Below are 265,356 nucleotides of genomic sequence, written 5' to 3' on the forward strand. Positions count from 1 at the left end.
TTAGGTTCGGGGCTTTCGCTCAGAGTAACCGTTTGGGTGCTAACGATGACATAAACCTCACATAACTAGAAAACGCTACCTCAAGACTTAGCCATAGGATTGTTTTATCAACCTGACAAGAGCAAAAGTGCATAATAACTTTTTCACTATACTTTCTTTAATTTATTGCTTTGCTTTTCCTTTGCTTTTCATATTTGGTTTTCAGTCACCCCTTTTCATTTTAGTGTGGGGCTTTGATCGAGGGATAGGAGGTGGACTCATGGCCAGGCGAAGATTATCTAGGTGTTTAAATTTGCTGTTCATCTTGTTAAGGTTTTGTTGGTGTGCAAACTACCAGGAGGTGGAGGTAACAGAGTTAGACAAAAAAAATGGGAAGAACTACATTACATAGCATGTTACACTGAATCTACAGATTAAATCCTTAGCTTGGCACTTGACAAAATACAGAAACCAGTAACACTATATTAACTTTAATGAGCTAATAAGTGTTAGAGACAGTGATTGCCCCCAAACCCATAACACTTTTGTCAAGAAGAAAATAAAGCAGGTTATTATCATCATCCTGTAATATGACAGTTATAAAGAACACTTCATAAATAGGGTCCTGAAGTAAGCTTTTCATCCAGGTTGTTGCATATTGGTCCTCATTTAAGATTTTGTTTGTGTGTCAAGCTTTGCTTTCGATTAACTAGCCTTGAAAGATTTGTCGGTAAGCTTCAATTTACAACCACTCTGCTTCTTTGCTGATGTACTATGACATACACTGCCATTACTTTGAGACTTTTGAGTTAAAAGCAACCTGAGGCAACATAGTACAGATAGTTGAGGCAAGCTGTACAATGGCAATCACATATACAGTGATCAGTCATAACATTAAAACCCACCTCCTTGTTTCTACACTCACTGTGCATTTTATCAGTTCCACTGACTGACCACCACCATGTCATTGTCACTGCAGTGCTCAGAATGATCTGCCACCCAAGTAATACCTGCTCTGTAGTGGTCCTGGGAGAGTCCTGACCATCGAAGAACAGCATGAAAGGGGGCTAACAAAGCATGGACTACAGTCAGTAATTGGTAAGTGGAGCTGATAAAATGGACAGTGTGTAGAAACAAGGAGGTGGTTTTAATGTTATGGCTGATCCGTGTATGTTGCTGCTTTCATTGAGATTTAGTCACTTTGAAGTGAGGCTCCTGTGAATAACACTACTCCACCTCCTGACCAAACTGGCGGAAAATTGAATTAATAGGGAGTCCATTAAACGTGGTGTTTGTTAGTTGCCATTTGCCACTATTGTGAAATCTGTATTAGGGCTTTTTTTCACCATTGATGCTAGGATGTAACTCTGTAAAGCAGAATCAACACCAATGGAAGGTTTTAACCTGGATTACTTCTTACCATCAGCTTTCCACACATAGTTCTCTTATTTTAATCAAAACTTCCTCAGTTAATCGATATTACAACTGTAATCATGTTCTACCTCTTAGAAAAGAAATATATAAATAGTGTAAAATGAGGGGAAAGAACACAAAAAAAATTTAAAATAAAACGCTCAAATTAAAAATAAGTAATTACGCAATTAATGACTTAAACAACTGGTAGCAACATCTTCATGTACTGTAGTGGATAGTATAATAAAAAGAATACCTTTTCTTCCAAAGATAAATCTTGTTTTCATATTTGTTTTGACATTGCTTAGACACGATTCTGAAAGGAATACATGGAATGTGGAGGATCTGTAGGAAAAGAAAATGTCCATTTTAATCCTTAATCAATTTTTTTCTTTCTCGTTGAGTTAACTTACATTCTTAAGATTGCAATTTTCATTTAATTTTTTAATTTGATAACTTTTTCTTGTTGCTTCTTGGCATGACATAGGATTGTACCTCTTGTGTTGGATTCATTAGAATTATTCTCTTTTCTGTGAACTGCAGCATAGTACTCGAGAGACATTGCAGAACAGCATGATATTGAAATCATTTCTTTTTTTTTAAATTTCATTTTTATTGTTGCAACAGGCGTGTAAGGGCCTATTTAGATGCCTAGGGCACAGTTTAGGAGGAGGAGGATGAGGAAGAAGGAGAGTAACATGATACATTTAGCCCCCACCAACCCACAACCCCCTCTTATACCAGGTGCCATGGACACTATCTGGACTTTTCACTTTCTGCCTGCTTAATTTTCTTTTGTTTCTCATTCATTTGTTCTGAACTTGTAAACAATACAGAACATAGATATGAATGTGTTATTAAAAGATGAGAAAAATGGTAAACCTTTGTGTTGGTCTTATTTGTGTGTGTGTGTGTGTGTGTGTGTGTGTGTGTGTGTGTGTGTGTGTGTGTGTGTTACCGTGATAGGATGCCACCTGTGCAACAAGTCCAGTCGTGAAATGTCCTCGCTACTAAATATTCCACAGTCAACTGTCAGTGGTATTATAACAAAGTGGAAGCTATTGGGAACGACAGCACACATGACAAGCCACATGTAGCCTGTTTTTATAGTGTAATAATTGATTTGCTATTAATAAGCTCCTAGTCCCTTAGGTGGCAGGTGACCACGTATTTCCTTTCATTGCAAGCATATTTCCTAATGTCAGTTTTTTATTTTTATTTTTATTTTTTAAATTTATTTTGTAATAGCTCTTTTTTTTACAGGTAATTGAGACACTATCTTAAATGATTTTAAGGTGTTAGCTGTGTCCAAATACAGTATATCAAAATATATTCAAAACAAAATTGTTAGTAGATTGTTACTATTCTCTACAGTTGAGTCACCTAACCTGAATTGTTTTAGTCTGCTGTGTTTATTGTGACATTAACCTCCTAGTTTCCTTTTATTTAGTATATGTTTTATTTTATCTGATTAAGCCACATATAGCCTATTTTAGAGGTGATTCATTGATTTGCTACACTATAATAAGCTCCTAGTCCCTAGATGGCAGGTGACCAAGTATTTCCTTTCATGGCAAGCATATTTCCTAATTTCAAACAAGACAATGCATTATTAACTCATACTGTAATAATTCCTTCTTTACAAATATAAATACAAATAATTGAGCCAGTAGCTTAAATGATTTTAAGGTGTTAGCTGTGTCCAAATATATCCAAAACAAAACTGTGCTAGACTGAATTATGTTAGTGTCTGCTTTTTTAGTGTTACATAAGCCACCTAGTTTGTTTTTATTTAGTGTGTTTTGTTTCATCTGATTGAGCCACCTATAGTTTATTTATATAGTGTATTAATTGATTTGCTTTTTTACATTTAATTTATATAGTGTATTAATTTATTTGCTTTTTTACATTTAATTTATATAGTGTATTAATTTATTTGCTTTTTTACATTTAATTTATATAGTGTATTAATTGATTTGCTTTTTTACATATAACATAGCCTGAACTGGTGTGCATTAATTAATGTACGAGTGAGTAAGCCACCATGTGTAATTTATTATTTATATTAGTGGGTAAGTCTCTTATCAGATAGTTGTCAAATAAACAAAAGTACTATTATTTTATTAACTGTTTTTGTTAATTACTGGTAAATTAAGCCGTTTCCTTACACTTAGGTAAACCAAATCATTAATTTTGATTAATTATGTTTTTTTCTAATTAATTAAACCACTAACAGTACAAACTACAGTCGTGTATTAAAAACAGAATCCGTTTTACATCCCAAGTATGCATGTTTATGCACACAATAAATATAAAAACTCAGGTTTCAGTAGCTCTTGCAGTACAAATATAGAAACCATTTCACAAGTCTGCAGTGACAAAATGTTTAATTATGTATGAGGTTATAGTTGATATAATATATATAATACTACTACTACTACTACTACTACTACTACTACTAATAATAATAATAAATATATATATAGCACTAATAAACGCTGTAACTATACAGTATTAACATTAGAATTAGGGTATGCAGTTCATAGAAAAACAAATAGTAAAATTATAAATAATAAAAGTTTTATTTTATTAACTTTGATTTTCAGTGTTAATACAAGTTATACTGCAAAAAAATGTTTGTTTTTTACCAACTAAGACATCTTACCAGCTGACATCGTCATTCTAAAAATATTTAAGGATTTTTAATTAAATGTTTAATTAAAATAAAACGAACCATGCCTAATCTGCACTGTCATTAATGTAACCAACGAGTAAATAAATGACATGACATTAAAATCCTAATAAACAAACTTACTGACCTATCTTATAGATTCATTTTTCTTTTGATTGATTTGTCATTTGATTTTAAAATACATATTAAATCTTTGGCACTATACTGATAATTATATGAATATATATTAATAGTAATTAATGTGATTTTGTTTTAAATGTTATTTTAAATGTTATTATCGAATTAAAATGTAAATCTTAAAGTTTAGCTTTTTAATAACTTTAAAATAATTTTCTTATAAATTATCCAATTTTATTTATTAGTTTACAACTCAAGTACTAACATAGTTTTGATTTCCATTACAGATAATCATGTCCCTGTTCACCAAAATATCACAACTATGTCTACAACTAAACAAAACATTCAATCAGTAATTAAATCTAGCTCTTATAATTTATGTTTACTTGGTTGAAATTAACTACAAGTTGCTCAGTTTAATAAATGGTAACATTTACATTTTCAGCATTTAGCAGACGCTTTTATCCGACTCACAGTTATGACTAAACACAATTTTGAGCAATTGAGGGTTAGGGGCCTTGCTCAGGGGCCCAACAGTGGCAACTTGGCGGTGGTGGGGCTTGAACAGGCAACCTTTTGATTCATTTTAGTTTGTTAGTTGTGATATGCTACAAAGAGTCGTGATGTTATTATTTCGTTTTCTCAACTCCATCCAGGTCAGGGTCGCGGAGATTCGGACCCGGATCATAGCTGTCGTTGGTTGGCATAATAGATCGCTGCACCACCCGAGAGCTATTGTGAAACATATGCCAATCAACTCTGTTCTCACCCTGAAATTTGTTTAATGAAACAGTGTTTTTGTTTTAAAAGCATTTACTACTTTATTAAAACGTTATAAACAATTTAAACCCTAAAAAGAAAAGATACATTTGACATTTATTATAATGCATATTTTAATAATCGAGATTTGAGGAATGCAGTGCATCAGAGTAGTTTAACAGGTGTTATATATTTAAACGAAGTCTTAATTAGTTGAATGATTAAGTAAGTGAAAAATAAATGAAGTAGTATTTTAAAATAGCCACATATTTTGTTCATTTTGTATTGTTAAGTGTTGACCAAGTCTGGATCAAAACAGACATTTTTGAGTTGGTATTTTTTTTTTTAAGTAAAACAGTTGTCTAATATACTTTTTAAGGCATTCCCTAGTGAAAAAAATACTTAATTGTACTAAAAATATACTGCGATTTGTCTAAGTATACTTTAAATAAACTAGCATATGTCTGCAATTATTTCAAACATGTTGAAATATATTATTAATACTAATACTGTACTATTTAGAAGAAAGACAGAAAGTGGAAGTATATTTTTACTTTAAAGTAAATATGTTTAAAGTCTACACTGTAAACCCTAATAAGTTAAGTTTACTCAAATAATTTGAGGTAATTCGTTGCCTCAAATGAATTAAGTTTTTGAAACTCAGTTTTTTTTAGTAATATATCTCATATCTTTAGGTTCAACAGACAAACCATAAGTACTTGACACTCAAAATGTACTGCACCTGTAACTTAACTTTTTAAGTTAAAGTAACTATTGCACAACTGATCTAACTTGCTTGTTTAAGTTTATTGCAATGATTATATAAAGTTGTTGTCACTCATCAAAATATGCACCTTGTACTGGTTTCATGCCCCAAAATATTCTAAATTAAGAAGTCACTAACATTACAACTGCAAAAAAATCCAAATGACATCCAATCAATGGTATCTAATCTTATTTATTGGAAAAGAGCAGCAGTTTCACAAAACTGTGTAAAAAAGTGACAACATTTTGACAGCAACTAAATATAAATCTTAAAAACATTTGCTTGATTGCACACTTCACTTAAAATTCCAACTTCAAAGTGGAAAACAAATAAATTCTGGTGCACAGCATAACCCACAGGATGAGTAGTGTTGCATACTTGGTACACATATTTAATATACTGAGCCTATAATATATTTTTCAAATATTTTTAATGTACTCCAAGTGCTCTTGGAATAATAATTAAATATGCTTTAAATTCACTTTAAATCCACATGCTGTAGTATACTTAAGTTGAATTAAATATCATTAAAATGTAACTTAATATAATTAAAGTCAAGCTTTTGTATTATTTTTGCACAACTACAGTACAAAAATAGTTGTTCCATTTTAGCACTCTTTAAATGCATTGTGCACTGTGTCCAAGGTGCTTAACAAAATGCTTGAATCTGATTGGCTACTGAAGAGCCAGCGTTCTGTCCAGCCAGCGTTCTGTCCAATCAGCAAAGCGCGGGTAGAATTCAAAACAAAAATGGCGACAGACAGAGCAATGGCGTATGTATATTATCATTATTTTTTTACTTTTAGCATAACTGTATTGACTAAACTGCTTTGCTTCAGTTACTCGTTGTATTATGTAGCTGTATTGGTAATAATTTCATTCTTTCTTTGTTATGTGACTAACGAGCAACACTCGGTCAGTAATAGTGTTAAAATTCGCGTTGTCAATTCGACGACCCCAGAGCAAAATTATTAAGTGTACATGATATAATACTTTTAATAGCAAATGTGCGTTTTACTATATGAAGCTTAACTACACAATGGTTAGCAATATAGCTATTTTGTATTTTAGTGTAAATGCACTTTATGACCAGAAGTATGTGGACACCTCTCTAATCACTATGTTATAATAAGGGCTATTAGGAACACCAATTTCTACCAATCAGGTGCATAGAAACAGCTGGCTAAGTGAAACGGTGGCTAAGTGGGTAGCACTGTCGCCTTACAGGAAGAAGGTCCTGGGTTCGAGCCCCAGGTGGGGCCGTCCGGGTCCTTTCTGTGTGGAGTTTGCATGTTCTCTCCGTGTCTGCGTGGGTTTCCTGCGGGTGCTCCGGTTTCCTCCCACAGTCCAAAGACATGCATTCAGGTGAATTGGAGATACTAAATTGTCCATGACTGTGTTTGATATAACCTTGTGAACTGATGAACCTTGTGTAATGAGTATCTACTGTTCCTGTCATGAATGTAACCAAAGTGTAAAACATGACGTTAAAATCCTAATAAACAAACAAACAAGCATAGAAACAGTTTTGTGATCTCCATAGACAAATATGGTTACTATATACTACTGAGTTTTAAACTGCCCCTGAAAGCAACCTAATCACAAAAACTGGCTTTCATGTAGGGTGACCATATTTTGGTTTTTAAAAAAGAGGACGCCTGGTTCGGGGAAGGAAGGGGGCGGGGGGTTATTTCATGTCATTGGTGACACCATGGCAGTGTGTATGGGGTAGAGGTTTAAATAGTTGACAAATGAGTCAATAACCATCCAGCTGTGTTACTGAACTTTAATAAATGTACAGCTGCTCTTTAACAAGGGCCTTTATGGTCAGATAATCTTATTCCTTCACAGTCAGTGTTAAGCCCTAAACAATAATAACAACAAATTAAAAAAAATAATTTCACCTATAAATAAAAATTTCTTTATTTTTTTTGTTTCTTTGATGTATTGTACAATCGTATCAGCCGACTTATTAGGAGCGTTTTTAACTTTAGTTTGATTCACTTTAATTACTTGCTCCCATCAGTAGAAACCCAGCAGTAAGATGTGTCTTCTAGTGCTTGCTGAGCAATTTCCACAGAATGCACATTGCAGTGCCATCACGGTGTTGACAAGAGCCTCTGTGTTAGTATGTGCATGTGAAAATCAGACTTATTTTAACAAAACAGATGCACTCCTAAAAAGACCTAAAAACAAACCAATGCAAAAACATACACACAGAACAGCGAGTGCAGACTAGAAAAGCAGAATCCCGGACATTTTTGGTGATTTAAAAATCCCAGCCGAACGCATTTTTTAGGTCTCAAAAAGAGGACATGTCCGAGGAAAAAGAGGACGTATGGTCACCCTATTTCATGGTCGTGCAGCCGCACATAGGCCTAACATCACTGTTTAAATGAAAAAGCCAACTAACATTTGGTGTTCTGGAGCTGTTTTTGATCGTTTGGGTTGGGCCTAATAGTTCCAGCCAAGTGTTTACTGCTAAAGTATGCAAAGACATTATTGAGAACTGAGAGCTGTTTAAATGTGTTGAAATGAAATGCACACAAAAATACAGTTTGGTCAGTGTCATTTGAAAGAATTGTACTGGCCTGCACAATGCCCTGACGATGGATGGATGGATGGATGGATGGATGGATGGATGGATGGATGGATGGATGGATGGATGGATGGATGGATGGATGGATGGATGGATGGATGGATGGATGGATGGATGGATGGATGGATGGATGGATGGATGGATGGATGGATGGATGGATGGATGGATGGATGGATGGAATTTTGATCCTTTGCAGGAAATTTCTTTGTTACAGCAGCTCACATCAGACAAACGACTTCTTACATACATACAACATCCACTGACAGTATAAAAACAAGCTGAAAATCTATATACATGTAAACATTAGGAGATCGATTGCTAACTTAAATAAATTACAAGTAGACATAGTATCTCATGTGCATGGTGGTAGGTTAAGGATGTAAATCTAGGTTGTATACATGGTAGAGCTAAAACATTAGGACCACCTGCTGTATGCAGTCATAATATGCTCTGACCTGAAAATACATGGACTCCACAAGACATCTGAAGGAGGCTTGTGTGATCTGGTACTACGAAATTATCAGCAGGTTCTGTACACGATGAAGTGGATCATCCTACACTGCATTCTGGTGTCATCATTTCTGTGGGTAAAAGATGTCACATGATCTTGCATGAAGCAGGATTTATCTCACAAGGGAACTTTCTTCCATTGCTCTTCTTGTGACAATGGACAGGGGTAGCATGGGCACTTTGACTGGCCTACAATTACGAGGCCAAATACACCAATGGGTATGATGGACTGTGTGTTTTATGCTTATCACTATTATTAAAATTATCTGTAGTTTAAGCCACAGCAGCTCCTCTGACAATAAGTCTCAGCTGCTCCAGAACTCTTTGACTGTTTCTGATGTTTTGCCTCTTTAAACACTCATTGCTGCTTGTGTGTGTCCCTTGCTGTTTGTTTGATGTTTCAACCCAGAGCCCTAAAATATTCAATACATATTCAATACCAGCCTGTCTGGCACAACACCCATGCCACAGTCAGTCACCTGGATCACATTTCTTCTATTCTCTGTAGTGTTAATGCAGTAATTTGTTTCTTGCTTAACTCTACAGATATTATACTGAATTGGTTGTATTTTGCAAATGTTTGTCTCCAAATGCAGGCTTTTTGAGAAAGTTGACTCATTTTTGAAACCATTCGACTCCACCGAGGTTCAGGATGCCGGAGAGGCCAAGATTATGACCACATACTTAATGGTAAGCTTCAGTGCAAACAAATATGAAGACCAGAAAGCATTTTGATCTAATGTGCATATATCAGACAATGCCTGTCTAGTGCCTGTCTTGTGATCTGTTACCGTATAGCGCCTTCCATAATGTTGAGACACACACATCAGACACAATAAAAGTACACATGCAGGACTTTGGTATCGTGAGGGTATTTGCATGCTTAAAGTCTGGAATGTGTACAAATCACATATGTTTAGAGATTTTAAACTGTGGAGCTGATGGGCATATTAAGGAAACATGTGTCCTTGTCCTTTTGTGTTTTGTACAGGACTGCAGACGAAAACAAAAGATCATGTGCCAGCAGCTGGGTGTGCTGGATGACATGTTGAAGTTGCTCGTAGGACTGGAGTCAGCAGAGCAGTTCCTGGATGAACCCTGTCCACCTAATCCAGGTAACATATTCATCATGCATTAATGGCACCTATTTCTACAATGCTTCCTAGTGAACATGCAGGCTGTTGATTATATAATGTACACCGACCAGGCATAACATGACCACTGACAGGTGCAGTGTATAACACTGATTATCTCCTTATCACAGCACCTGTTAGTGGGTGGGATATATTAGGCAGTAAGTGAACATTTTATCCTCAAAGTTGATGTTAGAAGCAGGAAAAATGGACAAGCGTGAGGATTTGAGCGAGTTTGACAAGGGCCAAATTGTGATGGCTAGACGACTGGGTCAGAGCATCTCCAAAACTGCAGCTCTTGTGGGCTGTCTGCAGTGGTCAGTATCTATCAAAAGTGGACTGCAGGGTCATGGGCGGCCAAGGCTCACTGATACACGTGGGGAGCGAAGCCAACAGACGAGCTACTGTAGCTCAAACTGCTGAAGAAGTTAATGCTGGTTCTGATAGAAAGGTGTCAGACTCCACGCCTCGACGGGTCAGGGCTGTTTTGGCAGCGACACAATATTAGAAAGGTGGTCATAATGTTATGCCTAATCGGTGTATGTACTTTAATGTACTTCTTTTAAGCCTTTGATCACAAGATCTGTTGATTACTGTTTTATAAAGAAATAATAAGAAGTAAAAAATTGTGGTTGCTTATGAGTGCTTACGAATGTGTGCACAGATTCGAAAGCCAGCGCTCCCTGGAAGGCTTTGAAGGCAGAGTATCTGGAGCAAGTTCAGAAAGTGGAGTCACTGATAAGCACACTAACAGAGCACATGGACGAGCTCTTTAAAAAACGACAGAGACTAGAGGCACTGCTTGTAGCCCTGGAGAAGAAAGTAATTAAAGCTGATTATATTCTATATTGGTTATTATTACAAAGTTGTTAGGGAGAGGTCTGTATTACTGTGAAGTTTATTTGGAGGGCAGTTTATCTCACAGCCAGTGTGGGTGGAAGCGGGACATAAGTATTGAAAAAATAAATGTAAATAAAAGTTGGAAAGCCATGTAATGCTATAGCTTTAAAATATTTCCCTAAAACTATTAATAATGAACAAAAAAGCAAAAGAGAATGACACCAGCGAATATACAGTACAATGATCAGCCATAACATTAAAACCACCTCCTAGTTTCTACACACATTGTCCATTTTATCAGCTCCACTTACCACATAGAAGCACTTTGTAGCTCTACAATTACTGACAGTAGTCCATCTGTTTCTCTACATACTTTGTTAACCCCCTTTCATGCTGTTCCACCTTCAATGGTCAGGACTCTCCCAGGACCACTACAGAGTAGGTATTATTTGGGTGGTGGATCATTCTTAGCACTGCAGTGACACTGACATTGTGGTGCTGTGTTACGGTGTGTTGTGCTGCTGGAGTTGTTAAACACCTCACTGTCACTGCTGGACTGAGAATAGTCCACCAACCAAATATATCCAGCCAACAGCGCCCCGTGGGCAGCATTCTGTAACCACTGATGAAGGTCTAGAAGATGACCAACTCAAACAGCAGCGATAGATGAGCGATCGTCTCTGACTTTACATCTACAAGGTGGACCAACTAGGAAGGAGACAGTGGACAGTGAGTGGACACAGTATTTAAAAACCACTCATACCAGCACAACACACACTAACACACCACTACCATGTCATTGTCACTGCAGTGCTGAGAATGATCCACAACCCAAATAATACCTGCTCTGTGGTGGTCCTGTGAGAGTCCTGACCATTGAAGAACAGGGTGAAAGCAGGCTAAAAAAGTATGTAGAGAAACAGATGTACTACAGTCAGTAATTGTAGAACTATAAAGGGCTTCTATATGGTAAGGGGAGCTGGTAAAATGGACAGTATAGAGAGTGTAGAAACAAGGAGGTGGTTTTAATGTTATGGCTGATCAGTGTAGCTCTCTATATAAAGACATTTCTGTAAATAGTTGGTGGTATTGTGGATTTTTTTTCTTGTTACTGGCTGTTTGTTAACTTAAAAACCTGACTAACTTTGCTCTGTTCTAGAAAGAGGAGTGTAGAGAACAGGAAAGAGCTGCACTACAATGGAAACAGAGAGCAGAAGTAAGTTTATTGTAGTTTTATTAATGTGCTGCTTTATTTTCTCACTTGTGATGTAAAAGTTATGTTTGTGTTTATCATGTCCATACCAAGATAAATGAAAAGCGACCCATTCTTTTCTTTTTTTAAATGAAACGACTTGTTCCTCTAGTGTTCTCACCATAACAAAGGTTGACTATGCTCTACCAAAGCTAGCAAATTTTATATAGACTGCAGATGACTTTATGACCGTTTCCAAGGTATGACCATGTCAAAATAATACTGTTAAGCTTAAATGTGTTAGTAGTTTACTATTAGTAATCTGTTCCGTCTTTACTCATGACCATTCTCATCTTAGGTTCACAAAAAATAAATCTAAAATAAATTTAAAAAATCTAAATAAATTAAAAAACACACATGGCCTTTCTGTACTTCTGTACAGACCCAATCACTCAGTGCAACTTCGATGCTTTACACATACTTTCTATTAGATGATAATAACATTATGACCACTGACGGATGAAGTGAGTAACACTGATTATCTCTTCATCACAGCACCTGTAAGTGGGTGGGATATATTAGGCACCAAGTGAACATTTAAACCTCAAAGTTGATGTGTTAGAAGCAGGAAACATGGACAAGCATAAGCATTTGAGTGAGTTTGACAAGGACCGAATTGTGATGGCAGTGGTCAGTATCTATCAAAAGTGGTCCAAGGAAGGAACAGTGGTAAACCGGCGACAGGGTCATGGGCAGCCAGTCCTCAAGGCTGGCCCGTGCGGTCTGATCCAACAGACGAGCTGCTGTGGCTCAAATTGCTGAAGAAGTTAATGCTGGTTAATTGCAGTTTGTTGCGTATGGGGCAGCAAAAGGGGGACCAACACAATAGTAAAAAGGTGGTCTTAATGTTATGCCTCATCGGTGTACGTGGCCCCAGTTTGTGCTATGATGGTCAACAGTGCCACCCAGCGGTCAAAAACGTACATTGAATTTATTGTTCGTTTATCCAACCAGTCCTCCCTAGAACAGTGCTACTAATTTATGCAGATTTCTATAGTCGAGCTGCTTTACACTAACCATTTAATATTTCCTTTTAACCCACAGAAAAATATGAGTTATCAATTAGAAGATTCCATTCAAAACGCCCAGAATGCTTTGCATTCTTGTAACAGACGGCTTTCTGAACTCCAAAGTCAAGTTGATGAGCAACTAAGCCAGGTTGCTAATTGGACCTCCTTAAGACACAGGTGAGAACTATTCTTAAAAAAATAACTCAAGGTCCTGAATATTTAAATAATATACACTGATCAGCCATAACATTAAAACCACCTCTTTGTTTCTACACACATTGTTCATTTTATCAGCTCCACTTACCATATAGAAGCACTTTGTAGTTCTACAATTACTGACTGTAGTCCATCTGTTTCTCTACATACTTTTTTAGCCTGCTTTCACCCTGTTCTTCAATGGTCAAGACCCCCATAGGACCACTACAGAGTAGGTATTATTTAGGTGGGGGATCATTCTCAGCTCTGCAGTGACACTGAAATGGTGGTGGTGTGTTAGTGTGTGTTGTGCTGGTATGAGTGGATCAGACACAGCAGCACTGCTGGAGTTTATAAATACCGTGTCCACTCACTGTCCACTCTATTAGACACTCCTACCTAGTTGGTCCACCTTGAAGATGTAAAGTCAGAGACGATCGCTTCATCAGTGGTCACAGGACGCTGCCCACGGGACGCTGTTGGCTGGATATTTTTGGTTGGTGGACTATTCTCAGTCCAGCAGTGACAGTGAGGTGTTTAAAAACTCCAGCAGTGCTGCTGTGTCTGATCCACTCATACCAGCACAACACACACTTACACCACCACCACCATATCAGTGTCACTGCAGTGCTGAGAACGATCCACCACCTAAATAATACCTGCTCTGTGGTGGTCCTGGGAGAGTCCTGACCATTGAAGAACAGCATGAAAGGGGGCTAACAAAGCATGCAGAGAAACAGATGGACTACAGTCAGTAATTGTAGAACTACAAAGTGCTTCTATATGGTAAGTGGAGCTGATTAAATGGACATGTTATGTTATAATGTTATGGCTGATCAGTGTATGTAAGTAGGGGTCAGAATTGGCCAATCAGATTTGTCCAACTTCCCCCTCATAATTAAATCTCATAATTAATTAGTTTTTGTAACCACTGTAACATTTTATGCATGGCATATTGGTGTAATGCACTAGCCCACCAGCTGTGCTATCGACCAGCCGGTTTTCAAAGAGGGGCATGGTCAAAGAATTTTCTTAATATTGCTGCCTTGGTTGTCGGCTGGGCGCCCTCTAGCAGGCACAATTGGCTACTGCCTGCAGTAGACAATACTGACCTCCAGTCTGCTGGGTTGTGTAAGGACCTTTGTTTCCCAGGTTGCCTGTACAGAAAGTGTGGGAGCGCAGAGGTCGGGGCGTGGCTCTCCGTACACAAAGTCGACCTCACGTGCAAATCCACTGAAGTATGGGAGAATAAGAAGGGATTGGTGGACTGCGCACACATCGCAGGGAGTGTGTGTCAGGCGAGTATACACCCTCCTTGAAAGCCATCGGGGTCCCCAGCAGCGGATTGGCTACCCTAAATTGGGAGGAAAAGGGGGGGAATGCATTGGCAACCTCTGCTGGCTGGTCGATGGCATTTGAACGGAAATGATGAATAATGGAAAGCAATGCCTGACTCTGGAGGGTATTCTGCTGGAGGGTATACTGCTTTCTCTAGAAGCAGCTGGCAACTGCGCACGTGCACACCAGAGAAAAGATACAACGGGGTAATTGGATACAACTAGATTGGGAGAAAAAGGGGCATAAGCAGTGACTACATGTCCTGTCATGAATGTAACCAAAAGTGTGTAAAAACATGATGTTAAAATCCTAATAAGTAAATGAAATCAGGTTGCAGGAGATATTAGAGGTGACTCAAGCCAATATGCAGTACAGGCTGTTGTCAGTGACCCCATCTGAGCTGTGTCTAGAGCTCCTTCCACGGTCTACCCAACAGTCACTGAAACCTTTGCAACTCTCCATCACCACAACCACAGAGGGTCGCTTCCGCCTGCAGGTAAATCATCTGACACTTGTGTGAAATAAGCCTTATGTTATTCAGCTGCTCTTAACTAAGCCAAATCGGTTGCTCAACCTATACCAGGTGTTCCAGGGCACCGCAGGACTTTTAGAGGAGTCAGTAGAAGGTCCTTTAAGAGAGCTGAGTGCCGCTCTGCTGGAGGTGATGCAGCGCTACATCAGTCAAGGAGAGATGCTTGCTGAGATCCAGGCTCTGCATTCCAGGTATGGAAAATACAGTGTTGCAAAAGACAAATACTTCAAGGGTGTCAAGTATCATCTAAATGTAAAGTAATCAGTAAAACAGTAATTCACTATATTATATTAATAAAACTATATTAAGTATATGTACACCCCCAAAATTCTGAGCTCCCGGGTTCGAATCTCGGCTCCGCCGCCGATCGACTGGGCGCCCTCTAGCAGGCATAATTGGCTTCCAGTCTGCTGGGTGGGAAAGACCTCACTAAGGGGTTGGGTTATCAACGCTGTGTATTAAGTGGTGGTGTTATCAACGTTGTTTAAGGAACATGGTTGCCCAGGAGTGCCTGTACAGAAAGTGGAGGAGCGCAGAGATCGGTTGTGGTTCTCCGTACACGAAGCCGACCTCACGCACAAATCCACGAAGTATGGGTGAATGAGAAGCGCACACATCGGAGGGAGTGTGAGTCGGGCGAATATACACCGTCCTAGGACGCCATCAGGGTCCCCAGCAGCAGATTGGCTACCCTAAATTGGGAGAAAAAGGGGGGAAATGCATAAAAAGATAATTAAGAAAACATTGGATGGCACAGCGGTAAAACACACTAGACCACCATTGCTGAGATCTCAAGCTCTCGAGTTCGAATCTCAGCTCTGCTATCAGCTCCTATCTTGCTGCTAAGGGGCAGGACAATGGTTGAACTGGGTTTTCTCGGAACTGCAGCAATTGCCTCCACTGGCTGAATCTATGGTGCCTGCACAGTGAGACGGGGGATAATGGAGATTGATGAGTGACTCTTTGTACATGAAACAGATCCACATATGAACTCACCTCGTGCAGGTGAAAAGACACAGTCGGCTACTGCACACGTGTCGGGGGGGGGTCGTCAGTCTCGCTCTCCTCAATCAGGGTGGAGATCAATATCATCATTAAGGATCATCATTTTTATTTTAGTGTTTATATTATACTGTATTTGTGTTATTTTCAGTGTATAATGATCAACATTTCTCTAATTTCCTTCGGGATCAATAAAGTATCTATCTATCTATCTATATCTATCTATCAGTAGAGAGGAAGGATAATGCTCTAACAGTCAGAGAAAAAGGGAAGAAAATGCATAAACAAAATAATAAAGAAAAAATACAACAATACCAAATATAGTCATTTTATTGTACTTAAAGAGGTATTTGCTTTCCTTGTGCCCACCCATCAATTCATAATTTTTGGTCCTCATATAAACATTGTTGCGAATCTTTAACTGATGGTTGATTTAAACCCAAACTGATCTATTTTCAGGTTTGCCATAGACTGGTGTCCTGCTAAACGGCTACTCATTTTTCTCAAGTCTGCCACCACAGTGTGCCATCTGGAGCTGGGTGAGGGCTACCCGTCAAGCGGCCGAGCCAGACTTCTTTCTGTGCGCAAAGATGGCAACCTGCTTAACCTTTCCACCCTGCAGGTAAAATATCTTTTGGGATGCTACCTCTCCTAACATGTAACTTTTTTTTTTTTTCACTTGAAATATTGTAGAAGGGGTGCTCGGGTGGCACGGCGGTGTAATACGTTAGTCCACCATGAAAAGCTTGAGCATTTGAGTTTGTACTAAGTGGTACTCTTAACCTGGCCTAGTGTAGTGGGCACACTTAGGGTTGCTTCGTAACTGTGTTATCTGCTGTCCGGTTCAGAAGCCCGCACAAGTGGTTGGTGAGTTTCAAGGGGCGTAGATTGTCCCTCCTTTCTTTTAAAAAAACATTTTGCTAAAATAAGCCTGATGCTAAATGTTTCATTAGCACAGGGTAATAATTCATCTGTTACTGTAAGAAATTCATTCAGAAATGTTTTTTATTGTGTGGCTTGACTGCAAGCTTACTGTGTTAGGATGATTTCATGATATATGTGTAGGTGTTGTATTCTATACCTAGAGTAATAAGTACACAATGTGTGCATGTGCGTATAGAACGAGAAAACGTTGTACGCGCATGAATGCTTTGTGTATGACTGATTCCTAAGCACGAGAATTGTATGTATACAGTATGTTGTTCTGTTTCAGCCCCCTGTGATGAATCCTGCTCTTACAGACTGGCTTGAGTTTCTCTCCTGTAATCCTGACTTCTAAACATCAATTGCAGCAACAAATTAGTCATGTAGGTGCGATCCAAAATTCTGACCAATATCTGTCTATAAATATTTTATTAAGACTCTTTTCAGCTAGTATTCATTTGTTTAGTAGTATATTCATATTCAATCATATGCATTTAAACATTTCCATGCTGTTTGAGAGAATAATGTATATGTAATGTCTATGCTGTTTTATCTAAGCAGATATACATTCTGTGTGCGTGTGTGTACTTTGTGTTCGTTTTTCTGTATTTGCTTAAGTCTTTGTTACTAACTGTACACCGATCAGCCATAATATTAAAACCACCTCCCTGTTTCTACACTCACTGTCCATTTTATCAGCTCCACTTACCATATGCAAACACTTTGTAGTTCTACAATTACTAACTGTAGTCCATCTGTTTCTCTGCATGCTTTGTTAGCCCCCTTTCACGCTGTTCTTCAATGGTCAGGACCACTACAGAGCAGGTATTATTTAGGTGGTGGGTCATTCTCAGCACTGCAGTCACACTGACATGATGGTGGTGTGTTAGTGTGTGTTGTGCTGGTATGAGTGGATCAGACACAGCAGCGCTGCTGGAGTTTTTAAACACCTCACTGTCACTGCCGGATTAAGAATAGTCCACCAACCAAAAACATCCAGCCAACAGCGCCCCATGGGCAGCGTCCCGTGACCACTGATGAAGGTCTAGAAGATGACTGACTCAAACAGCAGCAATAGATGAGCGATCGTCTCTGACTTCACATCTACAAGGTGGACCAACTAGGTAGGAGTGTCTAATAGAGTGGACAGTGAGTGGACACGGTATTTAAAAACTCCAGCAGCGCTGCTGTGTCTGATCCACACATACCAGCACAACACACACTAACACACCACCACCATGTCAGTGTCACTGCAGTGCTGAGAATGATCCACCACCTAAATAATACCTGCTCTGTGGTGGTCCTGATCATTGAAGAACAGGGTGAAAGCAGGCTAAAAAGGTATGTAGAGAAACAGATGGACTACAGTCAGTAATTGTAGAACTACAAAGTGCTTCTATATGGTAAGTGGAGCTGATTAAATGGACAGTGAGTGTAGAAACAAGGTGGTTTTAATGTTATGGCTAATCAGTGTATATTTGACTGTTTTTGGAACACGTAGCTTCTTATTAACAGTTATCAACTTATATATAATAAATCCTTTCTTTGGATATTATTTTGCCTATTTGTTATTTTACACTGATTGTTAATGTGTTTTTGCATTTCCCTGTGTCTGTGTAAGTGTTGGAGGATAGCAGTTTTAATACTAAATTAATTTAATTTAATTTAAATAATAGTATTAATACAGTAATACTAAAAATCCCTACTTTCTGAAAAGATTTTGGATGGTGATTGCAGGGATTTGATTCATGAAGCACTGTCTCCACAGCGTATTAATGACATGCACTAATATTTGGTCATGAGGCATAATTTGCAGTCAAGATTCCAACTAATTTTAAAGGCAAATGTTTGAGGTCAGGTTTATCAAACAGTTATCAAACTATTTCCTCATACACTGTGGGAAGTTGTATGTTAGTCAAGTGGAGTTTTACCAAGCATCCGCAGCATTCATTCATCTGATTAACAGTGGAAATGCATTTTGTACTTTACGATCTGGCAGAGACTAATTATGGTCTAGGCTTTGTTTGGAAATACGATGTGCTGTGGCTCATCCAAGGAAATCCATCACATGATGGAAAGTGCCAACAATGGGCACGTGAGCATCTGAACTGGACCACGGAGCAATGGAAGAAGGTGGCCTGGTCCGATGAATTATGTTTTCTTTTACATCACGTGGATGGCCAGGTGTGTGTGCGTCGCTTACCTGGGGAACACATGGCACCAGGATGTACTATGGGAGAAAATGTGATGCTTTGGGTGTTGTTCTGCTGGTAATCCTTGGGTTCTGCCATCCATGTGGATGTTACTTTGACACGTACCACCTACCTAAGCATTGTTGCAGACCATGTACATCCTTTCATGGAAATTATATTCCCTGATAGCTGAGGATTCTTTCAGCAGGGTGATGCGCCCTGCCACAAAGCAAGAATGGTTCAGGAATGGTTTAAGGAGCACAACGAAGAGTTTGAGGTGTTTACTTGGCCTCCAAATTCCCCAGATCTCAATCCAATCGAGCATCTGTGGGATGTGCTGGACTAACAAGTTGGTTAGTAATTTCTGGAGCCGAAAGTGGATGGTACTGCGAGGTGTGAAGAGTCTGTGGTGATGGTTTTGAGAAATATTGGGAGATGCTTGAGCAGGGGTTGGAGATTGGGTGTGGATCAAGGTTGTGTTTTGTTTGGTTTAAAGCATCTATCTGGTTAATAAGATATTATGGTCAACCAGAATAGCCGATCCACTTTCTGCATGCAGGTGAGATATAACCAGAACAGCTAGAATAAACTCTAGAATCAAACTGGACTTATGTTGTTATGTTGTTGACTTGTGCATGTAATTTAGACTCGCATGGAAGTTTAGCTGTGTTGTTACCACTAGGGGGCAGCACGTAACACAGCAAGTCATATTACTTAACCATACACAACAGAAACCTGGAGGTTAGGTAACACCTAAAGTGGGTAATAGTCTACAGTATAGATGCAGAATTCCCTATTTGCTCCCCCTCTGGACTCTTAAAACCTGCTTTGTTACATTAATTACATCTGGGGAAGCATAATTACATGTTTCTCATTACATATTTCCTACTAACTATATTTCCTAACATTCTCTCCTTTTTTTAATGTGTGCATATTAAAAAGCACATCAAGTTCTTAGAAGGCCAGCTCCCTTCTGTCACTCTCGATCTTCTCTATGCTCATTGGCCTGTAGGGTTGTGTGGCTCACTCTCGTCGTAACCAATGGGACGAGGCTTTGAAAAGTTGGTTATGAGGGCAGATGACCCACTTCTGCAGCCCATGTGTCACAGTGTTCTGATTTATGTGGGAGAGTGTAAGCTAGATTTTGTGCTAATTCTCTTCATAGGTCATTGTCACACAAAGTGATTGTTATCAGCTTTTTTTTTAAATATTTTTTCTCCCAATTTTTATCCCCAGTCTAGTCGTGTCCAATTACCCTGAATGTGTACCCTCCGGTCAAGAGTTCATACACTTGACGAGCACTCGGTCAGCCAGCAGGGTCCGCCGTCGCACCAGTCATGAGGACCTATGATCCGACTTTTTACCCCTAACCCTGAACAGCCGATCGTTGTTCATGCAGCCGCCAGGCCTAGTCGGAAAGGCAGAGCCGAGATTCGATACGATGTATTCGAAACCCCAACTCTGATGAGCTAGCGTATCTTTCACTCTACAGTGCTAAACCCCCTTCTAAGACCCTTCTCTCTTACCGTAATATCTCTTCTGTTGATCCTTTAGCTTTCTCCTCTGTCCTGGAATCTTCCAGTTTACTTCTTGTTACCTCGCTACATGACATTGATGAGGCCATCTCTGTTTACAATCAGTCTAGCCCAAGTTATAACTCGGTCTGTGCCCTCCTCGCATTCCTCACCCTGGTTTACTGCAGAACTTCGTGGTTTAAAAACAGCTGGTAGGCGTCTTGAACGACTTTATAGGAAAACAGGCTTATACGTACATCATCAAGCATATTTGGATCATTTGGTCAGATATAAATAATGCTCGTACTACCTACTACACTTCTACAATTACAAAGGCAGGCCTGGATCCCAAACGACTCTTTACTACTGTGAATAAACTTTTGCGTCCCCCCTCAGACTCCCTGGCTCCATCACTCAGCACTTTCACTCTTCTTCTCTTGTCTCTATTTGATTGTTGTTTTTTGACTGTAATCACTATGTGAAGCGTCCTTGGGTATTATGAAAGGCGCTATATAAGTCAAATGTATTATTATTATTATTATTTTACCGCGGCGCCACCTGAGCGGCTGTCATCTGCTTTTAAAGCTTTGAATAAATGGGTAATTTTTAGGTATCGGACATTATTTCATTTTAATTTTCAGCTTTCCAGACCTTTTGCTAATAAACAGCCTAGCGATCGTTTTGGGTCTACTGACTATACAATGCTTGTTATAGTCCAGAAAGGGTTTTTACTCGCCAGGAGAATTTCCTTTTGGTTCATCCAAGGGCAGTTTTGTACTGGAATGTTGTTGCTGAACTCTTTACTCTGTTGAACCCCATAACTATTGCTGTTGTGGCCGTTTTACCCAATTGAGACTGGTAAAGACTGATCATTATTGGGTGTTGCCATAAACCGTTGTGTTGTAGAGGTGCATTTGCTTGGTAGACCAAATTGGGGCCATTTACATAGTAGTGCACATGCAGCTAGCTTTTCATGAGCATAAACAACGATCTCGGTTATGGCAGTAATCATTCTTTTTATGCCAGGATTAGGGCAAAAAGGTGGAGTGGTATTACTTAGGCCTACAGTCTGTTTTGTCTGTATCCATGTTATTTGCTGAAGTTAGAATTGATAGTAGTTAAAGTATACATGTTAAAGTATACATGACCATGCAGTTAAAGTTTGCATTGTGTTTTTATTTATAATTTTGCAATTGCAAATCAACTTGTCTACTGTATTGACACAATGCACAAAGGTATTACCAGAGACAGTAGATATAGGCTAGATAGGCTAATTATAGTAATATTATTAATATGCCAAGAGAGATCATGACCATCCTTTGTGTGTCTACCCATGACTTATGCAGGGCAGTTGTAGCCTAGTGATTAAGGTACTGGACTAGTAATTATAAGGTTGCTGGTTCAAGCCCCACCACTGCCAGGTTGCCTCTGTTGGGTCATTGAGCAAGGCCCTTAACCCAATAGACTGTATTCTGTCACACTACTGTAGGTCACCTTGGATAAAGGCGTCTGCTAAATGCTGAAAATGTAAAGCATGCAAAGTTATGTTGGTTCTTTAATGGTAAATGTTGCTGTCGACTTTACTAAACAAGCATTATTGTTGAAAGAGCAACTGCATTGTTCTGTGTAGTTTGGGTTATATCAGAATCTGACCTATGCCTTTAAAGTCTATTATTTTTACAGAATTGTGACACTAAGCCTACCTCATTATAAATCTGATATCAATTATTCTGTTTCATTCAGTGAGGTGATTAAAGGTTCTGTCACATTTACACCGATGAGGCCTAACATTATGACCACCTTCCTAATATTGTGTTGGTCTCCCTTTTACTGCCAAAACAGCCCTGACCCGTCGAGGCATGGACTCCACTAGACCCCTAAAGGTGTGCTGTGGTATCTGGCACCAAGATGTTAGCAGCAGATCCTCCTGTAAGTTGCAATCTGACTTGTTTGTGGACAAGGGGTGGACAGGGGTCAGCATGGGCACCCTGACTGGTCTGCGGCTATGCAGCCCCATACGCAACAAACCGTGATGCACTGTGTATTCTGACACCTTTCTATCAGAACCAGCATTAACTTCTTCAGCAATTTGAGCTACAGTAGCTCGTCTGTTGGATCGGACCACACGGGCCAGCCTTCGCTCCCCACGTGCATCAGTAAGCCTTGGCCGCCCATGACCCTGTCGCCAGTTTACCACTCTTCCTTCCTTGGACCACTTTTTATAGAACACTCCACAAGAGCTATAGTTTTAGAGATGCTCTGACCCAGTCGTCTAGCCATCACAATTTAGCCCTTGTCAAACTCGCTCAAATTCTTATGCTTGCAGATTGATGTGTTGATGCCTAAGAATTCAAGAATAGTTTTTCTACACAAACAATTATTTTATGAATGTAAAAAGAAGACAAAACAAATAAATGTTCAGGTTACATTTTTATAGTGTTAAACATGAGGTACAATACATATACTGTATATATTGTATACACACTGACCATTAATACACTTGACTTCTTAAACATTTGTGCCCATATATAATTTTGCATTTTTCAGTAATTTTGATCTTTATGAAAAAAATATATATATATATATTTATAGATAGAATATTTACATTTCAAGTATGTATAGCTGTATTATGCTTATTTACATCTGTAAGTCACAGACTTAAATACATGTTGGATAATATGTCCCTCATGTAACTTTTATTCATATTTATTACTGACTGTATCATCCATGTGTATAGGATCTGCATAGTTGCCCAGGCCTAACTGCACTGCCTGCCTTTACTGTCCTTTTTTACAGCCAATTAAGGCGAGCTGATTAATATGAGCAAGCATTTAGTCCAATTCCACTGGGGAACACTGGGCGCAAGGCATGAATACACTAGACAAGACGGCAATCTGTTGCAGGGCTTCGGCCATCCCTGCTTAGACAATCATGTCTGTGTGGATGCTTAGCCGGCCAATAGCAAAACTGTCCATTTTATTAGCTCCACTTACCATATAGAAGCACTTTATAGTTCTACAATTACTGACTGTAGTCCAGCTGTTTCTCTGCATGCCTTGTTAGCCTGTTTTCATGCTGTTCTTCAATGGTCAGGACCCCCACAGGACCACTACAGAGTAGGTATTATTTGGTGGTGGTGTGTTAGTGTGTGTTGTGCTGGTACGAGTGGATCAGACACAGCAATGCTGATGGAGTTTTTAAACACCTCACTGTCATTGCTGGACTGACAATAGTCCACCAACCAAATATATCAAGCCAACAGCACTCCGTAGGCAGTGTCCTCTGACCACTGATGAAAGTCTAGAAGATGACCAACTCCAGTCATACCACCACCATGTCAGTGTCACTGCAGTGCAGAGAATGCTCCACCACCTAAATAATACCTGCTCTGTAGTGGTCCTGTGGGGGTCCTGACCATTAAAGAACAGGGTGAAAGCAGGCTAAAAAGTATGTAGAGAAATAGATGGACTACAGTCAGTAATTGTAGAACTACAAAGTGCTTCTATATGGTAAGTGGAGCTGATAAAATGGACAGTGAGTGTAGAAACAATGTTATGGCTGATCGGTGTATATTCGTTTACATGGGCTTTTAACAAACAGCTTTTTTTTAAAAATCCCTTCCTTGGCAGAGGACAACTACGTGATATACTGTAAAAAGTCTGGAGCTCTTACACCTAGAACGTATTTAAATATCGGGTATAAACACGACGAAAAACATGACCCAGATTTTGTTACCCAGATACAGAACCCATTTCAGGACATTAAAAATCACCAAGGCTGGTTGGCTCTCCGGGTAGCACTTGTGTGTCCATTAAAATCTGCCAAGTCTTCAGGCAACAATCCAAACCAGCCAGATGATGGACCACCCATGTTTACATTGAACCAACTTTAACTGGCTGGCTCATTAATCAATGCGGAAGGAGAGAAGCTTCTCAGAATGCATGTTGTTCAGGGTGCGCAGGTCTGGCAGTTTCAGCAGCAGCTTTGTAAAACGAGAGGCATCTTCAGGGGTGCTTTGACTGACCAGTGCCCGAAGAGCTCTAAGCAGGCTGTCCTGGAGTATCTCCACTGACCTTACATTCTCAATGCCACTGCGATCTGAAGAGATGTGAAGAAGAATGAATAAATAAATAAATAAATAAATAAATCATAGGACATGTATTAGGAAGGACATACCTAATGAAACTAACCTGTAGTCACCAGCACTACAGCCGTGAAGAGTCCCAGCTCCTCTGCGGAGAGCTCTAACGCATTGAGTTTCTCACTGAAGTTAAACATGGTCCCCAGCAGGTCACCCATTCCCATGCTCCTGAGGGCTTGCAGACTGTAGGTGGTGCCAGAAATGAAAGTTACCGTCTTCTCTTTAAAATTAAACAGGGAAGCAAAACGTACCATCAGGACCTGTGAAAAGAATTAGACAGAGGGGTTACTAAATGTACACCAGGACCAATGGCAGTAAAAACAATTGTATATGTGAACTGCTGCCACAAAACATTAAAACCACCTCCATGTTTCTACACTCACTGTCCATTTTATCAGCTCCACTTACCATATAGAAGCATTTTATAGTTCTACAATTACTGACTGTAGTCCATCTGTTTCTCTGTATCTTTTTAGCCTGCTTCCTCCCTGTTCTTTAATGGTCAGGACCTCCACAGGACCACTACAGAGCAGGTATTATTTGGGTGGTGGGTCATTCTCATGTGTTAGTGTGTGTTGTGCTGGTATGAGTGGATCAGACACAGCAGCACTGCTGGAGTTTTTAAATACCGTGTCCACTCACTGTCCACTCTATTAGACACTCCTACCTAGTTGGTTCACCTTGTAGATGTAAAGTCAGAGACGATCGCTCATCTATTGCTGCTGTTTGAGTCGGTCATCTTCTAGATCTTCAGCACTGGTCACAGGACACTGCCCATGGGGTGCTGTTGGCTTGTTTTGGTTGGTGGACTATTTTCAGTCCAGCAGTGACAGTGAGGTGTTTAAAAACTCCAGCAGCGCTGCTGTGTCTGATCCACTCATACCAGCACAACACACACTAACACACCACCACCATATCAGTGTCACTGCAGTGCTGAGAATGACCCACCACCTAAATACCTGCTCTGCAGTTGTCCTGTGGGGGTCCTGACCATTAAAAAACAGCATGAAAGGGGGCTAACAAAGCATGTAGAGAAACAGATGGACTACAGTCAGTAATTGTAGAGCTACAAAGTGCTCCTATATGGTAAGTTGAGCTGATAAAATGGACAGTAAGTGTAGAAACAAGGATCAGTGTAATTTCTCTATAACCCTTGTAATACATTTCATTCAGTTAGATTAAAAGATGGTCAGGTACCTCAAAAGTGCCAGCCTTCAGCAAGGTGATCTGATCATTCTGGGATAAGGAACTGAAACCAGGGATATGCTTGGCGAACTCCACCACCTCGCGCACGGCTGGTGTGAAGCTTAGTGAAAAGTCTTCCCAGATTTCCTGCGGAGTCTTGTTAGGATCTGCCCGAGGATGCATATTCATCGGACACGCCTAGAAATGATATTATAAAGAGATTTTGGTTACAGCAGTTCATTCTATTGTAAATCACTGAGAGGGTAGTTATAATCAAGTTTTTACTACATCATCAGCCAAAGCCTATTAAACAGCTTAGCAATTGTTTAGGGCAGGGGTGTCAAACTCATTTTCAGGGCCACATCTGCATTATGTTGGGCCAATTGTAACGTAGACAGCTGTGATTGCAGTTTCCCCTTTAAAGTCTTGGACAATTTGTTGTTTTTCCTGGAGGCTAAAGTCTTTTGGTGTTTGGTGTCAAAATGCCAAATGTATACTGTATATTTATACTGTACATCTACATTCATATTGTACTCCTTTACCACAGACACGGCCTCATAACACAAGAGACTTACCGGTTTTTCTTCTTGAAGCACAAACTTGTATTCACTTTCCCATCTTTCATTAAATTACCTCCTTCTGCTTTAATTTTGTGTTCTTGTACAATTTTTTTTTTTTTTTTTTTTTTTTTCCCTCTTTTTCCCCCCAATTTTTATCCCCCAGTCTAGTCGTGTCCAATTACCCTGAATGCGTCCTCTACTGATTCGACCATTCACCGCTGACTGAGGACGCCTCTCAACTGACATACGCCCCCTCCGGTACGCACAGTCAGTACAGACTGCATTTTTCACCTGCACGAGTCGAGTTCATACACTTGACAGGCACTGTGTATGGAGGGCCACACCCCCATCAGCAATATTCCTCAGCCCTTTGCAGGCGCCATCAGTCAGCCAGCAGGGGCCGCAGTCGCACCAGTTATTCAGCCAATCGTTGTTCATACAGCCGCCCAGCCTAGTCGAAGAGGCAGAGCTGAGGTTCGATACAATGTATTCGAAACCCCAACTCTGGTGAGCTAGCGTACTTTACCGCTGCGCCACCTGAGCGGCTCATTTTGGGGTTAAATATTTCTCAACATCAGTTGTTGGAAAGCCGCCTCAGTTAAACGTTGATGTGGAAACACTGCCATCTAGTGGCGAGATGCGGTCACTTCACGGGTCACAAAATCGGCATGCATTGTAGGAGATGCAGTTTATGTATGATTTTACCGTGTATTTTAAGACAATCATGAGTCTTTTAAGCTCTCACGGGCCACATAAAATGACGTGATGGGCCGGAATTGGCCCGCAGGCCTTGAGTTTGACACGTGGTTTAGGGACTACTAAATATACAATACTTGTTATAGTCCAGAAAGGGTTTTTTACTCACCAGGAGAATTTCCTTTTGGTTCTTCCAAGGGCAGTTTTGCACTGGGCTGTTGCTGCTGAACTCTTCGCTCTGTTGAACTCCATACCAATTGCTGTTGTGGTAGTTTTGTCCAATGGAAGCTGGTAAAGACTGACCATTATCGGGTGTTGCCTTAAAACCGTGGTGTTGTAGCTGTGCATTGGCTTGGTAGACCAAATTTGGGCCATTTACATGATAATTATTCAAAAAAATATTAGCACTGTGCCCATGCAGATCGGCACCATTGTGGGGCTTCAGTGAAGAAGCTAGCTTATCATGTGCATAAACGAAGGTCTCACGATGTGCTCTGGTGATGGCGGTAATCGTTCTCTCGATGCCAGGACTAGGGCAAAGAGGTGGAGTGGTAATAACTCGAGGAGGGCTCTGAGCTGGAGGAGATGCAGGGGCAGGTGGAGAGGGGGAAAGAGCTTCAGGCACAGCAAGAGGTTGGGGCTTAGGAGCCACCGTTACAGCTTGGAAGGTAGATGAGGTAGACGACCGTGACGAGAACATCGGAGGGTCAGACTTGATGCTTGCTAGTTGGAACTCGCTCTGCAGCTGGTTGTTCACCATGTTGTTCATGGCACTCTGCATTTCCGCCAACATGCGCTGCTTTTCACGTTTTGGAATGCGACCAAAACGGACAGCTGTAATGTAAACAAAAAAATCGGTTACTTATGATTTAGGTAGTTTTACTTTTGAGGAAAGAAGTTCTGTTGTGAGTAAGCAATACCTACCATCACGAGACATGCCTACAGACAAACACTTCTTGAAACGGCACTGCTGGCAGCGGTTGCGGTTGATCCTCATTATAGTACAGGTTTCATTTTTTAGACACTTCTTGTATTGAATATTTTGCTGGATGCTCCGACGGAAAAATCCCTGGAAAAAGCAGAAAGATGTTTTTCTTTAGGAAAATCTAAGCTAGTTTTTTTTCTATGTGATACAATGCTTGAAGAGTTTGTACCTTGCAGCCTTCACAGGCATGAACGCCATAGTGAAACCCAGAAGCCACATCACCACAGACTTTACACAGCAACACCATTCCATTCAGCTCTAATACATAAAAACAAAACAATATTGGTATCCAATATCTAATCCATGAGTACATACATAATCAAGGGTGGCTTTCTTATCAAATGACTTTGTTACTAACTTGTAAGAGCGGCAACTGATTTGTTTGATGAGTATGCATTATGGCTTTCATCTTGCCCTCTTGGTGATCCTCCAGAGCTAGATGAACTTCCATCCTCACCAGAGCCTGAGCTGCTGCTACTATTGCTGGCGTACGTACGTGAAGAATCATGGGAACCATTGGGAGATGGTGGAAATGATGACCAAAAGCATGGCTGGTTCAGTGACTGCAGACTGCAGTTGGAATTCTCACTGAACATTAATACCGGGCTTGTGCAATTCGGAGATCCTCCACATGATCCGATGTAAGAGATTACTCCACCTAGTAAAAAGAGACAAAATAAGCGTTATTTAAACATTTTGGCAGGTAATACACTGATCAGCCATAATATTAAAACCACCTCCTTGTTTCTACACTCACTGTCCATTTTATCATCTCTACTTACCATATAGAAGCACTTTGTAGTTCTACAATTACTTACTGTAGTCCATCTGTTTCTCTACATACTTTTTTAACCTGCTTTTACTCTGTTCTTCAATGGTCAGGACCCCCACAGGACCACCACAGAGCAGGTATTATTTGGGTGGTGGATCATTCTCAGCACTGCAGTGACACTGACATGGTGCTGGTATAAGTGGATCAGACACAGCAGCACTGCTGGAGTTTTTAAATACCGTGTCCACTCACTGTCCACTCTATTAGACACTCGTACCTAGTTGGTCCACCTTGTAGATGTAAAGTCAGAGACGATCGCTCATGTATTGCTGCTGTTTAAGTTGATCCTCTTCTAAACCTTCATCAGTGGTCACAAGGCGCTGCCCATGGGGCACTGTTGGCTGGATATTTTTGGTTGGTGGACTATTTTCAGTCCGACAGTGAGGTGTTTAAAACTCCAGCAGCACTGCTGTGTCTTATCCACTCACACCAGCACCATGTCAGTGTCACTTCAGTGCTGAGAATGACCCACCACCCACATAATACTTGCTCTGTAGTGGTCCAGTGGGGGTCATGACCATTGAAGAACAGCATGAAAGGGCATGAACAAAGCATGTAGAGAAACAGATGGACTACAGTCAGTAATTGTAGAACTACAAAGTGCTTCTATATGGTAAGTGGAGCTGATAACATGGACAGTGAGTGTAGAAGCAAGGAGGTGGTTTTAATGTTATCTCATTAAGCCAGAAAACGATTGTACACATCTGGACTGCTAATTGTGCAAGTACTATTGTAACATTTGCTTCTGGGAAAGTGTCCAACATGATAAGAACAACTGCTTTATCAAGATATACTTTTATAGTATTCTGGCACATGAGCAGGCAAGTGGGTTATCATGTGGTTTACACATTATAATGCTGTTAACAGATTGGTGAGATTACTTCTAAGCAAAGTGCTAAGTGAGATGTGTGTGAGTCAGGTAAATCCCAGGAAACAACTTTCAGATAAATCCTGTATCTCCTTCACCCCTAGATTAGCGCTGTTAACTTTTTCATTCCATCTGTTCTTAATTTGATTTCTTTATTTTACTGCTATGGGGCTTAATGCACTTAATGCTTAGTACAATCCATTAAATTCTATAAAGAATGTTATGTTATGTATAAAGCTCCTACTGGACAAGATACAGATTCACTAACAGTGTGTGATTGCTGTGGGCGGGTGCGCGTATCCCCATGCTGTATCCAAGTCGGGGTGTCATCAGTGGGCCGAATGATTTACAGTTGGAACGACGTTGATATCTAGAAATAGTTTTTTTAATGGGCGTGGCAGGTGGGCGGGGCTGTGTATGCCCATGCTGTATCCAAGTCGGGGTGTCATCAGTGGGCCGAATGATTTACAGTTGGAACGACGTTGATATCTAGAAATAGTTTTTTTAATGGGCGTGGCAGGTGGGCGGGGCTGTGTATGCCCATGCTGTATCCAAGTTGGGGTGTCATTAACTGGCCGGATGATTTACAGTTGGAACGGCGTTGATATCTCAAAATTTCCAAAAAATGAATGGAAGTGAATGGGACAAAAAAAGGGGCGTGGCGGGCAAACGGGCAGGTGGATCCTAAAGCTTTCTTCAAGAAGTGGTGTCATTAACGGGCCGGACGATTTAGAGTTGGAACGGTGTCGATATCTCAAACTTTTTCAAAAATGAATGGAAGTCTATGGGAAAAATTTTTTGGAAAAACGGGCGTGGCGGGCGAACGGGCAGGCAGATCCAAAAGCTGTATACAAGCCGTCCATTCCCGATTGGGCCGGGCGATTTGGCGCTGGAATGGGGTCAATATTTCGAAAACTGCGGACAAAGAAAGCCGGACAAAAAGCGCTGGAATAATAATAATATGACTAACGAATAACAATAGTGTGATTGCGCAAACTAATTACAAACAAATAAAATTCTAGACATGCTGACATTTTCCCTGATCATAACAAGATGGATATATTGTCTTTCCAGTGCTCTTGCCATTCCTGGCTAAAGGATAAGCATCTCTGCCCGGGAATTATGTAACTGCTTTGGTCTGAACTAGGACAAAAAGTCAAAGGGTCACTGTGCCAGGTGGAGCCCAACATCAACACGTGTATGATCTCCCATGTGAATTCACCCATCCCTCCATTCTTTAGACATTTGCTTGTTCACTTATGCAAATTCAGTCAGGTTAAATAACAAACCCTTGACAATGAGACGGAGGATTTTATTGCCTGCTGAGCGCATGTGTCTAATCTGCCGAGCACACCGCTGTGCCACGTGCAGCTCTGATGTAGGAGACCGGTTGATCTACAGTAGATCAGCCTAACAAATAACAGATTGTGCTATCACAGGGCTTTCACGTTTTTTAAGGGCTGCATTTTTTTATATTGCAGTCAGCAATGCCTACTGATCACTGGTTACATTTACTTGGTGTTAATTAGTAGACGTTAAAGGCTGTAAACCCAGTTGTTGACCCATGTTGTTCTAACCTATCAGTGCAACAATGTAGACAGGATATACAACTCGAATTCTTGTAGTATTTATGTAATTGTTATGTGGTTTGTTGATCTATATTAATAGTATAACTTGCTAATGACTTCTTTTAAAAAGCTTCATTTGCCTATATACACATGCACATTTGCATGATTTATCAACAAGGCTACATCAGCTCATTCAATCGTGTGTGTGTATATATATATATATATATATATATATATGCGATTATTTTACACATATATATATATATATGATTATTTTATTTATCAACAAGGCTACATCAACTCTCACCGCATGTATATATAAAATACAATAAATACTAACACGTGTGTCATTTGGATTATATATATATATATATATATAAATATATATATATATTTATTTATTTATTTATTTATATATATATATTTATATATACAGACAATTATTTTATTTATTAACAAGGCTACATCAACTCATTCACCGCACGTATATACAGTATAACACAATAAATACAAAAACAAATGGGTCATTTGGATTATATATATAATCCAAATGACTCATTCACTGCACGTGTACACACACATACAAATATATATATATATATATATATATATATATATATATATATATATATATATATATATACACATATATGCACTTATTTTATTTATCAACAAGGCTACATCAACTCATTCACTGCACGTATATATAACATACAATAAATACTAAAATATATGGGTCATATGGATTACATATACATATATATATATATATATATATATATATATATATATATATATATATTTAGATTATAACATATGGGTCATTTGGATTATATATATATATATATATATATATATATACATTTATCAACAAGGCTACAGCAGATCATTCACTGCACACACATATATATATATATATATATATGTGTATGTATGTGTATATATATATATATGTATGTATGTATATATATACACACATATATATACATTTATTTTATTTATCAACAACGCTACATCAACTCATGCACCGCACGTATATACAACATACAATAAATACTAACACGTGGGTCATGTGGATTTATATTTAAAAAAATATATATATATATACACACACCACAAATGACCCACATGTGTTAGTATTTGGCGTATATTTCATTAACATTGTGTTAATCCAGACGCGAGGTGAAGTCCCCGTTCCTGTTTTCGTTCCACAGCTGACCAATCAGCGAGCGCGATCGGCTCACGTGGCCTCGTGGCACGCAGGAGGCTCGGCCGGGTGCGATTATGCAATGAGCCACAACACAGCACACGCCAATGAACGCGGGCGGAGAAACGGAACGAAAACAAACCGCACATGGCGCTCCATGTGAAACGTGCTGGGACACGGGACGCTGCGCACACTGCGGGGATGTCCGTACACCTGACATTCCGCCCTGACCTAGTTCCCTAAACACGTGTCTTACTACCTGATATCTGTGTCTTTGTTTATTGATCTAAGAGTTTAGATTCTGGCATATTACTAAATCAGAGAAAGTGTGTGGTTTAACTGTTTACGATCGCAAATGTTATTTATTTAATTATCGCTTTATTCTGCATATTATGTCAAAATAGCATAACTAGTAAAGCAAGCAATTAAATAATAAATAAAATAGATATTACTGTATTATTGGAATAAAAGACATTGCGCATCTCATTTCTTAAAACGCTGATTTGATTTTAAATGACGCAAACAATGAGGCAAACGCTGATTATTTTATGTTATTGTAGTAGAAACATTTAGGATACAAGCATAAAACGCACATTAGGAGTAAATGTAGTAAAGCTTTCAGCACTTTACCTGAATTGTTGTTATTTGAGTCCACTGTTGTCATTTTGTCCGGCAGTATAGTCATTCAGGTGTTAAAAAGAAGCCAGAACCCTAAACAACCTACACTACCCAAAAGATCCCCTCAGATAGATGGTCAGTAAGAGAAGATGCTGGCTGTAAGATTCGCTAATACACTAAGTGCAAACAGAAGTCACTTCCACACCAGCGTCTGTGTTCTCATTCCACGATCGTTCGTGTCGCTTTGAGCTCCTCTGTCAAGTCCGACACAGTTTTGCTGAGACTGGTGCACATCCCAGCCACTCAGATCTGCAATGAGAGCAGGCGTGGTGCTTCACTGCCACCGCACGAGGCGCAAAATGTGTCCACGTGACTGCGGGGAGCGCCTCGTGGCCCAGTGACACACTTTCAGGACCATTTTTTTAAACATCTTTAGAAGTCCGCACCCCTGGGGATCTATAGAGTTGGGACTTGTTCTTGGATTTGTTCTTAGAAACCCTTTAAGCCTGGATATCTTAGACAGAGCAAATAACCAGGATAAGGATCAATTCAGAACTATCAAGTTGAATAGCTGAAACTGAAATCCAGTGGCGGCTCCTGCCAAATCTCTCAGGGGGGGCAATTGTTGCAATGATGGCCAAGGTGACCCGTTCAATGGGTAAATTAAAGCTTAAATAATTAACATCTTAAGTCATCCGTCAGTTTGCCCTCACAAATAAGTTTGAACGTGGAGAGAGAGCAGCTTTACCATTAATCATAAAATGAAGTAAAGCCTTCACACTAACAATTTAATTCAGTCTTCATCAGACAGCATTTTATTTTAGGTGCAGCAGATCCAGAATAAAGATTGGCATCGGGGCTGATGTGCAATAAATAAAGAAGTACAATTAAACAATTGGGGAGATACAATAAGTGCAATCACAATTCACAATTAAAAAATGACATTACTTACTTGTATTTACTTGTAACTTATATGATTTTCCCCCCTTTGAAGATAGTTGCTTGATGTTTAAATTTGGTCTGGGTGGCCCTAATTCTTTAGTTGCTAATTTATCCTGATGACACGATGGAGTTGCTCCGAACTGAGGTGATGGTAGTCATGGTGACGAAATCGCGACACCAGGTTACGTGTGACGCAAGCACACAAGTGCGAGCCCTCCCGGAACCCATTCAGATTGTATTGCAGCGCCTGCAGTTCGAAAAAAAGAGCTTTAACATGAGAGTCTATGAGAGCAACCCGAGGTGATTTCCAGTCAGACTGAAGTCGCCCCAAAAGGGGCGGTACTGTACGGAACACAACCTCGACGCTGATTGGACTACGATATTCCGAGGCAAGACAGACTCCAGAACAGTCACAGCTGTGATAGAAAAATTTCTTCCCTTTCGTCTTTTGGTGGTGCGTCGCCCGATCGCCCTAAGGAACGAGCCGCCCCTGCTGAAATCATAGACGGGGAAGTGGGAATATAACACTAAGCACAAAGGGGCTCGGTGGGTAGCACTGTCGTCTCACAGCAGGACGGTCCTGGGGTTGATTTCCACGTGGAGCGGTCCGGGTCCTTTCTGTGTGGAGTTTGCTTATTCTCCCGTGTCTGCGTGGGTTTCCTCCGGGTGCTCCTGTTTACTCCAACAGTCCAAAGACACAGTCATGCTAATTGAAGATACTAAAGTCGTCCTAGGTATAAGTGTGGGTGTGAATGTGTGTTTGTTTATTGGAAACGGTAGTTACCCATTAGGTTCACCACAAGGTTCATCAGTTCACATGGATGGCAGGACTCGAGGTTTCCCAGCAGAACATTGCCCAAAGCATCACACCGCCTCCGCCGGCTTGCCTTCTTCCCACAGTGCATCCTGGTGCCATGTGTTCCCCAGGTAAGCGACGCACACACACCTGACCATCCACATGATGTAAAAGAAAACGTGATTCATCAGACCAGGCCACCTTCTTCCATTGCTAGGTGGTCCAGTTCAGATGCTCATGTGCCCATTGTCGGCGCTTTCGTCAGTGGACAGGGGTCAGCATGGGCACCCTGACTGGTCTGCGGCTATGCAGCCCCATACGCAACAAACCGCGATGCGCTGTGTATCCTGACACCTTTCTATCAGAACCAGCATTAACTTCTCCAGCAATTTGAGTTACAGTAACTCGCCGGAAGGATTAGGTCAGGCGGTTGGATACTATACAAATTCCACAACAGTGTGTTTGTCAAGGGTTTATTTGTTGCCAAAATTAGCCTATTAATTCTTTATGTATATACACTGATCAGCCATAACATTAAAACCATATGGTGTGAAGCTGATAAAATGGACAGTGAGTGTAGAAACAAGGAGGTGGTTTTAATGTTATGGCTGATCAGTGTCCTATGACAAGAATGGTCCTCTATTAACATATTCATTCTTGTAACATAGCCTTTGCATTTGATGTACCTTATGTGAGGGTCAATTTGTTATAAAAAATTAAGTGTTAAAATGAAACCTAGTTGCACTGACCGATGCAGGTTAAACAGTAAACACACTTTTCCTTAATCACTGACTAGGACAAGAGTGGTGCATAACACAATCAGAAGGCATTTAGCCTCAGTTCATATGATGTGGGTTATTTCTTCCAAAAATAAGTTCCCACTGAGCAAGTGCCCTAAATAGCACTGTGAGCAGTTGTCCTCTTTCTGATCAGCACATGTCAGAAACTGTGTGTCAGAAACACATTTTCTGTAAACCAGAGACAAGTAATTTACACAGACTATTTCCTTGCCGTAAACCAAACAACTAAAGTGTAGAATAAATACATACCGTGTTTATTAATGTTTATGTAAACTTTTATGTTAAAATGATGTAAAACAACATTTAGATATCCATGCTGCAGAAAAACATATTACAAATTAAAAAGGACTGAAAAACCTACAGAGCCATGACCAACATTTAAAATATCTGTCCATACAAGATGTAATAAAATATATAATAATAATAATAATAATAATAAAAAATAATAAAAACAAAATAATAATAAAATAATAATAACAAGAATAATAATTTTAAAAATAATAATAATAATAAAAGAATAATAATAATAACAACAATAATAAAATAATAATAAAATAATAACAATTATAATAAAATAATAATAAAATAATAATAATAATAATAATAAAATAATAATAATACACCAGGTAAAGCCAATTCATTGGTTACTTAAAAAAAGTTGCAGGATGACCTGAAAGCAGCAGAAAAAAAAAAATAGAAAGGAACTGCAATATAACCGTGTTATGCATGGACGTCCCTGAAATAGATGTTGTTCTAATGGCAGCACATGTTGCTTTAAGATCTCAATGTACTTTTCTGCATTAATGCTGCCATCACAGGAAGTTAATTACTTTTCCCAGGGGCACTGACACAGTCCCATACCATGACCGACCCTGGCTTTAGGACTTGTTGCTGATAACAGTCTGGATGGTCCTTTTCGTCTTTGGTCCGGAGCACACGGCGTCCATTTTTTCCAAAAAAGACCTGGAATGCTGATTCATCTGACCACAATACACGTTTCCACTGTGTGATGGTCCATCATAGATGCCTTAGAGCCCAGATAAGTCGACGTATCTTCTGGATATGGGTAACATAAGGCTTCTTTTTTGCACAGTAAAGTTTTAAGTGGCATTTGTGCATGTAACTCTGTATTGTAGTGCCTGACAAAGGTTTGCCAAAGTAATCCCTCACCCATGTGGTTATATCAGCTATTGTTGAGTGGCGGTTCTTGATGCAGTGCCGTCTGAGGGCCTTTCCTGGATGCTGCTTTTGTACCAAACCATGATTACAATCACCTGTTTGGAATTACATCTCACACATTTAGTTTTTTCACCTCATTACTAGCTCTAAATTGTCCCCGTCCCAACTTTCTTTGGAATGTGCCTGAAATGCAGGCCTGAAATGCAGGACTGGATGTTTATTAACAAATGAGATGAAGTTGAGCAGATAAAACATTAAATATCTCAGATTCATCCTGTCTGCAGTTAAATAAAAGTAAAAGTAAGGAACACTGCACGTTTATTTCATTTGCATTTTCCATACTGTCCCAACTGTTTCTGATTTGGGGTTGTATGTTTTCCTTATAGTTACACAAGCATTTTGTCAAAACGATAGCAACAATTTATCATTATTAACAATGTTTTTAAGCAATGGGAGCCCAACAGTGGTGACTAGTCACTGGTGGGCCTTGAACCAGGGACCTTGTGAACGATAGTCCAAATAATTCTACTTAAAATAACAACCTATAGTTTTGTAATTCCAAGAAATGTTGGGCCTTTTATCACTGGTACAGATTACCTGGAGTGTTTCTTGAATCATGCCAGCATTCGGGTTAATATTACCATATCAGCTGTTAATATTAAACCTAAAGTCAAATATCTAATGTGTTTATTATTCTTTCCAAGAAATGAGTTATCCAAGAGCAGACATGTGATAAAGGTAAGCATACAGTGCTGTAAAAGGCTAATTGCCCCATATCTGTTAACTGTTATCCAACACTCATTTCAATCTTGTAAGAAAGTAATTGCTATCTTGGTACACTATATGAGCAAAAGTATTGGGACACCTTCACATTTTACTTTTTAAGACATTTTAAAACCCCAAATAAGAAGACGTTGACACAGTATGGAAAATGCATAATAAAATGCAGCTTTTCTTACATTTATTTTTACGTCACTCACTCACTCTCTTAACCACTTATCCAATCAGGGTCACGAGGAGGTGCTGGAGCCTATTCCAACTTTTCAATGGACGCAAGGCACACAGTAACACCCTGGACCGGGGCGCCAGTCCATCACAGGGCATACACACACCCATTCACTTATAGGGAAATTCAGTCTCCAATTAACCTGACTGCATGTTTTTTGGACTGTGGGAGGAAACCGGAGCTCCTGGAGGAAACCCACATAGACACGGAGAACATGCAAACTCCGCACAGAAAGGACCTGGACTGCCCTGCCTGAGGATCGAACCCTGGTCAGGGCGCCAGTCCATCTCAGGGCAGACACACATACACACACATTCACTTCTAGGGCAATTTAGTCTCCAATTAACCTGACTGCATGTTTTTTGGACTGTGGGAGGAAACCGGAGCTCCCGGAGGAATCCCACATAGACACGGAAAACATGCAAACTCTGTTGTGAGGCGACAGTACTACCCAACAAGCCACCCATTTACTTTGACTTATTTTTTATATTTTTTAGTTGCACACAGTATGAACCCAAGATTTTGAGTGGTCAACTTCATTTCAGGGTGGCACGGTGGCTTAGTGGGTAGCACTGTCGCCTCACAGCAAGAAGGTCCTGGGTTCGATCCCCAGGCGGGGCAGTACGGATCCTTTCTGTGCTGAGTTTGCATGTTCTCCCCATGTCTGCGTGGTTTTCCTCCCACAGTCCAAAAACATGCAGTCAGGTTAATTGGAGACACTGAATTGCCCTGAGTGAATGGGTGTGTGTGTCTGCTCTGCTTTGCGATGGACTGGCGTCTCGTCCAGGGTGTTACTGTGCCCTGCGCCCATTGAAAAAGCTGGGATAGGCACATGGATGTCCCTAGAAAAGATGACGTCTTAAAGGGAGCATATGTTGCTCTAAGATCTCAATGTACTTTTCTGCATTATCACAGAACAGAATCACAGAACGTTAATCACATTTGCCAAGAGCACTGACACCTTGGTCTGGACCGTTCTTTTCGTCTTTGGGGTTTGTGGGGGGGATATCGTTATTAAAAAACCTCAGAGACTGGATTATGAGTAGAAAAGTGAATGAGACTCAGTGAATGTGATAAAACGGAAAGAAAATAATCACCCTTTATACTCCCATCAGTGACCTTGTAGGACATCGTTAACAGAGATTTCTTAGCTAGAACACCCAGCTAGAACTGGGTTTTGGAGGTCAAACAACACAATAGACACACTTCTTGTCACGTACACTAGGTACACATCCAGTAACATTCCTTGTACCAGTATTCTTGGAATATTGAAATATGGCTAATGGCAATCATGCCCTAAGCATATCTACACGTTCTCCGTATTATTAATACTTTTAGTGTAACTTAACATTTTTCTTTCACAGGTTGTCAATCTTTAGGCGTTAATATGGAGTTAGTCGAGAATTAGAAGAGATTATGATGGGACGTTGTAGCCAAGTGGTTAAGGTACTGGACTAGTAATCAAAAGGTTGCTGGTTCAAGCCCCACCACTGCCAGGTTGCTACTGTTGGGCCCTTGAGCAAGGCCCTAACCCTAAATTGCTTTAGACTGTATACTGTCACAGTACTGTAAGTCGCTTTGGATAAAGGCGTCTGCTTAATGCCGAAAATGTAAACGTCCAAATAATTGTGTCTGTAATACTTGATTTAGTATTCATTAGCCATATAGACATATAGGACCTGCTCCTGGTAAACAGAGCCTAATCTTAGGAGCTACATGGGCTACTGGCAGAGTACGTCTATGTCCCAAAATCCATAACCCTTTACATTACTAGTAGTAATAGAAATAGCCCATTAACAGTGGTAGCTTATAGGGCTTTGGGCTATTAAGTGAAAGGTAGAGAGTTTGAATCCCAGCTCTGGGATTCACCCTGTTCTTCAATGGTCAGGACCCCCACAGGACCACTACAGAGCATGTATTATTTGGGTGGTGGATCATTCTCAGCACTGCAGTGACAATGACGTGGTGGTGTTAGTGTGGGTATGACTAGATCAGACACAGCAGTGCTGCTGGAGTTTTTAAATACCATGTCCACTCACTGTCCACTCTGTTAGACACTCCTACCTAGTTGGTCCACCTTGTAGATGTAAAGTCAGAGACGATCTCATCTATTGCTGCTGTTTGAGTTGGTCATCTTCTAGACCTTCTTCAGTGGTCAGAGGACGCTGCCCACGGGGCACTGTTGGCTGGTGGACTATTCTCAGTCCAGCAGTGACAGTGAAGTGTTTAAAAACTCCATCGGTGCTGCTGTGTCTTATCCATTCATACCAGCACAACACACACTAACACACCACCACCATGTCATTGTCAATGCAGTGCTGAGAATCATCCACCACCTAAATAATACCTGCTCTGTGGTGGTCCTGTGAGGGACCTGACCATTGAAGAACAGGGTGAAAGCAGGCTATAAAGGTATGTAGAGAAATAGATGGACTACAGTAACTGTAGAACTACAAAGTGCTTCTTCATTTCTGATCGGTGTATGTATATATGACACATACAGGCATTCTATTCTATTCTATTCTATTAACCTTGCAAGTTGCACGCGATGCCTTTTAATTACATTACCACAGTGATTTTTATAGCTATGGTGTCTAGGGGTATGTTGCAATAACAAAAGGCATAAAGCTCGATAAAAGTACAATCACATTAGTTAAACAACACGTGCAATACTTGTCTGAATGTAATGCTAAACTATCACAGGTTCATTGTTTGTCCTACATGCACTGGTGCAGAGTCCCCGTGCTCCATGTGAGCACCAGCAAGAGCTGCGCGTGCTGCGCGTGCTTGAGCAGGAGGGGGAGTGACGTCACGTGGCGCTGCGGATGTGCGCGCGCTCAGCAGGGCCGGACACGTGACAGTAAGCTTTCGCTTAATGTTTAGCGGCACAGATAGAGGAAGTGGAGTGTGCTTATGTTTATCAGGGGAAAAGTTGTACACTCCATACCAGGAACATTATCAGCATGCTTTTATTGGTGTTTTCAGTCTTTATTTAAACCCTGGTGCAAACATTAACATTTCCAGGATAGCCCTGTTACACAAAGAAAAACAACTACCCCTTTTTATGTGTACGCAATGTACTTCGAGTTCATATATCCACTTTAGATATAGCCAGATAACGTTCTAAATATTAGAATACATATACACCGATCAACCACAACATTAAAACACCTCCTTGATTCTACACACACTGTCCATTTTATCAGCTCCACTTACAATAACTGACTGTACTCCATCGGTTTCTTTACATACTTTTGTAGCCTGCTTTCACCCTGTTCTTCAATGGTCAGGATCCCCCACAGGACCACCACAGATCAGGTATTATTTATGTGGTGGATGATTCTCAGCACTGCATTGACAATGATATGGTGGTGGTGTGTTAGTGTGTGTTGTGCTGGTATGAGTGGACAGTGAGTGGACTGATCCAAGAGAGTGGATCCTTTTGTCCAAGAAACAAACACCTTTATATTTGACAGCTTCGAACCAGTGTCACCTTTTCAGTTAAAGGAAATTGTCTCTCACATGAAGACCACCACATCTCCTCTTGATGTTATTCCCACTTGGCTATTAAAGGAATCCTTTGATGTACTAGTTTGTGATCTAGTTACAATTATTAACACCTCTCTCACTACAGCTATCGTTCCTAAAACCTTTAAGCATGCAGTAGTCCAGCCATTTTTAAAGAATCATAGTTTGGATCCAGAAAGTTTGTGTAGTTATCGTCCAATCTCTAAAGTATCATTTTTATCTAAAATATTGGAAAAGGTCGTTTTTAAACAGCTTATACACTTTTTAAATGAAAATAGCATCTTAGAACTTTTTCAGTCAGGTTTTAAATCATTACATAGTACAGAAACGGCATTGCTTAAAGTGACTAATGATCTTTTGGTGGCTGGAGACCAGGGTGATTGCTCAGTGCTAGTCCTGTTAGATTTATCTTCTGCCTTTGATACAGTTGATCATGGCATTTTAATTGAGCGATTGGAAAAATGCGTAGGTATAAAGGGTGTGGCTCTGAACTGGTTTGTGTCTTACCTTAGTGATAGAACTTTTGCAGTAAATATAGCTAACCAGTACTCTTCCACTTCCGTATTGAGCTGTGGGGTTCCCCAGGGGTCAATTTTAGGTCCGTTATTGTTTTCTTTATACCTTTTGCCATTAGGACAAATAATTCGAAACCATGATGTAAATTTTCACTGTTATGCAGATGATTTACAGCTGTACATTCCCTTGGGTCTTGGCCAACAGTGTTCTCTGGCAAGACTAGAACAGTGTGTTTTAGATATCAAAAGGTGGATGACAAATAATTTCCTGCAGCTTAACAATAGTAAGACAGAGGTTATCCTGTTTGGTTCACCCAAGTCAGTACAGACTTATTTACCTGATTTGGGAATTTTTAGTTCCTATGTTAAACCATGTGTAAGAAATTTGGGAGTTATTTTTGATGCAGAATTAAAATTCGATAAACAAATTAGTGCTGTGATCAAAGGCAGTTTTTTTCAACTGAGGCAAATTGCTAAAATTAAATCATTTCTCTCTAAACATGATTTAGAGAAAGTAATTCATGCATTTATTTCATCTCGGTTGGATTACTGTAATGCGTTGTATTTAGGAATAAGCCAGAAGTCAATTAGCCGTTTACAGATGGTTCAAAATGCAGCAGCTCGCCTTTTGGTTGGTGCAAAAAAAAGAATTCACATTACTCCCATTCTGGCATCTTTACACTGGCTACCTGTTCATTTTAGAATACAGTATAAAGTTTTATTGATTGTTTTTAAAGCATTAAATGATATGGCTCCAGCTTATATTAAGGACCTGCTTTGTTACTACGAGGCTGCGCGAGCCTTAAGGTCGTCATCTCAGCTACTTCTTTTTGTTCCACGATCCAGATCTAAGCAAAAAGGAGATCGGGCCTTTTCAATTGCGGCCCCAAGATTGTGGAACAGTTTGCCGCTAGAGATTAGGGCTGCATCATCATTGACCTGTTTTAAAACTAAATTAAAAGCTTATTTTTATGCTATGGCCTATGATAATAGTTGAGATTGGTGGGTTTATGTCGTTGTGTTTGTGTATGTGTGTATATGTATGTGTGTATATGTATGTGTGTACATATGTATATTAGTACTTGTAAATGTAAATTAGTACTTTTTGTGAAGCACTTTGGGCAGACATTATTGTCTGCAAAAGTGCTATATAAATAAAATGAACTAAATGAACTAAAAATACCAGCACTATTAGACACTCCTACATAATTGGTCCACTTCGTAGATGTAAAGTCAGAGACGATCGCTCATCTATTGCTGCAGTTTGAGTTGGTCATCTTCTAGACCTGGATATTTTTGGTTGGTGGACTATTCTCAGTCCAGCAGTGACAGTGAGGTGTTTAAAACTCCAGCAGTGCTGCTGTGTCTTGTCCACTCATACCAGCACAACACACACTAACATACTACCACCATGTCAGTGTCACTGCAGTGCTGAGAATGATCCACCACCTAAATAATACCTGCTCTGTAGTGGTCCTGTGGGGGTCCTGACCATTGAAGAACAGGGTGAAAAAAAAGTATGTAGAGAAACAGATGTCGGATATAACCTTGTGAACTGATGAACCTTGTGTAATGAGTAACTACCGTTCCTGTCATGAATGTAACCAAAGTGTAAAACATGACTTCTAATAAACAAACAAAAAAATAATGGCCAGACTCTAGGACGCATACCACTCTTGACCAAAAAGCACAAGGGTCGACCAAAATACACCAAAAGGAACTTTAATATGTCTGTTTTGGGACACAGTTCTATGGAGTGAAAGATCAAAACTGTTTGGACTACAGTCAGTAGTTGTAGAACTACAAAGTGCTTTTATATGGTAAGTGGAGCTGATAAAATGGACAGTGAGTGTAGAAACAAGGAGGTGGTTTTAATGTTATGGCTGATCAGTGTACATATACACATGTACAATACAATGAAATTCTTTCTTCGCATATCTCAGCTTGTTTGGAAGCTGGGGTCAGAGCGCAGGGTCAGCCATTGTATGGCGCCCCTGGAGCTCAAGGGCCCACAGTGGCTACATGGCAGAGCTGGGATTTGAACTCTCAACCTTTCAGTTGATAGCCCAAAGCCCTACCCACTAGGCTACCACTAATAACAGCAGCATATGTTTCTATGTAAATTGCTCCTGGTTCCATTATAAAAGACATTAACTGAAAAAATGTCATGCCACTCAGCAAACGTGAATGCATTTAAACGTCCTAAGTACATTTCATTTATAATTTTTGTGGGGTTGAGTGTATGGGGAGTTGATACATTATAGGGTTTTTTGTAATCCTAGGAAATTAACCACCAAAGGTTATTAACCACGGAGGATGTTATTTATATTACTGTAGAAGTAAACTTTTCTGGTTATAATTATACAGTATACTTTTTTGGCTTGGGTTACAACATGGTTAAACAATTGGGGTCTCAATAATAACCCTTGATTAGCTTCAGCCATGGTGTATGAACACCACCCATAGATTCAACGTGTGATGCAACCATGGTAAAAAGTAAGGAGATTAAATCATTTTATGCACCGAAAGGGCCAATGGGTATAAAAACATTTAAGACCTTGAACATTCCTAGAGACACCATTGTTACTGTCTGGAGGTTCCAAACTTATAGGACAGTAGTAAACCTGCCTGGCCATTGAAGAAAGCTGACCAAAGTGTCAGTGGCAACCATAAGACCACTTACAGTTTCAATCAACATTATTCAACCCCCTTGCTAATTAGGTTTATTTGTACAAATGTACAAACTTTCAGCTGTTTGCAATAAACCAAACAAGAACAGTTTTACATTGTGGCTTAGCACGACTAATATAACAAGTGTTTTCACCAAATTCAACACAAAATACCTACTACTAATGACTACTGCAGTCTTTAAACTGTTCAAACCCTTCATAACAATCATCTTTAGCATGTAGTAGAGTGTGAGACTGTAGCTGTAACAACTTACAGTTGGCTAAGTGGGTAGCACTGTCACCTCATAGCAAAAAGATCCTGGGTTCGATCCCCAGGTGGAGCAGTCTGGGTCCTTTCTGTGTGGAGTTTGCACGTTTTCCCCGTGTCCGCTTGGGTTTCCTCCGGGCGCTCCGGTTTCCTCCCACAGTCCAAAGACATGCAAGTGAGGTGAATTGGAGACACTAAATTGTCAGAGACTGTGTTTGATATGATATAACCTTGTAAACTAATGAACCTTGTGTAATGCGTAACTACCGTTCCTGTCATGAATGTAACCAAAAGGAGCTTTAATATGCCTGTTCTGGGACACAGTTCTATGGAGTGAAAGATCAAAACTGTTTGGCCACATGGATCAGTAGTTTGTCTGGTGCAATAAAGGCAATCCTTATGACCAGAGCAATACTATTCCCATGGTCAAGCATGGATGTGCAGAAACTGAAATCTTGACCATGTGACTGGCATAATAAATCACAGAAGTATTGAAGCATATTTCAGTATTTCAGTAACTTGAACTATCCCTTTGGGTAATGTTTAAGGCATTATCAAGAAGTGGAACACAGCCAGTGTCTGGTCCATCAGCGCTGTAATCTGTCTGTCTTTCAGGACCTGGTATGAATGCACCTTTTTTGTGATTTACCTTGCTATAGTAAACCTCTCGAGGCCTGAGAATAAACTTTGTATAGCCAATGGTGTCCTCTAGTGGCTATACATCTGTGTTACTCACATACTCACCAGCTCTCACCCTGTTGAAGTTTACTGATTCTATGAATTAATTTACATGCTGTGTTGGTTTAAGACCAAATTGTCTCTTTTTGAATAGCCATCCAAATTATTCAGATAAAGTGTAACCTGGACCTATGGTCTTATGCATCATACTGGGTTGGTCAATGTTTTGCATCCATCAAGCAGCACAGATACTTAGTGTGCAGAAACTGGGTTACTAAAACTGCAATAGCTGACTAATGTAAAAAGAAAAACAACACAGGTTGTATAAAGTTATATTTTTATTTTAATATTATGTAGTCTTATATCTAACTTATCTGCAAGTATCATCTCACAACATAAAAAAAATCCCTCTAATGAGTCAAATGCCAATGTACCCATTGTGTTAAGATCAAGAAAATTAACCTACATGCAAAAATGACCTGATAAAGAGGTATAATGTGTTAATATACACTGATCAGCCATAACATTAAAACCACCTCCTTGTTTTACTTGTTCTACAAGTACTGACTGTAGTCCGTCTGTTTCTCTGCATGCTTTGTTAGCCCCCTTTCATGCTGTTCTTCAATGGTCAGGACCCTCCCAGGACCACTGCAGAGCAGGTATTATTTAGGTGGTGGATCATTCTCAGCACTGCAGTGACACTGACATGGTGGTGGTGTGTTAGTGTGTGTTGTGCTGGTATGAGTGGATCAGACACAGCAGCGCTGCTGGAGTTTTTAAACACCTCACTGTCACTGCTGGACTGAGAATAGTCCACCAACCAAGAATATCCAGCCAACAGTGCCCCGTGGGCAGCGACCTGTGACCACTGATGAAGGTCTAGAAAAGGACCAACTCAACCAGCAGCAATAGATGAGCGATCGTCTCTGACTTTACATCTACAAGCTGGACCAACTAGGTAGGAGTGTCTAATAGAGTGAACAGTGAGTGGACACGGTATTTAAAAAACCCCATCAGCATTGCTGTGTCTGATTCACTCATATCAGCACAACACACACTAACACACCACCACCATGTCAGTGTCACTGTAGTGCTGAGAATGATCCACCACCTAAATAATACCTGCTCTGTAGTGGTCCTGTGAGGGTCCTGACCAAGCAGGCTAAAAAACATGCAAAGAAACAGATGGACTACAGTCAGTAATTGTAGAACTACAAAGTGTGTTCTATATGATAAGTGGAGCTGATAAAATGGACAGTGAGTGTAGAAACAAAGAGGTGGTTTTAATGTTATGGTTATGGTAAAATATATAGTATATACATATACTAAGAATGACGTGGTAAGTCTATGGTATGTGGAACAGTGGTTATCAGGTGGTGAAGTATTAATGCTCTGTGACAGACTCAATATGTATGCTGATGTAACAATGTTATTTTGGTCTTCGAGGTTGACGGTACCAATTTATTCTTTACATCAAAATACCATAATCTACTTTTTTCTGCTCATGCCCCTCCATATGCATTCTATTAGAAATGGGTGTGGATTTTTGTGTTTTATTGTTAATAAAAGAGCTTACTTAAACACAGTGACCCTCAATGCAAATCAGAAATGGAAATTACATTACCTCAGTGTAAACAAGCCGTGTGTAAAACATGACCTCTTATTGCAGTATTAATACAGTATCAAGTATTGTAGTACAAGAACAGTCACTTTTGTGAGTATAACATTAAATGTTGTTTCAAGTCATTTTGTTGCCAGTTTACCACCTAATCAATTGCACTCTTTGCTTATTTGTCACCAGCCAGCAGCAGATTCTTACAAACACAAATACAAATTTCTCTACCACTCATGTTGGCACCTTGACCATTCATTCATTCATTGTCTGTTGAGGGGCGGCTCAGTGGGTAGCACTGTCGCCTCACAGCGAGAAGGTCCTGGGTTTGATTCCCAGGTGGATCGTACTGGGTCCTTTCTCAAATCCAATCACTTTTATTGTCTAGTCACATTAACACAGGTGTGAAAGGTGAGTGAAAATCTTGGGTGCATAGTCCCTGACAGTTTTAACACACATTAAATACAAAACACACATTCGCTTACATAAATCTTACATAAAACTAGCACCATCTGTTCAATATATGCATATACGTATATACGTAAAGCTAGGACTGTACAGATATACAACATTAAAGTATAATCTACTGTGAGTCTTAATGTAAATGTTTCAAGTATTATTCCGGCATATAACGTTTCAATTTAGAATTCGAATAATTTTAATGTCCAGATGTGCAGGTATTGTACAGAATAAGTTATGTGTGTCAATGTCGAGGTCCGGGGGTACCTCCCTGAAATGAGTTTTTGCAACTTGGGATGTCTGAAAGTGGCATAAAGATTCTAACACGGGTCGTTTTTGATCCACTTATGGAACAGTGTAGGGTCCAGTCACTCGTGTATCTAAGGGTTAAAGAAGCTGGCCTAAAGGAGCTTCAGGTCCAACTCAGAGCGGTATAGAGAACAGAGTGGCGACACTCCCATAGGGAACCGTTGTAACGGTTTATCTTAATTAATAGGTATAACTGAATTTAGCTTAGCTTAGTTAAGCTAAATTAATGACACTAGAGTCTTTTCACCTAAATGAGTTGATTAATCAAGAGTCTTGTTACAGAAATGATAATAAAACATTAGAGCCATAATAAATCATGCTACTTTTACTTTCATACTTAAGTACATTTGAAGGTAAATACTTTAGTACTTTTACTCAAGTGGAGGTAAAGAGTATTTTTACTTTTACTACTACTTTTACTGGAGTAATATTTTACCTTGGATATCTCTACTTTAACTCAACTGCATGGTTGAGTGATGATTAATGATTAATATGTACAATATTCAGTTTTTCATATGTACAATATTCAGTTGTTCATATGTGCAATAATAATAACGTAAGCATTTTAATTATTTAATTGTGTGTATATAACTTTTTAACTTTAACTTTAATTTTTTCTTCTTTTTTCTTTGTAGAGTGTTTATTATTTTTACATAAATGGGTGCTACTGTAAAAAAAAAACTGCAGTTTCTCTCTGGGATCAATAAAGTACTGTATTCTGATTCTGGTTTGTGTACCTTGTCCACCACTTACATTAGACAAAATGAACTTGTGCATATTCATAATGAATTCATTCATGTATTACATGTAGGAATCAATTATTAATCACTCATGAAATAAGACATAAATGAATGCTATTTCATGTACCTGCAGTGCAGGTAAACATTATGAATCCAGCCACATGGCTTAGTGTTTAACCAAAATGATTATTACTATTACTATGAATCCTCAGGAAAGTGAAGGGAGATTAGTTTATGCAAAAAACAAAACAAAAAAACTGTCTAATCTCTGTACTGTATATTGTCTCTACTACTTAATGATATGGCATTATGTAATGTATGCTAATATAATGTACTGTGTGTTAACAAGAACGACCTATTAACAAGTCATTATAAACATCAGTCTTCCACTTTATATACCAAATTGACATTAAAGCAGATGCAGTAAATGTAAAGGCAGTTGAAAATACCCAGAAATTGTACAAATGTTTATTATTTAGCGTTGAATATTTTACTCACTGCTGCCTGTCCCATATGAGAACATGACAGCGCCGGGTTTGTTTGGAACCATTGGAGGGTTACATGAACCACGTGACCGCGTGGCGGCGAGATCTCTATCTACGGCTCTGAGCTGGCCTAAAGGAGCTTCAGGTCCAACTCAGCCAAGCCGCCGCATCCAATCAGATTTCGAGCTTATTGACTTGAACGCATGCGCGGTATTTGTATTTTAATAACGCTTGAAGAGAAGCTGGTAAGTTGTTGAGTGGGTGTTGACAGACAGGCGCGGGGAATTTATAACACCTTGCCGTTTTAAACATGACTTAAGAGACTATTTAATTCGTAAAATAAAGGTACAGTTCGGTATGGGACGTTTAAAATGTCGTTACTGAGAAGTGTGTGTCGTGAGACGCTTCATAAGTGACTGTCATCGTCGTTTATACTGAGGAAAATGGTGGACGCAGATGCTGTAGAGTAGCTGCACGCTAACATGACGCTGTACTTTATTACTTAGTGATGCGTATGTTATTAAAAACTGCGGTTTTATAACTGCTGTACAACCAGGGATGCTAAATGTGTTTCTCTAAGTATAAAACAGTAATGCGCGTTCATTCCAAACCTGAGTGAAGCGAGTAACATAACAGCTAACGTGAATCACCTGCGTTGTTTTGAAATTACACGCTAGCATGTTTGCTAACATTATAAACAAACAGCATAACGTAGGTCACGGTGTTCCGCACAGACAAAGCACACTTTTGCACCTACATATATGACGAGGTAGCACTTGGACTGATAGGGGTGTGAAAACACAATTAACATCCTAACATCTTTGCCCTACATTAACATTCTATCTAAATAAAATGTTTGTATGTTGCTGTTTTTAACTGTTGGACTGTCCTAATATCAAATTAGCACGTGTGAGGTGTTATTTCAATAGTGCTGTAAAAACAAGACTTCACTTCTAAATTATACATCATCCATGACATTATTAGTTTATGAAATTGCTTAAAAGTTTTAACATCAGTGCAAAACACAATATGTGAAGTTTACATAGAATCAGTAAAGTTAAGGGAAAGTGCAATTCATTAATGTACGGACGGCACGGTGGCTAAGTGGGTAGCACTGTCACCTCACAGCAAGAAGGTCCTGGGTTCGATCACCAGGTGGGGTGGCCTGGGTCCTTTCTGTGTGGAGTTTGCATGTTCTCCCCGTGTCCACGTGGGTTTCCTCCGGGTGCTCCGGTTTCCTCCCACAGTCCAAAGACATGCAAGTGAGGTGAATTGAAGATACTAAATTGTCCATGACTGTGTTTGATATAACCTTGTGAACTGAGTATCTACTGTTCCTGTCATGAATGTAACCAAAGTGTAAAATATGATGTTAAAGTCCTAATAAACAAACAAAAATCTTCAGCTGATTCCCCTGGTAACATGGTGTCTGGTTAAGTTGCAGCATTTTAGCCAATCCTGGTGTGGTTGGGTTTTAGGTGGACAAAATTTAAAATCAAAGCCTGTAGCTATTGATTACTGTATGGAACTCGATCATCATAGAGACAATATACTGCCAAAAGTATTCGCTCGTCTGCCTTCACACACATATGAACTTGAGTGACTACCATTCTTAATCCACGGGGTTTAATATGATGTCAGCCCACCCTTTGTAGCTATAACAGCTTCAACTCTTCTGGTAAGGCTTTCCACAAGGTTTAGGAGTGTGTTTATGGGAATTTTTGACCATTCTTCCAGAAGCGCATTTGCGAGGTCAGACACTGATGTTGGACGAGAAGGCCTGGCTCGCAGTCTCCGCTCTAATTCATCCCAAAGGTGTTCTATCGGGTTGAGGTCAGGACTCTGTGCAGGCCGGTCAAGTTCTTTCACACCAAACTCGCTCATCCATGTCTTTATGGAGCTTGCTTTGTGCACTGGTGCGCAGTCATGTTGGAACAGGAAGGGGCCATCCCCAAACTGTTCCCACAAAGTTGGGAGCAAGAAATTGTCCAAAATCTCTTGGGATGCTGAAGCATTAAGAGTTCCTTTCACTGGAACTAAGGGGCCGAGCCCAACTCCTGAGAAACAACCCCACACCATAATCCCCCCTCCACCAAACTTTACACTCGGCACAATGCAGCCAGACAAGTACCGTTCTCCTGGTAACCACCAAACCCAGACTCGTCCATCGGATTGCCAGACGGAGAAGCGTGATTCGTCACCCCAGAGAACACGTCTCCACTGCTCTAGAGTCCAGTGGTGGCGTGCTTTACACAACTGTTATAATACCACTGACAGTTGTTGAATATTTAGTAGCGAGGAAATTTCATGACTGGACTTGTTGCACAGGTGGCATCCTATCACGGTACCACGCTGGAATTCACTGAGCTCCTGAGAGTGACCCATTCTTTCACAAATGTTTGTAGAAGCAGTCTGCATGCCTAGGTGCTTGGTTTTATACACCTGTGGCCATGGAAGTGATTGGAACACCTGAATTCAATTATTTGGATGGGTGAGTGAATACTTTTGGCAATAAAGTGTATATATACAACATGGTTACTGCAGTCATGGATGTATATCTAAAACTGTATGTAAAACCTAAGTTAAATACTGAGTGCTTCACTGTATGCTGGTCATGTACGCCAGTTGTTCACGCCATATGTAAACGGCACAAGAGGCAGTGAATGCTGCATTTGCCACCTTAAGAAGTTGTCATACTGTTAACACAATTAGAAATGTCATATCAAGCTTTATAATTTTGACAATTAAAAATAATAGCTATGCCACAGTAAAAAAAAAACGCTACCCATGGCTATGAAACGAACAGAAACCGCAGTTGGCACACCCAGCTCGTTTGACTAGTATAACAGGAAAAGTACAGGGTTTTTTTCACTGACGTTTTTGTTTTCATTGAGAATGTAGTTGTGCTTTATTTAAACATGATTTTGTCCCTGTTTCCAAGGGCAGAGAAAGCTGCTCTGTTTACTATGTTGCTTGGTTTCTCATTAAATGAAGCATGTGGCCTTGTTGATGTAAAACTTAATGATGTGTTTAAATTAAATACGAGCAAATTTGCATTTCTAGATGTAACAGATGCTGAATCACTGACATTACTTTTAAATTATTTATCATTATTACTAATGCTATTATTGTTAATGTTTATTGTATTTTGATTTCATTTCAGAGATTAGAATGGATGTGGATAGGAGGGTTCAAGCATACTGTGGGCAGACCCTGACCCTCCCTTGATCCCAGCGGTGGGTGCTGATGAGCACTTCTCCCTCGCAATGACTATGCGAACCGCTGCAATCACAAATGGAAGAATCAAGCTGGACACAGACATTCGGGACCAAAGCAAAAGAGAAATTCTTACTAGCGTAAAAAGGGATAATTCTGACTTTTGTGTCAGAGTTCCCAGCATCCTGAGCAACATTCACAACAGCCCTGGAAAGCATTTTCACAACAAAGCAAAAACCTGCTCAAGCAGCCGGAACATAGTGGAGAGATCTGGCTTCTCTCCAGCTCTGAGGAAGGGACAGGAAGAGAATTGGGTGACCCTGGGGGCTCTTACAGTTCCACTGGCCAAGCAGATGGGTGCCGAAGGTTCCCCAGTCAAAAGCAAGTCACTGTTCGGACATACCTGTCACAACAACTTGGGCAAGATGGATCCAGTGGCGTCTAATGGAAGTAAGCAGCCTAGGAACGCTGGGCTAGGGACTGGAACGTCCATGGCAGGGGTGTCCTTACCTGAACACGGTCTTGATGGAAGTGTAGTGAAGGGCACTGGCCATGCTGCCAGCCAGACTAGTTGTATAAGACAGATTCTGCTGCTGCAGCTAGAACTGATAGAACAGCAGCAGCAACAACTGGATAACAAGAACAAGGAGATAGATGACCTCAAAGCTGAGAAGGAGATGGTACGCAGAAGCTTTTATTGTTTTGTATGCACACGTTTTCAATTTAATTAAGGTTTGGATCTAATTTAGTTGAGTTAACCTAAGGAATGATCATATAAAGTAACAATTTGGTATGTAATACACTGATCAGCCATAACATTAAAACCACCTCCTTGTTTCTACACTCACTGTTCATTTTATCAGCTCCACTTACCATATAGAAGCACTTTGTAGTTCTACAATTACTGACTGTAGTCCATCTGTTTCTCTGCATGCTTTGTTAGCCCCCTTTCATGCTGTTCTTCAATGGTCAGGACCACCACAGAGCAGGTATTATTTAGATGGTGGATCATTCTCAGCACTGCAGTGATACTGACATGGTGGAGGTGTGTTAGTGTGTGTTGTGCTGGTATGAGTGTCCACTCTATTAGACACTCCTACCTAGTTGGTCCACCTCGTAGATGTAAAGTCAGAGACGATCGCTCATCTATTGCTGCTGTTCGAGTTGGTCATCTTCTAGATCTTCATCAGTGGTCACAGGACGCTGCCCACGGGGCGCTGTTGGCTGGATGTTTTTGGTTGGTGGACTATTCTCAGTCCAGCAGTGACAGTGAGGTGTTTAAAAACTCCATCAGCACTGCTGTGTCTGATCCACTCATACCAGCACAACACACACTAACACACCACCACCATGTCAGTGTCACTGCAGTGCTAAGAATGATCCACCACCTAAATAATACCTGCTCTGTGGTGGTCCTGGGAGAGTCCTGACCATTGAAGAACAGCAAAAAAGGGGACTAACAAAGCATGCAGAGAAAGAGATGGACTACAGTCAGTAATTGTAGAACTACAAAGTGCTCCTATATGGTAAGTGGAGCTGATAAAATTGACATTTTGGTCATTTTTGCTTTTGTTGCAATTTTTAAGTTGGTGGCTCGAATCGAGCGCATGGAACGGCGGTTACAAACAATAAAGAAAGGCGACGCAGAGGTCCGACCCACTCCACGGCGAAAAAATTCTGTGGAGCCTGTCTCATCAGAAAGCACTGGGCAGTCTGAGGAACAAAGTCAGACCCCACAACAAACACATTTCGGAAGGGGTGGCAAGAACCTAAAAAGGTGCATTTCTAGAGTACATTTCTAGTAAATCCAAGAGCCTGTTATAGTCTAAACTCAAACTGTAATGACTTACCTGTTGTTGCACATGCAGAAGATTTCTTTTTCAAGATTCCCCCGTGGTGAAGTCCAGGCGTGGAGCTCCCAAAACGTCCCCACCAAAAGAAAACCAAGCTGTAAAGGAGGAGTTTCAGGAAAAGCGGGAACCTGAGGTCCGGTCACACAGTTTTTCCGTTGTCGAATCAGAGGAACTGCCTTACATGGGTACAACAGAGATGTATCTCTGCTGCTGGCACCAGCCGCCTTCTTCACCATGGCAAACTCCATCTCCAGTAGAGCAGGACGTGGTCACTGGTGAGTTCAGTCACTCCTGCTAGCACTGTATCACCTTGTTTAATGATCTCAAATGACACATGGATCAATAATTTATTATCTTCGGAACACAACTAATTGAGACTGTAGGGTACCCGTCTAGGACGGTGACGCTGCTGAGATGTTAACCCTGGAACCCTGGTCAGTAGGAAAAAGCCTACTATTTATATAAGCTGTTAGACATGTTTTTCCCTAATATACAACCCCTGGCAAAAATTATGGAATCACCACTCTTGGAAGATGTTCTGTCAATTGTTTAATTTTGTAGAAAAAAAAAAAAATCACAGACATGCCACAAAACTATCATTTTTCAAAATGTCAACCTTCTGGCATTAAGAAACAATAAAAAAAAGAAACAAATATAATAGTTGTGGTCAATCACAATTGCTTTTTTTAGATCAAGTAGAGGAAAAAAATATGGAATCACTCAAATCTGAGGAAAAAATTATGGAATCACTCTGTAATTTGCAGTTTAAAAACAAAACATCTGCAGCAGATTAGATTTGCTAATTATTCTTCAGTTTAAAAAGAGTGCTCACACCTCGGAGAGCTGTTGCACAAAGCAGATTGTCATGAATCATGGTTCCAACACAAGATATGTCAGTTGAAACAAATGAGAGGATTATAAAACTCCTTCAAGAAGATAAATCATTGTGGAATGTCGCAAAAGATGTTGGTTGTTCCCAGTAAGCTGTGTTTAAAATCTGGACCAAGTACAAACAAAATGGGAAGGTTGTAAAAGGGAAGCATACTGGTAGACCAAGTAAGACATCAAAGCATCAAGATAGAAAACTTCTTGAAAACAGAAAATGCACAACAAAACAAATGAGAAACAAGTGGCCGGAAAGTGGAGTCAATGTCTGTGACTGAACTGTAAGAAATCACCTAAAATAAATGGGATTTACATACAGAAAAGCCAAACAAAAGCCATCATTAACACCTAAAAAGAAAAGAACAAGGTTAAAGTAGGCTAAAGAAAAGCAATCGTGGACTGTGGGTGACTGGATAAAAGTGATCTTCAGTGATGAATCGCGAATCTGCATTGGGCAAGGTGATGATGCTGGAACTTTTGTTTGGTGTCTGTCCAATGAAATTTATGAAGATAACTGCCTAAAGAAAACATGTTAATTTCCACAGTTGTTGATGATATGGGCCTGCATGTCGGGTAAAGGCACAGGGGAGATGGTCTTCAATAAATGCCAAAGTCCACATTGAAATTTTGGACGCTTTTCTTATTCCATCAGTTGAAAGGATGTTTGGTGATGATGACTTCATTTTTCAAGATGATAATGCATCTTGCCATAGGGCAAAGGACGTGAAAACTTTCCTTCAAGAAAACATATAATGTCAATGGCATGGCCTGCAAATAGTCCGGATCTCAATCCATTTGAAAATCTCTGGTGGAAATTGAAGAAAATGGTCAATGACAAGGTTCCAACCTGCAAAGCTGATCTGGCAACAGCAAGAGACAGTTGAAGGCAGATTGATGAAGAATACTGTTTGTCATTAGTTAACTCCATGCCTCAGAGAGTTTAAACCATTATAAAAGCCAGAGGTGGTGCAACAAAGTAATAATGGTGCAGTGTTTTCTAATGATTCCATAATTTTTTCCTCAGATTTGAGTGATTCCATATTTTTTTCCTCTACTTGGTCTAAAAAAAAGCAATTGTGACTGACCACAACTATTATATTTGTTTCTTTTTTTATTGTTTCTTAATGCCAGAGGGTTGACAGTTTGAGAAATGATAGTTTTGTGGCATGTCTGTGATTTATTTTTTTTCTACAAAATTAAACAATTGAAAGAACATCTTCCAAGAGTGGTGATTCCATAATTTTTGCCAGGGGTTGTAGCATTGACTTTAATGTTTGGGCATGTGCATGCATTTCAGTTTCACAAAGGCACTTTTTTTTTTTAATTATCTATTTTTTCACAATTTTTTTATCCCCATTCTAATCGTGTCCAATTACCCTGATTGCGTCCTCTATACTGATTCGACCTTTTTGCCGCTGACTGAGGACACCACTCAACTGACTTGCGCCCCCTCCGGCACGCAGTCAGTACAGCCTGCATTTTTCACCTGCACGAGCCGAGTTCATACACCGAGAGACACTGCGCACGGAGGGTCACACCCCCCTCAATGTTATTCCTCAGCCCTGTGCAGGCGCCGTCAGTCAACCAGCAGGGGCCGCAGTCGTACCAGTTATGAGGACCTATGCTCCGACTCTACCCCTAACACTGAACAACAGCCAAACGTTGTTCATACTGCCGCCTAACCCAGTCGATACGATGTATCTAGAAACCCAACTCTGGTGCGCTAGCGTACTTTACCGCTGCGCCGCCTGAGCGGCTCACAAAAGCACTTTTTACACAGTCCCCCTTATTTCAGGGCACTGTAATGTGATATAGCAATCATAGGTACGTTGCGTCCAATGACTTCTCGAAGTCTGTGATTCATAGACATTATCAGGTGCTGAGCATCATCACTGGTGGTCCTTTACCAAGTCTCTAAAGCGGCACAGTGACTCAGTGGGTAGCACTGTCGCCTCACAGCAAGAAGGTCCTGGGTTCGATTCCCAGGTGGAGCAATCCGGGTCCTTTCTGTGTGAGGTTTGGATGATCTCCACGTGTCTGTACTGTGGGAGGAAACCAGAGCTCCCGGAGGAAACCCATGCCAAGACATGCATGTGAGGTGAATTGGAGATACTAAATTGTCCACAACTGTGTTTGACATTAAACTTGAACTGATTAATCTTGTGTAACCAGTAATTACCTGTCCTGTCATGAATGTGGCCAAAGTGTGTAAAACATGATGTTAATAAATAAATAAATAAATACATTTACGTCAGAAAGGGCTGGATGTGGCCCGCTGGCCATGGCCCACTGGCCGTACAATGCCCAGGTGTACACTACATAAACAGAGTTGGGGACACCCCTTTTTAATTTTTTAATTCATGTGTTTTGGCCACAACAACTGCTGACATGTAATGAATCAGTTAGATAAATATTTTTTTGCTTTCAACATTACAGCAACAGTTTGGGGAAGGCCCTGTCCCGTTTTAGCATAACTCTGCCCCTGTGCATAAAAGCAAGGTCTATAGAGACATAAAGAGGCTTGCAGCCCCACTAAACAGCTTTAGAATAAATTGGAACATGAATTATGGCTTTCTAGGCCAGCGTCAGTGCCCAGCCATACAAATGCCCTTTTGACTGAATGATGGGCACAAATTCCCACAGACATACTTCGTAGTCTTGCGAGAATCCTTCTCAGTCAAATGGCTGAACACATCACAAAGATTAATGTTTTTATACCATTTGTTTTTGAAATGGCACATTTAACAAGCTTATGCTCAGGTGTCTTTATGGTGGTATACAGTGCCGCCCAGTGGTTAATAATGTACATTGAGGCAATACAGTAGATATTAAACTTCTTTGCAAAACATTACTTGGGCTTTTTTCAGGGCATGTGGAAGTGTATCCATCCATCCAAGATGTCCTTTAGATGTCAGTATTATAGTTATGTCATTATGTTTTTTTTTTATATTTATTGTATGTATGTATTAACGTTGTGTCAAATGTTGCTGGCTGTCTCTGATTTGTCCAACAAACAAATATTTAAAGTTGATTCTTCCTTGTTTTAGTTCCTTCCTGGCGAGAGAGCAGTGTGGAACCACTGAAAGACAAAAAACCTACAGACATCCTTGAAGTGAGCAATTCAATTATGTAATAAAAAAACCCAGAATTTTAATGTCTAGACACTTATAAATATCATTATGGAAAGATTACTTTCGTGATCTGTATAGGCAACACGTTTTACCATACGTGATTGGCTGCGCCTGATGGGGGAGGTGGTCGAATGGGTTGCTCGTTGCTGCTGCAACTGCGGCCTCTGCTGGGCCCTGCAAGACAGTTGGGAAATATCGCAGATTGTACGTAGTGCATGACTGTATGTGATACTGCTCCCTGTCTTACTCTGTCTCTCGCAGGTGAAAAGAAGCAGCCATGGGGGCGTGTGATATTCTTTGGCATCCAAATAACAGGGATTAGTCAGGGAATTCAGTACGACTACATTGGAAAGGAAAAAAAGACAAATTTATCTCAAATTTACATTTAAATCCCAATCCCAAAAATCCCAATAATCAGACGTAAACTCGTTGTAGCAATAACACTTAAACACATGAAGTCTCCCTTTTCTTTATTTACTGTAAGGCTGTAGCTGATTGTAACTAATAAAGAAAACTAAATTGTAAAGCTACTCCATTTTTTATCCAGTGTCTGGATGATGCTGTGTTCATGAAGAGACACTCAAAACTGGAGCTGGATGAAAAAAGACGTAAAAGGTAAATGATTCCCTTGCAGCTCCTTTTAACTGTAATTAATATACACCATCAGCCATAACACACATTATCCATTTGATCAGCTCCACTTACCATATAGAAGCACTTTGTAGTTCTACAATTACTGACTGTAATCCATCTGTTTCTCTGCATGCTTTGTTAGCTCACTTTCATGCTGTTCTTCAATGCTCAGGACCACCACAGAGCAGGTATTATTTAGGTGGTGGATCATTCTCAGCACTGCAGTGACACTGACATGGTGGTGGTGTGTTAGTGTGTGTCGTGCTGGTATGAGTGGATCAGACACAGCAGCGCTGCTGGAGTTTTTAAACACCTCACTTTCACTGCTGGACTGAGAATAGTCCACCAACCAAAAATATCCAGCCAACAGCGCCCCGTGGGCAGCGTCCTGTGACCACTGATGAAGGTCTAGAAGATGACCATCTCAAACAGCAGCAATAGATGAGCGATCGTCTCTGACTTTACATCTACAAGGTGGACCAACTAGTAAACTCCAGCAGTGCTGCTGTGTCTGATCCACTCATACCAGCACAACACACACTAACACACCACCACCATGTCAGTGTCACTGCAGTGCTGAGAATGATCCACTACCTAAATAATACCTGCTCTGTAGTGGTCCTGTGGGGTTCTGATCATTGAAGAACAGGGTGAAAGCAGGCTAACAAAGCATGTGTTCCAAACTACAAAGTGCTTCTATATGGTAAGTGGAGCTGATAAAATGGACAATGTGTGTAGAAACAAGGAGGTGGTTTTAATGTTATGGCTGATCAGAGTATACACATACATTGTATTTGAGAAGTGTTCAGACCCTTTGACTTTTTTGCCCTTTTTGGCGACTTGCCTCTTGCCTCTTTATTCATCAATCTATTCACCCATAGACAGTGACAAGGCTTTTGAAAATTCATTGTATATCAATAACTAACATTTATTATTAAGACCCTTTTAAAACCTTTTTTGTAGCAATTACCGCTGTAAAAGGATGTCTCTACAAGCTCTACAAGCACATCTGAATTTAGGCAGTTTATCCCACTGTTAATGGCAGATCCCCTCAAGCTGCATTCGATGACAAGCCTATGTGAACTGCCATCTTTCGGTCTCCACAGGTCTTTGACTAGTGGCTGTATGCTTGATTTATCTATGTTTTGCAAAAACAAATCTGCTGAGTCCACCCTTGCTGGAGCACCTTCAGATCATCAGTGATCCTCCACCAAATGTCACTGTGTGTGAGACACTGTGGTGTGTAGACCAAATCCCCCATTTGCTTCGAAAACAGCCCTGACCCTTCGAGGCATGGACTCCACTAGACCCCTGAAGGTGTGCTGTGGTATCTGACACCAAGATGTTAGCAGCAGATCCTTTAACTCCTGTAAATTGTGAGGTGGGGACTCCATGGATTGGACTTGTTTGTCCAGCACATCCCACAGATGCTCGATTGGATTGAGATCTGGGGAATTTGGAGGCCAAGTCAACACCTCAAACTCGTTGTTGTGCTCCTCAAACCATTCCTGAAGCATTTTTGCTTTGTGGCAGGGCGCATCATCATGCTGAGAGTCTCCACAGGTCTTTGACTAGTGGCTGTATGCTTGATTTATCTATGTTTTACAAAAACAGCTGAGTCCACCCTTGCTGGAGCACCTTCAGATCATCAGTGATCCTCCACCAAATGTCACTGTGTGTGAGACACTGTGGCGTGTAGACCAGGTCTCTGTTTTACCACTAGACGATCATTAATTAATCAAGCTGAGAACTGGACTCATCAGAGATGATTTTACTTCAGTCCTTGCACATTTTCTTTGCAAACCTTAGCCTGGCTCCTCTTTGCTTCTCAGTTATTGAAGGATTGTTTCTTTCTGTTGCCCTGCCCATAGGAGCCCGTTTAGAAGTATCCTCATTGTGCGTTTTAGTTGAGTAATATTTGAATCAGTTGGCTGTCATCTTGGTCAGTTAAGGGCTGTGTTTGTCCTCTGCTGTTCTGTAGCTTTGTTGTGTTTTTTTTGTCTGCTGTCTTTGGATAAAAATGGCCTTGTGCTCACTGTATCTATCTGCCAGTAAAAGGAGGAGATGCAAAAGGACAGTGATGTCCAGTAGTGTTTTTCCTTGTTACATAAGATTTGTTTCAGGTTTCACGTTTACTCAGTACTTCATTTAGCACAAGGGGTTTGCCTGTGTAAGAATTCAACAGACTTTTGAATGGAATACCTGTAGAGATACTGATCTAATAAAAATATAGAGTGGTCTCCTAATTATGAGTATATAGATAGAAAGATAGACAGATCAATAATCAATCCACCTTTCTCTTTTCAGATGGGATATTCAGCGCATACGGGAGCAGCGGATGTTTCAGCGCCTTCAGCAGAGGATGTACAAGCGGAATTTGATTCAGGAGAGTGAGCGTGAGCTGTTGTCCTTTTACCCAGAAGCAGAGGATGGTATGTAGATTGGGCTACAATTACATCATTAACACCATGTTTGTATTTGTGACTAAATGTTTATTCTATTTAAAATTTTGTACACTGACGCCAGGTTGGTCTTAGACAATTGTCCAGTTTTATAGCAAACCTGTTCACCTAAAAACTTGAGTGGAGACAGTGGATGATAACATACACCGATCTGGCATAACATTATGACCACCTTCCTAATATTTTATTGGTCCCCCATTTGCTTCGAAAACAGCCCTGACCCTTCGAGGCATGGACTCCACTAGACCCCTGAAGGTGTGCTGTGGTATCTGACACCAAGATGTTAGCAGCAGATCCTTTAACTCCTGTAAGTTGTGAGGTGGGGCCTCCATGGATTGGACTTGTTTGTCCAGCACATCCCACAGATGCTCGATTGGATTGAGATCTGGGGAATTTGGAGGCCAAGTCAACACCTCAAACTCATTGTTGTGCTCCTCAAACCATTCCTGAAGCATTTTTGCGTTGTGGCAGGGCGCTTTATCCTGCTGAAAGAGGCCACAGCCATCAGGGAATACCGTTTCCATGAAAGGGTGTACATGGTCTGCAACAATGCTTAGGTAGGTGGTACGTGTCAAAGTAACATCCACATGGATGGTAGGACCCAAGGTTTCCCAGCAGAACATTGCTCAAAGCATCACACTGCCTCCGCCGGCTTGCCTTCTTCCCATAGTGCATCCTGGTGCCATGTGTTCCCCAGGTAAGCCACGCACACGCACCCGGCCATCCACGTGATGTAAAAGAAAACGTGATTCATCAGACCAGGCCACCTTCTTCCACTGCTCCGTGGTCCAGTTCCCATGCTCAGTGCCCAGGTGGACAGGGGTCAGCATGGGCACCCTGAGTGGTCTGCAGCTATGCAGCCTCATACGCAACAAACTGCGATGCACTGTGTATTCTGACACCTTTCTATCAGTGAGCCTTGGTCGCCTTGTTGTCGGTTAACCACTGTTCCTTCCTTGGACCACTTTTGATAGATACTGACTTGTGCTTGATGTTCAGGTTGTTAAAATAGAACGATAACTTTCAATTCATTATCGTATCCGATTATAAGCTTTATCTCTGTCTGTGTTAATCAATCTTGTTTCTGTGTCCCTCCAGTGGAATCGATAATGATCACACCCTTCCTGCCAGTGGTGGCGTTTGGCAGGCCTCTTCCTAACCTTAAACAACAGTAAGTTTTATAAAGCCGTGTTTAACTGTCTGTGTTTAACTGTGTTCATCTAGTGCTAATGGGTCAGCCTGGTGGCTCGGTGGGTAGCACTGTCACCTCACAGCAAGAATGTCCTGAGTTCAGTTCCCAGGTGGAGCGGTCCAGGTCCTTTGTGTGTGGAGTTTGCACGTTCTCCACGTGTCTGTGTGGGTTTCCTCCGGGTGCTCTGTTTTTTTTTGTCCACAACTGAATGTAACCAAAGTGAAAAACATGACGTTAAAATCCTAATACATGAATCTAATGCTAATCCTTTAGCCTTGTTTTTCAATGATGTGTTCTATTGGCCATTTTACCTATCTACACAAGTTCGTTTGTTGTCTTTGTATAGTCAGTACAGCCCTTAATGCACTAAAAGTGCATTTTTTTTCTATTGTATTTATGCATTTTCTCCCATTTTCTCAGTAGTCAATTTGTCTTCTGCTGTTAGGGGATTCCTGATTGCAGTCGAGGTGGGTTTATTGCTGATCACGCCCCCTCCGACCCACGTGCAGCCCTTTGTGGAACCCTTTTTGACCTATGCGCTCTGCACAGGCGCCTCTCTACCTGCCAATCAGGGTCCTTACACAGCGTTTGAAGACCCCATCCACATAGTCCGGTCATCCCGCCCTAGCAGAACCGTGAGAATAGTAGAATTATGCCTACTAGATAGCGCCCAGCTGACCAGTGGCAACACCGAGTTTCGAACCGAGTATATCAGAATCTTGGCGCTGGTGTGCTAGTGGAATATCCCGCTGCGCCACCTGAACTAAAAGTGCATTTTTTAACATTTATTTTTCCATTTATAGGAACTTTGAAGTACCATGGCTGGAGGAACGCAGCCAGAGCCGCCGAGAGGTGTCTAAAAAGAAAACACCCCATCGAACCTGCCGGAAGTGACTCAAAAGCAGTCTGGAAGAAGGAAGCGCCTGCATCTCCTTACAAAAAGGCTTAGGTTTAAACGCAACTGTCCTATGCTGTATGTGTGCTGTATGTTTTTGGCATTATCACACATCCAACATACACTGATTAGCCGTTTCTACACTCACTGTCCATTTTATTAGCTCCACCTTCCATATAGAAACACTTTGTAGTGCTACAATTACTGACTGTAGTCTGTCTATTTCTGGTCAGGACCACCACAGAGCAGGTATTATTTAGGTGGTGGATCATTCTCAGCACTGCAGTGACACTGACATGGTGGTGGTGTGTTAGTGTGTGTTGTGCTGGTGTCAGTGGATAAGACACAGCAATGCTGATGGAGTTTTAAAACACCTCACTGTCACTGCTGGACTGAGAATAGTCCACTAACCAAAAATATCCAGCCAACAGCGCCCCATGGGCAGCGTCCTGTGACCACTGATGAAAGTGACCAACTCAAACATCGCAGCAATAGATGAGATCGTCTCTGATTTTACATGTACAAGGTGGACCAACTAGGTAGGAGTGTCTAATAGAGTGGACAGTGAGTGGACACGGTATTTAAAAACTCCAACAGCGCTGCTGTCTGATCAACTCATACCAGCACAACACACACCACCATCATGTCAGTGTCACTGCAGTGCTGAGAATAATCCACCACCTGAATAATACCTGCTCCGTGGTGGTCCTGTGGGGGTCCTGACCATTGAAGAACAGGGTGAAAGTATGTAGAGAAACAGATGGACTACAGTCAGTAATTGTAGAACTACAAAGTGCTTCTATATGGTAAATGGAGCTGATAAAATGGACAGTGAGTGTAGAAACGAGGTGGTTTTAATGTTATGGCTGATCAGTGTATATTATGTAGGATACCATGATTGCACTTTTACTCCGTAAGTGGACCCTGCTGGGTATATTGTATGCTGGTCTAGTTGTCCTAAGTTCAGCGTTTTTGTTTGCACTGCAAAAGTTGAATTTCTATTTTCTTAATGCTTTTGCTTCATCCAATGCGAGAGCAGTTATGGACCAAAATCCTGTTTTGTTCATTTGTGGTTTAATAGAGAGACTGTAACATTTTTTATTTCTGCTTGTTTTGAAGAGGTTATGTTAATCTAAAAAAGTCTTGTAACATAGTGTTGTTCGTTCAAAGAATAAATGTTCATTATTCTAAATGCACCTTAAAGAATTATTTCACATATTAAAAGTTTAAATGGATTTGTTTGTGTCCTGTTTTTTTTATATCTGTTTTATTCAAGTTAATATTAAATAGAAAATCATCAGGTGGCACAGCGGTAAAACACACACTGTTCACCAGAGCTGAGATCTCGAATACATCGTATCGAATCTCGGCTCTGCCTTGCGGGCTGAGGCTGAGTGGCTACATGAACAACGATTGGCCTGTTCAGATAAGGGGCGGGACTAAGCCGGATGGGGACTCTCTCTCAGACTGGTGCGATTACGACCTTTGCTGGCTGGTTGGTGGCACCTGCACGGAGATGAGGAAGGAGTGCGGTAGAGGGTGTGGCCTTCCGTGCACAGCGCTTCACCGCACTTGCACTCATCAAGTGTAGGTGATAAGATGTTTGATTGCTGTGCACGTGTCGGAGGGGGTGTGGAGCAGCCTCGTCCTCCCCAATCAGGAGCAGGGACCAACATTAGTAAGAGGATGATTGATGGGTAGAAATTGGATGCGCTAAAGTGGGAGAAAAAAAAAAAATACATATATATATATATACCTGTATATACATGTATATATATATATATATATATATATATAAACAACATACTAAGGAGTAGACGCCCTAGAGCAGCTTTCATCTGTCTGGAAACAATGTCAGGCGGCACGGTGGCTGGATATTTTTTGGTGGGTGGACTATTCTCAATCCAGCAGTGACAATGAGGTGTTTAAAAACTCCAGCAGCGCTGCTGTGTCTGATCCACTCATACCAGCACAACACACACTAACACCACCACCATGTCAGTGTAACTTCACTGCTGAGAATGATCCACCACCCAAATAATAGCTGCTCTGTGGTGGTCCTGGGAGAGTCCTGACCATTGAAGAACAGCATGAAAGGGGGCTAACAAAGCATGCAGAGAAACAGATGGACTACAATCAGTAATTGAAGAACTACAAAGTGCTTCTATATGGTAAGTAGAGCTGATAAAATGGACAACGTGTGATTCCCAGGTGGGGCGGTCTGGGTCCTTTCTGTGTAGAGTTTGCATGTTCTCTTTGTGTCTGTGTGGGTTTCCTGCAGGGGTTCTGGTTTCCTCCTACAGTCCAAAAACATACAGTCAGGTTAATTGGAGACACTGAATTGACCTATAGGTGAATGGGGCCAGTTGTAGCCCAGTGGTTAAGGTACTGGACCAGTGATCAGAGGGTCGCTGGTTCAAGCCCAACCACTGCCTTAACCCTCAATTGCTCAGACTGTATACTGTAACTGTAATGTAAGTCACTTTGGATAAAAGCGTCTGCTAAATGCTGAAAATGTAAATGTGTGTGTGTGTTTGTGTAAGTATTACTGTGTGCCTTGCGCCCATTGAAAAGCTGGGATAGGCTCCACCCACCGGACCCTGATTGGATAAGCGGTTAAGAACGTGAGTGAGTGAACTGTGGTGCGCACAACATAGCAACTTGGTTACTTAAAATTTTTTTTTTACTTAAAAAAAATACACCATGTTTCTTTATTGGAGTAATTTTCTCAATATAAACTGTCCAATAAATTCCAAGTGGGATTTACGATCGATTAAAGTGGGTGGACGGAAATGACGACAAATTAACCGCCCACATTTCATTGCACACTTCCGGTTTCACTTCCTTGTGCGTTAAGATGGCGGACCGGCGAAGACGAAGACGGCGCGCTTCTCAGGATAGCGAGGACGACGACGAGTCAGTGTCCGGCTCGGATAGCGTCAGGTCGGGTTCCTCCGGCGGAAAGAACCGGCCCAGAGCACCTGAACCCGTGGAGAGTCCGGCCATCCGCCCTACCGCCAAAAGCGACCCGGAGTCTGAGTGTGTGAGTATGAAGCTGTGTGTGTATCAGTGTAGCGCTTACTGAGCCTCAGTCTGCTCTTATATACCGTTTATCCAGCATTTACACTAAACCCCGTATTTAGGGATAAAACGCGACGTTATTACACATGTTCAGGGTTTAGAAAGACACCCCGGGTTCCACCATCCTCCCGCCTCAGCAGTTAGGCTAACTCACCATGGTTTGTACAACCGCAAATCAGAAAAAGTTGGGACAGTATAGGAAAACGCAAATACAATACATTTACATGACCGTTTAAACCCAACATAGTTCATGTTTTATCTGGTTGTTAATATACCTCCATTCCTGCATTTCAGTCCTGCAACACATTCCAAAAACAGTTGGGACGGGGGAAATTTAGGGCTAGTAATGAGGTGAGAAAACGATTCTGAACAGGTGATTGTAATCATGGTTTGATACAAAAGCAGCATCCAGGAAAGGCTGAGTCCTTGATGAGTAAAGATGATCAGAGACGGATAGATAGAGAGACAGATATATATATAGATAGACAGAAAGATACAGACAGACAGACCGACAGATAGGTAGATATATAGATAGATACAGACAGATAGAGAGACAGATAGAAATACACAGATATATTGATAGACAGATAGATAGATAGATAGACAGATAGATAGATAGACAGATAGATAGATAGACAGATAGATAGATAGATAGATAGATAGATAGATAGATAGACAGAAAGATAGACAGACAGACAGATAGACTGAAAGTAGATAGATATAGATAGACAGACAGACAGAAAGATGATAGATAGATAGACAGACACAGACAGATAGGTAGATAGATAGGTAGATAGATAGGCAGATAGATAGGCAGATAGGCAGATAGATAGATAGATAGATAGATAGATAGATAGATAGATAGATAGATAGATAGACAGAAAGATACAGACAGACAGATAGACTGAAAGATGATAGATAGATATAGATAGACAGACAGACAGAAAGATGATAGATAGATAGACAGACACAGATAGGTAGATAGATAGGTAGATAGATAGGCAGATAGATAGGCAGATAGATAGACAGACAGAAATACACAGATATACAGATATATTGATAGACACAGATAGATAGATAGATAGATAGATAGATAGATAGAAAGAGACAGACAGAAAGAGACAGACAGATAGATAGATAGACAGACAGAAAGATGATAGATAGATATAGATAGATAGACAGACAGAAAGTAGATAGATAGACAGATAGACAGACAGACAGAGATAGATAGACAGATAGACAGACAGATAGATAGACAGCTAGACAGACAGACAGATAGACAGAGATAGATAGACAGATGGAGATAGATAGACAGAGAAAGATAGATAGACAGATAGACAGAGATAGATAGATAGATAGATAGATAGATAGATAGATAGATAGATAGATAGATAGATAGATCACTTTATTAATCCTAGCGGGAAAGTCAGTTATTACAACAGCTCAAGGTACAATACAAAAAAGTATTAAATAAATAAAAGACTCAGTTAAAAATGATTAATTAAATAGGCTCAAGGTGTAAGTATTGCAGTACACTATTGGTAGGAATAAATATGTATGCAAATGTAATATAATAGACAAATTACAAAAGTGTCTTGGCATTAAATGTCCAGAGATGTGCAATGCTTCATGATTCTGATTCATGATTCTGGATCTCCAGTTTGTCAACAAATGTGTGAGAAAATGATTGGAATGTTTAAAAACAATGAACCTCAAAGAAAGATTGGAAGGGATTTGCATATTTCTCCCTCTACAGTGCATAATATCATTAAACCATTCAAGGAATCGGGAGGAATTTCAGTGCGTAAAGGCCAAGGGTGCAAGCTTAATCTGAACGCCCGTGATCTTTGATCCCTCAGACGGCACTGCATCAAGAACCACCACTCAACAATAGCTGATATAACCACATGGGCAGGGCGGCACAGTGGCTAAGTGGGTAGCACTGTTGCCTCACAGCAAGAAGGTCCTGGGTTCGATCCCCAGGTGGGGTGGTCCGGGTCCTTTCTGTGTGGAGTGGTTGTGTGCATGTTCTCCCCGTGTCTGTCTGGGTTTCCCCCCGGTGCTCCGGTTTCCTCCCACAGTTGAAAGACATGCAAGTGAGGTGAATTGGAGATACTAAATTGTGTTCGATATAACCTTGTGAACTGATGAACCTTGTGTAATGAGTAACTACCGTTCCTGTCATGAATGTAACCAAAGTGTAAAACATGACGTTAAAATTCTAATAAACAAACAAACTTCTGAACACCCTGATTATTCTGTAATGGTCTGAAATGCCACACTGTACCCCCAATGGCCAAAAAGTAAAGTATGCTACATTAAAGATTTACATATACATTTTTGGCATTTAGCCTTGCTCAGGGGCCCAACAATGGCAACCTGCCAGTGATGGTGTTTGAACCAGTGACCTTTTGATTACCAGTCCAGTACCTTATACGCCGGGGGTGTTAAGCGAGAGCTTAAACGACTGTACGATTGTTGTGATGGTTCGAGTCGTTACAGAGATGTACTTATAATTTAATGGGACACCTGCGCCTTTAAGCGGCAACCGGTGGCATCGTAGTCATGGCAACTAACTTTGACCTTCGCTGAGAAGCCATGTGACTTTTACGGCAAAAGAACGCGGGTAGTAATGTAAATAATAATAATAAATATAAATAATTATCTTGCAGTATAATACCAAAGTATCGTCTGTAAGTAGTGGCGTTTATATTCTCAGTTGTTTGTAAATGTTTAGTGAGTATATCACAGCGTTTTAGTTACAAATTTACCGTAATTAAATACAATTGTTACCGTTACTATAGCAATTAGTATCTTTACACAAAATTGTAACTCGTTAGCGCTATTTTACGTTTGGTTAAATCTAGAGATGGACCGATCGGGGTTTTTGGCACCGATTCCGATCTCCTTTCAGGGACATCGGCCGATAGCCGATTTTGATCGGGGGGGGGAATTAGCAGTAAATAAACTTAAAAAGAGCCTCACAGTAAAGATAAACCGGAGCAGCGCGCGCGCGTGTGTGTGTGTTTGTGCCTTTAGAGGAGACGCTTTGTTCTAGGGCTGAAACGATTCCTCGAGTAAATCGATTACTAAAAATCATCGATTAAAATTTTTTGCATCGAGGAATCGTTTCATCCGCACAACCATATACAGCTCACGGTGTTTTACACGGACGACTTTCACTTTTGCGCAGCGTGTTTAACGCTGTGTGCAGGTGACGTGAAGAATCTGAGGGCTGCGTCCCAAATATCTTAAACATAAACAGAACTTAACAGGACTTAATCCGGGTTCTTTTTGCGGACAGTTTAATGAACACTACGTATTTGGACACGTTCGCCGCTCCTGCGAACTGAACGTATCGGTTTAGGACGCAGCCGAGATTTGATAGCGCGGACTGCAAAATATAGAGAGAAAATAGCGAACAGGAGGAGACTGATAAAACTAAAACTCAGTAGAACATCCACACCATCAGAGCGTCGTGTTTACTTTACTCATGTTTACTGACTTTACTTCGTTTCAACCACCACAGGCTTTTATGAAGATTTAGGCAAACACACACATACACACACACACACACACACACACACACACACACACACACACCAGATCTACCTCATCTAGAGACACAATCCTGACAGATTTTTATCCCCCTACAAACACCACAAAACCTCCCAACAAAATATTAAAGCTTTATGTTCTGCGTGAGTTGTAGCTGAAACTTTGAGTTTTGAAAGTTGCACAAATTACAGGCTTATGTTCATGTATTTTTGTTTATTATTATTATTTATGACTCGATGACCTGATGTTTTAGGTTGCCTGTTTACATTTTAAAAGTAAATTGATTTATTTTTGATTGATTTATTTTTGCATTTAAAAAATGTTAAACTGTCCTGTATGCAAGGAATACAAATGTACAGTTTGGTTTAAGAAACATGTCTTATTTAATCTAATATGTATTTGTTTTTGCTCTTTGTTAAAGCAAAAGTATTTCTTATCCGATTACTCGATTAATCGCTGGAATAATCGATAGAATACTCGATTGCAAAAATAATCGATAGTTGCAGCCCTACTTTGTTCACAGTATCGCTATAAGTGATTCATTGATTCATGAGTTGATTCGTTTTTATGTGAAGCGTAAGTTTCTCTTCTCAGTTATCTCTCCGTGTTTACTGTTATTAATTAATGTCGTGGTTTTAAATAAACACCAGCTACTACAGAACATTTTGTGTGACTCTCTTACATTAAAAAGCTTAATTAAACTGCTATTACCACAGATCTGTAACCGAGTCAGACTCGTTCCGTCTAAGGAGCTAAAAGTTTTCTAAAAGTTCAGCAGATGATCCTGAACTAACGAATTTGGTAATGAATAAACTTTTGCCTCGGATTGGCTCTGTAACGTTTCTGTTCTCATCTACATCACAATTAAGAACCGCTCACGATTTACCAAAGTGAACCAGGAGTTTATATAACGTGCTGATAGAATCGACTCAGATGTGACCGGGTTGAATTTATCTTTTTAAAGTAAATATTACAATCAGCAAAATTACATCGTAAGAGCTTTCACGATGGTTTCTGTACGATTGTTGATGAATGGTGATGTGATGGTTGGTGCTTCGTAGCTCAAAGTCTGGATCAATCCACTGGGCTGTTAACTTAACATGGTCTTTATATATCACACGATCGGATCGGCTACTTTTAGGAAATATCGCCGATCGCCGATAGCATATTTTGATTAAAAATCGGCCGATACCAATTCGTAGCCGATCGATCGTCCCATCTCTAGTTAAATCTCATATTGCACCAGATGTAACACTTGACTACAGCTGTGTGCTTTTACTGTATTAAGTTATTTATTGTTTTTATTGTTTGTATTTTTACTTCATTCTGGTGCACACAGTGTATCACACAGCTGGCGAGCAAAGGGGGATAAACTTAGTGAGGGCAGAATGATTGTCTTAAAATACACTGTAAAAGCCTACATTAACTGCATCTCTCAAAATGCAGGCTGATTTTGTGACCTGCAAAGTGACACATCCCGCCAGTAGATAATGTTAAGAAATATTTACACATAATCCCAAAATGTACAAGAAGATAAGTAAGAAAATTAAGCAGAAGGAGGAAATTTAATGAAAATGAAAACAAGTTTGTGCTTCAGGAAGATAAAACGGTGCGTCTCTTGTGTTATGAGGCCGTGTCTGTGGTAAAGTAGGACAATATAAATGCAGAATTTAGCCTCCAAGAAAAACAACAGACTGCAATCACAGCAGGATACGTTACAATCGGCCCTTTGAGGGCCACAATAATGCTGATGTGGCCCTCGGTGAAAATGAGTTTGACACCCCTGTTATACGCAAAGACATTAATTAATCTATGCTTGTGAGGTCTGTTGTCAGTCAACGCCCATTTCATTTACGCCTGTATTATCACAGTAGAACAGATTGTTCAATACTTCTAGTCATAAGTCTGTTTCCTATGTTTTCTGATGGATTGACAATCTGGGTGTAACCTGTTACTATTCTTTTCCAGGAGAGTGAAGATGGTGTAGGTGAAGGTGAGTCGTTTTCCATCTTTGTCATGACTTTTATGATGTATGTGATTTACGTCAGGTGTTGGTGAATCTACACGACTCACTCTCGATTCCTTTTTTTTGTACCGCAGCCGTACTCTCTGATTATGACAGCGCCGAGCCGGAGAACGGCTCGCATTCGGAGGTGAGTCGCCATGGCAACACAGACTCGTGGCTCGTGAAAAATCCGTCACCGCGAAGTATCCTGGCATTGCACGGGCTTACGCCCCGGTACATGCTTAATGAATTAAAATATCATTAAAGGGGGTTATCAGCAAAAAACCTTTTAAATCACAATGCTAAAACCAGCAGCACGTTTGCATTCTCTCTCTGACACATTAGGTTTGAAAACCTAGTGAGCTGCCTACTGCCTATCTAGGCAGCTGCCTAAGTGGAGAGGATACTAATAAGACATCGAACGAGGCATGTTATTCACACTACTTGGACAGTGATTACGTCAGCGTGGCTTTCGCTTACTAAGCAAACACAGTATTTACTTTTTTTTTTTTTATTATTTATTTTTTCCCCACTTTTTCCCCCCAATTTTTTATCCCTATTCTAGTCATGTCTAATTACCCTGATTGTGTCCTCTATACTGATTCGACCCTTTTGCCGCCGACTGAGGACGCCACTCAACTGATTTGCGCCCCCTCCGGCACGCAGTCAGTACAGCCTGCATTTTTCACCTGCACGAGCCGAGTTCATACACCGAGAGACACTGCGCACGGAGGGTCACACCCCCCTCAATGTTATTCCTCAGCCCTGTGCAGGCGCCGTCAGTCAACCAGCAGGGGCCGCAGTTGTACCAGTTATGAGGACCTATGCTCCGACTCTACCCCTAACACTGAACAACAGCCAAACGTTGTTCATACTGCCGCCCAACCCAGTCGGAAAGGCAGAGCTGAGTTTCGATACGATGCATCTAGAAACCCAACTCTGGTGAGCTAGCGTACTTTACCGCTGCGCCACCTGAGCGGCCAGTATTTACATTTAAAAGAACTCATATATGTTATTATTACGTATCATTTTTTGTTAGAAAAGTTGTGCCACACAAGCCGCTCAGGTGGCACAGCGGTAAAAACACACACTGCAACCAGAGCTGGATTCTGAGTACATCGTATCGAATCCTTACCGGTTCGAGGCCGAGTGGCTGCATGAGCAACGATTGCTCAGTTGGGGGGGTGGGACAAAGAACCGGATGTGTGTGTCTGTCAGAATGCGATTGCGACCTCTGCCGGCTGATTGGAGGCGCCTGCACAGAGATGAGGAAGGGTGCCCTCAGGGTGTGTGTCTCTCCGCATGCAACGCTAGGTGGCGCCACACTCATCGATGTGTGGGTGGCAAAGATGCATCCGGCTGCTGCCAGTGTTTCGGAGGGGATGTGGGTTAGCTTCGATCTCCTCGGTCAGGGCAGGGTTCGGCATAGACAGAGAGGAAGCACGATGCAAAGAAAAGTCGTGCCACACTAAATGCTGGGATTGCCTTCACCGCTAAGGAAGCATCGGATGCTCCCTTGTTATTCACTCAGATTATTGCTTTGAAATAAGGCAGCTCAGTAGGCAGCATTGGGCATCTAAGAATTTGGTGCAGTGATAGTGTGCTAACCCACTACTAATGAGAGGCAGGGATCTGGCCAGTCAGGCATCTGCAAGGACATGATGTATAGGATAAACCAGCCTAGCCATTGGGCGGTGCACTTGTCAGTGCACTCTCACTGCCAGTCTCAGGCCCAAATAGAAATAGAAATAAAAGAGTTTGGGCATTGGGCATCATGTCACAGCTATTCACCTACTAAGTAATATTGCTGAGCTAGTCTGTATAACCTAAAGCTGGGTTACAACATGATTAAACCATCAGGAACTCGATGGCTCAGCTTTCCTGGTAGTTTAGCTCAGAGCTTGTGATACTGATTTAACAGAAACACGCTGCGTCAGCTTATGACCAATCCCAATCAATCTTTTGTCTGCTTTTTTATTTTTTTTAGGGAGGAGAGGATGATGAGGTCGAGGTGCCCGAACACTTCGCTGATGAAGATTCTGCACGCCCAGCAGCAGAGCAAAAAGCAGCAGCAGATGGTCCTGCAAAAGAAATAGGAGAGGAGAATGAGGAGGTGGAGGTGGAGGTTGAGGAGGTGGAGGAGGAGGACGAAAGAGCAATAATAGATGTGAAGGCAGAGCAGAAAGGCAACCTAGCAGGAGAGCGGCAGAGTGGAGATGGCCAGGTATGGAACCAGACTTGGTATTTTTGTACTGGGGAAGTTGTAATGATCAGATTAACACACATTTGCAATTTACAATATAATTGTGATAACTTAAGTCCTGGGTCCTTTCTGTGCGGAGTTTGCATGTTCTCCCTGTGTCTGCGTGGGCTTTCTCCGGGAGCTCCGGTTTCCTCCCACAGTCAGGTTAATTGGAGACACTGAATTGCCCTATAGGTGAATGCGCGCGTGTGTGTGTGTGTGTGTCTGCCCTGCGACTGGCGCCCCGTCCAGGGTGTTGCTGTGTGCCTTGCGCCCATTGAAAAGCTGGGATAGGCTCCAACGAACATTAGCGTGGGAGTCAGTGGGTGGAGTCAGTGACAAAAAAATTGAACAAAGTTTAACTTTATGCAAATTAGAAGCAAATGTATGTGGCGCCTACCAGTAGGAATTGGGCATTTAGCTGAGCGGTACATGCTTTACCTCTGCCACCTTAAATCGGTACGCTCCGTTTTTGGTTTCCTACTAGAGATGGAGGGAAAACATCGTCGTGACGTAAAACTTCAGCACATAGAAAGCAGCCATTGAAAAGAACAAGCACAGTTTTCTGGTCATGTTGACTGCACAGACAGTGATGGACTACACAGCAATGACATTTATAGACCAGAGATTTTCCTCCAGGATTTATATTTTCGGCGGGAACGCTCTGTGGGAAGCGTTTTTTTTTTTTACATGCATTGTCTAAACTAGCCAGTAAAGTACGCTGCACTGCCAATGCATTTGCATTTTTATTGCTTAACTTTTATCGCATAGTTTCAGTTAAACCACGGCAACCAAACGGCAATGGGCAATAATGACGCTTCCGGTGTGAACACAGAGCACTGAGCGATTCGGACGACAAGAGGAAAAAATTGCTGCTGGTCTGATCCAGAGCCGTAGATAGAGAGAGTTGCGACACTCCTTGATCTCGCCGCCACGCGGTCGCGTGGTTCATGTAACCCTCCAGTAGTTCCAAACAAACCCGGCGCTGTCATGTTCTCATATGGGACAGGCAGCAGTGAATGAAATATTAAACACTAAATAATAAACTTTTGTACAATTTCTGGGTATTTTCAACTGCCTTTACATTTACTGCATCTGCTTTTATGTAAATTTGGTATATGAAGTGGAAGATTGATGTTTATAATGACTTGTTAATAGGTCGTTCTTGTTAACACACAGTACATTATATTAGCATACATTACATAATGCGAGTAGAGACAATATACAGTACAGAGATTAGACAGTTTTTTGTTTTGTTTTTTGCATAAACTAATCTCCCTTCACTTTCCTGAGGATTCATAATAATAGTAATAATCATTTTGGCTAAACACTAAGCCATGTGGCTGGATTCATAATGTTTACCTGCACTGCAGGTACATGAAATAGCATTCAATCATGTCTTATTTCATGAGTGATTAATAATTGATTCCTACATGTAATACATGAATGAATTCATTATGAATATGCACAAGTTCATTTTGTCTAATGTAAGTGGTGGACAAGGTACACAAACCATGTAGTTGAGTTAAAGTAGAGATATCCAAGGTAAAATATGACTCCAGTAAAAGTAGAAGTAAAAGTAAAAATACTCTTTACCTCCACTTGAGTAAAAGTACTAAAGTATTTACCTTTAAATGTACTTAAGTATGAAAGTAAAAGTAGCATGATTTATTATGGCTCTAATGTTTTATGATCATTTCTGTAACAAGACTCTTGATTAATCAACTCATTTAGGTGAAAACACTCGTGTCATTAATTTAGCTTAACTAAGCTAAGCTAAATACAGTTATACCTATTAATTAAGATAAACATGTAACATTTAGTGCTGAGCAAATGCTAAACAATAACAGTATTAAGTATATTAATGAAATCAAATTCATTATTTTTTTTTAAACAAAGCAAAATAGAGCTGAAAATGCTTGCTAAGTAGTGGAAATGAATGGGGCTCTATGGGATGTTTGGAACTATTCAGAGCTCCACAACCCGGAAGCTGCGCAAAAATATGTCCCGCCCCCGTTACAACGGTTCCCTATGGGAGTGTCGCCACACTGTTCTCTCTACCGCTCTGGTCTGATCATAGTAAAATTAATTACTTTAAATAGCATTTTTTTGTAATTGCTTCTGTTGGTGCAGTAGTTAAGTTATACCTAGGTTAGAAATCGCATACTGAGCACTGCATATCAGACTCTAATAGGGCTGCAACTATTATTATTATTTTTGTAATCGAGTATTCTATCGATTATTCCAGCGATTAATCGAGTAATCGGATAAGAAATACTTTTGCTTTAATAAAGAGCAAAAATAAATACATATAAGATTAAATAAGACGCGTCTCTTAAAACAAACCATACATTTTTTCCCCTTTTTCTCCCCATCCAACTCTGCAATTTGCATCGTGCTTCCTCTCTGTCTGTGCTGAACCCTGCCCTGACCGAGGAGATCGAAGCTAACCCATATCCCCTCCGAAACATGGGCAGCAGCCGGATGCATTTTTGCCACCCACACATTGATGAGTGTGGCGCCACCTAGCGTTGCATGCGGAGACACACACCCTGAGGGCACTCTTCCTTATCTCTGTGCAGGCGCCTCTAATCAGCCGGCAGAGGTCGCGATCGCATTCTGACAGAGAGAGACCCACATCCGGTTCTTTGTCCCGCCCCCCAACTGAGCAACCGGCCAATCGTTTTGTATTGGGATTGTATCTCTTAGATGAGGTAGATCTGGTGTTTGTGTGCGTGTACGTGTGTGTTTGCCTAAGTCTTCAAAAAAGCGTGTGGTGGTTACAATGGAGAAAAGTCAGTGTATCAACAGGTTTTTTTAGCTTAAAATGATCTCAAACTTTCTGTGGTTTTCTCTGTCCGGTCCCCTCTGTTCGCTACTTTCTATATTTTTCAGTCCGCGCTATCAAATCTCGGCTGCGTCCTAAATCGCTACGTTCACACTGAACAGTACGCAGGAGCGGCGAGCGTGTCCAAATACGTAGTATTCATTAAACTGTACGCAAGAAGTACCCGGATTAAGTCCTGTTAAGTGCTGTTTGAGTATGAGATTTCGGAAGCAGCCCTCGGCTTCTTCACGTCACCTGCTCACAGCGTAAACACGTTGTGCGAAAGTTAAAGTCGTCCGTGCGAAACACCGTGAGCTGTATATAGTTGTGTGGATTAAACGATGCCTCGATGCGAAAAATTTGAATCGATGATTTTTAGTAATCGATTTACTCGAGTTTCTCGAGGAATCGTTTCAGCCCTAGACTCTAAATACACAGCACAGTATACCTTAATGGTTGAATGTAAACCTGTAAGAATTAGGGATGCATCGATACCATTTTTTCCCAACCGAGTACAAGTACATGTATTTTTGTACTTGCCGATACCGATACCTATTTAGAATATCGTTTTTTTTTAAACAAAAACACACGTGAGACGTGACGAGAAGTTTAATGATACCACGTCCAAAAATGCACGTCAACAAGTAGCGAGTGATCAAAGTGTTTGTGCGCTGACGTGATGAAATCAAGGAGGAAAAATAAATGAATCTGAGTGGATTTGGCAACACGAGCAGCATGGATTGTTCTGTAGTGAGTTGGAGGTTAATAAATATTTTTGCAATGTTGGTGTTTTGGTGTTATGTGTTGTAGAGAACGATCAGGTCAGAAATACTGTAAAACGTGTGTGTCGGTGTATTCTGATATAAACTGTATTATCCCTCTGTCCCACCTGTTTACACTCCTCTCCTGCGTTTCCCCTCACACCGTATCCTGCGTTCTCATTGGCTGTTCGACATGTCACTCATTCCCAGTCGCACATCTGAGATCAGATATCTGACGTGCTAGACGAGCGCTCGGCGAGCCGGTCGGATCGAGTTGTTGGATAGTTCACACTTAGCGATCGAGAGCCGAGTTTTGATCGCCGAGCGAACGCCGAGTTGCTCCCGAGCCGGCAAATCTAGCGCCGACCAGCCGCCGAGCGAAAATCAGGGCAAAGATCGTGTAGTGTGAACCAGGCATAACACAGCAACGTGCACTAGGCACACGGTATCGGATGTTTAGTATCGGAGCCTCGTTTGCGAGTACGAGTTAATAAGCGCGGTATCGGGCCAATACCCGACACCAGTATCGGTACTCATGCATCTATAGTAAGAATATCCAGTGACTGTGCAAGGCTTCATGTTCGGTCTCAAAGACGAAAATTCCCGTCCGTGTTTTGATAACCCCCCGCCCAAGCATCCACAGAATTGGGTAGGAATTTTCCAAACTCAGTTACCTGAGTAGTTTGTTTTGCTGCTTTAGACTTTAAAATGTTGGACATTTTGACTAACCGATTGCTAACTGAACTGCCGTAGGATTGCTATGATTAAAAATGTTAAATCCCTAAACACAAACCCTAAATTTTGAATTTATCAACATATTACACAGAAAAAGGCTTGTTTAACGGTTCGTGATGCGATTTTCACAGCTGTGAATTAGGTAGGGCCTTAATTACAGTGTATCCTTTAAAACAGGACAGTCGCATGGCTTTGGTATATTTTCTTCATTAAATTAGGGTTTAATAAATGTCTATGACTAAGAATCTGTAAGAACATAAGAAATGCATTCTTCACAGGAAAGCACGGTCGATCCCGAGAATAAGTCAGCTGGTAAAGCCGGCCAGAAGCTGGACGATGATGAGGACAGAAAGAATCCGGCCTACATTCCTCGCAGGGGTCTGTTCTTTGAACATGATGTGAGAGGTCAGGCCCAGGATGAGGAGAGGTAAGAGAATGCTGGAAAATTGGCTTGGGATATAGCAATAGGTGTTTATCTGTTTCAACTGCAAGTGTTTTAACAATGTTCACAATGTCTGACCATACAGTAAATAGTAGGGATGTCCCGATCCGATCTCAAAGATCGGAATCGGGGCCGATCAAGGCATGTTTTAACTGATCGGTAAAGGCTTTACTAAGCCCGATCCTAAACCCGATCCTTCGTTTTACGTCAGCATGTCCGCTGTGTGGAAATACTTTAAATTGGAAAGTGAAACAAGTCCAACAGTGAAGTGTAATGTCTGCAATGCGAGCGTTTCACGAGGCGGTAGGAGCAGAGCTGCGTTCATTACTGTAGAATTTTACTATTTATATGGTGTGTGAGTCAAGGATCACTCCGGTTTACAAAACGATAACTTTTAATCCGAGTATGAAAACTTCAGGACCGTAACATACAGCTTTTACAAGTTTACGTGTTACAAGACTGAACGACATCTCAGTATCAAGCGCTCTGATTGGCTTAGTTATGTAACCGAGCGCCGTAGTGATGCACTCGCTTAATAAAGAAATAAATACACGGTATATTCACAAATTGTCGGGAGCATAACACTTTATTAACTTCTTCAAAGCCAAATACGTAGTATTATTAACTTCTGTTACGGTACCAAATAGCGGACAGCTAGAGTCATCGCATTAGCCAAGAACGCTATTCCATGCACTATGGAAGCCCCAAAGGGTCAAAACACACTCACTTCACGTAGAAACGTCCATCAAACCATCGTCACAATACAACCACAGAAAAGTTTGTTACAGTTACAACACGCATACAAGTACGGTGGCTCATAAGAAACAAACCAGATATCATTTAACCAAACGATCTACAATTACTACCAATTTGATACGGCACCTAAAAAATAAACACTCAGCCGAATACAGCGAGTTTATTATTATATGATGAGAAGAGGAACCGGCTGTCCGCTAACACGGCAGAGATGCTGATTTTACTCACAAAGAACCTTCACTTCATTTTGAGTGTTCTAGTTTTACTACTACAACGCTGCACTAAGTTTGTTTACTTTTATTTTGTAAAAATAAAAGAACATTAAGCAATAGCCTGGATGTAGGCAATTGTTTTCCTACAGCACTGCAAAGCTATTCAGCTGTTAAACATATACATTGGATTATTCTGAATAACTGTAATGTACTTGAAGTGTGCACTGTGTGAACAGTATTATCTAGTTCTTATCTAGACAATATCTAGAAAATACAGGTATCGGTTTGAGACTCGGTATCGGATCGGGATCAAAATTAATGATCGGGATCGGGAACAAAAAAACGTGATCGGGACATCCCTAGTAGATAGTAGTGTTACATTATCATTACGTTGTTTACTTGTAGCTAAGGTACTAGACAAGTGACCTGAAGGTTGCTGCCCCACCATCAGTTGCTCACATTGTATTCAGTCACAAGTTTAACTTTGTAAAGTAAAATTGTAAAAGTCAATAAGCCATTGCAAATTTAGATTGTAGCCTGAATTTAAAGTATTAGCTGTGTTTGTTAGATAGAATTCCAGTGTAAGCGTTCCTTCATTCTTGCTTCACTTTGTTCCTTATTATTCTGCTCTTCAATTTTGTTCCCGACACCCCAGACCTAAGGGCAGGCATAGGAAGCTGTGGAAGGACGAGGGTCGTTGGGAGCATGATAAGTTCCGGGAGGATGAGCAGGCACCTAAATCTCGTGAGGAGCTCATTGCTCTGTACGGTTATGATATTCGCAACGGCGTCGGAAACAGAGATTCCAGACCGTTCAAGCTGCGGAAACCCAGGTGAGTTAGTCGCAGAGATGTTCACGAGTCAGAGTCGAGTCACGAGTCTTTAGGCTAGAGTCTGAGTAAAGTCACGAGTCAATATAATATACACAAAACATATATTGGAAATGTAGTGTAGAAATAAACAAATAATCTGTAAGTTCAGATAAAAAAACAACAACAGATTAGCGACTGTATTTAGTCGTTTTACTTAGTGCCTTTACTTTCCTAGGTACCAGTTAAAAGCTTAAACTGACGTTTTGTTTTCATTGCAAATTACTGCACAGCGGCCAAAATCCAAAAAAACAAAAAATCCATAATACTGCTTACCTTCTTAACTGTTCTTCCAGATGCTATTAGGAATTAGGAATATAATCCGTTGTTTTGTAAATGTGCTTAAAATTAAAAACCTCCAAACTTTTCCCGGTTGTGAAGTAAAACACAGACTCGTTAGAAAGCCAATCAAGCGTTTCATTGACACATCATCTGTGTGACGCTGCAAACTAAATACAAGCAGATAACAGCATTTCTTACTAAAAATTACAATCAAAAGGTCTGATTGGCTCAGAAAGCGTTTTTTTTTTTCAATCATTAGCGCCAATTGTGTAGGAGCATTCCATTCACATTATCTGTTACTGTAAAGTGCACTACGTATTCTACCATTTCGAGTGAGATTCGAATTCGGAGTATGGAGCTACGCTTCATTACTACGCCGGAAGCTGTCTGGAACATTTAGCTATTGCGTGTGTTGCGGGTTAAGACAGCCGGAGCGTTATTAGAGAGCAGAAAATGACACGATCAGAATAATGTTGGATCATTATACATATATATATATATATATATCTATATATATATATATATATATATATATATATATATATATATATATATATATATATATATAGATATATATATATATATATATATATATATATACAGTGTATCACAAAAGTGAGTACACCCCTCACATTTCTGCAAATATTTCATTATATCTTTTCATGGGACAACACTATAGACATGAAACTTGGATATAACTTAGAGTAGTCAGTGTACAGCTTGTATAGCAGTGTAGATTTACTGTCTTCTGAAAATAACTCAACACACAGCCATTAATGTCTAAATAGCTGGCAACATAAGTGAGTACACCCCACAGTGAACATGTCCAAATTGTGCCCAAATGTGTCGTTGTCCCTCCCTGGTGTCATGTGTCAAGGTCCCAGGTGTAAATGGGGACCAGGGCTGTTAAATTTGGTGTTTAGGGTACAATTCTCTCATACTGGCCACTGGATATTTAACATGGCACCTCATGGCAAAGAACTCTCTGAGGATGTGAGAAATAGAATTGTTGCTCTCCACAAAGATGGCCTGGGCTATAAGAAGATTGCTAACACCCTGAAACTGAGCTACAGCATGGTGGCCAAGGTCATACAGCGGTTTTCCAGGACAGGTTCCACTCGGAACAGGCTTCGCCAGGGTCGACCAAAGAAGTTGAGTCCACGTGTTCGGCGTCATATCCAGAGGTTGGCTTTAAAAAATAGACACATGAGTGCTGCCAGCATTGCTGCAGAGGTTGAAGACGTGGGAGGTCAGCCTGTCAGTGCTCAGACCATACGCCGCACACTGCATCAACTCGGTCTGCATGGTCGTCATCCCAGAAGGAAGCTGACGCACAAGAAAGCCCGCAAACAGTTTGCTGAAGACAAGCAGTCCAAGAACATGGATTACTGGAATGCCCTGTGGTCTGACGAGATCAAGATAAACTTTTTTGGCTCAGATGGTGTCCAGCATGTGTGGCGGCGCCCTGGTGAGAAGTACCAAGACAACTGTATCTTGCCTACAGTCAAGCATGGTGGTGGTAGCATCATGGTCTTGGGCTGCATGAGTGTTGCTGGCACTGGGGAGCTGCAGTTCATTGAGGGAAACATGAATTCCAACATGTACTGTGACATTCTGAAACAGAGCATGATCCCCTCCCTTCGAAAACTGGGCCTCATGGCAGTTTTCCAACAGGATAACGACCCCAAACACAACCCTCCAAGATGACAACTGCCTTGCTGAGGAAGCTGAAGGTAAAGGTGATGGACTAAACCCAATTGAGCACCTGTGGCGCATCCTCAAGTGGAAGGTGGAGGAGTTCAAGGTGTCTAACATCCACCAGCTCCGTGATGTCATCATGGAGGAGTGGAAGAGGATTCCAGTAGCAACCTGTGCAGCTTTGGTGAATTCCATGCCCAGGAGGGTTAAGGCAGTGCTGGATAATAATGGTGGTCACACAAAATATTGACACTTTGGGCACAATTTGGACATGTTCACTGTGGGGTGTACTCACTTATGTTGCCAGCTATTTAGACATTAATGGCTGTGTGTTGAGTTATTTTCAGAAGACAGTAAATCTACACTGCTATACAAGTTGTACACTGACTACTCTAAGTTATATCCAAGTTTTATTTCTATAGTGTTGTCCCATGAAAAGATATAATAAAATATTTGCAGAAATGTGAGGGGTGTACTCACCTTTGTGATACACTGTATATATATATATATATATATATATATATATATATATATATATATATATATATATATATAGATATATATATATATATATATATATATAGATAGATAGATAGATAGATAGATAGATAGATAGATAGATAGATAGATAGATACAGTGGGGCCAAAAAGTATTTAGTCAGCCACTGATTGTGCAGGTTCTCCTACTTAGAAAGATGAAAGAGGTCTGTAATTTTCATCATAGGTACACTTCAACTATGAGAGACAAAATGCGAAAAAAAAATCCAGGAAATCACATTGTAGGATTTTTAAAGAATTTATTTGTAAATTATGGTGGAAAATAAGTATTTGGTCAATAACAAAAGTTCAACTCAATACTTTGTAACATAACCTTTGTTGGCAATGACAGAGGTCAAACGTATTCTGTAAGTCTTCACCAGGTTTGCACACACTGTAGCTGGTATTTTGGCCCATTCCACCATGCAGATCTCCTCTAGAGCAGTGATGTTTTGGGGCTGTCGCTGGGCAACACGGACTCCACAAATTTTCTATGGGGTTGAGGTCTGGAGACTGGCTAGGCCACTCCAGGACCTTGAAATGCTTTTTACGGAGCCACTCCTTCGTTGCCCGAGCGGTGTGTTTGGGATCATTGTCATGCTGGAGGACCCAGCCACGTTCCATCTTCAATGCTCTCACTGATGGAAGGAGGTTTTGGCTTAAAATCTCACGATACATGGCCCCGTTCATTCTTCCCTTAACACGGATCAGTCGTCCTGTCCCCTTTGCAGAAAAACAGCCCCAAAGCATGATGTTTCCACCCCCATGCTTCACAGTAGGTATGGTGTTCTTGGGTTCTTCTTCTTCCTCCAAACACGACGAGTTGAGTTTTTACCAAAAAGTTCCATTTTGGTTTCATCTGACCACATGATATTCTCCCAATCCTCTTCTGGATCATCCATATGCTCTCTGGCAAACTTCAGACGGGCCTGGACATGTACTGGCTTAAGCAGGGGGACACGCCTGGCACTGCAGGATTTGAGTCCCTCTCGGCGTAGTGTGTTACTGATGGTAGCCTTTGTTACTTTGGTCCCAGCTCTCTGCAGGTCATTCATCAGGTCCCTTTGTGTAGTTCTGGGATTTTTGCTCACCGTTCTCATGATCATTTTGACCCCACGGGGTGAGATCTTGCGTGGGGCCCCAGATCGAGGGAGATTATCAATGGTCTTGTATGTCTTCCATTTTCTTACAATTGCTCCCACAGTTGATTTATTCACACCAACCTGCTTGCCTATTGTAGATTCACTCTTCCCAGCCTAGTGCAGGTCTACAATTTTCTTCCTGGTGTCCTTCGACAGCTCTTTGGTCTTGGCCATGGTTGAGTTTGGAGTCTGACTGTTTGAGGCTGTGGACAGGTGTCTTTTATACAGATAACGAGGTCAAACAGGTGCCATTAATACAGGTAACGAGTGGAGGACAGAAGAGCTTCTTAAAGAAGAAGTTACAGGTCTGTGAGAGCCAGAAATCTTGCTTGTTTGTTTATGACCAAATACTTATTTTCCACCATAATTTACAAATAAATTCTTTAAAAATCCTACAATGTGATTTCCTGGATTTTTTTTCTCATTTTGTCTCTCATAGTTGAAGTGTACCTATGATGAAAATTTCAGACACCTCTCATCTTTCTAAGTAGGAGAACCTGCACAATCAGTGGCTGACTAAATACTTTTTGGCCCCACTGTAGATATATACATACATACATACATACATACATACACACAGAGGTGGAAAGTAACGAATTACTGTTGTACTTGTACTTTTTAATACAGATTTTACAACCAGTAATTTTACTTTTACTTAAGTATGTTTTGTATTAAGAATTGTAATTCGCTACATTTTAAATAACATCCGTTACTGAGTAAAATAAACACTTAAAAAAAAAATTGCATCTGGGAAACTGCTGCAGTGAATTCTGCGATGGGGAGTCGGATCTTTTGGCTCGGTTCCTTTTAAAGAGCCGTTCAAAAAATGGCTCTTCATTCTTTTGTTTAGGCAGCGAGAGGCGCTACTGTAACTATAATACAGCCCCGATATTAATATCAATGATGAACAATCATCTAATTCAAACAACACTTACATGAGAAAAAAGATTGCTGTCAAAAGTAAACAAATTGACAAGTATATTTTAATAACAAAAAATAGTTTCAAATAATTGCAATAAATCATCTGTTGTATAACTTGTAGCCAAACTGGGCTTACATTTCATTTCATTGCATTCTGCTCGGTAATACGTGATAGAGAAAAAACTACAGGGAAGAGACATACTGTGGTTGCATTGCATTTAGTTTCAGAAATATCTATATATCTATATATACAGGGGTTGGACAATGAAACTGAAACACCTGTCATTTTAGTGTGGGAGGTTTCATGGCTAAATTGGACCAGTCTGGTGGCCAATCTTCCATTAATTGCACATTGCACCAGTAAGAGCAGAGTGTGAAGGTTCAATTAGCAGGGTAAGAGCACAGTTTTGCTCAAAATATTGCAATGCACACAACATTATGGGTGACATACCAGAGTTCAAAAGAGGACAAATTGTTGGTGCACGTCTTGCTGAAAATGACAGGTGTTTCAGTTTCATTGTCCATTCCCTGTATATAATACATATAAAAAATTGTCACACGTAACTAATGTTGCTGACTTTCAATATAAATGACTGTCCTCAAGTCATTTTTTGCGAGTTGGGTCCGAGTCATTTGAAACGAATCGCAAACTTACATGCGACTTGGACTCAAGTTGCAGACTCGAGTCCCCATCTCTGGTTAGTCGTAGTCTTATTGCCAAACAACTTTGTCATAATGTAGACATGTGGTCACTTCTGTAGCTCCTCAGCTAAATTAAATACTAAATTCCCTGTTATTGATGTAAACAATGTTAATTATTAAGCTTATCTCTAATGCTTATACTGGTTTCAGAACAAAAGTAAGCTATACAGATACTAAACAAAACGGTGTCAGTCATATAGAGTTTTGGGACAATTCCTGTATTTAGGGGTCACCACAGCAGATCATTTGATTTGGTATACCGAATGCTGTTTCTCACACAACAGTCCTATTTATCCTGGCTTGGGACCAGCACTAAGGGGGCACTGATGCTCCTTCCCCCTAATGACTTGGTTCAAGTGGGTAGCACTGTCAAGGAATAATATGATTTAGGTCCTAGTTTGCGTCTTATTGCCCAGTTCTGATCACTAGAATAAAGAAAAGTAAAACTCGAACAGAATTTTTAATGTTTATGTTTCCTGTTATAGATACACTGGTCCATTAAACCAAGAGGGCAAGAGACAGTACAGAGACAATGAGAAACCAGCTCGCTCCTCTTGGCAGGGTGCAGCTCCCAATATCCGGAGCGCCCCACCTGCTGCCGAGCCCCTGCAGTCAAATGCAACAAGTGCCCCCCGCCCCCAAAACAGACCCCCTTCTCGCACCTTCCAGAACAGCCGCCGACCAGAAATCAGGACTCACGGTAAAGTTACTCCCCGACCCCAAGCTCCAGAAAACGAGAGGGCGCCCAGGCTTAGAGCCCGAGGCCCTCACGGACCCTCTCAGCATACTCGACGCAGCCCACAAGACGATGAAGAAGAAGAAGAGGGTGAGATTCCTGCCGTCACCACCACCTACACGGCTCACCACTACAAGACTGAGCGAGAGATGACGAGCACGTTGCAGCAAAGGGAGGAATCCGGAACCACGGAGGAGCAGCAGATGGGTACACCCAGCACAGTCATGGATGCATCGCCGCCTCCGGAGAAGCCAGTGGAGAAAAAGTCGTATTCCCTGGCGCGCAGGAGCCGCGCCAGGCCCTCGGACCTCAGCAAGCAGGCCTCGCTAGAGGAGGCGGCGCTACCCTCACAGGGTATGCCTGCCACTGCCAAGAGTGAATCGTGGCAGGCTCATGGCGACACGGGTACGGAGAGCGGCCTCTCAAGGCTTGATCAAGGTTTGGCTCGACTAAGCCTGGCTGGGCAAAACTGGACCCAGAGTCCACCCTCGTATCTGCGGCCTGAGATGAGGGGTAGGCTCACTTTCTGTGCTTTCAGATTAACGTTTTTATTCTTAGTCACTTGCTGTTAACTTAGCTGTCATGTGATGGCACTACTGGCAGTACTTGCTCATGACAATAATATGAGCAAATAAAAGTCCAAGGATTAGTTTTCTTAATTTTAGTATTATTGTACGCCTGTAATTATTATTATTATTATTATTTTTATTTTATTAATTTTTTTCTCCAAATTTTCTCCCCAATTTTTCTCCCAATTTTTAGCGCTTCCAATCTGTCTTCCGCTGCTAACAGGCACACCAGACCTGCATCCAAGGAGAGCACGCCGCTGCCCCACGCCTTCTTTACACGTGTACAGCCCTCCTCTTCTCGTCCGTGCATTCTGCACGGGCGTCTCTTCTGCAAATCAGGGTCCTTACACAGCGCATGAAGACCCACCCACCCACATATAGTCCGGTCCCCCACCCTGCAGGCACTGCCAATTATGCCCGCCAGATGGCGCCCAGCCGACCGGTGGCAACACCGAGCCTCGAACCGGGAGGTTCAGAAACTCGGTGCTGGTGCGTCAGCGGAATATCCCGCTGCGCCACCTGGGCGCCTGTAATTATTTTTTAGTCATATTTATATTGGATTGGTTTACATGTTACACATGCCTCATTTGGATCAATCGGCAGTGCCTGTAGTGGGAAAAGACTGAACTAATAAGTGGGTGGGGTCTTCAAATGCTGTGCAAGGACCCTGCTTAGCAGCCCGAGGCACCTGTGGAGAAGTGGAGGAGCATGGAGATCAGTGTGTGTGCCTGTCAGTGTGCGATATCTGGCCTCATGTGCAAATCCACAGAGGCAAAGGGACGAAGGAATGCGCAGAGGGGGCGCGAGGCGGGCCAATTTACCCTCCGCGGATGCAATCGGGATCCCCAGCAGCGAAAGACAGTTTGGAAACGCGAAATCTGAAAAAAAACTGAGAAAATGCACGTATAAGAATCACCAGAGCTGGGATCTCGAATACATCGTATCGAGTCTCGGCTCTGCCTGCCGGCTGGGCTGGGAGGCCACACGTACAGCGACCGGCCTGTTGTTCAGATAGGGGTGGGATATTAAAGCCGGATAGGGTCTCTCTCAACCTCTGCTGGCTGATCGATGCACAGAGCGCCTACACAGAGATGGGAAAATAGTGCTGTCAGGGTGTGTCTCTCCGTACACGGTGCTGATCTGCATTGCGCTCGTCAAAGTGTGGGTGACGAGATGCATACGGCTGCTGCCAACGTGTCAGAGGGGTCGTGGGTTAGCTTCGTTCTCCTCAATCAGAGCGGGGATCGGCGTTGGTGGAGAGGAAGCATGACGCGATTGGTCCAATTATATTATATTGAAACAAAAACTGTCAATAAGCACAATTCCTGACTGCCTGTTTTTGTTTCCTATAGGCATCCCTAGCTCAATACATATGGGAGGTGCAGGCCCTCCTCAATATAGCAACATGGAAGACATGGTGAGTTCTGAGCATGTGTATTTACAAATGCATAACAGTCTAATAATGCATATATTAGAATAAGTAGATTCGTTATGAATAATTTGTTCCTGTGACAGGGTGTTGGAGCCGGTCGGGCTAAGCGCTATTCCTCCCAGAGGCAGAGGCCGGTTCCTGAACCAGCACCAATGCATATAGGGCTGATGGAGGGCCATTATTACGAACCCAGTAAGTATACAAAGCTGGAGAATGTCTAACGTTTGTGAGTATGCTCATTGCTCATTAGTACTGCATCATTCGCACAACAAAGAATAACACACAGAGACACACCCTGACCCCATCATCCTCCGTCTATGTGCAGGTGCCATCAATCAGCCAATTAGAAGTCATAATTGCATTAGAATCCCTTTCGGCACCCTCCCTGCGAACAAGCCAATCATTGTTCAAGCCTGTCGATATCGGAGCTGAGATTCGAACCTACGAGTTCGAAATGTCAGCTCTGGTGTGCTAGCTTGTTTTACCACTGCGTTACCTGAGCACCTAAATAAACCAATTTTAACAGGCACATAAACACGAAATGAACTTGTACACGAATGGCACCTTGTGGGGGCTTTACGCTACACCTTGTAAACCACAGTGGGACCAGATTGCCACCAATTTCATTAAGTATATTTAGTTTTGTGTTTCAGTTTGGTGCATTGTTTGTGTTGCCTAGGTCACGGGGAAAAAATGGGGGTCGCTCGTAAAAGCGAACATTTCAGATATTTTCAGATAATTGACAGAGATCCAGATGAGCTCTGGAGGTCTTCAACAAATCAAAACAATTGGATGATCAATTATACAGTGGAGATTGCAAAAAAAAAAACAAAGGCCAAATCAAGAAGGATTAAGATCTTTTTTTTTTAACTAAAACAACTAAAACTGAAGGTAAAAGAGGAAGAGGACAGCCAGGAACAAGGTGGATGGATAGAATTAGAGTGACAGTGGTGGCCATAGGGTTCCTAATAGCTTGTTCAGTCACCAGTGGTCAGAATCGACTTTACAGCACTTGGATATACTTATTATTAGGGCTGTCGTTAATCGTGTTAATTAATCACGATTAAAATTTTTCATCAAACGATTTTTATTGGGCTATGTCTGTGCCACTTTAAACATACGTCACTGGTAATTTGCACTGCTTTAACACAGCAACAGCAATATACAGTCAGAACCATGAGCAACCCAAGAAACCCAGTAATAAGAACCATACACCCACCACTTCCTCCAACTCGATACAACAGACAAAATAAAATACAACCATTTGGGACTCGAATCAAACCATATCTTGAGGACTTAAAGCTGAATTCAAATATAATGGCCCAGAGTCCCAACAATACCATACCTTCGTGGGAAATCAGAAAACCAAACATCATATTTGACCTTGCCGAAGAGAAGAAAGGAACTACACACCCAAACATGTACATCAGTGATTTTCTTCAAATTAAAGAAAAATACCCACTCCACCTTGCAATCTATACAGATGGATCCAAAACTACTGACCAGACAACAGCAGCCATATACACAAAAGGATATACAAACAAAGACAAACTACCCCAACAATACTCAGTTTACAGTGCAGAAGCCCACGCCATACTTATGGCATTAAAATATGCAGAAAAAGAACAAAAGCACAAAATACTAATTTGCACAGATTCTAGATCATGCCTCAAAGCACTACAATCATACACATCAGACCATCCTATCATTAGTAACATACAATGGACAATCAGCATTTTAACAGAGCAAGAATATGACATACAACTATGCTGGGTACCAGGACACCGTGGAATTACAGGAAATGAAAAAGCAGACCAAGTAGCTAGAGGAAAAACAAGACAAAATACAACGAACATCAAAATCCCATCAACCGACTTAAAAGCATCAATAAATCTCTACATCAAAGGAAAATGGCAAAATAAATGGAATACCCAGCTCACCAATAAACTATATGAAATACACCCAAACGTTAATGCCAAGACAAGGATTCACCAGGGACGACGCATAGACCAGGTCATATACACGAGGTGCCGAATCGGCCACTCCAGAATAACCCACCAACACCTGATAAAAGGAGAAAACCCCCCAACTTGTGAAAGCTGCCAAACACCTATATCAATAAAACACATCTTGATAGAATGCCCAAAATACACTAAAGAAAGAGAACAAGCACACATGCCAGAAACTATCAAATAGACTCTCACACAAGACAACACAAGAAGACTTTTAACCTACCTTGCAACCATAAAAATAAAAATGAACATATAATATGGACCAAAATATGAAGACACATACATAATACCTATTACTGCCATTAAATGACACCAATGTGTTAAACATGGCGTTAAAACTTAAATAAATAAACACAGCAACATTGTGTTTATACTGTATAGCGATAACACAGGTCGTGAGTTACAAATTACTCCAGCTGCTGCTGCTATATATTGCGAAATGTAGCGTATTTTGAATAATAATTTTTGTTTTCAACAAGTGTGAGAAATCATTAATCAGTTATTTACATTTACATTTTCAGCATTTAGCAGACGCTTTTATCCAAAGCGACTTACACACAGTGAGCTGAACACGATGAGCAATTGAGGGTTAAGGGCCTTGCTCAGGGACCCAGCAGTGGCAACTTGGTGGTGGCGGGGCTTGAACCGGCAACCTTCTGTTTACTAGTCCGCTATCACTGGCCCAGTTATTAATTGACGCTTTATCATCTTTGGTCAGAGCACGCATTTGTCTCGTCAGGTGTCTGCACGCACGGATACGCATTACAGGCAAAATGAGCTCGGAGGAATTTGGATGGAAAGCCCATGGGACTGTACACGTCGTGGGAACATTACAAACAAACACTGGTGTTAAATGGATCGCAATGGAATGTAGACGCTTTAACACAGTGTGAACGCTCGTCTTTAATTGTGTACCAGCTTATCGGAAATGAGGAAGCGGATATCGTAGCCAAAAGAGCAGCAGAACAACCAGTCACACCAATATACATACCACCAACAGACTTAAGACCCCTCATAAGGAGCTATATACAAGAAAAATGGCAAGAGGACTGGAATTCACAACAAAATAACAAACTCAGGGAAATTCAACAAAGCGTACAACCAAACAAAATTAACTATACTCAGAAGAGGGAGGACCAAGTAGCCCTCACACGGTGCAGAATAGGACACTCGAACCTTACACACGGACACCTACTAAAAGGAGAACGGACCCCAAAGTGCTCTCATTGCTCAATTACTTTAACAATTAAACATATTCTATGTGAATGCGAGTTTTTTACCCAGGACAGAAATCTGTACCTAATTGGATCAGATATAAAAGAAATGTTTAGAAAAACAGCTCCTTCTAAGATTTTAAAATTTCTGAAAAGCATAAAACTCAAACATCTCTTGTAATCTCAACCTCTTTAAACATATTTTGTGTAGTTAAAGTGTTCTGAAAAAACATACAAATGGCACGCCATAGAGGTGGCTCTAAATACAGAGCTTATAATGGCGATAAAACACAACACAACTAGCTTATCGGGAGCGTAATACTTTAATAACTTCTACTGTTACGGTACAGCACAGACACACCAGATAGAATGATCACGTGTCAGGAGCAAGCTATTCAATGCATCATGGAATCCCCAAAGAGACAAAACACATTCATCAGACATTGTCATAACACACCACCACAGAAAAGTCTGTTACAATAGTTAACGATGTAGGTCTACATGACGTTATACGTGTTGCATCTAGAAATGGTACATTGTAGTACCCTGAGCGCCTGTTTTCAGTGGCAGGGCTACGAACGGCAAAAGATCCTCACTTTTGCCAGATAATGCCTATTTCACACCACACGATTTTTGCCCAGATTTTCGCTTGCCGACTGGTTGGTGCTAGATTTGCCGGCTCGCGCGCAACTCTGTGTTCGCTCAGCAACCGAAGCGAGATTTCTAGCATGTCAGATATCTGAATCCGAGTTGCCCGACTGGCCAGTGAGAAAAATGTGCATAACTTTAAATTTTGCTTAGTTATTTTTGCAGTCGATTAATCGCGATTAATCTCGATAAGAAATTTTAATCATGTGACCTCCCTACTTATTATAATAAAGGTAAGTACATGTCTGATTCTGGCCTGTAGCGAGCACTGGGGTAATGTTTTTAATCATAAGCAACTTAATTATCAGATCCTACCACAGGGTTGGCCTTGATATTTTAAATGGATTGGTGCATGGATTGGAAGCTTGCCCACTCTGTAATACCTGCCAAGTACTTGTTTCTGTCAAACACATACAGAATGTCCTAAATGCTTACATGAACGACTAGCTAATATCTTATGATTAAAATCAGTCTGAAAAGTTCATCTAAAGACCAGCAGGGAATGAAAAAGCGGATCAAGCCATAAAAAGTCAAAATACAGGCAAACTGAATAGAACACTTAGACCACTCCTTGAAAAACACCCCAACATCAATGTTAAACCAAGAGCACACCAAGGGCGACGCACAGACCATCAAAATAACCCACAAACACCTGACAAAATAAGAAAAAAAACCCAACCTGTGAAATCTAACAGCAAAACACCTGTTATGATAAAACACATTCTAATAGAATGACCCAAATACACCAAGGAAAGACAACAAGTACACATGCCTGAAACTATAAACACAAGAACAGGTTTAACCTACCTAGCAGCCATAAAATGAAAATATGAAAATAAAATAAGCAGACAAACATAATATCAGTCTTGCCATGGCGTTAAAATCCAAATAAATAATAAAGACCAGCATATTAAAGCAGTGCTTAAAAAGGACTATAGACTGATATATTAGATGAAATATCACCCTTCCTGTCGTGAATATAACCACTGTATAAACACAATGTAAAACTAAATTAAAAAGCAGGTATTGCTACTATTGCTATCTAATCTGCACAGATTCAAAAGCCTGTCTACAAGATTTAGCTTCTCATTGTTCCACACACCCAATAATAGCTCAAAAACGAAAGCAACTGAAAAGCGCCATGGCGTGAAGTTCTGTTGGATCCCTGGACACTGCGGCCTTAAAGGAAATGAAAAAGCAGACTTGAAGCAAGCTGTAACAAGCGGGGCACGCTGTAGCCTAGTGGTTAAGGTACTGGACTAGTAATCAGAAGGTCGATGGTTCAAGCCCCACCACTGCCAAGTTACTGCTGTTGGGCTCTTGAGCAAGGCCCTTAATCCTAAATTGCTCAAGACTGTATACCGTAACTGTAATGTAAGTCGGTTTGAATAGAGGCGTCTGCTAAAATGTAATGTAAATGTAATGTAACGTCCCCGCTCCAACATTGTCCTTACCCCACCATCTGATCTCAGACCAGCAAAAAATAAAAGCATACATCGCAGAAGCCTGGCAAATGGGGAAACACATACCACCAACAAACTATATGAGGATCCACCCTACCACAAATGCTGATAGAGCTCAATACCCCAAAAAACGATGGGAACAATGTATATACACAAGATGCCGCATAGGACACACCAGATTGGCCCTTACATTCCTGCTAAAATAAGACCATGCCCCTACTTGCCCCCCTCTGTGGATTAAATACTTCTATTAAACACACATCTTCTATTCATGCCAACAAATCACATCAGTACCCCCCCTCCAAACTGCTTAAGTTCTTAGACTCTTAGAAACGTCAAATAAGTTAGACCCTCATAGTCACACAAACACTCCTAACCACCATGCGCACATGGAAAAAATGGACCCACCACCTTTACGTTTCAACAATCTATTAGCTAGCCATGATAAAAGCCATTGCAGCCGACATGGCGTTAAGAATTAAACAAACACACCCAGACTGTTGCTTCCTATTGTTTTTGTGGTTCATTTTATAACCTAACCCCCTATTTCTGTTCCACAGTGTCGTTCCAGGGACCAATTTACACACACGGCGACAATTCTGCTGCCATGCCACCACAGGGCCTACTGGTACAACCAGAGATGCACCTTACCCACCCGACACACCCCGGTGAGCCACTAGACCGGCACCTGTATTGGTGCTTTTTCTTTTTTTAATTATGTTGAAGGTGCACGGGCTAGAATTTTGACTTTAGTGATTAGAAGGTAAAGTAACCATAACCATAGTTTTATAAAATACCAGCCATTAATCAGGGAGTCTGACATGCTTTTATTTCTTGGTAGTAAAAATTATAAATAAGTAAATAATTCCAACCAACAGTTATGAATATCATTCAGAATAAACAATGCTAACTACACATGCAGATATTGAAGCACTTTCTACAACTTTAGTTTATTATAAGATAAGGAAAATGTAAAAGTTCTACATTTATACTCTAACATGATGCAAAATGTCCAAACAGACTCCATGCTGATGTAAAACAGCTTCCTTTTTTTGTTTTGAATGTATAATAGTTCAGTAGTTTGTCATGATATAAATACACCAGCGAATGTTTCCTGTTTAGAATAGAATCTTATTTGTGAACAAAACTGGAGCATGCACACCGAGGGTGTGTTTCTAATCAGCACTGCAATTTTTTACACTTATTTTATCTCCCAATTTAGTCATTTCCAATTTCCGATTGTGAGTCCGCTGCCGCTTGTACAACCCCTATCTGATCAAGAATCAAGAACTCTTGACACGTACCAATCTGTTACCGCTTGTTATTACTAGAGATGCATGAGTACCGATACTGGTATCGGGTATTTGCCCGATACCACGCTCATTAACTTGTACTCGTACTCGCAAACGAGGCTCCGATACTAAACATCCGATACCGTGTGCCTAGTGCACGTTGCTGTGTCATGCCTGGTTCACACTACACGATTTTTACCCTGATTTTCGCTCGGCGACTGGTCGGCGCTAGATTTGCCGGCTCGGGAGCAACTCGGCGTTCGCTCGGCGATCAAAACTCGGCTCTCGATCGCTAAGTGTGAACTATCCAACAACTCGATCCGACCGGCTCGGAGAGCGCTCGGCGACCGGATCGAGTTTTCTAGCCTGTCAGATATCTGATCCAATAGGTATTGGTATCGGTATCGGCAAGTACAAAAATACATGTACTTGTACTCGGTTGAAAAAAAAAGGTATTGATGCATCCCTAGTTATTACCCGTCGGTGTTGGGTCATGTACGAAAAGCCACGCTAAGTGGCAGTTTCTGTGCCACCCCTGTGTGAGCAATGGTCTCAGTCTGGCCACCCCTATGAAAACTGTCTGGCTCCGCCACTGTCCACAGATGAAAAAGAAGCAGACGAAATAGCTGATAAGAGATGAAGGACTAATTCAGTCGTGTATTCAGCTTGTATTTCTTGCCAATTTTGGTGTTTTTGGCAGTTTTACTGACATTTGTATTATTCATATCGATATCGGAATTATATCGTATTGACCGAAATTAGGAGTTATATCGTGATATAAATTTTAGCCATATCGTCCAGCCCTATTTTTATGTATTTCCCCGACTTAAAACAATCAGTAACAAACAAACAGGGTAACCCTACTAATTTAAGTACAGTATATACTTTAAAAGGCTTTCAGTTAGACTTTGAATTAAGTGTCTCTTCTTTTTGAAGCAGTATTTGTCAGATTGGGCACTGATGTTTGATTAGAAGGCCTGGCTCGCAATCAACATTGCGGTTAATCCCAGCACTGTTTAATTTGGTGGAGATCAAAGCTCTGTGCCGTAAACCTTGCTTTGATGGAACTCATTTTGTCTTGCATGAACAGAAGAGGGCAGTGTGACTGAAGAATTACCAGTTCTATACTAGCCTGTGGCAATGTACCAGTGTACAGTACGTACACTGTAATGCCAAATGTATGTGTTCAGGTGTTTTATAACCCTCATTGATAACTGGTATATTAAATCAGTTAGAGACAACAGTTTAAGGAAGGGTCTGATCTGGTATGAGTGTGACCCTGCACACAAAGCATGCTCCACGGAGACAGTTGTAGCTTAGTGGTTAAGGTATCAGACTGGTGACTTGGACCAGGCAGTGTACACAAGATGCCGTATTGGACACACCAGAATAACACACATTACTGATAAAAGGGGAAGCTGCTCTATATTGTGCATGTATCATTTATGACCACGAGAGACAACAGATCCTAACATCAAAGACTATAAAGGAACTATTAAACAACACAAAAGCAGAAACACGTCTAACATTCCTGTTAATAACAAAACTAAAGCAGCACATACACAGATGAGGCATAACGTTATGACCACTGACCGATGAAGTGTATAACACTGATTATCTCTTCATCACAGCACCTGTTAGTGGGTGGGATATATTAGGCAGCAAGTGAACATTTTATCCTCGAAGTTGATGTTAGAAGCAGGAAAAATGGACAAGCGTGAGGATTTGAGCGAGTTTGACAAGGGCCAAATTGTGATGGCTGGACGACTGGGTCAGAGCATCTCCAAAACTGCAGCTCTTGTGCGGTGTTCCCGGTCTGCAGTGGTCAGTATCTGTCAAAAGTGGAACAGTGGCTCATTGATGCACGTGGGGAGCGAAGCCTACTTAAATTGCTGAAGAAGTTAATGCTGGTTCTGATAGAAAGGTGTCAGAATACACAGTGTGTCGCAGTTGCAGGGCTGTTTTGGCAGCAAAAGGGGGACCAACAATATTAGGAAGGGGGTCATAATGTAATGCCTGATCTGTGTATAAGGGTAAACAAAATCTGCGCTTATGTGCCGGTTGCGCTGTTGTTTCCTATGGAGTGAGGCGTTGGTCTTGTGATTTTTGCGATTGGCGCGGCACTCGAAGTTCACCTGAGTGCTCCACCACTGCCAATTTGCCAGTGTTGGGCCCCTGAGCAAGACCCTTAACCCTCACTTATTTGCATCACATTATGTCACAAATGTAAGTTGCTTTGAATAAAAGCATCTGCATCTGCTAAATGCCATGAACAATGTGGTGGAGCATAAAATATTGGGCAATTACAAAACTTAGTCATGGATTAAGTTAAATAGTAATGCTGGGTAACGATGGTTTTGAAAAACGGGCTACAGTCAGTAATTGTATACAAAAGGTAATCTGTATTCTGTGTGTAGCTGTATAATAACAAGTACATATACATGGCAGATAGACGTACCTTATACAATTTAGCTGAGTGTATAATAGCCAGAATTGATACTTTTACTACACAACACCATCATGACTAATCAGTTGTACCCTCTTTTGCAGGCTTGCACCCCCACCAGTCAGGAGGCCCCTTACCTAACCCTGCGCTTTACGCTGCTCCGCCTGTCTCAATCTCACCAGGCCAGCCACCCCCACAGCAACTGCTACCTCCCCCTTTCTACCCCCCACCAGGTGTCATGACATTCAGCAACACCAACTATCCCTACCCTGCTGGAGCTACACTACCCCACATGTACCCTAACCCACAGGTAACACACTTCATTATCATCAGCATCTTCTTATTTACTGGTTTTACCCCCCCTTACTCATCTCACTGGTAATCTCTGTGTTCTCTTCAGGCTCAGTCACAGGTGTATGGTGGAGTGACGTATTTTGACACGGTACAACAACAGGCTCAGCCGAAACCCTCACCACCGCGGCGCACCTCGCAGCCGGTCACAGTAAAACCCCCTCCTCCAGAGGTGAGCCTCCCTGACAAATCCATACCCACAGGTTTTGACAAATGACCCTCTTTAGGGGACTAGGTCTAGTCGTTTTGGATGCTCCATGCTTGGTAAAGTCAGGCTTGTACTTGCGGTTGGATGTATGTTTTTAAAATGACCTCACAGGACACCCAGGTGGCACAGCTGGATAATCCGCTAGCACCCCAGCGCTGAGATTCTGAGCCCCCGGGTTTAAATCTAGGCTCTGCTACCTGTCAGCTGGGCACCCTCTAGCAGGCACAATTGGCTTCTAGTCTGCTTGGTGGAAAAGACTGGACTAAGGGATGGGGTTATCAATGCTGTGTAAGGACTCTGGTTGCCAGGGAGGAGCGCTGAGTTCGGGGCGTGGCTCTCCATTTGCAAATCCACTGAAGCAGGGGTGAATAAGAAGGGATTGATTGACTGCACACATCGGAGGGCAAATATACACCCTCCTTGGACAACGTCGGGGTCCCTAGCAGTGGATTGGCTACGCTACTTTGGGAGAAAAGGGGGTAAAATGCACTGACCTCATATCTGGTCAAGTATTCCAATCACTGGTCTGTAAAAAAATAACACTGCTCATTGGTGGGATTGCAATGCTATCTTTTAGTCTTACTGAGTTTGTGTGTTTGGAGGTGGGTTGGGCAGCATTGGCTTACCTCACAAGCATATGTTATGGCCGCTCAGGTGGCGCAGCGGTAAAGCACGCTAGCACACCAGAGCTGACGTTTTAAACTCGTCGGTTCGAAAATCAGCTCTGCCATCCAGCAGACTGGGCGACTACACGAACAACGATCGACTGTTGTTCATAAAGGGTGGGAGCCGGAGCCGGGACATCATAACTGATGCAATACAACCTCCACTGGCTGACTGATGGGGCCTGCACAGAGTCGAGGAATAATTCTGATCAGGGTGTGGCTCTTCGTACACAAAGCTGATCCACATATGAACTCGCCTCGTGCAGGTGTAAAGATGCAGTCGGCTACTGCACACAGGTCGGAGGGGGCGTGCGTCAGTCTCGCTCTTCTCAATCAGGAGTGTAGATCAGCATCATCAGTAGATAGGAGGTGTAATGCAATCGGGTTATTAGGTGCAACTACAGGGGTTGGACAATGAAACTGAAACACCTGGTTTTAGACCACAATAATTTATTAGTATGGTGTAGGGCCTCCTTTTGTGGCCAATACAGCGTCAATTCATCTTGGAAATGACATATACAAGTCCTGCACAGTGGTCAGAGGGATTTTAAGCCATTGTTCTTGCAGGATAGTGGCCAGGTCACTACGTGATGCTGGTGGAGGAAAACGTTTCCTGACTCGCTTCTCCAAAACACCCCAAAGTGGCTCAATAATATTTAGATCTGGTGACTGTGCAGGCCATGGGAGATGTTCAACTTCACTTTCATGTTCATCAAACCAATCTTTCACCAGTCTTGCTGTGTGTATTGGTGCATTGTCATCCTGATACACGGCACCGCCTTCAGGATACAATGTTTGAACCATTGGATGCACATGGTCCTCCAGAATGGTTCGGTAGTCCTTGGCAGTGACGCGCCCATCTAGCACAAGTATTGGGCCAAGGGAATGCCATGATATGGCAGCCCAAACCATCACTGATCCACCCCCATGCTTCACTCTGGGCATGCAACAGTCTGGGTGGTACGCTTCTTTGGGGCTTCTCCACACCGTAACTCTCCCGGATGTGGGGAAAACAGTAAAGGTGGACTCATCAGAGAACAATACATGTTTCACATTGTCCACAGCCCAAGATTTGCGCTCCTTGCACCATTGAAACCGACGTTTGGCATCGGCACGAGTGACCAAAGGTTTGGCTATAGCAGCCCGGCCGTGTATATTGACCCTGTGGAGCTCCCGACGGACAGTTCTGGTGGAAACAGGAGAGTCGAGGTGCACATTTAATTCTGCCGTGATTTGGGCAGCCGTGGTTTTATGTTTTTTGGATACAATCCGGGTTAGCACCCGAACATCCCTTTCAGACAGCTTCCTCTTGCGTCCACAGTTAATCCTGTTGGATGTGGTTTGTCCTTCTTGGTGGTATGCTGACATTACCCTGGATACCGTGGCTCTTGATACATCACAAAGACTTGCTGTCTTGGTCACAGATGCGCCAGCAAGACGTGCACCAACAATTTGTCCTCTTTTGAACTCTGGTATGTCACCCATAATGTTGTGTGCATTGCAATATTTTGAGCAAAACTGTGCTCTTACCCTGCTAATTGAACCTTCACACTCTGCTCTTACTGGTGCAATGTGCAATTAATGAAGATTGGCCACCAGACTGGTCCAATTTAGCCATGAAACCTCCCACACTAAAATGACAGGTGTTTCAGTTTCATTGTCCAACCCCTGTAGATTGGGAGGAAAATTGGGGAAAATGCATGTGTTATATTTTATCTTCTTGAAGGAGTTGGTATCATTTGAAAGCATAGACTGACCTAGCACAAGGTGAATTTAGCTTCTAAAACAATTGTGAGCTTCGGGTTGACCAACGTTTGTCCATATAAGGTATTGCATACGTTTTTGGTGGAGTCAGTATAGCCCTATATTTTCTTATATGAGCTGTGCTGAAATTATATGTCACTCTGCCAACAGACTTTTACAACCTGCCTGTATACACTTAAGTGGCCAGTAAATTAAACTCCTGGATTGGTCTCAAATGTTTTACAAATAGGCATATGAGTAAGCCACTTCTCCCAGAGGTGTGTCACTGCTGGCATTTTCACATTTTTTTTTCAGTGCAAATACAAGTCTTACTATCAATCTGAGTAGCGCTTAGAGCAGGGGTGTCAAACTCATTTTCACCGAGGGCCACATCAGCATTATGGTTGTCCTCAAAGGGCCGTTTGTAACTGTACGACTGTATAAATGTAACTACCTCTTAACATACACCGGACGAGGCATAACATTATGACCAGTGAAGTGAATAACACTGATTATCTCTTCATCACGACACCTGTTAGTGGGTGGGATATATTAGGCTGCAAGTAAACATTTTATCCTCAAAGTTGATGTGTTAGAAAAATGGACAGGTGTAAAGATTTGAGTGAGTTTGACAAGGGCCAAATTGTGATTGCTAGATCGCTCTTGTGGGGTGTTCCCGGTCTGCAGTGGTCAGTATCTATCAAAAGTGGTCCAAGGAAGGAAAAATGGTAATCCAGTGACAGGGTCATGGGCGGCCAAGACTCATTGATGCACGTGGGGAGCGAAGGCTGGCCCGTGTGGTCCGATCCAACAGATGAGCTACTGTAGCTCAAATTGCTGAAGAAGTTAATGCTGGTTCTGATAGAAAGGTGTCAGAATACAGATTGAGCTGCGCAGGTGGCTCAGCGGTAAAACACGCTAGCACACCAGAGCTGACATTTCGAACTCATCCAGCTGGGCTGGGCATATATATGAACAACGATTGGCTTGTTGTTCATACAGGGTGGGAGCCGGATAGAGAGCTCATAACTGATGCAATTACGACCTCTGCTGACTGGTTGATTGCACCAGCACAGAGTCAAGAAATAATGTGCACAGGGTGTGGCTCTCCTTACACAAAGCTGATCCACATATGAACTCACCTCATGCGAGTGACCGCGCGTGAGTCTTACTCACCTCAAACAGAAGTGGCGATTAGCATCAGTAGAGAGGAAGCATAATGCAACTGGGTAACTGGATATGACTAGATTGGGGAGTAAAGTTGAGAAAATGCAAAAAAATTATATACAAAATCCCAAGGTTGCCATGACGTGCTGTAATGTCCACTTTAAGGCTGCGTATATATTTGACTTCAGTTGTAGGTGACATTTTCTTATATTCTTATACTTATATGTGTCTTTGTGCTGCAGGACCAGAATAGGAAGCAGAGTGAGGAGGTGCGTTCCTAGCTGCTGCTAAAAGAAGTGACGGCTGCATCGCTGACTTCCAGGACCAGCACCACTCGTGGATGAATTGATGTTTTATTTTTGCTTTTATTTGCCTTTTTTGTCGCTTTTTTTTATCTTAATACTTTTAATCATTTCATCAGCCATGTCCGCGGATAATTTCTCAAGAGCGTCGGTTAACTCGCCCTAATGTGTATATGCTGTGTTATCACTATCTCATAATCAGACATATTTATCTTTGGTTAAGGCACGGTGTAAAGCGGGAGGTTTACTGCAGGGAATATTGAATATGATTAGATATCATAATAATTCAAGCCGTTGTTTTAGATCGGAAAGGCATTGACGGGGTGAGAGTTAGTGCAGCCTGAATATACTGTAGGATGAAACATGTTCAGGATTGTTGAGTTCTGCCTGTTTTTTTGGCTTTGCCAGATGTGTATTATTCCTAATGAAGAATTGAACCTGCATGATCACACTTTCCGCCACCTTTAAGTTTTCCATAAATGCGATGCGAAAGCCGAACTGTTAGTACGTTCAGAAAGCAAAAAGTTCAACTAGTTATACATGATGCTTTTTTCAAGTATGTATTTAAAATATAATTTGCTGAATTTAGATATACGGATATTGCATGTAGCGTCTTTAATAGCATTCACGTTCAGCATTAGAGGGCAAATTGTTGGGCCTGGCAGTCTATGCATTTCATTTCCTGCACCCCTTTTCCTCTTTATATGTGTACTGGTAAGGAAGTAAGGCAATACACTGATCAGCCATAACATTAAAACCACCTCCTTGTTTCTACACACACTGTCATTTCATCAGCTCCACTTGTAGTTCTACAATTACTGACTGTAGTCCAGCTGTTTCTCTACATACGTTTAAGACCCCCACAGAGCAGGTATTATTTGGGTGGTGGATCATTAGTGTGTGTTGTGCTGGTATGAGTGGATCAGACACAGCAGCTCTGCTGGAGTTTTTAAATACCGTGTCCACTCACTGTCCACTCTATTAGACACTGTAAAGTCGGAGACGATCGCCCATCTATTGCTGTTTGAGTTGGTCATCTTCTAGACCTTCATCAGTGGTCACAGGACGCTGCCCACGGGGCGCTGTTGTCTGGATATTTTTGGTTGGTGGACTATTCTCAGTCCAGCACTGACAGTGAGGTGTTTAAAACTCCATCAGCATTGCTGTGTCTTATCCACTCATACCAGCACCATGTCAGTGTCACTGCAGTGCTGAGAATGATCCACCACCCAAATGATACCTACTCTGTAGTGGTCCTGGGAGAGTCCTGACCATTGAAGAACATGGTGAAAGGGGGGTAACAAAGCATGCAGATAAACAGATGGACTACAGTCAGTAATTGTAGATATACAAAGTGCTCCTATATGGTAAGTGGAGCTGATAAAGTGGACAGTGAGTGTAGAAACAAGGAGGTGGTTTTAATGTTATGGCTGATCAGTGTATGTTTTCGGGCTTTAGACATTCTGGCAACCCAGCTGAGTGCAAATGGAGCCACAGATCTAAATAGATTTTTTTTGGGGTGTAGAATAAAGCACACAGAAATACATCACCATGCACCTTTAACTTCGTATTAAGTTGTGTCTAACTTTTGAATTAGCATTTATTTTAATGATTTTAAAAGGAATAGTCATACCCTTTTTATTTTCAAGTTCTGTAAATTCTTTGTATGGTGCTAGACTCGTGTACGGAGAGACGAACCCTCTGACGAACTTCGTATCCTTAGCGACGTACTGTGTTAAAACGATACTGTAATACCAGACAGCACCTTTAAATTTGCCTGAAACTGAATTACTTGACAGTGCTACTGCTCGATTATAGCTTTCTAGTGTAGATGTATGTAATAAAGTAAAAATGTACTAATAATAAAGCCTGTGATATTATAAGCGGTCATACTATATATATATATAACTCTTAGTAAAATACTGTCACAGTAAACGAAGCAGGGATTACAAGCCTGTCTTTCATTATAGTTAATAATATAACCGAGTTAACTTGCAATTATCAGTTGGTCGCGATTTGTGTTTTTTCGATTGTTGTTTCGTCCTTTTAGAGCTCTGTACAGGCTTGCATGAGCACACAGCGACATTAATTCAAAAGAAAAGCAGTTCTAGCTGGGCGCCGGGGGCTACAAGGCTATTCCCACGTGTCCTTTAAATGGTTCCCTTTATCATTCGCTCCCGATGGTCTGCCAGTATAACGGAAATCCCTCTCTCTCTCTCTCTCTCTCTCTCTCTCTCTCTCTGTTATCAGTGTTTCAACGTGGCTCAAGGTGGTAATTCGTTCCTTTCTATGCCTTAAAAATTGGTTTAACATATCTGTCCTGATTGACTAGACCTGTCAGCACTGTGAGGGGCATGTATGTTTCATAGGTGTTTAAATATATTAAAGTGTTAATTTTTTCGTGCAAGAATTTTGTCAAGAGAAATATTAAACCAGACTCATGGAATTCTGTGCATGTGTGTGTTTTTTAACAAGAATAAGGTGTCTAGACACGCAGAGAATGTGTGATCGGCAGATGAAGAGTGGCATCATCCAGCAGAACTGTGAGACTGAGGTTTTATACGACGACTGTTACCAAGGTGCTGCAGATGGCTACATTGTTTTAGAATCAGTGAGTTAATTGTTTGTGCCTCATTGGGATTGAAGCGACTCTTCACCATAAGAACTTGCAGGGGGCATAAACATAAACCCAAAACAGCGAAGAGCTGTAAGTTCTATTTAGATTTATCTTTGTGTCTGTTCTTCTTGATGTTAGGGCAAGACAGTACAGGTTAAAATTGGCTGCAATTTTTCAGTGTTTCAGTTGCGTATATACACCGACCAGACATAACATTATGACCACTGACAGGTGAAGTGAATAACACTGATTATCTCTTCATCACGGCACCTGTTAGTAGGTGGGATATATTAGGCAGCAAGTGAACATTTTATCCTCAGTTGATGTGTTAGAAACAGGAAAAATGAAGGATTTGAGCGATGGCTAGACGACTGGGTCAGAGCAAATCCAAAACTGCAGCTCTTGTGGGGTGTTCCCGGTCTGCAGTGGTCAGTATCTTTCAAAAGTGGACCAAGGAAGGAACAGTGGTAAACCAGCGACGGCTCATTGATGCACGTGGGGAGTGAAGGCTGGCCAGTGTGGTCCAAACCAAGTTAACGCTGGCTCTGATAGAAAGGTGTCCCAGTACACAGTGAATCGCAGTTTGTTACGTATGGGCCTGCATAGCCGCAGACCAGTCAGGGTGCCCATGCTGACCCCTGTCCACCACCGAAAGCGCCAACAATGGGCACGTGAGCATCGGAACTGGACCACAGAGCAATGGAAGAAGGTGGCCTGGTCTGATGAATCACGTTTTCTTTTACATCACGTGGATGGTCGGGTGTGTGTGCGTGGCTTACCTGGAGAACACATGGCACCAGGATGCACTATGGGAAGAAGGCAAGCCGGCGGAGGCAGTGTGATGCTTTGGGCAATGTTCTGCTGGGAAACCTTGGGTCCTGCCATCCATGTGGGTGTTACTTTGACACGTACCACCTACCTGAGCATTGTTGCAGACCATGTACACCCTTTCATGGAAACAATATTCCCTGATGGCTGTGGCCTCTTTCAGAAGGATAATGCACCCTGCCACAAAGCAAAAATGCTTCAGGAATGGTCTGAGGAGCACAACAACAAGTTTGAGGTGTTGACTTGGCTTCCAGATTCCCCAGATCTCAATCCAATCGAGCATCTGTCTGATGTGCTGGACAAACAAGTCCAATCCATGGAGGCCCCACCTCACAACTTACAGGAGTTAAAGGATCTGCTGCTAACATCTTGGTGCCAGAAACAACAGCACACCTTCAGGGGTCTAGTGAAGTCCATGCCTCGATGGGTCAGGGCTGTTTTGGCAGCAAAAGTGGGGACTAGGAAGGTGGTCAATGTTATGCCTTATCGGTGTATGTATTTACACAGGTTTTTGGTTGCATTGCAATTATATATTTTTTGCCTCCCAATCTAGTTGCTTCCAATTTTTTGATTGAAGCTTCAACCACTGCTTGTGAAACACACCTCAAGCAAATTAAATCATTTTATTTTATGTCCCGTTTGTCCACATCAACCAGAGGATAAAAGTCAATTAGTCTGAAGTTGAAAGTGCTTACAGTTCTTAACTGGCTGTTAAACTTGGTTAACTCGTTAATTTCAAACACAATCATGAACACTGGCATGTTTTTGAACTGTGGGAGGAAAACCGGCGCTCCCACAGGAAACCCACGGCAAACTCCACACAGAAAGGACCCGGATCGCTCCACTCAGGAACTGAACCCAGGACCTTCTTGCTGTGAGGCAACGGTGCTACCCACCAAGCCACTGTGTCCACACTGAAAGGACTTCAAAAACCTCAAGGTAAGCAAACACAGATTGTGGCAAAAGGTTGGTAGTACCTAGTCAGTTGTGTATGAAATGTTGTGCAAGTTTAACCAAAATAGGACTTTTATTATAGATGTAGACCAGTAGTGTCAGGGGAAAAACAGCTCCAAGGAATATACAGTGCCTTGCAAAAGTATTCACCCCCTGGGCATTTTTCGTGTTTTATTGGCTCACAACGTGAAATTAAAATGGATTGTTTGAGGGTTTGCATCATTTCATTTACAGAACAGGCCTACAACTTTGAAGCTGTGAATTTTTTTTATTGTGAAGCAAACAACAAATAGGACAAAATAACAGAAATGTGCATAACTATTCACCCCCCTAATGTCAGTACTTTGTAGAGCCACCTTTTGCAGCGATTATAGCTGCAAGTCACTTTGGATAAGTCTGTATGAGTTTGCCACATCTAGCCACTGGGATTTTTGCCCATTCCTCAAGTCAAAACTGCTCCAGCTCTTTCAAGCTGGATGGTTTTCGCTGGTGAACAGCAATCTTCAAGTCTGACCACGGATTCTCAATTGGATTGAGGTCTGGGCTTTGACTAGGCCATTCCAACACGTTTAAATGTTTCGCCTTAAACCACTCGAGTGTTGCTTTTGCAGTATGCTTAGGGTCATTGTCCTGCTGAAAGGTAAACCTCCGTCCCAGTCTCAAATCACTGGCAGACTGAAACAGGTTTTGCTCAAGAATATCCCTGTATTTAGCACCATCCATCTTTCCCTCGATTCTGACCAGTTTTCCAGTCCCTGCTGCTGAGAAACATCCCCACAGCATGATGCTGCCACCACCATGTTTCCCTGTGGGAATGGTGTTCTTGGGGTGATGAGATGTGTTGGGTTTGCGCCAGACATAGAGTTTTCCTTGGTGGCCAAAAAGTTCAATTTTAGTCTCATCTGACCAGAGCACCTTTCTCCATACATTTGGGGGAGTCTTTCATATGCTTTTTGGCAAACTCAAAACGTTCTTTCCTATTTTTATCTTTAAGTTATGGCTTTTTTCTGGCCACCCTTCCATAAAGCCCAGCTCTGTGGAGTGTACGGCTTATTGTGGTCCTATGGACAGATACTCCAGTCTGTGCTGTGGAACTCTGCAGCTCCTTCAGGGTTACCTGCGGTCTCTGTGCTGCCTCTCTTATTATTGCCCTCCTTGCCTGGTCTTGGCAGATTTGTTGTGGTACCATGTTCTTTCCATTTGATGATGATGGATTTGATTGTGCTTCGGGGGATCGTCAAATATTTGGAAATTTTTCTATAACCCAACCCTGACTTGTACTTCCCAACAACTTTATCCCTGACTTGTTTGGAGAGCTCCTTGGTCTTCATGGTTTTGTTTGGTTAGTGGTGCCTCTTGCTAAGTGGTATTGCAGCCTCTGGGGCCTTTCAGAAAAGGTGTATATATACTGACAGATCATGTGACACTTAGATTGCACACAGGTGAACTGTATTTCACTAATTATGTGACTTCTGAAGGTAATTGGTTGCACCAGAACTTTTTAGGGGCTTCATAGCAAAGGGGGTGAATACATACGCACAAGCTATTTTCCAGTTTATTATTTCAAATTTTCACATTTCACCTCACCAACTTAAATTACTTTGTGCAGATCTATTACATAAAATTCAGATTAAAAAAACATTTAAATTACAGGCTGTAATTTAACAAAAGAGGTAAAAAGCCAAGGGGGTGAATACTTTTGCAAGGAACTGTACCTTGTAAATGCAAAATCCACAGCAAAACTTCTTCTTCTTCCTCAGCCTTTGTCCCGTTCGGTTGCGGGGTCGGCTCTCGGCGGATCGTGATCTGCGTTATTGATTTGGCACAATTTTTACGCCGGATGCCCTTCTTGACACAACCCTCCCTATTATATCCGGGCTTGGGACCGGAACTACGATGCACTGGTTTGTGCATCTAACGGCTAGGTATCTATAGGACAATTCAGTGTTTCCAATTAGCCTGGTGGCATGTTTTTGGACTGTGGGAGGAAACCGGAGCACCCGGAGGAAACCCCCGCGGGGACACGGGGAGAACATGCAAACTCCGCACAGAAAGGACCCGGACCGCCCCACCTGGGGATCGAACCCAGGACCTTCTTGCTGTGAGGCGACAGTGCTACCCACTAATCCACAGCAAAACAAATGAAAATAATGAGCATAAACGTGAGTCAATATTTAAGACAGGATTTACATATAGAAAAGGCAAATGAAAACCAACACCTGAACCGAGGAAAACGAGAGAAGCAATCACAGAGTGTGGATCTGCTGAGGACCGGAGACAATATTAATGTGTATATTAAAAATTTCAACGTTTGTATTGGTGATAAAGCCGTTTTTCAAGGTGATAATACATTTGACCACAGAGCTAAACGTGTTAAAGCTTTTCTTCAGGAGCGGCATATCAACTCATTGACGTGGTCAGCAGACGATCCCGATCTCAATCCGTTTAAAACATTTATGCCGCTCAGGTGGCGTAGCGGTAAAAACACGCGCTGCAACCAGAGCTGGGATCTCGAATACATCGTATCGTATCGAATCTCAGCTCTGCCTTGCCGGCTGAGGCTCAGCGGTCACATGAACAACGATTGGCCTGTTGTTCTAATATGGGCGGGACTAACCTGGATGGGGTCTCTCTCTGTCAGACTGGTGCAATTATGACCTCTGCTGGCTGATTAGAGGCGCCTACACAGAGATGAGGAAAGAGTGCTCTTAGGGTGTGTCTCTCCGTACACAACGATAGGTGGCACAACACTCGTCAATGTGTGGGTGATAAGATGCAACGGCTTGCTGCCCACGTGTCGGAGGGGGCGTGGGTTAGCCTTGATCTCCTCGGTCAGAGCAGGGATCGGCATAGGCAGAGAGGAAGCATGATGCAATTGGGCAATTGGACGCGCTAAAGGGGGAGAAAAAGCATTTTTAAAAAATGATGGCGCTAAATTGGTCCATAACAAGGCTCCATCCTGCAAAGCTGATTTGTTGACTATTGTTTGAGTAAGCTGGAACCAGCTTAATGTACAATACTGTTAGAATCTCAGCTCTGCTACCGGTCGGCTGGGTGCCTCAATTGGCAGTGCCTGCAGAAGACAAAATTGGCCATCAAGTCTGCTGAGTGGAAAAAGACCGGACTAATAGTGGGGCGGGGTCTTCAGCAGTTTAACAGCTATTAAAATAAACTATAGTTATTCAATTTCATTTTGACAAGTACAACAGCTGGTGTACGCTAACAGTGGTATAACACAGTGGTAAACGTGCTCATGACTCAACTTTTTGGACAAAATACTCTGATCAGCCATAACATTAAAACCACCTCCTTGTTTCTACACTCACTGTCCATTTTATCAGCTCCACTTACCACATAGGAGCACTTTGTAGTTCTACAATTACTGACTGTAGTCCATCTGTTTCTCTACATACTGTTTTAGTCCCCCACAGGACCACCACAGAGCAGGTATTATTTAGGTAGTGGATCATTCTCAGCACTGCAGTGACACTGACATGGTGGTGGTGTGTTAGTGTGTGTTGTGCTGGTATGAGTGGATCAGACACAGCAGCGCTGCTGGAGTTTTTAAATACCGTGTGCACTCACTGTCCACTCTATTAGACACTCCTACCTAGTTGGTCCACCTTGTAGATGTAAAGTCGGAGATGATCGCTCATCTATTGCTGCTGTGTGAGTTGGTCATCGGGCGCTGTTGGCTGGATACATTTTTGGTTGGTGGACTATTCTCAGTCCAGCAGTGACAGTGAGGTGTTTAAAAACTCCAGCAGCGCTGCTGTGTCTGATCCACTCATACCAGCACAACACACACTAACACTCCACCACCATATCAGTCACTGCAGGGCTAAGAATGATCCACCACCTAAATAATACCTGCTCTGTAGTGGTCCTGTGGGGGTCCTGACCATTGAAGAACAGCATGAAAGTGGGCTAACAAAGCATGCAGAGAAACAGATGGATTACTGTCAGTAATTGTAGATCTACAAAGTGCTTCTATATGGTAAGTGGAGCTGATAAAATGGACAATGTGTGTAGAAACAAGGAGGTGGTTTTAATGTTATGGCTGATTGGTATGCATTGTATTGTGTTAAATAATGATAAACTAAACTAAATCGCCATAACATCAACCTTATACTTGAGCCATTTTATTTATGCATTTTCTCCCAATTTAGTGTAGTCAGTTTGTCTTCCGCTGCTGGGGGATCCCTGATTGCAGTCGAGGTGGGTATATTGCTGCTCACGCCTCCGACGACCCATGCACAGCCCTTAGCGGAACCCTTTTTCACCTATGCACTCTGCACAGTCGCCTCTCCATCTGCTAATCAGGGTCTTTACACAGTGTTTTGAAGACCCCACCCACATAGTCCGGTCATCCCGCCTTAGCAGAACCGTGTCTGCTGCAGGCACTGCCAATCATGCCAGCTAGATGGCGCCCAGCCGACTGATGGCAACGCCGAGTTTCGAACCGAGGAGTTCAGAATCTCTGCGCTGGTGTGCTAGCAGTTTCTTATTTTATAAAAAAAAAAAAATGTTTAATATTTTTTCCCCTCTTTTTTCCCCAATTTTTATCCCCCAGTCTAATCGTGTCCAATTACTCTGATTGCGTCCTCTATACTGATTCGACCCTTCACCGCTGACTGAGGACGCCTCTCAACTGACATACTCCGGTACGCTCAGTCAGTACAGACTGCATTTTTCACCTGCACGAGTCGAGTTCATATACTTGACGGGCACTGTGTACGGAGGGCCACACCCCCATCAGCATTATTCCTCAGCTCTGTGCAGGCGCCATCAGTCAGCCAGCAGGGGCCGCAGTCGCACCAGTTATGAGGACCTATGATCCGACTAACAACCCTGAACAACAGCCAATCGTTGTTCATACAGCCACCCAGCCTAGTCAGAAAGGCAGAGCTGACGTTCGATATGATGTATTCGAAACCCCAACTCTGGTGAGCTAGCGTATTTTACCGCTGCGCCACCTGAGTGGCCTTATTTTATTAATTTAATAAATTTGTATATTCGTAGTTAATGCTCTATCCGGATTAGACATAGAATGGAGAAATACTGTATTTATTCTCTGCTTTAGTATGTTTCTGGCCGGATGGGCCTCCAAGGGCATTGCTGTTGTCACCAGCAGCACAAATGCCGTGATAAATATTCATCTTATTCACAGTGCAAAATGATCTCCTTGACCAATCAGCCAGAGAACGATTAGCAAATTTATAAATATTTATTAGTGTAGCAGCTGGAGGTGACGCCGAGGCGCTGTGTTGTTCTGTGTGAGCGATGCCTGTATCAGGATCTATAAGGCTTTATAAAACTTCAGGTAAAATGAACTAGACTTTTTTACTGACAGGCAAAAGAAGTTGAATAGGAATCCAAGTTTGTTATGCAATCTGACTTGTTCAGGCGAATAAAGCTATTCCTTTCACACTTTTCTTCTATTTCCTGTCTGTCTGAAGAGGATTTCACACTTAGAATGCATCCAAAAATGTGTTCTTGTCTCGGTCACTCTGCTGGGATCTCACCATGGCAGTTTCTATGGCAGCATATTCTTTCTTCTGTCTTTCTCAAGTCTTTGCCTCAAGCAGCTTTCCTCCTTTGCTTATTAGTCCATCACTCAAGTGTCAGACACTGTACTCAACTGTACTCAAACGTGACATTTTAAACCGTGTCCCTTTTGCTGCCAGACCCCTGAAGGTGTGCTGTGGTATCTGGCACCAAGATGTTGGCATCAGATCTTTTAACTCCTCTAAGTTGTGAGGTGGGGCCTCCATGGATCAGACTTGTGTGTCCAGCACATCCCACAGATGCTCGATTGGATTGAGATCTGGGGAATTTATAGGCCAGGTCAACACCTCAAACTCGTTCTTGTGCTCCTCAGACCATTCCTGAAGCATTTTTGCTTTGTGGCAGGGTGCATCATCGTGCTGAAAGAGGCCACAGCCATCAGGGAATACCGTTTCCATGAAAGGGTGAACATGGTCTGCAACAATGCTTAGGTAGGTGGTACGTGTCAAAGTTACATCCACATGGATGGCAGGACCCGAGGTTTCCCAGCAGAACATTGCCCAAAGCATCACACTGCCTCCGCCGGCTTGCCTTCTTCCCATAGTGCATCCCGGTGCCATGTGTTCTCCAGGTAAGCCACGCACACGCAACCCGGTCATCCACGTGATGTAAAAGAAAACGTGATTCATCAGACCAGACCACCTTCTTCCATTGCTCTGTGGTCCAGTTCCGATGCTCGCGTGCCCATTGTTGCCGCTTTCGGTGGTGGACAGGGGTCAGCATGGTCATCCTGACTGCAACCCCATACGCAACAAACTGTGATGCAATGTGTATCCTGACACCAGCATTAACTTCTCCAGCAATTTGAGCTACAGTAGCTCGTCTGTTGGATCAGACCACACAGGCCAGCCTTCGCTCCCGACGTGCATCAAATCAAGTCAACTTTATTTATATAGCGCTTTTTACAATAGACATTGTCTCGAAGCAACTTTACAAAATCCAGGACCAACAGATACAAAAACCCCTGTTGAGCAAGCCGAGGGCGACTGTGGCAAGGAAAAACTCCCTGAAAATTACAGGAAGAAACCTTGAGAGGAACCAGACTCAGCAGGGCCCCCATCCTTCTTGGGTGGTCTGGAGGATACTTTAAATAAATAGGATTTACACAAATCATACAGACACAGAATTAAATGAACTAAAATTTATAACTGGCAATAAATAAAGAAATAAAAAAATAATAATAATAGAGTTATTATTCGGTCTAATCTTTAATAAAGTCTGTAGTGAGTTCTTGTCATTCTTGGTGCAATTACTCCAGACCCGTCACATCCGGCAGGAGCAGCATCGTTGGCACTGCAGTGCAGTCTCGACTTTAATCCTTAACCTCGGCGGGTAAACAGGTTTCCATCAGAATGCACTTGGGGTAAAACAATAGAGAATGTAGTTAATAATGTACAATGCTAGTTAAGTAAAACAGTTTTATAGAGAGTTTTAGATCAATGAGCCTTGGCCGCCCATGACCCTGTCGTCGGTTTACTGTTCTTTCCTTGGACCACTTTTGATAGATACTAACCACTGCAGACCGGGAACACCCCACAAGAGCTGCAGTTTCGGAGATGCTCTGACCCAGTCGTCTAGCCATCACAATTTAGCCCTTGTCATATTTGCTCAAATCCTTATGCTTTTCTGCTTCTAACTTTGAGGATAAAATGTTCACAGTGGTCATAATGTTATGCCTAATCGATCTACACATACATGAGGTTTTTTTTGCTCATTTATTTAAAGTATATCACTACTTCTCAAAAGCATATCGAGCCCTACTTATAACGCTATGCTGGTTTGACTGGGCCTTTTGTCTAAGCTCACTATAACATGATTTATGATTCTGCGTGACCTGGGGTCAACTGCATTACACATATTGGAGTTTAAAAGCTGATACAGGATCAGTTGTTGTTGTTCTGTCATAATTTTCTAATGAGATTGTAGTCTATTGAGGCATAGACACCTCAGGCAATTCATAAAACCAGACCTTTGGTCTTGTGGGAGTATGGGGCTATGGATGTAAAAACCAGTTTCTAATACAAAAGCCATACAATGTGAACAAAGTGTAGTTTAGTCTAAAACTAAGCATTAATAGATTATGCTTACATTATTTATTAGAGTTGCTGACTATAAAACCATTTAAACATGTTTATCCCAACAGCCAGGTCAGAAACTTTGACAATGTTTTTTCAAAAAGTGCTCTTGATCCCTTCGAACCTCAAAACTCATCTCAAACTGTCTCTAGAAATGAAGAAAAGATTCAAATCTCTTGATCTAAGTCCTGAATAATGAATGTGGTCTTGGCCTAGTTCAGGCTTTCATTTAAAGCTTAAGAAGGCAGAATTTTTAAAGAGTGTTGCTGTGGTCCCTGCAAATTTAACCGGCTCCCCTCGCTCTGCTTTTGTTTGCCTGCAGGGAGGCACACTGGCGAGGTGGCACTGACCCCTCCGGCGTAGTCGCGAGGCGACGGCGATCAAACAAAGCAGCCTGCCACCAAAGATGATATCACTGGGTCGCCCCATCCCCCAGACTCTGTGTGTGCATGTGTACGTGCATAAATTTGACAGTCATTAGACTTGCCCATGATTCACGGTCGCTGTTTAAAAGTCACCACCCAAGAAGAAGAATGATCAGGACAATGCCCAAACACTCACAATGGAACAAGTCAGTATTTTCATCAAATGGTAATACTACTGATAATAACACAGTTCCTTATGAGTTTAAAATGTGAAAGTATTTCTTTATGATGGACTTTAACCTTAATTAGTTGGGTAGTTAGGCATTAAGGTGCTTTGTTTACTTTGTACTTTCCAGTTGCCCGATTGCGTCATGCTTCCTCTCCACCAATGCCGATCCTCGCTCTGATTGAGGAGAACGAATCTAACCCATGCCCCCTCCGACACGTGGGCAGCATGCCGTATGCATCTTATCACCTGCACTTTGACGAGTGCAGTGCAGCTCAGCATTGTGTACGGAGAGACACACCCTGAGAGCACTCTTTTCTCATCTCTGTTCAGGCGCCATCAATCAGCCAGCAGAGAGAGACCCCATCTGGCTTAGTCCCGCCCATATCTGAACAACAGGCCAATCGTTGTTCACGTGGCCGCTCAGCTTTAACCCGCAGGCAGAGCTGAGATTCGATACGATGTATTCGAGATCCCAGCTCTGGTTCCAGCGTGTGTTTTTACCGCTGCGCCACCTGAGCGGCCTTTAATTTTCTTTAAATAGAAATCACTAAATATACTTGTAAGCAATTGTGTTTTATAAAAAATTTTCTAAAAGATGTTATTTTAAACAATTAAAACTAATCTTTGTAGAGAGCTAGATCTAGGAATATGTCAGTCTCTTCTCTTTGATTAAAAAGACCAGGATAGTGCCCAGGTGGCGCAGCGGGATATTCCGCTAGCACACCAGCGCCGAGATTCTGAACTCATCGGCTGGGCGTCATCTGGCGGACATAATTGGCTGTGCCTGCGGGGAGGGTTGACCGGAATATGTGGGAGGGGTCTTGAAAGGCTGTGTAAGGACTCTGATTGGTGGATAGAGGCGCCTGTGCAGAATGCATGGGTGGAAAAGGGTTCCGTTAAGGGCTGCGCGTGGGTCGGAGGAGGCGTGAGTAGTAATATACCCTCCTCGACTGCAAGAAATTGGGAATCCCCAGCAACGGAAGACGTACTGACTACGCTACATTGGAAGAAAATGGGACAAAACAATCCATATATTGTATTTACTAATGATTCAGTCCAAAGAGAGAAAGTCTACACAGCATAGCAGTAAATCAGGGCATTCAAGTCAAACAGAAAGTGGAAGTAAAAGCTACATTGAGGTTAAAGCGCATGTTACATAAGGTGCTATTCAAAGGTTTGTATTAGTCACACCTGCTCCTGTGTCTTTGCCTAACAAAAGCAGATGGCTCATAGTAATGTTTGCATTAATGTGGCAGTTGTAGCCTAGCACTTAAGGTATTGGACTAGTAAGCAGAGCGTTGCTGGTTCAAACCCCACCACTGCCAGATTGCCACTGTTGGGCCATTGAGTACGGCCCTAAACACTTTATCTTTGAGCGAGTTTAGCACGGCCCTCAACTTAGACTGTATACTGAAAGTCGCTTTGGACAAAAGTGTCTGCTAAATGCTGCAAATGTAAATGTTTGCCTTTTAGTTATTCTATTATGTAGACTGTACAGCTGTCCATTACCTCAGGTAAACAAGCAGATTTGATTTTTTTTACCTAAACCCAAAGTGAAATTGGGTTCCATCACTGTGCCTGCCAAAAGTAGGTTTTTCTTTCTTCATCTACATCATTGTCTCTTCATTTCTAAGCATTACAGACTACATGGGTTCTGCTTGGTCATTACTTATGAGTCTGTGTGTTTGTAGACATGTCTGTCAGCTTTTAAATTAGCAGATCCCACAGGGGTCGAGGCTTTGTCTAATAAACTCTATATTAAGACATCTGTCAGCCAACCAATTAGCGATGGCACCTCTCGAAAGACACAGTTGAATTATGTGATACACCAAGGATGACCGTTTAATCCAGTCTGAGCACTTTATTGTGAAAATATTGTCTAAGGATGGAATACATGATGTTTTAGTTCAGAATTTGGTCTGTGATGCTTTGTTTAGAGGATTTTAAGGCTGTAATTTTGATATGTTAGGCTAATATGTGTTGTGTGGATTGGGAAGATAGGTTCATAAGCTATCTTATGGTTTAATATATTTCTTTTGTCCGTCTTTCCCCAGACACATGGATTGATGTACTGTCTGCCTGTGTTTTGCACCCAGTAATTCTGGGCCAAATTGACCCACTGCATCTCTGACCAGGACAAAATGGTGGTAAAAACATGAAAATGAGGTGAAACAAACAAACAAAAAAAACTGTAAGGGAAAAGTGAGGGACAATGTATTAAAAAAGACACTGGCACTTAACAAAAGCTGTAGAGTTTGTCGTCATTGTTTAAAGACAATGTTTTTTTTTTATTAATTAAAGTAAATAAATTAATTTAAAATAAACTTTGCTAAATTATTTTTTATATTTATTTTTTAATTAAGTTTTTAAATAAAAAATAGATCATTTAAAGATAATTAACAATAATTTTATTCAGGATAAATTAAGTATATACGGATCTCTATTAATACTCTAATTAAAAATATATTTTAAATTGATTTTTTTTTAATTAAATTTTTAAATTATTTTAAAAATGTTTAAAGGTAATTTAAAGATAAACAATAATTTCATTCAGGATAAATAAAGTATATACAGTATATCTTTTTCTATGTAAAGTGTGTGTGTTGTCATTGTTTAAAAAAAATGGAAAAAAATGTCATTAAATTCAATTTAATTTAATTCAATAAAGTAATTTTAAAATGTTTAAAGATAATTTAAAGATAATTATCAATAATTTAATTCAGGGTAAATAAAGTACAGACACATACATAACTAGTTAATTGGGGAGAGAAATGGTGCTGAACAGAGACTAATCCCACAATTACAGCCCAAATCAACCTCAGCCACATGATCTAACAACCTAAATTTTAAAACAAGACTTGCTTTTATTTAGTCCTAAAACCATTAACAACATCATTTCTACTACTTCACAACTGAACTGCCCTTGCTTCTATATATTCCTCACAAAGAACGCACTGGAAGTTCAATAAATGTAATAAACTGGCTTGTTGTAGGGAGTCAGAACCACAACTGAAACCACTGCAAACTTCTCATAGTTTATATACAGTACATGGAAACAACTGTCTTTGGTAAATTGAAGATAAACCCCCTAAAACTCCCACATTACAAAGCAACTACACCACAAAACAGCAACTAAAATGCACAGCGAGGAATTACTGTTTACTTTTATTATGTTGCCCTGGTACTTGTCCTCACCAAAAGTATATATTTTGAGCACATAAACACTATAACGTTAAAGCAATAAAAGAATAATTCCCATTATAAAAGTACAGTCAGTATTTTTTCTAGAAAAGTAACAAGGCACTGGGGACAGTGGTAGAGCTATGGACTATCAACTGAAAGGTTGAGAGTTTGAATCCCAGCTCTGTCATGTAGCCACTGTAGGTCGCTTGAGCAAGGATTTTTAACCCTCTCTGCTCCAAGCTGGGATATGCAAAGTAAGAATTTTGTTGTACTGTACATGTGTATATATGACAAATTAAGGCATTCTATTTAATTATATTGAGTGGCACAGCAGTAATTTACATTACTACTATCCCCACTACCACTGGGATTCAAGGTTTGAAACCCCAGCGTACTATCTGCATGATTTGGCAATGTCTTGGAAGATGAAGGGCTTGGGCAGGGGGGTCTCACAACATTTATCATTCAGGATAAATGAAGTATATACGTATCTCTATGTAAAGTGTGTGTGTTGTCATTGTATAAAAAAATGAATAAAAATGTAAATTAATTACATTAATTTAAAAATAGTTTTATTTAATTAAAAAAAATTTAATTAATTTTTGTAATAATTTTTTAAAATTAATTTTAAAATAGTTTAAAGATAATTTAATGATAATAACCAATAATTTCATTCAGTATAAATAAAGTAAATATCTCTATGTAAAGTGTGTGTGTTGTCATTTGTTTAAAAAAAAAGAAAAAAAATTAAATAAATTTTATAATATTTAAATTAAATTTAAATTAAATTAATTAAAACATATTTTAATTAATTAAATTTTTTTATTGATTTTTATTAATTTTTTAAATTAATTTTAAAATTGTTTAAAGATAATTTAAAGATCATTTTAAAATAATTTAATTTGGGATAAATAAAGTATATATCTCTCTATGTAAAGTGTGTGTGTTGTCACTGTTTAAAGAAAATGTTAATTTAAATTTATTCAAAATTGAAATGTATTTAAAAAATATTTTTAGAAATTTTTGAAAGGTAATTTAAAGATAATTAACAATAAAATTGTATTCGGCATAAATAAAGTACCCATCTCTCTGTTTATGTAAAGTGTTTGTGTGGTGGGGGTTGTTGTTAGGATGGGGGGGGTTGTTGTTAGGGTGGTGAGGGTGGTGGTGGGGGGGGGGGGGGGTTATTCAGTGAGTCACCACAGATGCGTACTCTGGCTCGGGTACTCCAGGCCCAGGGTGTTATGTTGATGAGGTCATGCATCATCTCTGTGTGTATGCGTGTGATGTGTGTATCTGTGTTCGGGGGCAGAAAGAGTCACATTCAGTACACGCTCAGATAAGGTTATGCAACTGCCAAGACAACAGCTCACTGATTTGTAAAGGGCCAGTGATAGCTTAGTGGTTAAGGTATTGGACTAGTAAACAGAAGGTTGCAGGTTCAAGCCCCGCCACCACCAAGTTGCCACTGTTGGGTCCCTGAGCAAGGCCCTTAACCCTCAATTGCTCATTGTGTTCAGCTCATTGTGTAAGTCGCTTTGTATAAAAGCGTCTGCTAAATGCTGAAAATGTAATGTAAATGTAAAGGCCATTCTGTCCTGACTGCTTCTCGATTAAGAGCTCAGGAAAATAAACGCATCTTTATAAATTATACATCGTTTTCATATATTACTAACAGCCACTTTTACATGTGTCAATAAATAACAATATACACTGATCAGCAATAACATTATACCACCTCCTTGTTTCTACACTCACTGTCCATTTTATCAGCTCCACTTACCATATAGCATTTTGTAGTTCTACAATTACTGACTGTAGTCCATCTGTTTCTCTGCATGCTTTGTTAACCCCCTTTCATGCTGTTCTTCAATGGTCAGGACCCCCACAGGACCACTACAGAGCAGGTATTATTTAGGTGGTGGATCATTCTCAGCACTGCAGTGACACTGACATGGTGGTGGTGTGTTAGTGTGTGTTGTGCTGGTATGAGTGGATCAGACACTGCTGCTGCTGATTTTTAAAACACCTCACTGTCACTGCTGGACTGAGAATAGTCCACCAACCAAAGAAAATATCCAGCCAACAGCGTCCTGTGACCACCGATGAAGGTCTAGAAGACGACCAACTCACACAGCAGCAATAGATGAGCGATCGTCTCTGGCTTTACATCTACAAGGTGGACCAACTGGGTAGGAGTGTCTAATAGAGTGGACAGTGAGCGGACACGGTATTTAAAAACTCCAGCAGCGCTGCTGTGTCTGATCAACTCACACCAGCACCATGTCAGTGTCACTGCAGTGCTGAGAATGATCCACCACCTAAATAATACCTGCTCTGTGGGGGTCCTGACCATTGAGGAACAGACTAAAAGCAGGTTAAAAAAGTATGTAAAGAAACAGATGGACTACAGTCAGTAATTGTAGAACTACAAAGTGCTTCTATATGGTAAGTGGAGCTGATAAAATGGACAGTGAGTGTAGAAACAAGGAGGTAGTTTTAATGTTATGGCTGATTGGTGTATTTTAGCATCTGTAAGCATCTCCTTCCCATAGTGCATCCTGGTGCCATGTGTTCCCCAGGTAAGCGACGCACACGCACCCGGCCATCCACGTGATGTAAAAGAAAATGTAATTCATCAGCCCCCGCTTCATTTCTGACATTAAAACACACACACACACACACACATCTAAAAAATTCCCACCAGGGTGTCAGTATAGTGTCTAGAACACTGTCCTAGTTGATCCATAGACACCTTTCATTCATCAAAGTATGTTCTAATTGTGTTGCATTGTCATTTTGTGCATTTAAGGGTGCAAATAGCTATACTGTGTGACCAGTGCCATTTTATACAAGTGTTATACAGGTTCTGGCTGGCTCACCACAGTATACAAGTTCCATTACAGGTAGCTATCTGAAAGAGAGCTTTTACACCCACTGTGTGAAAAACCCTTTCTGTAATGTGTGAAGTGGAGTTTCCAGAATTAAATAATTGATTAATGGCAGCCTACTTAGCAAAAGAGAAATTTTATAAACGTTTTAAAGCCAATGTTCTGTGAATACATTAGATAGAACTTTTTAGTAGGAATGGAGTGGAAAAAAAACACTGTACACCAAAACATCATCCCAACCATAAGATTAAAACCCAACTGAGATGTTAAACATTTGGTTTAATTGCACCCAGGTTGGACTACAGCAGCCCTGTTGAAACTTCAATTGAACTTTGAAACAAAGTAAAATAAGCTAAATAAGAATAAACCTCACAGGTGTATAAAATTTCCTTCGGGATTAATGAAGTATCTATCTATCTGTCTGCCTGTCTGTCTATTATCTATCTATCTATCTGTCTGTCTGTCTTTCTATCTATTTATTTATCTGTCTTTTTTTATGTTTGTTGTCTATCTATACGTCCATCTGTCTGTCTGTCTATCTATCTATCTATCGATCTATCTATCTATCTATCTATCTATCTATCTATCTATCTATCTATCTATCTATCTATCTATCTATCTATCTTATCTATTGTCTATTTATTTATCTGTCTGTCTGCCTATCTGTCTGCCTATCTGTCAGTTTCTGTCTGTCTGTCTGTCTACATGTCTATCTATCTATCTATCTATCTATCTATCTATCTATCTATCTATCTATCTATCTATCTATCTATCTATCTATCGTCTATTTATTTATTTATCTGTCTGCCTGCCTGTCTGTCTATTGTCTATCTGTCTTTCTATTTGTTTGTTGTCTATCTATCTATTCGTCTATCTGTCTCTGTCTGTCTGTCTATTGTCTGTCTATTTATCTTTTTATCTGTCTGTTGTCTATCTATTCATCTGTCTGCCTGTCTTTCTATTTATCTGTTTGTCTATCTACAGTATATGTCTGTCTTGTCTATCTATGTATCTGTCTATCTGTCTGTCTGTCTATTGTCTATCTATCTATTTATCTGTCTGTCTATTATCTGTCTGTCTGTCCGTCCGTCTGTCTATCCTTCTGTCTATTTATCTATCTGTCTATTGTCTATCCATCCATCCTTCCATTTATCTATCTATCTAAATCAGTCTTATAAAATAAATTATATACAATACTCCTGATTTGATAAAGGCTTGTTTTATTCCAGCTTTGCTGTACCCATGTGCAAAAAGCAAGGTCCAACAAGACAAGTAAGGGGTAGAACTCCACTGACTGATCACCTCCACAAAGCCCTAAACATATAACCCTATTAAACACTTCTGGAATTAGTTGGAATGTCGACTGCAAGTCAGTCCTTCTCATCCAATGTGAGTGCTTGATCTTACAGGTGCTTACAAATGGAGGGGGCAAGCAACGTATTGCTAATGCTGATAATTTGGAAATAGGATGTGTAACAAGCTTAAAGTCATGTATCAAGCTTAAAGTCATACAGAATAACTGTAAAGACAAAGTAAATGTAGCCACATTTTCAGTTTGTTATACTTTATGACTAAGTACTTTAGGCATTGATTTAAGGCAATAATCTATGATTTTAGATTTAAATATACTGATATTAAAGGTAGACAAACAAAATAGACATGATTATTGGAATAAAACATTGTATCAAGTAGGAAGGTTAGGCGTGACTTTAATGCTACTAAGAATTAGTTTTAGTGAGAGCAGATGTATGTGTTGGCAGGTGTGTTAAATAGAAACCACAACAGTGTCTAATTTTAGCTGTATAACCAACATCTGACTCAGGCTGCTGTGCAACACCTTTCTGCATCAAGGTTTTTATTCTCCAGTGTTATTTCCATGGTGACAGTGGCTAATTTAAAGACGATCACGTCAGTATATGTAAAATAATACTGTGTACTTAGGCTTTGGCTCCTAAAAAGACTGTATTCATTCCAGATTTACATCCGAATACTTAAATGTACGTTTTTCTCACTGTGAATGCTATTTGTTAGTGTAAGATCATTTGAATCACTACGACCATTGTTAAAAGGTACATTAAAGAAAAACTTAAGGCACGCTATTGGTGTGGCACTGTCATTGGATGCAACCTTTCCATCAACTCAAATTTCTGTCATGCTAGCTTTGGTTTAACTGAAACTGTCAAACAGCTTCAAGGATAGAATAGAATGCCTTTATTTGGCATATTTACATATACAGACGTACAGTACAACGAAATTCTTCCTTCGCATATCCCAGCTTGTTTGGAAGCTGGGGTCAGATTTCAGGGTCAGCCTAGAGCGGACAGAGTTAAGGGCCTTGCTCAATGGACTAACAGTGGCTGCATGTTGATAGCCCGAAACTCTACCCAGTAGGCTACCACTGTCCCCCAGTGTACAAGGTACAAGTACACACAAGGTATGCCATACTAGCTCACAGACCGGGACCATAAATTCCAGAATCATGTTAATGCAATAAATTGAGACAAAAACTTTAAATAAAATAAGTCATCGGTTTAAGTTTAAATTCTGTTAAACCTAGAATAAAAAAGTACTGAAGCCTTGAGTCTCACAACCTTGATTAAAGAAGATTAGAATGGGCTAATGTTAGTGTGTCTTTTAAAAATTAAAAAACACCTACAAGATTACACTGTCGGCAAGATCACTGCATTTTATTAAAAAGAAATTAATTAAAACACCTGCTGGTTGGAGATAAGTGGTCAAAAATGGGTCAGGGAGGTGATGTTTAAAAATTGTTTTATGGATATAATGGAATTCAAATTTAAAGATGATTTTTTAAAGAAAAAGAGGTGCGGTGATTAACTTCCCCACGTAGAAAAAGGTATAAAATAAGTATTCTCTGAGCTGTACTGTGCATTTGATCCAGATCTGTGCCCAGGTTTAATGCTTTTTGAATTCAGTCTCTGAAGATTTTTATTTAATTAATTTTTATTTCATAGTTTGGACCCAAACCGTTGCGCTATCGGCACCAGCTGACGGAGAGCAAGCAGCATCCTCTGTGAACACAAAAGCCAAACCTACAAGAACGCAAACACTAAGGTAAGCAAATGCTTATATAAGTGCTTATTAAAGTGGAGTTAGAGTGGAAGTCTGGACTTTTGTTCACAAAGTTTGTGGACATTGGGAGGTGCATTTTTCAGTGCACTCTTAACGGTCCCAAGTCCAGATCGAAAAAGGAGCCCTGATCTTTACTATATTCAACACAGCAAACTGAGCCAGGCCTAATCACCCAACCTTAGTCTTTAAACTCACCAATGCTGTCATGGAAGTGTAGTGAAAGTGAACCTCCAGAAAGTTCTAGAGAAAATATTTGCAAAAAAAGGAACCAGTTATTCATCTATTTACAATTTCCTTTCAAAACTGCTGTGGTTATATCTTAAATGCTGTCCTGAATCATCTATGTTGGGATTTTGGGAAATTACCTAACTGACAAACTATATTACTCTAAATGTGATTTTACTTCCGAAACATGACACACTTCTGTTCTGTAGAAACCTTTAATGATGGATTGAGGAAGCAACATTACACCAACTATTAAATTACACTGCATGTCAGCTCATATCCATTAGCCAACTGAATGAGTAGTCCTGCCAAGGGCCCTACATCCAGTGACGTATATAATTAGCATACTTAATCAGCCAGAGTTTTACAAGTGGACCATCTGGGAATAATGACTGGTTTTACAGGAAGCTGACGCTGCTCTATAGGCTTAAATAAACAAAATGCCCCTGGCCACCTGCCAGATTAAAAAAAGGGAAGTCACCACATTGCAGGAATCCACTCTGGACAAGGTGCCAATCCATTATAGGGCAACATATACCATTATAAGTAGAAAGACACTGATCCAATAGATACTCGGGTTGAGATAAAATGTGACATATTTATTAGTTTATTCCCCTGTGATATTTTAGTAAGTGAACATACTGTATATAACAGCAAAAACAATTGATATTAATATTTTTAATATATAATATATTTTGGGGCATTCATAGTACTGAACCCAGTGGGTCTGGTCAAAAACATTATGAAATGAAACTGTAAAAACAAATAAATAATATAAAGATGTATTAAATGGAAATTTCAGTGGTTAATCATAAAAAATGGTGCATCTTTTTCTAAATTAACCCAAAATTCCCAAGTAAATATTTACATGAATTACATGTAATTTTTTTTTACATTATTCACTTACGTTTTTCACATTTTACATGTTATTATTTTACATCCTTTTAAAAAAAATACATTACATGGACTGTATTGACTTTACATGTTACGTTTCACACTTGGGTGGCACGGTGGCTAAGTGGGTAGCACTGTCGCCTTACAGCAAGAAGGTCCTGGGTTCGATCTCCAGGTGGGGCGATCCGGTTCCTTTCTGTGTGGAGTTTGCATGCTCTCCCAGTGTCTGTGTGGGTTTCCTCCGGGTGCTCCGGTTTCCTCCCACAGTCCAAAGACATGCAAGAGAATTGAATTGGAGACACTAAATTGTCCAGGACTTGTGAAGTGATGAACCTTGTGTAATGAGTAACTACTGTTCCTGTCATGAATGTAACCAAAGTGTAAAACATGATGTTATAATTCTAATAAACAAACAAACAACACACATGTTCACATGATGCAAAATGTGTTTTTTGTAGTAAGGGGAGACATAAAATAATCTGACTTAATACAACTTTGGAAAGATTCTAAATATTTAAGTTTATTTTAAGCTCACTCTTTTCTAATCAGCAAATGAACACAAAAATCATTATGCTGGCAGAGCTGAGTTTTATCTGAGACTTTTTTAGGTTCTGTGATAGATAGATAGATAAAAGGATTTTATTCATCCCAAGAAAAGAAAGGAAGAAAGAATAATACAAATACAAGTAATGTAAGTAGGGTGTAGCAAATATAGAATGAGCATATATACGATACATAGACAGACAGATAGATAGATAGATAGATAGATAGATAGATAGACAGAGATAGATAGACAGGTAGATAGATAGATAGATAGATAGATAGACAGACAGACAGACAGACGTGTAGGTAGGTAGATAGACATGTAGATAGATAGATAGATAGATAGATAGATAGATAGATAGATAGACAGACAGACAGACATGTAGGTAGATAGATAGACAGACATGTAGGTAGATAGATAGATAGATAGATAGACATGTAGGTAGATAGATAGATAGATAGATAGACATGTAGATAGATAGACAGACAGACAGCTAGACAGACAGACATGTAGGTAGGTAGATAGATAGACAGACAGACAGACAGACATGTAGGTAGGTAGGTAGATAGATAGATAGATAGATAGACAGACAGACAGACAGACATGTAGGTAGATAGATAAATAGATAGATAGACAGACATGTAGGTAGGTAGATAGATAGATAGACATGTAGATAGATAGATAGATAGATAGATAGATAGATAGATAGATAGATAGATAGATATGTACTATAGATAGATAGATAGATAGATAGATATGTAGATAGATAGATAGATAGATATGTACTATAGATAGATAGACACACATGTAGGTAGGTAGATAGATAGATATAGACATGTAGATAGATAGATAGATAAGACATATAGACAGATAGATAGATAGATAGATAGATATGTAGATAGATAGATAGATAGATAGACATGTAGATAGATAGATAGATAGATAGATAGATAGATAGACAGGTAGATAGATAGATAGATAGATAGATAGATAGATATAGACATGTAGATAGATAGATAGATAGATAGATAGATAGACAGACAGACATGTAGATAGATAGATAGACAGGTAGATAGATAGATAGATAGATATAGACATGTAGATAGCTGGATAGATAGATAGATATGTACTATAGATAGATAGATAGACACAGACATGTAGGTAGGTAGATAGATAGATAGATAGATAGATAGATAGATAGATAGATAGATAGATATAGACATGTAGATAGATAGATAGATAGATAGACATGTAGATAGATAGACATGTAGATAGATAGATAGATAGATAGATAGATAGATATAGACATGTAGATAGATAGATAGACAGGTAGATAGATAGATAGATAGATATAGACATGTAGATAGCTGGATAGATAGATAGATATGTACTATAGATAGATAGATAGACACAGACATGTAGGTAGGTAGATAGATAGATAGATAGATAGATAGATAGATAGATATAGACATGTAGATAGATAGATAGATAGATAGACATGTAGATAGATAGACATGTAGATAGATAGATAGATAGATAGATAGATAGATAGATATAGACATGTAGATAGATAGTTAGATAGATAGATAGACAGACAGACATGTAGATAGATAGATAGCTAGACATGTAGATAGATAGATAGATAGCTAGACATGTAGATAGATAGACAGACAGACAGACATGTAGGTAGATAGATAGATAGATAGATAGATAGATAGACACTAGATGCCTTCCTTATTTCAAGTTCTGAAAGTTGGCAACCCTAGTGTGTCCTGCCTTTCGCCCTGTGAATTGGACCCACCGCGACCCTGAATAGGAAAAAGTGATGGTAAAACAGACAATGAATAAATGTAAGAGGAAATAATGGAACTTCACTTCAGCCCAAGCACGTGGAAACCACCAAAACACCTGCGCTAAACCGATGGAAGCACTATTTATACCGTACTTGTATTTCAATGGCGTCTCGTGCGCGTTCGGCTCGCGCTCGTCGTCACGTGACACGCCAGTCACGTGGCTCAGGTTTTTGACGGTTAGGGGGGAGTCTATGCAAACGGTCGCTGCCGTCGTACAACCGCAGAGGAGAAGGAGGAGAGAAGCCGAGCTGCTCCTCATACACTCGCCGTGTGACACTCGTACTCTCCCCGCGGGGTGTTTTTACTGTATTTTACCGTGGACTGTGTGGTTTCTTTTTTGAGGTAGGAAACCTGAAGAGGCGGGCGGTGATATGTATTCATGGGGCTACCGGAGCTCTGTGAGATATGTAGCGTGTTAGCCAGGGCAGCCTGCTGTATCCACCTGCGCCCTGACTGACTGACTGAACCGGCGTTACAAGGACCTGGCTAACACCGCGCTTTCTTCACCTGCTACGTTTATTTTGTATTTTTATATTCCTATATTTCTGCATTATACACATTTAAACCTTTGCTGCAGTACGGAATAAATTGGGTTGGTTTTCTGTGAGTGAAAATCGGCCGCCTTCACGACCTGGTCGACTGCAGAGGACAAGACAGGGAAGCAGCCCTCAGCCGGGATTCCTTTTAAACGTAAAACACTAATACAAATATGGACGGGGAAATTCTCCTAAATTAGTGCTAAATTAGTGCAAAATTCTGACCCAATTCCAGCAACCTGCGAGGACTTTTTGCATTTTGTGTATCTGTACCTCACCAGAATCGAGCTACAATGTAAACGCGCGGTGTTCAGCCCTCATTCACTGTTACTCATTAGCCGTTAATAAGGTTCGACGCAGGGCCCCTAATTCGTGCTACCCTGAGCAAAATGCCGGCAGGAATGAAGCCTCTGGAGAAGTTCCTGAAGAAACAGACCACCGCGCTCACCCGGGCTGGAGGTTTCGGAGCAGAGAAGGCTTCAGCGGGCACGAGCGCGGCACGCAGGCGTGCCAGTCTGTCTCGCGTTGTGCCGTTCTTTCGCGAGAGCTCTCCGGAGGGCGGCCCGGCACGCGGGGACGTGTTCAGCCCCGATAGCGAGGAAGCACCGAGCTGGCCGTCCGCCGCTGCGACCGACATCAGGAGTCCGTCTCTGTCCAGCGACGAGCAGAGCTCAGAAGCCAGCCTGGATACGGGCTGGACCCCGATGCCCGCAGACACCCCGGAGAACCTGGCGCTCGCGCTGCTGGATAGCGTGGCCGGCAAGAGATTCGGAAACTGCACAGGTACCGGTCAGTCTTTATCATTATTGCTCGGGTTTGTGGTTAAATAAGTATAAGAACAGATATAATCCTACATAAAAGGCTACACAGAAGGGAATAAGTAAGGTGGAGTTTGCATGTGTCTAAGTGGGTTTCCTCCGGGAGCTCCGGTTTCCTCCCACAGTCCAAACACATGCAAGTGAGGTGAACTGGAGATACTAAATTGTCCATGACTGTGTTTGACATAAAACCAAAGTGTGTAAAACATGACGTTAAAATCCTAACAAATGAATAAATAAATCCACAGGGAAACCCTGGGCGGAGGGCAGGAACACCCTGGACAGGGCGCCAACCCATCGCAGGGCTTTACAGAATGTGGTGCCCTCCAAGCGCCAGTCAAAGATTCATAAAAACTGGACGATTATTAGGTTTAAAAGTCGCATTAGCAGCTGTAGCCTAGTGGTTAAGACACTGGACTAATAATCAAAAGGTTGCCAGTTCAAGCCAGGCCCTTGAGCAAGGCCCTTAACTGTTTGGATTGCATACTGTCACAACTGCAAGTCGTTCTGGATAAAGGTGTCTGCTAAATGCCGAAAATGTAAATGCAGTGGTGGGGCTTGAACTGGCAACCTTTTGATTACTAGCATATAAGCTCGTTGGGTAGCACTGACGCCTCACAGCAAGAAGGTCCCGGGTTCGATTCCCAGGTGAAGCTGTCCGGGTTCCTTTTTTTGTGGAGTTTGCGTGTTCTCCCTGTGTCAGTGGGGTTTCCTCCAGGAGCTCCGGTTTCTTTCCAAGCTAAAGAAATTGGTGTGTGTGTTTGTTTGTGATGAATTGGCAACCAGTGATTACCTGTCATGAATGTAAGCAAAGTGTGTAAAACGTGACGTTAAAATCCAAATAAATAAATCGATGAATCTACAGGGAAACCCTGGGTGGAATGCAGGAACACCCTGGACAGGGCGCCAACTCATCGCAGGGCTTTATAGAGTGTGGTAAACCTCCAATGAAGTCAAAGATTCATAAAAACTGGATGATTATTAGTTTTAAAAGTTGCATTAGCAAAATTAACAGTGATCAAAAGTCCAAGATGACTGATGTGGCTAGAATCTAGATGCGTAAAACTTCTGGTGCTGTGCCAGGGCAGCTGTAGCCTAGTGGTTAAGACACTGGACTAATAATCAGAAGGTTGCCAGTTCAAGCCAGGTCCTTGAGCAAGGCCCTTAACCCTTAATTGCATACTGTCACAACGCTTTGGATAAAAAGTGTCTGCAGCCTTTTGATTACTAGCATATGAGCTCGTTGTAAGGTCCACGGGTTCGATTCCCAGGTGAAGCGGTGCGGGTCCTTTTTGTGTGGTGTTTGTGTGCATGTTCTCCCCGTGTCAGTGGGGTTTCCTCCAGGAGCTCCGGTTTCTTTCCACAGTCCAAAGATATGCAGTCAGGGTAATTCGAGCTGTGTGTGTTTGCTCTGTAATGAATTGGCAACCAGTCTTCAACCAGTTTTCTACCTTTCGCCTGGTCAGTAGTACCCACTACGACCCTGAACAGGATTAAGTGGTGTCAAAACAGACGATAAATAAATGAATTAATGTACAGTATATACATAAATACTAGGGATGCATCGATACCATTTTTTCCCAACCGAGTACGAGTACAAGTACATGTATATTTGTACTCACCGATACCTATGTAGAATTATGCAATCTGGAGCATTATGGAATAGTGTAGTTTTTAGTGTAAAATAGTGCAGTGGAACAGTTGCTTGGGTTGCCATCACTAATTGTAAAAAAAAAAAAAAAACACCGCACAGACATCATTGAGAAAGCTTCTGACAAGCTAACGTTAACGTTCATTAATAAACGCACGTAATTAACGTTGTGCACATCATACATGCGATGCGATTCTGCTGATTGAAATATTTACTTTAAAAAGATAATACAGTCCGATCCCATCTGAGCCGATTCTATCAGCACATACATTCGTGGTTCACCTCGGTAAATCGTAAACGACTCTGAGTCGGCTCCCGCTCTGTGGTAATAACCAGTATAATTAAGCCTGAGCTTTATAATGTAAGCGAGTCACACAGAATGTTCTGTAGTATTTGGTGTTTATTTACAACCGCATCATTTATTATAACAGTAAACACGGAGAGATGACTGAGAAAAGAAGCTTAAAATGAGTCGACTCCTGAATCACTTGTATCGACACTGTGAACAGAGTATTGAACACAAACACGTCCTATAACAGCGGTCGCTGCTTTTGTAACCGGTTATCTTCACTGTTAGCTCTATTTTGAAGGTTTTTTTTTTCTTCAAACGGAACTAAATAACATTAAACGTGCATGTGAGCGTGGTCAGTGAGAATAATTCAATCTGTCTCCCGTGGGTGAAAAATGAATTGCTTTAGTTTTAGAAGTAAAAAAATCTCGCAATGTCACGCCCCCCCCGGTCAGGCACTCGCGCCCCCCCAGACAAGCACTGCCGCCCCACAGGTTGAAAATCCCTGCGTTAACGCAGCAACGTGCACTAGGCACAAGGTATCGGATGTTTAGTATCGGAGCCTCGTTTGCGAGTACGAGTACGAGTACGAGTTAATGAGCGCGGTATCGGGCAAATACCCGATACTAGTATCGGTACTCATGCATCTCTAATAAATACAAACTGATAGTTTGTATCAGAAGCCCTCACCATGAGAGTTATTCCTAAAAGCAGCTGGCATGTTCAGAAATGAAGGATTTGACACTTCAGACGCAAAGGAAAATACCAGTGTGCTGTATGTGTGGGCATTTTCACTATTGTGGCTTTTTCTTAAAGCAACAGTCGTGAAGAGAACATGTTTTCCACCAGCTTTAGAAAAGGACCTATTACATAATAATGAGGTCTGTCAACACCACTCGAACCATCACACAGTCGTGATGTTTTCCTGTCATGACTTGTATATTAAAGAAAGCATTTTGCCTCAAAGGCTGCGTGTCCTAAATTGCATACTACCTTAAAATTGTGAAAATAACATGTGCTTATGACTATGTATCAGCTGTAATGTAGGTGATTACATCTAGGGAAGTCTGTGCAAAAGTTGGCTATGCCAACAAGCTTTCTAAGACTAAAGCAAAACACTATTTGTCTGATTAATAGTGATCAGCAGGGACTCCCAGCACTGAAATTTACTTTTACCATCCTCACAGAGATGTTTTCTAGTGCTACAGCAAGTGAACACTTACGAACGTACTTTTACAGTTATTACACATGTTGTTTACCTGATACTGCACTGGGAATGATGTCCTAAATAAAGTGTTATAATTGCTTATTACTATCTTTGTGTTATAAGAATGTTAGTACTTCTTTAGGAGACTTTTCTGCTGGGGTTTGTCCTGTCTGTAATTCTTTAATTCTCAGAATGAAGAGCAGGTTTGCTTGAATATGTGGACGGATTGATGATCTTTTAGGTGCTTTCCAAATTGTTGTTGTTCTTTTTAAGATGTCAGACTGCCAGCAATCCAGTGTTGCCATCATCAGATATATGAACATGTATATACACCGATCAGCCATAACATTTAAACCACCTCCTTGTTTCTACGCTCACTGTCCATTGTATCATCTCCACTTACCACATAGAAACACTTTGTAGCTCTACAATTACTGACTGTAGTCCATCTGTTTCTCTGCATGCCTTGTTAGCCCCCTTTCATGCTGTTCTTCAATGGTCAGGGCCACCACACAGCAGGTATTATTTAGGTAGTGGATCATTCTCAGCACTGCAGTGACATGGTGGGGGTGTGTTAGTGTGTGTTGTGCTGGTATGAGTGGATCAGACACAGCAGCGCTGCTGAAGTTTTTAAATACCGTGTCCACTCACTGTCCACTCTATTAGACACTCCTACCTAGTTGGTCCACCTTGTAGATGTAAAGCCAGAGACGATCGCTCACCTATTGCTGCTGTTTGAGTCGGTCATCTTCTAGACCTTCATCAGTGGTCACAGGACGCTGTTGGCTGGATATTTGTGGTTGGTGGAAACTCCATCAGCATTGCTGTGTCTGATCCACTCATACCAGCACAACACACACTAACACACCACCACCATGTCAGTGTCACTGCAGTGCTGAGAATGATCCAACACCTAAATAATACCTGCTCTGTGGTGGTCCTGTGAGTCCTGACTATTAAAGAACAGCATGAAAAGAGCTAACAAAGCATGCAGAGAAACAGATGGACTACAGTCAGTAATTTTATATGTTAAGTGGAGCTGATAAAATGGACAGTGAGTGTAGAAACAAGGAGGTGGTTTTAATGTTATGGCTGATCAGTGTGTGATGCAGAAGGTGGGAAATTCTATACAATATCCTAAAACATGTAACCATTATGTTGCTATTTTGGGTAACTTGGTTGCGAATGCAGAGCTCCGTTACAGCGAGGGTGCCAGTATCAAATCAGTTCTGGTATCAGCCTATAGGGGTTCAGGACATCCCTAACTGACCTACTAGAAGTAATACAATCTGGCACAGCATTTCTTAACTAGAGTGATAAGCAGTTTTAGATTTGAGATAATATCTGATGCTGCAAAATACCGTTTACTGCATGAGACCCGCATCTACTACTGTGTGTTTGAGTAGTGTGCACAGACCGAATTACTCTCTGCAGCACTACGCCACTCGAAGTTATATAACACTGGAATTACACGCAAGCCTGAATAAGCACAAAAACACCAAAAATTCGTTCGCTCCTTGCTGCTCGGTTTGCTTCCCGATCCAGCGGTAAACTTGAGTAATGATTAATAATGAATGCTTTCGCTTCAGTTGTAGAGTCATGATGCTGTAAGGTACATCAGATGGCATGTAGTGTGGTGTGGTGTTATGTGTGCATTACAACACTCAGGTCAGGTTTCTCACTACACAATACGAGTTTAGGAATGTAGTTGTTGAATAGTCTTAATGGTTTTTGTCGTCTATGAGCATAGAAAATGTTAAAGCCTTTTTAGGTTAATGTTGTATTCAATGGTTTAAAGCAGGGGTGTCCAAACTTTTCTTGTTGGGGGCCAGATGGAGTAAAGAATTTGCAAACAAATAAAAATAGAATAGACCTGATCGATCTGATTACTAACAGTTAAACCTTCTTCTTATTTGAGTGACTAATGATCTATCTAGTGTTGTGTAAACTAAGATTTTGCCAGGTTCACTCACCAGTTTATAATCCTAATAGAAAGATTATTATACTTCTTTAAATTAAACATACACACTTCCCCCTGAGCTCAGTGAAAATATATTTATTTTCTGCATTCGCTGTCTAGTTTTGGTTTCTCTGGAGCCACCATATTTATCCAAAAACTCTAATACATTAATGTAGGTGTAACGTTAATGTTTTGAGTTGGGGGGGAAAGAAGATGGGGAGCGTTTTATATTTGTTTTATGCCATAGCGACACCCAGAGTTCAAACAGTTCAAGCTGTTTTTTTTTAAACCCTGTTTAATAGCGGACCAACTATTTTTAATTTTCTCTTTAATTTTCTCAAATTCCCCCCCCCCCAATTTTCTCCCCTAATGTAGTCGTATCCAATTACCCTGGTTGCGTTACGCTTCACCTCTACCGATACAACCCTCCAATGCTGACTGAGGAGCTTCGCAACTGACCTAACACACGCCCCCTCCGACACGTGCGCAGTACCGACTGCCTCTTTTCACCTGCACGAGGCGAGTTCATATGCGGATCAGCCTCGTGCACGGAGAGCCACACCCTGATCAGCATCAATCAGCCAGCAGAGGTCGTAATTGCACCAGTTATGAGGAACCCCGGTCCGGCTCATCCCACCCTGATCAACAGCCGATCGTTGTTCATGTGGCCGCCCAGCCCAGCCGGATGGCAGAGCCGAGATTCGATACGATGCATTCGGAATCTCTCAGCTCTGGTGTATTAGCGTATTTACCGCTGTTTAATTTTAAATGTAACATCTCACGAGTGGTTTCAAAGGCTCACAGGCTGTAGTTTGGGCACCCCTGGTTTAAAGGGTGATACAGTGCAGGATGATGTTAGATCATATTCAGTTTTAATGCATACCTGATACTTCACTGGGGGTGTGTTCGAAAAGCTAGTGTGCTGTCTACATAGACAGCATTTTACGTCATCCTGTGCGCGCTCCCAAGAAGGAGGCTGTTCGAAATCCTAGATGCCTTAATATCCTCACTACTGAGGCATCTTAACATTTCAATGTTATTTTGGCTCAAGAACGAGTAAGCATCCGACGCTGCCTTAGTGATCAAGGCAATCCCAGCATTCATTGCTGGTCGGGTGCTCTTCTCTCACAGAAAACTAAACATGGCTGACAGGGTGGAGAAACGAATGGAGTTATTTTGAAACGTAAATAAAATATTACTGATTTTTTACTTGTATAAACTTGTACCGAGTGTTTTTATTTGCAAGTTCGGGCTTGTCAGGAAATGTCGGTACATGAAGGAAGATGTTATATTGACGTTAGCGTGCTGTGCTACCTCAGTTTATTGGTTTTAATGGCAAGATGCTAAATGCTAAACGCGAAATGCGAAACCCGATGGAATCGCTGTCTAAGTAGTGCGTTCGAATAACCTGCCTTATAAGTCATTGACTTATTAGAATCCTCTCTACTAAGGCAGCTGCCTATGTAGACAGTAAGACAGCAAGGCAGCTCACTAGGTTTTCGAACACACCCTGGGAATGATGTCCTAAATAAAGTGTTATTATTGCTTATTACTGTCTTTGTGTTATAATAATGTTGGTACTCTTTAAGACGAGTTTTCAGCTGGGATGTGTCCTGTCTGTAATTCTTTAATTCTCAGAATGAAGAGCAGGTTTGCTTGAATATGTGGACGGCTTGATGATCTTTTAGGTGCTTTCCATATTGTTGTTGTTCTTTTTTAAGATGTCGTATTGCCAGCAATCCCTGTTGCGTCACTTATTTCGATAAACTGTACAGTGTTTTTGTTCAGTAAGGTTGGTAACAGCATGCCATCATCAGATATATTTCCATAACATTTACTTAAAATCAGATTATTTATACTAATTAGATCTTTATTTTTATTTTTAAGGCTAATCCAAGCTGGCAGTCGTACTGCAGTACCAAGTACACACGTGCAATGAAGCGTTACAGAGCAGTAACCATGAAAGCACTCGGGTCCTGAAAGGTTTGCTTGTGCTGCCTTGAGGGCCCCTCTGAATGTGAAACCAGTAAACCAAAAAGTAGGCCTAATTTCTGGAGCTATGCAGGGTCCTGCTTTTGTATTGGGATGTCAGGCGGAATGTCCATGATCACATGTGCCGCATCCCTTCCTGCAGTGTTGTGTTTTTTTTTTCTCAGTGTTGCTGATGTGTGTAAGAGTTTTGCAGCTCCGTTCTCAATTTAGAAATCAACCGTAGGCTGTTGGAACTAATGAAAATGATCTGTTCAACTGGCAGCATTGATTAAACTATGACATATTGGTCAATTATGGCTTAATTATAGCCAAGGAGGGCAGTGATAGCTCAGTGGTTAAGGTACTGGACTAGTAAACAGAAGGTTGCCGGTTCAAGCCCCGCCACCACCAAGTTGCCACTGTTGGGTCCCTGAGCAAGGCCCTTAACCCTCAATTGCTCATCGTGTTCAGCTCATTGTGTAAGTCGCTTTGGATAAAAGCGTATGCTAAATGCTGAAAATGTAAATGTAAATGTAAATATATGTCTCCTCTTATATGTCTCCTCATTTCACCTATCTGGTCACTTCTGCACTTTAACTGTGTATTATATGTATATAATCTCTATCTTGCACTTCTGGTTAGATGCTACTGCATTTCGTTGGCTCTGTATTTGTTTACTCTGCACAATGACAATAAAGTTTAATCTAATCTAATCTAATTAGTTAATTATTAGAATCCTTATTAGATACTAACAAGTCCAAATGCAAAATCCAACGATTTAAGAGATCAATGAAGGCAGAATTCCAGATTGCTTACTGATGTCTACAGAACAATCAAATATAATACAAAAGAAATAAACCAGTGCAGGTTTAACTATTAATAACTGGCGTGACTATTTCACTTTCTTTTATATCCAGATTGATTTATTAACATATAGTATTGTGCACATCTGCTAGATCTCCAGGTATACACTGTGCAGTCCCTACCTGCTTCTTTTGCCCTGCCAGTGGTGGAACTTCACATAGGGTGTGTTCGAAAACCTGGTGCTCTCTCTACATAGACAGCATCCTACGTCATCCTACGCTCGCTCCCGAGAAGGAGGCTGTTCGAAATCCTAGATGCTTTAATATGCTCATTAGTAAGGCACCTCAAATTTGAACGGTGTTTTGACTCAAGAACGAGGGAGCATCCGATGCTGCCTTAGCGGCGGAGGCAATCCCAGCATTCAATGCGGCACAACTTTTCTCACAGGAAAACAAACACGTGGTGGACGTCGCAGAGAAACGGACGAGTTATTTTCAAACGTAAATCAATTATTATTGATTTTTAATTTGTATAAACGTGCACAAGTGTATTTATTTGCAAATTCGGTACACGAAGGGAGACGTTAGTTGACATGCCAGCGTGTTGTGCCACCTCATCTCATTGGTTCGAATGGCATGACACATAACTGTTAGCTTAGTAAGCGAAAACTGATGGAATCGCTGTCTAAGTAGCGCGTTCGAATAACCTGCCTTATAAGTCGAGGACTTATTAGAATCCTCTCTACTGAGGCAGCTGCCTATGTAGACAGTAAGACAGCAAGGCAGCTCACTAGGTTTTCGAACACACCCAAAGATTCGCACCACATACAGACTCGCATGATGCTTTCTTGAGCCATCCCCCTCTAGTGCAGGCAAATTCGACTAGCAGTGCAAACCATTGATCACTGTCAAGCAAACATTGTATTATTTTTATCATTCGGCTATAGAATTGACTACTTAGACCCAACCCTGGTTCAAAACGAAGACGTGCTGCACTGTCTGTCTGTGGGTTGCTTATAGACAATCCGGACATGCGGACACCAAGTCGACAGGTCGATTGTTTTAAGCATCTGCAGTGGTGCAGGACATTTAACAGCAAGCGTGACTCTTTCACCTCTTTCATATCAGGATCGATTTATTAACATACAGTATAATCTAGGTATTAGAGATGCATGAGTACCGATACTGGTATCGGGTATTTGCCCGATACCGTGCTCATTAACTCGTACTCATACTCGCAAACGAGGCTCCGATACTAAACATCCGATAACGTGTCTATTGCTGCGTTATGCCTGGTTCACACTACACGATCTTTGCCATGATTTTCGCTCGGCGGCTGGTCGGCGCTAGATTTGCCGGCTCGGGAGCAACTCGGCGTTCGCTTCTGACAAGCTAAAATAACGTTGTGCACGTCATACATACGATGCAATTCTGCTGATTGAAAATATTACTTTAAAAAAATAATACAGTCCGACCCCATCTGAGCCGATTCTATGAGCACATTATATAAGTTCGTGGTTCACTTTGGTAAATCATAAGCGGTTCTTGCTTTTTGATGTAGATGAGAGCAGAAAACATTACTTCACAGAGTCAAGCATAGACAAAAGTTCATCAATTACTAAGTTAATCTGCTCTGACTGAGAGAAAACGTTTAGCTCCACAGACAGAACGATTCTGAGTCGGCTCCCGCTCTGTGGTAATAAGCAGTATAATTAAGCCTGAGCTTTTTAAAATAAGCGAGTCACACAGAATGTTCTGTAGTAGTTAGTGTTTATTTACAACCGCAACATTCAATATAACAGTAAAAACAGAGAGATGACTGAGAAAAGAAACTTACGCTGCGCTTAAAATCAATTGACTCCTGAATCACTTATATCGATACTGTGAACAGAGCATCTCCTCTCTTAAAGACACACACACACGTCCTATAACAGCTATCATTGCTTTTGTCACCGGTTTATCTTCACTGATAGCTCTATTTTGAAGGTTTTTTTCAGACTGAACTGAATAACATTAAACGTGCTTGAGTGTGTGGTCAGTTAGACCAGTGTTTCTCAACCTTTTTTCAGTCACGGCACCCTTTAAAAGTATTCAAAATCTCAAGTCACCCCAGTCTAAAATGTATTAAAAAACTTGCACTCTGCATCCCTCAGACTGCTAACACACAAAAACACTACAGGGATGAGACGTACTGTGGTTGCATTGCATTAAGCTTCAGAAAGATCATCTCTTGTGCAGAGACGAGCCTGTGTTTGTTTCTGCTTTAAAACATACGTGCCATGAACCAATCAGATTTACCATCATTAAACAAGTTTATAGTTTATTTCTCAAATATTTGTCATTATACCACCAGCACTGCTCATTGTCTGCATGGTTTCTCTCTCTGTAGCTCGGTTACGGCTCTCAAACTTCAACTCAAAAGAAGCTTTATTGGCATGACAAATAAGGACATTCGTATTGCCAAAGCAAGTTAGAGAGAAATAATAAAAATAACAATAAAAAAGAACAAATATATACAAAACAGTTACATGTGCAAAAATATAAAATAGAATAAAATATTAATAAAAACAGTGCAAAATAATAACAATAAAAATTATAATATTTACATTGAGGTAATTACCTCTCTCTCTCTGTGTGTGTGTGTGTGTGTGTGTGTCTCGCTTGCTCTCTCCGCGATACTGAAAGTGATTTGAATTTCGACAATAAACAGCTCTTATTGTTCCTTTTGTTCATTTTAAAGAGCCGTTCAATAGAATCGGATCGTTCGCGAACGACTCATCACTATAGGCAACGCACGCAACCCGTGTTGACGTTGTAGCATGGGGAAAGGGGCGTGTGAGACAAGTTTTGATGTTTGAGGCGGCTAATGGTCTACATTTTCATGATAAGTTGACTTTTTTGTATTTTAAATTTATTTAATTTTTAATATCAGTAACGTCAGAATATTTTTGACGGCACCCCTGACGAAGCCAGACGGCACCCCGGTTAAGAAAGGCTGAGTTAGACTAATGAAATATGTCTCCCGTGGGTGAAAAATGAATTGCTTTAGTTTTAGAAGTAAAAAAATCTCGTAATGCCGCGCCCCCCCAGACAAGTACTCCCCCAGGTTGAAAACCCCTGTTCTAACATGTCAGATATCTGATCCAATAGGTATTGGTATCGGTTTCGTTATCGGCAAGTACAAAAATACATGTACTTGTACTCGTACTCGGTTGGGAAAAAATGGTATTGATGCATCCCTACTAGGTATGACTCTGTACTCTGGTAATTCTTTTTTATTATTTAGTTTTTGTGCCATTTCCTGACCTGTGCACAGTCCCCATCTGCTTCTTTTGCCCTGCCAGAGGTGGGTTCTCACAGAGACGTACCGACTCACATGTTGCTCCTCTAGTGCAGGCAAATTCGACTAGCAATGCAAACCATTGATCACTGTCAAGGAAGCCTTGTATGACTTTTATCAGTCGGCTGTAGAATTGACTACTTAGACACAATCCTGGTTTAAATCATTCAATGTCATGTAATGCACTTTCTGTTTTTTTGTGGCACTCGTGGTACGTGGGTTGCTTATAGACAATCCGGACATGCAGATAGGATTTAATGGAAAGCATCGGAACGCTCGAAAGTTTTTGCGGTTCACCTCAGGTCGACAGGTCGATAGTTTTAAGCACCTGCAGCGATGATCCACGACATTTCACAGGCAGGAACGTCAGCTCAGGGCTTCAAAGCGAACCGTTTGAGAAGGTGCTGGCAGTCCTTGACAAATGATCGAGTCCCGTAAACTAGCAGCACCCACTCGCCCTGTGCTTGGAGTTTCCCTTTACTTTGTGTTCTGTACAAGGAGGGGTTTGTTCTTTTCACAGTTCTCGTGTGTGTTTAGTTTGAGGCATGCCCACACAAAGCTGCCATCTTTAATGCATTGTGAATTGTAAAAACTTGAAATACTGCTCCTGTCTTTACCGAACTGGGTAAATCTTAACTGGGAATGTAAATACAGCATCATGCTTGCTTGCTTTTGTATTTCTGGTGCATGAAAAGGCTGTAAATAACGTCCCACCTCATACAAGTATGTTTAGCGTATTGATTATGTTGATAAATGCATTTTCACGATAAACTCGTGTTTTGTAGGACGTCATACAAACAAATCCAGTATTATGCAGCATGGCAGATAGGAGTTGGATGTTAAATCAATTCTGTACAGCTGTCGCCAACGAATTGTTCCCAGCTTCTTCCTTATATGCCTCTGGGTGATTAGCAGGGGACCAATTAAATAAGGGGCGTCAACTCTAGACCGAGAGCGCTCCTGGAGAGTGACCCGTGGCACCTAAACACTGAACATGCTGAATTCGGGACAGCAGTGCTTAGTATCAGATACATTATATTGCCAAAAGTATTTACTCACCCATCCAAATCATTGAATTCAGGTGTTCCAATCACTTCCATGGCCACATGTGTATAAAACCAAGCACCTAGGCACATTAGTGAAAGAATGGGTCGCACTCAGGAGCTCAGTGAATTCCAGCGTGGAACCGTGATAGGATGCCACCTGTGCAACAAGTCCAGTCGTGAAATTTCCTCGCTACTAAATATTCCACAGTCGACTGTCAGTGCTATTATAGCAAAGTGGAAGCGATTGGGAACGACAGCAGCTCAGTCATGAAGTGGTAGCCACATAAAATGACAGAGCGGGGTCGGCGGATGCTGAGGCGCATAGTGCGCACAGGTCGCCGACTTTCTGCAGAGTCGACCTCCAAACTTCATGTGGCCTTCCTTCAGATTAGCTCAAGAACAGTGTGTAGAGAGCTTCATGGAATGGGTTTCCATGGCGGAGCAGCTGCATCCAAGCCTTACATCACCAAGCGCAATGGTGTAAAGTACGCCGCCACTGGACTCTAGAGCAGTGGAGACGTGTTCTCTGGAGTGACGAATCGCGCTTCTCCGTCTGGCAATCCGATAAACGAGTCTGGGTTTGGTGGTTACCAGGAGAACGGTACTTGTCTGGCTGCATTGTGCCGAGTGTAAAGTTTGGTGGAGGGGGGATTATGGTGTGGGGTTGTTTTCAGGAGTTGGGCTCGGCCCCTTAGTTCCAGTGAAAGTAACTCTTAATGCTTCAGCAAACCATACCAAGAGATCTTGGACAATTTCATGCTCCCAACTTTGTAAGAACAGTTTGGGGATGGCCCCTTCCTGTTCCAACATGACTGCGCACCAGTGCACAAAGCAAGCTCCATAAAGACATGGATGAGCGAGTTTGGTGTGGAAGAACTTGACCGGCCTGCACAGAGTCCTGACCTCGACCCGATAGAACACCTTTGGGATGAATTAGAGCGGAGACTGCGAGCCAGGCCTTCTCGTCCAACATCAGTGTCTGACCTCACGAATGCGCTTCTGGAAGAATAGTCGAAAATTCCCATAAACACACTCCTAAACCTTGTGGAAAGCCTTCCCAGAAGAGTTGAAGCTGTTATAGCTGCAAAGGGTGGGCCGACATGATATTAAATCCTATGGATTAAGAATGGGACGTCACTCAAGTTCATATGCGTGTGAAGGCAGACGAGCGAATACTTTTGGCAGTATAGTGTATCTGCAAACCCTGATCATCAGTACATTTGAAAATAAAATAGATGGAAAGAAAGAAAGAACTAAAAAACGTCGAGAGATTGTTTTCGAGAAACGCAAGCGGTGCGTGAGAGGGGTGGTGGCGGCGGCATGGGCCTGCGTGGGAGAAATGCTTCTTTTTTTTCTAAAAAAGAGCAAGAGATTGGGGAGAAATGGCTGCCCACTCGTTGGCCTCTGTTCTCAGGGCTTCATATGACATTCTCTGTCTGTTTAATGGTGGTGCCCACTTTCTCTCTGCGTGCCCACGCACCTGGACCGCTCTTAGATGGAATTGAATAGCGGCCCTGAGGGCTGCTGGTCTGACCACGTGCACCGTAATCGTGTGTTGCTTTGTGTATATATATATATAATATGTGTGTGTGTGTGTGTGTGTGTGTATCTCTACATGCTGATTAGTGTTTGTGTGGAAGTGGGTGGCTTATTTCTGATATTTATGAGCACTGTATGTTCTGCTATATGTTTGTGCATTTTTTTTCCGAGTGCTAAGCAAAGCACCTGTTCACATGGCAACCAGCGCTCGATTTTTAGGGAGGAGGAGGAAGACGAGGAAGACCGAACAGGAAGGAAGGGAAGGGATGATGAGCTGAGAGTAAAGCACCGTTATCGTAGACACTGGATGTTACATAGGATGGCATTTTTGATGCTGCTACAGAAGTGTAATTAAAATCATCACCCGTGTTTGGGTGGTAGGATCCAGCATGGTGGATTACACAAAATGCTGATTCTTCACTGCTAAAATCTGATGTTTTAGGTGTAACTAGTACGTAATAACAGCCGGTACTATCTACTATCCGTTATACTTGGTGCCCGGCCGCTCAGGTGGCGCAGCGGTAAAAAAACACACGCTGGAACCAGAGCTGGGATCTCAAATACATCGTGCCGAATCTCAGCTGTGCCTACCGGCTAAGGCTGAGCGGCCACATGAACAACGATAGGCCTGTTGTTCAGATTTGGGCGGGACTAAACCGGATGGCGTCTCTCTCTCATGACTGGCGCAATTACGACCTCTGCTGGCTGATTGATGGCGCCTGCACAGAGATGAGAAAAGAGTGCTCTCAGGGTGTGTCCCTCCGTACACAACGCTGAGCTGCACTGCACTCGTCAAAGTGCAGGTGATAAAATGCATACGGCATACTGCCCACGTGTCGGAGGGAGCGTGGGTTAGCTTCGTTCTCCTCAATCAGAGCAGGGATCGGCATTGGTGGAGAGGAAGCATGATGCAATCAGGCAATTGTACGTGCTAATAAAGGGAGAAAAATAAATAAAATATTATATTTGGGGCCCTACTAAATGACTAAGTGTATCATTACATCCCTAGTTTTAACTGCTTTAGATTTGACATCTTGGACATCTTGAGTAACCGATTGCTGACTGAATTGCCGTAGGGTTGCTAGTGTAACAGACCTTTGATGTTCACCAACCAGGCATAACATTATGACCACTGACCGGTGAAGTGAATAACACTGATTATCTCTTCATCACGGCCCTGTGGGCAGCGTCCTGTGACCACCAATAAAGGTCTAGAAGATGACCAACTCAAACAGCAGCAATAGATAAGCGATCGTCTTCAAGGTGGACCAACTAGGTAGGAGTGTCTAATAGAGTGGACAGTGAGTGGACACGGTATTTAAAAACTCCAGCAGCGCTGCTGTGTCTGATCCGCTCATACCAGCACAACACACACTAACACACCATGTTGTTGTCATCAATACCTGCTCTGTGGTGGTCCTGTGGGGGTCCTGACCATTGAAGAACAGGGTGAAAGCAGGGTAAAAAAAAGTATGTAGAGAAATAGATGGGAAGTGGAGCTGATAAAATGGGCAGTGAGTGTAGAAACAAGGAGGTGGTTTTAATGTTATGCCTGATCGGTGTATATCACCTTAACTTTTCAGTATATGAAGTTGAATTTGAGTTGAAATTGTCTCAGTCACATCAAACCTGTATGACAGTAGAGGCTTCATAGCAGGGAGGAGCAGTCGGAGCCTCACCAAGTTACAACCACGCGATAAGTCTTTGAAGTGACAGCAGTGGTTGATCTCTATTTGCCACCCTGTTGGCCACATTTAGCATAAACACACACACATACACACTAACACACACCTACATGCACAGATGGTCTCCAGCTCCTGGATCCAGTAGCTCGACTGACAGCCCTAATAACAGCATACAGCCCAGCAGAACTGCCTCCCTGTCCAGAATGAGAAACAGGGTTGTGATTAGCGCACAGTCATTGCAGTGACTAAGAATCCATGTGATACATGCAGTACAAAAAGAAACCATGACTGTATATCAGTGACTCTGCTAACTATACAGGAATGATATTGAATGCTTTAAAATTGTGCAACCACGTTCAAATAAGGTTAGTAAAGCTTGTGACAGTGACTAAGTTAAGAGTATTTATAAAGAACAAGTAAGAACGAATGTCTGCTACTTTTTTAAAGTATTATGGTGAATATAGCTATAGCTAAAATGATACATATTGCTTTGGGGACTCAAATTTGACACACAGGATTCAGACCACTTTTTACCGCGTCCAATTGCCCAATTGCGTCATGCTTCCTCTCCACCAATGCCGATCCCTGCTCTGATTGAGGAGAACGAAGCTAACCCACGCCCCCTTCGACACGTGGGCAGCAGCCGTATGCATCCTTTCACCCCGCCCATCTGAACAATCGTTGTTCATGTGACCGCTCATACGATGTATTCGAGATCCCAGCTCTGGTTGCAGCGTGTGGTTTTTTTTTTTTACCGCTGCGCCACCCGAGCGGCCGGCATTTGATTTTCTGAAACAAAAACTGACTAATGGTCATAAAAAAAATCCAGCCCTTGAAGGTTTGGCAGCAAACTGCTTTTTTTTTATTTACACTTGCAGATGAGTGTTCGCCACTAGCGTGCAATAAGGCCGCGTTCACCATCATTCCAAGAACATCTTTGCTAGCTTGGTTTTGATGATGAGTTTGAAATATTGAGGTCACTCTCGCCCGTCATTACTCGTAGGCTACATTGAAGCGCACATCTTCAGTCGCAGCCTGTGTCTTCAGGGGATGCAAAAGTGGAAACTGGGCCATTTTACAATAAGGAGGTTGCCTGAATATTGTGTAGAAGTGGGTGATGTGAAAAGCTGGCTGGTTTAGTTCGGGGTCAGAGCAACACGCTAATTTGTGTACTGTGTTTGTAGTGAAGCACAGAAAGCCCAGCTCTGTGTGTTGGAATGCTATGTGGTTATAATAATCGGTTGGTGGTTCAAGCCTTATTTATTTAGGTTTGTACAGTAATCATGAGGAGACACCTGATAAAAAAGGGAGCTACATTTATTATGGGGTCTTGGAATTTTGACTCTTGTTGACTGTGTCCTCATGGGCAACTTGGAATCTTTTGATGCTTTGGCCACATCCGGTCCTTTGGCTGTCCCCAGCCGGCCCACGTTCACGTAAATAAGTGTACATCATACATGCAATATAGTGGCAGGTTTGTATGGACTGATATTTTTTAAATTTACATTTGTGCGATTGTGTGAGTGTATCCAGCTTCACTGTAATGCCTAGTTCACACTACATGATTTTTGCCCTGATTTTCACTCACCGATATAGATGTGGCAGCTCAGGGATCGAAACTCTGCTCTCGATCGCTATGTGTGAACTGTTCAACAACTCGATCCAAGCGGCTGAAGAAAAATATCTAGCATCCTAGATATCTGGATCAGTCGGCCGACTGGCAGCGAGTGCTATTTCAAACTACAGCCCGTTATAACGCAAGATACGGGGTGAGAGGAAACCCGGGGGAGGGACGGGCATAATATAGTTTCTATCAGAATACATCGGCACACACTCGCAGTATTTGTAACCTTATCGTCAACACCAATCCCCCACCAATACTACCCACGCTGCATTGCAAAAAATATTTTTTTTACCTCCAACTCACTACAGAACAGGCAATCCCTTCTGGTCGTGTTGCCAAATCCACTCAGATTCATTTATTTTTCCTCTTTTGTTTTATTCTGCACATCAGCACACAAACAGCTTTGATCGCTCGCTTATTGTTGACGTGCATTTTCGGACGTGATATCATTAAACCCCTCGTCACTTCTCACGTTAGTTTTTGTGACCAAACGTAGTCTGGGAGACCAGACCGACTTATCCTGGTGATAAATCGTGTAGTGTGAAACCCCCTATCGCCGATCAGTCGTGTAGTGTGAAATACACAACGACTTATGCCAAGTTCACACTACACGACTTTCTGATTTGCCGGGTCGCTGTACAGTTCACACTACACGACTGAATCTCCTGCACTCGGGAGTCTTTCAAGTCGGTGTGTATTTCACACTACACGACTGATCGGCGATAGGGGGTTTCACACTACACCATCTATCACCAACTGGAATCGCAGGAGAGCTTCTCCGGTCTCCCAAATATCGTTTTGTCGCGAAAACAAACGCAAGAAGTGACGAGGGGTTTAGGTTTAATGATACCACGTCCAAAAATGCACGTCAACAAGTAGCGAGCGATCAAAGTTTGTGCGCGTAAAAACAAAGAGAAAAAAACTAATGAATCTTAGTGGATTTTGCTTGGATTGCTCTATAGTGAGTTGGAGGTTAATAAATATTTTTGCAATGCAGCGTTGGTGTTTTGTAGAGAACGATCAGGTCAGAAATACTGTAAAACTTGTGTGTGTGTGTGCCGGTGTATTCTGATATAAACTATATTAAGCCCCTGTACAGCCACACTCCTCCCGTGTGTTTCTCCTCACGCTGTAATCTTGCGTTCTCATTGGCTGTTCGACATAGCACTCATTGCCAGTTGTGCAACTCGGATTGAGATATCTGACATGCTAGAAATCTCGATCCGGTCAGTCGTTTTTTCTGGATTTTTCTAATAAATGGTTTTAAATTGAAAAAAGAGCAATACAAAGCCTATTCTAATTTATAAAAATATCCCAAGGTGTCTTGTTACCATAATATCCGATAACCAAATCAGACTTTATGGTCATATGTTCATTTATAAAATAATACTTCATTTATTTTATCATTGGCACTTACAGTACATACAAATATATTTATTGTATCTTAGCAGATGCTTACAATGCAGTTGAGAGTCTAGGGTCTTGACCAAGGGCCCAGCAATTATAACCTGCCTGTAGTGAGGCTTAAACCAATGATCTTCCACTTTCACTAGTGTCACATATAAGGACACCCCATTGCATTTCACTTCCTCCTGCTGCAACTGACTTCGACTGACCGAGCAGAGTCGTGACTAACGTGCACCCCGTCCGACACCTGCGCAGTCCCCGACTGCATCTTTTCACCTGCATGAGGTGAGTTCATATGGGGCTAAATCTCACGCATGAGGAATCCCCTCCAGCATCCAACCCAGCAGACGAGCCAATCATCGTTCGTATAAATGACCAGCCTGCCTGAGCACCCGGGACACTTTATTCACTTTGATGATATTGATTCATGATATTTAATAATTAATTAAGACCCCTAGCAAATAGGTAAAACATAAATAAGCTTCTGCTGCTGATTTCTTTTGTTTATTTCTTTTTTTTTTAATGCTTTATTAAGTAAATCTGCTACAGTGCTGTTCTCTCTGCTGTATGCCCACATTGCTCTTATCTGTGTAGGTGCTTCTAAAACTAAGAGTCATGTAAGAAGATTTATTATGTACACTGATCAGCCATAACAATTAAAACCACCTCATTGTTTCTACACGGTCCATTTTATCAGCTCCACTTACCATATAGAAGCACTTTGTAGCTCTACAATTACTGACTGTAGTCCATCTGTTTCTCTACATGCTTTTTAACCTCCTTTTACTCAGGACCACCACAGAGCAGGTATTATGTAAGTGGTGGATCATTCTCAGCACTGCAGTGACACTGACACGGTGGTGGTGTGTTAGTGTGTGTTGTGCTGGTATGAGCGGATCAGACACAGCAGCGCTGCTGGAGTTTTTAAATACCGTGTCCACTCACTGTCCACTCTATTAGACACTCCTACCTAGTTGGTCCACCTCGTAGATGTAAAGTCAGAGACGATCGCTCATCTATTGCTGCTGTTTGAGTCGGTCATCATCTAGACCTTCATCAGTGGTCACAGGACGCTGCCCACGGGGCGCTGTTGGCCGGATATATTTTTGATTGGTGGACTATTCTCAGTCCAGCGGTGACAGTGAGGTGTTTTTTATCCCCCCACTCCTGTGGGGGTCCTGACCATTGAAGAACAGAGTAAAAGGGGGTCGTAGAAAAACAGATGGTCTACAGTCAGTAATTGTAGAACTACAAAGTGCTTCTATAGGGTAAGTGGAGCTGATAACATGGACAGTGGGTGTAGAAACATGGCTGGACGGTGTATACTCCTCACGTTGCTCTCACCGCATATCTTGCGTTCTCATTGGCTGTAGTTTGACATCGGACTCATCCGAGTTGCCTCAGAGCTGCCACATCTAGCGGCGACCAGTCGGCGAGTGAAAATCAGGGGCATAAGCCGTATTTAAATCTTGTTTGGGCTGTATCTACCCCTTGGTTGACATGTGATGCACTCAAATTATTGACGACAGACGACTCTGTGGTTTTAAATAAACAACCTTTCAAACCTAAATGCCAACTTGAAGCTAGCAGCTGTGATCATCTCAACTGTTTGGTAGAGGCACTCTATTTTTGGTGAGACCATTAAAGTGTGGGTGTTGGTCCCCGGGTTCCCCAGTACCCCGGAGTTGTGTAGAACTCGCTATGCCAAAACAGGACTTCTACTCAATGCCAAGGTGTTCACCTCCACCTCCCTCGTCATTTCCTGATAACTGGACAGATCTTTGACCAGTCGTTCACTTAATCTAAGTCCAGCTGATCAGTCTACACACATTTACGAGTGTTATTCGAATCAAGTGTTGGCAGCAGCTCATAACATCCACCAGATAGCAGATAACGAAGAACAAGAACAGGCAAGCTCTCGAGAACACGGAGACCTATCATACGACTTCTCACTCCTCGCCACACAGAACTACACACTCCCACGCTGGTCCTGCATCCTTCGTTCTCTCGCCAAACGTTCCAGCGTTAGCGAGCGATGAAGAAAGAAAAAAAAGCCCAGGAAGAACGGCGTATGTGCGTGGGTAGTGGGGGTTTCAGATGTGATAAAGTCTCCATGGTAACGGACTGTCTATCACTATTATATAACCCCGTCCTCCTCTGTTCGGCTCGTCAAGAAATCTCACACTGAAGTCTTTATTTCAGTGACCCTGCTGATGATTCCTGTCTTTATTTTTATTTTTTTTTACTGAACTCCTGTCGGCCTAAACCGGTGTCCTCTCTGACACCGCACTTCACGCAGGAGGTCATGATGGCTGGGATGTAATCATTGCACCTTTTAATGCACCCTTCCTTCCAAACACATCCACACCTAAAGGTACTTCGAGTGCATCGCAGTTAAAATACGTGTCTTGCCTTAGTCCTGAGATTTTAGACAAGTGCCGTGTTGTGTATATTATCTCGACATCGTTGTCGATGTTATGGGTCTGTCCGAAAACTTAGTAAGCTCTCTACATAGACGGCATGTCAAGTCACCCTACTGCTCCCAAAATGTAGGCTGTCTAAATTATTAGATGCCTTAACATGCTGCCTACTGAGGTGCCTTAATTCTGAGCGATAATCTGACTGAATAACGAGGGAGCATCCGATGCTTTCTCAGCGGTAAAGGCAATCCCAGCATTCAGTGTTCTTTTCAAATGTACAACCCCAAATCAGAAAAAGTTGGGACAGTTTGGAAAATGCTAATAAAATAAAATTGTAGTGTTCCTTACATTTACTTTGACTTTTATTTGATTGCAGACAGTTTGAACCTGAGATATTTTGTGTCTGCTCAGCTGCATTTCATGTGTTAATATACCTCCATTTCTGCGTTTCAGTCCTGCAACACATTCCAAAAAAAGTTGGGACGGTGCAATTTAGGGCTAGTAATGAGGTGAAAAAACTAAATGATGTGATTCCAAACAGGTGATTGTGATCATGGTTTGGTACAAAAGCAGCATCCAGGAAAGGCTGAGTCTTTGATGAGCAAAGATGATCAGCGGATCTCCAGTTTGTCCACAAATGTGTGCGAAAATGATTAAAATGTTTAAAAACAATGTACCTCAAAGAAAGTTCTCCCTCTACAGTGCATAATATCATTAAACCATTCAATGAAGGAGGAATTTCAGTGCGTAAAGGCCAAGAACGTAAGATTAAGCTGAACGCCCATGATCTTCTATCCCTCAGACGGCACTGTATCAAGAACCACCACTCAACAATAGCTGATATAACCACAGGGGCACAGAATTACTCTGGTAAATCTTTGTCAAGCACTACAATACAGAGTTACATGCACAAATGCCACTTAAAACTTTACTGTGCAAAAGAAAAAGCCTTATATAGCCTTATATATATATATATATATATATATATATAGAAGCGGCGTCGACTTCTCTGGGCTCTGAGGCATCTAGGATGGACCATCACACAGTGAAAACGTGTATTGTGGTCAGATGAATCAGCATTCCAGGTCTTTTTTGGAAATAATGGACGCTGTGTGTTCCATACCAAAGACGAAAAGTCTGGTATGGGGCTGTGTCAGTGCCCTTGGCAAAGGTCATTAAAACTTCTGTGATGGCAGCATTAATGCAGAAAAGTACATTGAGATCTTAGAGCAACATGTGCTGCCTTCAAGACGTCATCTTTTCCAGGGACGTCCATGTATTTTTCAACAAGACGATGCAAAACCACATGCTGCACACATTACAAAGGCGTGGCTGTGGAAGAAGAGGGTACGGGTACTGGACTGGCCTGTCTGCAGTCCTGATCTGTCCCCAATACAGAATGTGTGGAGAATTTTGAAATGGAAAATGCTACAACGACGACCCCCTGTACTGTTGCACATCTTAAGACGTGTTTGCAGGAAGAATGAGACAAAATAAAAGCTGAAACACTAAAATGTCTTAAGTGTGGTGAAAAGGAATGGCAAAAGAATGGCAGCAGGAATTGATGTTTATTAATAAATGAAATGAAGTTGAGCAGATAAAACATGAAATATCTAGGGTTCATCCTGTCTGCAATCAAATAAAAGTCAAAGTAAATGTAAGAAACAGTTTTTTTGTTTTTTTTATTATTATTCGCATTTTCTTTGCTGTCCCAAGTTAAGATGTTAAGAGCATACTCACAGTATGGAACAGAATTGAATGATAAAAATATATCCCGGTGGATTTTTTCTCTACACTATATGGATTCCCAATACTTAGTCTTGCCAGCAAAGTACCAGCAGGTCAATAGAGGCACATAGACAAGAATTGTAATAGAATTTATATTGAACATCGATTGCTGAGGTTTTTAACCTTTTAGCAAAAAGCCTCTGACGTTTTATGTTCGTGTGTGATGTGAGGAGTGGGTGTTGAAGATGTGCTCGGTACAAAACTGAACAAAAGGTCTGTCACGCTTTAATGTGAACCGGTGGGTAGAATCCAGGTAAAAGGAAAACGTCGAGTGCCTGGGACAGAGAAAAGCATTTCCACAGAATGGCACAGAGTTATTTTGCCTGGTTTTTAACCTCCCTCACATTGTTAGATTTAGTCCGTCACACACATTTGGGCTTATCTGATATCCATAGCTGTTATTATTCTGAATATCAGCAAGTCTTTTTATTTAAATAGATGTTAAAGTTGTTATTGCATGACCTTAAGTCTGGAACATAGTGATAATGTTTTTGAAACCTTTATTAGTCCATTTTTTAAATTGGGCCAAGGGTGGCAGCATTTCTGAAACTGCGCAGTTGTGATCTGGTGAAAGTGTATCGTGAGTGGACAAATGGCACCATTGCGAATGAGCAGCGTAGAAGCTGTGGAGCACCACGTGCCATTGATGAGAGAGGTAAACGTCGGCTGTGAAGGTGCGTGAGGGAGGACCGACACGATACATTGAAGCAGCTCATCGTCAGAATGAACCAAGGTACTAACAGACGTGTGTAGGGATGCATCGATACCATTTTTTCCCAACCAAGTACAAGTACATGTATTTTTGTACGTCCAAACAAGTAGCGAGTGATCAAAGTGTTTGTGCGCTGACGTGATGAAATCAAGGAGGAAAAATAAATGAATCTGAGTGGATTTGGCAACACGAGCAGCATAGATTGTTCTGTAGTGAGTTGGAGGTTAATAAATATTTTTGCAATGTTGGTGTTTTGGTGTTGTGTTGTAGAGAACGATCAGGTCAGAAATACTGTAAAACGTGTGTGTCGGTGTATTCTGATATAAACTGTATTATCCCCCCCTGTCCCACCTGTTTACACTCCTCTCCTGCGTTTCCCCTCACACCGTATCCTGCGTTCTCATTGGCTGTTCGACATGTCACTCATTCCCAGTCGCACATCTGAGATCAGATATCTGACGTGCTAGAAAACTCGAGCGCTCGGCGAGCCGGTCGGATCGAGTTGTTGGATAGTTCACACTTAGCGATCGAGAGCCGAGTTTTGATCGCCGAGCGAACGCCGAGTTGCTCCCGAGCCGGCAAATCTAGCGCCGACCAGCCGCCGAGCGAAAATCAGGGCAAAAGTCGTGTAGTGTGAACCAGGCATGACACAGCAACGTGCACTAGGCACACGGAATCGGATGTTTAGTATCGGAGCCTCGTTTGCGAGTACGAGTTAATGAGCGAGGTATCGGGCAAATACCCGACACCAGTATCGGTACTCATGCATCTCTAGACGTGTGTTAGTACTGCGTAATAGGGCTGGTTGCCTTCTCCAATGAGTCATGATTTCTCCTTCATCAAACGGACAGACGCCGGCATGTCGGGCGAACGTACCATTGCTGGAAGAACACAAGCTGGTGGTGGCGGCGTTACGGTCTGGGGTTTATGTGGCATTTTCGGGGCCCATGCACCCATGTGGAAGGCACTCTCACTCGATTTGGGTATGAATCCATCCTGGCAGATCACGTACAACCATACATGCTGATTGTCTTCCCTAGGGCAGATGGGATCTTCCAGCAAGACAATGCGACATGTCACACGGGTAGAAATGTCTGCCATTGGTTGACGAGCATGACCAAGACTTGAACCCAATCGAGCATCTGTGGGACCACCTCAATCGTCGTGTTCACTCTATGGATCCTTCCCCACGCCCCCTTTAGTAGCTGTGTGATGTACTGCAGTCAGCATGGCTCCAGATACCTGTGACAACCTACCAGGACCTTATTGAGTCACTCCCAGCCCATCTAGATATTAGCTGGTGGTCATAATAATGTGACTTGATCAGCTCCACTTACCATTTGTAGTTCTACAAGTCTGCATGCTTTTACTCTGCTTTTACTCTGTTCTTCAATGGTCAGGACCACCACAGAGCAGGTATTATTTAGGTGGTGGATGATTCTCAGCACTGCAGTGACACAGACATGGTGGTGGTGTGTTAGTGTGTGTTGTGCTGGTATGAGTGGATCAGACACAGCAGCGTTGCTGGAGTTTTTAAATACCGTGTCCACTCACTGTCCACTCTATTAGACACTCCTACCTAGTTGGTCCACCTTGTAGATGTAAAGTCAGAGACGATCGCTCATCTATTGCTGCTGCTGTTTGAGTTGGTCATCTTCTAGACCTTCATCAGTGGTCACAGGACGCTGCCCATAGGGTGCTGTTGGCTGGATATTTTTGGTTGGTGGACTATTCTCAGTCCAGCAGGGACAGTGAGGTGTTTAAAAACTCTGATCCACTCATACCAGCACAACACACACTAAAACACCACCACCTTGTCAGTGTCGCTGCAGTGCTGAGAATGATCCACCACCCAAATAATATCTGCTCTGTGGTGGTCCTGTGGGGGTCCTGACCATTGAAGAACAAGGTGAAAGCAGGCTAAAAAGTTATGTAGAGAAACAGATAGACTACAGTCAGTAATTGTAGAACTACAAAGAGCTGATAAAATGGACAGTGTGTGTAGAAACAAGGAGGTGGTTTTAATGTTATGGCTGTATGTGTGTAGCTACTTCAAGTCTCTTACACAGCTTCCAATCAGTCATGTTGCACAGTGAACTGTCCTTGACCCACAGTGTACAGTAGTACTGCTTGTCTAAGAGATTATACCCCGGGGTTCATCTGCTGTCTGGATTTGGTGGATAGCACTACATTTACACACAGACTTGCCATGTCATATATTGTAGTAATAAACCCGCCTCCAACCCTCTCTGTTACCCTCAAGCCAGTTAGGACATCATGACCTTGCAACCTTGGGATGTGGATTGAACTCCAGCTAATCAACTGTAGCCGCTTAAACTAGTTTTTTACATTTACTTTGACTTTTATTTGATTGCAGACAGGATGAGCCTGAGATATTTCGTGTTTTATCTGCTCAACTTCATCTCATTTATTAATAAACATCCATTCCTGCATTTTATCCCTGCAACACATTCTGAATAAAGTTTGGGACAGTAAAGCATTTACCACTCTGTAATGTTGCTATTCCTGTTCACCACACTTGAAAGACGTTTTGGCACCGAGGAGACCAAGTGATTTAGTGTTTCAGCTTTTATTTTGTCCCGTTCTTCCTGCAAACACGTCTTAAGATGTACTTAACAGTACGGGGTCGTCATTGTCGTTGTCATTGTGCATTTTTTGTTTCAAAATTCTCCACACATTCTCTATTGTGGACAGGTCAGGACTGCAGCCAGGCCAGTCCAGTATCCGTACCCTCTTCTTCCACAGTCATGCCTTTGTAATGTGTGCAGCATGTGGTTTTGCATCGTCTTGTTGAAAAATACATGGAAGTCCCTGGAAAAGACGACGTCTTGAAGGCAGCACATGTTGCTCTAAGATCTCAATGTACTTTTCTGCATTAATGCTGCCATCACAGAAGTGTTAATGACCTTTACCAAGGGCACTGACACACCCCCATACCAGACTTTTCGTCTTTGGTATGGAACACACAGCGTCCATTATTTCCAAAAAAGACCTGGAATGCTGATTCATCTGACCACAATACACGTTTTCACTGTGTGATGGTCCATCCTAGATGCCTCAGAGCCCAGAGAAGTCGACGCCGCTTCTGGACATGGTTAACATAAGGCTTCTTTTTTTGCGGTTGTGGCATTTGTGCATGTAACTCTGTATTGTAGTGCTTGATAAAGGTTTGCCAAAGTAATCCCTCACCCATGTGGTTATATCAGCTATTGTTGAGTGACGGTTCTTGATGCAGTGCCGTTTGAGGGATCTAAGATCACGGGCGTTCAGCTTGGACTTGCGCCCCTGGCCTTTACGCACTGAAATTCCTTCCGATTCCTTGAATGGTTTAATGATATTATGCACTGTAGAGGGAGAAATATGCAAATCCCTTCCAATCTTTCTTTGAGGTACATTTTTTTCAAACATTTTAATCATTTTCTCACACATTTGTTGACAAACTGGAGATCCTCTGATCATCTTTGCTCATCAAGGACTCAGCCTTTCCTGGATGCTGCTTTTGTACCAAACCATGATTACAATCACCTGTTTGGAATCACATCATTATTTAGTTTTTTCACCTCATTACTAGCCCTAAATTGCCCCCGACTTAACTTGTTTTGGAATGTGTTGCAGGTTTTGGAATGGAGGCATATTAACAAATGAAATGAAGTTGAGCAGATAAAACATGAAGCTTAATCTTATTTTTTATAGTAAGTCTAGGACTCAAGTGTTCTTTCATCTCCCAGCTCATTCAGTCTGGAAAATCTTCAGCATCTTCTAATTCCTGTTTATGTGCTCGCTGTTATCCCGTCACCTGCACAGCTGAAGTCTTTTCACGTTATAGAAACCTCCAGTCGATCCGTGTAAGAAACAGGGCAAGTCTGAACCAGTCAGGAACGTCTCCCACGCACCTGGCCCAGCCTTCAGCAAACCTACAATGAGGGCTGTTCCCCGGTCAATCACAACACTGTGTAAAGTAGTTATTAGACCCAGTATGTTTCCTGCTATCAAACTAAAACAGAGTCAGTTAGGATCTGAACAGCAACCATAAAGGACAAAGTCCTGGTCAGGTCTGATTTGTGTTGAATGATTGTACAGTGGACCCTTGACTTACTAATTTAATTGGTTCCAAAGGGTCAAGTCAACTTTATTTATATAGTGCTTTTTACAATAGACGTTGTCTGAAAGCAACTTTACAAAATCCAGGACCAACAGATACAAAAACCCCTGATGAGCAAGCCGAGGGCGACTGTGGCAAGGAAAAACTCCCTGAAAATTACAGGAAGAAACCTTGAGAGGAACCAGACTCAGCAGGGCCCCCATCCTTCTTGGGTGGTCTGGAGGATACTTTAAATAAATAGAATTTACACATCACACAAACACAGAATTAAATGAACTAAAAGTTATAACTGGCAATAAATAATAATAATAGAGTTGTTATTCGGTCTAGTCTTCAATAAAGTCTGTAGTGAGTTCTTGTCATTCTTGGTGCAATTACTCCAGACCCGTCACATCCGGCAGGAGCAGCATCGTTGTCACGGCAGTCTCGACTTCAATCCTTAACCTCGGCGGGTAAACAGGTTTCCATCAGAATGCCCTCGGGGTAAAACAATATAGAATGTAGTTAATAATGTACAATGCTAGTTGAGTAAAACAGTTTTACAGAGAGTTTTAGACTCTGGCAGCCCTAATTATAACAGCATAACTAAAAGGGAGAGCGAGCAGGTAACAAGGTCATGAAGGCTTTCATAGGACATCAGCGCCCACCTCCCCACCATCATGAGTGATCGAAAGGGCTGTTCTTAAGTCAAAATTTTCGTTAGTTAAACCTATTTTTCCCATAAGAAATAATGTAAACAGAATTAATCCGTGCCAGACCTCCCAACCCCCCCCTTACCTAAACCTTTCTAATGTCTTAAATGCTCTTTTTTGTTATAAATACAACTATATTGTCCCTCAATCTTAAGTTATAGAATAGACATTCCTGTAATAAACAATAATAAACAACAATACATAGTAGTGCTGTACTGTACATAACACACATCACATTTCAGTGCAGTACGTGTGCTGTACCATACACCACAATACATTTCCTTCTTTTTATATAAAATGTATCTACCAGAAACAACAATAACACTCATACTTCTCTATTATCTCCTTCTTTATTTCAACAGTGTTGTATTTTGTAGGTGTAATTGCACGAAAGAAAGTATACTTTACTCAGCCGAATTCCTTCTTCTCTCTTACTCACTGTCCCCTCTGTCTGATACACAGTGACATCTACTGGCAGGACTAATTACACATCAACAAATAGTGATTTTTTTTTTTCATTTTCTCACCACTGCACTTCCTCTGCACCTTCTTTGGGGACATTTTAATATTGAATGTTACGAAATATAAAGAAAATACTGGAAAAACACCATCTGCTGTTCGAATGTTCGCTCACTGTATATACATATATATATATATATATATATATATATATATATATACAGGGGTTGGACAAAATAACTGAAACACCTGGTTTTAGACCACAATAATTTATTAGTATGGTGTAGGGCCTCCTTTTGCGGCCAATACAGCGTCAATTCGTCTTGGAAATGACATATACAAGTCCTGCACAGTGGTCAGAGGGATTTTAAGCCATTCTTCTTGCAGGATAGTGGCCAGGTCACTACGTGATGCTGGTGGAGGAAAACGTTTCCTGACTCGCTTCTCCAAAACACCCCAAAGTGGCTCAATAATATTTAGATCTGGTGACTGCAGGCCATGGGAGATGTTCAACTTCACTTTCATGTTCATCAAACCAATCTTTCACCAGTCTTGCTGTCTGTATTGGTGCATTGTCGTCCTGATACACGGTACCGCCATTGGATGCACATGGTCCTCCAGAATGGTTCGGTAGTCCTTGGCAGTGACGCGCCCATCTAGCACAAGTATTGGGCCAAGGGAATGCCATGATATGGCAGCCCAAACCATCACTGATCCACCCCCATGCTTCACTCTGGGCATGCAACAGTCTGGGTGGTACGCTTCTTTGGGGCTTCTCCACACCGTAACTCTCCCGGATGTGGGGAAAACAGTAAAGGTGGACTCCTCAGAGAACAATTTTGGCATTGGCACGAGTGACCAAAGGTTTGGCTATAGCAGCCCGGCCGTGTATATCGACCCTGTGGAGCTCCCGACGGACAGTTCTGGTGGAAACAGGAGAGTTGAGGTGCACATTTAATTCTGCCGTGATTTGGGCAGCCGTGGTTTTATGTTTTTTGGATACAATCCGGGTTAGCACCCGAACATCCCTTTCAGACAGCTTCCTCTTGCGTCCACAGTTAATCCTGTTGGATGTGGTTTGTCCTTCTTGGTGGTATGCTGACATTACCCTGGATACCGTGGCTCTTGATACATCACAAAGACTTGCTGTCTTGGTCACAGATGCGCCAGCAAGACGTGCACCAACAATTTGTCCTCTTTTGAACTCTGGTATGTCACCCATAATGTTGTGTGCATTGCAATATTTTGAGCAAAACTGTGCTCTTACCCTGCTAATTGAACCTTCACACTCTGCTCTTACTGGTGCAATGTGCAATTAATGAAGATTGACCACCAGACTGGTCCAATTTAGCCATGAAACCTCCCACACTAAAATGACAGGTGTTTCAGTTATTTTGTCCAACCCCTGTATGTACAGTGTATCACAAAAGTGAGTACACCCCTCACATTTCTGCAGATATTTAAGTATATCTTTTCATGGGACAACACTGACAAAATGACACTTTGACACAATGAAAAGTAGTCTGTGTGCAGCTTATATAACAGTGTAAATTTATTCTTCCCTTAAAATAACTCAATATACAGCCATTAATGTCTAAACCACCGGCAACAAAAGTGAGTACACCCCTAAGAGACTACACCTCTAAATGTCCAAATTGAGCACTGCTTGTCATTTTCCCTCCAAAATGTCATGTGACTCGTTAGTGTTACTAGGTCTCAGGTGTGCATAGGGAGCAGGTGTGTTCAATTTAGTAGTACAGCTCTCACACTCTCTCATACTGGTCACTGAAAGTTCCAACATGGCACCTCATGGCAAAGAACTCTCTGAGGATCCTAAAAGACGAACTGTTGCGCTACATGAAGATGGCCAAGGCTACAAGAAGATTGCCAACACCCTGAAACTGAGCTGCAGCACAGTGGCCAAGATCATCCAGCGTTTTTAAAGAGCAGGGTCCACTCAGAACAGACCTCGCGTTGGTCGTCCAAAGAAGCTGAGTGCACGTGCTCAGCATCACATCCAACTGCTGTCTTTAAAAGATAGGCGCAGGAGTGCTGTCAGCATTGCTGCAGAGATTGAAAAGGTGGGGGGTCAGCCTGTCAGTGCTCAGACCATACGCCGCACACTACATCAAATTGGTCTGCATGGCTGTCACCCCAGAAGGAAGCCTCTTCTGAAGTCTCTACACAAGAAAGCCCGCAAACAGTTTGCTGAAGACATGTCAACAAAGGACATGGATTACTGGAACCATGTCCTATGGTCTGATGAGACCAAGATTAATTTGTTTGGTTCAGATGGTCTCAAGCATGTGTGGCGGCAATCAGGTGAGGAGTACAAAGATAAGTGTGTCATGCCTACAGTCAAGCATGGTGGTGGGAATGCCATGGTCTGGGGCTGCATGAGTGCAGCAGGTGTTGGGGAGTTACATTTCATTGAGGGACACATGAACTCCAATATGTACTGTGAAATACTGAAGCAGAGCATGATCCCCTCCCTCCGGAAACTGGGTCGCAGGGCAGTGTTCCAGCATGATAATGACCCCAAACACACCTCTAAGACGACCACTGCTTTATTGAAGAGGCTGAGGGTAAAGGTGATGGACTGGCCAAGCATGTCTCCAGACCTAAACCCAATAGAACATCTTTGGGGCATCCTCAAGCGGAAGGTGGAGGAGCGCAAAGTCTCGAATATCCGCCAGCTCCGTGATGTCGTCATGGAGGAGTGGAAAAGCATTCCAGTGGCAACCTGTGAAGCTCTGGTAAACTCCATGCCCAGGAGAGTTAAGGCAGTTCTGGGAAATAATGATGGCCACACAAAATATTGACACTTCAGGAACTTTCACTAAGGGGTGTACTCACTTTTGTTGCCGGTGGTTTAGACATTAATGGCTGTATATTGAGTTATTTTGAGGGAAGAATAAATTTACACTGTTATATAAGCTGCACACAGACTACTTTTCATTGTGTCAAAGTGTCATTTTGTCAGTGTTGTCCCATGAAAAGATATACTTAAATATCTGCAGAAATGTGAGGGGTGTACTCACTTTTGTGATACACTGTATATATATATATATATATATATATATATATATAGAGAGAGAGAGAGAGAGAGACAGACGGTTGGAGTTAACTTGTTCGTGACGTCACGTGTTTCGCGAATTTCTGTTCGTAATCCAAAATTTGTTCGTACATTTGAAAAAGATCGTTCGTAACCCGAAATGTTCGTATGGTAAACCGTTCGTAACTCAAGGCTCTACTGTATTACTGTGCCGCTATAAATGTGAGATCAGATAACTGATGTCCTCAGTTTAGTGGATATATTATTGAGTAATCAGGGTTTGTCTGATGTGACGATCAGTTGTTTATTTTTAAATGAATGTAGACTGTTTATTGGTGCATTGCTGTGTAGGGAATAGCCCGGGGTTTGCCCCAGTCTAGTAGTTTGCATAAACTGTTTGCATACTATGTGAAGGTCCTGACCTACTTTCAAATTACCTTTTTAAAATGAAGGTACAAACATGCTTTGTTTTACTTTTTTACAGGGAATGCACTACATCTAAGTCTTTCAGGGACAGACTTTCTGTCTTACAGACAGTGGTAGCGTAGTGGGTAGAGCATTGGGTTATCAGTCTTCAGGTGTGTCGTACGATGGCTGACCCTGCACTCTGCCCCCAGCTTCCAAACAAGCTGAGATATGCGGCAAAGCATTCGTACTGTACAAGAGCATTCATACACTGATCAGCCATAACATTAAAACCACCTCCTTGTTTCTACACTCACTGTCCATTTTATCAGCTCCACTTACCATATAGGAACACTTTGTAGTTCTACAATTACTGACTGTAGTCCATCTGTTTTACATACTTTTTTAACCTCCTTTTACTCTGTTCTTTAATAGTCAGGACCCCCACAGGACCACCACAGATCAGGTGGTGGATCATTCTCAGCACTGCAGTGACACTGACATGGTGGTGGTGTGTTAGTGTGTGTTGTGCTGGTGTGAGTGGATCAGACACAGCAGCGCTGCTGGAGTTTTTAAATACCGTGTCCACTCACTGTCCACTCCTACCTAGCTGGTCCACCTTGTAGATGTAAAGTCAGAGACGATCGCTCATCTGTTCCTGATGTTTGAGTTGGTCATCTTTGAGACCTTCATCAGTGGTCACAGGATGCTGTGGCTCACGATTTTTGACCTGAGATGATTGATATGAGACGATACAAGCGACTCAGACAGAACAAACAAAGCTTAACATGATTTATTATATTAAAACAACGACAGATGAATTTCATTAGTGGAGAGAACTTATGAGCAGTAATAATTAAGAGAAGTTTAGCGTCCCTGTGTCATTCTTTTAGTAAATTAAACAACATTAAGCTTTTTAACGATAAGCATTTTAGACTCTCGGAGAAGCTGATTCTCACATTTCTCACAACCCTGATATATAACACAAGTTTAAAAGTAAAACAGTGAGGAAAATACAGCTAAACACAGATACATGTGGACGCTTTTAGAGTGGATTTGACGGTTATTTCACACAAATGCATATTCGTATCGTGGTGCACTTTGATGGCGTTTTACATCTCCTCACCATACCGCTCAAGCCAATCGCTGAGCACAACAGCGATTTGCGCCGAGGCTCGTGGTTTTGCCGCTTCTCATGTAAATGCGCCCTAATGCAGCCTGTCAGTGGGGCTCGGGTCAAAAGCCGTGCTGCCCCACCACCTCAAGAGGCGCCTTGCCCATCCAGGGTGGTTACTCCGCAAACCGGCTGAGCTTATAGCAGGCAGGAACAAAATATACCAGCTACTAAAAATCCAGCAAGCGAAAGCCCAACGAGATCAGCTTTTAAAATGATCTCCCAGGTGCAGCGAATTACCCCTGATGAGACTCAAAGACGGTCTGATTAATTATATAATGCTTCAAGCTAGGGCTGGGCGATTTTCCACAAAAAAAAATCTCGATTATTTTAAAATTATACCCGATTGTCGATTACGATTTCGATTTTTTTGTTCTTGTATAATGCAATTAAAATAAGACTCAAATTTCATTTTTTTTTCATTGTAATTAAAGGCTGCAGAAGTGCAAAAATAGTAACAGCACCACCTATAATTATCCTTTTAAGGGACTCAAACTTTATTACAATAACGATAACACAATAATTAAAACAAAATAGATCTAAATTATCTATATCCTTAACTATCTATATCTAAGAATAGCTCACAAACAACTCTTATTTTAAATAATGTGCAGCAGAACCTCCTTACAGTAGGAAAAAAACTACAAAAAGTTCTGTACAGGTTTCTTAAAAGGAACACGAGCCTGTACTGTGCTGTTTCCACCACTGAGTGAGTCTGTATCAGTATCTACATTGGGGGGCATCAAGTAATCACTCAGCTCAGCTTTGATTTTGTCCTCTTGTGATTTGGGGGGTGGATACAACATTTTGAACGTTTAAGGATGTGTAACGTGTAATTTTAGTCCCATAAAACTTTCAAACTGTATTAACCACTATTTATGTGTCGTAGAATGATTCGCTTCTATTGAACGGCACCTTTAAGCCAAAATAAAGGAACCGATTCACGCATTTGGGAGTCGTTACATACATACGGCTCTTTAAAAGGAACCGAGCCAAAAGATCCGACTCCCCATCACAGAATTCACTGCAGCAGTTTCCCAGACGCGAATTTTTTACTCAGTAACGGATGTGATTTAAAATGTAGCGAATTACAATTCTTAATACAAAACATACTTAAGTAAAAGTAAAATTACAGGCTGTAAAATCTACTTTAAAAAGTACAAGTACACAAAAAAACGACTCAATTACAGTAACGCGGGTAAATGTCATTCGTTACTTTCCACCGGTCAGCCAATCCTGATCGCGCTAATCGGCTCCGGAGTTTTGATTCAGTTCAGCGGTGTTTGATTCAGTGAATCTTAATTAAACTCTTCTGTTTGTGTCTCGTTTTGCCGATCGTGTTTGCACTCCTTATTACTGAATCTAACCGTTACCGTGTATAATCCTTGTTGTCTTCCGTTTTTCTGTTTTAGTTTTCGCTGGTTTTGGACTCTAATCCTTTTTATATTAAACTTTCCCTAATTTACAATCCGCGAGTGTCTGGTCAGTTTCTGCCTCGCGCAATGTTGGTATTTTAATTTAAATATAAAATATGTAAACAATCGCGATTGTCACATTCTAACATCGGATGAAAACCTTCATGCGAATTAACCGAATTAATCGTGAAAATCGCCCAGCCCTACTTCAAGCTGCCCATTAGTGGCAGGGCAGATCAACACAATTCTGTAATCTGAGCCAACTGCCATGACAGGTGTGCCCTTTAAATAATGTAGCAGATAGGATGCAGTTTATGGATGCAGACAGGGAATCCCTCACTTGTGCTGTGTAAACAAAGTCCTCAAGTGCGGCTAATACATGGAATGCAGTCAGTTATCTTTTGCTGGGAATAACGTTCAGTTGCAGAAGCATTAAAAGACATTTTGATGTGTTGCTTGTTGAGCCCAAGGCACTGGTCTCTAAGTTTTTCAGTTTGTCAGCCTATCCCAACTCTCAATGGATGCATGCACACAGAAACACCCTGGACAGGGTGCCAGTCTATCGCACAGCAGACACACCAACACATTTACACCTTAACACACACACACACACACACATCTAAGGGCAATTGTAGTATCTACAGTTAACCTCCCTGTATGTCTTTGGACTGTGAGAAGAAACCAGAGTACCCAGAGGAAACCCACACGTACACAGGGAGAACATAGAACATGCAAACTCCACACAGAAAGGACCCAAACCGCCCCAGCTGGGGATCGAACCCATGACCTTCTTGCTGTGAGGTGACGGTGCTACCTACCCACCTGGCTAAGTGGGTAGCACTGTCGCCTCACAGCAAGATGGTCCTGGGTTCGATCCCCAGACGGGGCGGTCCGGGTCCTTTCTGTGTGGTTATTGCATGTTCTATGTTCTCCCCGTGTCCACGTGGGTTTCCTCCGGGTGTTCCGGTTTCCTCCCACAGTCCAAAGACATGCAAGTGAGGTGAATTGGAGACACTAAATTGTCCAAGGCTGTGTTCGATATAACCTGGTGAGCTAGGGATGTAACGATGCACCACAAGACAGTGGTGACATCGATATTCACTTTAAACAGCAGAGGGCACTGGCGCTATTCACCTCGCCTGGTTGACGTCACTGGCGCTATACCCCTGGTTGCCAGATTCGCGGTTTTTCAGCCCAATTGGGCTTCATTCAAAATTGTTTTGCATAAATAAAAGGCCGTTCATTATTTAGATAAATAAAAGATAATCACCACAAATACAGGATTTTATTTTGTCATCATTTGTCTTCAATTTCAGTTTAAAAAATCGGGGAACAAATCGTATCGTGAACCCAGTATCGGGAATCGATCTTGTGTAATGAGTAACTACCGTTCCTGTCATGAATGTAACCAAAGTGTAAAACATGACATTAAAATCCTAATAAACAAACATCTTTCTTTTTTTTTACATAATTTTGATAAACTGATCAATTAAGACATGATACGATTTGTGAGCTAAAATGAACCCTCAATACGTTTAATAGCTGTTTTCTTCTGGCCATTTTAAGGGTGCATAAATACCTTCCAGTACACACCCTCTTCACTGTTTGACACCTCTTTCCCACCTTAAAATCACTTTCCCAGCGTCTCGTTCAGGTCCATGACTGGTCTAGCAAGTCCTGTTGTGAACAGTCATGTACACGCTGCTTGATTGATGATGCTTTTCAACCTGAGTCTATGTCCAACACCAACGTGTGTGTGTGTTGTGAAACAGCTAATTCTCTTTCTCTTTGTGTTTCTGCAGAAATACTCCTGGACGACTTCATGTTGACACACCCTATCTTCCTGGCATCCGACAAGTTTCAGCAGGTCCTGCTCCAACAGTATCCTTCACGTAATGTTTTCATCATAGCAACTGTTTATAGTGATGCCCAGCAGTTAGTGATGGACTAGTAACAACAAGTGGTGTGTGTGTACATTTCATACACGGGCTGATTTTTGTCATGACGTATTAGTCGTCAGTTTTTCATTGATAATAAGAGTAGTGCTTCTTATAAGAAGTTAAATGGCTTATCTAATCATTTTATTGCAGTGAATCTCCAAAAAGTGACTTTAAAGCCAAAAATGTAGATGCCAGCAACCATTTAGTGTCTTCCACAGATCTGAAATATACTTAAGATGCTAATATGTAGTGGGATGTCTGGTCGGGATTGTTGTTTGGAGGATGCAGACTCCACAAAGACATGGATAAATAACAAAATGAATAGTAGCTGTTTTATTTGCTAGACGACTTTTAACCTACATGTCAGCAATATACAAGAATCTAGTATCTGCATCTAGTAGTGTGAAGACCTCACCACATTTTAACCTTTTTTTTCTATTTTATTTATGCAGTTTCTCCCATTTTCTCACAATTTAGCGTAGCCAGTTTGTCTTCCGCTGCTGGGGGATCCCTGATTGCAGTCCAGGTGGGTACATTGCTGCTCACGCTTCCTCCGACCCGCGTGCAGCCCTCAGCGGAACCTTTTTTCACCTATGCACTCTGCAAAGGTGCCTCTCTATCTGCCAATCAGGGTCCTTACACAGCGTTTGAAGCAGTGTCCCAGCAGAACCGTGTCTGCTGCAGGCACTGCCAGTTATGCCCGCTAGATGGTGCCCAGCTGTCCAGTGGCAACGCCGAGTTTCAAACCCAGGAGTTCAGAGTCTCGGCACTGGTGTGCTGGCGGAATTTCCCACTGCTATATTTCCCAAAGTTATAGGGAGATCACACTTCTGATTATTGATCGGGTATGGGTCAGCAGCAATGGCCTATGGATAAATATGTAGGGAGTTCCCCCATGAGCCAGTCGAGCTGGGAAGGATAGAAAAAGGTTAATCATGCAGCTGTCAAATAAGGTCTCTAACATATTTAATCAAGGCCAAATGCATATCTTGAATATTTAGCATGAGTTAAAAGTTTAAAAAGTTAAAAGTAAGTTAGTTTCTGAAGCATTAAATTTTTATAAATTAATTTTTAAAAATTCACCAGTTTTGTCATTAATACTTAAGTCGCATTTAGGACATTAAACTGCCTCATATATGTTAAAATGGCTTTTAAGGCTTGTTAATATATCAATTTACAGTGATTATAAGGAAAAAGGTCTTTATAGGTAGATGTGCAACAAAATATGACTGTAATTGACATTTTCGGCATTTAGCAGACGCCTTTATCCAAAGTGACTTACATTACAGTTACAGTATATAGTCTGAGCAATTGAGGGTAAAGGGCCTTGCTCCAAGGCCCAACAGTGGCAACCTGGCAGTGGTGGGGCTTTAACCACTAGACGACTGCTTGCCCACTGTTATAAAGTTGAATGAACTTAAAGTAAGATTTTTGAATTATAGTAAGCCCCCTAATGAGAGGATCATACATAAATCTTAAATTATTTGTTTCTTAATAGTTCCAATTAATAACATAAAATAAATAAGTAATTAATGAAATGCATTTTTATCAATTAAAAACTAGCAGGATACTCAGCACAATAAATAAAGATAAAACCAAGCTCAAACCTGATAACTGTTTCCTCCATTCTGAAGCCAAACCTACTCTGTTGTGCATGTTAGTTGGGGTAAATAGAGGACACTCATTGCCCCCTCTCCCGTTGTGTGACCCAGATTCCCAGTTTGAAGAGTCTAGCCTCTCTCTTCATGTACAGTCACGACAGGGATTTATCTGCTCCCAGAGCTGAAATTTATAAAGCTTGTACGCTTCACTCCTTCTAACATAGTGTCTCCATCCTGTTTAATCACCATCTGAACCATTTCCTGATGATTCTGGGTGGTCAGAAAAGTGCCTTGAATTGCTGCTGAAGAGGCAGGCGTGAAAGTCACTCTCTGAAGCACTCAGAACCTCAGGGATCGTTGGCTAGAAAATATGTGTGTGTGTATAGGTGTGGGTGGAGAATCAACTCCTCTGGTCAACAAAATGAGACCCTGCGTGATTGTGTTGTTGCTGTAGTGCTCGCATTGTTACTTTTTAAATCGATGAACCTATGAAAACATGCAGCTTTAATGTCTGCTACGTTATTGGTTCTCAAAGCGAGGTACATGCACCACTGCTGCTACTTGAGGCTCTTTAGTTGGTACTTCAGAAAAAAATATTTACTATAATAATATTAATAATAATAATTAATAAAAAAAAAATACAATGTATTATAAATAATAAATATAAATAATTTAATGTAATGTAATATTTGTAATTATTATTAATAATAATAATAGTAGAAAAATGCTTTTATTTGTCATATATATATAAAAATTCTTTGATATTAAATGATAATAAATAAATAAATGATAACAAATAATAGTGTTAGTGGTGTTACCGGTGTAGTATGGCGTTCGGCAAAGTGATTGAGATGGGGAAGACACTGTTCCTGAGCCGATGTATGCAAATGTATCTCCTCTTTAATTTATCCTTCCATCATTGTGTATCGAAGGCAGTAGCTCAGCGGTTAAGACACTGGACTAGTAGGGGTCAGTGATATAAAAGACATTAGGGCCAGTACTAGCCTAGTGGGTAGAGCTTTGGGTTATCAATTGAAAGGTTGAGAGTTTGAATCTCAGTTCTGCCGTACAGCCAGTATTGGGCCCTTGAGCAAGGCTTCTAAACCCTCTCGGCTCTAGGGGTGCCATACAATTACTGACGCTGTGCTCTGACCCCAGCTTCTATACAAGCTGGGATATATGATAGAGGCTTTCTATAGATAGATAGATAGATAGACAGACAGACAGGGTGGTGGATCATTCTCAGCGCTGCAGTGACACTGACATGGTGGTGGTGTGTTAGTGTGTGTTGTGCTGGTATGAGTGGATCAGAGACAGCAGCGCTGCTGGAGTTTTTAAACACCTCACTGTCACGTCCTGTGACCACTTCATCAGGTCTAGATGATGACCAACTCATACATCAGCAATAGATGAGCGATCGTCTCTGACTTTACATCTACAAGGTGAATCAACTAGGTAGGAGTGTCTAATAAAGTGGACAGTGAGTGGACACGGTATGTAAAAACTCCAGCAGCGCTGCTGTGTCTGATCCACTCATACCAGCACAACACACACTAACACACCACCACCATGTCAGTGTTACTGCAGTGCTGAGAATGATCCACCACCTAAATAATAGCTGCTCTGTAGTGGTCCTGGGAGAGTCCTGATCAGTATACAGTCTAAGCAATTGAGGGTTAAGGGCCTTGCTCAAGGACCCAACAGTGGCAACTTTGCAGTGGTGGTTTGAACTAGCAACCGTCTGCTTACTAGTCCACTATTTTGACCACTAGACTATCCCTGCCCTGTATCTCCTCCCAGATGGCAGAAGGTTGTACAGTAATCTGCAAGGTTGCTGATTCAAGCCCCACTAGTGTCAGGTTGCCAGTGTTGGGCTCTCAAACCAGGACCTTAACTTTCAATTGCAATTGGATAAAAGTGTCCAAAACAAGCTGAAAATGTAAGTGTGTATTTGTTGGCAGTATCAGGCTGCCAATACAAGAACATGGTAACGTAATGTGTTTTTTACAGTCATAACAGCTAGGGTTTATTATTAAACAAATAACTCAACCCAGTTTCATCTTAATCCTTAAACGTATTATAAGGAAACAGCAGAATGCAGTGTAATGTACCACAGCCGTGCAGTTAGTAGTTCTACTTAATAAAGGTGGAGATAAATTTGGTAAATCATTTATAGCTGTTCATGATTTTGCTTCAATAAGCCACGTAAAGCTTTTTATATTCACTGATCAGCCATAACATTAAAACCACCTCCTTGTTTCTACACGTATTGTTAATTTTATCAGCTCCACTTACCATATAGAAGCACTTTGTAGCTCTACAATTACTGACTGTAGTCCATCTGTTTCTCTGCATGCTTTGTTAGCCCCCAGGACCGCTACAGAGCAGGTATTATTTGGGTGGTGGGTCATTCTCAGCACTGCAGTGACACTGACATGGTGGTGGTGTGTTAGTGTGTGTTGTGCTAGTATGACTGGATAAGACACAGCAGTGCTGCTGGAGTTTTTAAACACCTCACTTTCACTGCTGGACTGAGAATAGTCCACCAACCAAAAATATATTCAGCCAACAGCGCCTCGTGGGCAGCGTCCTGTGACCACTGATGAAGATCTCAAAGATGACCAACTCAAACATCAGCGATAGATGAGCGATCGTCTCTGACTTTACATCTACAAGGTGGACCAAGTAGGTAGGAGTGTCTAATAGAGTGGACAGTGAGTGGACACGGTATTTAAAAACTCCAGCAGCGCTGCTGTGTTTGATCCACTTATACCAGCACAACACACACTAACACACCACCACCATGTCAGTGTCAGTGCAGTGATGAGAATGATCCACCACCTAAATAATACCTGCTCTGTGGTGGTCCTGTGGGGGTCCTGACCACTGAAGAACAGCATGAAAGGGGGCTAACAAAGCATGCAGAGAAACAGATGGACTACAGTCAGTAATTGTAGAACTACAAAGTGCTCCTATATGGTAAGTAGAGCTGATAAAATGGACAGTGAGTGTAGAAACAAGGAGGTGGTTTAAATGTTATGGCTGATCAGTGTATAATATCCTTATAAAACGTCTCACAATGGTCTGCTTTCAACTAATACTGTTCCTGCTCTCAGCTTTTAGTCTATCTGTGGTCGTAGATTACGTCCCTCGTCTCTCTCTTCCTTATCTCCGCCCGTCCTCGCCTCTCTCCAGGTCTGGAACTGGAAATCCAAGCCTAATTAAGTCTTTTGTTGTGGGAGCGCGTCTGCTTCCTGCTGGACCCGAACACAAAGGGAAAACCCCTTGGCCCGCGTCCCTCTCGCCACTTCTGATAGGATTGGGTTTTAAAATAGAGCCTTCTCTTTTACTCGGCTCTGTCAGCTTAGCACACACACCGACACGCACACTTTTCCACTGCGAGAGAGCGACTGAACCGGAGATCAAAGCCCGCAGGCTGAGCTCTGTGGAACAGGAGGCTGGTTTGCCCTGCTGGGGGCCAGGTACCACCGGCTCGGCTCAGCCCAGCGTTTGGAAGTGGCAGCGGGCATTAATATAGTTATGTTTGGAAGGTTATCAAAGGCGGCTTGTGCATCTGTGCTGCTCGGCTGTTTGGGTTGTGGTTTTAAATTTGGATAATGGGTTTGGAGGTCGAGCTTGCCCTCTTTAGTTTGGGCTGAATTATAATGCAACTACAATGTAACAATATTAGCTACAAATTGATATATAACTTATATTATAATTATATTATAAATATAATATATATAAATTATTTTATATGTATATATATATATATATATATATATATATATATATATATATATATATATATATATATATATATATACAGTATATACAGGGGTTGGACAATGAAACTGAAACACCTGTCATTTTAGTGTGGGAGGTTTCATGGCTAAATTGGACCAGTCTGGTGGCCAATCTTCATTAATTGCACATTGCACCAGTAAGAGCAGAGTGTGAACGTTCAATTAGCAGGGTAAGAGCACAGTTTTGCTCAAAATATTGCAATGCACACAACATTATGGGTGACCTACCAGAGTTCAAAAGAGGACAAATTGTTGGTGCACGTCTTGCTGGCGCATCTGTGACCAAGACAGCAAGTCTTTGTGATGTATCAAGAGCCACGGTATCCAGGGTAATGTCAGCATACCACCAAGAAGGACAAACCACATCCAACAGGATTAACTGTGGACGCAAGAGGAAGCTGTCTGAAAGGGATGTTCGGGTGCTAACCCGGATTGTATCCAAAAAACATAAAACCACGGCTGCCCAAATCACGGCAGAATTAAATGTGCACCTCAACTCTCCTGTTTCCACCAGAACTGTCCGTCGGGAGCTCCACAGGGTCGATATACACGGCCGGGCTGCTATAGCCAAACCTTTGGTCACTCGTGCCAATGCCAAACGTCGGTTTCAATATATATACAGGGGTTGGACAATGAAACTGAAACACCTGGTTTTAGACCACAATAATTTATTAGTATGGTGTAGGGCCTCCTTTTGCGGCCAATACAGCGTCAATTCGTCTTGGAAATGACATATGCAAGTCCTGCACAGTGGTCAGAGGGATTTTAAGCCATTCTTCTTGCAGGATAGTGGCCAGGTCACTACGTGATGCTGGTGGAGGAAAACGTTTCCTGACTCGCTTCTCCAAAACACCCCAAAGTGGCTCAATAATATTTAGATCTGGTGACTGTGCAGGCCATGGGAGATGTTCAACTTCACTTTCATGTTCATCAAACCAATCTTTCACCAGTCTTGCTGTGTGTATTGGTGCATTGTCATCCTGATACACGGCACCGCCATTGGATGCACATGGTCCTCCAGAATGGTTCGGTAGTCCTTGGCAGGACTGTGCTCCCAGCTCCCTTGAGATCATTGACAAGCTCCTCCCGTGTAATTCTGGGCTGACCTCACCTTTCTCAGAATCATTCTTACCCCACCAGGTGAGATCTTGCATGGAGCTCCAGAGTGAGGGTGATTGACTGTGATCTTGTATTTCTTCCATTTTCGAATTATTGCACCAACAGTGGTCTCTTTCTCACCAAGCTTCTTGCTGACAGTCTTGTAGCCCATTCCAGCCTTGTGCAGGTCTACAATCTTGTCCCTGACGTCCTTTGATAGCTCTTTGGTCTTGCCCATGGTGGTCGAGAGATTTGAACGGAAGAAACTGATTCTGTGACGGGAGTCTTTTATACAGGGACAGGACTAATTTGTGTGCCTCATGGGCACATAACCGGTCTGTGGGGGTCAGAATTCTTGCTGGTTGGTAGGGGATCAAATACTTATTTCCCGTAATTAAATACAAATGAATTTATAACTTTTATTTAATGTTTTTTTTCTGGATTTTTTGTTGATATTCTGTCTCTCTCTGTTAAAATAAACCTTCCATAAAAATTATAGACTGTTCAAGTCTTTGTAAGGGTGTAAACTTACAAAATCAGCCGGGGATCAAATACTTATTTTCCCCACTGTGTATATATACACAGACGACCGGTAGCAGAGCTGAGATTCGAACTTGTTGTTATCTCTTAATTTATGACTGTCTGACCCACTGCTATTTAATTTACATATTTTTAATTAATGTCTATAATGTGTAATAGCCCTGTGATGGATTGAAGCCCTGTCCAGGGTATTTCTGCCCTGCACACAGTGTGTTCCCCAGTGAAATCAGACCTGTCGTGACCCTGACCAGGGTAAAGCGGTTCATGAGAACGAAATGAGGAAACAAAATGTAAACACAGCACTAATTACTAAAACATCTGTATTGTGACTGTTTCACAGGGTTTTGTCTTTTTGTCTCTTAGGGAATAAAACTTTCCACAGCTCTGCTAGAACAGGAAGGACATCAGTGTTTGTGTGCTAAGCTTTTTTTGTGTGTCTCGCTGTGATGGGTGTGTTCACTTGTCTTCACTAGGTTGTAATTATGCAGACTGGCTGGCCACATGCTATGGTTCGTGTTTTTCCACCTTTGCATCTGCACGTGTTTGTGAGTTGAAAGAGAACTCGATTTTTAGGTACCACTAAGCGTCTGTTGGTACATGTTTGCTGCCCAAAAAAATCCCATAAATAATTAGAAGATACTAAAATAATTCAAATAATCCACTAGCCTACAAATGCATGCAGCCTAACGGTTAAGGTGCTGGATTAGTAATCGAAAGGTTGCTGGTCCATTTTATCAGCGCCACTTACCATATAGAAGCACTTTGTAGTTCTACAATTACTGACTGTAGTCCATCTGTTACTCTGCATGCTTTCCCAGGACCACCACAGAGCAGGTATTATTTAGGAGGTGGATCGTTCTCAGCACTGCAGTGACACTGACATGGTGGTGGTGTGTTTGTGTGTGTTGTGCTGGTATGAGTGGATCAGACACAGCAATGCTGCTGGAGTTTTTAAGCACCTCACTGTCACTGCTGGACTGAGAATAGTCCACCAACCAAAAATATCCAGCCAACAGCGCCCCGTGGGCAGCGTCCTGTGACCACTGATGAAGGTCTAAAAGATTATCAACTCAAACATCAGCGATAGATGAGCGATCGTCTCTGACTTTACATCTACAAGGCGGACCAACTAGGTAGGAGTGTCTAATAGAGTGGACAGTGAGTGGACACGGTATTTAAAAACTCCAGCAGCGCTGCTGTGTCTGATCCACTCATACCAGCACAGCACAACACACACTAACACACCACCATTATGTCATTATTACTGCAGTGCTGAGAATGATCCACCACCTAAATAATACCTGCTCTGTGGTGGTCCTGTTAGGGGCTTTAAAAAGTATGTAGATTAACAGATGGACTACAGTCAGTAATTGTAGAACTGCAAAGTGCTTCTATATGGTAAGTGGAGCTGATAAAATAGACAGTGTGTGTAGAAACAAGGAGGTGGTCACCGAATTATGTACAGTTTTAACAGTATTACACATTGTTGGATATGATATGATGAGATAAAACAATATTAGTATTGATTATTATGACACCATGTTTTTATTGTAGTACAGAGTGCATGGTGCGCTGTTCGGGCGGTGCTGATTGTAAAGTCTGACAGCAGCAGGGAGCAAAGCGCTGTTGTATCTCAGGTCATGCAGTGGGTGGGAGGTGTTGTCCATTAGGGATGACAGCCTGGCCATCATCCTTCTTTCTCCAACCGCTTCCAATGAGTTATGTTATCTGGCATGCTAGTGGGTTGTGTCACATCTGACCATTGGTTTGAATGGCCTGAGGCTAATTGCGTTATCTTAGTAAGCGAAAACTGCTGTGTCATAATCACTGTCTGAGTAGTGTGTCTAAATAACCTGCCTTATAGGTTTTGTCTTGTTAGAATTCTCTCTACTTAGACTGCTCCCTAGGTAGGCACTAGGCAGCAAGGCAGCTCACTAGGTTTTCAGACAGACCCCATGTGTTTATGTACCTTGCATCTCACATAGCTCAGACTACAGTCATGCTAGAACTTAAGCTTGAAGCTTATAATTCACTTTATGCATCTGTTAGCAATAGCTACGCCTAAAACGGTTCGGCTTGCTCCTTAACCCCCTGCTCAGGTTCGGAGCTGAGCCCAAACAGGGCGAGGGCTGGCCTTGCTGGGACGGAGCGGAGAGGAAGCAGGCTGTGCTAAGCGTGGCCTTCCGCTACCTGGACACGTACAGAGAACTGCTACAGGAGGAAGGTGACAGATCCAACAGCTTCCCCAAGGTACGTACACACACACACACACACACACACACACACACACACTCACTCACCCCTTTTCCACCGACGTGGCATGGAGCCCGTTCCGGTTCCCGAACTTGACTTTGAACCGGTTCCGCGTGTTTCCATCGGAAAAAAGAGGTTCCAGACCGCGAACTAGCGGGCCAATCTGGCACCACAGAATACTTGGTTTTTCAGCCCGAACCGTGACGTCCGTCTGTGGGCGTGTCATGTTGTACAGCATAGCACGTTAGCAACAATGGCGTCAGCTGGGGTCTCGTATGGAGCTTAACGCTGCATTTTTATCTTTTAAAGTTCACCTGACTACATTTTGAATGCACTACGGGATTACTATTATGAACCGGCGGCACACGAGACGAGGACGCGCCAGTCATCTGCGATCGAGCCGTGGCTCACTAAGGGGAGGGGGGGCGTGGCAGAAGCAGCGCAAGGTATGCGCGACCAAGTGCCATTCCACCGGGGGGAGGGGGGCACCAAGGTTCAGAGGAACCGGTTCAAGAACCATGGTTTTTGTGGTGGAAAAGGGGTAACACACACATCCAAGAGAGTTTTCAAAGTGTTGATCGTGGCATGAGTCTATCAGTGTAGCCATGGTAACAAGACTGACTCAACGCTGCGTATCTGAAATATTGGCCAAAGCAATTATTATCTCAAAGTCCAGCTTTCTACCAGCTGACGCCCTGATGTGTACGTGTTGTGTATTGTGTACTGGTTTTGATACAGGATCTGTACCTGTGCGCTGTACAAGAGCTGAGCCACTTTCCTGAGCTGGTGGAGGACGTTCTAAAGCTCCAGCGCTGGACCGAGATCCTTCACAACCCGTGAGTGGCCTACACATGGCAGTCAGTCCTGTCACAATCACCTCTGTGCAACATATTTGCAGGAGATGCATTTATATATATTTATACACTTGTTTCTACACTCACTGTCCATTTTATCAGCTCCACTTACCATATAAAAGTATTGTACTGACTGTAGTCCACCTGTTTCTCCACATACTTTTTTAACCATGTTCTACTCTGTTCTTCAATGGTCAGGACCACCACAGAGCAGGTATTATTTGGGTGGTGGATCATTCTCAGCACTGCAGTGACACTGACATGGTGGTGGTGTGTTAGTGTGTGTTGTGCTGGTATGAGTGGATCAGACACAGCAGCGCTGCTGGAGTTTTTAAATACCGTGTCCACTCACTGTCCACTCTATTAGACACCCCTACCTAGTTGGTCCACCTTGTAGATGTAAATTCAGAGACGATCGCTCATCTGTTGCTGCTGTTTGAGTCGGTCATCTTCTAGACCTTCATCAGTGGTCACAGGACGCTGCCCAGGTAGGGAGCCGGTTAACTGATGCAAGTACAACTTCTGATGGCTGATTGGTGGAATAATGAGGAATATGCTGATCCACATATGAACTCGCCTCGTGTAGGTGAAAAGATGCAGTCGCTTACTGCTCACGTGTCAGAGGGGGCGTGTGTCAGTTCGCTCTCCTCAATCAGGGGCGGGGGTCAGCACCAGTATAGAGGAAGCATAACACAATTGGGTAAAAAATCGGAAGCGTTAAAATCGGCAAAAGCAACACATTTATTTATTTAGGGTTGCCATTTCATTCGTTGATGATGGAAAATCAGTCAGAACCCTGAGCTTTTTTTCACTGCATTGTGACGCTCCCACCTAAGGGTGATATGAGACAATAACACCCGAATGCATCGAGAGGAACAGACGGATGTTGTTCATTCTTTCTTTCGGCCCGGTAATAAATGACCTGGTACCGGTCCATGGCCCGATGGTTGGAAACCAACCGCTGTAGTCGATTGCTTCTTTTCACCTGCACAAGGCAGGCTCATATGGGACTCAGCCTTACTCACGGAGAGTCACGCACTGATCCCCATCATCCCCCATCTCTGTGCAGGCACCATCCATCAGCCAGCTATGATAAATCCCCTCTGGCATCCAACACAACAGACGAGAGCCAATCATTGTCCGTATAGGTGCCCAGCCTGCCGGTAACAGGGCCAATATTCAAACTTGCAAGTTTGACATGTCAGCTCTGGTGTGCTCGGTGTTTTACCGCCGCGCCACTTGATCGCCCCAGGATGCTTTTAATTAAAAACCAAAACCACATTTATACCCCCTCCAGCTATAACGAGGTTAGTTTCAAAGGAAATTACACAAAAGGTGCTCATGTTTCCTTTTATTAAAATACAGAAGCAGGCTATAAAATCTAAACATCACACCCTACTGAGCCTATAATAAAACGCCAAAGCTGTTTCTTTGTGAGCCGCCTAATTAGAAAGTGGAAAGTGTTACATGTGGTGGTTGATGCGTTCCTTATGCGACAAAGCTTTGAGTGTAAACACCAGAAGCTGTAAACACCATGTACTTCAGAAATGACCATATTGATGCACATACAGTTGCAACAGTTTGGTCATGGTACACTTTTCCACTGTTAACGCGTCCACCCAGTGTTGATGTGGTCTGAGTTGTAATTTTTACATCAGTATATTAGGGGAACATTTGACCCGTCACCCCAGTATATCTTGTCATTACGGCCTTGTGACAATGCTACTCATACTATGTTAGCCAGTATGCTTACACTAAGCAGCTGATTTATTTATCCATATTTATTAATCTTCAGTCAAGATTTTGGATCTAAAGCTTATATTTGATCTAGGAATTTAGGTGCAAGACAGAAAAACATTGTTGACTGGGTGCCAATCCATCAAAAAGCAACACACATTTATTTATTCAGGGTTGCCAGTTCATCTTTTGCAATATTTTTAGTATGTGGGAGGAAAACTGTTTACCCATAAGAGAATTCACCATGGTGCGAGATGGCACCAACTCTCTCCTGCACTACGTCATAATATATTAAAACTAGAGATGCATGAGTACCGATACTCATTAACTTGTACTCGTACTCGCAAACGAGGCTCCGATACTAAACATCCGATACCGTGTGCCTAGTGCACGTTGCTGCGTTATGCCTGGTTCACACTACACGACTTTTGCCCTGATTTTCGCTCGGCGGCTGGTCGGCGCTAGATTTGCCGGCTCGGGAGCAACTCGGCGTTCGCTCGGCGATCAAAACTCGGCTCTCGATCGCTAAGTGTGAACTATCCAACAACTCGATCCGACCGGCTCGCCGAGCGCTCGAGTTTTCTAGCACGTCAGATATCTGATCTCAGATGTGCGACTGGGAATGAGTGACATGCCGAACAGCCAATGAGAACGCAGGATACGGTGTGAGGGGAAACGCAGGAGAGGAGTGTAAACAGGTGGGACAGGGGGGGATAATACAGTTTATATCAGAATACACCGACACACACGTTTTACAGTATTTCTGACCTGATCGTTCTCTACAAAACATAACAAAACACCAATATTGTAAAAATATTTATTAACCTCCAACTCACTACAGAACAATCCATGCTGCTCGTGTTGCCAAATCCACTCAGATTCATTTATTTTTCCTCCTTGATTTCATCACGTCAGCGCACAAACACTTTGATCACTCGCTACTTGTTGACGTGCATTTTTGGACGTGGTATCATTAAACTTCTCGTCACTTCTCACGTGTGTTTTTGTTAAAAAAAAAAAAACGGTATTCTAAATAGGTATCGGTATCGGCAAGTACAAAAATACATGTACTTGTACTCGTACTCGGTTGGGAAAAAATGGTATTGATGCATCCCTAATTAAAATAATATGAACAAAAAAATGTTTTAAATAAATGGCTTTAAGTATTTATTTATTTATTTATTAGGATTTTAATGTCATGTTTTACACTTTGGTTACATTCATGACAGGAACAGTAGTTACTCATTACACAAGATTCATCAGTTCACAAGGTTATATCAAACACACTCATGGTCAATTTAGTGTCTCCAATTCACCTCACTTGCATGTTTTTGGACTGTGGGAGCACAGTTATGGGGGTGATTGAGCTTTTTGGTGATATTTTACTCTACTGTTAAAGCCAAATATATAAAGTGTTTGTTTATTAGGATTTAAACATCTTATTTTACACTTCGGATACATTCATGACTGGAGGAAGCAGAACTGATACACGACTCACCAGTTCAAGTTCAATGTCAAGCACCTTTATTGGCAATTTTGTACCATCAGTTGTTCTGACTCCCCTCTCTCTCTTATGCTTCCAGTGCAGAGGAAGAGAAGGAGAGTCGGAGGAAACAGGTGCGTCCACTGTTTCGCCACTTCAGGCGCATCGACGCCTGCTTGCAGCCGCGAGAGGCCTTCCGTGGCTCAGACGAGAGTAAGTCCAGACTGTTTTCAAAGATTTGAAAGAAGCTACAGTTGCAATCTGAAATATTAAACCGCCCTCGCCTCCAGGTACACTTACTTGAAAATGCTTTCGCTTTGATAACCTCTAATAAGGTTTATAAGACCATATGTTGCAGACCATGTACACCCTTTCATGGAAACGATATTCCCTGATGGCTGTGGCCTCTTTCAGCAGGATAATGCACCCTGCCACAAAGCAAAAATGCTTCAGGAATGGTTTGAGGAGCACAACAACGAGTTTGACCTGGCCCGTAAATTCCCAGACCTCAATCCAATCGAGCATCTGTGGGATGTGCTGGACAAACAAGTCCCATCCATGGAGGCCCCACCTCACAACTTACAGGAGTTAAAGGATCTTCTGCAAACATTTTGGTGCCAGATACCACAGCACACCTTCGGGGGTCTAGTGGAGTCCATGCCTCGATGGGTCAGGGCTGTTTGCGGCTGCTGATTTTGAAAAATCCTAAAATTGCCTCTGCGCTGCAAAAAGGTTTAGAGTTATAAATCCTTATTTCATTTCATGTTTGTGTGTGTGTGGGGGGGGGGGGGGGATATTTCAAATTGCAACTGTGTTTGTAGATGGGCGTGTACCAATCAGTACAGTATGCCCACACTGGACCCATGGGTGCATTTTATTATTGCTCTAATGCACTTCGAGAATTAGTCTGTGTTATCTGACACGTGTCTCGAGCCAAGTGCTCTCCCAGACTCCAATCAATATGCAGTCCTAAACAGGAAATAGCTGCTGACCTTTTTGACCTGGTGTAACCTTTTTAACTGAAGACTTATAATCAAGGTAACAGGCAGCAAACCAGTACATTGATTAAGTTTCAGTTTCTATTGAGCTTAAGAAATAACTAACAATGCCATTAAACCGTGTAAATAAAAGGTGTTTATGAATAAAAAGGTGTTTATGAAGCCTACATTTGCACATCTATTAATATTTACTGCACAGGTCACTATCTGTTTGTCTGTCTGTCTATCCATCTATTTAGCTATCTATCTATTTATCTATCTGTATCTGTCCGTCTCTGTCTGGCTGCCTGTATCTATCTGTCTTTTTGTATGTCTATTTATCTATCTGTCTGTCTGTATGTCTATTTATCTGTCTGTCTGTCTATCTATGTATTTATCTGTCTGTTTGCCTATTTATCTGTATGTCTGTCTATCTATCTATTTATTTGTCTGTCTGTCTATCTGTCTGTTTGTTTGTCTCTGTCTGTCTATTTATTTATCTGTCTGTCTCTGTTTGGCTGTCTGTCTATTTGTCTGTCTCTGTCTGTATCTTTCGTCTGTCCATCTATCTATTGATCTATCTGTCTGTCTGTCTATTTAGCTATCTATGTGTATTTGTTTGTCTGTCTATTTATATGTCTGTCGGTCTGTTTATCTATGTATTTATCTGTCTGTCTCTCTTTGTCTGTCTATTTATCTGTATGTCTCTGTCTGTATGTCTCTTGTCTGTCTGTCTATCTTTTGTCTGTCCATCTATCTATCGATCTATCTGTCTGCCTATCTTTATGCCTGTCTGTTTGTCTGTCTCTCTGTATGTCTATGTATTTATTTACCTGCTGTATGTCTGTTTATCTATTTATTTATCTGTCTGTTTGTTTGTCTCTGTCTGTCTTTGGCTGTCTGTCTATTTATTTATCTGTCTGTCTGTCTGTCTATTTATCTATCTGTCTGTCTCTGTCTGTCTGTCTATTTATCTGCCTGTCTATCTTTTGTCGGTCTGTCTCTATCTATCTGTCTGTCTCTGTTTATTTATCTGTTTGTCTTCCTGTCTGTCTTTTGTCTGTCTGCCTCTGTCTGTCTGACTGTCTACCTGTCTGTCTGTCTATCAGTCTATCATCTATTTATCTATCTGCCTGTCTGTCTGTCTGTCTAAATGAAATTGGTAGAAACTCCAGAAAAGTTGGGACAGTATGTGAAGAGCAGCTACAACCAGAAAGCTGTACTATCAACTCGATGATTGTGACAACAGTACAAAGACAAGCTGTTTCTTTCATTTATTATATACATTTACATTATTTAATGTTTGACCTCAACATGTTCCAAAAATGTTGGAATGTTGGACAGTTTAAGAACAGAAACGCTCTGATATGTGGAAAAAAATCAACAGGTAAAGCAACCACGCTCAGGTAAAAAGGTATTCAGGAAATTCCGAGTCTATTATGAGCAGGGATGGGTTGAGGCTTGTCGCTCAGATATTAATCCAGTAATTTAAGAACAACAATCATAAGAGATTTTACTGTACTTCCTTCTGTATAGCACGTCAAAAGATCTGTAATCTATGTGTGTTATGGGCAAGGCAGAAAACACTACTAAACACTGTGTGAACCACAGTCCTTCAGCTGGAAGTGCTTTTAAAATACATGCTTGATGAAATCACCATATAAGCCATTGTTCTGGCGTCAGGTTTAAGAGCCAGGGTGCAGAATGTGTCGCGGTGTTACATGGCATGGGTAACCTGATCTGTAGGGGCACCACTAACATCAAAGGATATGTACACATATGGGATGCTTTCTTTTTAGAATGACTTCTATTTAGGAGCGCAGAGGATGACGTAAAATGTTGTAGAGAGATTGCTAGGTTTTCAGACAAACCCAATGTTAAAAGATGTATGTTAATGTATGTTAAATAATAAACATTATGTATTGTTTTAATTTCCTTTTGCAGTTTTAAGATTGAATGCAGGACAAATAAATTGCTTACGGTTTTTAACTGCATTTCTCACTCGGTCCCAACTCACCGTTTGGATCACATGCAGTCTTGTGTGCATCACTCAGATGTACAGATGCGGCTTAATAGCATGTATTCTTTGATATAGTCTTCTGCAGGGTGTACACACCGGACCACTCGTACGTGACCATCCGCAGCCGTCTGTCGTGCCGCGTCGGAGAGATTTTGGCTCTGGTGCGGGAGAAGCTCCAGTACAGTGAGGAGCAACCGACTCAACCTGGCAACCTCGTACTAGTTGCAGTCACCTCATCGGGAGGTAAGTGTCCTAGAGCTCAGAAGTAGAGCAGACACATTATTACATAATAGGATAGGACAGATAGTCAGACAGCCTTTAGATGGTTAAGCGGACATGTGATTATTTAGTCTGCATCGCCACGTCTCAGTTCAGTACAGAGCTACGGTGCTGAAGCCTTCAGGAGGCAGAATGTGTGTAGGATGTGCTGACGTCTAGGTGTGCTTATCAGCGTGGGTTGAATCTGTGTTACATCGGGATCCTGCTGTAATCTGGGCTTGTGTGTGTGTGCATGTGTGTGTGTTTTTTATACACAGAGAAAGCAGTTTTCCGTCCCAGCGACGAGGCCGTCTTCACCACGCTGGGTGTCAACACGCACCTGTTTGCATGTGAACCCTCTGAACTCGAGAGCCTGGTGAGAATCAGTGCATTCAGAATTATGTACAAATCCAGTGACATGAAACCATGCTGAAATAGCTAGCATTGCGGAATAGGTTCGGCAAAATACCAGGGTTCTTCATAGGGCTGGGCGATATATCGAGATTTTATAAAATATCGATATATTTTCATACCCGATATAAGATAAGACAATATCGCGTATATCGATATAGATGTTACGCTCCAGTTAGATCCGACAGTTCGTCTTTCTCTTCTCCCAGTTTGTCTCTGCACATGTTCACCTGCCCCGCCCCTCTCCCTCACTGAACACAACTCGCCCCTCCCTCCCCACCGCCAATTCCTCCTGCCCTCAGAACACATTTCTGTAAGTAAAACTCCCGTGATAGCATGGAGACGGTGGAGGAGCTGCTTAGTAAAAAGAATAATAATGGCTCAGTTATTTGGAGATGGTTCGGATTCAGTGGTGAAGTGTCAGATGAGCAGCAGAATAATGTATTCTGTAGAGAACGCCGAAAACAAGTCCAGACAAAAGGTTCCAGTGTACCTTTGGTCATTCGTTTTTCACTTCAAATCCCAAAGTCGAAAAACAAGAAAACGAGTCGTTATGCGTTTCAAAAACCAATATTGGAAAACGGAAACAAACAAACACAAGCACGTGCAGGCGCCGACATGCACGTATTTACTTCATATATTTAAACAGTGTACTGTATATCAAGAACAAGTGTTATAAACAGTAATAATAACGTAACGGTGCGTCTCCTGTTGTTCTGCCTCGTGTGTTTGTATATGTGATGTGCATGTATTTGCTCTATTTGTAAAAAACTAAACGAGAACGCTACTTTTAATGTCACACAAGCTCAGTGCAAAACAACAGAAGAACATTCTGATCTCTTCCCTACACACTCGCTCCCTGCGCCCTACAGTGCACTTAACATTCTTAAAGGGCCAGACAATATATTTGTAATTCACATTACACGACAGGTGAGACGTTAGAAAACAACAAACTTTTTCTTAGAATAGTTCTTTTTTTTTTTTTTTTTTAAGGAAAAATAGTTCTTGTGTGAAGCTTCCCCAGCATAAATATTAATAAAAGTGCCTGTAAAAAATTTGGAACATGTAGCTTTGTCTCAGAAGTGTCTTTTTGTTATTACCCTATGGGATGAAAAAATATCGAGATATATATCGTATATCGTGGTTCCGCGAAAAAATATCGAGATATTACTTTTGATCCATATCGCCCAGCCCTAGTTCTTCAAAACGTTTACATCACTTCTACATAGTCACCTTGTGATGCATTTTTCCCAGCGTCGTACCAACCCTCTAATTCCATCAGCAAAAAATGTTTATGGTTGAGCGTGTAGCCACTGATGCACCACTTTCACATCATCATCACATGAAAATCTTCTTCCCCTTAAAGCTTCTTTGGGCGTTCAAAAAGGTGGCGCTAAATCCGGACTATGAGCTCTCTCTCAGTCTCTCAGACATGACCAATTACTACTCCTCCCACCCTCACCGTTTCCAACCAAAATATAAAAGTGCAGAAACTTTTTGAACATCCCTCGTATTTATGCATTTTCTCCCTTTTTCTCCCAGCTTAGTGTTGCCAGTTAGTCTTCCACTGCTGGGGACCCTTTCTTTTTCGCCCGCACTTCGCTGGATTCTCACATGAAACCAGTCTCGCGCATGGAGAGTCACGCACTGATCTCCGTGTTCCTCCACTTCTGTACAGGCACCTTGGGCTACCAACCAGGGTTCTTACACAGTGTAGAAAACCCCACCCACTTATTAGTCCAGTCTTTTCCTACCCAACAGAGTACTGGCTAATTTTGTCTGCTGCTAGGTAGGGGGCGCCCAGACGACCGGTAGCAGAGCTAAGATTCTAAGATTCCGGAGCGCTAGCGGAATAACCGGAATAACAGCCTTCACTATTCTGGAATAGGCTTGGCTCACAGTTGACATTCCAATTCAATCTGAAGGCTTGGGCCAGTACTTGTTTTGTGCACAGTGGCTCTGTCATGCTAGAACTGTTGCCGCAGGTGTTGCTGAAACTCTTAAAGTCAATGATTGGGCGGCACGGTGGCTCAGTGGGTAGCACTGTCGCCTCACAGCAAGGAGGTCCTGGGTTCGATTCCCAAGTGGTGCGGTCCCGGTCCTTTCTGTGTAGAGTTTGCATGTTCTCCCCGTGTCTGTGTGGGTTTCCTATCGGAGCTCCGGTTTCCTCCTACAGTCCAAAGACATGCAAGTGAGGTGAATTGGAGATACCTGTCCTGTCATGAATGTAACCAAAGTGTGTAAAACATGACTTTAAAATCCTAATAAAATAAATAGATAAATAAAGTCAATGATTATGAGGAGTGTCCATATAATTTTGACCACATGGTTGTTTGTTCTGTGGTTTTCTGTATCTTTGTATTGCTTGCAAATCAGACAGAAGTATAGTGAGCAGTTGTCGTGTTGATAAGATAACGCAGGTTCAACCCAGCAGTTTTACCCTGGCTGTCCTGTATGAGTTTAATCTAGGTGTGTCCATGGATATGTGTATTTTGACTCCATCTGGCCCCCAACAAGAAAGGTTTGGACACCCCTGGTTTAATCTCAGGAAGCTTACCTATGTGTGTGTGTGTGTGTGGGTCTTAGATGCCCCTTCCAGAGGAGATCCACTGGACACCGGGCGACAGCAAACTCCACGATATGAGCGCAGAGGAGGTGTCCAACCAGCTGGTAGTGTTTGACTGGGAGCTCTTCAGCTGTGTACATGAGGTCAGGTCACACACACACACACACACTCTTTATCTTCCACGATTACCATATCTAAAGCTATAAAAAAAAAATCACTATCTTGACGTTGTTTGTGCTGTGTGTGTTTAAACAGGTGGAGTTTGTGTGTTACGTGTTCCACGGAGAGGAGGCTCGTTGGCGCCCGCTCAACCTGGAACTGGTACTGCAGCGATGCAGTGAAGTGCAGCACTGGGTCGCTACAGAGATCCTACAGTGCCAGTCACTGCCAAAGAGGGTGCAGCTGCTGCGCAAGTTTATCAAGATTGCATCTCTGTAAGTGAACGGCTTTATGTTTCATTATGCTTTGGGTGTAACGTGGATTAGGTTTCCTGCACATAGAGGCCAAGGTTCAACGGCTGATCAGCTGACTGTTGGACAGGTGTAGTTATTCGTATTTGAAATAATTTGACTTAATGATAGAAATCTGAGTATACAGTACACATAAATACACATAAATAAATAAATAAATACATTCAATTTTGATTTTTCCCTGGGTAAGAGATCCAGTCGGCAGCCACGCAGAGTTGCCAGATTTGTGGCAACTAAATTGGGCTAGTTTCAGTTTCTGAAGGGCGGGTTTGAGACAGACTTACTGACGCTGGATATTATTGCTAAACCTGGCAACCCTGCTGCCACATGGCTGCTAGTGTATACTGTACAACTGATAACATTTACTCTTGTGTATACGTTGTGCATTATCAATCAAGTCTATGTGTCTCCTGCAAGTGGCGAGTACTGTATAACCATTCTATTTTTGTTTTTCACTTGCAATACATTATTTAGTAAATTGTATGACATATTTAACTCTTTCTTATAAAATAGGCTTTGTGTTCACAAATTTCCTCGACTGTAGGTCAATAAAAGTGGTTAAAGCGTGTTAAGGTAGGCTAGGGTATAAGTAGGACCCTACTAAATCAAATGGTAGAATAAATGGAAGCTACAATACACAGCACAGCCTACCTTAATGGTTGAATGTAAACCTAGAACATCCTGCCGCTCAGGTGGCGCAGCGGTAAAAAGAAACGCGCTGCAACCAGGGCTGGATTCTGAGAAGCGTGGTATCGAATCCAGCCTTGCTTTACCGGTTCGAAGCCGAGTGGCTGTATGAGCAACGATTGGCCGGTTGCTCATGTGGGGGGGTGGGACAAAGAACCGGATGTGGGTCTCTCTCTGTCAGAATGCGATTGCGTTCTCTGCCGGCTGATTGGAGGCGCTTACACAGAGATGGGAGAGGGTGCCCTTAGGGTGTGTCTCTCCGCATGCAACGCTAGGTGGCGCCAAACTCGTCAATGTGTGGGTGGCAAAGATGCATCCGGCTGCTGCTCGTGTTTCGGAGGGGATACGGGTTAGCTTCAATCACCTCCGTCAGGGCAGGGTTCGGCATAGACAGAGAGGAAGCACGATGCTAATTGAACAATTGGATGCGCTAAAAAGGGGAGAAAAAAGGGTAAAAAAAAAAAACCTAGAACATCCAGCAACGGTGCGAGGCTTCATGTTCTGTCTTAAATACGAGAATTCCCGTCTGTGTTTTGACCCCCCGTCCACAGAATTGGTTGGAAATTTTCCAAACTCACTTACCGGAGTCGGGTTTTAAGCTGCTTTAGACGTCGACATTTTGGAAATTTTGACTAAACAATTGCTAACTGAATTGCTGTAGGATTGCTAGAACCGCCTCATAGTGCAAATGAACCAGAAAACGTACATGAGGCACTTGAACAATACGGCACATTGCGTATTCACAGCACATTGCGTATTCCATGGAAAACGCCTCATTTCACGGCCGTGAATTAGGTAGGGCCTTGGTCATAATGGTCCTGATATGTCAGTTTGTAGAGCATAAGCTAATGTGGGGGTCCCCCCCCCCCCCACACACACATACACCTTTGTCAACCATCTCACAGAAACCATTGCGAAAGCTCTTGACAACCTAAAATAATATAGATAACGTTGTGCACATCATACATACGATGCAATTTTGCTGATCCCATGTGAGCCGATTCTATCAGCACGTTATATATACTTCATGGTTCACTGCTGTAAATCGTAAGCGGTTCTTACTTTTGATGTAGATGAGAGCAGAAAACGTTACTCCACAGAGCTAAACAGAGGCAAAAGTTCATCAGTGTTAAGTTCATTAGTTCAGGATCATCTGCTCTGACTGACAGAAAAACTGTAGCTCCACAGGCAGAACGACTCTGACTCGGTTACCGCTCTGTGGTAATAGCAGTTTAATTAAGCCTGAGCTTTTTAAGGTAAGCGAGTCACACAAAATGTTCTGTAGTAGCCGGTGTTTATTTAAAATTATTTTAACAGTTAGTTCCGGCCTTACAATCTGATCGGTTGAGGAGCGTTTTAATTCGTGATAACAGCACGGTCTTTTCACACCACAACTGTATTACTCCGCTGACGCGTTGCCAGTAACGACAAGCTTCATGCACACAAACGCGCACGCAGGCGACACAGACTTTTTTCCCGATCGCGTTTTAAATCCGTTATCTGATATCTAACTGTATATCTAGTGCACTATGTAGGGAACATAAATCAATTGTCTAATATACTGTCTAGTGCACTATGTAGTGAACATTAATGCGTTATCTGATATACAATCTAGCGCACTGTGTAGGGAACATAACCAATTGTCTAATTCACTATCTAGTGCACTGTGTAGGGAACATTAATGTGTTTGTGACGCGAAGTTAGCTTAATAGCCCAGTTAGCAGCTCCTAAAAGTTCTGTTTTCACCCATAATCCTTTGGTGTGTGCGAGAGGTTTTTTATTTCTTTTTTTTCCCTTCGGAGGTTCTTGCCTTCTTCTTCTTGTTGTTCTTACCTCCCTGAAATGAGTTTTTGCAACTTGGGATGTCTGCTTTGTAGTGTTAAACTATATATTCGTTGTGGAACTACTTTTTGGCGGAAGGTATTGTCAATATTAAAGCATATTCAATATGAAATTCAGGCCTTCTTTGATTTATTTTCTTTCTTTATTTTGTAAAAACTGTTGTATAAGAGCAATAGAACACTTGAGGTCGTGTGTTATCGCGAATAACATCTCGCCTACGGCTCGTGCCTGCGATCGAATCACAGCTGTGATGTTATTCGCGATAACACACTCCCTCTCGTGTTCTATTGCTTAACCGCAACATTCATTAATAACAGTAAACACGGAGAGATAACTTACGCTTTTCTTTATATGAATCGACTCCTGAATCACTTATATTGATACTGTGAACAGAGCATCTCTCTTAAAGACACACACACACACACACGCCCTATAACAGCAGTCGTTGCTTTTGTCACGTTGTGATTTATCTTCACTGTTTTTTAAGGGTTTTTTCAGACTGAACTGAAAAACATTAAACGTGTGTGCGTGCGTGCGTGGTCAGTTAGACTAATCAAATATGTCTCCTGTGGGTGAAAAATGAATTGCTTTAGTTTTAGAAGTAAAAAAATCTCAGAATGCCACGCCCCAGACAGGTACTCGTGCCTCCCCCCACAGGTTGAAAACCCCTGAGCTAATGGACTGTATGTGGTTTGTTTCAGATGTAAGCAGCAGCAGGACCTGCTGTCGTTCCTTGCCATAGTTTTGGGGCTGGACAACCCTGCGGTTAGCCGTCTGCGTCTTACCTGGGAGGTAAAGCCCGCCCTCTCCTATATCTTTTTATTTGTATTATTCTGTCATGTTTACTTAATTTTTATATTATTATTATTATTATTATATTTATAATACCCCCATAGATTTATTTATTTAGGTATTGCCTCCTTTCATTTGCTATAGGCTCAAATATGTCACATTATGCAAATGTTTTTAAAATGTGTTGTGTCTGTGTTTATTGACAGGGTTTGCCTGGAAAGTTCCGGAAGCAATTTCAGCAGTTTGAGAGCCTTGCTGTAAGTCACTGTATTATAGTATAACCAGTATGCATGCTTTAAACATTTGTTTTTCAACATGTGAATTCTCATCTAACTTTTATAATTCATACAATTACTTCACGTTTCTATTAAATAAATTGGTTTATTTATATTTAAATGTATTTAATAAGAACAGTCAACAACAGTCTAAAGGAGGCCATCCATTCCGATAGCACAGATGCTGATAAGCAATCTTCATCAATAAATACGTTAATGCCACCTGATACCTAGGCAAAGAGAGGGCAAAACACCCGTGATTTTAATACCCCTGTTTAACACAAGTATCAAGTCATACCATATATTGTTCTGTGCACACACAAACACAGAAAATTAGAAATCACATTTAATAATAACGGTGTGTATGTGTGTGACTCAGGACCCCTCCAGGAACCACAAGTCATACAGGGACCTGTTAGCCAGTCTGAAGGCGCCACTTATCCCGTTCACTCCACTACTGCTTAAAGGTAAGAGAGATATACAGTATATGTATGTGCATATCTGACCCCTGTACACATCTGCATAATATACAATATACACATTATTATACAACAGTTAGTTCCGACCTTACAATCTGATTGGTTGAGAAGCGTTCTAACCGCGCTGACGCGTTGCCAGTAACGACAAGCTTCATGCACACAAACGCGCACGCAGGCGACGCAGACTTTTTTCCTGATCGCGTTTTAAATCCATTATCTGATATACAATCTAGTGCACTGTGTAGGGAACATAAATCAGTTGTCTAATATACTGTCTAGTGCACTATGTAGTGAACATGAATGCGTTATTTGATATACAATCTAGTGCACTGTGTAGGGAACATAAATGCGTTATCTGATATACAATCTACCGCACTGTGTAGGGAACATAACCAATTGTCTAATTCACTATCTAGTGCACTATGTAGGGAACATAAATCAGTTGTCTAATATACTGTCTAGTGCACTATGTAGTGAACATGAATGCGTTATCTGATATACAATCTAGTGCACTGTGTAGGGAACATAACCAATTGTCTAATTCACTATCTAGTGCACTATGTAGGGAACATAAATCAGTTGTCTAATATACTGTCTAGTGCACTATGTAGTGAACATGAATGCGTTATCTGATATACAATCTAGTGCACTGTGTAGGGAACATAACCAATTGTCTAATTCACTATCTAGTTCACTATGTAGGGAACATAAATCAATTGTCTAATATATTGTCTAGTGCACTATGTAGTGAACATGAATGCGTTATCTGATATACAATCTAGTGCACTGTGTAGGGAACATAACCAATTGTCTAATTTACTATCTAGCGCACTATGTAGGGAACATAAATCAGTTGTCTAATATATTGTCTAGTGCACTATGTAGTGAACATGAATGCGTTATCTGATATACAATCTAGTGCACTGTGTAGGGAACATAACCAATTGTCTAATTCACTATCTAGTTCACTATGTAGGGAACATAAATCAATTGTCTAATATATTGTCTAGTGCACTATGTAGTGAACATAAATGCGTTATCTGATATACAATCTAGTGCACTGTGTAGGGAACATAAACAATTGTCTAATTTACTATCTAGCGCACTATGTAGGGAACATAAATCCGTGATCTGATACACAATCTAGTGCACTGTGTAGGGAACATTAATGTGTTTGTAACGCGAACAGTTAGCTTAATAGCCCAGTTAGCAGCTCCTAAAAGTTCTGTTTTCACCCATAATCCTTTGGTGTGTGCGAGAGGTTTTTTATTTCTTTTTTTTCCCTTCGGAGGTTCTTGCCTTCTTCTTCTTGTTGTTCTTACCTCCCTAAAATGAGATTTTGCAACTTGGGATGTCTGCTTTGTAGTGTTAAACTATATGCCTTTTTTAGCCTACTGTGTTAAGGCAGGGTAGGGAATTTTCATAGCAGCAACTCATTCGTTGTAGAACTACTTTTTGGCGGAAGGTATTGTCAGTATTAAAACATATTTAATGTAAAATTCAGGGCTTCTTTGATTTATTTTCTTTCTTTATTTTGTAAAAACTGTTGTATAAAAGCAATAGAACACTAGAGGTTGTGTGTTATCGCGAATAACACCCCCCCTCTCGTGTTCTATCGCTTAAACATACAATAATTCTGCATATAAATGGTTTTTTTAATATTTTAAGTGTTGCCTTTATGAAAGACATACGTTTGGAAAAATACTGTAATAAATAAAACACTTCAAACTAAGTGTTTTTGTGAAACTGCGCTATAGAACATTTGAGACACTGCATGTTCTTTTTTTTTTTAGATTTAGTCTAATCATAGTACTTCTTCCATTGGATCCCTGCCCATCTCCCCAACCAAGCATTTCCAATTCCTGAATATGAATCCATGGCTGCTTGTTCAACCCCTGATTTGATTAAGAATAGCCAGATCACCACACGCCCTTGATATGTGCACGCTTCTTATGATCTGCCGGTGTTGGGTGTTGTGACTTCCCCTTACTCACACAGCCGCCCGGACCAGTCCCAGAGTTCACGATTCACAGTGGCAGTAAGAAGAGCCCCCAGTCTGACCTTCCCTTCCTTAAACATGGTCAATTGTGTTTGTGTAGATGCCCAGTCAGGTTGGTGACTCTAGGTTGGTTCTAACCTATTCAATGTTTACTACACAGGTTTGTACTGCATAAACATGATGTACACATGCAGCCTATAAATGTATAATTTAGGGAAAATGTAAAGATTAAATATTGCAATGTACACAGGTTAAAGGTTAGTTGAGGCGACACGGTGGTTCGGTGAGTAGCACTTTCGCCTCACAGCAAGAAGGTCCTGGGTTTGATTCCCAGGTTGGGCGGTCCAGGTCTTTTCTGAGTGGAGTTTGCATGTTCTCCCCGTGTCTGTGTGGGTTTCCTCTGGGAGCTCCGGTTTCCTCCTACAGTCCAAAGACATTCAAGTGAGGTGAATTGAAGATACAAAATTGTCTGTCACTGTGTTTGACCAGAGTTTGAATCTTGTGTGACCAGTAACTACCTAGCGCAGTGGTTCTCAAACTTTTTAGACCGAGTACCACCCATTATCAAACCAAAAGTTCCAAGTACCACCTATGTTTCTCATCACAGAACCACATATGGCACACATTAATTAGGTGTGTGTGTGTATATATTACAGTAGTGATGGGAATCATGGCTTCTTGAAGGGAGTCGGATCTTTTGGCTCGGCTCCTTTTAAAGAGCCGTTCAAAAAAATGGCTCTTCGTTCTTCGGCAGGCGCTACTAGGTAAACTGTAAGACACCCCCGATATTAATATCAGATTTTGCTAGCTTGCCTTAAATGTATTCCTAAATCAAACAACACTTAAATGAGACAAAAAGATTTATTTCCAAAGAAAAAAAAAGAGACATACTGTGGTTGCCTTTCATTAAGTTTCAGAAAAATCCTCTTTTGTGCAGAGATGTGACTGTTAGTTTCTGCTTTAAAACATAAGCACAATGAAATAACCAGATTTAACACAATTAACCCTTTGATGCACAAGCTAAGCAAACCCCTTCTAATGCACAACATGGGTCAAAAATGACCCATATTCATCCATTCAAGAATATTTTCATGTGCACATTTGTCAGTTATTCATGTATTTGCTGTCTTAGCTAATAAAAGCTATCTATACTAGAATATGTAAACAGCTAGCAAGCAAATAGTATTGGACATATTCAAGATTCAAGAGCCTAATCTTTGGTTGTCTTTCAAAAGATCAGTAAATATGTTTTTGACTACAAACACTTACAAATGTCAGTAGTTTCTGTCAAATTCCATAGTAAATACATAAGGGTCATTTTTGACCCATGTTGTGCATTAGAAGGGTAGTGATACAAAAATGATTTTTATTAAAAAAGTAAAAAATATAAAACTGAAATAAGGATTTGTGATGATCAAAAACAAGTTAATTGAGGAATTCATGGAAGCTTGAATGACGAAATTAATTTATTGCAAAGATGTAGAAAATAAAAACTCAGTTGGGTCACTTTTGACCCAGGTTGTGCATCAAAGGGTTAAACAAGTTTATAGTTTATTTCTCAATTATTTGTCATTATACTACTAGCTCTAGCTCTCTCTCTCTGTGTGTGTGTGTGTGTGTGTGTGTGTGTGTGTGTATGAGTATGCATGCGTGCGAGTGTGTGTTTATGTATGTGGTGTTAGTGAATGTAAGTGTGTGTGTGTGTGTGTGTGTGTGTGTCTCGCTCGCTCTCCGTGATACTGAAAGTGCAGCTCTTATTACGTTATGATTAATTCTCTCTACTGATGCGAAGCTGAATGGGTGGATTACAGTCGATAAGAACTGTGCAGAAATAAAAGACTCGGTTCCTTTTGTTCATTTTCATTCCGTTCAATAGAATCGGCTCGTTCACAAACGACTCATCACTAGTATATACAGTGCCTTGCAAAAGTATTCGGCCCCCTTGAACTTTTCAACCTTTTGCCACATTTCAGGCTTCAAACATAAAGATATGAAATTGTAATTTTTTGTGAAGAATCAACAACAAGTGGGACACAATCGTGAAGTGGAACGAAATTTATTGGATATTTTAAACTTTTTTTAGAAATAAAAAACTGAAAAGTGGGGCGTGCAATATTATTCAGCCCCCTTGCGTTAATACTTTGTAGCGCCACCTTTTGCTGCGATTACAGCTGCAAGTCGCTTGGGGTATGTCTCTATCAGTTTTGCACATCGAGAGACAGACATTTTTGCCCATTCTTCCTTGCAAAACAGCTCGAGCTCAGTGAGGTTGGATGGAGAGCGTTTGTGAACAGCAGTTTTCAGCTCTTTCCACAGATTCTCGATGGGATTCAGGTCTGGACTTTGACTTGGCCATTCTAACACCTGGATACGTTTATTTGTGAACCATTCCATTGTAGATTTTGCTTTATGTTTTGGTTCATTGTCTTGTTGGAAGATAAATCTCCGTCCCAGTCTCAGGTCTTTTGCAGACTGCAACAGGTTTTCTTCCAGAATGGTCCTGTATTTGGCTCCATCCATCTTCCCATCAATTTTAACCATCTTCCCTGTCCCTGCTGAAGAAAAGCAGGCCCAAACCATGATGCTGCCACCACCATGTTTGACAGTGGGGATGGTGTGTTCAGGGTGATGAGCTGTGTTGCTTTTACGCCAAACATAACGTTTTGCATTGTGGCCAAAAAGTTCGATTTTGGTTTCATCTGACCAGAGCACCTTCTTCCACATGTTTGGTGTGTCTCCCAGGTGACTTTTTATAGATATCTTTGAGAAATGGCTTTCTTCTTGCCACTCTTCCATAAAGGCCAGATTTGTGCAGTGTACGACTGATTGTGTCCTATGGACAGAGTCTCCCACCTCAGCTGTAGATCTCTGCAGTTCATTCAGAGTGATCATGGGCCTCTTGGCTGCATCTCTGATCAGTCTTCTCCTTGTTTGAGCTGAAAGTTTAGAGGGACGGCCGGGTCTTGGTAGATTTGCAGTGGTCTGATACTCCTTCCATTTCAATATGATCGCTTGCACAGTGCTCCTTGAGATGTTTAAAGCTTGGGAAATCTTTTTGTATCCAAATCCGGCTTTAAACTTCTCCACAACAGTATCTCGGACCTGCCTGGTGTGTTCCTTGGTCTTCATGATGCTCTCTGCACTTTAAACAGAACTCTGAGACAATCACAGAGCAGGTGCATTTATACGGAGACTTGATTACACACAGGTGGATTCTATTTATCACCATCAGTCATTTAGGTCAACATTGGATCATTCAGAGATCCTCACTGAACTTCTGGAGTGAGTTTGCTGCACTGAAAGTAAAGGGGCCGAATAATATTGCACGCCCCATTTTTAAGTTTTTTATTTCTAAAAAAAAGTTTAAAATATCCAATAAATTTCGTTCCACTTCACGATTGTGTCCCACTTGTTGTTGATTCTTCACAAAAAATTACAATTTCATATCGTTATGTTTGAAGCCTGAAATGTGGCAAAAGGTTGAAAAGTTCAAAGGGGGCCGAATACTTTTGCAAGGCACTGTATGCAGTTACCACTGACCATTTAAGTGAGTGCGCGTGTTTAGCGGAGCAGCCTTGTGATGTCAGGAACGAGATCAGTGAGCTTCAAACGCAGATCTGGCTCTGACAAAAGCGTTTCGGAAATTTCAAAGTTCGATGTCTGTTAGAACAGGGTTTTTCACGCGACCCAGCCAACACAATGCATCTTACTCTTTTTGTATTGCTCTGTATAATCTGGTCTTACTGTGGTTTACAAGATGTAACATAAAGCCGCCACAAGGGGGTGATCGCATACTAGTTCCTTTTTGTGTTTCTGTGCTGTTAAAATTAGTTTATTTAATGATTATAATTTTTCTCTGCTTGCGACCCAGGGTTGGAAAATCCTCTCTACTTAGGCAGCAAGGCAGCTCACTAGGTTTTCAGACAGACCCTTTTAACACCATTTAAATACGTAGAATATTGTCATGGAAATGTAGCATTTTATTAAGATCTTTAAAGAATTTATTACAGTGCAGTAGCCGAATGATTCTTTTTACCTGCACGAGGCGAGTTCATATGGGGATCAGCTTTGTGTACGGAGAGACACACCCTGATCCCATAATTTCCTGTCTCTGTGCAGGCACCGTCGATCAGCCAATCGGAGGTCGTAGTTGCACCCTCCCTGCAAACGAGACAATCATTGTTCGTGTAGGCACCCAGCCTGCCGGTAGCAGAGCTGAGATTCGAACCATTGAACCTTTATTTATTTAATTATTATTATTTTTTCTCTGCGACCCTGAGTTTAAAAAGAGTTAGAATCCTCTCTACTTAGGCAGCAAGGCAGCTCGCTAGGTTTTAGACAGACCATATTAATGCCCTTTAAGTAGAATATATTGGAAATATAGTGTTTTATTAAAATATTTAAAGAATTTATTACAGTTTTTATCTTCTGATCTTTTGTTGGCACAAGTTTTATTTAAAATATTAAAACCATAAACACAATAAACACAATTACTACAATAACCAACATACAGTTTGGTCCCAAGATATTTCATATACTGCGTGCTGTAAGCACAAGTAGTCTAGGAGCACCGCTGCACTGCCTGTCAGACTCTCTGTGTAGCTGTTGTCCAGATGTGTCCCGTTAAGCCGCTTCCCACCGAGACAACTTTACCACTGCCCGATTAAAAGCCGAATTCTGAATCCCCGCTAGGCTAATTAACACCTTTTAATCCTCTCTGCACTGTGCAAGCAAGAGCGTGGACACCCTCCATGCTGCGTCTAACTCTCACCACGCTCACACACACACACACACACACACACTCACACACACACACGGTGTAATCCGTATGCCAGTACTGTGCTTTGGATTTCCGATCCTTATTCTTGGAAATGACATATCGTTATTCGAAGACTTACAGTGTACGTTTATATGAGATGAGGCGCTAAATTGCTTTGCAGGCTTTAGATCAGCTTGTTTAATCTGCTTAACCTTACAAGCGCAACATCTGGAAAAGATGAAATTAAACCAGAAATTTTCTTGAACCGTTATTTTTTTAAATTTATTTATTTAAAATATATATTTCACTGGTTTTTCTCCCAATTTAGCATAGCCAATTTGTCTTCCGCTGCTGGGGATCGCTTTTGAGGAGGGTATATTGCTGCTCACGCCTCATCCGACCCTCGCGCAGCCCTTCACGGAACCCTTTTCCATTCATGCATTCTGCACGGGCGCCTCTTTCCACCATTTAGAGTCCTTACACAGCGATTGAAGACCTCGCCCCATTTTCCCTCGTCTCTGTGCAGTCGTCTTCAAGTCAGCAGAGGTCGTAATTGCATCAGTTATGAGAAATCCCCTCCGGCACCCTCCCTGCCAATGAGCCAATTATTGTTCGTGCAGGCGTCCAGCCTGCCGGTAGCATAAAGAACCTTTATTTAAGTGAAGAAGTATAAAACTTTTGTAATTATTAATATTTTGTTAAAAATGCCTGATGAAGTTAATAGAATATTTAAGGTTCGACTGTTTTGTTTGTTTGTTTGTTTATTAGGATTTTAACGTCATGTTTTTTACCTTTTTGGTTACATTCATGACAGGAACGGTAGTTACTCATTACAGAAGATTCATCAGTTCACAAGTTCATATCGAACACAGTCATGGGCAATTTAGTGTCTCCAGTTCACCTCACTTGCACGTCTTTGGACTGTGGGAGGAAACCGGAGCACCCGGAGGAAACCCGCGCAGACACGGGAGAATAAGCAAACTCCACATAGAAGGGACCCGGACCGCTCCACCTGGGGATCGAACCCAGGACCTTCTTGCTGTGAGGCGACAGTGCTACCCACTTAGCCACTGTGCCACCACCTGCTTAATAGCGGGTCGACTTTAACTTTATTTCTAATATACTTTGTGAGCTGTTAATGTTAAAAATGTTAATGTCACAAATGGCACCACTACCTTGAAACATTAGTGCTGAATCGGCAGCTGTGTGGACTGGGCAGATCATTCCTGCACCTCATTTCATTTCCCCTTAAGTACCATGTGACTCCTCAGTCCTACCCAGCCATAACACTGTTTAAACACTCCTGTACCAGCTATTATATGAATATTATTGTTTATGTGATGTTCTGGTGGAGCACGTGCTCTCAGCCTGTTATTGTAACGGCTGAGGAAGCTTTGAAGCCTGAGGTCTGACTCTTTGAAGTCGATGATGGTACATTATTAAATGTTAGGCCAGATGTTTAATGAATGGATGGATCTGACAGAGCACAGGGTCTGGATCAACAATTTAATTTCTGGTTCTTTTCGAGCCCCCTTTTGTTCTTACAGTGTGTGTGTGTTGGTAGGTGTCGGCTTTGCAGGACTGCAGCTGGTCTTAAACCATATTTATTATTTTGGCTGTGTTATTATAAGTACACTGATCAGCCATAACATTAAAACCACCTCCTTGTTTCTACACTCGACTTACCATATAGGAGCACTACAATTACTGACTGTAGTCCATCTGTTTCTCTAAATACTTTGTTAGCCCCCTTTCATGCTGTTCTTCAATGGTCAGGACTCTCCCAGGACCACCACAGTGCAGGCATTATTTAGGTGGTGGATCATTCTCAGCACTGCAGGAACACTGATGGTGGTGGTGTGTTAGTGTGTGTTGTGCTGGTATGAGTATATCAGAAACAGCAGCGCTGCTGGAGTTTTTAAATACCGTGTCCACTCACTGTCCACTGTATTAGACACGCCTATCTAGTTGGTCCACCTTGTAGAGGTAAAATCAGAGACGATCGCTCTATTGGGGCCCAAATAGTGGCAATTTGGTGGAGGTTGGTCCGTCACCAAGGACGGATTAAGGATAGTCTGGGCCCCCCCCCCCCCCCCCTGCGCCCCCCCCCCCCCCCTCCAAAAACATAAATAAATTAATACATTAAACAACCTGTCAATAACTAACCCTAACACAAGTATCTATTTTATATAAGTTTCTTTCTACTCTTCTTTCTTGCAAAGTCATCCACTAATTCATCAAAATTAAGCTGTCTGACCAAATCTGATTCAATGGCCAGAAGTGACGGTGAGTTCAGGCAGTTTTGGCGCATCCTAATCCTGAGTTCATTCTTAATACGAGCCAGTTTGGAGAATGAACGCTCCCCTTCACAATTTGTGATAGGCAAAGTCAAAAAAAGTCTAAGTGCTATGTAGACATTTGGAAAGGTTGACTGTAAATTCAAATTTATCATGGTTTTGAGCATTTTTCTAGGACATTTTTCTTTTTCTGTTATGAATGATTTGTATTGTATCAATTCATCTGCCAGGCTCATGTTCAGATCTGAAGGATATGCTGCAGCGAGTGAGTTAGCCTTTAAAGTGAGCTCACTGTTGGACATATTGTCAGGCATGAAAAGAACATCAAATAGCTCAGTTAAGTGTGTGTATGCATTCAAACTGCTTGAAATTGCTTGTCTTAAATGTAAATAATTGCAAAATTGCTAAATTAATTTGTGTCTCTGCGCTTAAGAGAAATTGAACATAATAATTTTGAAACAATACAAATTCAGAAACATTAAGTAAGGGCCTGAATCGCATATTTGCAACAAAACGTCTGTTATGAAATATGGTAGCTTGCCTGGCAATTTGTAGGTCCTTAGAAAGTCAAGGAGCCATGGTAAACGACTTCTATGGAAGTCAAGGGCCCCATAGCAGGGGCCCTCGTGATCAAGGGCCCTCTAATGGTATGCCCTGCTCTTCTCTAGGGCCCCCTGGTAGGGGCTCTCATAACCAGGGCCCTCTAAAAATATGCCCCCCTCTTTCCTAGGACCCCTAATAGCCAGAAGTCGAAGTCAGAGCAGTGCCACAATGCCTCATCCATTTTCATAAGGGGCCCAAAAGCATGGCTAGGGGCCCCCAAGAGGCCCTGGGGTCAAAGTCCCTAATAGTCATAGGATCCTTAAAATGGTGGGCCCTCGGAAATAAAAATATATTGTATCATAAATGTTGATAGGCATCGCAAAATGTTTTGGGCCAGGGCCCCCTGACCTCAAGGGCCCCTGGGCGCTGGCCCCACTGGCCCGGTCAGTAATCCAGCCATGTCCGTCACCACTGAGCTACCACTGAGTTTTACCTTTCTGTCCAGGTAACTGTTTGTCATGAGTGGCTAGGTGGGTAGCATTGTCGTCTCACAGCAAGAAAGTCCTGGGTTCCTTTCTGTGTGGAGTTTGCATGTCCGTGTGGGTTTCCTTTGAAAATCATGTGCAGTGAATCTTATATAAAACTGCTAAATTATTAGTTGCTGGTCTTAATATTTTAAGCTTTTGGGACATGACTGAGCTTATGTTTGTGACTGAGTGTTACATTTTTAATGCTTGTTTACCAACTCCAGCCTAGATAGGCCACGCAGGTCAAGAGCCTGAACGACCTCTGTCTGTTTTTCTGTCTCTTTTTAAAAGTTAGTCTTGGTCCTTGTGGTATACATGGATCTTGTTGCCATGTTGACTCTGACCTTGTTTTATTTATATGCAGCTGTAGAATACTCAGTCAGCTCAAACTGATCTCCTTATTAGTCATGCTGAGACTCAATACATCCATCAGACTTCTTTGCTTTGGACTGATGCTCCTCAGATTGGCATGTCACTATGTAACCATTGTTATAACCACTTATCTCCTCTCTCTTTTTCCTGTAGATCTTACTTTCCTTCATGAGAGTTGTAAGACCTTCCATGGGGAGCTGGTTAATTTTGAGAAGATGGTAAGTAAATTGTGCACACACTTCTTTGCTGATATATGTTAAGTCTTATATATTACACCGCCCAGGCATAACATTATGACCACTATCAGGTGAAGTGAATAACACTGATTATCTCTTCATCACAGCACCTCTTAGTGGGTGGGACATATTAGGCAGCAAGTGAACATTTAATCCTCAAAGTTGATGTTATAAGCAGGAAACATGGACAAGCATAAGGATTTGAGTGAGTTTGACAAGGGCCAAATTGTGATGGCTAGACGACTGGGTCAGAGCATCTCTAAAACTGCAGCTCTTGTGGGGTGTTCCCAATCTGTAGTGGTCAGTATGTATCAAAACAGGGTCATGGGTGGCCAAGGCTCATTGATGCACGTGGGGAGCTACTGTAACTCAGATTGGTGAAGAAGTTAATGCTGGTTCTGATAGAAAGGTGTCAGAATACACAGTGCATCACAGTTTATTGCGAATGGGGCTGCATAGCCGCAGACCAGTCAGGGTGCCCATGCTGACCCCTGTCCACCACCGAAAGCACCAACAATGGGCACGTGAGCATTAATCCGATCAAGCATCTGTGGGATGTGCTGGACAAACAAGTCCGGTCCATGGAGGCCCCACCTCACAACTTACAGGAGTTAAAGGATCTGCTGCTAACATCTTGGTGCCAGATACCACAGCACACCTTCAGAGGTCTAGTGGAGTCCATGCCTCGACAGGTTATGGCAGTAAAAGGGGGACCAACACAATATTAGAAAGGTGGTCATAATATTATACCTGGTCGGGCGTCTGCATGAGCATGATTGGCTAATGTCTGGGTGTAATGGCCAAAACTTTTTAAAAAAGTGTTTTTTTTCTCCTTTTTTCAGCATAAAGTGGCAGAAATGGTGCGGAGCATCAGGCGGTACAGGAGTACTCAGCTAGGTAGGGTTATCCCACACGGCCTCTCTTTTACACACACCTACACACACACACGAAATCAGAGACAGATACCAACCGGTCAGAGCGATTTAGTGTAAAAAAGCAGAACTCCACCCATGATACACACAGGCACGGACACACACCTGTCTGAGTGGAATTATTTTGGGAATGCTTTGCTCCACCCTGCCATATCCCATCTGCCTAGAACAACACAGCCCTCAGGGCCAGCAAAACGGCAGGCAACTCATCACAAATACACACATACACACATACTTCTCATGTGTTACACCCAGCTATAATACAGTAATATAATTAGTTATGACCGGTGGGGCCTTTTTATGTCTTAATGGGGTCTGGTGCAGATTTGTGTGTGTGTTTGTGTGCTGTGGTTGTTCTTAATTCGCATCTGGAACAGCTATGTGTCTGCATGTATCTTAATTTCCTTTTATTGCTGTACTCTTTTACTGCTATACCATAATGCCCTATCACACCTATACTATAATATATATTTACACCGATCAGCCATAACATTAAAACCACCTCCTTGTTTGTACACTCACTGTCCATTTTATCAGCTCCACTTACCATATAGAAGCACTTTGTAGTTCTACAATTACTGACTGTAGTCCATTTATTTCTCTACATGCTTTGTTAGCCCCCTTTCATGCTGTTCTTCAATAGTCAGGACTCTCCCAGGACCACTACAGAGCAGGTATTATTTAGGTGGTGGATCATTCTCAGCACTGCAGTGACAATGACATGGTGGTGGTGTGTTAGTGTGTGTTGTGCTGGTCTGAGTGGATCCGACACAGCAGCTCTGCTGGAGTTTTTAAATACCGTGTCCACTCACACTCCACCTTCTAGATGTAAAGTCAGAGACGATCGCTCATCTATTGCTGCTGTTTGAGTCGGTCATCTTCTAGACCTTCATCAGTGGACACAGGACGCTGCCCACGTGGCACTGTTGGCTGGATATTTTTGGTTGGTGGCCTATTCAGTCCAGCAGTGACAGTGAGGTGTTTAAAAACTCTCCACTCGTACCAGCACAACACACACTAACACACCACCACCATGTCAGTGTCACTGCAGTGCTGAGAATGACCCACCACCTAAATAATACCTGCTCTGTGGTGGTCCTGACCATTGAAGAACAGCATGAAAGGGGGCTAACAAAGCATGCAGAGAAACAGATGGACTACAGTCAGTAATTGTAGAACTACAAAGTGCTTCTATATGGTAAGTGGAGCTGGAGCTGGTGGTTTTAATGTTATGGCTGATTGGTCTGTATCCCTTGTTAATGTCATGGGTAAAAGTACCATGGATTGGATTTTCCAGCAAGACAATGCGACATGTCACATGGCTAGATATGTCCGACATTGGTTGGAAGAGCATGACCAAGACTTCCAAGTACTACCCTGTCCCCTTAATTCCCCAGACTTGAACTCAATTGAGCATCTGTGTGAACACCTTGATCGTCGTGTTCGCTCCATGGATCCTCCCCTACGCCCCCTTTAGCAGCTGTGGGATGCACTGCAGTCAGCATGGCTCCAGATACCTTTGACAACCTACCAGGACCATATTGAGTCACTTCCAGCCCGTCTAGCTGCTGTCTGTGTATTTTATCATTTCATTTCCTAAGGTTAGGCAAAATTAGTGGTTGGTGTAAATCTGGTGCAGCTGGACTGAGTACCAGGTCCACATTTGCTTATGAATCCAGGAAAAAAGTTAAGTTAAAAACATTCATTAATTTATTGTCCTATTTAGGGTTGTGATGGGTCCTGATTCACTGGGGGGAAGTCTATCAAAGGGCAAATACACACACTCATACCTAATGGGAATTTTAGTAGCTCCAATTAACCTGACTGTGGGAGGTAACCGGAGCACCCGGAGGAAACTGGAAGAACATGCAAACTCCACACAGAAAGGACCTAGACCGAGCCACCTGCCACCCTCAGACAGTAACATAAAGAATAAACCACTTACCTTAAATCATTATTGGGGGTATTACTGCCCCCACACTGGTTTTTTGTTTACCTTAAGTAGAGCACAGTTAGTAGGTGGTGCCAAGTGTAATTTGTGTGATGAGCTACAGCTTTACTACATGAAAGTTAAGCCATTATGGCAACCCATTATTAAACATTCATTCAACACGAATGCACGTTATGGCTGTACTATGCACAAACGTGATAAAAAGGTCCAGAAACGCAATGTTTTGAGCTCGGGCTCCTCTGTAATGAACAGATTCACATGAGAAATGTGTATTGTGGTCTACGAGTCGACTTCTGATGCATGACATGCTCCATGGGCCTTAGAAAAAAGAACAAACCAATTTGTTAGCAAAGGAAAGATCAAAAGCCGGGGTCTGTCTTTGATGGTGTACAAATGCCAGTGGCATGGGAACCTGCACATCTGTCAGGGCATCATTAAAGCTGAAAGTTCCGTACACGTTTTGGAGTAACATGCTGCCCTCTAGAAAATGTATTTATAAGACACAGTCATGCTTATTTCAGTATGACACGGTACAGCAGCATAGTGGGTACAGAACACGATAGATGGGTTTAGATTTTATTTCCTCAGGTTTACCTCAAAGTTTTTGTTAGGTGAAATTTGTGGTTGGTGTAAATCTGGCGCAGCTGGAACGAGTACCAGGTCCACATTTTCTTATGAACATTTGTATAAAAAAATAAAGAGTAAAAAAACATTGTCCAGGGCGGCACGGTGGCTCAGTGGGTAACACCGTCGCCTCGCAGCAAGAAGTTCCTGGGTTTCCTCCCACAGTCCAAAAACATGCAGTCAGGTTAATTGGAGACACTGAATTGCCCTGTAAGTGAATGGGTGTGTGTGTGTATTAGTGTCTGCCCTGCGATGGACTGGCGTCCCGTCCAGGGTGTTGCTGTGGATAGGCTCCAGCATCCCCCCCCCTTCCGAGACCCTAATTGGATAAGCGGATAAGAAAATGAATAAATAAATGAATTTATTGTCCTATTCAGGGGCGTGATGGTTCCCGATTCACTGGGCGAAAGGCAGGAAATACACTGGACAGTACTTGCACTGTTGAAGCACCTTTGGCAGCAATTACAGCCTCAAGTCTTTTTGAGTATGATGCTACAAGCCTGGCACACCTATTTTTGGGCAGTTTCTCCCATTCTTCTTGGCAGAACCTCTCAAGCGCCATCAGGTTGGATTGGGAGCCATTTTCAGATCTCTCCAGAGATGTTCAATCAGGTTCAAGTCTGGGTTCTGGCTGGGACATTCACAGAGTTGGCTGTGTGCTTCGGGTGGTTGTCATGCTAGAAGGTAAACCTTCGCCCCAGTCTGAGGTCCAGAGCGCCCTGGAGCAGGTTTTCTTCAAGGATCTCGGTGTACGTAGCTGCATTCATCTTTCCTACTATCAGGACTAGTCGCCCTGGTCCAGCTGCTGAGAAACATCCCCACATCATGATGCTGCCACCACCATGCTTCACTGTAGGGATGGCATTAACCAGGTGATGAGCGGTGCATGGTTTCCTCCAGATGTGATGCTTGGCATCCGGGCCAAAAAGTTCAATTTTGGTTTCATCAGACCAGAGAATCTTGTTTCTCATGGTTTGAGAGTCCTCTTGGTGCCTTTTGGCGAACCCCAAGCGGGCTGTCATGTGCCTTTTACTAAGGAGTGGCTTCCGTTTGGCCACTCTACCATAAAGGCGTGATTTGTGGGGTGCCGTCTGGATGGTTGATCCTCTGACGGGTTCTCCCATCCCCACAAGGATATGCTGTCGGAGTGATCCTCGGGTTCCTGCTCACCTCCCTGGCCAAGGCCCGTCTTCCCCGATCGCTCAGTTTGGCCAGGCAGCCACGTCTAGGAAGAGTCCTGGTGGTTCCAAACTTCTTTCGTTTACGGATGATCAGTGGCGGCTCCTGCCAAATCTCTCAGGGGGGCAACTGTTTTGCGATGATGGCCAAGGTGACCCGTTCAATGGGTAAATTAAAGCTTAAATAATAAACATCTTAAGTCATCTGTCAGTTTGCCCTCACAAATAAGTTTGAACGTGGAGAGAGAGCAGCTTTACCATTAATCATAAAATTAAGTAAAGCCTTCACACTAACAATTTAATTCAGTCTTCATCAGATAGCATTTTATTTTAGGTGCAGCAGATCCAGAATAAAGATTGGCATCGGGGCTGATGTGCAATGAATAAAGAAGTACAATTAAACAATTGGGGAGGTACAATGAGTGCAATCACAATTCACAATTAAAAAATGACATTACTTACTTGTATTTACTTGTAACTTACATGATTTTCCCCCCTTTGTAGATAGTTGCTTAATGTTTAAATTTGGTCTGGGTGGCCCTAATTCTTAAGTTGCTAATTTATCCTGATTACTACGATGACTGAATGGCATTTTCCTTAATGACACGTCGGAGTTGCTCCGAACTGAGGTAATGGCAGTCGTGGTGACGAGATCGCGACACCAGGTTACGTGTAACGCAAGCACGTAAGTGCGAGCCCTCCCGGAACCCATTCAGATTGTATTGCAGCGCCTGCAGTTCGAAAAAAAGAGCCTTAACATGAGTCTATGAGAGCAATCCGGGGCGATTTCCAGTCAGACTGAAGTCTCCCCAAAAGGGGCGGTACTGTACGGAACACAACTCCACGCTGATTGGACTACGATATTCAAAGGCAAGACAGACTCCAGAACAGTCACAGCTGTGATAGAAAAATTTCTTCCCTTTCGTCCTTTGGTGGTGCGTCGCCCGATCGCCCTAAGGAACGAGCCGCCCCTGCGGATGATGGAGGCCACTGTGCTGATTGGGACCTTCAATGCTGCAGAAATTTTTCTGTACCCTTCTCCAGATCTGTACCTCTGTACAATCCTGTCCTGAAGGTCTACAGACAATTCCTTGGACTTCATGGCTTGGTTTGTGCTCTGACATGCATTGTCTACTGTACTATAGGACCTTATATAAACAGGTGTGTGCCTTTCCAAATCATGTACAGTGGAAAACTGGGTCAAAGTTCAGTCAGGCGAACCTTGAGGGCCGCAGAAAACGCAAAAACCAAGAGCCCAATGTGTCAAAAGTGTTCTTGGATACATCTCTACGGACATCACACATTTGATTCAGGCAGTTAATCTCACTCGTCATGGCAGATCCTCTCAAGATCCGTCAGATAGGACGGAGAGAATCTGTGATAAACCTGCATGGCCATCGTATGACTTCAAAATCAAGTCCCAAACACAGTAACGTGTGCGAAAAGGTCAAGGGGACTAAATATTTTCTAAATCCAGTGTCAATACATACATCCTCAAGAGCTTGATGATGAAGCGATGAGCTGGATCAGGATAAGCTGAAGCTTTCTATGCTAGCCCACCTACAAATGGCATTTTCAGCAGCTCCTGATGCCATTATCCGGGTGAGAAAGTCAAAGGGCGTCATTTAGACCGGTCAAAAGTCTCCAATCGTGTCGATTGACATTTCAAAGAATTGCAGCATGTCAGTGTGTTATGCCACGTCCGAAATTGACTTGAACTTTCGGTTGTGTCTCATAATCACAGCTAATGTGCATCTGCTATCCAAAAGCAATTACAGACTGGGTTGCTGCTGCCTCGAAGACGGGGTTCATCCTGTCATCTTATGTCACGATTAGCCCATTGATCCTGGATCGCGCAAAACGAAGGATCAGGAATTAGGCGAGCTGGTGAACGGAGTCGAGATTTGCACGGTCGTTTAGGTAGAAGAGAGAGCACAATGTGTAGCTATTCATAGCTCCCACCTCCTCTCAGATGTAGCCCATTCTGTGTCTTGTCTTTTCCTCTGAACGTGTCTTAGCAACGGATGCCGAGCTCCTGCATTCGAACGCTCGTTTCTATGGTAGACATTTCAAATATCAGCTAGTTCATTGTAGTGGTGCAGCTTGACTGACATGTTTGCAATGAGCAGATATTTGGGGTTGATGATGTCACAGAAACAGATACATTGGAAGTGGAACCCCTTTTGGGTTCCCAGGGCAGTTGTAGCCTAGCAGGTAAGGTACTGGACTAGTAATCGAAAGGTGCCAGGGTGCCACTTTTGAGGTTGGGCCCTTGAGCAAAGCCCTTAACCCTCAATTGCATAGACAATATACTGTCACGATACTGTGTGAATGTATCTACTCGGGTGACGCAGTGGTCTAATACACTAGCTTGTTCGAATCCCAGCGGTGCTATCGACCAGCTGGGCATCGACACAGCACGATTGTCTGTTTCTTTGGCCGAAGCCCTGTGATGGATTGGATTGTATCTTTGCCTTGCACCAAGTGTTTGCGGTCAAAACGTATATATGCAAAGTCTTATTTAATATATATATATATACACCGATCAGCCATAACATTACCTCCATGTTTCTACACTCACTGTCCATTTTATCAGCTCCACTTACCATATAGAAGCACTTTGTAGTTCTACAATTACTGACTGTAGTTCATCCGTTTCTCTGCATGCTTTGTTAGCCCCCTTTCATGCTGTTCTTCAATGGTCAGGACTCTCCCAGGGCCACCACAGAGCAGGTATTATTTAGGTGGTGGATCATTCTCAGCACTGCAGTGACACTGACATGGTGGTGGTGTGTTAGTGTGTGTTGTGCTGGTATGAGTGGATCAGACACAGCAGCGCTGATGGAGTTTTTAAACACCTCACCGTCACTGCTGGACTGAGAATAGTCCACCGACCAAAAATATATCCAGCCAACAGCGCCCTGTGGGCAGCGTCCTGTGACAACTGATGAAGGTCTAGAAGATGACCAACTCAAACAGCAGCAATAGATGAGCGATCGTCTCTGACTTTACATCTACAAGGTGGACCAACTAGGTAGGAGTGTCTAATAGAGTGGACAGTGAGTGGACACGGTATTTAAAAACTCCAGCAGCACTGCTGTGTCTGATCCACTCATACCAGCACAACACACCACCACCATGTCAGTGTCAGTGCAGTGATGAGAATGATCCACCACCTAAATAATACCTGCTCTGTGGTGGTCCTGACCATTGAAGAACAGCATGAAAGGGGGCTAACAAAGCATGCTGAGGAACAGATGGACTACAGTCAGTAATTGTAGAACTACAAAGTGCTCCTATATGGTAAGTGGAGCTGATAAGATGGACAGTGAGGTGGTTTTAATGTTATGGCTGATGGAAGGTTCCCAGGGCAGTTGTCGCCTAGCAGATAAGGTACTGGATTAGTAATCGAAAGGTTGCTGGTTCAAGCCACTGCCAGGTTGCCCTTGAGCAAGGCATTTATCAAGGACATTATTTCTAACAAATTCTTCTTCTCTTCTCCCTTGTAGTGATGGAAGCCGAGCCATCCCCCTCTCACCTCCAGACCAAGGCGTACGTCCGACAGCTGCAGGTCATCGACAATCAGAACCTGCTCTTCGAGATGTCCTGCAAGCTGGAGCCCAAAGACATGTAACGGGGGGCCAGTCGTCTGTCAGCCACACCTTCCTCACCCTATTTTCCTTTCTATATACGTAAATCCTGCCCACTTCTGCACTTTTTTGACCGTCCTGCGAGCTCCATTACAGCTGGACTGCTGGATTGGAGCAATTTCTCACTCTGCCTCTCAGGTCTGGACACGATCAGGCAGAGCTCGTGTTTGTCTACAGCATTTCATTTGTTTTGTCTGATCAGGCTTTTCTTGCATTCATGGGTCACCTGACCTACTTATTCCTTTCCGTCATTTTTAGTCCAGTCTGCACTGCCATGAGGGAGAACTGAATTGATTTGTGATCGGATCACACTAATTCGCATTCTTGTATTCCGGGATGTTTGTGGACAGTGTTCATCAGTGTCACATCACCTCCTTTTACCTCACACTTAAGACTTAAGAATACATGAGACAATCTGACCTCATGGACGGAACCCTGTTCCCTCTAAGTTCCTCCTTTCCTCGTACACAGCCAACTCCGGCGCTCGGCTCTTCTCGTACCACCATGTAAGAACGGCTTGTTCATGCAGCCTTGTCAAGTAGTCCCTAATCCATCGTTATGTAATGAGCATTTTCTGGTCCTCTGACAGGTTAATCCCACCCTTAACCACCCTGGACTCTTTTTTTGGGGGGGGATATCCATGTGCACCCTATTAATGGGGTCTTATGAGTAGTCCTCACTTTTCCGCTTAGGTGGCTTGCTTTGTTTTTGCATTAATGTCACATTAGATACAAATAAGGCAGCAGGTTATGTTAGTTGTTTACTGTAGTTTTACACTTATACTGCTTGAGGTTTTCAATGATGTTTAATTATTTTACAGTATTCTTCAAGTCTCTTCTTCAAGATTAACAAAATAATTACTAATAATTACAGAACAGTAGGCGGTAGGGATGGGCATTCAAAGCAGAATCTGATCTGAACGACTATATATATTATTTAATGTGTTCGGTTGTCCAGTGTTATTGCTTTTACATTTAATATTGTGTTTTAAATACGAGGTAATGGCAAGCTCATGCTGTCGGTCACTGTAGGCTTTTGCATTAAAAGCCAGGTGTGGGGAAGCAGAGCTACTACTGTTACGTTCACGATCCTAGTCAATATGGGTCTGTTCGAAAACCTAGTGAGCTGCCTTGTAGAAATCCTACATCCTAACTGGGATCCTAATAAGACGTCGAACTTATACGGCAGATTATTTAGATTATCCACAGTGCCTCAGGGCATTCAAACCAATGGGCTGAGGCGGCACAACCCGCTAGCACGCCAGCTAACGTCTCCCTCTGTGTACGGGCAACAGTTAAACTGTCACTGACAAGCCCGAAATTGCAAATAAATCACAATTCTGTGTAAATGTATTAACATTTGAAATGAACTGTGCCGCACCGAATGCTGGGATTGCCTTCACCGCTAAGGAAGCATCGGATGCTCCTTCATCATTCAAAATAAGGCACCTCAGTAGGCAGCATTTTAAGGCATCTAAGAATTTGGACAGCCTTCTTTTTGGGAGTGTTTATCATTAATTTATTCATTCATTCATTTTCTTATCCGCTTATCCATTTAGGGTTGCGTAGGGGTTGGTACTGGAGCCTATCCCAGCTTTTCAATGGGCGCAAGGCACACACTAACACCCTGGACAGGGCGCCAGTCCATCGCAGGGCATACACACACATACATACATGTTTTTGGACTGTGGGAGAAACCCGAAGCTCCCGGAGGAAACCCACTCAGACACGGGGAGAACAACTCCGCACAGAAATGACCCGGACCGTCCCGCCTGGCGATGGAACCCAGGACCTTCTTGCTGTGAGGCTACAGTGCTAGCCACCGCGCCACCGCGGGAGTGTTTATCATGACAGAAGATGCGTTCATATAGAGAGTTCACTAGGTTTTCGAACAGGCCCTAATTTTTTTTGTTGGGGGGGGGGGTGGAGTCACACAGAGCTTAGCGTAGCTTTCCATACACGATAAGGCTTTGTGTGGGAACCCATATAGAAGCGGCCGCAGATTGGACACACCGAAGGAATTGGATCGTGCAAGCGGCGGCGCATTCACAATCGGGAATTGGAAATGACTAGAAACATGATGCACTGGTGTTACTCGCTACACAGAAATCTCTTGCCCATTCCTACTTTTTTAAATGCCTGATTTACAGTTTGATTAATTACAATTGCAATTAAATACATTAACCTTTCATTTCATTAGGCATTGAAACCTCCAGTAAATTACAAAACCAGCAACATAACCGCATAGCTGCTCTCGACAACATCTTATCATTTTCTCCCGACCCCGAACTAAACCATTATAAGCTATACAACCACACAGGTCTCCGATGGGCCGCAGGGAAAAAACACCGAATAGCTGCTGGCTGCTTTTACTCATCTTGGACGAGACTTGCTCAGGATTTCCATCCTGCTGAGAGTTTTTTTTTTGCAGAGGCCTGTCTGAAAGCCTCCGTGTATATAGAATGTAAATAGCTAAATAAATATGAAGACTCTATTTTATGTATGAGATACGATGGACACATTTGTTTTGTAAATCAGAGGAAAATACAGTATGGATGCTTACGTGTACATTTTAAAAATGAGATGTTGAAAGTTTTCAGTTGCATTGCATATTTTGTTCCTTATCATAGATAATGACTTGTATATATTATTAGTTTTGTTGGTTTTTTTTGTTGTTGTTTTTGGTTGTTTTCTATCTAATATGATAAAAATGTACAGCATGTGTTTGTTTTAGTTGGATTTAATTTTTTATTATTTTTTATGTTGGGTAATATTTGATCTCTGGGTGTTCTCTGCTTTTTGTTTTTTGTACAGAAGTCCGTGTTTACAGTGCGCTCCTCTGAAACTCAGACATGTACAATGAGGTAAGGGGTTGGCGGGGCAGAAGGAGGCGCTGCTTCGCCTCCGACTCCACCGAACACTAAAAATAACTCAAATAAAGCCTCTTCTGATGAGTTCTTGGGTCTGTTTTTGAGTATTTCGTATACAAATGAAAAGACGGCACAGTGGGTATAAATTAGACCCACGCTGACTCTGACCAGGACAAAGCGATGGTAAATAAATACACAGATGAGGCATAACATTATGACCACCTCCTTGTTTCTGCACTCACTATACATTTTATCAGCTCCACTTACCATATAGAAGCACTTTGTAGTTCTGTTTCTCTACATACTTTTTTAGCCTGCTTTCTCCCTGTTCTTCAATGGTCAGAACCCCTACAGGACCACCACAGAGCAGGTATTATTGGGTGGTGGATCATTCTCAGCACTGCAGTAACACTGACATGGTGGTGGTGTGTTAGTGTGTGTTGTGCTGGTATGAGTGGATAAGACACAGCAAACATGACATTAAAATCCTAATAAACAAACTATCAGTTAATCCTGACCATGACATGCACCACTGTTACAAAGTAGACATTGCCAAGCACATTTCTGGGGGTGATCCTAATGTTACATCTCATTAGTGTATTCTCACGTATGGAAAACATGTAATGACCTTAAATAAACATTTGTTTAAAATATGTAGGCCTTAACACATAAGTGAATTTAATATTTCTATATTTGATTTCTATTTTATTATGTACATAACGATTGCATATTTATATTTCTAAATAGTGATGTAAATGTTCTATTTAAAGATGATCAATCAGTGTAAAAACATAAGATAAAAATTGTCAATTTAATCACTTTATATATAAAAAAAAACCACGTGTCAAACTCAAGACCCGCGGGCCAAATCCGGCCCGACACGTCATTTTATGTGGCCCACGAGAGCTTAGACGTATTATTGTTTTAAAATACACTGTAAAATCGTACATAAACTGCATATCCCACAATGCATGCCTGTTTTGCGACCTGCAAAGTAACACATCCCGCCACTAAATGGCAGTGTTTCCACATCAGCGTCTAACTGAGGCGGTTTTCCAACAAGTGATGTTGAAAAATATTTACACATAATCCCAAAATGTACAAGAAGAGAAAATTGAAGCAGAAGGAGGTAATTTAATGAAAGATGGGGAAGTGAATACAAGTTTGTGCTTCAAGAAGAAAAACCGGTACGTCTCTTGTGTTATGAGGCCGTGTCTGTGGTGAAGCAGTACAATATAAATGTAGATATACAGTATAAATATACAGTATAAATTTGCCATTTTGACACCAAAATGACACAAGAAAACAGACCGCAATCACAGCAGGATACGTTACAATCGGCCCCTTGATGGCCACCATAATGCAGATGTGGCCCTCTGTGAAAATGAGTTTGACACCCCTGCTTTATACAATAGAAAAACAGGTTTGTATCCCTAAAATAACTAAAAGAAAAAGAGCATTAAGATACTAAAAAGTAGGTATTTCTGAAAACGGTGGGTCAGTGGGTAGCACTGTCGCCTCACAGCAAGAAGGTAATGGGTTCGATCCCCAGGTGGGGCGGTCCGGGTCCCTTCTGTGTGGAGTTTGCATGTTCTCCCCGTGTCTGCGTGGGTTTGCTCCGGTTTCCTCCCACAGTCCAAAGACATGCAAGTGAGGTTAACTGGAGACACTAAATTGTCCAAGACTTTTTTTTTTTTTTTTTTTTGCACTGGGGCCCATGAGCTCCTAGTTACGCCACTGTGACCTTGTCATGGTCATTTGTTTCCTTAAATGAACTGACCAGTTTAATACCTAAACTAATATTAATCCAGAAATGTCTCAAACTCTCACTAAGGGTTTGCTGCAGTACCATTTAACCCACTGTTTATTTAGCTTATTCAATTGACACAGTTATTATGGCAATTTTTTTTTTTTTCCCTTCGTCCTGGTCATTATTACACGTCTCAGTATAATTTTGTGTAAGTATTTAATAATTAAATCACAGTTATTAGATATAAACATTTATTAGGTTGTGACTGATAAGCTGACTGAGTACTGAGTTGATTTAAAGCTAAATGCTAAAGCAGGTGAATTTTCTGTCACGTGACACAGAGCACAGAGCAGAAGCTACAGCTCGGCGTTTGTTTATACGTTTTATTTTTAATTTTTTGGGGAAATAAAAACACTTTTACACGGTGAGTAGGAACTTTTAATACATTTATTTGGGGTAATTTTCTAAAATGGTCCTAAAACGTTTAAAACCAATTTAAGGTAGCTGTATTCGGTTATGTGTTAAGTGTTCCATGTTAATATGGAGCTTGTAAAGTTTTACATTGTAAAGTAAACCGTGTACGTTTTTGTAAATGTACTTATTTTACACGTATTTACTTGTGTAATGTGCATAAATGCTGAGAATGTGAAACATATATTGAGTAGTAAACATAAACTTTACTTTTAAGAGCACAAAACACGAAATATTACAGTTTATATAATGCAACCATCAATAATTATAACTACAGTGAGGTTTTAATTACACTGATCAGCCATAACATTAAAACCACCTCCTTGTTTCTACACTCACTGTCCATTTTATCAGCTCCACTTACCATATAGAAGCATTTTGTAGTTCTACAATTACTGACTGTAGTCCAGCTGTTTCTTTACATGCTTTGTAGGTATTATTTGGGTGGTGGGTCATTCTCAGCACTGCAATGACACTGACATGGTGGTGGTGTGTTAGTGTGTGTTGTGCTGGTATGAACGGATAAGACACAGCAATGCGGATGGAGTTTTTTTAAACACCTCACTGTCACTGCTGGACTGAGAATAGTCCACCAACCAAAAATATATCCAGCCAACAGCGCCACGTGGGCAGCGTCCTGTGACCACTGATGAAGGTCTAGAAGATGAGCGATCGTCTCTGACTTTACATCTACAAGGTGGACCAACTAGGTAAGGGTGTCTAATAGAGTGGACAGTGAGTGGACACGGTATTTAAAAACTCCAGCAGCACTGCTGTGTCTGATCCACTCATACCAGCACAACACACACTAACACACCACCACCATGTCATTAGATCCCAGAGGGAAAGTCAGTTATTACAACAGCTCAAGGTACAATAGAAAAAAGTATTAAGTAAATAAAAGACTCAGTTAAAAATTATGAATTAAATAGGCTCCTATATGGTAAGTGGAGCTGATAAAACAAACAGTGCATATAGAAACAAGGAGGTGGTTTTAATGTTATGGCTGATCAGTGTATTTCACATGTCCATCTATCTATCAGTAGGGATATTGTAAGCAGTAGTAAAATCCAGAAATGATTATATGATGTCTTGTAAGCAACTGTCGACTAAATATTTGCATCAACATTTACTTCAATTAAACTAATTTGGTTTGTCAGGTCACAAAGCAAATATTATGAAAATGAACCTGACAGACCTGCACAACATCTCATTTTGCATCAAAAACATTTCTAGGAGAAATTGGAATGTCTACTGCAAGACAGGCCTCTCATTTCCCAACGTAAATGCCTGCCCTACTAAAGCTTAAATAGGGGCTTTTATAAATAAGAGTGTGGAGCTCTCACGGCTGCATGAGAATCATTGTATATATTAAATTAAATATTAGGTTTTTGGGCGTCCACAAGGAGCTTAGCAAGATTTCCATTAAAGCCCGGAAAAACTTGTTTAGAGTAGAACTTTGGTGTTAAGATTGAAGATGAGTGAAATGTCTATTATATATTGCTGTCCGATTGTACAAATTTAACTGTTTTTTATTAAGCTAAATTTGATTACCAATTTACCAAAACTGTATTGGGACAATTACTTTTTCTCAAGGATTTGTGTATTAGATTTTAGTACTGGTATCGTAGGTAAAGGATTTTAATAGTTAGGATTTTAATGACTTATATAGACCTATATACACTGATCAACCATAACATTGCAACCATCTCATTGTTTTTACACTCACTGTCCATTTTATCATCTCCACTTACCATATACAAGCACTTTGTATTATTCAGGCGGTGGATGATTCTCAGCACTGCAGTAACACTGACAATGGTGTTAGTGTGTGTTGTGCTGGTATGAGTGGATCAGACACAGCAGTGCTGCTGGAGTTTTTAAATACTGTGTACACTCACTGTCCACTCTATTAGACACTCCTACCTAGTTGGTCCACCTTGTAGATGTAAAGTCAGAGACGATCGCTCATCTATTGCTGCTGTTTGAGTTGGTCATCATCTAGACCTTCTTCAGTGGTCACAGGACGCTGCCCACTGGGTGCTGTTGGTTGGATATTTTTGGTTGGTGGACTATTCTCAGTCCAGCAGCGACAGTGAGGTGTTTAAAAACTTGTGTCTTATCCACTCATACCAGCACAACACACACTAACACACCACCACCATGTCAGTGTCACTGCAGTGCTGAGAATGATCCACCACCCAAATAATACCTGCTCTGTGGTGGCCATGGTCCTGACCATTGAAGAACAGCATGAAAGGGGGCTAACAAAGCATGCAGAGAAACAGATGGACTACAGTCTGTAATTGTACAACCTCTGGCAAAAATTATGGAATCACCACTCTTGGAGGATGTTCTTTCAATTGTTTAATTTTGTAGAAGAGACATAAATCACAGACATGCAACAAAACTTTCATTTTTCAAAATTCCAACCTTCTGGCATTAAGATACAATAAAAAAAAAAAAGAAAGAAATATAATTGTTGTGGTCAGCCACAATTGCTTCTTTTTAGATCAAGTAGAGGAAAAAAAATATGGAATCACTCAAATCTGAGGAAAAAATTATGGAATCATGAGAAAAACACTGTACCATTAGTACTTTGTTGCACCACCAGCTTGAATTCTCTGAGGCATGGACTTAACTAATAACAAACAGTATTATTCATCAATCTGGCTCCAACTGTCTCTTATTGCTGTTGCCAGATCAGCTTTGCAGGTTGGAGCCTTTTTGACCATTTTCTTCAATTTCCACCAGAGATTTTCAACTGGATTGAGATCTGGACTATTTGCAGGCCATGCCATTGACATTATATGTCTTTCTTGAAGGAAGTTTTTCAGGTCCTTTGCCCTATGGAAAGATGCATTATCATCTTGAAATATAAAGTCATCACCACCAAACATCCTTTCAACTGATGGAATAAGAAAAGTGTCCAAAATTTCAATGTAGACTTTGGCATTTATTGAAGATGTACCTGTAGATCTCCCCTGTGCCTTTACCTGACATGCAGGCCCATATCGTCAATGACTGTGGAAATGTACATGTTTTCTTCAGGCAGTTATCTTCATCATCACCTTGCCCAGTGCAGATTCGCGATTCATCACTGAAGACCACTTTCATCCAGTCACCCACAGTCCATGATTGCTTTTCTTTAGCCTACTTTAACCTTGTTCTTTTCTGTTTAGGTGTTAATGATGGCTTTCGTTTGGCTTTTTTTGTATGTAAATCCCATTTCTTTTAGGCGATTTCTTACAGTTCGGTCACAGACATCGACTCCACTTTCCACCCACTTGTTTCTCATTTGTTTTGTTGTGCATTTTCTGTTTTCAAGACATATTGCTTTAAGTTTTCTATCTTGACGCTTTGATGTCTTCCTTGGTCTACCAGTATGCTTCCCTTTCACAACCTTCCCATTTTGTTTGTACTCGGTCCAGATTTTAGACACAGCTGACTGGGAACAACCGACATCTTTTGCGACATTCCGCGATGATTTACCTTCTTGAAGAAGTTTTATAATCCTCTCATTTGTTTCAACTGACATCTCTCTCGTTGGAGCCGTGATTCATGTCAATCCGCTTTGTGCAGCAGCTCTCCGAGGTGTGAGCACTCTTTTTAAACTGTGATTCCATAATTCTTTTCTCAGAATTGAGTGATTCCATTTTTTTTTTCTTCTACTTGATCTAAAAAAAAGCAATTGTGACTAACCACAACAATTACAGTGGTGTTCAAAAAAATAGCAGTGATTTAAAAAAACAATCATTATAATAACTTTTATTTCTATAAATGCAAATGCACTGAAAATGCTACACTTTAAATTCTAAATCAAAACATTAACAAAATTTAGCCAGTTTGTGTTCATCCTTTACAGAAAATTAAGAAAAATGACTATTAGGCTGTTCAAAAAAATAGCAGTGCCAGCAATTTTCTTTAAAAACTCAAAAAATTATCTATAACATGAAAAAATGTTTGAGGTTTCACTTCACTTTAAATTACTGAACTAATATTAGGTGGCATAACAATTGTTTCCAAAATCTGTGTTGCATGGAGTCGACCAACTTCTGGCACCTCTGAACAGGTATTCCAGTCCAGAATGATTAGACGACATTCCACAGTTCTTCTGCAATTTTGGGTTTTGCCTAAAAAAAACACGTTTCAGATTTCAGCCCACAAGTTCCCTATGGGATTGAAGTCAGGGAATTGGGCTGGCCACTCTATTACCTCAATCTTGTTTGTCTGTAATCAAGATGTTTTGGGTCATTGTCATGTTGAAACACCCATTTTAAGGACATTTCTTCTTCGACATAGGGCAACATGATCTCCTCAAGTATTCTGATATATTTAAACTGATCCATGATCCCTCGTATGTGATAAATAGGCGTAACACCATGGTATGAAAAACATCCCCATATCATCATTTTGTACCACCATGCTTTACTACCTTTACAGTGTACTTTGGCTCAAATTCAGTGCTCGAGGGTCGTCTGACATACTGTCTACAGCCACTAGACCCAAAAAGAACAATTTTGCTTTCACCAGTCCACAAAATGTTGAGCCGTTTCTCTTTGGACCAGTTAATGTGTTCCTTGGCAAATTTGAACCATTCAGGACGCGTCTTTTTCTTAACAACGGGACTTTGCAAGGAGTTCTTGCTGGTAAATTGGCTTCACTTAATCATCTTCTGTACTCACTGGTAACTTCAGATGTTCCTTGATCTTTCTGGAGGTGATTACTGGCTAAGTATTTGCCATTTTGGCTATTCTTCGATCCTTTCGAACAGCAGTTCCAAGCTTCCTTCTGCATCTTTCAGGTTTTGGTTGTCACTTCAAGGCATTTAAGCTCATTTAAGCTGAGCAGCCAATAATTTGCTGCACTTCTCTGTATGTTTTTTTCCCTCTACAATCAACTTTTTAATCAAAGTACGCTGTTCATCAGAACAATGTCTGGAACAACCCATTTTACCCAGTATTTCAAATAGAAATGTGCTATGACCAACCTGTGCAACATTTGCCACCCTCCTTTAAATAAGGACCAAAATTGACACCCGTTCTTCTGCAGAATGAATGACTTCACCAATTGAAATCCTCACTGCTATTATTTTGAACAAGCCCCTTTCAATCAATGCCTCGATTACTCAGAATGCCGCATGTCCTAATTGTTGGGTTTGGTTTGTTTTCATTACTCTACTACACTTTCAAGTACATTTTTTGCTATGTAGAAACAGCATTTCTACTAATAACAGTGATTTATCAGGTTAATGGTGTTGGACTGCTATTTTTTTTAACACTACTGTATATTTCTTTCTTTTTTTTTATTGTATCTTAGTGCCAGAAGGTTGGAATTTTGAAAAATGAAAGTTTTGTTGCATGTCTGTGATTGATTTATTTTCTACAAAATTAAACAATTGAAAGAACATCCTCCAAGAGTGGTGATTCCATAATTTTTGCCAGGGGTTGTAGAACTGCAAAGTGCTTCTATATGGTAAGTGGAGCTGATAAAATGGACAGTAAGTGTAGAAACAAGGAGGTGGTTTTAATATTATGGCTGATCGGTGTATAGGTCTAAAGCTTTACTGCAAACAAAAAAAGCCCCAAAATATAGTAATAGAGTTTTGGGGTTAGTTGAAAATTGTGACTTTCTTTTAAAAGTATTTCATGTAAGTTGTATATAATTAAACATACATTTGGTATTTGGGCTTAAATGTGATAAAATGTGTGTGGAAAAACATTATAGTGTTGCAGCTAGGAGTAGAGAGCCACTTACATTACCTATATGGTAATAGGTTATCTGTTCCTAAAAAAGAGGCCAGAAGGTTAAACATTATTTAAAAATCCCAGCAACACTTTTGGAGCTTGTATGAGAGTATTCCCAAAAATGTAACCTTTTTAAAGCATGTGTTTACCTTTCTTTCTATAATCTCCATCACCTTAGTGTGTGGTTATAGGTTTCTGTTATTTTGTCCACACCATTTTATATAAGAATTGTATTGGTCTTTCTATAACATATAGTTTATCCTAAATTGTAATAGTTATTAAAAAGAAATAAGCAAGAATTAACTTGGGTATCTGCTTCAATAATTTACCAAACTTTGTTTGTAGTGTTATACCGCCACCTAGTGTTCATCTTAAAAACATCAACTTTACAGTTAAGTGCTGAGATTGGTTTGTTCAATACATCTTTTTTATTACTTTAATATTCACGTTTAATTAATAGTTTAGTTTATTTACTTGTGTTTTAAATATTTATATATCACAGACTTTATACAGACTTCTCTGGGCTTCAGTTCACCTTGGATGGACTTGTAAACAATGAGAATCTGCATTGATCTCAACGAAAAATGCAAAAAAAAAATAAAAAACCCCAGATGAATTAATTTTATATTGTAAACATTTAACAGATTAATTATTAATATTAATATAAATTTTTAAGTTTTAAGTTTAAACTTATAGTTTAAACTATGTAACACCCCACAGGCCTGAATTTACCTTCACAAACTAATACATATGTTGTACACAAGAGATCACTCCCTACTTGTACATAGTTTCTTTTGAATAATTGTCATTATTATTATCACTATTATTGTTATTATTATTGTTTTCTTCCCTCCATGGGTGGGGAGAGAGGGAAAGAGGAGGGCAATGTTGGAAAAAGTGTATAAAACTCAGAAAACAGTTGTTGTACTGAAGTTTCTGTGATGTTAAACGTCAATAAATAAAGAATTACTAAAAAAAAAAAAAATAATAATTCACATAACATAAGCCCCAAAATCTTTTGCCTGTAAAAAAAACTGTCATATTAAAAATAATGTAAAAAAAACCCTGTTCATTTATCTGTAAAGGCATAACATTATGACCACCTTCCTAATATTGTGTTGGTCCCCCTTTTGCTGCCAAAACATCACTGACCCGTCGATCAGAACCAGCATTAACTTCTTCAGCAATTTGAGCTACAGTAGCTCGTCTGTTGGATCGGACAACACGGGCCAGTCTTCGCTCCCCACGTGCATCAATGAGCCTTGGCCGCCCATGACCCTGTCGCCGGTTTATCACTGTTCCTTCCTTGGATCACTTTTGATAGCTACTGACCACTGCAGACTGGGAACACCCCACAAGAGCTGCGGTTTTAGAGATGCTCTGACCCAGCCTAATATATCCCACTATTTTTTTTTCCTAATAATGTTTTCTTTGCAAACAATTAAACAAAAAAAGCTACTGACGGTTTTAGATCATTTGAATTTTGAATGCCAGACTAACTTGTCTCATCTCTGTTTATGCAGCTTTTCTATATTATTTCTAGTGTTTATTAATCTGTTGTGAATGGATGTTTAAGTTAAATGTTTGATATTTTAATGGGTTGTTACAGGCTTGTCGGTTTATTGTTAACCATTCACTGATTATAGTCAGTTGTTATTAAGAAAAATGTACATATGCACACTTAACAATGAAAAAGAACACCGGGGCGGTTCAGTGGGTAGCGCTGTCGCCTCACAGCAAGAAGGCCCAGGTTTTGATTTCCAGTCGGAGCCGTCCGGGTCCTTTCTTTTTGAAGTTTGCATGTTCTCTCTGTGTCTGTGTGGATTTCCGTCTGGAGCTCCGGTTTCCTCCCACAGTCCAAAGACATGCAAGTGAGATGAATCAGAATTACAAAACTGCCCATGACTGTTTGACATTAAACTAGAACTGATAAATCTTGTGTAACCAGTGATTACCTGCGCTGTCATGAATCAATAAATAAAAACACCATCCTGAGTAATTCAACACATTTTAGCATTTATTGTTAATGAATAACATTTGCGAGATGAACATGGTGCTCCTTTCAAATGGACGTTTCTCTTCATTCTATGGTTGCAAGTACAAAAAAAAAAAACATAAGTGAAGGAATGAAGTCTTAGTTCTGTTAAAATGAGTGACCCTCCTATACCAGCACAAGCAGAACTAAGTTCCTTTCTATACACAGAAGCGAATCAAAGGGTAAGTGGTTGATGTAAGGTTCTAATGGCTAGTATTGAAGTACTCGGCTAATCCTTGAACGTGTTGCTCGTCCTGCTGTATGTCCTTCACCCTGGCAGTGTTTCTCCTGCACAGATCTCAATCGGTCCGTCCATTAAGAGTTCATCAAACAATGATAAGCACGTTTATTAAAAGGTAAAGGCTTGAGGCAGAGGTCTCTCCTGCTGGTTAGGTCGTGTCCTGGTGCCAGAAGGTTATTGTAATTCCAGTTTGTATTCCAGATTGCTGATGATTCTAAACCAGTTGACCCAGTCTGTATCCACCTGTGGCATTGAAGTCTCTGACAAGTGTAATCTGCAGTTAATTGCAGTTCCTTTGTGTTCTCTGTTTAAGGTCCACAAATCTGTGGTTTATTCAACCAGAGGAAACTAAACGTCCAGCAGTGAAGGTTGCCGGTTCATCTACGACACATGCAGATAGAACAGCTGGAGCGGGGATAAGCAGACGTCATGCTTACATTATATCAATCCTCTTGTCTTTAACAGGTAAGACACTACAATGCGTTTACATCTTCCAGATCTGAATTGTATTATATTCCTATGTGCAAAAATATTAAGAGCAAAGGATTAAAAAAAAAAAAACACAAAGGAAAATTGACTGGTACATACACAAACCACATACACCAATCAGCCATAACATTAAAACCATCTCCTTGTTTTCATTTTATCAGCTCCACTTACCATATAGAAGCACTTTGTAGTTCTACAATTACTGACTGTAGTCCATCTGTTTCTCTGCATGCTTTGTTAGCCCCCTATCATGCTGTTCTTCAATGGTCAGGACTCTCTTAGGACCACTACAGAGCAGGTATTATTTGGGTGGTGGATCATTCTCAGCACTGCAGTGACAGACATGGTGGTGGTGTGTTAGTGTGTGTTGTGCTGGTATGAGTGGATCAGACACAGCAGCGCTGCTGGAGTTTTTAAACACCTCACTGTCCCTGCTGGACTGAGAATAGTCCACCAACCAAAAATATCCAGCCAACAGCGCCCCGTGGGCAGCGTCCTGTGACCACTGATGAAGGTCTAGAAGATGACCAACTCAAACAGCAGCAAGTGAGTGGACACGGTAGTTAAAAACTCCAGCAGCATTGCTGTGTCTGATCCACTCATACCAGCACAACACACACTAACACACCACCACCATGTCAGTGTCACTGCAGTGCTGAGAATGATCCACCACCTAAATAATACCTGCTCTGTGGTCCTGTGGGGGTCCTGACCATTGAAGAACATGGTAAAAGCAGGCTAAAAAAGTATGTAGAGAAACAGATGGACAACAGTCAGTAATTGTAGAACTACAAAGTGCTTCTATATGGTAAGTAGAGCTGATAAAATGGACAGTGAGTGTAGAAACAAGGAGGTGGTTTTAATGTTATGGCTGATCAGTGGAAAATACAATAAAAATAAGAATCTGATTGGCTGTTTCTCTAACTTTTATTTAACTGCCTAAAGTACAGTGAAAAGATTGATGTTTTACTAACCAAATGGTTTGAATGTTGTAAATATAAATAAATAAAGAATTTAATGCCTTCAACACACTCAAAAAAGTTGGGACAGGGCATGTTTACCACTGTTACATCATCTCTCCAGTTAATTACATTTTATTTGTTTGGGAATTGAAGATACCAGTGGTTGCAGTTTTTGAATTTAAAGTGGAATTTATATCAGTTCATTCTTGATACGAGACTCGAGCTGCTCAACAGTCTGTGGTTGCTATTGTCTGATTCTCATCTTCATGATGGGGCATAACTTCAATAGGATTCAGATCTGGACTGCAGGCAGGCATGTCAAGCACACACACACTGTGTATATATACACGGCAGTGGTCGCTCTGCAGGTGCTTGACTAGTAATTAGAAGGTTGCCGGTTCAAGCCCTGCCACAGCGAAGTTGCCAGCCTATTTACACTTGTCACTATTATATTTCCCGTCCCAACTTTTCTGTTGCATTCGTCTAATTCTTAAAGGCATAACATCATGACCACCTTCCTAATATTGTGTTGGTCCCCCTTTTGCTGCCAAAACAGCCCTGACCCATCGAGGCGTGGAGTCTGACACCTTTCTTTCAGAACCAGCATTAAGTTCTTCAGCAATTTGAGCTACAGTAGCTCGTCTGTTGGATCGAACCACGCGGGCCAGCCTTCGCTCCCCACGTGCAACAATGAGCCTTGGCGCCGGTTTACCACTGTTCCTTCCTTGGACCACTTTTGATAGATACTGACCACTGCAGACCGGGAACAGCCCACAAGAGCTGCAGTTTTGGAGATGCTCTGACCCAGTCGTCTAGCCATCACAATTTGGCCCTCGTCAAACTCGCTCAAATCCTCACGCTTGTCCATTTTTCCTGCTCTCTTGCCACAGTTAGAAAGTAAACCCAAACCGTCACCTCATTCTCAAAGGAATTCTTTTCTTGATGGTCAGATGTAATCAGAGAACCATCGATAAACAGGTTGCTTGTGTTTCGGAGATGATAAAGTCCCAAGACAGGCATAATTTGACATTCAAAATTTGACATTCAAAACCCTGCTGTGTTTGTAAGCGTTTAACTTCAGCTGTATATGCTGGCAGTTTAATAATAACTGGTTAAAATTCAGTTATGGATCTGTATTATACTATATTAAGACTCAGAGTATACATTCATTTGGCAAGATTTATTTACTTGTCAGAATTTGTATTAGAAATGTGAATCAGATTACATTTTAGAATAATTTATTTCACCACTGAACAGTTTTCTATTCGATTCATGTGACTATTTTGACTTTTATTTCAATTCTTACATACTTAAACTGAAATCTTTGCAGTAAAACTCTAATTTTAAAATTTTCCTGCTTTGGAATGAGTTTAGCTGGTCATATTGTAACGAATAACGTCACCTGGCTGACCGAGCCGCCTCATACAAACTGACCATGACCCATCAGTGTTAAACGCCCAAGTTAAATAAAAATGCTCCTAGTAATAAAGCACCAAAATAAAGATAAGTGTAGGATTGAGCTCTATTTTGACACAAACTATATTCATATTCTACTGAACATACCAAGCTCATTATATCATCTTTGCAAAGTAATAATTGTTATAACACTAAAAACGGTTAAATAAATCCCCAGACTTCGCTGTTAATACTGCAGTGGATTGTAAAGACACATTTCATCAGAAAATCACAAAACATACCAAGCCAAAGCAATAAGCTCGAATTAAAATACATACACAAAAAAAAGCAATGGAAACTACACCTATTATCTCAGCCCCACCCAAAGGAATACGATCTTTCTGTTAACAATATTAAATACTTTGAACTGAAAGTCCAGAACAAACATATACACACAGAAGACTTTCTTATTGCAACCGGGAAAGTTCCCTTAGATTACTGGCTTTTAGGCAACAATGTGCTTGATTAATTGTACCAGCATATTTTTACTACATGCATGTTAAAGGTGCCACAACTCGCACGCTTGATTATTAATTCGTCTGAATCATGAACAGATCTGGAAGATTCCGTATATGCCAGCTTATCACCATGACCCTGTTAACATCCTGTCCTTTAAACCGACGGCTATACAGAAGCGAAGTCTCAAACTGTGTATCTTACTAAATAGCATGTCAACATAGTACAAACTCTTGGTAGTCCTTCACTTCCAATTACCGGCATGTTCTTACTATATACATGTAGGCTTTTACTGTGGGCCCTGTTGTGTCCAGTTCCTTCCTTTTTTTTTTTTGGCTATTCTATTTATGTATTATGTGTTGTTGTACATAATTTTGCCTGCCTCGCGCTCCTTCCAAAGCGTGCACAGTCCACAACCCTTCTTATTCGCCAATACCTTTGGTGAACTTGTGTGGAGAGCCACGCCCCGATCTCCAGGCTCCTCCACTTTCCGAATAGGCACCTTGGGCTACTAACCAGAGTCCTTGCACAACGTCGCAGTGGGTAGACTTAATGGACAATTTTGTCTGCTACAGGCATTGCCAATTGTGCCCGCTAGGGGGCTCCCAGCCAACCAGTAGCAGTGCTAAGTTTCGAACTCTGGACGTTTAAAATCCCAGCACTGGCCGTTCAGGTGGTGCAAATCCATCGTATTGAATCTCAGCTCTGCCATCCGGCTGGGCGGCAACATGAACAACGATTGGCTGTTGTTCACAGGGTGGGATAAGCCGGACCGGGGGTTGCTCATAACGACCTCTGCTGGCTGATTGATGGCGCCTGTGCAGAACTGAGGAATGATGCTGATCAAGGTGTGGCTCTCCGTGCACAAGGCTGATCCGCATATGAACTCGCCTCGTGCAGTTGGCTACAGCACACGTGTCAGAGGGGGCGTGTGTCAGTTGTGAAACTCCTCGGTCCAGCAGTGGAGGGTTGTACCGGTAGAGGTGAAGCGTAACGCAATCGGGGTAATTGGATACGACTACATTGGGGACAAAATTGAAGGAAAAATTGGAGGGAATATCGGAATATCCCGCTGTGCCACCTGTGCACCCTTCCTTAAAGTTTTAAGGGAGTTTTTCTTTGCCATTGTAGCCCTGCCCTTGTTGATTTGTCGGTCCTGGATGCTGTAAAGTTTGGCTTGATTTGCCTCCTACATATCAAAAACATGCCAGTATTCCATCCTGACCTGGTTAAAGCTCGTACTAAGGATAAATAACATAACATTAAGCATATCTAATAATAGTTTTCTACCTTTTACATGCTATTTCATTTAGTAAGATACAGTCTGAGATCCTGCTTATACACTTTCATGTACTTGCTGCAATATCAAGTCATTATTTTGATTCTTAATTGTGCATGAGTTGTTTCTTGTTTTGATCCTAAGACTCTTATATTTTCTCTTTGTGCACCTCTAAGATCATTTTTGCACGGAATAATCTTTCTACTTGGCAAAAACCTTACAACTTTATTACTTGAACTTTATCAACATGTATGCTGCTTATATAAGCACTTGAAAAATCTAATTAATGCTAAAAACTGATCATGACTGGACTATTTGCATTACACTCTTCCAGTAATACCGTTTAGCACAAAGCAAAGTGTGAAATGCAAGCGTGTTCCAGAAGAGCATTTAAATGTCAGACTCGCACTAATCTCTTTCCCTTTCTGCTCAAAAGTAAACATGAACGATACAATACTAGAGCTTCAAAAACAAGAACACCTGCCTGTGCCACTTATTTCCTGCATTTGGTTGGTAGTCGGGTGTTAATTTCAGGTCCTGAAAGTAGATGAGTCTATTCGACCTCTACTTTTCTCTAATCCAGCCCTTTTACTCCTTATCTAGCTCACTGCTTAAGCATTTAAATACATTGAAGAATATATACAAACACCATCAGTTCCATTCCGCCACATACGGGCGAACAGACGTGTTTAATAAAGCAAAAAAAAAAAAAAAAAAAAAAAAAAAAAAAAAGGTAATAATAATAAGTGAACCCCATAAGTCTGTCGCTTGCACTACGTCCACATGGTCCATGCCACAGGTCACTCAAATGTGCTGTGCAGAATTGCCAAGAGTAAGTCTATTTGCTTTAATTATTATTATTAGGGTCATTAAAATCAAATCAAATACTGTTAGGAAGTTAATATTTGGGCTGTCGTGATGACCATAGTGAGCAGGCCTGTGCCAGACGTCTTACCACGACCATTTTAGGTTCGGTCACCCCTGTTTTACTTATTAAATCTTTTTAATGTTTTTTTTCTATGCTTGTCCTCTGTCACATGCCACAGGGGAAAACGTGCAGGAGGAAGGGACGGCCAGGGCTGAAGGACATTTCTTCCGTTCTCCTCCTCGATCTCTCTCGTTCCTGTGGATGTTTAGGAGGGGTCTGAGCTCTTCAGTGCGCCCACCTTCGTCTCCAGGTCTGTAATCTGAGAAGCAAAACACAAGCAACAGTTAAAGGGCTAGTAAAAAAAAACTTCTAATGTTAAATCCTAACTGGTCACTTTCACTTGTTGGGGGTTGTGAGGGGCGGAAACTAATTCTAAGCCATTTTTTTCAGACAAGCAGCTCAAATGTATTTTTGTCTTATGAGGAACAGTTTTGTGCAGCCTGAATAGCAAATACACATCAAATTTACTGTTCAGTTTGTTTGTTGTTTGTTTATTTGGATTTATATTTTTTTTAAATGTATTTTTCCCCTTTTTCTCCCCCTTTAGCGCATCCAATTATTCAATTAGCATCGTGCTTCCTCTCTGTCTATGCCGAACCCTGCCCTGACCGAGGAGATCGAAGCTAACCCACATCCCCTCCGAAACATGGGCAGCAGCCGGATGCATTTTTGCCACCCACACATTTATGAGTTTGGCGCCACCTTGCGTTGCATGCGGAGAGACACACACCCTGAGGGCACTCTTCCTCATCTCTTGTGCAGGCGCCTCTAATCAGCCGGCAGAGGTCGTAATCGCATTCTGACAGAGGCGTAATCGCATTCTGACCCACATCCGGTTCTTTGTCCCACCCCCCAACTGAGCAACCGGCCAATCGTTGCTCATGCAGCCACTCGGCTTCGAACCGGTGAAGCAGAGCTGGATTCGATACCAGGTACTCAGAATCCAGCTCTGGTTGCAGCGTGTCTTTTTACTGCTGCGCCACCTGAGCGGCATTTATTTGGATTTTTAAAATCATGTTTTACACCTTTCGGTTACATCCATGTAGGGCTGCAACTATCGATTATTTTTGTAATCGAGTATTCTATCGATTACTCCAGTGATTAATCGAGTATTTGCATAAGAAATACTTTTGCTTTAATAAAGAGCAAAAATAAATACATTAAATAAGATTAAATAAGACGCGTCTCTTAAAACAAACCGTGCATTTTTATTCCTTGCATACAATGCAGTTTAAAGAGAACACTTTTGAAATGCAAAAACAAATACATAAAAAATAAATCAAATTACTTTTAAATGTAAACAGCCAACCTAAAACTAAGGCATGAATAATAATAAACAATAACACATGAACATTGCCTCAAATTTGTGCAACTTTCAGAACTAAAAGTTTCAGCTACAGCTCACACATACCATAAAGCTTTAATATCTTTTTAATCTATTTAATAAAAGTCAGTGTATCAACAACACGCTCTGATGGTGTGGATGTTGTTCTGAGTTTTCGTTTTTTCAGCTTAAAATGATCTCAAACTTTCTGTGGTTTTCTCTGTCCACTCTCCTGTTCGCTATTTTCTCTCTTTCTATATTTTGCAGTCCGCGCTATGAAATCTCGGCTGCGTCCTAAATCGCTACGTTCACACTGAACAGTACGCAGGAGCGGCGAGCGTGTCCAAATACGTAGTATTCATTCAACTGTACGCAAAAAGTACCCGGATTAAGTCCTGTTAAGTGCTGTTTGAGTATGAGATTTCGGACGCAGCCCTCGGCTTCTTCACGTCACCAGCTCATAGCGTAAACACGTTCTGCAAAAGTTAAAGTCGTCCGTGCGAAACACCGTGAGCTGTATATAGTTGTGTGGATTAAACGATGCCTCAATGCAAAAAATTTGAATCAATGATATTTAGTAATCGATTTACTCGAGGAATCGTTTCAGCCCTACATCCACGACAGGAGCGGTAGTTACTCGTTACACAAGATTCATCATTTCACAAGGTTATATCAAACACACTCATGGACGATTTAGTGTCTCCAATTCACCTCAATTGCATGTTTTTGGACTGTGGGAGGAAACCGGAGCACCTGGAGTAAAGCATGCAAACTCCACACAGAGAGGACCCGGACCGCCCCACCTGGGGATCAAATCCAGGATCTTCTTGCTCTGAGGCGACAGTGCTACCCACTTAGCCACTGTTCAGTGAAATATCATACATATATATATATATATTGAAATATCAACTTGTATTGGGTCTTATTTACACACTGTAAGTCAAAAAATTTATATATTGTTCATCACCTTAAGCGTGTAGCTGCAAAACCTTCCCATAAACAATGTGTAAAGGGGGTGAGGTAGGTTGAGCCAAGTGTTGGAGGCTTCACAAAAGTATTTACAATAATAAAAACCAAAGCTGGTTGACATAAGTAACCCCATTGACCTCAGTCAACTAAACGGCAGTTACCAATGAGATAAGCTTTAGACCATAGTGGTCTCACTATAAGGCTGTAGCTACGAAGCTACCTATAAAAGACCCCTCCCCTCTAGGACCTGGCGGCCAATCCTGAAGCAGGAGAAATTAGAGGAGGCATTTAAACACAGACAACAAATCACATTCATATGGCCATATCAGTCAGTGTTACACATTCATTCACGATACATAATGCATATGCAGAACTTCAATCAATAATTCAGCTAGCTTTATTCATTATTCTGTTCTTTTCTATCTTCAGGTACCCTCTACCCGTCAAAGTCCCGGACCAGCACTGACCCCGCCGACACCCGGATCATCCCCACACAACAGGTAAGTACCTATTTATTTATTTATTTACATTGTTTACAATTAATAGATTAGTCTAGTCTCCTCGTAATCAATACAGACAGTGATGTGTAAGGAGTACTTACATATCATCACAATGATATTTTTATATTGACAACTTAAACTGTGAAGAACAAAATGTCAATTTATTGGCTTAACATCAAACTTAATCTTAAAAATCCTTATATTTGGTCTTATTTACACACAGCGAGTCAAAAACAGGACACGCACCAGACTGAACGAACAGATACTTGTCAGGACCAACCTGTGCCCAACTCGGACCAATGTACGATTACACTCTTTGCACTTTATACTAAGCAACAAGTGTATGTTTACATTTTACTGCACCTTATGCCATGTTTGTGATACAGAGGTACAGTTGGGTGTCATTTCCCTGCACCTTATTTTAACTTGTAAATGGATAATTGCACTCTACCTGTTTTCTACCCTGGTTGACTAACACATGCCCCCTCCGACACGTGTGAAGTAGCCGACTGCATCTTTTCACCTGCACGAGGTGAGTTCATGTGCGGATCAGCTTTGTGTACGGAGAGCCACACCCTGATCCTCATTATCCCTCGTCTCTGTGCAGGCGCCAATAATCAGTATTATTAATCAGCTCGTAATTGCTTCAGTCCTGTCCGGCTCGAAACAATGAGTTTGAAATGTCAGCTCTGGTGTGCTAGTGTGTGTTTTATCATTGCGCCACCTGAGCGCCCCTCTCTACTGATGTTGACCTCCACTCCTGACTGAGATGATTCGTTTATTTTAACTTACAAATGGATAAGTGCACTCTACCTACTTTTTAGCGTATCCAATTATCCAATTGCATTACACGTCCTCTCTACTGATGTTGATTTCTACTCTGGTTGACTAACACACGCCCCCTCCGACACGTGTGAAGAAGCCGACTGCATCTTTTCACCTGCACGAGATGAGTTCATGTGTGGATCAGCTTTGTGCACACCCTGATCAACACATTATTCCTCGTCTCTGTGCAGGCGCCAATAATCAGCCAGCAGAGCTCGTAATTGCATCATCCTGTCCGGCTCCCACCCTGTATGAACAACAGCCAATCGTTGTTCGTGTCGGAGCTCACTGCCATCCGGCAGGGCTGAGATTCGAAACGACGAGTTTCATCGATGCGCCACCTGAGCGCCCCTCTCTACTGATGTTGACCTCCACTCCTGACTGAGAAGAGCCGTGACTAACACACGCCTCCTCCACCACAAGCGCAGTAGCCGACTGCATCTTTTCACCTGCACGAGGCGAGTGCACATGTGGGTGTTCATATGTGAATCAGCTTTTGCGCATCCTGACACATCCTGACCCCATTATTCCCTGTCTCTGTGCAGGCATAGTGTATCTATATGTGTGTACGTGTGTGAGTTTATGTATGTTTGTTACTGTGCGTATGTTAGTGTGTGTATGTGCGCGGACACAGACACGTATTCGTGAACGCCGCATAGACCACTGAAGTCGTGCGTCATTCTGTAGTCCTCGTTATGCCCATATTTGGAGACCCGGGTCTAACTCGGATCTCCTATGGGAAAAATAAATGGGGTTTTAAAAAAATCGACTCTAACGCATCCTGTGCTAAATAAACATGTTCAGAACCCTGTACGTTTTGTCCTGTGTACATTTTTCTCCTGTACATCACTGGAACCTCTGAATTACGAGGTTGTTAAAGGGTCGTAATACTAATAATGCTACAAAAGCGAATGCTACTGCGCATTAATTAGACGTCACTGAACTACACCAATCGAATCGACGGAACGAGCGGCTCGCTTTTGGTGAGTACAACCGAAGGCGTAACACCCGACCATCCTCGCTTTCTACTTTAATGTACTGTAGCTACCTACTAAAAATATCAACCAAAACTTGTGAATATCACTCCACTGTTACACTGGTGAATCGCGCTGCTTCGTGCGGTTATTTAAGAGGCTTATAAAAGAAAAAAAAAAAGAAAACATTAAGAGGCTTCCAGTTTAGTGACGCAATTCAGTGCGCAGTAGCGTTAGCTTACATGTAGCAATATTCATATTTTGACTCTTTAACGACTTCATAATTCAGAGGATCCAGTGATAATAGGCAGAAGAATCTCCATAAAACAAAACGTAACAGCTTTGGAACATTTTTTATGACTACAGGATGCGAGAGAGGCAATTCGCGAAATCTCCATTCATATTTCCCCTTCAAAATTTCTCTTAGACCCGGGTTACCAAATATGGGCATAACAACATGGCGTGGCCTACAAAATGACGAAACGACTTCAGTGGTCTATTGTTTTTGAAAACGAAGTTATAGGCACACATGTAGGTACAGGTGTTTTTTGAGGTCCTTAAGTCCTTTAAGTAAAACCTAATTCATAATGTGTGTTTGAGTCAAGCTCACTTTCCTGGCCGTGATCCACTCTTATTTTCTCTATACTTCAACTCATCTCTCTGTACATATTTGTTTATAATAGCTATTAGAATGGTGCTTCATTTTCACGGTTCATTTGAAATTTCCACTGTCATTTCAAATTCCCCTTTCTGCCTTACCCTTCTCACTAGGGATGTCCCGATCACGTTTTTTTTGTTCCCGATACCGATCCCGATTATTAATTTTGATCCCGATCCGATACCGAGTCTCAAACCGATACTTGTATTTTCTAGATAAGACCTGGATAATACTGTTCACACAGTGCACACTTCAAGTACATTACAGTTATTCACATTAATCCAGTGTATATGTTTAACAACTAAATAGCTCTGCAGTGCTGAAGGGAAAAATGCTGCATCCAAACTATTGGCCTAATGTTTTTGTATTTTTACAAAATCAATCAAAATGAGTGAGATAATTACAGTTTTACTTTAAACTTTACATTCGAAGAAAAAAAATCTGTTTAATGCAGTGATGCACTAAAAATGAGCAGAAATCTGTGTAGCAGCTTAACTTGAATATAAGAAAATAAGTTACTTGAAAGCATTACAGTAAAACCTGAAATGGAAAGGCTCTTTTGTTATGAAGGAAAGCCAGTTCTTAAAGTGCTTGTATTGTGACAAGGGTTTGATGGACGTTTGTACACGAAGTGAGTGTGTTTTGACCCCTTAGGCCTTCCATAGAACATGAAACAGCGTGCTTGACTCAACTGTCGGCTATTCGGTACTGTAACAGAAGAAGTTAATAAAGTGTTCTGCTCCCGACAATATGTGAATATACCGTGTATTTATTTCTTTATTAAATGAGTGCATCACTACGTTGTTTCGTAAACCGGAGTGATCCTTGACTCACACACCATATAAACAGTAATGAACGCAGCTCTGCTCCTACCGGCTCGTGAAGCGCTTGCATTACAGACGTTACACTTCACAGTTGGACTTGTTTTTCGGGTTTAATAAAGCCGATTCCGATCAATTAAAAAATGCCTTGATCGGCCCCGATCCCGATCTTTGAGATCGGATCGGGACATCCCTACTTCTCACCTTTATCTTCCTTTCTTATTTCTTTCTCACTTCCTCAAGGTCTCTCAAATTCTCTCTCCCCACTCTATTTCTGTTTCACCCCCCATTTCTTTGCATTAATTTGCAATGCAAACACAAACTAAATCAGAAGTATTTTTTTAACTTGACGTACCTTTCCCTGGAGGCTGTCTGTTTCCTCCTTGTGGTCGGCCTCCGTTTCCTCCTGTGCGCGTCTCTGTGCCGTCTCCTTCTTCAGATACTCTATTTCTCTGCATCACACACACACACACACACACACACACACACACACATACATTAATGTTCCTTTTAAAAAACAATGTTAATGTTGAAATGTCTTTGGTTTCATTCATGACCGGACAGGTAGTAACAGGTTATCCATGTCCAAAGATATGGAACTAAGGTGAATTGGAGATACAAAATTGCCCGTCAGCCACTAAATTGGTTGGGAGTTTTCCAAAATCAGTTACCTGAGTAGTGTTTTAGCTGCTTTACACTTTTTAAAAAATGTATTTATGCATTTTTTCCCTTTTTAGCGGAGAATATATCCAAACAAGCAACTATAAAAAATTCCTTATTTTTACAGACTCAAAATCATGCCTAAAAGCCTTGGAACACCTTGACACAGACCACCTCATTATTTCCGAAATACTGTGAAAAGATAAAGAATTACAAGAACAGGAATATAATGTAGTCTACTGCTGGATCCCAAGCCATATTGGAATCCCAGGAAACGAACGAGCAGATCAGATCGCCAGAACATCCACTGCAGACACGATCACCACACGACCCATTCCCCCCAGAGACGCCTTTCCAAATATCTTCTCATTCTTTAAAAACAGATGGCAGAATGAAAGGGACAGTAAACCACAAAACAAACTGTACGAAATAGAGCCAAAAGTAGGACAAACCTACACTAGAATGGACAGTCGATTAAATCAAACCATCCTCACAAGATGCCGAATCTGACACTCTAAGCTTACACACAAGCATCTCCTCACTAGGGAAGATGCTCCAACCTGCCATCAATGTAAAGAGAGACTAACAAACACATACTGATAGACTGCAAAGCACTAAACTCAGAAAGACTGAGGTTTTTTTAATGAAAACGAGACACGAAATGTGCTTAAATCGACAGCACCAGGGGAAATTATTAATTTTTTAATTTATTTAAATCTAAAACATCTTTTATAATTAGTTTTAAATGACACAAAGTGAAGAAGCAACTTGAGTATCGGCGTATAAATGACCCCAGTGTGTCGGTACGGCGCTAAAACTAATCAATCAATCCCTTTTTAGCGGTCAATTTGTCTTCCGCTGCTGTGGATTCCTATTTAAGTTCGTGGAGGGTATATTGCTGCTCACATGCCCGTTGGCGCGGCGCAGTCCTAGCGGACCCCTTCTTTACGCCCGCGTAGGTGCCTCGGTCTGCTAACCAGGGTCCTTGCACAGCGTTTGAAGACCCCACCCACCTGGTCCAGTCATTTCCCCACCAAGCAAACACAATGGTGTTGTGGGAATTCAAAATAGCCCTTAAAGATTGACACAGACAACCGGGGTAATAATAAGAGCAAAATAATCAATTTATTACTCAGCTGAGGACCGATCTCATAATGCAATCACACACGTGCCTTTACAGAAGAGAAAGGTGGATACCGTCCGCCCTGTCGCAGTATTTATACCCCGCTTTATTAGTAATTTAGTTCAAGGTCGACTTTCCACACCAAACTTGTTTATCATTCTACAAGAATAGTCAGCTTGTTAGGAACATGGCATACTTCCATAAGAATGCATGAGTATCAAAACCGTGTGTGCGGGGGTGCCCATGCCAAGGTCAACATATCTCTGGACCTCGGAAACCTTCCAAAAGTCTCTTCTACCTCTGCTAATTAAACTAAGAAAGTAAAAACTTATGAGTTTAATGCAAATAACTAATAAAATATAAAATTTCCAGTCACAGTGGCCAGTTAGAGTCTGCTGCAGGTACTGCCGATTGTGCCCAGCCGACCGGTAGAAGAGCCGAGATTCGAACCGGGGTGTTCAGAACCTCACAGCTGGTGTGCTAGCGGAACATCCAGCTGCGCCACCTGGGCGACTTAGCACCTTTATACTTTGACATCTTGGACATTTTGTCTAAGGGATTGCTAACTGAATTGCCGTAGGATTGCTAGGACCACCTCATAGTGCAATTTAATCAGTAATCGTGACGCACTTAATTACTACATTTACTAACATTTTGTTCCATCCTTTTCCATTTCCAAAAAAAAAAAAAAAGCACTTTGGTTCTAACAGGTTTTAGCAGATTTGTGTTCTTTGACTGTTGTTTACCTAAACTTGAGAAATGAAATGTTCACTATGGAAGCACTTCTGTAAGTCGCTCTGGATAAGAGCGTCTGCTAAATGCTGAAAATGTAAATGTACATGAATGAAAAATGTTAAATCGCGCCGCTCAGGTGGCGCAGCGGTAAAGTACGCTAGCGCACCAGAGTTGGGTTTCTAGATACATCGTATCGACTGTGTTGGGCGGCAGTATGAACAACGTTTGGCTGTTGTTCAGGGTTAGAGGTAGAGTCGGAGCATAGGTCCTCATAACTGGTGCGACTGCGGCCCCTGCTGGTTGACTGACGGTGCCTGCACAGGGCTGAGGAATAACATTGAGGGGGGGTGTGACCCTCCGTGCGCAGTGTCTCTCGGTGTATGAACTCGACTCTTGCAGGTGAAAAATGCAGGCTGTACTGACTGCGTGCCGGAGGGGGCGCAAGTCAGTTGAGTGGCGTCCTCAGTCTGTGGCAAAAAGGGTCGAATCAGTATAGAGGACGCAATCAGGGTAATTGGACACGATTAGAATGGGGATAAAAAAAAAAGGTTGTGGGAAAAAATAGATAATTAAAAAAAAAAAAAAATTATTATTTACTAGTAATATTTACTATTATTATAATCAGTAGCACTGCTGGCTAGGGATTTGTCTGCCAGTTAAACTTCTTCAGTCAGCAGTGAGTTTTTATAGGGTGTGTCCAAAAACCCAGTGAGCTGCCTTGCTGCCTACCTAGGCAGCTGCCTAAGTAGAGGATTCCAATAAGACATCAAACTTATAAGGCAGGTTATTTAGACGCACTACTTAGACAGCGATTACGTCACCACAGTTTTCACTTACTAATCGAACAGTTAGCCTCAAGCCCTTTAAACCAATGGGCTGAGGTGACACAACCCACTAGCGTGCCAGCTAACATCTCCGTCTGTGTACCAAAGACTGTGAAATTGTCACAAATTTGCAAATGCATGACACTTGTGCACTCTTATACAAATTAAAAATCAATGAGTATTTATTTACGTTTGAAAAGAACTCAGTTTGTTGCTCTGCATTGAATGCTGGGATTGCCTTCACCGCTAAGGAAGCGTCAGGTGCTTCCTTGCTATTCAGTCAGATTATCACTCAGAAATAAGGCACCTTAGTAGGCAGCATTTTAAGGCCTCTAAGAATTTAGACAGCCTTCTTTTCGGGAGCGCATGTAGGATGATGTAAAATGCGTTTATGTAGAGAGCTCACTAGGTTTTCAGACAGACCCATTGGCTAATCTTATCTTGGGAATCCTTTAGGTTTGCATGAAGCAGTGTGAGGACCTGTGGTGAAACTGTTTACTATATTTTAAGTAGCAAATCCACCTACTCCATACTACCATACAGAAGAATTTTGTGGAAATACAATTACTGACTGTAGCCCATTTGTTGCTCTGTACACTTTGTCACCCCCACCCCATTTATCAATTAAAAGAGACCCCTATAGCACCCATTCCTACATGATGGTCCATTCCTACATCATTTCATCACTTACTTCTGCTGGTATTCTTTGATGAGGCGTTTGGCTTTGCTGTACTTGCGCTCCAGTGTCTGGTACTGGGCCTGCGTCTCCTTGAGGTGCTCGTCCACCGCCTGACACAGGCTCTGAGCCTCCATCCAGTAGCCCTCCAGCTTCTCCATGCGCTCCTTCGTCTCCCGTACCGTCTGCTCCAGCTGTGCTTTCTCCATCCGCCAGCGCAGCTTCTCCTGCTCCGCGTGAGCCAGCTACGGTGAAAAATAATAAGTTTAAAGACTCCTGCAAACCTGTTTACAGTAAACTCAGAACCGATCATGATGATCTTACCTTCCTTTTCAGTTGCTGGATTTCAGCCTGAGTTACAGCATGCTTTATCTGGAGCTGGACAGAGAATAATGGTGATGGACAAAGATTTTTTAGTATTTATTTATTAGGATTTTAACGTCATGTTTTACACTTTGGTTACATTCATGACAAGGCAAGTAATTACTCATCACACAAGATTCATCAGTTCAAATGTAATCTCAAACACAGTCATGGACAATTTTGTATCTCCAATTCACCTCACTTGCATGTCTTTGGACCCGGATCGCTCCACCTGAGAATCGAACCCATGGCCTTCTTGTTGTAAGACGACAGTGCTACCCACTAAGTATGTGAACATGCAGTTTGTTCTTGCCCCTTGACGTTTTCACACACTTTGTGTTGTGGATTTTATTTTGAAAGGACATATTTGCCATTTTTACTCATCAATCTGCATGTAATAACCCATAATGATGAAGTAAAAACATGTTTAAGTATTCAGACTAGTGCTGGGTATTAAAACGATCTTGATTTGTATTATAAGCTTTCGACATACAGTGGAACCTCGGTTATATACGTCCGCTTTGGAATAAGTCCAACCTGGTATACGTTCTGATTGGCCGCGAAAAATTTTGCTTGGTATACGACCTTTGTTTGGAATACGACTCGCGTGCTAGAACTTGTATGGGTCAAAATGAGTCATGACACCGCGCGCTACCCTTGTTTACCTCTCGCGAGACAAAGCCAAGAGCGTCATTACGCCAGTTGCTACCATTCAGTGAACAACCCTCGCTATAACTCTCTGTGAATTTTCAGGTACTGTACTACAGGTACTGCAGTCCCGTTAACGGTGTGCCGTGTTGCTAGGCAACATGAGGGCGAACATAACATTCGCAAACTATTACACTATTTCTTGGACGAAACACCCGCTTAATGATTAGGATTACTGTTTATATGAATCTGGACATTTCCATGTATAGTACATGACTTAAATAGTGTTCAACCAAGTTTGTACTTTTTCTTTTCAGTGGCGTATTAATATGGAATGATGTGAGGTGGTCACAGGTGCGCGTATATCGGGGACTTTACAACGGCTTTGAACGCAGTTCAGCCAATCAGATTTTAGGACCGGAACTATCCGTTTTATAAATTATCTTATACAACCCCATCAACGTATAATACGCCAATAACAATAGGATTTTTTTCATGGGAACGGATTAATCATCTTCCCTTTATTTCTTATGCAAAAAATTTGTTTGGTATACGTCCTGTTTGGTATAAGTCCAAGGATCTGGAACGTATTAAGGACGTATACCGAAGTACCACTGTAGTTTCATTGCTATTTTTCCGTCTCACTGGGCATAGCAAGCAGCCTAATCCAGCAACATGCAGGTTAGGCGTAAAGCCAGCACTATAGCCAATCAAGCTGCACGCTGAATTACACGAGGTGAGGAATAGCACTTATGGGAAGACGGCCAGTGTAGAGAAGCCCGAAAGAAAAGGCAAGGGTGAGCCGAGCCGTCTGCTCTCGACAACATTGTTCCAAAGAAAGGCTGATGGAAGTGGTATGAATTTCCTAAGTCCAAGCACAGTTAAGTCAGGAAACACTTCCAGTTTATTTCATAATTTGCAGAAATACCACCCAGTCGAGTACACAGAGAGTGTAATGAAACAGCATTCAAGTGTTGTTAACCAGCCATCAAGCAGTGGAGTCAGTTGTGGCGTCTTTTTCTGCCTTCATACGGAAAAATTGAAAAGGCACCACGACATAACAGCAGCTGTTACCCATTTTACATGGCCAATGATGTGATGCTCAATAATATGGTGGAGAATGAAGGCTTTAAAAACCTTCACAAGGTATCAACTACCTGGTGGAAAATCTTCTTAATATTTTTTATAGTAAGACCAAAGTGTTAGTCAGTTTTTACTATTTGTGTTGATTTGTGTCATTTGCATTCTATGTTGCATTTATATTATGTTTTTGTAGTAAATAAATATCTAAAATATTAATTAATGTTAATATTTTTTTATTAATATTAAAACAGTTCTATTTGATGTAATTATTCTGCATTTAAGAATATTCTTTAAAAACTGTGAAAGTGTTACCCAATTTTATATCGAGATAATTATTGAGATTGATCAGTATAGAAAAAATTATCATGATATAATTTCTTTACATAATACTTAGTAGAAGCCTCTTCAGCAGCAGTTACATCTCATACATGACGAGCTTTCCACAGCTGGATTTGTGCAGTTTATTCTCAGACTGGAAGGAGAGTATCTCTGACCCACCGTCTTTAGGTTTCTCTACAGATGTTTAATAAGGTTCATGTCTGGACTTTGGCTGAAACACTTAGGGACATTCAGAGACTCATCCCAAGTCACTCCAGTGTTGTTTTGCCTTTCATGCTTTGTGTGGTTGTTTGTTAAAAGGTAAACCGTCATCCCAGTCTTGATGTGGTTCTCTTCAAACATGTTACCATATCTTGCTGCATTTGTTCATCCCTCAGTTCCTACTAGTGTACCTGAGAACATTTCCCACCCCCAAAATGCCATAATGCTGTTTTCACCATAGATATGGTAGTAGCCGGATAATGCACAATGCCTGTTTCTTAATATTCTGCCTGAAGAGTTCAATCATTTTGCTCATGTTGTCAGGAAGTCCATGCAGACACAGTACGAATTTTCACTGCACTGTGAGAACTCCAGAGTTGGTTAGCTATCTTGCCTATGTATCCGTACATAACACTTATGTACTGTAGCAGGAGTTTTCAACCTTTTTGGACACGCACCCTCTTCCATGTGCTGACCTTGAACTTGCCAGAGCACATCTCCCACTATACACCTCTCTTAAAGACATACACGCACACATACGCTATAACAGCAGTCAGTGTTTTTGTCACCGATTTATTTTCACCGCTAGCCCTATTTTCAAGTTTTGCTAGCCAACGGTCCTTTTTTTAGACTGAGCTGGATAACATTAGATGAAAAGTGTGTGTGGTCAGTGTGACTAATCAAATATGTCTACTGTGGGACTTTGGTTGGAACACTTAAGGACACTAAAACTTGTACAAAAATCACTCCAGTGTTGTTTTGCCTTCATGATTTGGGTAGTTGCTTGTTACTTTGCTGCATTTGTTTGTCCCTCTGTTCCTACTAGTCTACCTGAGAACACCTCCCACCTCCAAAATAACATAAGGCTGGTTTCACCGTAGGTATGGTAGTAGCCGGATGATACGCAATGCCTGTTGCTTAATATTCTGTATTTAGTAGGGGTGTAACGATACATCGATTCACGATGCATCGCGATGCAAAAATGTAGCGATGTGCATCGTGGACATCTGCGCGATTGTACGAGTGCACGTGCGTTCTGTAATTTATTAGTGATGGGTCGGTCGCGAACAATCCGGCTCTAAGAGTCGACTCTTTAAAATGAACGGCAGGATCCGGAGCCGATTCGTTTTTTTTCCGAGTTTTTTTTTTCGTTAAAGCCGCACGTGATTGGTCAAGATGCGTGGTGACGTTTGTGTGTTTACACTGAGCAGGCGGGGCGGGGTTACATACACACACACACACACACGGACAGCGTGCACATGAACAGGAGGGAGTGAGAGAGAGAAATGGAGAAAGAGAACTTGATGAAGTTTTACATTGCGCTTTACGTAGCCAGACATTACACGCTGGAAAGGTGAGGAAAATGAGTGACAGGAAACAGTAAAGTTTGGACACGAGGAACCACTTTAACAGAGAAGTTCAGACCCACTGAGACCCACATCTTATACATGTCACTGTGTATTGTAGCAACATCTGTCCCCTCAGAGAGAATCTTTTCCAAAACGGGGCAGATCATAACAGAAAGGAGAAACAGGATCAACCCCTTAAAGATGAGCTCGGTTTTTCTGAATGCCAATCTTCACTAAATACTTACAAATACTGTGAACTGGATGCTGCTTTTTCTTTTGCACATTTTCATTTATATTTTGTTGAGTGATGCTTTGTTGATGTGTTCTTTCACTCTAGATGCAAATTTACAAGTAATATACACAATCAGACCTTTTGGTCTAATTGAGATGGGTCTTTGTTTTTGTATTTTATAATTTATTGTTGTAGCACTCTGTTCCATGTTGAGTATATAAATAAAGCCATTTAAATAATAAACATCTGATACAATGTTTTTTTTACATTAGTAATTCATTTTACATGTAATTTGTTAATACATTAGTTCAAGCAACAAAGAAAATTTGTTTAAAGACTCAGCTCAGCTCAATGAGCTTGTTTGATTACTTTGATTTTCAATTTAAGATGGCAATAAGTAACTTAAATTTAGTAAACCTGTTAGGTTACAGTAAAGTACTCTGTTCTTGGTAATTACCTTTAATTGCAAGGGACAAAAATGTACAAGAAAATGTGCATTGTTTTGCACTGTTTACACTTAAAAAAAAAATCGTGAGAAAATCGAATCGTGAGCTCAGTATCGTGAATCGAATCGAATCGTGAGCAGAGTGTATCGTTACACCCCTAGTATTTAGTGTTTATTAGTATTAATGTAATTTACTGTAATACTAGCGATGTATTTTAACGGGTTTGTCTTAAAATATGATAATGTAAATAAAGGCTCCGGTCCACTTGTATTAACTAGCTGCTCAAAAAGTATGGGATGAAAAAAATTTATAGAAGGGTTAGTGGATTGGAATTGTCCATTTTGCATGTTTATGAGCATTAATCAATTCAGATACAGAATCACTGATAAAAAAGGCACATGTAAAAGCTAATGTCCATCAGTAACATGAACTTTACTGTATCATGTGACATTTTGCAGATTTGAACCCTACTCTGAACTTCAGCACGGCATCCGTCATGTTTAAAGTAGCAAGTAGTTTGGTGAGCATCAGCAGCACTTACCTCTTTGAACTTGTGGGTGAGCTTCTCTGGGTCCATCTCCACCGGAGAGAGCATGTCTTCGCCTTCAGCTAGGTCAAACACCTCGATAGCATTAGGGAACATGGGGCTCATCTCCTCATCCTCATCCGTGCCATACTCGCCCCCCTGAAGAGACACACAATGAGGGATTATGTCAGCTCTTGTGTAATTATTATTATGTGTTATCTGTCACGAATACTCTTCAATAGGTTGAAGGGGCTCCATTACAGTTCGCGAGTTCCGAACAGCGCCTGGCACCACAGAATACTAGGTTTTTATCGTGAACCGTGATGTCATCTGTGGGCGTGTCAAAGTGCTTTCAGATGAGAAGCTGCTAAACTACTGCTGCATTGTTTTGTATGGAGCTTGACGATGCACTTCCATCTGGAGTCCTGACCTAAACCTCACTGAGATGCTGTGGCAAGAGGAACAGTTTGTGCTTGACAATCCTCCACTGTAGCTGAATTAAAATGATCCTGTAAGCCAGAATTTCTCCACAATGATATAACAGACTCATCGCAAGTGTTAGCAAGCGCTCGATTGCAGTTGTTCCTTCCAAGGGTTATACAACTAGTTATTAGGTTTAGGAGGGGCAGTTAGTTTTTCCACATGGGTGATACAAGATAGGGAAAAAATCTTCAATACATTGACAGTCATTAAGAAGCTGTATTTTGTTTACTTAAATTTAATTAATTATGATTATTCCTTTTTTTTTAGTATTATTTTGTAGCGTATTACCCAATTGCATTATGCTTCCTCTCTACTGATGTTGATCTTCATCCTGATTGAGGAGAGCGAGACTGACACACGCCCCCTCTGACAGGTGTGCAGTAGCCGACTGCATCTTTTCACCTGCACAAAGCGAGTTCATATGTGGATCAGCTTTGTGTACGGAGAGACACACCCTGATCAATGCATTATCTCTCTCCCTCGGCCATCAATCAGCCAGAAGAGGTCGTAATTGCATCAGTTATGAGGAATCCCCATCCGGCTCCCATCCTGTATGAACAGCAGCCAATCGTTGTTCATGTAGGCGCCCAGCCCAGCCAGATGGCAGAGCTGAGATTCGAAACGACGAGTTGGAAATGTCAGCTAGCGTTTTTTATAATATTAAATATTAAAACTTAAAATAATAAAACTTAGGGCTGCTCAGGTGGCGCAGCGGTAAAAACACATGCCGGAACCAGAGCTGGGATCTCGAATACATCGTATCGAATCTCAGCTCTGCCTGCCGGCTAAGGCTGAGCGGCCACATGAACAATGAATCGAACGATTGGCCTGTTGTTCAGATATGGGCGGGACTAAGTCGGATGGGGTCTCTCTCCCATGACTGGTGCAGTTACGACCTCTGCTGGCTGATTGATGGCGCCTGCACAGAGATGAGAAAAGAGTGCTCTCAGGGTGTGTCCTCTCCGTACACAACGCTGAGCTGCACTGCACTCGTCAAAGTGTAGGTGATAAGATGCATACGGCTGCTGCCCACGTGTCGGAGGGGGCGTGGGTTAGCTTCGTTCTCCTCAATCAGAGCAGGGATCGGCATTGGTGGAGAGGAAGCATGACGCAATCGGGCAATTGGACGCGCTAAAAGGGAGAAAAAGGGGAGAAAATGCATAAAGAAAATATATTTATAAAAAATAAAAAAAAATACTTGAAAATACTTGAATATATAAAATGCTTGAATTTAGTTGATTTTATTTAATAATACATTTATTTGGAAAACCTAAAACATTTAAATCTGACTAGCAAAAATTAAAGAAATCAATACTTTTTTCTAATGTTCTGAGAATAATGGACCCACCATTTCCCTGAACAGGATAAAACAGTAGTAAAACAGCCACTCAGGTGGCGCAGCGGTAAAGTACGCTAGCGCACCAGAGTTGGGGTTTCGAATACATCGTATCGAATCTCTGCTCTGCCTTTCCGACTGGGCTGGGCGGCAACATGTTCAGGGTTAGAGGGTAAGAAAGTCGGATCATAGGTCCTCATAACTGGTGCAACTGATGCCGCCTGCACAGGGCTGAGGAATAATGCTGATGGGGGTGTGGCCCTCCATACACAGTGCCCGTCAAGTGTATGAACTCGACTCGTGCAGGTGAAAAATGCAGTCTGTACTGACTGTGCGTACCGGAGGGGGCGCATGTCAGTTGAGAGGCGTCCTCAGTCAGCGGTGAATGGTCGAATCAGTATAGAGGACGCATTCAGGGTAATTGGACACGACTAGACTGGGGGAGAAAAATTGGAAAAAAAAACATTAGTAAAAATAAATTAAAGTGTTGTGTGTAGGCTAAAAGATGGTACAACTGATGTCCTGCCAGTGATTTCTGTGACTTAAATCTAAGTATTCAGGTCAAATACTTAAAATCTGTCCTGTTCATCAGTTCAGAAATGAAAGCTGCTCTACGTGACTCACTGAGGCGAGTTGGATGTTTGAACAACCGCTCCTGATCCTCTTCACTTTCACACCCACCTCCTACCCACTTTAATCATATCTTGCTTCGACGCTGAATTATTTACCACTTTGATTTACACCTAAATGCTGCTATGCTGTGCTGTCTGGAGGAGGAGTGCAGAAAGATCTGTCCCAGCAGCACACCACGATGGATGAAGGTGTGAATACAGGGTGCACGGAAGCAATAATTCACACATTTAAATAACTCATAAACGGATTAGTTAATGATGATTGACAGACGAGTGACATTTGAGACTTGTGTTTGGTCTATATAGCTTTCATCTGGGTACCTGTTTCCTCCCACCTCCCAAAAACATGCTAGTAGGTGCTTGGTGTTGCTGTTGGGTGACTGGTTTGTTTGATGGTTCGTGACCATTCACCTTCTCTTCGATCACATTTATAAGGGTTTCTAATAGGTTCCAGTCTGGAGACTGGATTGACAATGGCATGGTTGACTGGTCAGCACCGAGCCCTGGCCTCTACCCCATCAAACACCTTTGGCACGAACTAGAACAGAATTTGCGAGCCAGTCTCTGACCTCACAAATGCACAGGTTTATACCCTATTATACCCTGGGAGCATTCTACAACCCCTGGCAAAAATTATGGAATCACCACTCTTGGAAGATGTTCTTTCAATTGTTTAATTTTGTAGAAAAAAAATAAATCACAGACATGCCACAAAACTATCATTTCTCAAACTGTCAACCCTCTGGCATTAAGAAACAATAAAAAAAGAAACAAATATAATAGTTGTGGTCAGTCACAATTGCTTTTTTTTAGATCAAGTAGAGGAAAAAAATATGGAATCACTCAAATCTGAGGAAAAAATTATGGAATCATTAGAAAACACTGCACCATTATACACGACCATATCCTGGACAAATATCTGGATTTAATGTGTCTCACAGAAACCTGGCATCAACCAGAGGTTTTTTCTGTTTTAAATGAGACGTGTCCTCCTGGTTATTGTTATGTTCAGAAATCCCGTAGCACTGGTCGTGGTGGTGGCCTGGCTGTTATCTACCGGAGTGATTTGGATCTGTTTACTTTGCCTCTACCCGAGCTGTCTTCTTTTGAATGTTTGGCATTCAGATGTAAACCCCCTTTCCCTGTGACAATTTTGCTCATTTATCGACCTCCTAAATATAACCATTCTTTCTTCTCTGAGATGTACAACCTTCTCTCATTATTCTGTACTTCTTCTGCCAACATTATAATACTAGGGGACTTTAACATTCATGTTGACACACCCTCCTGTTGCTCAGCAGTTGAATTTCTGCAAACAATTGACTGTTTTAATCTCAAGCAGCTTGTTAATGTCCCCACACATACTAGGGGGCACACTCTTGATTTAGTTATTACTGGTTCCGCCACTGTCAGCAGACTATCTGTTTATGATCTGGGTGTGTCCGATCATAAGGTGGTGTCTATGGATCTGCCATTTCTTACACCTCTCCTTAGGCCCAAACGCCAAATTTGTTTTAGGAATTTGAAAAATATTAACCAAGAAACCATGACAGCTGATCTACGGCATCTTCTTCATTCAAATCCTCCTGGAAACTTTACATCAGTCAGTGATGCAGTGGATTTCTATAATAGAACACTAAGCAACATTTTGGATCTCCATGCTCCTGTTAAAACCAAGACAGTCACCTTCTCCTGCTCAGCCCCCTGGTTCACTAATGAACTACGGAAAATGAAGACAGCTGGGCGTGCCCTCGAGCGCTGCTACAAAGCCTCCGGCCTCACCGTCCACAAGTTGGCCTATCGGGAACATCAGAAGGCATACTCAAGGTCCCTTAGAGAGGCTCGCTCACAATTCTATTCAAGCATCATTAACAACAGTCCAGGGAATTCTAAACAGTTATTCTCCACTATCAATTATCTCCTCAACCCACAGGTCCCCTCAATCACTACAGCTACAGAAGAGCGCTGTAATAACTTTGACTTATTTCAAAACAAAAATTGACTCAATCCGCTCTGATCTCTCTAGTACCAACTCTCTACAAGTGCAGACTCTTTTTTATACACAGGCAGAGGTTTCCCAGCCCCTTAACTGTTTCCCAGAAGTCTCACAACAACAGATTGAAGACATTATCAGGAAGATGAAATCCTCCACCTGTGCCCTGGACCCCTTTCCTACTGCTTTAGTAAAAGTGCACACCGTTACTATAAGTCCTCTGATTACAACTGTAGTAAATTTCTCCCTCCAAGCTGGCTATGTTCCACCTTCATTAAAAACTGCCATAATTAGACCACTTCTAAAAAAACCAGCACTTGATCCTGAAGTTTTGGCAAATTATAGGCCTATCTCCAATCTTCCTTTTCTCTCTAAGGTATTGGAAAAAGTAGTTGACACTTATCTCCAGGATCACCTTAAACACAACAACCTTTTTGAAAAATTTCAGTCTGGTTTCCGCTCTGCTCATAGCACAGAAACGGCCTTGGTTAAAGTTACCAATGACCTTCTGATGATGGCTGACGCTGGCTCACCTTCTCTGCTTGTCCTCCTGGATTTATCGGCAGCATTTGACACCATTGACCATGGTATGCTCTTACGCCGGTTATACCACACCATTGGACTCACTGATGCTGCCCTGGCTTGGTTTCAGTCCTATCTTACCGACAGAACAGAGTACATCTCTATTGGAAATGCAAGGTCCCAGTCATATGCTGTGACATGCGGAGTCCCCCAGGGGTCAGTCCTGGGCCCCGTCCTTTTCACCCTATACATGCTTCCCCTTGGCCAAATTATAAAACGCTATGGAGTTTCATTTCACTGCTACGCTGATGATATACAACTTTACATGAAAATTGACACAAATTCCCTCCATTCTGCTGCTCCCTCATCATCATCTTCATCAGCATCTCTTTCAATACTCTCTGCCTGCCTGGAGGAGATAAGTTTGTGGATGAAACACAACTTTCTTCAGCTAAATAGTGCAAAAACTGAAGTGATGTTGGTTGGCACCTCACTCCAGACCCAGTCATCCCCTATAACCAGTATTACACTGGCTGGTCATACTATTTCTCCCTCTTCAACGGTTATCAATCTTGGCATAAAATTCGACCCTCAACTCACTTTTGAAGCCAATATTAAACATCTATGCAAGACCTCCTTTTATCATCTCAGAAACATTGCCAAACTTCGTCCTACCATCACCGTCTCAGATGCTGAAAAGCTGGTTCACGCATTTGTTTCCTCCAGGCTGGATTACTGCAATGCACTTCTCATCGGGATTTCTACCAAGAGTCTCCAGAGATTACAGTATATCCAGAATAGTGCTGCACGGATCCTGCTGAGAGTACGGAAACACGAGCACATCACACCTATCCTTCTTTCACTCCACTGGCTCCCTGTCTCTGCAAGGATAGAATATAAAATTTCTCTCCTTACATATCAGTGCATCTATGGAAATGCACCGCCCTACATGAAAGAACTTCTTACCCCTAAAATTTCATTGCGATCCCTCCGTTCTGCAAAATCAAATCTTCTCCACATTCCCAGAACTAAACTAAGTACCATGGGTGATCGGGCTTTCTGTTCTGCTGCTCCTCGTCTATGGAATGCCCTTCCTGACCATCTGAGGGCACCACAGACGATTGAGAGTTTTAAAAAGGGTCTAAAAACTTTTCTTTTTAACAGATGTTATGACTGTTAAATTAACGCTGATTTTATGATGTATGTCTCATAATGCTATGTTTATATTTGTTTTATATTTCATGTTTTATATTACTGTTTTTCTGTAGCACTTTGAGATTTGTTTTCAAATGTAAAGTGCGTTATAAATAAAATGTATTATTATTATTATTATTATTATTATTATTATTATTACTTTGTTGCACCACCTCTGGCTTTTATAATGGTTTAAACTCTCTGAGGCATGGAGTTAACTAATGACAAACAGTATTCTTCATCAATCTGCCTTCAACTGTCTCTTGCTGTTGCCAGATCAGCTTTGCAGGTTGGAACCTTGTCATTGACCATTTTCTTCAATTTTCACCAGAGATTTTCAAATGGATTGAGATCCGGACTATTTGCAGGCCATGCCATTGACATTATATGTTTTCTTAAAGGAAAGTTTTCACGTCCTTTGCCCTATGGCAAGATGCATTATCATCTTGAAAAATGAAGTCATCATCACCAAACATCCTTTCAACTGATGGAATAAGAAAAGCGTCCAAAATTTCAATGTGGACTTTGGCATTTATTGAAGACCATCTCCCCTGTGCCTTTACCCGACATGCAGGCCCATATCATCAACAACTGTGGAAATTAACATGTTTTCTTTAGGCAGTTATCTTCATAAATTTCATTGGACAGACACCAAACAAAAGTTCCAGCATCATCACCTTGCCCAATGCAGATTCGCGATTCATCACTGAAGATCACTTTTATCCAGTCACCCACAGTCCACGATTGCTTTTCTTTAGCCTACTTTAACCTTGTTCTTTTCTTTTTAGGTGTTAATGATGGCTTTTGTTTGGCTTTTCTGTATGTAAATCCCATTTCTTTTAGGTGATTTCTTACAGTTCAGTCACAGACATTGACTCCACTTTCCGGCCACTTGTTTCTCATTTGTTTTGTTGTGCATTTTCTGTTTTCAAGACATATTGCTTTAAGTTTTCTATCTTGATGCTTTGATGTCTTACTTGGTCTACCAGTATGCTTCCCTTTTACAACCTTCCCATTTTGTTTGTACTTGGTCCAGATTTTAAACACAGCTTACTGGGAACAACCAACATCTTTTGCGACATTCCACAATGATTTATCTTCTTGAAGGAGTTTTATAATCCTCTCATTTGTTTCAACTGACATATCTTGTGTTGGAACCATGATTCATGACAATCTGCTTTGTGCAACAGCTCTCCGAGGTGTAAGCACTCTTTTTAAACTGAAGAATAATTAGCAAATCTAATCTGCTGCAGATGTTTTGTTTTTAAACTGCAAATTACAGAGTGATTCCATAATTTTTTCCTCAGATTTGAGTGATTCCATATTTTTTTCCTCTACTTGATCTAAAAAAAGCAATTGTGATTGACCACAACTATTATATTTGTTTCTTTTTTTTATTGTTTCTTAATGCCAGAAGGTTGACATTTTGAAAAATGATAGTTTTGTGGCATGTCTGTGATTTATTTTTTTTCTACAAAATTAAACAATTGACAGAACATCTTCCAAGAGTGGTGATTCCATAATTTTTGCCAGGGGTTGTAGTACCAAAATCCTATACTACGACCTCCTATTTCTAATTTGCACATTCATACATATTTTATGCTCGTCCATATGTATTTATGGAGCATACTTTCTCCACTGGGCTACTTGTATAAATCTGTTCTATTTCCTGGACTATTTTCTATCTATTTATTCTATTTCCACAGCAGAGCACACTGAATCTCGTTGTACTTGTACAACCCCAAATCAGAAAAAAGTTGGAACAGTATGGAAAATGCAAATAAAATAAAAATGCAGTGTTCCTTACATTTACTTTGACTTTTATTTAATTGCAGACGGTTTGAACCCGAGATACTTCATGTTTTGTCTGCTTGACTTCATTTCATTTGTTAATAAACATCCATTCCTGCATTTCAGGCCTGAAACACATTCCAAAAAAAGTTTAGGTGAAAAAACGTAATAATGATGTGATTCCGAACAGGTGATTGTAATCATGGTTTGGTACAAAAGCAGCATCCAGGAAAGGTTGAGTCTTTGATGAGCAAAGATGATCAGAGGATCTCCAGTTTATCAACAAATGTGTGAGAAAATTATTAAAATGTTTAAAAACAATGTACCTCAAAGAAAGATTGGAAGGGATTTGCATATTTCTCCCTCTACAGTGCATAATATCATTAAACCATTCAAAGAATCAGGAGGCATTTCAGTGCATAAAGGCCAAGGGTGCAAACTTAAGCTGAACGCTCGTGATATTCGATCCCTCATACGGCACTGCATCAAGAACCGCCACTCAACAACAGCTACTTTGGTAAACCTTTGTCAAGCACTACAATACAGAGTTACATGCACAAATGCTACTTAATACTTTACTGTGCAAAACAGAAGCAGCGTCTACTTCTCTGGGCTCGGAGGCATCTAGGATGGACCATCACACAGTGGAAACGTGTATTGTGGTCAGATGAATCAGCATTTCAGGTCTTTTTTGGAAAAAATGGACGCCGTGTGCTCCGGACCAAAGATGAAAAGGACCATCCAGACTGTTATCAGGTACAAGACCAAAAGCCAGGGTCTGTCATGGTATGTGGGTGTGTCAGTGCCCTCGGCAAAGGTCATTTACACTTCTGTGATGGCAAACCACATGCTGCACACATTACAAAGGCATGCCTGCGGAAGAAGAGGGTACGGGTACTGGACTGGCCTGCCTGCAGTCCTGACCTGTCCACAATAGAGAATGTGTGGAGAATTTTGAAATGGACAATGCTACAATGACGACCCCCCGTACTGTTGCACATCTTAAGACGTGTTTGCAGGACGAATGAGACAAAATAAAACCTGAAACACTAAATCACTTGGTCTCCTCGGTGCCAAAACGTCTTTTAACTTTGGTGAAAAGGAATAGCAACATTACAGAGTGGTACATTTCTTTGAAATGTGTTGCAGGCCTGAAATGCAGGAATTGATGTTTATCAATACATGAAATGAAGTTGAGCAGATAAAACATGAAATATCTAGGGTTCATCCTGTCTGCAATCAAATAAAAGTCAAAGTAAATACAAGAAACTCTGTTTTTTTTTTATTATTATTTGCGTTTTCCATGCTGTCCCAACTTTTTCTGATTTGGGGTTGTACAATGACAATAAAGGTATTCGTATTCCTATTAAACAGACAAACTGCAAAAACTTGTAGAAAGCCCTTCCAAAAGAGTGGAAGCTGATATGCAAGATGCAGAGGGGGAATGAGGGGGAAATGGGGTGTCATAAAAGCTTCTGCAGGTGTAATGTGTAGGTGATTTGGTAAAGTGTGTGTGTGTGTAAGAGAGTGAGCTAAAAACATGGAAATCTATTGTCTTAATCATGTATTCTAGCTGCAGCTGAAGTGTATGAATTAGGGCTGTTTGAAACAATATCAATATAAAAATTTGCCGTTTCCATAAAATAAGAAGAGGTCATGAAGTATCCAGCTGATTGAAAAAGGCTTAAGATATTTTGTGAGCTGGTGGTTAAAAGGCTCCTGGGTCTTGGGTCTTAACAGAACACGGGGGTAATGGTACTTGCCCATATGCTTTCATATTATTGTTTTAGTCTTTGTTGCAGCTGTAGGAGGTGTCACTGGTGCTCCCCACTATCTGTTCCTGACTTGTTCCCAGTGTTCAGCATGTACCCGTTATCCAGCTAAACGAGGTCTCGACCTCCTGCCAGTTCTCTTGTTTAGTCTGTGTGAGAAGGTTTGCAGCTGGGTGTGAAGTGTTTCTGTGTGTGTGTGTATCCTGACCTCTTCATCCTCCTCCATGTACTGGTTATAGCGCTGCTCCATCATCTCCCTCTGCCATCGTTCCTGTTCCAGTGTCTGCTGGATCAGCTGGGCCACCTCACTCTGCTCGCCTGGCTTCTCCCGTCCAATTATAAACCTGCAACGTGCACACAAAATGAACCGGTCAGCTTAGCCGAGCAGCCCGAGAAAAGCATTTACAATACACTACATTCTGTTACTGCTCCGCCCGTCAACTTTTGCACTGTCAACCACCAGCAGAACTGCTTTACTATGTTGACCTATAAAATGGTGTTGCAAAAACAAACAAAACACTTTATCAGTGTATTTTATAGTTCTATATAATACTAATTCATAATTCTATATAATAAAAATTCTATAAAATAATAACTCTATTAGTTCTGTATAATACAGAGCTGTTTTATTAAAAAGAGGAGTAACCATAATAATAATTACTAATTCTCTAAAGTTTTATATAATAACTCTATAATGATTCTATATAATAATACTTATATATAATAACCATATAATTCTATATAATACCCTGCTTGTTTTATTAAAAAATAATTTAATACCAATTAATAATAAATAAAATAACTCTATAATTATAACTCTATATGATACCAAGCTTATTGTTATATTAAAAAGAGGAGTAATCATACTAATGACTAATTCTGTATATTCTGTATATATTGGGCCAGTGATAGCTCAGTGGTTAAGGTATTGGACTAGTAAACAGAAGGTTGCCGGTTCAAGCCCCGCCACCACCAAGTTGCCACTGTTGGGTCCCTGAGCAAGGCCCTTAACCCTCAATTGCTCATCGTGTTCCGCTCACTGTGTAAGTCGCTTTGGATAAAAGTGTCTGCTAAATGATGAAAATGTAAAATGTATAATTCTATATAATAATAACTGTAAAATAATAATTCTATATAATACCCAGCTATTTGTTTTACAGGAATAATCATAATACTAACGAATAATTCTGTATAATAATAACTTTATAATAATAATTCTGTTTAATTCTATATAACATTAACTTTATAATTATAATTCTATGTAATACTCAGCTTATTGTTTCATTAAAAAGAAGAGTAATCATAATGCTCATTAATAATTCACTAATTGTTATTAGTAACATTACTAATTCTGTATAATTCTATATAATACACAGATTATTGTTTTATTTAAAAGAGAAGTAATCATAACTCATTAATAATTATTTATATTTCTATATAATAATAACTCTATAATAATATAATACCCAGATTATTGTTTTATTTAAAAGAAGAGTAATCATAATAATCATTAATAATTCTTTATATTTAAATATAATAACTCTATAATAATAATATATAATACCCAGATTATTGCTTTTTAAAAAAAGGAGTACAGTGGGGTCAAAAAGTATTTAGTCAGCCACTGATTGTGCAAGTTCTCCTACTTAGAAAGATGAGAGAGGTCTGTAATTTTCATCATAGGTACACTTCAACTATGAGAGACAAAATGAGAAAAAAAAATCCAGGAAATCACATTGTAGGATTTTTAAAGAATTTATTTGTAAATTATGGTGGAAAATAAGTATTTGGTCAATAACAAACAAGCAAGATTTCTGGCTCTCACAGACCTGTAACTTCTTTAAGAAGCTCTTCTGTCCTCCACTCGTTACCTGTATTAATGGCACCTGTTTGACCTCGTTATCTGTATAAAAGACACCTGTCCACAGCCTCAAACAGTCAGACTCCAAACTCAACCATGGCCAAGACCAAAGAGCTGTCGAAGGACACCAGGAAGAAAATTGTAGACCTGCACCAGGCTGGGAAGAGTGAATCTACAATAGGCAAGCAGGTTGGTGTGAATAAATCAACTGTGGGAGCAATTGTAAGAAAATGGAAGACATACAAGACCATTAATAATCTCCCTTGGGGTCAAGATCTCATCCCGTGGGGTCAAAATGATCATGAGAACGGTGAGCAAAAATCCCAGAACTACACGGAGGGACCTGATGAATAACCTGCAGAGAGCTGGGACCAAAGTAACAAAGGCTACCATCAGTAACACACTACGCCGAGAGGGACTCAAATCCTGCAGTGCCAGGCGTGTCCAGGCCCGTCTGAAGTTTGCCAGAGAGCATATAGATGATCCAGAAGAGGATTGGGAGAATATCATGTGGTCAGATGAAACCAAAATGAAACTTTTTGGTAAAAACTCAACTCGTCGTGTTTGGAGGAAGAAGAAGAACCCAAGAACACCATACCTACTCTGAAGCATGGGGGTGGAAACATCATGCTTTGGGGCTGTTTTTCTGCAAAGGGGACAGGACGACTGATCCGTATTAAGGGAAGAATGAACGGGGCCATGTATCGTGAGATTTTAAGCCAAAACCTCCTTCCATCAGTGAGAGCATTGAAGATGGAACGTGGCTGGGTCTTCCAGCATGACAATGATCCCAAACACACCGCTCGGGCAACGAAGGAGTGACTCCGTAAAAAGCATTTCAAGGTCCTGGAGTGGCCTAGCCAGTCTCCAGACCTCAACCCCATAGAAAATTTGTGGAGTCCGTGTTGCCCAGCGACAGCCCCAAAACATCACTGCTCTAGAGGAGATCTGCATGGAGGAATGGGCCAAAATACCAGCTACAGTGTGTGCAAACCTGGTGAAGACTTACAGGAAACGTTTGACCTCTGTCATTGCCAACAAAGGTTATGTTACAAAGTATTGAGTTGAACTTTTGTTATTGATCAAATACTTATTTTCCACCATAATTTACAAATAAATTCTTTATAAATCGTACAATGTGATTTCCTGGATTTTTTTTCCTCATTTTGTCTCTCAAAGTTGAAGTGTACCTATGATGAAAATTACAGACCTCTCTCATCTTTCTAAGTAGGAGAACCTGCACAATCAGTGACTAAATACTTTTTGGCCCCACTGTAATAATAACTGTAAAATAATAATTCTATATAATACCCAGCTATTTGTTTTACAGGAATAATCATAATACTAAAAAACAATTCTATATAATAATAACGTTATAATAATAATTCTGTTTAATTCTATATATTAACTTTATAATTATAATTCTATATAATACACAGATTATTGTTTTATTTAAAAGAGAAGTAATCATAACTCATTAATAATTCTTTATATTTCTATATAATAATAACTCTATAATAATAATAATATAATACCCAGATTATTGTTTTATTTAAAAGAAGAGTAATCATAATAATCATTAATAATTCTTTATATTTAAATATAATAACTCTATAATAATAATATATAATACCCAGATTATTGCTTTTTTTAAAAAGGAGTAATTGTAGTACTATATAATACATAGCTTAGTTTTATTAGAAAGAGTAATCATTATACAAATTAATTCTATAAAATCTTATATAATAATAATAACTATAATAATTCTATATAATACCCAGCTTATTGTTTTATTAAAAAGAGGAGTAAACAAGCCTACGTTTATGCATAAAACATAAAATACAGTGCTAAATTAATTAAGAAAAGAGCACAACTAAATTGCTGCACCAACATGGATGATTATGTAACCCCATCCACTGCTAATTTCTATTTCTATTAATAATGCTTGTTTCGGAAAGAGGCGAGTACGTAAAGTTTCCATTATGACTGTTGCCTTTACAAATATTAAGACTTGAATCTAGCTAAAAATAAGGAAAGTGAATTTATAAAAGCAATGTTATGGCACAGTGCAGCAAAAATAAAATACAAACCTTTTGGTCTTTTTATAAAATGAAGTGAAAAGAAGAATCTGTGATTTATTAAGGTCTCCTAAATCTTTATTTAACTGACAAAACTAAAAAGGTAAGATTTTCTGTGTTTTATTGATTAACTTCATTTTATTTTATTATTATTATTTTGTAATTATTAACACATTTAGGATTTGATACCGGCAACACACTCCAAAAAAGTTGGGACGAAGGTGTGTTTACTCCTGTGTAAATAATTAGATCATTTATAACTGCAGATGTTTGAGGGTTTGGCTGCTGAGACTGGTTTACTTTACACCTCATTAAAACTGTCTGGCTTTAAAGCAGGCAGGTTTTTTTATTTAAGGAGGGGCAATAGAGAGCCTTGGTTTCCTGCATATACGGTACGTACTGTAGCAGATTTCTTATTCAAAGCTTCACACACATATTAGGGAAGTACGATTAGGTGTAAATTATTCCTCCTGGTTCCTGAGTGTATTGTGGTTTGTGATAATGGAACAGTTGAACATTGGAAGTTTTAGTGCTGCTGAAACAAGATCTAGTGTGGTATATTTTGGGGAAGGAGGAGAGTAGAAACAAGCGTACCCAGTTTTAAACCCTAAAATACAGTGTTAGATAGTTACAGCTATTTACATATATGGTACTAGGTCCATATACATAGTAATATATACATAATAATAATAATAATAACAATAATAAGCATAGGAATGTATAATAATTTTAATAATGCTAATTAAACTGAACTATACATAGGGTCTTAATGGGTATTATGCAGATATGTGTGAGGTAGAAGGTTTTATGTAAAGTGCAGGTAGAAATGATAATAAATAATAGGTGTAGTGTGTAGTCCAGGGTGTTAGTGGTGTTAACGGTGTAGTGTGGAGTTCAGCACAGTGATTGATGTGGGGAAGAAACTGTTCCTGAGCCGACTGGTCCTGGCACATATCCAACTGTATCTCCTCCCAGATGGCAGAAGGTTATATACAGTGTATGGCTGGGGTGATGGGGGTCCCTAATGATGCTATGTGCTCGGCACACAGCGCAGGTGGTGGTAGGGAGATGTGTGCCAGTTAGGTATGTTTACGTCATTCAGATCCTTTTCACGTCTGGTATTACCCGGTGTGGCAAGGAATGCAGTTTTTTTTTGTGAATTTTGGGTATTGCTCCACAATACTGTCGTTTCATAAATGGGCTAATTTTGTGGGTTTGCCATTATATTTAATATAAAGGTAATTATGAGGGCAGAATAATGGAAGCACTGTTTAGAATGTGGTTTGACTAACTTAATCACATCAAAAACCAATCCACAGACGTCTTGTTGAAATATTATGCACAATACACACCCCTGAGAATATAAAAACAGTGATTGATTACTTTGCCTGGTTGTATAAAAATCTGATAGTTTCTCACATTTCAGCATAATAATTTTCCCATATGTACACCGACCAGGCATAACATTATGACCACTGACAGGTGAAGTGAATAACACTGATTAGCTCTTCATCACAGCACCTGTTAGTAGGTGGGATATATTAAGCAGCAAGTGAACATTTTATCCTCAAAGTTGATGTTAGAAGCAGGAAAAATGCACAAGCGTGAGGATTTGAGCGAGTTTGACAAGGACCAAATTGTGATGGCTAGACGACTGGGTCAGAACATCTCCAAAACTGCAGCTCTTGTGGGGTGTTCCCGGTCTGCAGTGGTCAGTATCTATCAAAAGTGGTCCCAGGAAGGAACAGTGGTAAACCAGCGACAGGGTCATGGGCGGCCAAGGCGCATTGATGCACGTGGGGAGCGAAGGCTGGCCCGTGTGGTCCGATCCAACAGACGAGCTACTGTAGCTCAAACTGCTGAAGAAGTTAATGCTGGTTCTGATAGAAAGGTGTCAGAATACACAGTGCATCACAGTTTGTTGCGTATGGGGCTGCATGGCCGCAGAACAGTCGGGTGCCCGTGCCCATGCCCAATAATGGGCACGTGAGCATCGGAACTGGACCACGGAGCAATGGAAGAAGGTGAACTGGTCTGATGAATCATGTTTTCTTTTACATCACGTGGCTGGCCGGATGCGTGTGCGTTGCTTACGGGGGGGAACACATGGCACCAGGAGGCATTGTGATGCTTTGGGAAACCTTGGGTTTGAGGTGTTGACTTGGCCTCAATCCGATCGAGCATCTGTGGGATGTGCTGGACAAACAAGTCCCATCCATGGAGGCCCCACCTCACAACTTACAGGAGTTAAAGGATCTGCTGCTAACATCTTGGTGCCAGATACCACAGCACACCTTCAGGGGTCTAGTGGAGTCCATGCCTCGACGGGTCAGGGCTGTTTTGGCAGCACAAGGGGGACCAACACAATATTAGGAAGGTGGTCATAATGTTATGCCTGATCGGTGTATATTTATATGTACTGTATATGCATCATGTCCTTATCGTCCTTTAATAACTACACTAGTGTTGAAGGTGGTCGGTCTATTAGGTTTACCAGTGTAGGATTTGTACTTACTTGACAGTGCCGGTGGTGTTTCTTAGAACAGATGCTGCAAAATTCTGTGTCACACCAACCAGACTGGTGCCATCTACCTCCACTATCAGGTCATTCACCTGGATCCTGCATCAGGAAAGCAAATTATTATGATTTCCTTTTATTTAGTGCATTTACTACATTTAGTTGTTATGTACTATGAGATTCAGTAAATAAAAAAATAATGATAATAATAGTAAGACGTACATAGGATAAAGTGTGATAATAATGCTGGAGCTATCATTTAGGTCCAAAAAATCCTGGCTATTAATGTCATAAAGATAATAAATATATGTTCTCATGTATGTACAGTCTCATTTGCTGGTAATTAGGTCTAAATGCTTGTTAATGCTACATTTACCCTATATTCAGACCATCAGCGATTTTTCACCTCTTGTAACCGTGTTCACACCAGCAGTGTCGTCATCGCCTGTGGTCGCTTGGTTGGCATGGTTTAACTCCGGCTTTTTCAAACTTTTCAAGTGACCCACGTGTTATCCATGATTTTTACAGCGACAAAATGCAAAATGAAATATATTTAATTAATAAAATGGTAGCAAGTCTCTCAGGCGGCGCAGCGGTAAAAACACACGCTGGAACCAGAGCTGGATCTCGAATACATCGTATCGAATCCCAGCTCTGCCTGCCGGCTAGGCTGAGCGGCCACATGAACAACGATTGGCCTGTTGTTCAGATATAGGCGAGACTAAGCCGGATGGGGTCTCTCTCTCATGACTGGTGCAATTGATGGTGCCTGCACAGAGATGAGAAAAGAGTGCTCTCAGGGTGTGTCTCACCGTACACAACGCTGAGCTGCACTGCACTGCACTTGTCAAAGTGTAGGTGATAAGATGCATACGGCTGCTGCCCACGTGTCGGAGGGGGCGTGGGTTAGCTTCGTTCTTCTCAATCAGAGCAGGGATCGGCATTGGTGGAGAGGAAGCATGACGCAATCGGGCAATTGGATGCACTTAAAAAGGGAGAAAAAGGGGAGAAAATGCATAAATAAAATAAAATAAAAAAAAAGGTAGCAATCTGGTCCCACTGTGGTTTACATGATGTAGCCTAAAGCCTCCACAAGGACGCGGACCGCTCCATCTTGGAATCGAACACAGGACCTTCTTGCTTTGAGGCGACAGTGCTACCCACTAAGCCACCGTGCCGCCCCCAAGAGGAATTGAAGCTGCTTAAGAGCAACTTAAAATGAGTATATTGTTCACATGTATGTTATTTTCATTATTAAGCTTTTTGTTTTTTAAACATCTGGCAACCTTGCAGGTTAGGAAGTCCAATAATAAGTGATTACTAGGGATGGTAACTGACAAAAAAAAAACATTGTTTAATTAACACTGTAGGTTAAATACACTATATTGCCAAAAGTATTCACTCGTCTGCCTTCACACTCATATGAACTTGAGTGACGTCCCATTCTTAATCCATAGGGTTTAATATCATGTCGGCCCACCCTTTGCAGCTATAACAGCTTCAACTCTTCTGGGAAGGCTTTCCACAAGGTTTAGGAGTGTGTTTATGGTAATGTTTGACCATTCTTCCAAAAGCGCATTTGTGAGGTCAGACACTGATGTTGGACGAGAAGGCCTGGCTCGCAGTCTCCGCTCTAATTCATCCCAAAGGTGTTCTATCGGGTTGAGGTCAGGACTCTGTGCAGGCCGATCAAGTTCTTCCACACCAAACACACTCATCCATGTCTTTATGGAGCTTGCTTTGTGCACTGGTGCGCAGTCATGTTGGAACAGGAAGGGGCCATCCCCAAACTGTTCTTACAAAGTTGGGAGCATGAAGTTGTCCAAAATCTCTTGGTAAGCTGAAGCATTAAGAGTTCCTTTCACTGGAACTAAGGGGCCGAGCCCAACTCCTGAGAAACAACCCCACACCATAATCCCCCCTCCACCAAACTCTACACTTGGCACAATGCAGTCAGACAAGTACCGTTCTCCTGGCAACCGCCAAACCCAGACTCGTCCATGGGATTGCCAGACGGAGAAGCGCGATTCGTCACTCCAGAGAACACGTCTCCACTGCTCTAGAGTCCAGTGGCGGCGGGCTTTACACCATTGTGCACCATGAAGCTCTCTACACACTGTTCTTGAGCTAATCTGAAGGCCACATGAAGTTTGGAGGTCTGTAGCGATCGACTCCGCAGAAAGTTGGGACCTCTGTGCACTATGAGCCTCAGCATCCGCCGACCCCGCTCTGTCATTTTATGTGGCTACCACTTCGTGGCTGAGTTGCTGTCGTTCCCAATCGCTTCCACTTTGCTATAATAGCACTGACAGTCGACTGTGGAATATTTAGTAGTGAGGAAATTTCACGACTGGACTTGTTGCACAGGTGGCATCCCATCACGGTACCACGCTGGAATTCACTGAGCTCCTGAGAGCGACCCATTCTTTCACTAATGTCTGTAGAAGCAGTCTGCATGCCTAGGTGCTTGGTTTTATACACCTGTGGCCATGGAAGTGATTGGAACACCTGAATTCAATGATTTGGATGGGTGAGTAAATACTTTTGGCAATATAGTGTATGACTCATTTAACTTGATTTTCAATATCTGACCAGTGACAAGAACAGAGTGGTGCTACAGATGTCTCATACAGATGTAAAACAGTTCTGATTTGAGACCTGGTTGGTTTGTGTATGTTCATTTTGTGTTTATGTGCCTGTTAAAATTCATTTTTTGGCTGGTGACCCACACAAGGGTTTAACTGACAACAAGCCAAAAAAGCAAATGCCATTACAATATGACATACTTTAATGGCTAGGATCTACAGAGAGCTGTTTGCTCAACTTTTTATCATAGCCGACTCCACCCACTTCACGTCACCAACGTTCGCCCCACCTCCTGTCACCGGAAATAAGCTCTAATTCACATGAACAGCCTGTTGCTTTATTGCATCGCTGCTGGTCTGAACGTAGGGTTAACCTTTAAAGGTAATGACTTTCCACAAAACCCGTTCATTACATTTCAAACCGTTTCTGACCTTTCGTCACGGTGAGCAGCACCTCCTTCTGTCACAGTCTTGACAAAGATTCCAAGTTTCTCCAGACCCATGTCTGCACCGGCACCCATTCCAATAATACTGATCCCTAACCCGTCACCATCTGTCAGAACAGAACCACAATTAAATATTTTGCATGTTTAAAAGATAAAGTCTGGCCTTATTTATCATTTTATAATTAAAATATCAAAAATATTAAATATTTACATTCTACAATCTAGTCGTATCCAATGACCCGATTGCATTACGCTTCCTCTCTACTGATGCTGACCTCCACTCTGACTGAGGAGAGCCATGACTAACACACACCCCCTCCGACACGTGCAGTAGCCGACTGCATTTTTATCACCTGCACGAGGAGAGTCGTGGATCAGCTTTTTTCTACGGAGAGTCACACCCTGATTACATTATTCCCCCGTCTCTGTGCAGGTGCCATTATTCAGCCAGCAGAGGTCAAAATTGTGTAATTGCAATTATGAGGAATCCCCCCTGCAGCCTCCCTTGAACAACAAGCCAATCATTGTTCACGTAGGCACCCAGCCTGCTGGTAGCAGAGCTGAGATTCAAACCAGCGAGATGCCCTGGGCCCATTTTTTGTTGGTATTTAAGCACTTTTTATCATGCAGCACATACTGTAGCATCTCAGTAACTACAGCTGTATCCAGAATTAATCATTCAGACTATATGATGTGGAGTTTCATGCATTGTATAAGGCACAGCTGGAATATTTGGAATATCTGGAATAGAGGGGGATATTTGTAACCCAGTAGTGACCATGACATGGTAGTGAGTCTGAAGCTGGTATGAGGGTATCCTAAAAGAATGTGTTTGAGTGTGTAGGACTGGTATAATTGTATCATGGTAGTAAGTGTGATGCTGGTAGTGAGTGAGGCTGCCACATATCATTAGGGCCTTGCAGACCTGGGTTCCAACCCCTGCACTCCCAAGATTGAGTGATTATGAATTATTTAATTCGGCTGCTCCCATTAGGGGTCGCCACAATAGATGATTCCTCTAGTATTCAATTTGGTACAGTTTTTACAAGAAAATGCCCTTCCTAATGCAAACCTCCTATTTATCCGGGCTTGGGACCGGTACTAAGGGTGCACTGATATATGCCCACACCCACCCACCACCATGTGCCATCTGTACTAACAGCATGGCCGAGTAAGTGAATGAAGTGAAGTGAGCTGCTACCTTGCGCCAAGCGTTTCTGAATGGCACCGGATCTATTGTAACCCTAACCTGGATGAAGCGGTTACTATACGTTTTGAATGAAGTGAAACGTTTGTAATTATTTGCTAAAATGCGTGCCGTTCTTCACACGACGCACTGTACGCTACCTTTTTCCAGTTCCACGGGGAAAAGGTCCAGCCTCTCCACTCTCTTCTCCAGCTCGTACTCGGCTGAGGCTGCCATTGGGTCCACGTCATCGTTACGTCTGTCGTAGTCTTCATTGGAGTATGTGGTGAACACCTGGAAAGACGTAAACGTCGAAGGTTAAGCCGAGTACTCAATACATGAAGTGAGCAGAGATTTTGCAGATGTGAAACTCATTTCAGTGACCCAAGAGTAGAGCTGTTACAAACTGCAGTTATTTTAATTTAATAGTTATGGTTAATTACCAGACCTGCATTTTACCATGTTACATTTTTATGCATCAGCAAACAGCAGATTTATCATCAATGACTAGACAGATAGACAGATGGACAGATCGATAGACAAATGGACAGACGTATAGATAGATAGGTCGGTAGGTACATAGGTAGGTAGATGGGTCTGTCTGAAAACCTAGTGAGCTCTCTACATAGACAGCATTTTACGTCATCCTATACACACTCCCGAAAGAAAGCCTGTCTAAATTGTTAGATGCCTCAAAATGCTGCCTACTAGGCACCCAGGTGGCGTAGCAGGATATTCCACTAGCACACCAGCACCGAGATTATGAACTCCTCGGTTCGAAACTCGGCGTTGCCACCGGTCGGCTGGGCATAATTGCCATTGCCTGCAGCAGATACTAATTGGCCAACGTATCTGCAGGGTGGGGGCCGGACTATGTGTGAGTGTGTGGTTGGGTCTTCATACGCTGTGTAAGGACCCTGATTGGCGGAAGAGACGCCTGTGCAGAATGCAGGGGTGAGAAGAGAAGGGTTATGCAAGTGTGGGAAGAGGCGTGTACAGCGACGTGCTCTCCTCGGATGCAATCTGGTATCTCTCAGCAGCGGAAAACAAACTGAGTGCGTTAAATCGGGAGGAAAATGGGGAGAAAATGCATTTAAAAAAATGCTGCCTACTGAGATGCCTTATTTAGAAAAAATTTCTGACAGAATAATGGAGCTCTATGTGCTTCCTTAACTGTAACGGCAATCCCATCATTCAGTGCAGCAATATGTCAAATGAGGCGGATGGAAACGGAGCAGCCAGCAAAGTAATTTTTTTATTACTTTTTATTTTGAATTTTTCCCCTTTTTCTCCTCCTTTAGCGCATCCAATTATTCAATTTGCATCGTGCTTCCTCTCTGTCTATGCCGAACCCTGCCCTGACCGAGGAGATCGAAGCTAACCCATATCCCCTCCGAAACATGGGCAGCAGCCGGATGCATTTTTGCCACCCACACATTGATGAGTGTGGCGCCACCTAGCGTTGCATGCGGAGAGACACACCCTAAGGGCACTCTTCCTCATCTCTGTGCAGGCGCCTCTAATCAGCCGGCAGAGGTTGTAATCGCATTCTGACAGAGAGAGACCCACATCCGGTTCTTTGTCCCGCCCCCCCAACTGAGCAACCGGCCAATCGTTGCTCATACAGCCACTAAGCCTCGGACCGGTAAGGCAGAGCTGGATTCGATACGAGGTACTCAGAATCCAGCTCTGGTTGAGCAAAGTTAGTT

At 41.4% G+C, this 265,356-nt stretch overlaps 6 protein-coding genes and 1 long non-coding RNA gene across 9 annotated transcripts in view; 5 read left to right on the forward strand and 2 right to left on the reverse strand.

The window, feature by feature from the left end:
• The first annotated feature begins 6,466 nt into the window (after positions 1-6,466).
• si:dkey-225f5.4 (ZW10 interactor) lies at positions 6,467-17,810 on the forward strand. Its single transcript, XM_062984772.1, has 10 exons — positions 6,467-6,499; positions 9,432-9,525; positions 9,827-9,950; positions 10,633-10,790; positions 11,968-12,024; positions 13,105-13,247; positions 14,934-15,099; positions 15,187-15,326; positions 16,597-16,759; positions 17,351-17,810. Exons 1-10 carry the CDS (start codon positions 6,477-6,479, stop codon positions 17,414-17,416), a joined length of 1,134 nt encoding a protein of 377 aa, XP_062840842.1. The 5' UTR covers positions 6,467-6,476; the 3' UTR covers positions 17,417-17,810.
• A 6,461-nt stretch (positions 17,811-24,271) lies between these two features.
• On the reverse strand, positions 24,272-33,663 carry nr1d1 (nuclear receptor subfamily 1, group d, member 1). Its single transcript, XM_063018479.1, has 8 exons — positions 33,440-33,663; positions 28,693-28,992; positions 28,504-28,592; positions 28,274-28,418; positions 27,519-28,183; positions 26,106-26,291; positions 24,958-25,168; positions 24,272-24,865 (listed from the first exon to the last, which is right to left on the reverse strand). The coding sequence occupies exons 1-8, from the start codon at positions 33,492-33,494 to the stop codon at positions 24,672-24,674; spliced, it is 1,845 nt and encodes a 614-aa protein (XP_062874549.1). The 5' UTR covers positions 33,495-33,663; the 3' UTR covers positions 24,272-24,671.
• Positions 33,664-52,580: 18,917 nt separating this feature from the next.
• msl1a (MSL complex subunit 1a) lies at positions 52,581-64,915 on the forward strand. The gene is made up of 8 exons (XM_063018685.1): positions 52,581-53,309; positions 54,216-54,406; positions 54,498-54,757; positions 58,415-58,479; positions 59,046-59,113; positions 61,439-61,563; positions 62,692-62,764; positions 63,589-64,915. Exons 1-8 carry the CDS (start codon positions 52,680-52,682, stop codon positions 63,677-63,679), a joined length of 1,503 nt encoding a protein of 500 aa, XP_062874755.1. The 5' UTR covers positions 52,581-52,679; the 3' UTR covers positions 63,680-64,915.
• Positions 64,916-66,537: 1,622 nt separating this feature from the next.
• On the forward strand, positions 66,538-105,143 carry casc3 (casc3 exon junction complex subunit). Its single transcript, XM_063019080.1, has 13 exons — positions 66,538-66,723; positions 72,288-72,312; positions 72,420-72,472; positions 74,312-74,548; positions 79,168-79,316; positions 80,955-81,131; positions 86,935-87,698; positions 89,107-89,171; positions 89,270-89,378; positions 95,084-95,191; positions 98,366-98,571; positions 98,662-98,784; positions 102,638-105,143. Exons 1-13 carry the CDS (start codon positions 66,538-66,540, stop codon positions 102,674-102,676), a joined length of 2,241 nt encoding a protein of 746 aa, XP_062875150.1. The 3' UTR covers positions 102,677-105,143.
• Positions 105,144-128,604: 23,461 nt separating this feature from the next.
• rapgefl1 (Rap guanine nucleotide exchange factor (GEF)-like 1) lies at positions 128,605-209,931 on the forward strand. Its single transcript, XM_063018865.1, has 15 exons — positions 128,605-129,335; positions 165,938-166,016; positions 175,220-175,370; positions 176,112-176,209; positions 179,548-179,660; positions 182,520-182,687; positions 182,981-183,078; positions 185,700-185,822; positions 185,935-186,113; positions 189,380-189,470; positions 189,677-189,727; positions 190,125-190,212; positions 200,875-200,939; positions 201,800-201,854; positions 209,152-209,931. The coding sequence occupies exons 1-15, from the start codon at positions 128,942-128,944 to the stop codon at positions 209,274-209,276; spliced, it is 1,878 nt and encodes a 625-aa protein (XP_062874935.1). The 5' UTR covers positions 128,605-128,941; the 3' UTR covers positions 209,277-209,931.
• Positions 209,932-214,229: 4,298 nt separating this feature from the next.
• LOC134336133 (uncharacterized) overlaps positions 214,230-265,356 on the forward strand; it is an 83,051-nt gene continuing 31,924 nt past the window's right edge. For both annotated transcript variants that reach the window (XR_010015687.1, XR_010015686.1), the window contains exons 1-4: positions 214,230-214,335; positions 222,719-222,870; positions 228,093-228,224; positions 230,697-230,767. This is a non-coding gene — a long non-coding RNA (uncharacterized LOC134336133). The remainder of the gene's footprint in view (positions 214,336-222,718; positions 222,871-228,092; positions 228,225-230,696; positions 230,768-265,356) is intronic.
• ppp1r9ba (protein phosphatase 1, regulatory subunit 9Ba) overlaps positions 228,148-265,356 on the reverse strand; it is a 91,685-nt gene continuing 54,476 nt past the window's right edge. For both annotated transcript variants that reach the window (XM_063018825.1, XM_063018824.1), the window contains exons 3-11: positions 263,809-263,941; positions 262,448-262,568; positions 259,428-259,532; positions 253,182-253,317; positions 243,266-243,409; positions 238,388-238,441; positions 238,079-238,308; positions 234,401-234,497; positions 228,148-228,233 (exon numbers count right to left, since the gene is read on the reverse strand). In XM_063018825.1, the coding sequence (XP_062874895.1) occupies positions 228,180-228,233; positions 234,401-234,497; positions 238,079-238,308; positions 238,388-238,441; positions 243,266-243,409; positions 253,182-253,317; positions 259,428-259,532; positions 262,448-262,568; positions 263,809-263,941 (1,074 nt within the window). In that variant the 3' untranslated portion in view covers positions 228,148-228,179. The remainder of the gene's footprint in view (positions 228,234-234,400; positions 234,498-238,078; positions 238,309-238,387; positions 238,442-243,265; positions 243,410-253,181; positions 253,318-259,427; positions 259,533-262,447; positions 262,569-263,808; positions 263,942-265,356) is intronic.

Source organism: Trichomycterus rosablanca, chromosome 22, assembly GCF_030014385.1.
Source record: "Trichomycterus rosablanca isolate fTriRos1 chromosome 22, fTriRos1.hap1, whole genome shotgun sequence".
NCBI classification, from domain to species: domain Eukaryota; kingdom Metazoa; phylum Chordata; class Actinopteri; order Siluriformes; family Trichomycteridae; genus Trichomycterus; species Trichomycterus rosablanca.

Bases quoted from the DNA above. Each gene is read 5' to 3' on its own strand.
- si:dkey-225f5.4 (XM_062984772.1), top strand. From the start codon at position 6,477: ATGGCGACAGACAGAGCAATGGC. The intron at 12,025-13,104 runs GTAAGTTTATTG...TTTAACCCACAG, and splicing joins AATGGAAACAGAGAGCAGAA to AAAAATATGAGTTATCAATT. The intron at 16,760-17,350 runs GTAAAATATCTT...GTTCTGTTTCAG, and splicing joins TTAACCTTTCCACCCTGCAG to CCCCCTGTGATGAATCCTGC.
- nr1d1 (XM_063018479.1), bottom strand. From the start codon at position 33,494: ATGACTATACTGCCGGACAAAATGACAACAGTGGACTCAAATAACAAC. The intron at 28,184-28,273 runs GTAGGTATTGCT...TTTACATTACAG, and splicing joins TGTAGGCATGTCTCGTGATG to CTGTCCGTTTTGGTCGCATT. The intron at 24,866-24,957 runs GTTAGTTTCATT...ACATCTCTTCAG, and splicing joins TGTAGTGCTGGTGACTACAG to ATCGCAGTGGCATTGAGAAT.
- msl1a (XM_063018685.1), top strand. From the start codon at position 52,680: ATGACTATGCGAACCGCTGCAATCACAAATGGAAGAATCAAGCTGGAC. The intron at 59,114-61,438 runs GTAAATGATTCC...TTCTCTTTTCAG, and splicing joins GATGAAAAAAGACGTAAAAG to ATGGGATATTCAGCGCATAC. The intron at 62,765-63,588 runs GTAAGTTTTATA...TTCCATTTATAG, and splicing joins CTTCCTAACCTTAAACAACA to GAACTTTGAAGTACCATGGC.
- casc3 (XM_063019080.1), top strand. From the start codon at position 66,538: ATGGCGGACCGGCGAAGACGAAGACGGCGCGCTTCTCAGGATAGCGAG. The intron at 72,313-72,419 runs GTGAGTCGTTTT...TTTGTACCGCAG, and splicing joins TGAAGATGGTGTAGGTGAAG to CCGTACTCTCTGATTATGAC. The intron at 89,379-95,083 runs GTAAGTATACAA...TCTGTTCCACAG, and splicing joins GGGCCATTATTACGAACCCA to TGTCGTTCCAGGGACCAATT.
- rapgefl1 (XM_063018865.1), top strand. From the start codon at position 128,942: ATGCCGGCAGGAATGAAGCCTCTGGAGAAGTTCCTGAAGAAACAGACC. The intron at 189,471-189,676 runs GTAAAGCCCGCC...GTTTATTGACAG, and splicing joins GTCTGCGTCTTACCTGGGAG to GGTTTGCCTGGAAAGTTCCG. The intron at 200,940-201,799 runs GTAAGTAAATTG...TCCTTTTTTCAG, and splicing joins TGGTTAATTTTGAGAAGATG to CATAAAGTGGCAGAAATGGT.